This window comes from Macrotis lagotis, chromosome 1 (genome assembly GCF_037893015.1).
Source record: "Macrotis lagotis isolate mMagLag1 chromosome 1, bilby.v1.9.chrom.fasta, whole genome shotgun sequence".
Classification (NCBI taxonomy): Eukaryota; Metazoa; Chordata; class Mammalia; order Peramelemorphia; family Peramelidae; genus Macrotis; species Macrotis lagotis.
The window spans coordinates 581,223,671-581,454,519 of NC_133658.1; the positions used below are offsets into that span (position 1 = coordinate 581,223,671).

The window sequence follows — 230,849 nt, forward strand, 5'->3', positions numbered from 1 at the left end:
CACTGACTAGGGAATGGGAGGATGATGTCTCAGAAATGAATGTGATACATATATAAGTTATATCCTATAGCTTGCCTTCTCAATGGCTCCTCAATGTAAGAAGAGAAGGAGAGAATTTGGAGACAAAATTTTTTTAAAGTGAATGTTAGGAATGGCTAGGTGGTACTGGCCCTGGAGTCAGGAGGACCTGAGTTCAAATTTGACCTCAGACACTTAATAATTGCCTGTGTGACCTTGGGCAAGTCACTTAACCCCTTTGCCTTAAATAAATAAATAAATGAGATAAACTAATGTAGGGCTTAAAAAAAAGTAGCATCAGAAGGAGCACTAATCATTACCATATAGAAAAGGAAAAATGAGAATAAATGAACAAAAAAGCCCAATGTGGACTTAGAAGGAATGACTGGAAAGTTGCAATGATACTTTATGTATACAAATTAAATATAATGGTAAATAGATTTTAAGTAAGTTTCTAGCTTCTATTTGTCTTTTCTTCCTCCATTAGACTGTAAGTTCCTTGAGGGCAGGGATTGTCTTTCTTTTTTCCTATTTGTATTTTTGTTGCTCATCACTGTGCCAGGCACATTGTAGAGAATAAATGTGTTGTATTGGATTGTAGTTGGTTGTACTGGTGGTCATTATCATTAATTTTTTTAGTTAATTAACCACTGAATTCTGAAGGTTTTTTAAAAAACTAAGTTATTTGCTCTGAGAGATAGAAAATAACACTCACTGCATTCTTACCCAAACTGTGGGAGGTGAAGGGGGAAGGGAGAAGCTATGGAAAGGTCACCTTTGAGTAATACAGTAGGAAATGTCTTTTGGGCATCCATAACCAGGACTTTTGCTCTTGTCTGACTATTGTTTGTTGAATAACAAGTGGACATATTATACCTGTGTTGACATTTCTGCTCACAATTTAATGAAAAGAATTTTTAAGATCTAATTAACCCTTGAATAAAGCAATAAATGCAAGACAATATTGCTCTGCTAGGTTCAACAAATTCTAGGTTGCCAGAAACTTCTAATAGGGATAGTAAGTTAGAATAAAAATATCCTGCCTCCAAAAGAGAAATTTATTGTTGATTGGCAAGTAAACTCAGACTAAGGAGAATAAAGAATTATGGGATAAAATGCAATTATGAGAACTTAAGAATAATAATTGTGTGTGGGTTTGTGTTTCTTTTGTCACTTAGGGTATGTGTTATACAGGTCTGTCTAGATGTGGCTTTCAGAGAGACATAAATAAAATATCTCTAAAATCTCCTCCATCTGTCTTTCTCCAAGAAATATTTTGATTTCTTTCAGGAGACAAGGCAGGAGATTGACCTCAGAAGCTGGCCATTCTGTTCTCCTTAGAACAGTTAGAATTTGTTTAGAATTATATCTATTTGCCTTCCTAAATATTATTAGTCTTTGTTGTTCAGTTATTTTTCAGTCATGTTTGGTTCTTCATTACCCCATTTGGGGTTTTCTTGGCAAAGATATTGGAATGGCTTGCCCAGCTCATTTTACAGATGAGGAAACAGGCAAACAGGATTAAGTGACTTGCCCAGGGCCACACAGCTAGTAAGTGTCTGAAGCTGAATTTGAACTCAGGAAGATGGCTACCCATTATTTGTCCGGAGGAAGGGGATCATTTTTAGGTTCAAGTCCCCTTAGAAAGGGGATGACTTAAGCTATATTTCCAAGACGATTTCCTTCCCATCAAATGCAAGTTCCACCAGGAATACACATAGCAAATAAACCCTTTTATCCAAGCTAATGGCAAGCAGAAATTAGAAAGGTTAAACAGATGAGAATACACTAGACAATGAACAAAATGAATGCGTTCTCCCAAAGGGAACAAGATATCTCAGCTCAACCAAGAAAGAGTCCCAAATGTTCCCCAAAGGGAAACTCTTTAGTGTAGCAAGTTAGGGATAGGAACATACTTGAGGTAGCAGGTCCTCTACCTGTTGACTTCTTTCTAGAATTGTTCTTTCCCTTCAGGACCTCTCCCTAAAGAGAATCTAGAAATGCACATTTCTAGTTGATGGAAACCATAAGACTAGGATCCCTTTTCTCCCAGGCTTTTGCCCTTCACACAGGAACAGAGACTTGAGTAATCAATCTCTACCAGTAAAGAGTCTTATGTAAACGGGCTTTGAGCCATGAATTACATAAACATTTAAAATTTATAAATGAGGACAACTTGATCCTTCTCAAGTACAAATAACATACTGGGCTCAAGGAAAATCTTGCTGTCCTCTGTGCTTATCCGACCCTAAATTGTCATTTCTCAGACACATTTTTAGAAGGGACATTGACAGACCTGAGTATATTCATATGAAGTGTCCTTAAACTGTTACTGATAAGAAGAATCTTTGAAAGAACTGGGTGGGTTCAGTCTGGAGGAGAGAAAAGACTAAGAGTTTGAAATATGGTCATGTTGCCCAGGAAGACATTCAACATGTGTATCTATTAGGATTATAAAACCATAGATTTTGAACTGAAAGGGATATTGAAAGTCATTCAAGTCCATTTTCCCCAACCCCATTTTATTATATGTCAAGAAAACTGAGGCTGTCAGTTAATCAACAAATATTTATTAAGTAACTACTATGGATTAGGCACTATGCCAAGCCCTAGGAATACAAAGAAAGGCAAAAAGCTGTCTCTGTTCTCAAGGAATTTACAGACCAATGGGAAAGATTCCTATGAAAAAACAAGATATAAACAGGATAAATTAGAGCTAATCAATAGAAGGAAAATTCTAGCATTAATGGGAAATTAGGGAAGGTTTCCTGTAGAAAGTGAAATTTTAAGGAATCCAGGAAAACCAGGAGATAGAGATGAGGAGGAAGAAAGTTATAGGCATGAGCAAATTAGTGAAAATGCCTGGGGTCTGGACATGGAGTACTTTGTATCAGGAACAGCAAGGAGGCAAATGGCAATGGTTCAAAGAGTATATAGTAGGAGTATAAAAAAAGCTAGAAAAATAGGAGGGAGACTGGCTATAAAGGACTTTAATGAGAAGCAGAAGATTTTTATATTTAATTCTATAGGTAATCTGGAGTCGATGGTGTTTATTGAATGGAGTGGGGGAGGGGTGATAACATGGTCAAATCTTTAGGAAGATCAATCTGACAGATGACGATGGAATGGCGTGGGAATAGACTTGTCAGGGAGGTCAACCAGAAGGTCATTGCAACAGATGAGGCATGAGGTGATGAAAGCCTGTACCAGGGTGACCACAGTGTCCAAGAGAAGGTGGTGTATATGAAAAATGTTATGAAGGGGGAATAGACTGGTCTTGGCAATGTATTGTGACATGCTTAAGACAGTTGTCTGAAATCAGATTTGAATTCAGATTTTCCTAACTCCAAATCTAATGCTCTATCTACTTCACCATGCTGCCTCTCTAAAGGAAGGAAGGTTTAATGTACTCATTATCTAAACTTTCACACAAGTACACATACACATTCACACACACAAATTTGGAGCTTGTTCAAATTGAACAAAATGTCTTGGACTTGACATCCTCTGTCCCTTGAATTATTCCTCCACATGGTAAGTATGCCCAGATCTCTTGTATCCCAAGTTCTGAAGTCATATAGTCTTGGGTTAATGATATTCTTCCAGACACTCTCTTCTATCGTTTTCATGACACTGCTCTCTTCTGGCTCTCTTTCTTCCTGCTTGATTGCTTCTTTGCTGATTCATCAATATTATATACCTTAAATGTAGATGTTCTCTGACATCCCTTTCTTATTCTCTTCTCCCTCTATCTTCTCAGTTGATAATATCTTAAGCTCCTGCAGGTTTAGCTATGCATCTGGCTCATAGATTCAAGCCCTATTCTTTCCCTTAAGTTTCTTTTTTTATGTTTTTGAAAGGCAAATGGGGTTAAGTGGCTTGCCCAAGGTCACACAGCTAGGTTAATTATTAAGTGTCTAAGTCTGGATTTGAACTCAGGTACTCCTGACTCCAGGGCCATTGCTCTATCCACTGTGCCACCTAGCCGCCCACCTCAAGTTTCAATCGTCCATCACCATTTGCCTATTGGACATTTCAAATTGGATGTCCTCAAAACATCTTAAACTCAATAGTTCCAAAGTGAACCAATTTTCTTTTCCCCTAAGCAATCCCTAGGCAGTTAGGTGGTATAATGGAGAGAGTGTTGGGCCTGGAATCAGAAAGATTTATCTTTTCAGACACTTATTAACAATATGATCATGGACTTAACCCTGTTTTCCTCAGTTTCCTCATGTGTCAAATGAGCTGGAGAAGGAAATCATAAACTACTCTAATATCTTTTTCTTCCCACTCTAGTGACTTTGCCAAGAAAACTCCAGAAGGAGTCACAAAGAGTTAGTCATGACAAAAACAATCAACAAAAGTTTAATTATACAATACTTAGGGTCACAGAATCATGGAACTGGTCATCCAGTCCAAACTAAAGTCTGTGACTCTAACTCATGTTTTGTTTAACTTCTCTCATTTTTTTATGATGGATGGATATTATTCATTAAATAATTTGTATATTACTATCCTCCAGATTAGGAGCTAAAAGTATAGTCTCTTAACTCTAACAAAACATCAGGTAATACAAATAAGATACTTGAAAAATCTATTTCTTTTGTAATACATGCAAACATTGGGATTCCTGGTTGATTGGTTCTTGTACTTTATTATTGAAGAAGACCAAAAAGACATCACAATGTTAGAGACAAGTTACAGTGGCTGATCAGACCAATATGAATTTGGAATGTTCTCCTATAGGTTGGACACAAACAGTCCATGTACCATTGGCACTCTTAGAACACATTCTAATGATACTTAGGGTTCAGTGATGCTTAGGGTTCAGTCTTGTGGGATTTTCTCTAATAATAAATTGGCTTGAGATTAGCCAAGATTAACACTCACTTTTGGATCATTTCTAACTTTTGTCTAGGTTCCTTTAGTTCTCTTGAAATCACCAAGCTAAAAAAGTATGGAGCATAGTACAAATTATACTGAAAACAAAAAGAGCTTGTATCCTGGTCCACAGACAGTCAAGAAAAATTTTTCTTTTCATGAGACCCAGTCATACATCTTGGTATTGACTCCTCCTCCCCACCACCTCCTACTCCCTAGGCAAAAATAGAACTCAGGTCAAGCTCTGTCCTCATGAGAGATTTACAGTGCCAGTGAAAGGCTCTTAGACCTAATAGTTCTTTATTTCTTGCCCTTCCTCTGTGCCCCTTTGGGCAGCTAGGTGGTGCAGTAGATAGAGCACTGGGCTTAGAATCAGGAGGATTCATCTAACTAAATTTAAATCCAGTCCCAGACACTATCAAGGTGTGTGATCCTGAGTAAATCCCTTAATATTGTTTGCCTCAGTTTCCTCCTTTTTAAAATAAAGTGGAGAAAGAAATGACAAACTATTCCAATATCTTTGACAAGAAAACCCAAATGGGGTCATGAAGAGTTGGATATGACTGAAATGACCATCCTCCTTAGGCAAGCTGTAACCGCATCACCCCACTATCTTGGATTCTGGATTCATATAATTTTATTTTCTCTCCTGTCCAAATGAAACTTGCCATTTCCTCAGTCTCCCACTCCTATTAATGTTTAGAGACTCCATCACAACACTGTGATGTTGCTGCCATCTTCTTTCCCTTTCTTGGAAAAGTGTTACAGCTGTTATGTTCATACCCAAGGGCCAGTTAACACATTCCCAGCTCTTTTGTTTGAAGCAGGTCCACAATAGTCCCCAGTTCAGCACATAAAATCATTCCAGAATCTCCTCCCTTGCAGGGAGGCTGGTGATTTTGCACAACCCTCCCTTATGTAAATCCAGTTCACTTACTAGTCAAGACATCACCTTCCTAATATCTTGGTCCTCTTCCAGAATGAAGGACAAACAACAGCAGTAACAACAACCACCATTAGCAGTGCCTACTTTTAACCATGTAAAAGATGACTAAATTTCATTTACATTTACTTTATCTCAGTTATGGGCAGTGAACTATCTTCCCCATCCCCAAATGCTCCTATGATAGGTATCTTCTTTTGTTTTTCCTTTGAGTTTGGGAATAAACAACTTTCCATTCACCTTTACAAGTTCCATTAAGGACTCCAGGTGACTAAGTATAAGTCATGCAAAAAAGCCTGAGTCACAAAGCCTCAGGAAAACATAAAAACTTCAGAGCTAGTAACCAATACAAGAAATTTGACCAGAATACCAAAGGTTTCCCATTATACTTATGGTGTTTACATGACTAAATTATATGGAATTTGGAGTAGGGGCTCCATAGTACTCTTCAAGGGATAGGTGCTCTTGTTGTGGGGAATTGTAAATCACTCCACCCACAGTCACAACTAGGAATTGTTAATGTTGGGACAACTACTACAAATCACAGGGCAAATGACATACATATGCCCTCCATTAACAGTGGGGAGAAGAAAAGAGAAGCACAGTCTCATGAAGGGGAGAGGGTGAAAGGATACACAGAGACCTCAAGACACTGACTTCAGGCCACTCCTGAAGAGGTCTTGAGAGAAGATGGAGTTCTTGCCTGGGAATAACATCTGGTAGTTCTTATTTTAAATAATCATTCTTCCTAACTAGCTGATGAGCTCTCTTGTCTCCACACTGCTGGAATTGCTGCAAATGCTATCAATGGCCTCTAAATTTGGCAATCCAGTATAACTCACATCTGAATCACACAAAATCAACCCAGGATGGTTATCAAATATTTCAACCATATACAATGTCCAGGCAGTGTCATGCCCTGCTCCTTCCACCTGTCAATCTTTTTTGCAATCTCAGCTGGTCTTCAAGGAAGAAATAACATAGCATCAGAGCTTCCCAATATTCTAGTTACCCTTAGTCAGCAAGTACTATTGAATGACCTTGTTCAACTATAAATCAATCAGTTGAACCACGTCAAGGCTGGAAGAGCCCTTAGGGATCATCCAATCTAACGACTTCATTTCATAAATGAGGACCCTGAGTCCCAGAGAAAAGAGATGATTTGTCCAAGGTTATAAGTGTAAGTATTAAAATAATTGTATTGTGCATAGTTAATAACATTCACCCAATTGAGTCATTTTCAGGATACAACATTCTGATCCACTAACCATGAGTTATAAAATGATGGGTTTCCTCCAATCCCCATTTTTCCAGTGGGCTCCAGGCATTAGCATTGATTTAGTGCTGCCCTCTACAAAGGATTTTTTTTTCCTTAAAATGGAAAGAGGAGGTGATTAATTTCTCCTTCCCATATAAATTCCTCCATTTGTTGGCAGATGCCTTTCCAAATGAGTGCTTTCTTAAGTGAGCGATTAATTAGCAATTTTTGTGGAAAATTAGCATCCACTCTGGGGAAGAAAAAGGAAAGAGTTCACACATAAAACATATGGGTCCAAAAGAGATTTACTGAAGGATAGTTTTACTGTCAATCCAAATTTCTGACAGAGGATATCGTAATTCATTAGGTCAGCATCCTGACAATGCTGTCTCCATTAGCTCTCTGGGCAGCTGTCCATGGTGTCAAATCAGCTGGTTGGGGGGTTGGGGAGAGAAAGAGGAATGGAGTAAAGATGGAATTCCAGTATATTCTCTCTCTCTCTCTCTCTCTCTCTCTCTCTCTCTCTCTCTCTTTCTCTCTCTCTCTCTTAAATATGGGAAGATATTATCTTTGATATATTTGAGTGATATTTCACTCATTTTCTTCACTTTTCAAGAAACTAAAGCTAGCAAGTGATGGGACAGCATGGTGTTATGTTACCTCTACTTACACATCTATATTTTGGGCTCTTTGAGTATTATAGTTAATTAAAAGGGACAAGGAGTGAGGAAAGGCAGTGAAGAGTCTGACTCATGCTGATAGCTAACTATTGGCTCTGTTCTCATAGAGAGGGGCCTGCTCTTATAGTCTTGGCTGGATGTCAGAAAACTTTCCAAGAGCCCTGGGCCCCTCTTCTTTGCACAGATGCTCAGGAGCTTCTAAGAGTCTGGATAATAAAACAAAGGATAAAGGTGGCAAAATTTGTTTATGACCTGAATTTCCAACTTAACTCTGCTCTTCTGCGACAGTTCCCAAATGCTAAAGCATACTATTGACAAAATAATACTATTATTCAAATGGACCTATGGAAGTATCTCCCCCCAACAATGACTGTCACAACCCACCCACATCTTATTATACAATTTTTTTATAGTATTATCCTACAAGTTAGAGAATGCACCCAATATTTGGAAGAGGAAATCATTTCTCGTTTTTCCTGATATTATGAGAACACTAGTGGAGTAGTCAGGTTGTTCACATGTTTCTGGCATCTAGTTCTTACCATGTAATATGCCTATCTTCTTTTCCAATCCTACATATCCCTGATTACATTCTTGCTCCAATTTTTCTTCATATTTCCTCATTGGTTATTAGTATCAACCTACTCATTATATATATCTCCAGGGTTCTCTGAGTCTCATCTTTATTATTAGTGGAACAGAATAACTGTAGTGTTCCCCAACTTGCAACTACATAATAATATTGAAAGAATATTAGTATTAAAATGGTACAGTAAGCTGGTTAACATTTACTCAGTCTTCTCCCCAATAATTTATATATTGGGGCATGACACAGTTATGAAATGGGCCAGCAGGCAAATATATATCAACCTACTCAAAAACAACAACCAAGAAATATCCATTCATTTACACTCACAAAGGAAAAATGGCACTTGTAGCTAAAAAATTCTAAATAGCAAACATAGCCTTATTTTCATTATGGGAAAATTCATAACAGTCATAGTTCAATCATTGTGAAGCAAAGTGTCACATAGCTTAGCAGCCTCTGATTTTCCAAACTTTATCTTTAGTTCTCCATGTTAGAGTCTTTGAATCTTCTTTCTCCTGCCTCTACCCAAGTCCCCTAGTCTACTTAAAATAGATTACACTAGTCATCTTTTCTTGGTTGGTTCTTGCCTTGAGAGTGAATTGCCTCTTTCACCAAAATGCTGATGTAAGGAGGCATGTCTGTGCCTGGATTCCTGTGCTCCTACAATGCTTGAAGATTTGAAGAAATTCTTCTTGAATTTCACCTGAGCACTGAGTCACAGTGTGGCAAATCTCCCAACACAGACTTTTATTGGGTGGTTGTACTTGCCAGAGTTTGCAATTTTAAAGTCTAGGCAATGCTACAGAAGAATGGAGATGAGATAGACAAGGGAAAATAGCAATCACATCTAGATCATGCCAAAGCTAGCAGAGCCAGCAAAAGGTACTGCAGTGCTGAGAGAAGGCAATGCACCCCAGAGCACAGCTCTGAGAAAAGTCAAAATACCTAAGACTATTTCTCTGCCCAGAGAAGTCAGCAAGGATCTCTGCAATGTTGTCTGGTTGCCATGCTGGAAAGAGGGTGCTCTCAAGACTGGCAATACAGTAAGTTTCCCTAGAATACTTACATATTGGGGAAAAAGAGCAAGTCCTTCTTACATACTGGGGAGAAAGAGGGAATTAAGTAGTGTTCCCAGGAGATATACAGAAATGTAAGTCAGATTTTACAACTTATTAAACTGCCATCTTGTCGTAATTAAATGTCTTTTTAAAAAAAATTCATGTTTCATTTGAGTTGGGCTACACTCATCTTGGGAATCAATTACTGTGAACAAAGATCCAGCCATTCCCAACCACTACCTTGAGGACATGCATGGCAGCCTACCATCCCAAGAGCAGAAAACCACCTGGAGGAAGAGGCAGGAGGCAGTATGTTCCAGGGGAGTCAAATCACTACCTCAGTCCCTGATAGAGATAGCCTAGGACCTTGAGATCTACAGTATAGAGTAGTAGTTATCCCTTCTACCTTTACCCACCCCTACCACTTATCTGCTTCCATCCTAGCTCCACAGCTATCATGCCAGGAAACAACCCTTGTGGAAAAAGGATCTAGCAACTGCTTTTTCAGCTGTCTTCTCAGTAGCCACATCTACTGAAGACCCATATAAGAAAATTCTCAACATCAGAGTCCTTGGCACTCTGGTTAAGTATCAGAATGGATATGATTTTAAAAGTAGAAAGGATATTGATTGACTGAAGACCATGACATCAAATGACCGATGGCCTGACATATAATCATGTTGATTATTTAATGATTATTTAATAAGAAATAGTTAAGTCCTTGGTCTTATTGATGTATGCTGAGTTTTATTGAATTTCTTTACTTTGACAGATGGGACAAAATCACATCAAGTCAATAACCACCATGGATCCTTGAGATGCTTGTATTTTCATTTTGTTCCTTTGTTTTTGTAAGGCAATGGGGTTAAGTGACTTGCCCAAGGTCACATAGCTAGATATTTATTAAGTGTCTTTAGTCAGATTTGAACTGAGGTCCTGATTCTAGAGTTGATGCTCTATCCACTGTGCCACCCTGTGACCCTTCCTTTGTTTTAATTAAACAGTCCCATTCCCCTGTTCTAAGTCATCTGCTAGGTGCTGGAGGTATTTGCTTTGGTGCCATGCCCTAAGGACCATGGGATCTTTTCATCTGACTATAGGCCCCAAACCACCAATATGTGTTGTTGCGCCTGTTTAAAGTGAACTCCCAGAAAGCAAGAACTGTCTCCAAGCAATTCACATAATGCTCATAACATTGAAAGTGTAATAAGTACTTTTTCATTCCTTGATTAATATAAATAAATCAGTGAAGGATTTGAATACAGGATAATGAATTATCTCAACCAGACCTTGAACCAAAAGAAATGTATAGAAGAGGGAGCCACTTCGAGGGGACCTTACTCTAAGCAGACAGACTCAAGTCATCAGACTACCCCTGAACTTTAGTCTCCACGTTATTTAGAGCATGGCTTCTTTTCCTCAGACTCCCTTTCAGGTCATTTTTGTTCTTGTACCCCACTCAATGGCAGAGCTCAGATGATAGATACTTCTAGGGACCAATATGTATTTTTTTTAATTCTCAAATGGGGATCAATAACTTCCCCCATTAGAGTCGTGCTTGACCTTATACTTGAGGCCCTCTCCTAGGGATGAATTCCTACACTCTTTTACAATCTAGACAACATGTATAACATTGTACATATATATATATACATATATATGTATATATATATATTCTCTCACTTGATCCTCATAAAAATGCTTGAAGCCACATTTTTCAGATGAGGAAACTCAGAGGTCAGGGGGTCAGAGGGGTCAAGAGATTTGCCCAGGGTCATAAAATGAGGATCAAGGGAGATCCTGTAATGTAATATGTAATATGCTTAGTAAACATTAATGCTATTAAAATGTCAGCTGTCATTAGAACTGTAAAAATGTGAGTTTTGTCAGAACTTTGCCTCACTGACATAACCTTTGAAAATCCCGGGTCACCCCCACACACACTCTACCATCATAATGAGACATCAGAGGAAGCCTTTAGGGAAGGTACTATTTAGAGAAACATGAATAATATTAAAAGACTACAAATAACCACAGCACCCACAGGGATCTTGTAATTCAAAGGCATCAGGGTCACACAGGTGCAGAACCACACAGCAAGTCAACAGCCTCTGAATCAGGTGCTGCTTCTGAAATGACTAAAGAATGTTCTGGACTCTCAGGGAGTGAGATTCATCCTGTAGCTTATATGAATAGGGGGTGGGATTCCACACCATTTAAACTGATCTATAAGCCCATGTACCTTTGGTCTCATTGCTAGACCAGAACATAGAGTTCTTTGATGCTAAGAGGCAGCCTTTGATATGCAATACATTCTGAATCTCTTCAGATTATAATTTTTTTAAAGGGTCTGACCATTAACTGTAAAGGGGCCCCTTCCTTTGTAGACCATTGTTAGTTCAAACTATAGCCAAGATTGTGGCATATGAGGCAACTAAATGGCTGGTCCTGGAGTCAGAAAGTCCTGAGTATCTAATCTGATATTTGATAATAGCTATGTGACCTTGGGCAAGTCACCTTACTCTCAGTTTCCTCAGAGTTAAATGTGAATAATAATAGCATCTACCTCCCTGAGTTACTATGAGGATCAAATGAGATAATATTATAAAGTGCTCAGGGGTTTCCTGGCGCATATTGATACTTTTTTATTATTGTGTCATGAAATATTATTGCAACATAAGAAATAATGAATATTGAAACAATGAAGAATTCAGAATTCAGAGAAACCTGGGGAGACTTGTATGAACTACTAATCAGAGAAATAAGTAGAGCCAGGAAGACAATTTATAAAATGACTGCAATGTTGTAATGGAAAACACCAAAAGACATTAGCATTCTGGTCAATGCAATGACCGGTCACTCTGAGAGAAACTGAATAAAGCAGCGAAAGGGAACAAGAACAATAAAAGAGAAAGAGACAAAGGGAAAGATGAAGTAATTATGAAGAGATAAAGAGAAAGAAAATAAAAATGAAACAAACAGAAAAGACTAAAAGAGGAATGAGAGAAATAGAAAGAGGAACTGAGAGAATCTCTCTCTGCCTCTATCTCTCTAAGTCTGTCTCTGTCTCTCTCATTTCTTCCTTTTCCTCTAAAAAACAAGACTCCATGAAAGGAGGGAATCTACCAGCTGGCCAAGGTAGCAGAGTTGGCCTAGGGATCAGCTTACAGGAAGTGGACCAGTGAAGTCATTGGGCAGAAAGTCTGGAGAGTTCTGAAATATTGGGGGAGGGAATATTAATAGTCATTAGAAGATGCTGTCTGACCCATTTTCCAACATGTTATTTTTCAGTTGTTTTAGAAGCATCCAACTCTTCATGACCCTATTTGGAGTTTTCTTGGCAAAGATACTGGACTGGTTTGTCATTTCCTTCATTATCTCTTTTTACAGACAAGGAACTGAAGCAAACAAGGTTAAATGACTTGCCCAGGGTTGTACCTAGTATGTGTCTGAGGTTAGATTTGAACTTAGATCTTCCTGACTCTAGGCCCAGAGCTCTATCCACTATACCACCTAATTACCCATTTATTTCCACCTGCCTATATATATGTACATATATATAGCTATTTTTACCAATATCCATTTTTAAAATGAAACAACTGTTTCAAAGTATATGTTGATTTATTTTGAAGTCTTATGAAGTTCTTTCTTCCTTGTTCTTTAAACCAGATATTAGCATATAAACAACAATTATTTTAATGATTATCTTTTGGGAGCATATGTGTGTGCGTGTGTGTGTGTGTGTGTGTGTGTGTGTGTGTGTATAGGGTGGTCAAATTTCCCAGGAAATGATGTTTCTAGTTGCGTTTGAGAGTAGGACAAAAGCAACTCTTCCATCTCCTTATTTTCAAGGAAAATCTGTATCCCGGCTCTCATTTGTTCAAAATTCTCACTTTTTTTCCTTTGTTTCATGTAAAGTAAGAATGTTAAGTCTTATGTAGTTATGCAGTTCCATATGACTTTTCACTGACTATTTCTTATACCCAGGGTGTTCTTTCTTCACTTCCCTCTCCTGACTTCCATGAGTTCCCTCAAGACTCCACAAGTGTCAACAGGAATCCATATTACTGGTGATGAGCCCTTCTCATCTGTCCTCCCTTCCTTCTCCTTCTCCCCATGCTTTAAGTACCTACCCTTTAAGATTATGGGGTGTTCAGGAATACTAGCACCTCTGGTGTAAGGGTTTGTCAAGCTCTTTCTAAGACTGCTCATCCTCTTTGTTGTCCACCTCATTCACTCAACTCTCACCTGTGGTTCCAAGAAGATGCAACATAGGCAGCAGTCACACTAGAGTAAAACCATCTTGACAGACATGCCAAACCAAGTTGAGGGTAACTGAGAGGTCTCAAACCTTTCAGTGAGTTAGGGGATGTGTACCCCTGGACTGTGCAGACTTCCCTAGGCAGAATGGGATAATGAGAACAATTTGTACCATCAGTCATGAAGGAGGTTAAAAACAAGTGCTGTAGGTTACTTAGAGCTTGGTCAGACATGGAAGATACCAAGGTCATTTGCTGCATCCCAGTCATTGCCAATCATCCGGAATCTTGGCCTACCTTTGGACTTTGATGCTCTGAAAGAGAGAGTGAGGTTGACAACCTTAGGCAGTTTTGTTTCACTTGAATCCAATTCATGAAGCAATTGCATAATGTCTTTACTTCTCTTCAAAAACAAAGGACAAAACCACATCTTTCATTTACACTGCATATACTTTGTATGTGTTCTTATATGAGCTCCTTGAGGGTAGGGATTGTATTTTTGCTTTTCTTCATATCCCCAACACTTAGCACAGTGCCAACCAAATAATAAGTTTAATAAATGATTATTGGCTCTTGGCTGACCATTTGATTCATACTTAGAGAACAATCAGCCAGGTTAAGGTTTATAAACAGTCTCATGACAGAGTGAGTCTTAGCATTCTCTGTCTCCCCGCTTCCCCTTTCTCACACTAGGTAGGTCACCATCATTGCTGAAATAGAAGAGAAGCATGTATGACTGAGAATCATTATATAGTTTCCTTTGTTTCATAGGTTGCGAGGGCCAAATGGACATATTACTGGGAATGAGCTTTTCCATACACTTGGATGGTACTCAGAATGTAGCATCATTTTGTTGTGAGGACCATCCTGAAACTTCCCTGGCATGTCCACATTCTCCAGAGCTTGTATTATACTCCCATGGCTTTTTGAGAAGCTATGGTCACCTTCATACAATAATGTGGCATTAGAAGACTTTATGGAAGAAAGGACATTGATTAAAAAAAACCTCTATATATTTTTAAAATTTTGCAGTCAATATTACCAAGACCTTCTTTTCAATCTTACTCATTCTCTTGGACAATCTTGGGTAAGGTTTCTTTTATGAAGCAGTAATCTATCTATTCTCTTAATCTGGAAGGTGGGAGATGATATGGGATATGTCCTTTACAATCAACCTCAGACTTTTGGTTATTATTTTTTTTTACCTCCCCTATAAAGTGAAGTCCTCCAACTGCAATCCATTATCCATTTCCTGGAAAGGGAGTGGGGAAAAAGTGAAAGGGACTTGATAGCCCCCATCCTCTATCTAAATAAAAATTATCTAAACAAAATCTTGATTGCAGAACATTTTGTGGAAAATATTCCACTCAACTTGATGAACAGCAACAATAGTAATAATAATAACCAACATTCATATAGCACATATAAATGACAAAGTATGGAATAATTAGGATACTAGCCACAAAATCAGGAAGACCTGGGTTCAAATTCCACCTCTGGCAAATGACACTTCCTAGCTGTGATTATGGGCAAATCACCTGAATTGTATGTGTCTCAGTCAACTCCTTAGGATTTACCTACTAAGTCATAGAAGTATCATAGATTTAGGGTTAGAAGAACTCTTAGAGGCCTTAGTATTCAATTCTCTCATTCAACAGATAAGGAGAGTGAAAAATGGAAGAAGTTATATGACTTGCTCAGGGTAATACAGCTAGTAAGTGTCTGAAATAACATTTGAACTTCATGATTCAAAATCCAGCACTCTGTCCACCATACCATCTATGTACTTAAGGTTTTGATCTGCATTAATAGGTCCTATATCAGGATTTCTGTATTCATAGATACAAAATTTCACATTCATCATTTCATTTGAACTTCACCATAACTCTGGTGCAACGGATGGAGCTCTGAGCCTGGAGTTAGGATGATGAATCTTTCTGAGTTCAAACATGGCCTCAGATACTTATTAGCTTTGTGACTGTGGGCAAGTCACTTAACCCTGTTTTCCTTGGTTTTCTCATCTGTCAAATGAACTGGAGAAATGGAAAATCATTCCAGCATCTTTCCCAAGAAAATCCCAAATGGGATCATGGAGAATTGGACATAACTGAAAAAACTCAACAACAACAATCACACAGTCCTGGGAGACAACTGTAATAGTCAATAGACCTAAACTGTTCTTCTTACTAAAGGAATATTTATCAATTTAATCAATGGAGATGCAATGCTAGGGTACCTTTAACCTTAGGAAAAGGCCTCACAAACACTCAATTCCCTGGACAGAATGGTAGGCCTGTTCTACCCTTCCCTTGTCCTTAACCTGTGTGCATATCCTGCTCCTATTTCCTGAGTCAGCTACAAGTGGGCGTTCTTCAAACCCTCCCACGACTAAGAATGACGTTGAGTAAAGGTTTCCAAGGTTCCTCTCTAGAGGTTATTTATCTAGGAGTGACTGAATTATGCCACTCTTCTTTCTCTAGATCTCTACCACGTATGCTAGGGTGTAGGGAATGGTCAAGGGGACCAACACCTCTGCTGTGGGTGCATGCCCATCATCTTTGGTGTCCACCTGATTCACCAAACTCACCTGTGGCTCTAAGAAGCTATAGGGAGCCTAGTGTCCACACCCCAGCAGACCATCTCAGCAGACAGGCTAAACCAGATTGAGGGTAACCAATAGGCCTCATACCCATGGGTGAATTATGGGAGTGTCTACCCCGGTGGGATGAGAAGATGAGAACAATTTGTTCCAATAGCCAAAGAAAGCAGCTGAAACAGATGCTATGGATCACTTAAAGCTTGGTCAGACTTCAAAGACATCAAGGGCATTCACTGTATCCAAGGCTATTACTAGTGATCTTTTTTTTCTTTTTTTAGGATTTTTGCAAGGCAAATGGGGTTAAGTGGCTTGCCCAAGGCCACACAGCTAGGTAATTATTAAGTGTCTGAGACCGAATTTGAACCCAGGTGCTCCTGACTCCAGGGCCGGTGCTTTATCCACTGCGCCACCTAGCTGCCCCTTACTAGTGATCTTGGCTTTTGTCCTGTTACTAGATTTTGCTGATGCTGGAAGAGAGTGAGGCTGATGACTTTGTGCAATACTGCCTCACTTAAATCTAATTCATAAGCAAGTCCTGACATCATCCCATGTCATTGGTCCTCTTCAAAATCAAAGGATGAATAACAACACAATATAAGTTCAAATCCCATTGCCATTTCCAGTAGTAGTTGTCCTTTATAATCAAGGAGGACTATATCTCATATATATAACTTGACTTGCATATTATATTTTTTATAGTGAGGGGAGTGTTGTGCAAAGACATCTTTCTCACTTCCTTTTCCAGAACTATCTCACCCTGAATTGAAAGGAAACAGGATTTCTAGTAATGTCTGGATGCTGAGAATCCTTGACCTTGTGGATATGATTCTATCCCTTATAGACAAGTTCCAGCAACAATGGGCAAAGCACAAGTATGTGATTTTCTAATGACAAATTGACAACAACGCAATAAATCCAAGTCTGTCTTTCGATGGTTTAATCATCAGTACAGGCTTTACTTTCAGGTCTGCAACCATACTCCCCCTGGAATCCAAAAACTTTGGTTTCCCAGAAGCTGCCCAGCTGTTAAATCATTAGTCGGTATTATTTATGGTCAGGACTACAATGGTGTCTGAAACTTTGACTTTTGTTCTTGAGTAAAGAAGACATTCTTGGCAAATCTTTTTGGTCTGGACAGTCTTGCAGGTCAAGAATTTCACCTCCAGGAGCAAATGCCCTGTACCGCCCTCTTAATCATGGCCCCAGTTCCAAAAGCCAACAATATAGAACAGGGGACCTAATCCATTATTCCTAGCTGGGAGATCCAGGTGACTTGGGCCTGGTTTGAACACTAATTGTTTTAAAGTAAACACTTTGGCCCTGAGGGACACTCAGTGAAGAGCATCCAGGGGAGCCAAGAGGCAGGAGCTGGGACAGGTGGCAGTTTGCCTCCCATCCAACCTCTATTTCAATTCCCAAGATCCAACTACAAGTTTTTAAAATATATACCAATGGTGCTGGAATTACCTGGGCTGCTGGTACCAGACTTGCCTGAGACATGGCTACCACATCCAAAGAAAGCAGCAAGTGCACAAAATACTGACTCCAGACTCAGGAGGTAGTGACCAAAAATACCAATATAGAACTCTTTTGAGGCTCTATAATTGGTTGGAATAAGTGTATTTTAAATTCTTTAAAGAGGAACCATTTCCAAATTTAACGATCATGGCTGTCTCATGAGACTCAGCATTCTCCAACACTTAAAAAAGACTGAAAGGATAGTTTTCAGAGATGTCATCAGACATTATAGATCACGATATGAAATAGACCTCAGGGACCATCTAGTATATTCCCTTTTTCTTTCCAAAGGAAAACATTGAACCCTAGGAAAGTTAAATAATCTATCTAAGGTTTTATATGTAGTGGGTATAAAATGTACAATTTTAACCTAGGTTCTCTGACACTAGAGTTAGTTCTCTCTCTCTAGCATCACTGTAATATGGTGAAATGCCCTCCATTGTACTGAGGGGAGTAAATGAAACTATAAAAGGCTTCAAATGGTATTTTGGACAAATTATAGAATTTGAGTTTGTTTTATAATAATAGAAACATTAGATTTAGGATTTGAAAAGACTCTAGTCCTTAGGTGGATCATCTAGTTCAAACCTATTGGGGACAGCTAGGTGGCAGCCAGGTGGCACAGTGGATAGAACACCGACCCTGGAGTCAGGAGGACCTGGCCTCAAATCTGGCCTTAGACATTTAATAATTCCCTAGCTGTGTGACCTTGGGAAAGTCACTTAAGCCCAATGTCTGCAAAAATTATATAGTGAGGTCATGCAAAATATACATAGCCAAGTTGCAAAAATAAATAAATAAAACCAGTTTTGTTTCTTTTGGGGGGGGGGGCAAGGAAATGGGGTTAAGTCACTTGCCCAAGGTCACACAGCTAGGGAATTATTACATGTCTGAGGCAGGATTTGAACTCAGGTCCTTCTGACTCCAGGGCTGGTGCTCTATCCACTGTGCCACCTAGCTACCCCCAAAGGAAGTGTTAAAAGTATGTTTCTTCTGCCCTCAGCATTTGTTACTTCTCTCTTGATAGCATTTTTCATCATGAGAGGAACTGGAATTATCTTGAATCATTGCCTTGAAAAGAATAGTTTATATTTTTCTTCTTACACTGTACAATTTTCTCCTGGTTCTGCTTACTTCCCTTTGCATTACTTCATATAAGTCTTTTCAGATTTTTTGTGTCTTCCTTGTCATGTCTTTTAGAACAATAGTATTCCATTATAAATCATATGCTGCAATCTTTTCAGTATTTTACCAATTGATGGACATCCTCTCAATTCCCATTACTTTGACACAATATAAAAACAAACAAACTAAAAGAACACTGTTATACCTTAAATTTGACCTTCTTTAGGTATATAACATTGCCTTTTGCCTCAGGGATGTTGCCAAGGATGTTGCCTAGTAAGTTTAATTGTAGTTTTTGTGTGACAGTCCTAATGGGCCACATGGAATGTTAGAAGAATAACTGAAAAATGTTTATTGAATTGAACAGCATGGATTGAATATTCTATTTTTATGTTTCCTACCTTTCCATCTCATAGAGGCATTTCAAACCACCACAATGAATAGAATATGCATAGCCATCTCAGAAAAACCCTATCAGTAGTCTCTGAAATCTAGTGTAACATAAACTCCTATAAACTCTCAGAAGCATCTATATGGAGTAGTAGATAGAACAAGAAGACCTGAGTTCAAATCCAGTCTGAGACACTTACTAGCTATGTTACCCTAGGCAAATCACTTGAACTTTATTTGCTATGAAACTGGGGCTAATAACAGCACCCACTTTGCAGGATTGTTTAGGGGATCAATGATGAAATATTTCTAAAGCATTTAGCACAATGCCTTACACATTGTAAGGTCTATAAATGCTTCTCTATATTATACTAATCATCCAACATACAAGCAATTTTTCCCATCTCTACAAAATGAGTTCATCTAGCAAATATTTTCTTTCCAGCAGCAGAATTCACACAGCACTATTAAATAATCGTGCATTTAATCCATTCTGCGCTGAACAAAATTAGTCCTGAAAGAAATGCAAATAGATTTGAAACCTATAAAGTAAAGTCAAACATGGTTGAGCTTGTAAAATTGCATAATAATAATAAGACTACTTCCCAAATGAAAGTATAGTTCAAACATTATACAATTCATACAATTTTAGAGCTGAAAAGAGTTTTAGGGATCATCAAGTCCTATTCCTGTCTTTCTATAAAGAAAAGAACTGATACCCCTGAAAAAAGTGAGACTCATGTCAAATTATCCAACTAGTTATGGACAAAGCATATTTAGAATTCAGGCCTTCAAGAATAAGTCTGACTCAACTTTTTTGATGGGAGGAGTGAACTTATCACTTGAAATCTCTTCACCAATATTTGTATGGGGCAGAAAGTGCTTGACTGGTCATCAGACAATCTTCTAGTCCTTCAGGTTCACAACCTCATCATCCTTGACTCTTCCCTTTCTCTAACCTGTCATATCCAAATAGTTGGCAAGGTCTTTCAAATTTACCTCTAAAAAATCTTTTGACTATTTCCTCTCTTGTTCCTTGACTGCCACCATCTTGGTGCAGACCCTTACTTCCTAATATCTGGACAACTGCAATAACCTTCCATTTGGTCTCTCTGCTTCAAATCTCTCATCACTCAAGTCCATTCTTTTCTCAGTTCATTCACCAAAATTATTTTTCTAAAGCGTAGGCTTGATGAAGTTATCATCCTTCTCCATAAACTTCAGTGGCTCCCTGTCACTTGCAGGACAAAGTATAAAATCCTTGGTTTGGCATTCAAAAGCCAAACCCATCATCTTTCCATTTTTTTATACCTTACATTTTTCTACCCCTCTGTCTCTCTCTAAACACACACGCACGTGCACACACACACACACACACACACACACACACACACACACACACAAACACACCATGTATTCTTTTCTTTTGAATCTTTTTAAAAAATTTTTTGAAAGGCAATGGGGTTAAGTGACTTGCCCAAGGTCACACAGCTATATAATTATTTAAGTGTCTGAGGTCAAATTTGAACTCAGGTCCTCCTGACTCCAGGGCTGGTGCTCTATCCACTGCACCACCTAGTTGCCCCCAATTTGGTCACATTGGTGTCTTTGCTGGTCCTCAAAAAAAACAAAGGCATTTTTACTGGCTTTCTCTATGCCTGGAACACTATTTTTTTTTTTAAAAATCTTAATAATTTTTTTTCCAATTACATGTAAAAATAGTTTTCAACAATCATTTTATTCTTTGGTTTTTTGCAAGGTAATGGAATTAAGTAACTTGCCCAAGGTCACACAGCTAGGCAATTATTAAGTGTCTAAGCCTGGATGTGAATTCAGGTCCTCCTGACTGGTGCTCTATCCACTGCACCATATCAAAATTTATTTATTTGTTTTTTTAATTTATTTTTATTAAAGATATTGAGTTTTACAATTCCCCCCACCCCCAATCTTACTTCCCTCCCCCCCACCCTGCCATGGAAAGCAATCTGTCAGTCTTTACTTTGTTTCCATGTTGTACCTTGATCCAAATTGGGTGTGATGAGAGAGAAATCATCCTTAAAGAAGAGACAAGAAGTCTAAGAAGTAACAAGATCAGACAATAAGATATCTGTTTTTTTCTAAATTAAAGGGAATAGTCCTTGAACTTTGTTCAAGCTCCACAGCTCCTTATCTGGATACAGATGGTACTCTCCTTTGCAGACAGTCAAAAATTGTCCCTGATTGTTGCACTTATGGAATGAGCAAGTCCTCCAAGGTTGATCATGACTCCCATGTTGCTTTTAGGGTATACAGTGTTTTTCTGGTTCTGCTCATTTCACTCAGCATCAGTTCATGCAAATCCCTCCAGGCTTCCCTGAATTCCCATCCCTCCTGGTTTCTAATAGAACAATAGTGTTCCATGACATACATATACCACAGTTTGCTAAGCCATTCCCCAACTGAAGGACATTTACTGGATTTCCAATTCTTTGTTACCACAAACAGGGCTGCTATAAATATTTTTGTATAAGTGATGTTTTTACCCTTTTTCATCATCTCTTCAGGATATAGACCCAGTATTGCTGGGTCAAAGGGTATGCTCATTTCTGTTGCCCTTTGGGCATAGTTCCCAATAGCTCTCCAGAAAGGTTGGATGAGTTCACAGCTCCACCAACAGTGTAAGTGTCCCAGATTTCCCACAACCCTTCCAACAATGATAATTATCCTTTCTGGTCATACTGGCCAGCCTGAGAGGTTTGAGGTGGTACCTCAGAGAAGCTTTAATTTGCATGTCTCTAATAATTAATGATTTAGAGCATTTTTTCATATGGCTACGGATTGCTTTGATCTCATCTGTAAATTGCCTTTGCATATCCTTTGACCATTTGTCAATTGGGGAATGGCTTTTTGTTTTAAAAATATGACTCAGTTCTCTGTATATTTTAGAAATGAGTCCTTTGTCAGAATCATTAGTTGTAAAGATTGTTTCCCAATTTACTACAATTTCTTTTGATCTTGGTTACATTGGTTTTATCTGTGCAAAAGCTTTTTAATTTGATGTAATCGAAATCATCTAATTGGTTTTTGGTGATGTTCTCCAACTCTTAGTCATAAACTGCTCCCCTTTCCATAGATCTGACAGGTAGACTAGTCCTTGATATTCTAATTTGCTTATAGTATTGTTTTTTATGTCTATGTCCTGTAACCATTTGGATCTTATCTTGGTAAAGGGTGTTAGGTGTTGGTCTAATCTAAGTTTCTTCCATACTAACTTCCAATCATCCCAGCAGTTTTTATCAAAGAGGGTTTTTATCTCAATGGCTGGACTCTTTGGGTTTATCAAACAGCAGATTACTATAATCATCTCCTGCTTTTACACCTAGTCTATTCCATTGGTCCACCACTCTATTTCTTAGCCAATACCAAACAGTTTTGATGATGGATGCTTTATAATATAATTTTAGATCAGGTAGGGCTAAGCCACCTTCTTTTGCACTTTTTTCCATTAAGCTCCTGGAAATTCTTGACTTTTTATTTCTCCATATGAATTTACTTACAATTTTTTCTAATTCATTAAAGTAATTTTTTGGAACTTTGATTGGTAGGGCACTAAACAGATAGTTTAGTTTTGATAGAATTGTCATTTTTATTATATTAGCTCTACCTACCCATGAGCAGTTGATATTTGCCCAGTAATTTAAATCTGATTTAATTTGTGTGAGAAGTGTTTTATAATTGTTTTCAAAAAGATTCTGAGTCTGTCTTGGCAAATAGACTCCCAAGCATTTTATATTGTCTGAGGTTACTTTGAATGGGATTTCTTTTTCTAGCTCTTCCTGCTGTATCTTCCTAGACATATACAGAAAAGTTGAGGATTTATGAAGGTTTATTTTATAACCTGCAACTTTGCTAAAATTGCTAATTGTTTCCAGTAGTTTTTTTGGATGATTTCTTGGGATTCTCTAGGTAGACCATCATGTCATCTGCAAAGAGTGAGAGTTTTGTCTCTTCCTTCCCAATTCTAATTCCTTCAATTTCTTTTTCTTCTCTAATTGCTGAAGCTAACATTTCTAATACAATATTGCAAAATTTATTTTTTACAAAATTTTCTCTCTCCTTCCTTTCTCTCTCCTTTCTTTCTTTCTCTCTCCTTCCTTTGTCTCTCTTCTCCCCAAGACAACATGCAATCTGATATAGTTTATAAATGCAAAAGTCATAGTAAACATATTTCTATATGTCATGTTGAAAAGAATCAGAAAAAAGAGGGGAAAACACAAGAAAGAAAAAACAAAACAAATTTTAAAAATTGAAAATAGTATGCTTTGGTCTGCATTCAGATGCCATAGCTCTTTCTCTGGATGTGGATATTTTCCATCACAAATCTTTAAAACTTTTCTTTGCTCACTGTCTTGATGAGAAGAGCTAAATCTGTCACAGTTGATCATCACACAATGGTGCTGTTACTGTGTACAAAGTTCTCCTGGTTCTACTCATTCTAGTCATCAGTTCATGTAAGTCTTTTCATTTTTTTTTTTTGAAATTTGGTGGCTCATCATTTTTTACAGAACAATAGTATTCCATTACATTCAAAAACCACAATTTGTTCATTCATTATATAATTGAGGGACATTCCTTCAATTTCCAATTCTTTGCCACCACAAAAAGAGCAGCTATAAATATTTTTGTAACGTGAGCTCTTCTTTTCGTTTTTTAAGATCTCTTTGGAATACAAACTTAGTAATAAAAATGATATTAATGTTTGTCCTTCATTTTCCAGTTCTTTTTTTTTTTTTTGTAAGGCAATGGGGTTAAGTGGCTTGCCCAAGGCCACACAGCTAGGTAATTATTAAGTGTCTGAGGTCGTATTTGAACTCAGATACTCCTGACTCCAGGGTCAGTGCTCTATCCACTGGGCCACCTAGCTGCCCCCCGTCCTTCATTCTCAAAGAAGATTATGACATCAGGGAGGTGATGCCATGACAAGCACATAAGTTAGATTTGAGTGAGCGGGTGCTGTACTAAGTCATCAGCCTCACTTTCTCCTCCAGAATCATTTGGATCCAGTGACCAGATAAGAATTAGGATGACTGGAGATGGCCCTGGATGCAAGGCAATCAGGGATAAGTGACTTGCCCAAGCTAGTAAATGTCTGAGGCTGGATTTGAATTCTTGTTTTCCTGACTCCAAGGACAGTGTTCAATCCACTTTCTGTCCCACAGAACTACCAGTGGTATTATTGAAATAAAGGGTATGCAGTTTTATTGCCCTGTGGACATAGTTCCAAATTGCTCTCTATAATGGTAAGATCAGTTCACAACTCCAACAACAATGTATAAGTGTTCCAGTTTTCTCACATCCCCTTCCACATTGATCATTTTCCTTTTCTGTCACATTAACCAATCTGATAGGTATGAGGTGTTTGGTACCTTAGATTTGCTTTAATTTGCATTTCTCTAATTAATAGCAATTTAGAGGATTTGATAGATAGATAAGCTTTCTTTGTCTGAAAACTGACTGTTCATATCCTTTGACCATTTATTAACTGGGGAATGGGCTTGCATTTTTATAAATTTAACTCAGTTCTCTATATATTTGAAAAATGAGACCAGTTTTCTGTGTTTCTTCTCATCTTGGTTCCAGTGGTTTTGTCACCCTCTTTTGTCCTTTTCCCCTGGTTCGTTATTTTATTTCAAATTTTAGTTAAAATTTCACCTTCAAGAAACTTTTCTCAATCACTCTTAATTCTAGTAATATGACTATATTAGACTATTATAAAAATGACAAAATGGATATCTTCAGAGAAGCCTGAGAATTGATTTAGAACAAGATGATGAGAACCAGAATAACAATTTGCATAGTAGCAACATAAAAACAACTTTGAATGTCTTGAGAACTCTGATCAATGCAATAATCTACTATAACTGCAAAGGGCTAATGATGAAACATATTCCTCATTTCTATACAGAGGAGATGAGTTCAAGATTAAAAATAAGATATTTTGGTACATGGAAAATTTTGGTACATATGGAAATTTGCTTTACTAGACCATATATATTTATTTTGAATGATTTTTAAAAAATTGCTTCTTTTTAATGGGGTGTATAAGGTTAAGAAAGATAGGGACAAGATATCAAAAAAAAAGAAAAGAAGGAAGTATCTTTTCTTGTTTTAGTGCACAGAAGAGACTAGCAGGAAGATTAAAAAAATGCATACAAGCAGAACAGCTAAAAAACACTAATCAATGCGATGATAAACCATAATTCCAGAGGATTAAACATGTTATCCATCTCCTAACAGAAAGGTGATGGATTCAAGATATAGTATGATAGATTTTTAGATAATCAATAAAGGAATTTGTTATAGGGTTTTTTCCCCCCAAAGGAGGGGTGCAATGTTAAAAAGTAAGAAGAAAACAAACAAAGAAATAGAATCTTGTGTCCAACACTTCATGACTCCATTTTGGATTTTCTTGACAACAGTACTGGAGTGGTTTGCCATTATTTCCTTTTCCAGTTCATTTTACTGATAAGTAAACTGAGGAAAAGTGACTTGTTCTGGATCACACAACTGATAAGTGTCTGAAACTACATTTGAACTCAGGAAAATGAGTCTTCTTAACTGGAGACCCTTCCCCTAGCCACTGTACCCTCTAGCCAAACTTATATTTAAAAGAAAACCAAACTACTCATAAGAGACCTGCAATTCCATGAACAGTCTTCCTTTTTTGTTCTATTACATATGCAAATGCCCATTCTATTTGGTGTTTGTTAACTTAAAAATGAAAGCAAATTCTCTTTCCTCCTCCAAAAGTTCTAATCCTTTTTGACTTTCTTAAGTATTTAACACTATTTACCACACTTTTCTCCTGTAAACTCTCTCAACTCAGATTTTGTTGACACCTCTTTACTGTTAACAATAACTCTAGATGGGGCAGTTAGGTAATACAGTGGAAAAGGCACTGACTCTGGAGTCAGGAGGACATGAGTTCAAAGCCTATCTCAGACACTTAATACTTAAGTCATAAACCTCCAAAGAGAGAGAGTTGATGAATTCTGAGTGCAGATTAAAGTATATTGGAGCAGTGGATAAAGCACCAGCCCTGGAGTCAGGAAGACCTGAGTTCCACTCCAGTCCCAGACACTTAATAATTACCTAGCTATGTGACCTTGGGCAAGTCAATTAACCTCATTGTCTTACATAAATTAAAAAAAAATCAGATCAAAGCATATTCTTTTTCACTTTTTCTTTTTTTCTCACAACATGGCAAATAGAGAAATGTTTTGTATGACTTCACACTTATAATGTGTATCATACTACTTATTTATCTTTCTTAGCTAAACTCACCCTGGGAAGACTTACATGAACCGATACAAAATGAAGTGAGTAGACATTCCATCAGTGCAACAATCAGGCACAATTTTGGGCTATCTGTGATGAAGAACACCATCTGTATCTAGAGAAAGAACTGTGGAATTTGAACAAAGACCAGACTATTACCTTTAATTAAAAAAAAAAACACATTATCTCATTATGCAATTTTGCTATCTCTTACACTTTATTTTTCTTCCTTAAGGATATGATTTCTCTCTCATCACATTCAACTTAGATCATGTATACCATGGAAACAATGTAAAGACTGACAGTCTGCCTTCTGGGGGTGGGGATGGGGGGGGTAGGGATTTAAGTGACTTGCCCAAGGCCACACAGCTAGGTAATTATTAAGTGTCTGAGGCTGGATTTGAACTCAGGTACTCCTGACTCCAGGGCTAGTGCTCTATCCACTGCGCCACCTAGCTGCCCCTAAAAATAATTATCAAAAAAAATTTTTTTTTTTTTTTAGGTTTTTGCCAGGCAAATGGGGTTAAATGGCTTGCCCAAGGCCACACAGCTAGGTAATTATTAAGTGTCTGAGACAGGATTTGAACTCAGGTAATCCTGACTCCAAGGCCACAAAAAAATTCTTTTAAAAGTATTTCATGTATTTATTTTTCTGTATGTGACAAATCTGTTCTTTTATTATACCTGGGTAGAAATGAATGGATGTTGAGTAACAAATTTTGGTAATTAAATTATTTTTTCTGAAAAAATTGTACATTTGACATAGGAGTGTGCTGTTAAATGTTTAAAAACTGGTCCACACTTCTCAAACTGGAAACTATACAGGGGACACTTTAATCTACATTATTATTTTCTCCATCATTTTCATAAGTTTAGACAATTAACAAAATAGTAAATACTCACACTAGAGAACCTGTAGGAACTGGCTCCAGAACAACCCTGATTGTTTGTCTCCCAGATCCTGGTTATTGATATAGGCCAAAACTAAGCTATAAGAAATTCTCTGCAGTGATCTGGAGTTGGGGTGTAGATATCTGAAGAATGTGAGACATGGAGGCTAAGTCTTTTCTTTAGAGGCCAGACTGGAAAGGGGTACTGTATTAGAGAGGGAAAAGGTGGTCACCTAAGCTTTCCTACAACTAACAGCAATGTGGCAGTTATCATTACATATGCATAGGTATTAACACCTAAAAGTAACCAAATTAAATTCAGGCTCACTTCTGGACCAGAGTCAGGCATCTGAATTCTGTTCTACCAGATTCATGCAGGATTTTTCAGCCTCCCTTTTCCAAGTTCATGTGTCTTCTACACATAATGATTGGAAGGTAGGGTCTTCCTCAAGTCTGACTTCTTCCTGGACTGACCCTAGAAATTTGCAATTGTCTTTTGAAGGCCAACCAAAGACCAATCACGGTTTGTCCAGTAGCATCACTCTTTTTCCAATTTACTCATGAAACGTATTTGCACTTATAAACAAATCTTAGTTACATTATCTATAGTTAGTTGAATACTTTCTTGTTTTTTGGGGTTTTTAGGTTTTTGCAAGGCAAATGGGGTTAAGTGGCTTGCCCAAGGCCACACAGCTAGGTAATTATTAAGTGTCTGAAACCGGATTTGAACCCAGGTACTCCTGACTCCAGGGCTGGTGCTTTATCCACCGCACCACCTAGCCGCCCCTAGTTGAACACTTTCTTAACCATATTTTTAAATGGTTAAGTCTTGGGCTTTCAAAGACTTAGGATAATAGATTTAGAGATAGAAGGAGCCTCACAAGCCATCCAGCCAACTATCCATTTTACAGGTGAAGCTGGGGAATTCAAACGACTTGTTCAAAGTCATACAGGCAATAGTCAGATTTTTCTCAACCCAAATATAACTGACATAATTGTTGTTGTTCTATTTTTTGAAAAGGACTAATGATTTTAGGATGATGTCTTGATTTACCTGTGAATTAGATTTAAGTGAGGCAGAGTTGCACAAAGTCATCAGTCTCATTCTCTCCTCCAGTCATCCAAGTCTATGGCAAGACAAAAGTCAAGGTGACTGGCAATGGCCCAGGATGTAGTGAATGATTTTAGTGTCATCAATGTCTGATCAAATTTCAAACACTCAACAGTGTCTGTTGAACCCATCTGCATGACCTTAGAAACAAATTGTTCTTATACTCTGTTCCACCTAGAGTAATCTTGGGGTAGACATCCATTTCACCCATACTTGGAGGTTGTTGGTTACCCTTAACCTGGTTTAGCCAAAACAATTCATGGGCTGTTCAGGAAGTACTAGCATGTTTGGCATGAGGATTGCCAAGTCTTTTTTAGAGCTGCTCATCCACATTTGGTGTCCACCAGTCTCCCAACTCTTGTCTCTCTAAAAAGATGCAAAATGACCAGGGCCACAGCCAGGTAAAAAGCTGCAATAGGAGCCTATAGAATATGCTATGAGGGAAAAGACTACATTTCTAATTAGGTTCCAGATCTCAACGATGGGGGAGATCTATGTACCCAAGACTCAAATTCTTTTGTTCTAAGAGGGAGAAAAATGAAAAGAGACATGTATAATTGTACCCTGTATTAGAAACCTGGCAGGAGTAATGTAGTCTATTATCAATTGCCAGGAGCAAGCTGAGGGCATCAGAAAGAGGATCATCTTACAAATGAGTTGATGAAAAGCATCAGATACTCTATCCAGAGGTTCAGATCCTTCAAGAATGTATCTTCTAACCTTTGGTTTCACTGGGCAAGAGAAATCTGGCATCCCTTCTGCACTGACCACTTTATAAGTCTCTAAGGACATTGTTTTCTCCACAATTGCACAATCATAAACTTTAATTCCTGGAATATATGTGCTATAAGCACTTTTCTATTCTTTAAATGTTTCAGGTCTGATTATCTTTTTTATTTTAAACATGAATGTTTCATGTAAAATGAGGAGGAAAAATGGAAGTCTGTATAATTTATAATGAATAGGCTTGGTCCTGGAGAAGTGTTAATAATAACAATAATTACTTAAGGGTTTGCAAAACACTATACAAGGTTGATACAAGGGACAGAAACTTCCATTTCCCAAAGCAGCTTTGGTGGCTCCAATATACAGTGTTAGTCCTGGAGTCAAGAAGACCAGAGTTCAAATCCAACCTCAGACACTTTCTAGCTGTGTGATTCTGGGCAAGCCACTTAAGCCTCTTTACTTCAGTTTCCTCATCTACAAAATGGCAGATCTTTGCCAAATACCCAAATGGGGTCAGGAAGAGTCAGACAGGGCTGAAAAATGACTTAAAAAACAAATGTCATTTTCTGCATATAATTTTATGTAAACATTTTTTGGTCTAGATCTGTGGTTTCACTAGCTTAGAGAATTACTGATAAGTAAACTCCCTACTACTGCAGAAGAGCATTTGCTTCTCTATAACTTAAAGTCTTATGCTTCTCAACTTAATTTCTGTGGATACCCAAGAAGTCTCAGAATAGATTTCAGGGGGTATATGAACTTGGATGGGAAAAAAAAAGTTAGATCTTCATTTACATTAACATTTAACTAAAATTTAACATTTCCTTCAATAGTTTAAAAATATAATTTTGTTGAAACTCAAATAAAAAGCTTAATTGACATGTTGAGAAAAATAATTTTTAAAGTTAAAAAAACACACACACATACACACACACACACACACACACACACACACACACACAATTATGAAGAGGTATCTTTCTGTTTGACCAGAGAGCCACAAGGGTTCATGACACAAAAAAAATTTAAGAACCTCCATCTTAACTTCACATGTAACTAGGGAAAAATAAAATACTAAATAAACTAAGGGAAAAAAAGAACTATTTTGTGAGCTGCTTTGGGCATCATCAATGGATTAAGTGACTTGTCAGGGTCACATAGACTGTGCATGTATAATGGGCAGGTCTTGAACTCCTGCTCAGAAGCTAGCTTTCTCTTAATAGGCTACACTGTCTGTAGTCTTATTATTTTTAAAGCAGATTTTTTTTAGGTGTTTCTTGACTAATCCAGAACCTTTTATCTTATCTTTCCCTCTAAACTCAACCCATTTTGCATTATGCTAGATTCCTTGATCTTCTTCATCTCTCCAATAACCTAGTCTTGCTGTTTCTACATATCCATCTCTTACATGACTTGTCTATTTACAGAGTTACCACCTTAGTTCAAGCCCTTATCACCTCCTGATTAGATTATCACAACTGCTTCCAAAATGGTATCCCTGCCTCAAGTCTCCACTGTTTTTTTACACAGTTAACATGATTTTTCCCCTAATTTTTTTTATTTTCCATCAATTACATGTAAAAATAATATAATATTAGTTGTTTTTTAATTTTTTGAGTTCCAAATTCTCCCCCTACCTTCCCTTCCCCCATTATTGAGAAGGCAAGAAATTTGATATAGATTGTACATATGCAATCACGCAAAACATGTTTCCATGTTAGTCATGTTGTGAAAGAAAATGCAGACAAACAAGAAAAATAAAGAAAAAGTATGTTTTGATTTGCATTCAGACTTCATCAATTCTTGCTCTGGAGAAGAACAGCACCTTTCATCATAATTCCTACAGGATTGTCTTGAATCACTGTATTGCTGAGAATAATTAAGTCATTCACAGTTGATCAATACACAATATTGCTTTTACTACATACAATGTTCTGGTTCTGTTCATTTCATTTTGCATCAGTTCGTCTAAGTGTTTCCAGGTTTTTTTGAGTGTATCAAGTTCATCATAAAATGATTTTTCTTCAGTGCAGATCTCACCAATATCTCTCTTCTGCTCAAAGTTGTTTATGACCTATGTCAGAAAGAAACTTCTGTTTAGCTTTAGAAGATTTTCCCAACCTGCCCCTGACCTATCTTTCTAGAGACAGTCCCTAAATCCATTGCAACAGTGTAAGCCAGAGTTAAACTGGCTTTGGCTCATTCCCCGCCACCCCCCAATCTGATTGCTGCTTTGGCCATCTGAAATATACTTTGTCCTCACCTCCACCTCATAGAATCTTCTCTTGCTTCAACATGCAGCCCAAGCATCAGCTTTTACCCACAGCCTTTCCTGGTGCCCTCCAGCTACTAGAGTGCCCCAACCCAGACTACCTTCTATTTCTCTACTCTGTGTTTATTTGCATTTATTCTCTTTATATTCATTCTGGACATACTTATATTGACACCCCACCCCCATTAGAATTGAAGCTCTTTGAGAGTAGAGACCTTTATTATTTGCATTTTTATGTTGTACAGTCATTTCAGTCACATCTGTCTCTTCATAACTCCATTTGGGGTTTTCTTGGCAAAGTTACTGGAGTAGTTTGTCACTTCCAGCTCATTTTACAGATGAGGAAACTGAAGCAAGCAAGGTGAGGTGATTTGCCTAGGGTTATACAGCTAGCTAGCTAGTATCTGACGCTGGATTTGAATCTAGAAAGATGCCAAGCCTGGCACTTTGTGCCCTATGACGCCACCTAGCTGCATCTGTATCATCAGTGTCTACTTTGGTAGATGCTTAAATATTTGATTAGTTCTAAGCAAAAAACTAAATGTTTTATTATAGATGATTCAAACAATGGAAATGAAAACAGCTGACAGCTGCCACTTTGTTAGCCAAACCACCATTTTTTTCCTTAAAAAATTTTTTTCAATTAAAAAGCATTTATTTTCCCTCCCTTCCATTTCTTCTTTCCAATTATTTGAGAAAGTATAAACCATATAATATGCATAGCCAAGAAAAGCAATTTTCTACATTGACCATACTCCTAAAGTCTCATTTTACTTCTTCAGTTCATTATTTTTCTGGTGGATAGCTTTCATAATTTTTAGTCCTCTAGATTTGTGGTTTGTTACTACATTGATTATAGCTTTCACTGCTGTCTTCATGCTTTTCTGTGGGGTTTTTTTTTTTTTTGGTCTTCTTTCCTTTTTTTTTTCCTGTTCAAAAGGAAAAAAAAAGATGCCTCAATGAACCTCTTTTCTGTATAACTATCCATCACCCCAATCTTTACACAAGCATTCCCCATTTGTTAAAAAATAAAAGAATAAAACCCTTCTAACAAATACATACATATAGTCAAACAAAACAAATTCCTACATTGCTCATATCCAAAAGTATCTGCCAAAGTCTCTATCAGGAAATGAGTAGGAAACTTCATCATCAGCCTTTGGAAATGTATTTTGTCATGACATCAATCAGAGTTCTCAAGTAATTAATATAAAGTTTTCTTGGTTTTCCTCAATTCATTCTACATCATTTCATACAGATCTTCCTGATTTTCTCTGAAGCTGTGCATTTTTTTCCTTTCTTACAGTACAGTAATAGTCCATTACGTTCACATGTCTTAACTTGTTTAGTCACTTCCCAACAGATGGACATTTCTTTTCCCTATTGCTTTTCTACAACAAAAAAGAGCTGCTATAAATATTTTTGTACATATGGTCTCTTCCATCATTTGATCTCTATGGTTATAGACCTAAACAGTAATACTGCTAATGTATGCATTTAGTGATCCCCACCTCCCCAGTTCATTGACATGCCCATTTTCCTGTGGTTCCTCTGAAATTTTCATTTTTTGTCAACTTTACCAGTTTGACAGATATTAGGGAGATACCATCATTTTCTCAGATCACCATTTCACAGTCTCCTACTGTGATGATGTGCATATCTTTTCATTCCTTCACTGTTGTAGTATATGTTGGCTATAGACTCAGGAAGACCTGAGTTTGAATCCCTTTCTCTGCTACCAGCTCTGTAACCCTCATCAGTAAAATGGGAATAAAAATTTGTGATATTCCACCTCACAGGATTGTTATGAGAAACAAATAAGATCACAGTATTTAAGAACTTTGCAAGGCTAAGCTAATTATTATTAGTAGTAGTAGTACTTATTAATAATAACAATGAATAATCAGGCACTTTTTCCTGACTTGATTGCATCACATACTTAACAAATTTAGGGATCTGTGGTTTCATTGGTATATAGGTATATCCCTCATTGATAAATGATAGCAACCTTTCAGTGTATTGGTAGATTAGTCAATTAATCAATAAGTATTTATTAAACACCTACTAAGTGCTGAGGCTACAACAAACAGCAAAGACTGAAACAGACTTTGATCTCAATATGCATTGCTACGGCTGAAAAAAAAAAGTTTAATACCTACTGGCCAACTTTCTGATGAGGAGTCTTTAGTTTCTTTGATTGCACTTTGGTGACCTTTAATTTTTCTAACTCATTGCCTATTATTCATATGACCTGAAAATGAAATTTTATATATATACATACATATAAAACATTTTGCAAACAAACTTTAAAGCATTATAGAAATGTCAGTTATTATAAGCCTTCAGGCTCACTAAAAATTAAAATAGAATTTTATTTAAAAAAAGGACACACATGGACTTTAGAGAAGCAGGAAGGAATTATATGAACTGATGCTGAGTGAAGGGATGATGGAAGAACCAAAAGAAGATAGTACATACTAATAACATTGTGAGATGATCAACTATAATGGATGCAGCTGCTCTCAGCAGCTCGGAGATCAAGGACAACCCTGAGAGATCTGCTATGGACATTGCCAATCACAAATTGAGGGGGAAAAACCGCACAGAATCTGAAAGCATACTACTTTTTAAAATTTTCTCTCATATTTTTCCTTCCTGTCTCATGATTTTCTTTCTTTCCCTGTAGTTCTAATTCCTCTTTCACAAAATGACTAATATGCAAATATGTTAAACATAAATGTACATGTACAACTTTTTTCAGACTGTTCACTGCCATGGGGAGGGGGAAGGAAAGGAAGAAGATAGAAAAATTTAATTCATAAATTTGCAAATGGATGAATGTTGAAAAACTATTGAAGCATGTAAGTGGAAAAATAAATTAAAATTTCAGTTAAAAAATAAAAAAATAAAAAAAGATCCACAGAAAGGACCTAATATTCACACCAATGGAGAGTTGAGACACCTGCAATGCAGCCATTAGAGAGACTTGTCTCTATGACTTATTGCACTGCCATGAGTGAGATTCTGTCCAGTGGGAGTGATGGTTTGCTCCTCTCCTGCCATGTAGCTTCCCCCTCAGTATATCTTAGTTCAGACACATTGGTAGCTCCCAGATCTTCTATAATTTTATTTCCTAAAGTTGAAGTTCTTTTCAGTCCTCTGATGTTTTTAAAGATTTTACACAATCACCTTTCCCAAGAGTAGCTGGCCCATTATTTAGTAAGCTGAATATTTATACCTCAAGACACTTCCAGACCAGAGAGTGCCTCTTTCCACTCTTTTGAAATTTGAAATCTTTTGCATATTTGGGTCCTATAATCCTGCCTTCTTTATCATAGGGCTCTCCAGGATCATGTTCATACTTACATTCAAATAAATCTCCAGTTTCCATTCTTGACCAGCTCAGTATCAGCTCTGAATGCCCCTTCTTAACCCTTTTGCCCAGGTAGTGTATGGCCTGCTTGCCCTAGACTGACACATGTAAAAGCTTCTAGCTTCCTTTGTTTTCCTAAGTATAAAACAATGCCAGTTCCAATTATCTTGGGTAATTTTGGGGGGTAGAGTTGGTTTGGGTAGAGTCTGTCCTATCATCCCTCCTAGAAATAGAATAAATCAATTGGGGACCTAGAGTGAAGGGCTTAGATAGACCTCCTCAGTATCCTGAGACCCAAAAGGGAAGGACATTATGTTTTAACTGGAGACCTTTGGGGTAGGAGGCAGGAACAAGGGTTCCAGACTGTGTATAGAGCCCACTCTCTCTATAGTGAAGCCAACACTTAAGTAAAATGAGATAATTCATCAATAGAACTAGATATGGATCAGGACAGCAGAAGGTGGCCCTAGATGCATAGGGAGATCTAAGATCCAGATACTGGACCCTTTTTAAGCTGTCTTTCCCAGGTTTGTCTGACTGTTGCAACACCCATTAAAGATTAAGACAAGGTAAGAGAGATAAGAAAGTAAAGAAGCAAAGAATAGTCTCTTTTGCAAAGTCAAAAAAGAAAAGAAACTCTGAGGGTCTTCCCCTCCCAGTTTGATTTTTTATTTATTTATTTTTTTGGACTAAGTAAAAATGATCATTCCTGATCTCTTTGCCTAATATTTCCTAGCCTTTATCTACTGAATGGGTGTTGCCTCAGTCAAAAGAGACCTGGGAAAGATTGGACTTGGGGTCTGGGGAAGAAAGTGAGTCTAGTGACTTTGCCCAATGCTCTCTATTTAAATCCAATTCATCTGCACATCCTGGCTTTATCTCACTGAAGTCTTGATCTTCTTTGAGAATAAAAGAAAAAAAAAACATGGCATAGCTAGAAATGATTAATCCAAATTAGGATAACATCAACCTTCTTCACACTGAGGGCTGAAACTATTCATCAATGAACATTTATTAAGTGCTTATGAGTTGGACTCTGTGCTAGAAGCTGGAGTTAAAAAAATAAAAAACGTTTGATACACTCAAGGAATCTCCATTCTACAAAGGACATACTGTAGCATGCAACATGTAAGAAAAAATAATGGAGGGAAGAGAATGAGCCTTTAAGCACCAACTATTTATCAGATATTGTGCATTTACAAATAATATCTCATTTAATATGGACACAATAAATTCAAGGAAATGAAGAGTGAGTAGGGAGTCAAGAAAATTCTTTTTTGGCCTATCTTTGAAGCAACGTAGGGATTTTAAGAAGCAGTCAGGAGGGAGACAACCAGAATTCAGTTCAGAACTCTCCTCTTACAACCTGCATGATATTGGGCAGGTCATCTAATCTATCTAGGGTTCAATTTCTGCATCTGTAAAATGAGAGGGTTGAACTAGATGATCTTTGAAGTTCCTTTTACCTATAGATTTCCAAGCTTATGAATCAAAGAAGTCAGTCAGTGCAGCATCACAGAAGTTAAAGTTGGGAGAATATTTCAAGAATAGCAATGATTGATAGTACCAAATGAATTCAAAGTTAATTACTGAGGGAAATCCTCCCTCCCTTACTGGATTTGGTCTTTAGGAGATGAGGGGTGTCTCCTAATGACCTTGAAAAGAACAGAAAAAATTGACTACTCTTAAAGAAAAATAGCTGTGAAAAGGAGAGATAACATGGTTTGGGTGGGCAAGGAAATGACTTTTAGTTCAGAGGAAATCTGGATATATTTGTAAGAAGAAGAGACAGTAGAATGGAAGAAATGAGCTATGCAAGAGGAGATAAGTGATAGAACAAGGTAAAGTCAGTAAGTCAATTATTAAGCATGTGCCATGTGACAGACCCTATGTCTAAGCACTGGGGAGATAAAGGCAAAAAATAGTTCCTGCTATCCAGGAGCTCACATTCTAATTGGGGAGGATATATATTCTCTCTCTCTCTCTCTCATGCCTCCGAGAGAGAGAGAGAGAGAGAGAGAGAGAGAGAGAGAAAATGTCGGTTAAATGACTTGCCCAGGGTCACACAGCTAGTGTCTGAGGTCAAATTTGATCTCAGATCCTCCAGATTCCAGAACCAGTGCTCTATCTACTGTGCCATCTTCCCCTCTGGGGAAGATTTTATATACATATATATATATATATATATATATATATATTATATTACATATATATGTCAAATACTTTTAAACTATATAAAGGATAAATCAAAAAAGAGAAAGTACTTGAATTAAGGGGATTGGTACACGCTTCTTGTAGAAAAGTTTAATTTTAATTGAGATTTAAAGAAAGGCAAGGAAAACAGGAAAAGGGAAAGCATTCTAGCAATGGGAGTATGGCTAGTGAAAATAATTTCTGGTTTTGAGAGATGAAGTGTGTTCTTGTTCCAGGATCAATCAGTTGGGGGATGAGAGTGAAAGGTATAAGAGTAGAATGGTAGGGAGGGGGTCACTTGAGTTGAGAAGAGATTGGGTGGGTGCAGGGGAGAAATAAAAAGTATTTGATAGGTGTGGTGGAGAGAGAAGAGAGAATGGGTAAAGATACATTTTGAAGTGGGAGAGGGAAGAGATTTAGAATCCATGAGGGATGGCCTTAATCTTAGTAAAATAAAGGACTGTCTACTGACAGTGAAAGGGGCTAGCACAGTGTTGAATACTTTAAGAGTGGAAAGCATCTAAAACTGTAACAACATGGAATGTGATGGAATAAAAAGATAATCAAAAACTGCCCAACTTAGCATGAATTTGTAGTCAGTGTCACTATAACTGTTCCTTTTCTAGCTCCCTCACTGGCTTCCTAACCTCTTACATGTATGTTCTTCAAAAGTTCTGCCTTTGACACTTAACCCCATTGCCAAAAAAAAAAAAAGTTCTGCCTTTGAATTGTAAATTGAAGCAATGTCCATCAATTGGGAAATGGCTGAAAAAGTTATGTTATATGAATGTAAAGGAATATAATTGCTCTGTAAGATAATAAGGATTGAAGAAAAACCTAAAAAAACTTACATGAACTGATGCTGAGTAGAATGAGCAGAACCAGGAGAACATTGCAAACAGTAACAGCAACATTGTGTGATCAACTATGACAGACTTAGGTCTTTTCAGTAAGATAGTGATCAAAGACAATTCTAAAAGACTTTGTTTTGGAAAACGCCATCCACATCAAGAGTCTGAATGAAGACCAAAGGATAACACTAAGCTTCTGTTTTTAAAATTTATTTATTTTTTCTTTCTTATGTTCTTTCCCTTTTGTTCTGAGTCTTCTTTCACAACATGACTAACATGGAAATGTTAAAAAAAAAATCCTGCTTTGGTCCCTCCTTCCTATGGTTTCTTCTCTTATGATTTCATATACTTCCCCAGATTCGCCAATTAGGGGTACTTAATTTTTGTATTATACACTTTGGCAGACTGGTAAATCTTTGAACACTTTATTAGAATATTTTTAAATGTATAACATAAAATACATAGGATTACAAAGGAAACAGTGGTTAGTGAGAATAAAAGTGTATTTTTCCCCTTTCCAAATTCTTTGACCCACTGAAATCCTCTTGGACCCTAGGCTAAGAATGTTTCACTTAGAACCTCAGCCCTAACCTCTTTTCTGAGCTCTATTACCCACATCTTAATCTGCCTGCAATACATCACCTGGATGAAAGTTAATCTCAATCTTTCAAAAACTGGCTTTATCCCATTTTCCCCAAACATCCTGCCTGATTTCACTATTTTTTTTTCCTTGTGGTATTATTCCCATGTTCAAAACCTTGGTATTTCCTTTCCCTTACCATTCACATTCAATTAATCTTTAGGTCCTGTCATAAGGCCTTCGTCTATACCCAATTACTTACTGCAATATCTCTCCCAAGAGATTGTTCCATCTCCACTGTCTAATACTTTTAAGAGTTTTTTTTATAAACTGATCTGGTCATTCACTGCTCTGATCAAAATTTTTCAGGAATTCCCTAATGCTTTTTGAATGAAGTTCTAGTTTGTTTCAACAAATATTCATCCAGTAGCACAAGCTACAAAGTGGCAAAGACTTCCATAATATGACAACATATTTCCAGCTCTATGTCTAATGGACTACTCTGCCATCCCCTCTCTACAACCTGTGTATTGAATTCCCTACCTCAGATTATGGAATTTTTATTCTTTCTTTAAAATCCAACCCAACTCCAACCAAATGCTTTCCTGGCTTTTTCCCACCTTGTTAGCAATGATCTTATTTCCTTTAGACTTCAGAAGTATTCTTCCTTCATATATTTTATGTGCTTAGGATTAAGCTATTTGAATCCATTATACTACTAGTAGTTCTTCGGTATGGAAGAGGACCACACCAACCAACCAAATGATTGGAAGCATGAGTTACAGTTATGTTTATTATAGTGAGGGGTATGCTGCGCAAGGGGTATCCTTCTCACTTGCCTTTAGCAGAATCATTCTACCCCATAACCTGATTGATAGGAACAGGACCATAGGACATGGTCTGGCTGCTGCAGGAGTTTCTTGGCCTTGAATATAAGTCCATCCTATTCCCCCCAGTTTGTATATGTTCTACAAACATTTATCTCATAGCTTTTTATCTTTGTATATCAACCAGTTTGCAGTATGCTGCTCTGTATATAGTAAGTGCTTGAACACCAACCTGTACAAGGAAGGATACAGGCTGGTGGAGAAAACTGATGCCAAACTGACAGAATAAGGGGTGAGGAAGCGTAGGTCTGGATGGGAGAGCAAAGAGCAAGGTCAAGATGAGTAATGAATGCAAGGACTATTCCCTTTAATTTAGAAAAAAAACCAGATAGCGTATTGTCTGATCTTGTTACCTCTTAGACTTCTTTTTAAGGATATGATTTCTCTCTCATCACACCCAATTTGGAACAAGGTACAACATGGAAACAAAGTAAAGACTGACAGAGTGCTTTCTGTGGGGGGGAGGGGGGAGGGAAGCAAGATGGGGGGAAAAATGTAAAACTCAAATAATATCTTTAATAAAAATAAAAAATAAAAAATAAAGCTGAGTAATGAAAAGCAAGACAGGAGTGGCAGAAGGAGAGGAATTGCACATGATCAAAGTTGATTATGCCAACTTTATATTGTTGAATAGAGGTGAGGTTCACTTGAGCTGAGGCCAAAAAACTAGAACTGTGAGGTTCAAACCAGCAGACTTTGAGGTTGACAAAGACAAGTCAGTAAATGGAAAGAGGTTCTGATAAGGATGTTACAGTTGCACAGAGAATGTTCTAAAGGTAATATGGATGGGAAGAGGGAATGAGCCTTTAATAATCACCTACAGTGGGCCAGGCACTATGCTAAGAGCTTCACAAATATTCTAACATTTGATCTTCACAGCAACCTTGAAAGATGGGTGTGATTATTATCTCTATTTTATCCTCCAGGTGAGAAAACCAAGACAGAGAGAGGTTCAGGAACATGCCCAGAGGCACCCAGTTAAGTGTCTGAGATGGGTTTTGAACTTGGGTTTTCCTGGTTCTAGACTTTGTGCCCTGTACCACCACCTGCCTGGTGAAAACAGGTTGAGGGTCACAGTGGCCTGGAATTAGCAAAGGTTACTCTCCAGCTCCTACTGAAATGGGAGAAGTAGCTTCCATTGAAAGAATGGTATCTTAAGGGGAAAAGTCAAATTTTAATAAATGTGAGGATATGGAAGCCCTTACAGGAAAGGGGAGTTTGCTCATGATTAGAGTTCTATAGGACAGCAGAGAGGGATGAACAGAAGAATAAAGAGTTAGAGTAGGAACTCCCCTGGGGTAGGATAGGGCTGGGCTGGCAAGAGCAGGTAGATCAGTTTTATGTCTAGATAGGATGAGAATAATGTTTAAAAGAGTTTAAGGAAGCAGATGGGCAGTAGAGTAAGGCAGTAGGGACACATTATAGGAGAGAATTTAGTTATTTGAATTTATAGAATTAAGTAGCTACTAGACTCCAAATTGATATTTATGTGTGATGGAAGCCTTGGGAAATTTGCTCTTATGGGTACTAGACTGTGATGGAGCACAGAAGCAATGGTACAAATAGGATGCTTAAAATGCATTCCCCAGATGCTGGACTCTGCATATATATATATATATATATATATATATATATATATATATATTCCTGTTGCCCACTCCTTTACACACCCACACCACCATATGATGTCTGGATATTCTGTAAATGAAATTCCTCTTTCTGGATCACAAATGTTTCTGGCATTTTACCACATAAAATGAAAATGACTCCTCAGAAAAATACCAAATATTAACAAATCCAGTACTCAAAAGGAATCCTACAAAAATAAATGGCTTCAAATCCAACACACCCTGCCAGATGACTTGACATAAGATGCTGTTTCCACCACATCACTCCCCTGGCTCCAAATCTTGCCATGGCTCCATCATTCAAGGCTAGTTCAAATGTCTTACAGAGTAGCTAGAACATTAGATTTCAAATCAGGAAGAACTAGGTTTAAATCTCATCTGAGATATTTATTAATTATATCAAACACTAATTGCATGGCTCAGACTTAGAGAGTCATAGAGAAGGGAAGTCCTTCAGAAAAGGTAAAGGTCAATGCCAACTGACTATCCTTCTGATCCTCCTGGGCCTATACCATGAAACTCACAAGTGAGGAAGACAGTCAAGTGAGGGTTAGTCACTTTGAGTGGAATGGTGGTGGGATAAGGAAGGGAAAAGACAGTTTGGGTAGAGGATAGAGAAGCAGTTGGAGAGGCTAATATTTATATAGTGCCTAAAGGGTTCTCCAAAGTTCATTAGAGCTTCACAATGTTGTGACGTGACTGCTTTTCTTGTCCTTCTTTGACAGATAAAGAGACTGAACCAGAGAGGAGAGGGACTTTCTCATGGTCACAGGTAGCAAATGTTAAATTGGACTTTAAACCCGGATCTTACCCCTCTCTCTCATAGGGCTAAGTCACTTGTATAATACCATGTATTCAATGTAGTCCACTTATACTTCTTGGCATGTTGTATCCTTGCCCTTTCCTTACATTTATGTATTTAATAAATGTTTACAGACTATTAAGGTTATGTTTAAAGTATTGTGCAGGGAGAGAGAAAGTATTTGTTTCAGTCATGACTCCATTTTGGGGGAAAGGGGATTTTTTGGCAAAGATACTGGAGTGGGGAAGTGGATAGAGCACTGGCCCTAGAGTCAGGGGGCCTGGAGTTTAAATCCAGTCTCAAATTGACATAAACTTGAGATTTACTAGCTATGAAACCTTGAGCAAGTCACTTTAACCCGATTACTCCACAAAAAAACAAAAAAACAAAACATAAAACAAATCAAAAAAGATACTAGAGTGGTTTACCATTTCCATCTCCAGTGGATCCATGCCAGGCAGCCAGAGGTTGAATGTCTTGCCCAGGGTCACATAGCTCGGAGGGTTGGAATTGAACTCAGGTCTTCCTGACTCCAGGTCTACCTCTACCCACTGAGGTACCAGTTGCTTCTAATACAGAGTACATATACGTGTGTGTGTACACACACACAGACTCTGCACTCAAAGAATTTACAATCTAAGGGAATGTTCTCTTTAATAAATGGTTCTTTTAATATAAAGAGTAGATGGGAGCAGCTAGGTGATACAGTGGATAGAGCACCGGCCCTGGAGTCAGGAGTACCTGAGTTCAAATCCAGCCTCAGACACTTAATAATTAGGTAGCTGTGTGGCCTTCAGCAAGCCACTTAACCCCATTTGCCTTGCAAAAAAACCTTAAAAAAATATAAATAAAAAAATAAAAAGTCGATGAATGCAGTGTTGAATTATTGTCTCTATAAACATAATCAAAACTAAATTAACTTGGTTTTCAGATTAGATGGATCAATCATTCTTTGAAAGAAAAAAGTGCTCTTAAAAGACATGATAAAGAGTTGCAAAAGTACATTTCACATTATTTACACTTTCCAGGTATGACTGCTTCCTATTGAAAAAGCTTTTCCCTGCAATGAAGTAAATATATTCAGGGTATACAAAAAAGTCTTTGTGCAGTTTTAAACTTTAGCAATTTAAAACTACAATGATTTTGAAATATCCTGTATAGTAATATACATGTAAAATTACAATATGTTAGGAATAAACTCCTTTGCAATGTCATTCTAATATGGAACTGAAAAGTCTGAAATAAAAGGTATTTATGGAGATTTCAAATTTAATAAAATTGTGACCCTAGATGGCAAAAGCCTGACTTTTCTATTAAATATATATATATATATATATATATATATATATATATATATATATATATATATATTTGCAAGGCAGTGGGGTTAAGGGACTTGCCCAAGACCATAAAGCTAGGTAATTAATAAGTGTCTAAGGCCAGATTTGAACTCAGGTACTCTTGATTCCAGGGCCAGTGCTCTATCCACTGTGCCATCTAGCCGCCCCTCTATTAAATATTTTTTAAAAATTGTTTTTCAGTCATTTTAGTTGTGTTTAACTCTCCATCACCCCTGCTGGGACCTTCTTGCCAAAAAATACTGAAGTGGTTTACTATTTCTTTCTCAAGCTCACTTTACAAGTGAGGAAACTGAGTCAAATAGGGTTAAAGGTGAGTCATACAGCTAGGCAAGTATCTGAGACTGAATTTGAACTCAGAAAAGTCTTTCAGACTCCAGGGCAAACATTCTATGTATTATGACATCATCTAGCTGTCCCCAAATAAGTTTGAGTCAGTCAAAAAATATGTGTCAAGCACTGTAGCCAGTCCCTGACCTGGAGGAGTTCTCAATCTAATGAGGTAAACAACAGGCTGTGGCCGGGAAATAATCAACAGAGGAAAGGTTCTGGTTTCTAAGTGTAAAAGGTGGAATTTAAGCTGAGATCTGAAGGCTGAGATGGGGAAACCAGGAGGCCAATGTCACTGGGCTGGAGATAGAGAGACTTAAGAGAAAAGACCTGAAAGGTGCCTGGGTGCGGGGGTGGGGTGGGGGGGGTGGGGGTTAGGAAGGGCTTTGATAGGTAATCCTGCAGGTGAGAGGGCCCCACTAGAGGGTATTGAGGAGGAGTGGGAAGTGACTGATAGGATAGCATTTAAGAAAATCCCTGAAGGATGGGAACCTAGCCCAGAAGAGAGAAAGGAGCTTATTCAAGGGGAAAATCAATGACACAGGCAGAGAAAGTGAGGAATTAAAGGAGGACAGCTTGAAGGGCCTGGAGTATGATACTCTTTCACCTGAACCTTATCCTTGAATACTAAAACAAATGTGAATATTTTCTTAAAAATACAGATATTTTAAATTATTCTTTAGTCCTTATTTTGACCTGTATTAAATTACAATCATTAGTGAAGCACACAAAGTCAAATTTCTAGCTACAAAGACCGAGGTTTAAATAACAATGACTTCAGTTGAGGTAACACTGTAGATTGTCATATTCCTTAGTGGGTAGCCTAGAAGGCATTGCAATCTTTCTATTTATTTTTTAATATGAGTTTAAAACTTTTAAAAATGATTTATTGTTATACCTGCTTTTTATTTTTTATTTTGAGAATTAAACAATTAAAAAACTAGAGACTGAAATGAACACTTTTTTTAATGGAACTTGAAGACTAGAAGAAATTTTGCCTAGTCCATTTATATATTTTTAATTCTTTCCTGCAATCATGTCCAAATGCTTTCTATCACAAAATATTTCTAAAGAGATGTTTAAGGTTAGGAAACATTTAGCTATTGAATTGCACAATTTTAAAAAGTAAACTAGTCTTCTAAAATATGAAGGCAAACTACTTCATAGCATCTTTTGGTGACAAAGTCAAAAATTGAGTAAAAAGGGTCCAATACATTCTATTAGACAGGTATATAATAATTTATAGAAAATTTTAAAAATATTCAAGAATTTTATGTTGCTTATTTAGAATGGAGCTAAAAATAAAAAGAAGATTTTTATTTCTTTTTGAAAATTAAAGTCAGATGGGAATGAGAAAGGTACGGTATATATTTGGCTACTGCCAGTTTTCAGTTTGTGTCTGTCATTGTGGAATTTTCTAAAAATGTCAAATGGAAAGGTTGTCTTATCACAGACAAAAATGTTCATTTGTGGATCTTTTAACAGATGAACTTTTCTTCTACAAGTTTTATCTTTCATAAAACTGAAGAGAATAATAAAACAAAAAACAATTCACATTTCAGTATAGTTCCTTATTTTTAAAGCAAACATTTTGTTCCAAAAAAATTATACACAATGAAATAGTGAAATAAACAAAGAACACCAATAGCTGGAGAGGAATGGGGGGGGGTCATAAATGGGGGAAGAATAAAATCCAAGGAACAGATTCTAAGATATAGCTAATGAAGTATCATTTTGTTAAATCAATGCATCTCATATGAAAATTAGTACAATGCTTCTTTCTTTTATTATTAAGTCTGGCAATTTCCACAATATTTTGCAACATTTTCAACATGTAAAAAAGTCAAATGCTAAATAGTAGTGGATTATTATTTTACATAATTAGAAACAGCAAATTCACATTTAAGATTCTGCAAAGCTAGCAAAAAATAAAGATGCCTGGCTTTTGTACATATTGCATCATGAAAATCAAACAAAAAAAAATCAATATAATTTATTTATTTTCTTTACAAAATTACAGCCAAGCATTATAAAAGAAGGATGTTAATAATGAAGATACCACATATATTATTGACATATAGACCTTATACACTGAAATGTTATATCTTGTACCCTGAAACACCATATGTCAAGAGCTAAGCCAAGTTAATTTAGGCTCATCACTCAGGTTTGAAAAAAATTATTTGGAAACTTCCTTATTTTACTTAATATATTCAATTAAAAAGCTTTCTACTAATTAATGACAACAGACTCCACTACTCATTTAAAGAGTTGTCTTCTTTGTTGGCAGTATAAAATTTTTGTCCAATATCAAAATTCTGGTGAAGCACAAAGTTGAAGGCATTTTCTAGTGTATGCATACATTACTCACAGGGGTGCTGAGGAGGTATGGGTGGAATAGCTTAGATTTCACACTAAGTTTCTGCTGAGCTTTTGTCTAAGCAAATAGCTCAACTATAAGGCAAGTAAAAAATCACCCCCACAGCATTCTGGTGAGTTTCCACTTGGCCATCTTTTCTGGGTAAACCTCAAGAATATAATCTTAAGTAAAAACTCTATAAATCATTTCATACATTTATAGAGAAAGCATGGACTGAAAGGACATAGAAACGTGACCTAACAAATGGGACTTTCATTAGTTCAAATTCCTTCCAAAAAATACCAAAATGACTTTGGGGAGTTGGGGGGAGAATCATCATAAGTTCTTAATTTCAATGTTAATCTTCATTAAAACATCATCTCCTTTTTGTGCTATTCTAACAACTACAATCAGCATAAAGAACATTGATTTACTCAAATGATTAAATTGTAAATTTTTGTATATACCAGGTAGCAACTCAAGTCTCCATTATGTACTTGTGCTTCTGTTCTGGGGCACTTGAATAAAGAGGAATTCATTTCTATAGTGTTACATTTTGCTGAAGCATTCCTTAGCATTGGTCCACACTTGAATTCCCTAAAAGAAAATGGAAACATTAGTAGAGGACTCATAAAGGGTTCTGAAAAACTAAGTGCTTAATATCTCAGTCTATTAGACTTCGCATTGAGATTCAAGAGATTTTTATCAAAAAGTAATCCAAATAAGCTGAACAAATTATGGTATCTGAATGCTATGGAACATTATTATTCTATAAGAAATCATGAGTAGCTAGACTTTAGAGAAGCCTGGAAAGAACTGCATGAACCGATATATAGTGAGATAGCAAAACCAGGAGAACATTGTACACTTTAACAGTAACATTGTGAGGTGAATTATAATGGATGCAGCTCCTCTCAACAGTTCACTGATCAAAGACAACCCTGAGGGACCTGTTATGGAAAATGACATCCACATCCAGGAAAAAATAAACAACCCAAAAAACTAGGCGCCTGGGTGCAGAACAAAGCATACCTTATTCATTTTTAAAAATTTCTTTCATTTTTTCCCCCTTCTTTCTCAAGGCTTTTCCTTCATTCTAATTCTTTTTCCCCCCAACATGACTAATATGGAAATATGTTAGACATGTAAATATATCATATATACAATCTTATACCAGATTGTTAGCTGCCATGGGGGGAAGGAAAGGAGGGTGATGAAAAAATGTGTAGGAAAAAAACTCATAAACTTACAAATGTATGAAAATTGAAAACTACCTCTATGTAATTGGGGCAAAAAATAAAATAAAAATAAAAGGAACTACAAAAAAAAAAATCCAAATAAACCAGTTAATGTCTAAAGTTTCAGAAACTCTTAACTCCCATATTGCATCTATCCTACTACACATTAACAAATTCTAGTCATAGGTAAGGAATGAGTGGTTTGGACTCCAAGAACTGCCATTATAAGATTAAAATCATGGTTTTTTTTTTGTTTTAAAGACTCATGATAAAAATGATCCAACAGATACCATTAAAGACATGCAGAATCGGAAAATGAGGTAAATCAGTAATTTAGTAGGCATGAGAAATAATAGAAGTACAGTTTAAATGTAGCCCAAATATAAAAGAACTGGAGAAAGGTCTCAAGACCATTGAATGAATCCTTTATGGAGGATTTAATGGAAAGAATTAAAAAAAAAAACTTCACACGATGAAAAGGCAAGCAAGATAGGAAAGAACTTCCTGTTTGAAAGGAATTCCTGGAGAAAGCTAGTAAATATTTTTCCTCTGGTAAATATTGGGTTTAAAATAACATCTTACATTATATACTACAATAAACTCAAAATGGGATGCTTTAATAAGTTAAAGATCTTACTATTAAAAAACTAGATGATAACTTTCACAGTAATGGCTAAAAAGTCTATTTTCAATCAAACAAGAATATAAGTGATTATAGAAGATAAAACAAATCTTTTCAAATACATCAAATTAAAAATGTTTTTACATGAACAAAATTAATGCAACTAGGAAAAGAGCTGACTGAAGGAAAATCCAGATCAGGTTCTCATGGCCAAGAAGACCAACAAAGAAATGTAAACTAAAAGCTATTCCTCAATAGAAAAGTTGTCAAAGGAATTTGATCAGTTTTCAGAAAAAAATGCAAACTATTAACAACCATATAAAAGAATGTTTCAAATCAGTAATATGTGAAATGAAAAGTAAAAAAAATTTTGAGGTTTCTCTTATGTTCAATAAGATGGCAAACAGCAAAAAAAAAAAAAAAAAAAGTAGGAATAGACAATACTGGAGGGGTTAGGAAGGATGAGATGGATCCAGTAATGCAATATTAAGCTGAGTTGTGAATTTGTCCTATCTTTCTGGAAAGCAAATTAAAATTATTCAAAGCAAATGACTAAAAGGAAGGCTCTCTCTATATATACACACCAAAATATTTATAGTAATACTTTTTTGTAATAGCAAAGAACTGGAAACAAAGTTGATGCCCATTGACTAGGCAATGATAAAACAAATTGTGATATAGGAATGCAATTGTAATATTACTGTGCCATTAGGAAAAAATGAATGACAAATACAAAAAAAAGTATGGGTAGATATATGAACTGTTATAAAGCAACCAGAAATAGGAAAATTATATACTCAATAACTATAGCAGTGGAAATGGAAATAACAGAAATCACAAAAAGAATTAAAACTAAATGTTGGAAAACAGCCAAACTTGGCTCCAAAAAAGGTATTTCAATTTGAGTGCATGGAAGTGTCAACATAGTTCCCTACACTGATAAAATTAAAGGTGAGAATGAGGACAGAACCCACCTCATTTAGCACTGATTAGCAAATGCTAAAGGACAGTTTTGAAAACTGAAACACTTCATAAAAATGTGAATTATTATTAAGACATAATCAGTGTTTTCAAGGTTTTGATCATTCTAATTTGTGAAAAGAATTCTTGAATCTAAAATATGCATTTAGAGTTTAAATCTTCTGCATAAATTTATAAACTCAAAATATTACAAATACTATAGATCTGTCTATAAAATCTGATAAAGTAATAATATAAAATTAATAAACTTAACTCTGGTATCATGGACTTTTTCAAAAGCATAGAAGTAAATTCTTCTGGCATCACAACAGTATTTAGATGTAATTAAATTGTAAAATTCTCCCCAACTGTACAGCTTAACTAAGAATCTATTGAAGACCTACCTTTTTGCACATACTAATCTGCATAATTGCATAGCTTATGAGAGCTTCCTTTAAATCGTGGTTCTTTTGCTCTTTGAAGCGTTCAATATCTGACCAAGCAGCTTTGACAAATTCTCTGTAATGAAATTAAGGTAGAGTTATTATTGTCCTTATTTACATGAAGGACACTTTATGTCAGTTGTTCTATTCTGAACTGTGTGAGTGTGTGTCTAAGTTTTCAATCACTGGGGAAAATGTTTCACTTTTGGGAAGACATCCCTTTCTTTAATAATATATGCTTTGCCACAGCTCAATTCAACAAGTATTATTAAGTGACTGGAGTGTGCAAAGAAAAGGAAGTCTATCTTAGGTGGTCTTGGTATGTAAAGCAATCTTAAAAAATGACACCTCTCAAAGAAGCAAGAGGATACTACGTGAACTGATTCACATGAACTTGGTAGCATAAACTGCTTCCCTTAGTCATATGAAAATATATAGTTTTTTGTGTGAAAATGTAGGGTTCATCTTGTATTCCTACTGCACCAAGCGGTTGCATATAAAGCAAATGCTTAAACATTTAATGAATTGAGCTGACCATGTGATTTGTTTCTTTTAGTGGATGACTATGGTTTTCAAAAATTTTGTGTGAACCACATTTATCATTTTTATTTTAAAAATAAAAGCATCTCACTTAACCCGACTGCCTTGCAAAAATAAAAAACCATCTGTAAATTGACTGATTTCTTGGGAACTACCTTTTGGGGAAATGAACAGCATTTACATTTTAAATAAACAGATAAACTTATTATTCTTCTAATTCCCATTGAACAAGGATCCCCCTTTGAATAAGATATCTCAGCAGAAAAATAATTATCTCCATGGTGAGTAATATTTCATGCCTTCTAAAATGAAGTTTTGTCAAGTTTTTCAGAACTTTTACCTGCCTTCCAGATTTTTAGACTTCAGTTGTTCTTCTCCTTCATTTATTTGTTCCTCTAGCACCTTTATTCTGGCTTCTCTTTGTTCTGGAGTTTCTTGACCAAACAGTTTACTAGTCATTCCTTTTAAGGAGAATGTCCTCACAGTCTAAGAGCAATTAAGTAAGTAAGTAAATAAACAAAAAGCACTTTCTTTTCCACTTTCCAACATCCAAAGAAGTAAAAATATCGTGCCAGGGAATACTTGAGTTATAGTTAATAAATAGCAGTTTAATAACATAAAAGTAGATATAATTTAAAAGTCAACTATAAAAAGAAACAAAAAAGGTAAAAACTAGTTAAAATTTGCTTACCACAGACTGAAAATGTCATCTATTCACAAGCCAAAAAATTAAGCTTTGGCAACAGGTGCATAAAATAGAGTATCCTAAATTCACATACTTCATTATTCTCCTTTTCCTCATTTTTTGGAGATTAGTGAGGTAATGATCTTTCCTTTTACAAGGTGAAACGATGAATAACCTACTCAAAAATGGCCTGGAATTTTTCTAAAGCTTAAAAAAAAGTCCAAAGTATCTATTCCACATACCACTACAAACTACTCTCTTAACTACAATTAACTATGTCACACACTAATCACAAAAAAGAGTAAATAAAAAAATACCTAAGGCTCACTGTATCTCATCATCACTACAGGCATAAATTGAGTGCCTGCCCAGTCACATTGGTTGTTACATCTTTTAATGAAGGGCAGCATGGCCTGGTGGAAAGAATTAACAGACCAGTGTAGGTTCTAACCTTAACAATACATAGAAACTATATAATATAGTACAGACCAAAATTTAGTAGGTACTATAAACACTATTTGCCCTGGTCATCAGAAAGGATTAATGTAAAAATCAAATTAAAAAGGTCTGGAAATCATAAAAATCATTTACCAATATAACATATTATTGCAGAATTCCATTATGTGAGAGATTCTTCTCACAGTGTCCACTTTAATCCCCCAAATCAGTCGAATACCAATACAATTCAATAAGTATCCACTACCTATAGAATTCTGAAGCCCTAGGGTAAGTTAAATAGGATAGGGTCCCTGCCTTCATGAAGCTTAAAACAGATAATATTCTTCAGAAGTACTCACAAAGAGTATGAAAAATATTCTAAAATTTTCCCCTAATTTCCCTATTTTTTGTTGAGGAACAGTTAAGTTACCCAGACTCAAGAACAATCCTCAATTTTTGTTTTTCTCTCACTTTTCCCATATCCAAACATTTGCTAGACAATTTGACTCTATCTCTTAAATAGAGTAATTAACTGAATTGTTTCAGGATGAACTAAAAAATTAATTCCCACAAAATTGGCCCAGGCAACTGTGTAAGACTATAAACTGCAAAACAACTGACAATCTACTTCAAAGGAGCATTCCTTCCATCCCACCCACCCAATAAATATATAATCAATTCTGGTATCAGTTACCACTGTAACATACAAAGCAACATTTTATAGAGTTGTCTTCAATACCATAGTAAACAACAGTACCAATTGCTTTACTTTTTTTTTCATGAGAAGATCACACATAATTTATAGACAAGTGAAGGTATCTTTCTGAACCACTATCTCATAATTAGATACAATGCATTTGTATAGTGATAGCTATATATAATACTTTTTTTTTTTGCAAAGCTTAGTGTCTAAAACATAAGTCTTATAAAGCATAAATGAAATGAAGTGCACTTACTCCTGTTGCAAGTTCTTCACACTGTTGCTTTTTGGATGCCAGATCCTGAGCAGCCATCTCCAAATCATACTGCATTAGTTCATGTTTCCTACAAACCGCTCTGAGAAGAAAAAGATAGGCTGTCATTGGACTTTCTAATCATTTTTATAGAGAAGAAAGAAAGTGGAATAAACACTGACACAGTGCCAACAATGTGCTAAACACTTTACAGATATCACATTTGATATTACAACTGAAGAAAAAAATTTAAAAAAAAGTGAAGCTGACTTGTCCAGGGTCACACAACTACTAAGTATCTGTGGCCACATCTGAACTTCGGTTTTCCTGACTCCATGGACGGGGGGGGGGTCTATATTCGATTTTTTTTAAGCCCAATATTAACAAATACAGTTAATTTCATATTTTAACCAACAGCAGAACATGGGACAATTTTATATTTAACATATCAAAAAATTTAATTATATTCTCAAATTTATGTAGATACAAATATCTTAATTTTTAAGTATATGTATAATTTTATTTAATATATGAATGAATATATATAGAAAAGGACCTGTGATTTTATTGTTATAGGGAACTCCCCAAGCAGAAATTTCTCCTAGCAATATGGTTTGACACTTTATGAGAGACTCAATCTTACAGAGCCGTCTAAAATACTGAGAGGTTGCCCAGGGCCACACAGTCAGTATGTGTCAGAGGGTATGACTTAAATCCTGGTCAGCTTCCATGGTAGTTCTCAATCTGGTACACCAAAGAAAAGGATAAAAATTTCAACAGAAATAACTATGGAAATGTATGCTGAAGACCTTTTTAAAAAATACAAGTTTTGTTTAATTTTCAAAATTTTTATTAAAGGGTTAAAGTATTCTGATGAATGTTTTATATGTGCTTAGTTGGGGGATCCTACTTAAATACAAAAAAATCTATTATAAAACAATTTATGTTATAAAGTCCCTCTTTTTTTTAGGGTTTTTTTTTTTTTGCAAGATAATGGGGTTAAGTGGCTTGCCCAAGGCCACACAGGTAATTATTAAGTGTCTGAGGCTGGTACTCCTGACTCCAAGGCCGGTGCTCTATCCACTGCACCACCTAGCTGACCCCATAAAGTCCCTCAATTAAAAATGTAATATGCCACAGTGAGACTGTGAGATGGGTATTGTTTCTTTTCTCTGACTTGGAGCTCTAGTTCACTAAAATCTCACAGGGCGGAATTTTATAATTTGATATATTAAGGACCACTGAGTTCATTAATGAAATCTATGATTTCATCCACTATAGTCAGCAAAGAAGCCAATATAGATTATTACCCTCTATGACTCAAAAGTTGCTGTGGCTAAAAAATCTATCACCTGTATGTAACCAGTCTAACTGGACTGGTTTTCTGGCAATAGACGTATGATCTAACACAAGTCTTCTATTCAAAGCCTTTTACAACAGGGGTTCTTAACCTTAAATATGTGGAGCAAAACTTCAAAATAACTGAGTACCTTTACAAACATATGCATTTTGTATATTTAAAAATGGTAGTCTGAGAATGGGTTCATAGTCTTCACCAGTCTGTCCAATAAGTCCATTAACACAAAAAAGGTTAAGAATCTCAGGTTAGGGGAAGCTAGGTGGGGCAGTGGATAGCCTGGAGTCAGGAGGACCAGAGTTCAAATCCGACCTCAGACACTTAATAATATAACCTAGCTGTGTGGCCTTGGGCAAGCCACTTAACCCCACTGCCTTGCAAAACAAACAAACAAAAAAAGCATCTCAGGTTAGTAGCTTAGAATCTGACAGACCCTGTGCTCTGCTGAAACAGCCTTTAAGGACTCAGGGGCAGCTAGGTGGCATAGTGGATAAAGCACTGGCCCTGGAGTCTGGAGTACCTGGGTTCAAATCCAGTCTCAGACACTTAATAATGATCTAGCTATGTGGCCTTGGGCAAGCCACTTAACCCCATTTTCCTTGCAAAAAACCCCTAAAAAAAAAAAAAAGCAAAAACAAAAACAAGAACTCAGACCTATGCAGTAATGATACACTGGATTAGGGCTTGTTGTCATTGTTAATAAGAGGTAGAATTGAATTAAGGTACCTAAAAAAAATGCAATCATTTTATATTCAAACTTAATATGTGCTATGACATTAATTTAAAAAAAATTAAGTCACAGATCTCTTTATCTGTGTTATTCATAGTAAGTGCTCATGTTTGCTGAATGAATGACTCTTAAGATCTCATTAAATTATTAATGAAGAGAATATTGTGTCATAAGATGAACATTACAAGATGTTTAAAATTTTCCCCTAACTTCCCTATTTTTGTTGAGGAACAGTTAAGTCACCCAGACTCAAGAACCTCAACAATCCTCAATTTTTGCTTTTCTCTCATTCTTCCCATATCCAAACATTTGCCAGGTAATTTGATTCTACCTCCTAAATATCTTGTTTATCCTTTCCCTTCTTCCAATTCTAGTTTAGGCCCTCATCAGTTCTCACCAGTATTATTAAGATAGCTTCTTAAAAAAAAAAATCAACAAAAATCTATCTTCTCTCCTTTCCACTCCACTGAGTACCCCTATTAAACCATTTACACTCAAAAAAATTTCTACATAGGTCATTTCAAAAAATATATTAAGCCTCATGCTGCATTTACTCTTTCATTCTTTATTAGGATATGAATAGAATGTCATCATTAGTTCTCTGGAAGCAGGACTGACATCATGTTAATAAGAGTTTCCCAATTCTCTGAAAGTGATCTTTTTCAGACTCTTGTCACTGTATAAACTGTTCTCATGATTCTGTTCATTACATTGTATATCAGTTCATTTTCATCTTTCCAAGTTTCTTAAAGGACAACAATATTGTACAATATTAGTATCTCATACATATACCATAACTTATTTATCCACTCTAGTTCTCTACTCATTACAGTGATGGCTGCTAAATCATATATAACTGTAACTATTCTGTACCTGATTTTCTGCTTTCCAGTTACTTGTAACATTTTTTTTTCCTTTGACCTTTGGACTACTTGCATTCTAATAAGGGAAGATAATATGTCCTCACTGAACCCTATTATAATATGGGATTATTTCCTTGAGGTCAAGGACTGTCTTTTGCCTCCTTTTGTATCCTAGGTCCTTAAGCACAACACCTGGCACATAATAGGTATTTAATAAATATATAATGGTTGATTAATTGCTGCAGATACAAGGACAAAAATGACACAACAATACTACCAAAACTCTTTTAAAAACCAAGCTCAAAAACTTTGGAGTTCTCTAAATCATAAATAAGAGAGGTGCAAATTAAAACATCGATCATATTAATAAAGATAACAAATTATGAAAATGATAAATGCCAGAAAAGGTTTGGGAAGATAGGCATATTAATTAATGCACTCTTACTGGAGCTGTAAATATATCCATCCTTTGGAAAAGAATCTGGCATTATATTACAAATGTCACTAACAATAGCAACATCATGCTAGGCATAACTCCAGAAGGTGAAAGGCAGAAGGAAAGGTATCATTTAATACAAAAATATTTAGAGACACTTGAGCACCTACTATGTGGGGCAGGCAGTGTACTAAGCACTAAAAATACAAAAAGAGTTAAAAGACAAATTATACACATTCTTACTCATGCAAGGACCTTGTAATCTAATGGGAGACACAATATACAAGCAAGTATAGACTAATCAAGCTACATACAGGATAAAGAGGAAATAATTAACAGAAGGGGAGGCCATGAAGTGAAGAGGGACTGGAGAACATGGGATTTTAGTTGGAACTTAAAGAAAGTCAAGAGGTCAGTATTTGAAGTGGAGGAGGCAAAGTGTTACAGGCTCAAGGAACAACCAGAGAGAATGCCTAGAGATAGAAAGAATGTGTTATTCATGAACAGCCAACAAGCTAGGTTCACTGGATCAAAGAACATGTCAGAAAGGTATAAGAAAATCTGAAATGTAGGCAGGAGCCAGACTATGAGGACTTTGAATGTCAAATAGAACATCTTTTATTTGATCCTGGAGGCAAGGGGGTGGGGGGGGTGAGGTCACTGGATTTTATTGAGTAGCAGATTGAGTTGGTAAAATGTGTTTTAAGAAAATCACTTTAGTGGCTGAATGGAGGAGGGATTGGAATGAGAGAGATTTGAGGCAAGCAGAACCAGAGGGAAGTTCTTAATAGTCCAGATGTAGTAATAAGGATTTATACTGGGTGCCAATGTCAAAGAGTAAAGGGCTTATTTGAGAGATGTCACAAAGGTGAAATTCAACAGATTGGGATGGAGTGAAAGACTGCAAGAAATCCAGGATAATTCCAAGTTTTCAGTCTGAGAGATTAGGAGGATGGTGTTGCCCTTGACAATAAAAGGGAAGGTAGCAAAGTTCAAGTGGAAATATAACTGGGTTCTATGTGGGGCATATTGAGTATTATCCGTACAACTCATCTTTATTTATCTTTTTAATGTATATCTATTTTCGCCTGTTTAGGGGAATAGCAAAGGTTTCAATTCATCCAGATGAGGAAAGGTTTTTCCCAGTAGGAATTAAAGGATTTAATCTAGCCTAGGACCTTCAAAGGAAGTTAGAATTTTAACTATACTTACCTTAATGCTTCTGCATAGAAAAGATATTCCTTTAGTTGATCTGCATAATGTTCCTCTTCTTCTAAAATATCATCAATAGAAGCTGCATATCTGTTTTAAAAAAGCAAATGCATATATATATATTTATACACACAACACACAGATATATATATATAAATGAACAACTTTCCTAAAGAACAAAGTATTAATGTTCTAAAGTATACATCAAGCATACTAAAACAACTTTTTTTTCCCAAAATAAAGGCAATGAAATCTATAATGCACTTCAGCAATATTGGTAAGTGCCTATCCCTCTTAACAGAGAATTTAAATGTACATATACATGTGTGTATATATATAAGTATGTAAGTAGTATGTGTGTATGTTTGTATGTGTATCACATTTTATAAAGTAAATAAGAGGCAAAATATGAAAACTGCAGGGTACTGTTTTCTATCACTTAGCAAAATGCCTGGCACATATGTGTTTTATAACAACTGCTTAGTGACTGACCTCTCTTCTGATCAGGTCATCTTCATGACACACTATAGTTTCTATTTGTTCATGCTGTTCCTCTTTTCTAGAAGGAACTCTCCATTGTTTATCCACATCTTACTCATTCTTTAAAGTTCTCTCAAGGACCTGCATTTCTCGAGTCTTCTCTCCTTCATGAAATTTTCTCTGATCACTTTGTGACTCTGATCTTCCTACTTAAAATCTTCACCATGCAGTTTAGCACCTACTTATAAACTGTCTTATAACTGTGTGGTAGCAATTTCATATGTGGTAAGCCTAGATATGAATGAACATTTCAAAGCCAGAGACCACGTTTTCAATTTCTTTGTATCCCTTAGAGTGTCTAGCCCAGTGGTAGTAGGCACCAAATAAACACTTCTGAATGACTAAAGAAATCAGAAAAAAAAATTTACTTCTTCTTTATTATTTATTCCCTGTTCTGCTAAATGGAGTAGGCAACAAGAGTTGCTTAAAAATTCAATTTGTAATTATAAAATGTATGGATCATTTTAAATACAGGGCATCCCAAAAGCCTTAGGACTTAAGTAAAAATAAATAAACGTGTGTGTGTGTGTGTGTGTGTGTGTGTGTGTGTGTGTGTGTGTGTGTGTGTTAGGACTTAAAGTAAAAATAAATAAACAAGGCGGGGGGGGGTGTTTGGGACAACCTACTGGAGGAGATAGGATGGAATGGGATCACTTGAACAGGCAAAGGGATTAGTAAAGAGTTAAGCACTACCAAAAAATGAAAGCAGTTCTAAATTTAAGGCTGTACCAACACTTTTGGGGAAGTCCATAAAATGTGCACTTCAAAAAATATTTATAATAGGAAAATACAAACTTAAACACTGAAATTACAGGTTAAGGATTTGCAATGTTTTCTTGGAAGAACTTCTTTCTATGTCCAGATCAAATTCTTGGAAGTTACTAGTGAGAAAAAAAAAAAGCTCCTTCTAGCTTCAAAAAATATTTTGATTATGGATGCTAAATCAATGTTAACAAAAAAGGCTTTTGAGCAACAACCAGATTGAAGGCAATAGACAGGACTAAGGGACAGGGAAAAGGGGAGGGATAAACAAGCATTTCTTAGAATAAAGATATATAAACAATTGTTAAGATGTATGTTATATTTTAATAAATTATCTGGAAGATTACACACCATGAAATTTCTACATATGCAAATTGCAATAATTATTTCAGGAGAAATACTCAACTGAGAGGAATATTTTTTAATTCTTTATGAGTAAGTTAAAAATCTTCAGTTTTAGTATAAGCTATTAAAAGATAATGAATGCACTTGGGAAAGAAAAATAAAAATTTCCCATGATAGGCTCTGAAGTATCAGTTATATCCCAGGAAAGGGACCTTGGAGTTAACTGTAAATAGTCCTCTGAAGCCAGAATCCCAAAATGATGGAAACAAAACAGGGTTTAAACTTCAACTCCATCCCAAGAAAAAGAAAGCAGAGTTAGAGAATATCAGGAGAAGCACTAATTAAATGATCAAGGGAATGGATGAGCTACATCAGCATAGATTAATATTTACACAGCTCAATTTTAGAAGAAATCTGAAATATGGTTATCTCGAAATATATAAATCCACTAATAATTTGTTTATTAAAATGCTATTGGAGGCAAAATGGTATGATGGAAAGTGCTAGATTTATGGAATAAAGACTGAATTTGAATCCCAGATCTACCACAAGTCATTCTGGGTCTTGGATTCCTTATCCGTTAAAAAAAAGGACTAAACTAATCATCTGATCCCTAAAATACTTTCTACCAATAAGTTCACTTTTATTTGATCTTGTTAGATGATTTTAATATTTTATTTTTTTTCCAATTACATGTAAAGATATTGTTTGATGATTCTTAACTGTTTACATCCTATCTAAATATCTTACCCTACTTTTTTTTCCTCTCAGTCTTGAACAGAACATTTTATTCTATTAGTTCCCACTGAATTTCTTGGTGTTCCTCCACTCTGGTTGGTTTGCAATTCTACCAAGTATAAAGACTGTAATATATGTTTTTTTAGCTGAAAGTAACCTGAGAACTGAGGCAAAAAAACAATTCCTACCTGAGTAAGAAAGCAGAGGGGGAGGAAGAAGAAGAGGTTTATTTTTTCCTTTCCTGTGTATTCTACCCATCGGTTCCCAACACTGAATGAATTTCCCTAAGTTGGTCCTGCTTTTCATAGCTTCCTCATCTTTTCTTCTATTCCTGACCCAGTTTCTCTAAAAATTTACAGGTGTCACTGTCTTTTCTGGACATGTTTTCCATCAATTATACTCCAGCCCCCCCCCACCCAGCGCCAGGCTGACAAAGAAGTTTCTGACCTACAATGACTGTGGGGTAGGGGAAATTAATATAGGTCTAGGAAAACTTTAAATTAGAGCAAATAAATTAAGACTTGGCAGACCACATCTGAAAGGCTGCCAAACTATACAGAAGATGGCACCTTATCTCTTCTATTTCCTATCCCTAGTGGAACAAGGCAGAACTTTAATCAATCTTTTCTCTGCAACCATATTTAATGAAACAACAAAGATAAAAAAAACTGGAGTTAGAATTTCTTTCTTCTTTACAGATAACTTGGGAAATTCTTGCAATTCAAAAGATTCAAAAGTTAGAACAGAAGTTGTCTAGGAAGTGCTTTATATAGACAAGTGTGCATTTGAAAATTACTTTTAAGATACATAATTATCATGGATTCCTTTATAGATAGCTAGAGGGCAGAAGAGCCCAGCAATTATGGTTATGTTAGGACTTAAATAAAAATAAATAAACAAGTGGGGGGTGTTGGGACTGAACAACATTATTTTAAAATGATAGTTAAAAAAAAAGGTCACAAAGATTCTTGGGAGGCTAAGTATTAGGTTAAAATTAAAACATGCTCAAGCAACCTTGAGGGTAGATGTGGAGCTAAGATGGTGGATTACAAGCAACCCAGCTGAACTCTTTCAACATTCATCTTGAAACAACTTTAAAATAACACCTCAAATTAAACTGGCAAACTCAACATCAGATCAGGATGAGACATTTTTCCAGGTCTAAGAAAATTTAGAAAGTTGGCACAAGTTTGGAATCCTGGGATGAAAGTCTGTAAGGAGCCCAGATACACTGCAGGCATAAGAGCAGCTGAGGGTAGAGCTGCCATCTTCAAGAGTTCTCAGTCTAAAAATACAAAGTGAGAGTAATTCTCTCAGATCCTCAATTGGGCAAATGCAAAAAAGAAAATAATTCTCTCAAAATCTCAATTGGTCAAATGGAAAACTCTTTCAAAAGTAGAACTGACCAATTGGAAAAGGAGTTGCAAAAAGTTAATGAAGAAAACCCTCCCCCACAAAAAAAAGAATGGAGTCTACAGAAACTAATGACTCCATGAGACAGCAAGAGTCAGTTAAACAAAATCAAAAAATAGAAAAAATAGAAGCAAATGTAAAATACCTCATCAACAAAACCACTGGCCTTGAGAATAGACTGAGGAGGGGCAACCTGAGAATTATAGGACTTCCTGAAAACATTGAAGAGGAAAAAAGCTTGGACTTAATATTAAAGGATCTAGCGAAGGAAAATGGCCCTGATATCATGGAATCGGAGGGCAAAGTAGTTACTGAACGAGTACATTGATCCCCACCAGAAAAAGATCCTAAAATGAAAACACCAAGGAATGTTGTGGCCAAATTCCAGAACTATCAGATAAAAGAGAAAATCCTTCAAGCAGCCAGAAAGAAACAATTTAAATATCAAGGAGCCACAGCAAGGATCACTTAGGACCTAGCTGCATCAGCATTAAGGGATCAAAGGGCCTGGAACAAGATATTTCGAAGAGCAAGGGAGCTTGGAATGCAGCCAAGAATCTACTTTCCCTCAAAGCTGAGCCTTCTCTTCCAGGGAAAAAGATGGACATTTAATGAAATGGAAGAATTCCAAAAATTCCTGATGAAAAGACCAAAGCTAAATAGAAAAATTTGGACATCAAACAGGAGGTTCAAGAGACACATGAAAAAGTAAAAAAAAGGGGGGGGGGTGGTAACAGGAAAAAAACTGCTATCCAGTAAGCTAAAACTGGCTATATCCTAGCATGGGGGAAAAGAGTCTCATAAATCTTGAAAATTGTAACTCTAACAGAGAGAAACTACCTAGCCAGAAATGATGGACATTCATGATCTATGCATGAGACTGCTATCTAAAGGGATGTAACTGGCTTTAACCCCACTTGGGAGAAAGACTCTAACTCTCAAGAATTTTAACTCTATTAGATAGAATATACTGAACCAGAAGTGACAGACACTCAGAATTTTCTATGACTCAGATAGAATGATCTAAAAAACACAACCCACTTACAAAGGGGGACAGGGAAGAGTCGGGAGGAGGGAGGGGATTGAATGGGGTAAATCTCATTACACTAAGAAGTACAAAAAAACCTATGGTAATAGAGGGGAAGAAGGGAACAGATGAGAAACACCTGAATCATCTTCTCATCAGACTTGGCTTAAAGTCAACCTAAACAAACTCAGTTAACTTATAAAACATCTAACCTTTCAAGTATTAAAAAGGGAAAAGGGGAGGGGGGACAGAGAAAGGGAAGGGGAGTGTGAGAAAAGAGGGCAAATAACAAAAGGAAAGGAAAAGGGAAAAAGGGAAAGGGGAAAGAAAGGGGAGGAGGTGATACAGGAGAGCAAACACATTGAAGGGGGTGGTATTCAGAAACAAAATACTGGAGAATATGGATGAAGGGGGGAAGGGGGAAAACACAAACAGAGGGAATATAGCAAGGAGGACAATAAAGAATTAGTAATCACAACTTTAAATGTGAATGGGATGAACTCTCCCTTAAAACATAAGCAAATAGCAGAGTGGATTAAAAACCAGAATCCTACAATATGCTGCTTACAAAAAACTCATTTGAAGCAGAGAGAAACATACAGAATAAAGGTAAAAGGCTGGAGGAAAATATATTTTGCTTCAGCTGAAGTAAAAACCTTATCTCAGAGAAAGCAGCAGCAAAAATAGATAGCGTTAAAAGAGATAAGGAAGGAAAATTTATACTCCTAAAAGGTACCACAGACAATAAAGTTATTTCAATACTGAATATATAGCACCCAGTGGAACAGCACCCAAATTCTTAGAGGAGAAGCTAAAAGAACTACAGGAAGACATAGACAGCAAAACTCTACTAGTGGGAGACCTCAACCTCCCACTCTCAGATCTAGATAAAATGAATCATAAAATAAACAAGAAAGAAGTTAAGGAAGTAAATAGATTGTTAGAAAAATTAGATATGGTAGACTTATGGAGGAAACTGAATGGGGATAGAAAGGAATATACCTTTTTCTCTGCAATACATGGAACTTATAGAAAAACTGACCATGCACTAGGACATAAAAACCTAATGATCAACTACAGAAAGGCAGAAACAGTGAATACATCTTTCTCAGATCACAATGCAATAAAAGTCATATGCAATATTGGGCCAAGGAGATATAGACCCAGAACAAATTGGAAACTGGATAATCTCATCTTAAAAAATGAGCGGACCAAAAAACAAATTATAGAAAGAATTAACCATTTTAACCTAGATAATGATAATAATGAAACAACATACAAAAACCTATGGGATTCATTCAAAGCGGCTCTCAGGGGATATATTATAGCTCTAAATGCTTACATGAATAAATTGGAGAAAGAGGAAATCAATGAACTAAACATGCAACTAAAAAAACTTAGAGAAAGAACAAATTAAAAATTCCCAATTAAATGCCAAATTAGAAATTCTGAAAATTAAAGGAGAAATTAATAAAATTAATAAAATTGAAAGCAAAAAAACACTACTGAATTAATAAATAAAACCAAAAGTTGGTATTATGAAAAAAACCAATAAAATTGATAAACCTCTGGTCAATTTGATTAAAAAAAAGAAAGAAAACCAAACTGCTAGTATCATAAATGAAAAAGGTGAACTCACCACCAATGAGGAGGAAATAATAATTTGAAACTATTTTGCCCAACTCTATGCCAATAAATTTGATAATCTAAGTGAAATGGATGAATATTTGCAAAAATATAATTTGCCCATGTTAAATGAAAAAGAGATTAAATACCTAAACAACCCTATCTCAGAAAAAGAAATTGAGCAAGCCATTACTGAACTCCCTAAAAAAAATTCTCCAGGGCCTGATGGATTCACAAGTGAATTCTACCAAACATTTAAGGAACGATTGGTTCCAATCCTATATAAACTCTTTGGAAAAATAGGGAAAGATGGAACTCTGCCTAACTCTTTCTATGAAACCAATATGGTACTGTTACCTATACCAGGAAGAGTTAAAACAGAGAAAGAAAATTATAGACCTATCTCCCTGATGAATATAGATGCAAAAATCCTAAATAAAATCTTAGCAAAACGATTACAAGTCATCACTAGGATAATACATTATGATCAAGTAGGATTTATTTCAGGAATGCAGGGTTGGTTCAATATTAGGAAAACTGTTAGTATACTCAATTATATCAACAACAAACCTATCAGGAATCATATGATCATATCAATAGATGCTGAAAAAGCTTTTGACAAAATACAGCATCCATATTAAAAACACTAGAGAGTGTAGGAATAAATGGACTGTTCCTTAAAATAATTAGCAGTATCTATCTGAAACCATCAACAAGCATTATATTCAATGGGGAGAGGCTAGAGCCATTCCCAATAAGATCAGGGGTGAAACAAGGATGCCCATTATCACCACTACTATTTAATATTGTATTAAAATGTTAGCAGCAGCAATCAGAGAAGAAAAAGCAATTAAAGGAATTAGAATTGGGAAGGAAGAGACAAAACTCTCACTCTTTGCAGATGACATGACGGTCTAACCTAGAGAATCCCAAGAAATCATGTAAAAAACTACTGGAAACAATTAGCAATTTTAGCAAAGTTGCAGGTTATAAAATAAACCCTCATAAATCCTCAACTTTTCTATATATGTCTAGCAAGAAACAGCAGGAAGAGCTAGAAAGAGAAATCCCATTCAAAGTAACCTCAGACAATATAAAATATTTGGGAGTCTATTTGCCAATACAGACTCACAATCTTTTTGAAAACCATTATAAAACACTACTCACACAAATTAAATTAGATTTAAATAACTGGGCAAATATCAACTGCTCATGAATAGGGAGAGCTAATATAATAAAAATGACAATTCTACCAAAACTAAACTATCTGTTTAGTGCCCTACCAATCAAAATTCAAAAAAATGACTTTAATGAGTTAGAAAAAATTGTAAGTAAATTCATATGGAGAAATAAAAAGTCAACAATTGCCAGGAGCTTAATGAAAAAAAGTGCAAAAGAAGGTGGCTTAGCCCTACCTGATCTAAAATTATATTATAAAGCATCCATCATCAAAACTGTTTGGTATTGGCTAAGAAATAGAGTGGTGGACCAGTGGAATAGACTAGGTGTAAAAGCAGGAGATGATTATAGTAATCTGCTGTTTGATAAACCCAAAGAGTCCAGCCATTGAGATAAAAACTCCCTCTTTGATAAAAACTGCTGGGATGATTGGAAGTTAGTATGGAAGAAACTTAGATTAGACCAACACCTAACACCCTATTCCAAGATAAGATCCAAATGGTTACAGGACATAGACATAAAAAAACAATACTATAAGCAAATTAGAAGATCAAGGACTAGTTTACCTGTCAGATCTTTGGAAAGGGGAGCAGTTTATGACTAAGGAAGAGTTGGAGAACATCACCAAAAATAAATTAGATGATTTCGATTACATTAAATTAAAAAACTTTTGCACAGATAAAACCAATGTAACCAAGATCAAAAGAAATGTAGTAAATTGGGAAACAATCTTTATAACTAATGAGTCTGACAAAGGACTCATTTCTAAAATACACAGAGAACCGAGTCATATTTTTAAAACAAAAAGCCATTCTCCAATTGACAAATGGTCAAAGGATATGCAAAGCAATTTACAGATGCGGAGATCAAAGCAATCCATAGTCATTAGAAAAAATACTCTAAATCATTAATTATTAGAGAAATGCAAATTAAAGCTTCTCTGAGGTACCACCTCACACCTCTCAGATTGGCCAGTATGACCAGGAAGAATAATGATCATTGTTGGAAGGGATGTGGGAAATCTGGGACACTATTACACTGTTGGTGGAGCTGTGAACTCATCCAACCCTTCTGGAGAGCTATTTGGAACTATGCCCAAAGGGCAACAAAAATGTGCATACCCTTTGACCCTGCAATACCACTATTGGGTCTATATCCTGAAGAGATGATGAAAAAGGGTAAAAACATCACTTATACAAAAATATTTATAGCAGCCCTGTTTGTGGTGGCAAAGAATTGGAAATCCAGTAAATGTCCTTCAATTGGTGAATGGCTTAGCAAACTGTGGTATATGTATGTCATGGAACACTAGTGTGCTATTAGAAACCAGGAGGGACGGGATTTCAGGGAAGCCTAGAGGGATTTGCACTAATTGATGCGGAGTGAGATGAGCAGAACCAGAAAAACACTGTACACCCTAACAGCAACATGGGGGTGATGATCAACCTTGAAGGACTAGCTCATTCCATCAGTGCAACAATCAGGAACAATTTTGGGCTGTCTTATCCAGATAAGGAGCTGTGGAGTTTGAACAAAGTTCAAGGACTATTCCTCTTAATTTAGGGAAAAAAACCAGTTATCTTATTGTTTGTTCTTGTTACTACCTCTTAGACTTCTTGTCTCTTCTTTAAGGATATGATTTGTTTCTCACCAAACCCAATTTGGATCAAGGTACAACATGTAAACAAACTAATTGCTTTCCATGGTGGGGGGGTAGGGGGAGGGAAGTAAGTAAGATTGGGAGGAAAATTGTAAAACTCAAATAATATCTTTAATAATTAAAAAAAAGAGTTCTCAGTCCAGAGATGGCTAGGGGATCAGACAACTGGTCAGAAAAAGCTTTTAGAGGACTCTGCAACTGGTACCCATTAATAATTCTATAGCCCATACACAGTTCTGGGTTGCAGTTCCAAGGAGGAGAGGAGTGCTGGAGGTCAGTGACAAGAGGGCAAAGACCCCGGTCAAAGTTAAAAGGCAAAAAAAAAAAAAAAAGCATTAACCTATGTAGCTGCAGTGGAGCAAGGATGTTTTAGGTTATGACCAGAGTGTATTCCAGAAAAACATTTCTCAAGATGGACTTTTAATGAACCAGGGGAATTTCACATGTTCCTGTTGGAATGGCCAGAGCTGAACAGAAGGTTTGATCTTCAAACATAGGACTCAGGTGAAGCATAGAGAGCAGAGGAGAAGGGGAAAATATGAGGGACTTAATGATGATGAACTACATGTATTCCTGCATAGAAAAATGACACTGATAATACTCATATAAACCTTCTCAGTTAACAGAGCAGGTAGAAGGAGCTTTTATAGATGTAGCACAGGAGAAAGCTGAATTTGAAGATAAAATGTGATGTAAAAATGGAGTCAATAGAAAAAAGGGAAATGTAATGGGAGAAAGAAAAAGGAGAGGGGAAATAGGCCAAGATATTTCAAATAAGATTTTTCTTTATTACAATGAGCTATTTATTGCAATGATATGGAAGGGGGGGAAGGCAAGGGCGAATGAGGGAATCTTCGCTCTCATCAGAGGTGGCTAGGAGAAGAAACAGCATATATACTCAATGGGGTATAGACATCTGGAGTAAGAAGGAGAGAGGGGGACGAGGGAAGGGGTGGGAATGTGAATGAAGGAGGAGAGGATGGACCATGGGGGAATAGTGGTCAGATATAACACATTTTCTTTTTTATTTCTTGCAAGGGGCTGGGATTGGATGGCTTGTCCAGGACCATAGGGCCAGGTGGATGCTGGGCCTAAGGGATGGTAGGGGGGCTCGGGGCCTCTTGGCCCCAGGGCCGGGAATCTGTCTGCTGCGCCACTCAGCTACCCTATAGCAGAATCAGAGTGAAAAGAGAGAAAATATAGTACATATTAGTAGAGAAATACGAAAGGAGGGAGTTGTGATCAGCAATGGCAACGGTGGAAAAATATGGAAGTAACTTTTGTGATGGACTTATCATAAAGAATGTGATCCACCCAAGACATGGTTGGTGCTGTTGGAACACAGACTGAAGCACATTTTTTATTATTATTATTATTTGGGGGGGGGGGTGCAGGGCAAATGGGGCTGGGTGGCCTGCCTGGGGCCACATAGCAGAGTGATCATTGGGTGTCTGAGGCTGGATTTGGACCCAGGGGCTCCTGACTCAAGGGCAGTGCTCTGTCTGCCACCCAGCCGCCCCTACTATCATTACTATTTTATTTTATTTTGGGTCTTTTTTTTTTTTTTTGCAGGGCAGTGGGGTTGGGGTGGCTTGCATGTCACACATCTGGGTGATTGTTGGGTGTATGGGGCTGAATTTGGGCTCGGGTGCTCCTGGCTCCAGGGATGGTGCTCTTTCCACTATGCCACTTGGCCATACCTACAATTATTACCATTTTTTTTAATTTTAATTTTTTTCTCTCCTCTTTATTGCTCAAGTGAGTCTATATTTTTTGGTGGGAGCGGGTATTTTGTTTACTCTTAAACAAGAATATTTTATTAATGTATAAAAAATTATTTGTACAAAATGAGAATAAATAAAAACAAACAAAAAAATCATTTCTCTTAAGATCATATCACCTTGAAAGTACCAACTTTTGCAGAAGCCCAAAACTAGCTCTGAGAACAGCAACATAAAAAAAAGTAAAGCTTCAGACAGTGCCTTCACCATTCCCAAATAAGCAGAGCCCAACTTTAACATAAAATTCAAAGTCAAGAAATAGGCTGTGAAAAAGAGCAATTACAAAAAAAGAATTTGACCATAAAAATCTAAAAGCAGCAGGGAAGATCCAGACACAGATCAAGAAGACAAAAGTGCCAAAGTAGTTCCAATGAAAATTTCAAAGAAAAATGATAATTGTACCCTGGTTCAGAAAGAATTCTAAGAAGAGGTCAGGAAAGAAATAAGAGTGGTAGAGGGAAAATTGGGGAAAGAAATATGAATGATACAAGAAAATTATGAAAAAAGAATTAATAACTTGGTAAAAAGAGGCATAAAAAGTACTGAAGAAAACAATAACTTAATAAATAGTTAAAACAAAGTCAGAAGTTAGAAAATCTCACTGAAGAAAGTAATTCCTTAAAAATTCAAATTGCGCACATAGAAGCCAATTATTCCATGAAACATTAACAGTAAAATAAAGCCAAAAGAATGGGAAAAAAGAGAAGAAAATGTCAAATATCTCCTTGGAAAAATAGTCTAAAAAACAGATCAAGAGATAATTTAAGAATTATTAGGTTACCTGAAAGCTATGATCAAATAAAGAGTTTGCTGGGTCCAAGCAGACTCCAACAGTGGGTAGTGGGGAGAGCAAGTCCCTTTACAGGATATAGGATATAGGAGGCAGGATGGTATGGTTTCTATAGGGACTGGGAGCCATTGGCATCTCCTTGGAGGATTTGTTTTGTTTGGGGGTTCATGAAGGTGAATGGCATTGTTTGGAGTTTCTATGGAGGTTAGAGTATATTTCTTTAGGAAAGGCTAATCAGTGCGGCTCTATTGAGCAAGAATGAAACTCAGACTTGGATCCAACATTAATATTTCCAGAATTATCAAGGAAAACTGCCCTGATATCTTGGATACAGAGGATAAAATATAAATTGAACAAGTTCACTAATCATCTCCTGAAAAAGATTCTAAAATGAAAATTCCCAGGCATATTACAACCAAATTCCAGAGTTTCCAGTTCAAAGAATTCAACAGTTCAAATAAATCAAAGATTGTTAAATCAGAGTTAGGATCACAAAAGATTAGCAGCTTTCAGATTAAAGGATCAGAGTGTGGAATGATATTCTGGAAGATGAGGGAGCTAGGATTATAATTGAGAATAACTTATGCCGCAAACTCAATATAATCCTTCAAGGGAAAAAATGGACTAAAAATTTAATGAAATAGAGGACTCTCATGTGTTTCTCATAAGAAAACCAGAGCTGAATATAAAATTTGATAAACACAAGACTCAAGAAGCACAAAAAAGTGATCATGCAAGAATAATTATAAAAATATCAATAAAGTTAAACTATTTACATTTCTTCTTGGGAAGATGAAACATGTAACACTGAAGAACTTATTTATTATTAGGGCAGTTAAAAGGAGTTTATATAGCCAGAGAGTATGGATGTGAGCTGATAGTTGGAATGAGTTCCAAAATAAATGAAGCAATGAGAAAGAGAGATTTACTGCAAAGAAGCAGAATGGAGAAATAGGATGGCAAAAATTTTTTCATATAAAAGTCATGCAAGAAAGAGCTTTTAGGTGGCACAGTGGATAGAGCACCAGCCCTAAAGTCAGGAGTACCTGAGTTCAAATCCGGCCTCAGACACTTAATAATAACCTAGCTGTGTGGCCTTGGGCAAGTCACTTAACCCCATTGCCTTGCCAAAAAAAAAAATCAGAATCCAATATGCTGTTTTCAAGAGACCCACTTGAAACAAAAGTCATATATAGTTAAAATGAAGGGAAGGAAAGGAACTTAATATGCTTTAGCTGAAATTTAAAAAAAATAGGCAGGGTTAGAGATCATAAACTCAGACAAAGTAAAAGCAAAAATAGATCTAATTAATAAGGACAATCAAGGAAACTATTTTGCTAAAAGATAACATAAAACAATAATGTAAAATCAAAAATTTTTTAAATAAATGTCTGATAAAAGTCTCACTTATCAAACATATACTGAGAATGACACTAAGTCAAGTTTATAAAAAAATAAGTCAATTCCCATATGATAAATCGACAAAATATATAAACAGACATTTTTCAGATGAAATAATTGAAGCTATCTATAATCATAAGAAAAAATCTTCTAAAAAACTTAAAATCTTCTAAATTTCTATAGAATAGAGAAAGTCAAATTAAAACAACTCTGAGCTATTACCCTCATATCTATTACAAATGATAAATGCTGAAGAGGATGAGGGAAAATCGATACACTTATTAAACTGTTGGTGGAGTTGTTAATTGACCTGATCATTCCGGAAAGAATTTCAAACTATTACCAAAAGGCTGTAAACCATGTATACCTTTTGATTCAGCAATATCAGTACTAAGACTCAGTCCCAAATAGATCAAAGTAAAAAAGAAACATACATGTATGTACAAAAATATTTAGAGCTGCTCTTTTTTTTGTTGGAAAAGAATTGAAAATCAAGAGGAAGTTTATCAATTGGGGAGTGACTGAACAAAGATGTGGTATATGATTATGATGGACTAATGTGCTACAGGAAATGATAAGAAGGGTGGTTTCAGGAAAATATGGCAAGTCTTATATGAAATGATACTTTTAAAGCAAAGTGAGAAGAACTAGGAGATCATTGTGCAGTTACAGCAATGTTGTAAGGATGATCAACTGTGAAACTACTCTGATCAATACAAGGACTCAAAACAATTACAAAGGATTCAAGATGAAGAAACGCTATGCACCTATGGAGAGAGAACTGATGAATTCTGAGTGCAAATTAAAGTATAATTTTTCTCACTTTATTTTAATTGCTTTTTTTTGAAAATGGGACTAATATGGAAATGTTTTACATGATTTCACATGTATAACTGATATAATGCTTACTTTCTCAGTAGGTGGAAGAGGGAATGGAAATGAGGATAAGAATTTAGAACTCAAAATTTAAAAAGAAAACAATGCTAAAAATAAATTAAATAATATATTTGATGAAAAAAGGAAAAAAATGTTCAAGTATTTAGCAAATTTGGAATCAAGGTGTTGTTTTGAGTTGAGGATTACAAATACTAAAAACTATAGAAGTAGTACTATTGCTGAAGCCATCAGGCTTGGAGAAAGACCTAAAGTTTATCATAATCTAATATGGTTTTCCAAGAAAACAGATAAGCAATATATGCTAATTTTCTTGTTGATTTTTTATAGACTTTTAAAAAGTTTATTAATACTTTTAAAGCTAACTGCAGATTTGCAAAGGTACCTGACTTTTAAGATAGGAATCTGGGAATAAAGTATCAAAAAAAAGAGTGCTTATGTGTCCATTAAGATGGTGTTCCACATTAATTACAAAGGTCCTTGCCTAACATGAACAACAAATTTCATTGAGGTTTGGGTATATGCGCTGACCCTTCTTCAGTGGATTCCAAATAATGAATTATGCTATATACCAAAAGCTTATATCATGAAGGCCACAACTGAGAATGGAAGTGTAAAAGAGGGCAGAAGGAATTATAAGATTCAGCAAGAGGTTTCAATGACATTCAGAATGTGCCAAAATCCAGGTCTACAAGTAGAGGCTCCTACTTCCTATTTAAATTCTTAAAACTAAATTACCAAAGATGTTACCTCAGGTAGCTTCAATGTAATATTATCTATAAATTTACTGAAAACCAAGAGATAGGATAACATTGCCCAATGTAAAGTCCTAGCATGCATTTATCACCAAAGTTCATCAGAAAGGATGATGATGGTGATTCACATTTCTATGACACTCCAGGGTTTACAAAACATCTTCCTCACGAGAGCTTCATGAGATAAATTATGTACACATTAACATTAAATGTTAATTTAATGCCCTTCTGGGACTTAATTTTGTGCATCTGTAAAATAAAAAGGCCAAAGCAGATCTCTAAAGCTTTTTTCCCTAACAAATATGCTATGATTCAATGACAAACATCCATATATGCTTAATGCAGAAGGAACTACTGAACACCAAACATAATATAGACAAAGATAAAATAAGCAGTTGTTGAAGTGAACTGAAATTGTTCAAACGAAAGACAAAAACATGACAAATTCTGTCATCAGGATACATCAAAAATTTTAAATCTAATAATCCAATATTCAATAGGAACTTACACATCCATATGATGCCCTGCACTCTGTAGTCCATCCCCCATTTCTTTTTCTATGGCACTCCATTCACTAAGAAAAAAGCAGATAAAATTATAAATATTATATAAAGTAAAGATGTGGCAAATTAACAGGCTAGTCTTCCATATTATTTCTTTCTATATATAATATTTAAAGAATATGCATGTGCACATGTGTATGTGTGTTTTTGACACGCAAGTAAGTTATGTTCAAGCAACAAATCCAAATCAATCACACTTGAAAATGGTTTTTTTTTATAAGATGGGTACACTAATACATTGGAAAACAATTTTAAATATTTAAAAAAAAAAGAATGTGAGGGGTGTCTAAGTGGCGTAGTGGATAAAAGCACTGGCCTTGGAGTCAGGAGTACCTGGGTTCAAATCCGGTCTCAGACACTTAATAATTACCTAGCTGTGTGGCCTTGGGCAAGCCACTTAACCCTGTTTGCCTTGCAAAAACCTAAAAAAAACCAAACAAACAAACAAAAAAGAAAGTGGCTACATTCTTTGACCAGAGATCCCACTGTTAGGCATATATTCCAAAGATGTCAAAGACAGCAAAAACATTTCCATAAATAGGTGCACTAAGAGTCATAGTGCAGTTTTCCTTCCTATGTGAATGAAGAAAAACTGATCAGACACACTGGTGCTACCTGAATCTAAAAGAATATTGCTCTAGTTCTGTCATTATCTCATTGCATAACCCTGATCATATGTCTAATTTTCCAATCAAAATTTGGTAGGTCTCTCTCTCTCTCTCTCTCTTCCTCAAGTCCTTCTCCTCTCCAATTCTCCCTTCACAAAGCTGCCAAAAATGTTTTTTCCAAAATCCAGGTTTGGAGCACTCAGCCCATGGAAGGTAAGGGAGTGGAGGGAGAGTGCTGAGGTCTGTCCTCTGTCCCTGGGACAGAACTCTGGGGCTTTGACCATATTCAGACCCTGGTTGCACGCAGTCTGGGGCCTCAGAGGGGTGAGCTTGTGGTCATTCAATAGACCAGGAGAACAGTCAGAGCCTTACAGACTGAGGTCCTTGTGGGGGTGTCCCAATAATACTCAAAAGCTCAGGAAGCACCCCAAAACCAGACAGGCTGGGGAAATGAGTAAACAGAAAAAAAAAAGGAACCTGACCATAGACAATTACTTTGGTCCCATGGAGGACCAAAACACACAACCAGAAGATGAAGAAAGTCCAAGCTTCTGCATCTAAAGACTCCAAGAAATATAAAAGTTGGGCTCATGCCATGACAGAGCTCAAAAAAAAGATTTTGAAATCAACTAAAGGAGGTAGAAGAAAAATTGGGAAAAGAAATGAGAGAGATGCAGGGAAAACATAAAAACGAAGTCAGCAGCTTAATCAATGAGATCCAAAAAAATAAAAATGCTGAAGAAAATAAAGTCTAGGTTTAACCATGTTATCAAATATAAACTCCTGTTTTGCATTTAAAGCTCTTTACAATCTGACTGCCTTTTCCTATCTTATTTACATTACTCAACTTCAAATTCCCTATTACATAGTCAAATAATCTTTTTTTCACTGTTTCTCAAGTTGTTGCATGTGATTGTGTTAGAATACTACTCTGCTATGGGAAATGATGAGTAGGATGCTCTAAGAAAAACTGGAAAAACTTACATGAGTTGATGCAAAGTGAAATGTACTGTGTACAAAATAACAGCAATATTTTAAGATGGTCAACTGTGAGCTAGCTATTGTCACCAATACAATGATTCAAGGCAACTCTGAAAGACTTGATGAAGAAAGGTATGTCCAGAAAGAGAACTGATGGTGTCTGAATGAATACATATTGAAGTATACTTTTTTACTTTATTTTTCTCAAGGTTTTTAATTTTATCTGTTTTCTTTCACAACATGACTATTATAGAAATGTTTTGTTGGATTCCACAAGTATAACCTCTATCAAATTGCTAGTCTTCTCAATGGGGAAGAAGGAAGGGAGAGAATTTGGAACTCAAAATTTTAAAAAAATGAATGTTAAAAATTGTTTTTACATGTAATTAGGGGAAAATAAAATACTAAATAAAACTATTTCTCATAAGTGAGTACATCATCTTGATGGCTTTGGACTGTCCTCGACAACAAGAATACACTCCTTTATCACCCCTGTTTTCAGACCCCTCAATTTCCTTTAAGGTTCAAATTAGGTGCAACTTTCTAAATGAGGCCTTTCCTGATACATACCACATATGGTATCTTCCCTTCAAAATTACATCATGTCTATTACATATATCCCTATACACTGTTGTCTTTATAGACTGGTGTGCTTCCTGAATGTGAGCCTCAGCACTAAGCATGTTACTTGACACATAATAGGAGCTGAATAAATGGTTATTGATGGACCTAATGGGCAGAGTTCTATTTAACCAAAATAAACTTTTGTAATAGTAAAAATTATGCATGTTTTCTTAAAAAGCAAGAGTCTTTTACTTTATCTGTTTTCTTCCCATTAAGACAAGCTACAAATTATCATTTAGAATGATATCAGTTCAAATAATGCTTTTAAAAGTTTATTCTCCCTAGTGCTCATTAATTTAAAAAATTAGCTTGCTTGATTAATTTATGCTAGATATTTTGGTGATTGCAATAAATGTTTTATCTTAGAAACACCTGGTTTTTCTCCATTTTCTGTGAACATTGGTACCAAGAATATTTAATGAATGTCTCTCCTTTCAATGCTATCATGCACAACAGATGTGTCCCATAGGAAAGGTCTATAATAAAGGGAAATTTCAAATATCAACAGATTTTTTAAAAACAATCCAAATATGTTCTGGACATATGAATTAGTTTATTTGGTTGATATGAAGATTATTTAAAAATTGACTGACTGGGGAAAAAGGTTAGAAAAAGACAAAGTGTGAGTATGATTTTTTTCAGACAGAATTAAAATACTGCTAGTCTAATTTCTAACAATGGATTAAAGGAATATAGCAATTAATATGGAAATTAAGTGAATTATATATATTGACTTTCAGCATAATTCATTATTGTAATTCCAAACTCTATGAATTTTTTAGAAAATTACTGCAATAACATCTTTTTTTTTGAGGGAGAGAGTTTCTCATCTACTCATAGCAATCCATCATTTCGACCATGGAATATGAAAAGCAATCAATTCTGCATTCCACATATTAGCAACAATCTTAATAATGCTCTGAAACATACTTAAATTTGATCACAAACACTGTTTTGGTAACGTGGGAAAAAAAATGACATACATTGAGGAATTAATATCCTTAAATGACTAGAGACAAGAAACTACCACATCTACCAAAATTTTAATAAAAGATATTCAACCAAAAAAGTACTTTAATAAAAAACTAGCAAGAAAATTGGAGTGAGTCAAAAACATTAGGAACAAAAAGAAAACTACAGAACAAATGATTTATTCAAAACATTCAATTATGTATATAAAATCCTCTTAAGACCAGAAAATACTTCCTTTTAAGAATTTAATAAAGAGCAATAGGTCTTTTCAATAACAGCAACGTGTCTTTCACTTCTACACATTTATTGTCTTTTAAAAAAAAGAGTAGAAAAAGAGCTCTAGATATGAGAAAATTTGGCAGTTACATCTGCCCATAAATAATCAACATTCCTTATGATTCAGCATTCAGTAATATCGTAATATCATAGCTCATTAATCAAGAATTTTTTTGCCCTGATGTGAAAATTAAGATTTTGTTTTATTTCTAGCTTCATGACTGACCTGTTGTATAATCACTGATATATTACAACCTTTGGACCTCAGTTTCCTCATATGTAAATCAAAGAAATAGGATCAGTTACCTATAAGATCTAGATCTTGAAGATAAGCTCCTCTAAACAAAGGTCTTTTTATATATCATGGATTCTAATTATTATCAAAAATAGTGCAAAGTAGTTCATATTTGTATAGCACATTCACAATGCACTTACCCTGAAAAAGATACCTACCTATAAAGAAGATAATATAAGCCATTTTTTTCATTTTATAACTCTGAAGCAAAGAGATGAAAAGACTTGCCCAAAGTTCCATGATAATTAAATGATGGAACCAGAAGTAAAACCAGCTTCTTTGGATTCAGTTTCAATTTTCATCACAGATTATATGTTCTACTGACCAGAACCACACATTTACAAAGATAAATCATTTCCCATATGTAGGGCAAATTGACTAAAAATATGAGGAATGCTTTAGAATGCTAATGCTTACCTGAAAACTCTTCCATAATTTCCATGAACTTTATAGACACCATAGAGTCGATCCGCCACTCTCTAAAACAAATGTTTATAGAAGCTAATTTAGGTTGAGTTAATTATATTTCAAAAATAGTATGCAAACTCAGTTACAACCCTTTATGCCACAAATATTAAATAAAAATTCACGTTATGTGCTATTTTTACTAGTTAACCTCCACTAAAATTTTCCAAAAGTTATAGACCCTACCTTGGAGGTATAAACTGAATTTCAGCACTAGCTGTACAAATCATAGGTGTCCAACTGGTTCCTTGAAGCCCTTCCATATGCCAAGGATATAGCATATTCCTGACATTATTAATAAAAATTGGCTCCCAAATCACCTTATGTGAATCCTCAATTCTAGTAAAGACTCTACTTAAAGAAGACACTAGTTCTTTAAATATCTGAGACCATCAACTGCAGGAGATGGTAGACTCAGTATTAAGACCATATCTATTAGAAAGCTGTCTAATTTACCCTAGGCAGAACTCAGGCCTCATTCCATCTGGAACTTTCTACAGTTCTTACCTTTAATTCCTGAACCCAAGCTTTTAGGAATGTTGGCTTCCTCTATCACCCCCAAAACCTGCTTTTGTTCCAGATTCCTAAATCAGTCCAAGACATAAAGATTTTCTGAATCCTAGTCTATCTCTAGAATTCTGCCCCAGTACAGACAACAAAAAAGGGGAAACTGAGTTGAAATGAACATAAGGAACTTAAGTCTTAGGCAAATATTTGCCTTCAAAAGAAATGTCTAACATAGATTTGTTTTAAAACTCAGTACTTACCAGTAAATGTGATTTTTAAAGCTATCAACCCTGACAGCTAACCTATGTCTACCATGGAATTCAGAATTCTAAAAACTTTTTTCATCCAACAGGTTTTGGCAGAGTCCAACCCCAAAAGAGAAAGGAATGTACTCTACTCCCTGAGGTGCCTGGCAGGTTAACTCTCCAGTTTCTGATCCTTCAAGGAAGCTAACTAACCTTTGATTAGTGTTAATGATGATGGGGAAAAAAAAAGAAAAAAAAAGCAGCAAATCCAAGCCTGACAAATGATGAATATACAGACAACAGGGAGCCTGAGAACAGATTTTTTTTTAAGCACTCCTGTTTTATTTTGAATTTTTTTTTTACAATTTTCCCCTTAATTTTGCTTCCTCCCCCCTACCCCCATCCCCCACAGAGGGCACTCTGTTAGTCTTTACATTGTTTACATGATATAAATTGATCTAAGTTGAATGTGATGAGAGAAAAATAGTATCCCTAAGGAAGAAAAATAAAGTACTGTGCCTGATTATTGCACTAATGGAATGAGCAAGTCCATCAAGGTTGATCATAACCCGCATGCTGCTGCTAGAGTACACAATGTTCCTCTGGTTCTGCTCATCTCACTCATCATCAGTCCTTGCAAATCCTTCTGGGTTTCCCTGAAATCCCATCCCTACTGACTTCTAATAGCACAATAGTGTTCTATCACACACACATATATACCACATTTTGTTAAGCCATTCCCCAATTGAAGGACAGTTACTCAATTTCCAATTTTCTGCCACCCACCACGAACAGAGTTCCTATGAATATTTTTGTACAAGTGTTTAACACATTACTAAAATATTCTTGTTTAAGAGTTAACATAATACCCCCTCCCCCAAAAAATATAGATCCTCATGAGAAATAGAGGGGGGGAAAAAGTGTTTCAGTCTGTGTTCTGATACCATCAGCTCTGCCTTGAGTGGATCACATTCTTTACAAGTCCCTCACAAGAGTTACTTCATATTTTTCTACTGTTGCTGATTGTAATTCCCTCCATCCATACTTCCCCACTATCATATATTATATTTTCTCTCTCCTTTCACTCTCTCTTCTAAAATGTATTGTAGGGTAGCTGAGTGGCACAACAGACTAATCACTGGCTCTGGGGCCAAGAGGCCTTGAGCCCACATACCACCCCTGAGATCCATCAACCACCTGGTCCCATGGTGGCCCCAGACAGGCCACCCAATCCCAGCCCATTGCAAGAAGTAAAAAAGAAAATGTGTTATATATGACTATTCTCTCCTGACCTACCCTTTCCTCTATCACCCACATCCCCCCCTTACCCCTTCTCTCCTTTTTACTCTAGCTATCCATATTCTATTGAGTGTGTATGCTGTTTCCTCTCTGAGCCATTTCTGATGAGAGTGAAGGTTCCCTCATTCCCCCTCCCATATCATTGCAATAGCTCATTGCAAATGTGTGTGTGTGTGTATATATCTTTTTTTTTTTTGCAAGGCAAATGGGGTTAAGTGGCTTGCCCAAGCCCACACAGCTAGGTAATTACTAAGTGTCTGAGACCGGATTTGAACCCTGGTACTCCTGACTCCAGGGCCGGTGCTTTATCCACTACACCACCTAGACACCCCTGTGTATATCTTTTATACAAAATACCTTAGCCTATTCCACCTCTCCTTTCTCTTACTCCCAGTACATTTCCCTTTTTTTCTATTGACTCCATTTTTACCACATATTATATCTTCAAATTCACTCTCTCCTGTGCTGCATCTATAAAAGCTCCTTCTACCTGCTCTATTAAATGAGAAGTTTCATATGAATATTATCAGTATCATTTTTCTATGCAGGAGTACATGCAGTTCATCATCATCAAGTCCCTCATATTTTACCCTTCTCCTCCACTCTCTATGCTTCACCTGAGTCCTGTATTTGAAGGTCAAACTTCCTGTTCAGCTCTGGTCGTTTCAACAGGAACATATGAAATTCCCTTGGTTCACTGAAAGTCCATCTTCTCCCCTGGAAGAGGATGCTCAGTTTTGCTGGGTAGTTAATTCTCAGTTGCTCTTTTGCCTTCTGGAATACTATATTCCAAGACCTACAAACCTTTAATGTAGTTGCTGCTAAGTCCTGTTTGATCCTGACTGCAGTTCTACGATATCTGAATTATGTCCTTCTGGCTGCTTGTAATATTTTCTTTGACTTGGGAGTTATGGAAGTTGCCTATAATATTGCTGGGGTTTTAGGGGTCTCTTTTAGGGGGAGATTGGTGGATTCTCTCAATTTCTATTTTTTCCTCTGCTTCTAGTATAACAGCAATTTTCCTGTAGGAATTCTTTAAAAATGAGGTCAAGGCTCTTTTCCTGATCATGACTTACAGGTGGCCCAATAATTTTTAAATTATATTTCCTGAATCTATTTTCCAGATCAGTTGCTTTTTCATTGAGATGTTTCACATTTTCTACTTCAGCTCCATTCTAGATCTGAAGGATTTGTTTTCCTCAGAGAGCTTTCTTATCTCTTTTTCCATCTGGCCAATTTTGCTTTCTAAAGCATTCTTCTCCCCAATAACTTTTTGAACTGTTTTATCCATATGACCTAAGCTGATTTTTAACATGTTTATTTTCTTCAGCATTTTTTTTGGATCTCCTTGACTAAACTGCTGACTTCTTTTTCATGTTTTTCCTGCATCTCTCTCATTTCTTTTCCCAATTTTTCTTCTATCTCCCCCTTACTTGATTTTCAAATTCTTTTTTTGAGCTCTATCATAGCCTGAGCCCAACTTCCATTTTTCTTGGAGTCTTTTGATGCAGGAGCTTGTACTTCCTCATCTTCAGATTGAGTATTTTGATCCTTCTTGGGATCATAGACAAAGTATTCTCTAGCCTGTGTCTGGTTTTAGGGTGCTTACTGAGGTTTTGAGTATTATTGGGACCCCCCCACACACACACAAGGATCTCAGTATGTGACACTCTGACTGCTCTCCGGGTCTGTCAACGACCACAAGTGCACCCCTCTGTCTTGGGGCTGAGGGGCGCCTATTCTATGGGAGGCCTAGACTGCAATCAGGATTGGAATGTGCTCAGGGTCCCAAGAGTCCTGTTCCAGGTACAGAGGACAGACTCGGAAGTCTCTCTCCACTCCCCTACCGGCGGTAGGCTGAGAACTCAGGGCTCAGTTGCCTTGAGGCTCCTGCTTGCCAGTTCCACACCTGCTTCTTTTTCCTGGATCTGGGCTGCCGCAGCCACCACCTCTACACTGAGTGCACTTAAGGGCCGGGGCTTCGCACTTGATCTGACAGAGGTCTGCTGCTGATCTTCCAAAGCTGTGCCCAGTGCTCCCCAGGGTACAGGTCAGGAAAGTACTTTTGCTGCTATGAGCTGTGGCTCCCAGGCATCCTGGGGCTATTTCCGGGAAGGCTGAAGTTCCTTCACTCTGGCAGGGTCAACCCTCTAACCCTCTAAAAGTGGAGTTTTTCCACTATTTTCTAGGTTACCTTGGTCTGGAGCATTGCCTCACTGTATCTTTCTGTGGGTTCTCTCAAAAATTTAGTTAGAGTCATAAGTTTAAGATTTTTGAAATATTATGGAGAGCACACTTAGGAGAGTCTCTTTTCCACCATCTTGGCTCTGCCTCACCAGCCCCCCCCCAACAGATTTGAAGAAAGTTTGTTTTTTTTAGGATTAATCACACTCTATTGTGTCATGTCCTGGGAAAGATATAGAGGAAAGGTACATTAAATGATTTTTTTCTCAGATGCTTAAGGTTTGTTCCCACTTTTTCAGGAAAATGAACAAAAATAATAGAAAAGAACAATCCAGACAGTCAGGAAAAACTAAGAGCTCTGTAAAGTTCTGATCAAAAGAGAAAACAGAAATGAACTTCTGTTGAGAGATCTTGAGCAATCAACTTCAGGAACATGACTAACCAATCTCCAGGCAAAAAAGGGTGAGCATTTCATGCAGGTTTCATTTGCAGAAAATGAGTATGAAATGACTAGGAAATGTATGAATAGATAAAAGGGGCATTGCCTTTTCCTCAGTTCCAGAGGTTAAAAAATAAAGAATCCTCCACCTTTTTTACTCCCAGAATTTTAAACTCTGAGAAACAGAACAACTGCACCCCCCCCACCTGTGTCATTAATGTCTGCTTCCAGTAAAATTACTTTGAATTTACTAGGTACAAATTTTATATCGAAACATGTAGTTATGTAGTTTCTCCTTCATTAGACGGAAAACTTCTTAGGGGAAAGAACTGAATGTAGAATGCAGTAGAAATGAGACATTAAGGATAAGATCCAGGCAGAGGAGACTCAAATAAAAGGCAAAAGTTAAACAGGAATTGATTTCTAAAGTTTAAAGTATGGGAAGGAACTATCTGTGACAAAAGGTACTTGTGCCTCTTCAAAAACTACTGTGATAATATTGTAATAAAATTCATTTTTTAGAGAATGCCATAATAGCTGTATCAAATGCTTGGCGACCACTATCTCCTGATTCTACAAGCCTCAGGGTTACCCTAAGTAATGAGATTATCCAATTAACTCTCAGAGCTTCCAGGGACTGCAGGTCTATAAGAGAGTTGGACAACCTGCAAACCTATAAGGGCAAACTTTACTATTTCATAATTGTTTTTTTTTTAATCCTACTTGATAGGTGTTAGGGTTAAACCTTAATGAAAAGCCTAAGAATCAAGAATAGGAAAAAAGGGTAATGAGGGCTGCTGAGGGAATGTGATAAAAAACTAAACTAATAGTAAGATAGTGTCACTAGAAAAATCTAGGGATGAGGGGATAATAACAGCACCTATCTCACAGGATTCTTTTAAGGATCAAATGAGTCAATTACTGTAAAGTACTTAGCATGGTACCTGGCATATAGTAAGTGCTTTAAAAATGTTAGGTTTATTTTTATTTTTATTATTACTAATCATATAACATTTCAACTTGACAAAATAATCTTTTAACAGTCCACTCTTGCAGCATTAGACTATGACAATACAATTCTCTTATGAAACCTGCTTAACACTCACCTTGTGATTTGCAATTTCAATTTTTCTTTAAGTCACCTTTTCAGCATATTTTTGTGGTAGATGATTAAGCTTTCAATGCATGATACAATTAGCCTAAATCATCACTGGTTAAAGACTAAACAACCGTGCATTAAGAACAACATAATTCATTCTATTCCTCTGTGACCTCAAAAGCATTATTTTTTTTTAAAATATAATACATATGCATTATGTATTCTAGAATAGCATCCCTCTGTTCCTATTCAATCTGTACTATTAACAATCTCCCTTCCCATCAATTTCTTTACTACATTTTGGGTGGGATAGGAAAGAGACAGGTTAGGACCTGAAATTTTATCACTGTAAGAAACTGAGTGAGGGAATTCACAGAGATACAGGATCAGCAGCTTTTTAACTTTTGGTCTTAGAATTTCTTAAAGCACTGAGAGGTTAAATTAACTTACCCATAGTCACACAGCTAGTATATGCTAGAAGTAAGACTTGAACACAGGTCTTCATTTATATCACACTATCACACTTTTACTGCATGTTGTTCTTTGGGACAAATAAACTACTACCCCAACTCTGTGTGTATATGTGTGTGTGTGTGTGTGTGTGTGTGTGTATACATGGGGCCTATATCTGTACTTGTGTTTTTTTTTTGCTGTAAAGGAGTCATCTTGCAGAAGATACAACTTATATAAATGTATAAGCTATATTTTTATCTTACATAAAAATCATTTTATAAATTTACCTCAAGAGGTCAAGAAATTCATCCTAAATTTATGTGAAAAAAAATGTCTTGAACTCAATGAAATTTAACGTTTACTATTTAAGGTATTAGCAAATAAAGTATTTTATTAATTAAATCCTATTGGAACAAAGAACACAGATCACAGAACAAGTAGGTATTAAGAAGTTGAATATTAGGGGCAGCTAGGTGGCATAGCAGATAAAGCGCCGTCCTTGGAATCAGGAGTACCTGGGTTCAAATCCGGTCTCAGACACTTAATAATTAACTAGCTGTGTGGTCTTGGGCAAGCCACTTAACCCCATTTGCCTTGCAAAAATCAAAAAAAAAAGTTGAATATTACATATAATATTTTTTCAATGGACTCCTTTTAATTTTAAGAGAAAAAGTTAATTTATAGTTGAAGTAAATAAAAACATCTCTTACTATGTGATGATATCTTTCTTACTCAACTTCTTAAAATATTTTTATTTGGCAGGACTAAGAAGGCTGATATTCTTGTGTTTGCTTATACATCCTAAGAGACTTTAGGCTAACAATGACTATTAGGTTTGTTCCTGAACCTTCATAAGATAAACTTTACACATATAGGTTGTATTTTGCCACCAAATATTCATTTATGGGGAACAATACAGTTAGAGGATCTCAGTCCAGACTCAAATCTAGATATTCCAACTCTGAATTTAATATCCTCTGTTATGTCATACCACAGAGAATCCTGACAACTATTTTCAGTGTAACTTATTCCTGAAGAATAATACAGATAAGAATGTAACTAGAGAGATTTTGCTATTGCTTACCTGTGGGTCCTAAAGCTCAGCCAATTCTACTCCAGTTTTCATGGTATATATATTTGGAATAAATCAATCCACCAGACCCAAGTTTAGAGGTGACATAGCATTAGAGTGAAAATAACATATAACTGAGAAGAGAAGATCTAGCTTCCAGTATGAGAATTAAATTTAACTAAAATAATACAATCATCCAAGTCAATTTAACTCTCTGGTCTGTTTAACTGTAAAATAGGAAAAGTAGATATAATATAAAAGGCTAGGTTCCTATCATGAAAATATAGGTTTGCCAGAAGGTTAGGTCAGTTTGGAACTTCTCTACGAATTTAAATGAATGCTGGGTTGATATAGGAAAACTTAGACTTCCTTGGACCTGTCATAGTCTTTTTTTTATGAAGGATGGGTTCTAAGGCTTTAGGATTTCTTAAAGGATGAGAGTGAATAAGGTATCAATTCTCAGGCCCATCCATTCACCCAAAAGCTAGCAAGAGTCAAACCATAATGATAAGTATAAATCACCCTGAAATGACTGATTTTCCTAGAAGACTAGCTTTCCTTTACAACAAATAAACCTGCCTTAAGAAGGTTAAGAGCAAAGATAAAAGACCTCTTACAAGTGAAATCTTACAAATCTTTAAAAAAAAAATTCAGGGTGAAAAGAGATTAGATAGATTTTAAAGCAATCAGTTATAGTCTCACAATGAAATGAAAGATTTAACAATATATTAAAACAAATACATATACTAAATTATAAACATTAGTTTAATAAATGAATGCACAGCCAGAAAACCTTTCAAAATGGATCATCTGGAAAAAATGTGCATTGTTTCTACAAAACACATGGAAATGATTCAAAAATTCTAAGCTACTGAACATGAGTATCGCTCCCCCCACTTAATTGTGGTTAAATAATTGTGCTGCCTTATAAATTCTCTGGCAAAAGGCATGTGAGGATCACTTACGGCTCTGACTCGAAGAAGGTGTGAGATGACAGACTGTAGTTCATCACCATAGTGTTTTAGTTCAGTAAATCTCCTGGAAAAGGATAAAGATAGTGCATCATTATATTAAAGAACAAGAATTCACAAACTGAAAGTACTAAGATCTAAGAACTGTTAATTAATAAGGTAACTTATTTAGGGGTGGCTAGGTGGTGCAGTGGATAGAGCACCAGCCTTGGAGTCAGGAGTACCTGGGTTCAAATCCGACCTCAGACACTTAATGATTACCTAGCCGTGTGGCCTTGGGCAAGCCACTTAACCCCATTGCCTTGAAAAATCTAAAAAAAAAAAAAAAAAAAAGATAATTTATTTAATAACAAATTAGCTAAAGATATTGCCTTGCCTAATACAACTAATAAAATTCTAAAAGAAAATAGCACAAGCTTATTCATTGACAATTTCAAAATAAAATTAGGAGCAAGTCATGTTAAAATCTTTATTGTGTAGTGAGGTTTTTCCCAGACAAAAATCATCTTGGAATTAAATAGGGAAAATAGATTTGTCTCAAGATTTTTTTAAGGGAATTTTTCTGTGCCTAGGCATTCAACAAGAAATTCTATATAAAAATTTTCAATTACTTCCCTCTGTAGACAGGGTTGGAAGAGAACTTAGAAATTGTTTAATACAATCCCTTATTTTACAAATGAAGAAATGAAGGCTCAGAGAGAAATGACTTGTCAGGGATTACACAGCTATAAATGTTAAAGCTAGGAGACAAAGTCAGTTCTAATTCCATAGGCTATGTTCTTTCAAATGAGGCCTCTCTTAAAAGCCAGAGACTTTTGGTACATTCTGTATATAGTTTAAAACTAAGTAGGGACAGACAGTATGAAGATCAGTGATAAACTAGCAGTTAGTCAAGGTCAGTGACTTAAAAAAAGGAAAGCAAGCAGGGCTGAGAGTATGAACAATGTTCATTAATGCATAGCATGTTATTAGGTAAAAACATTTTAATACTGCTTGGTATTTTTCCACCATCCTCCCCGCCCCCCCCCCCATCATTTTCTAGCTAACTAGCCTTTTGAGAACCAAGTCAGGGGCCATACAAGAGTGGGTGGTTATGATTAGGGAATAAATACATTGTTAGGATGGCCTCACTTCCTTGCAGCATCCTGAATGGAACAGGAGAAAATTTATTACTTTAAGCAACTTTGTATGAGAAATCTAAAGGTTGCTTTTTTTTTTTTCATGCTGCTGCCACTGAAGTTTCTCACTGCTTATTTCTTCCTATTCATCTAGGCCAGAGGAGGGGAATCTTTTTTTCTGGCAAGGGTCATTTGGATCTTTACCACATCATTCTCAGGCTATATTTGGTCAAACATTTAATTAACTGATTAGACCTAATTAATTAATTAATTACCCTAAAAAGCTCTTAAAATTATTGAATTTGGAGTTCCACCTGTGGTTGATTGGGCAACACCAGACCAACGTGGCCTGTGGGCCAGAGGTTCCCTATCACTCATTCTAGGCTGAGCAACAAGAGGCAAACAATTCTCTAAGCCTCACTCGGGGCCTACTGCCTTTGAACAAATAGAATCTTCCAAATAGCCTTGAATGAAAGAAACAGGCATGATTAGGTCTTTCAAGATTTCCTCACAATAGGTTAGTTAGATGTCTTGGTCTAGATTCCTTCTCCTCTAAGGCCAGCCAAGAACCCAGTGTACTTTAACAAAATTTCTAAGTCTAAAAATTCTGAAACATGTTTACAACATAGTTGCTTATAGAATACCAATAGAATTCAACCACTTGATCTTTAATCATTTAAATTGAGAGAAATAGCGGCCAATGAATGTGAAATAGGAAAATTTTTATTCCTCCTCCTACAAGAGTCATAATTAGAAACCAGCAAAAGTATTAGTTGTAAAGTCTAGTAATATAATATACTATATTATTATTATTATTATTATTATATATTGTTATTACAAGTAATATAATATAATAAAGGAATTCTTCCTTTAAGTCAGTATTACTCATCTTAGTCAATATAACCAGCAATACCTGCAGGCTCAAATGGGGAAACTCGCCCAGTATTCATTGAAATTAAAAGAATAAACAAAGTTAGGCCTCTATACACTTGGCTTGAAATTGAGAAGGTAAACTGTAACATAGTTAAGTATCCCCTTCCTAGATTACAACAGAAGTAAGCATATTATGCATGAAGAGAATGAATAAAATATATGAAATAAATATAAATGTGGATTTTAAGAAAGTTGATATTAAAAAGGAGAAGACAATCCTGGGAATGATATTCTGGGACCAGGAAAATTACCTAAACTTTTCAAACTGAACTTGAACTGGAAAAGAATTTTCCAGAAGGCAAGTATAAGTAGGAAGCTGTTTTGGAGAATGAAAGAAAAGGTAGTATCAGTTGATAGAAGCTACAAAGAATGGCCAGAAAGGTAAAGGTTAAAAAGTCAGAGATGAAGACTTGGGTAAAATTATTCAGGCAATCAGAAAGAATTTAGTGGAATAAGATAGAGGTCTGCTAGAATACAAGGGAGATTAAAACTATTAAATTGGCATTCAGTGATTGTTTCATCCTGAACTCAAGAAAGGGACCTGGTGATCAATAAAGAATCAAGTGATTTGGGGCGGCTAGGTGACGTAGTGGATAAAGCACCAGCCTTGGAGTCAGGAGTACCTGGGTTCAAATCCAGTCTCAGTCACTTAATAATTACCTAGCTGGCCTTGGGCAAGCCACTTAATCCCATATGCCTTGCAAAAATCCTAAAAACAAAACAAAAACAAGAATCAAGTGATTTCTGAGGGTTGGGGCTAAAGAAATGAGTGAGCTACATGGAAGGGAAAAATAGAGAATGTATAATGTCAAATTTATTTAATAATTTTCTTACAGTATTCAATTTCCAAACCAAAATTTTCTCATATTTAAATAAAATAATTTTGCAATTTAACCAGTGAATGCTAACAACAACACTGAAGACAGGAGCAAGAAGTCAAGGGCAAAAGTCTTTTGCTCTAACCCCATGATCTAAGGAAACTTAAGTCCTTTGAAAGCAAAGGCAGAAGGTCAAAGACAGTAGGCTGCCAAGGCAGTTTCTGTTTGGAAGCCTTCTCCAATATTCTTTCTCTTCTAATTTCTTTGCTGTCTTCTTTATAGGCTACCTTCATCGCACCTCCTTTACTTTATTTCTCCTGCTCTTGTTTGATTTTTCAGTTATGTCCAACTTTTTGTGATCCCATTTGGAATTTTGTTTTCAAAGATACAGTAATGACTTGTCATTTCCTTCTCTACCTCATTTTACAGATTAAAAAACTGAGGCAAAAAGGATTAAGTGACTTGCCCAGGGTCACACAACTAAGTAATGTCTGAAGCTAGATCTGAACTCAGGAAGATGTGTCTTCTTAAGCTCAGGTCCAGTTCTCTACCTACTCTATCATCTAGCTGTGTTCTTTCTTCCTTTAAATACTCTAAATATCAATACTATCAGTAAGTGTGGAAGAAAAAAAGACATGTCTTTTCTTCATGTTGCTTAGTATCATACTAAATTTTACGTAGAAACTTTAATAAATATGTAAAGTTGATTTTAAACAACTGTTAAGCTAGATGGAAATGTTTCCTAACTATATAAAAATGTTAATGGGCAAAGATGAAATAACACTGTGCATATTAGATTTTAAGTACCATAAAGTCTCGGGTTTTTTCCCTTTATAAAACTTTTTTTTAGGATAATGAAGGCAAAGGGTTATTTTTATTTTTAAATTATAGTCATCTTCAGTTATACTTTTCTCCTTTAAAAAGCATAAGGAGGTCAATTTATTATTACTATTTTTCCATCAAAGTACATTTTCACATGACCAGGTCTAATACAAAATATCAATCAAGTTAACTACAAAAAACTTCAAAAAATTATATTCAAATGACAACCAACCTGATTACTCACTGAGAATCAGAAAACTGATAGATTTACATTTAGATATCTAGACCTGCATTATGTAAAATCAAATATAAGAGTGCTTATCAAAGCATATAAAATTGGGTTGTTATAAAATCATTTACACAAACCACAGACTAATTTCTCCTGAAGCATTAGCTAGAAATTTTATAACAGCTTTTACAGCTTTATTCCCCACATCTGGCTAAAACATTCTCAAGTTGAAAATATTTAAAACAAATATTATCTCTGAGTTGACACAGAAATAACACAGAAGTTAACCATGAACTCTTGAAATTGAAGGGACCACAGAGATCATTTGGGGAATCTCCTCTCTCTCATATATATATATATATATATATATATATATATGTGTGTATATATATATATATATGTATATGTATATATATATATATATACACACACATATACATATACATATATATATATATTTAGTTTTCCTCATTTAATAACAGCACCTTTGCCTTGAAGGTTTGTATAAAGGTCTAATGAGATTATTTTGTTTTGTTTTGTTTTGTTTTTAAGTTTTTGCAAGGCAAATGGGGTTAAGTGGCTTGCCCAAGGCCACACAGCTAGGTAATTACTAAGTGTCTGAGGCCAAATTTGAACTCAGGTCCTCCTGAGTCCAGGGCCAGTGCTCTATCTACCCCGCCACCAAGCTGCCCCTTTATATTTATATTCTGTTAATAGCAAAAAAAATTATATCCTGGAAATTTTAGATTAAGTAACATAGTAGCAACAAAAATTGTAGCAATTTCTAACATCAGGGATTTTAGAAGGTCAGGGAACATCCAGTTCAATGTTCTCATTTTATAGTTAAGGAAACTAAGGTCCAAAGAGGTTAAGTGACTTGCTCAAGGTCACACAAGATGGTCCAAAAAGGAGAGGTGGATTTTGAACCCAAGGCTTCAAATTCCAAAATTACTATAGGATGAGTGATATCTTAAAAATATCAAGTGCAGCTAGGAGGCACGGTAGATAGAGCACTGGCCCTGGAGTCAGGAGGACCTGAGTTCAAAGTTGACCTCAGACACTTAATAATTGCTTTGCTGTGTGAGACCCTGGGCAAGTCACTTAACCCCATTGCCTTTAAATTAAAAAAAATTTTAGTATCAAGAAAATCTGGGGAAATCAGAAAAAAAAAACAAAAATCCCCCCCCCCCCCCCACATACACAGCACCTCATTGTGGTATGGAATGGTTCTGTAATGGTACAGGTTTTGGTTTTATTTGTTTGGTTTTAAACACTACTTAATAGAATTTTTTGATACAAGTCTCTTCTCATCAAACTTCCAAAGAAACCTCCCTACAAAATAAATTTTTCTCCTCAAAAACAGTTAATTTCAAGCCTCTTATTTAAAGATAGGAAAATTGAGGAAGAAAGTAATTGTCATTCACTGGTAGCAGTGCTGGGACTAATACAAGAATCAATTTCCAATCAAAGGATCTTATCAACAGAATTAGGTCTCAATTCAAAAAGTTGAGAGGACTAAAAATCTGATGAGTCCCTAACCCTCATTCCATTAGAAGGCCAAATGTTGAACTCAGTAGCTTCTTCTAACACAACCATACTTAGATGGCTCCTATTATTTTGGAAATGATCAATAAATACTTTTCTCATGCAATAAAATGAAATCAATCTGTGTTATTATCATTGTGCTATATTATTATCTATTAACTTTTCAATTCTATTCTCACAGGATCTAAGATCAGCAACTAAAAGTACAAAATTGGCCCAATTCATAGTGAAGGAAAAAAATACATTCCATCCAGATGAAAAACAGGAAGTGTGTAAATATTTTAAATAAAATGAAAGGTATTTTGCTTTTTTAAAAATCCCTTCAACAATACTTAAGATTACTGAAAAGAGATAGTGTGGTTTGGTTTTCTAAAAGATTTCCCATTAAACATACTCTTAAATTGATTATAATCAAGTCCAAATTTCAAAGCCAGATTTAAACTGGTTTAAACCAAATCTTATCAGACTTCAATCACTATTTAAAATCTTGGGTAAATAAAGCGCATACATTCAGAAATGAAAAAATTAAATAGTTTTTGAAAGGCACAATTCAAAACAACATTGTAATTGTTATTAAAACAAAACCTTACTTGTCTGGGTTTTTCACTCTGAATGTTGCATTAAGAGCTTTTAACCTGGAGTCTGCCTGGAAAAAATAATTTGTTAACTCAATTACAATTACATTTCAGTGTATAAAATCAAACAGTTTTACTTGCCTTCTAGAATTAAGATGCCAAAATAAAATTTTCTTCATATCACAGTGTCAAATACATTTGAACAAGTGCACAAGTCTCACAAGAAGAATTTTGTCATTTAGTTTTTCAGAAACATCACAAAAACAGGGAGTGTAAACTTAGGCATTTGTGAATGTCAAAGAAATAGAACAGTTCAGAAAATTACAATACTGGGAAATAGTTCTATATTATTCTCAGGTGATATAATAAGAGTAGGCCCCAGAGACAAAGTGGTTTATTACAAACCAAAAGGATAGTAGTTTTTTCATTTTTGATTCCAAGATTTTAGGAAATAAAGGAGTGGATGAAAACAATCCTCACTAGCAAATTCCACGAGGCACCAAGTAACTTTTTTTTAAATGAAGATACAAATTCCTTTCCAACAAGTGTAAAATGTTATAAAGTCCCACAAATTATGAACTGTCTCTAGTAGTCTAAGATGAAAAAAACCAATACTCCAAATAAAAGTTTCAGTAATAAACTCTCACAAGTTATTTGAATGGTTGAAAACTAATAATGAGTACCAACTTTTTGTTTTGCAAGACAATAGTGTTAAGTGACTTGCAAAAGGTCACACAACTGAGATTGGACTTGAACTCAAGTCCTCCTGGACTGATTTTACTATAGGGAGGACTGATGCTCTATCTACCGCACCACCTATCTGTCTCAAGTTCCAACTTTTAACAGGAAGGTGGGGGACTCCTGGGGCAGAGTATTTTATATATATATACACTGTCAGAACTGATCACCACATTCTTTGGTATAAGGGAAGATTCAAAACTAGGGGCAGGAGGGAAAGGGAAATAACTAGAAATGAGTGCGACTAAAAAAAAATGAAAAGCATCAACAAAACTTGTTTTTAAGATAAGCAATTACTTGTTACCTCTAGCAGAACAGGAATCATGAGGAGTACTAAAAAAGTTAGTTTACCTATCAATGCCAATAGATTTGTTAGGAGGCAGTTATAAAATTCCCAAATGGTATGAATTTGCATACCAATGAGAGTGCATTGGCACTATCCACATCTATGCCATACTTTTATCCGATTCAACCCTGCCTTATCAGTGTTCCTGAAAAGCCTCTCCCTGTAGCAAACATTTGCTCCTTTATAGAGATTCTCAGAAAATCAAACCAAGAGAATTATCCTTAGGTCCTCATCAATTTTACTGGTTTCTTTTTCTCTCTGAGATCAGGCTAGTCACTGGCCTTTCTTACCTCAGAAACTTAATAATTTAAATACTTCAAAAAAAATCTGTGATTATTTTAAGAACACTCTTTTCAATGACACATTGCAATCTCTTTCACTTAGAGATGAACTTTCAAAATTGTTGTTACTGGGTGATAAGGCTCTCAAATCTGTCTAGGTTGCAGCAGATACACAAATAATTTGCTAACAAGTGAAACAAATGAAAACAATAAAGACTACAAAAAATTTGAGTTGGGGGGCAGCTAGGTGGCGAAGTGGATAGAGCACCGGCCCTGGAGTCAGGAGTACCTGACAGTGCCTCAGACACTTAATAATTACCTAGCTGTGTGGCCTTGGGCAAGCCACTTACCCCCATTGCCTTGCAAAAACTAAAAAACAAAACAAAAAATTTGAGTTGGCATTATCCCATGGTTTGTAACTAAATACCCAAGAAACAAAGGGTTTCATAAATAAAGACACTAAAGACATTTTAATTTTTTTTGGCAAGGAAGGAATGTCAGGACCTATGATTTCATCAATATATGAAATTTCCAGTGTGGAAACTCTGTCCAGACTGGTAAAAGTCTGTAACTTAGAGTCTTATAGAGCTGCCATGGAGAATAAGAAGTTAAGTGACTTGTCTGTGGTCAGACATATCAGTAGCAAGTCTTGAACCCAGGTTTTTCTGAATTCTCCAAGAGTGAATGACTGGGGGCAGTTAGGTGGCATAGTGGATAAAGCACCGGCCTTGGAGTCAGGAGTACCTGGGTTCAAATCAGGTCTCAGACACTTAATAATTACCTAGCTGTGTGGCCTTGGGCAAGCCACTTAACCCCATTTGCCTTGCAAAAACCTTAAAAAAAAAAGTGAATGACTGTTTCCTACATCCTGAGAATAAGAGTCAGTGTGTGTGTCAGAAAAAAGATCACTCTCTGGCCCTACTTTTACCCACTAGATCATGCTGCCTTCATACAAATAGCAGCTTACCAAAATGGATACGCCATTGATAAAAAATTGTAGAAAAAATATAGTGGTTATTTGTAGAGTGACAGAACTGACTTCAAAGTCAGGAAGACCTGGGTTCAGGTTCTACCTCAGACAGAGACTGACTACATGTATGAACCTGGGCAAGTCACCCAACTTTCCTAGGGCTTTAGGTAACTCCCTAAGACTAAGTTGCAGAGAAAGGGTAGACCTGAATTGGTAATGGAAGTTTTCTCTACTAGTTAAATCACAGGTTCATTCTCTACCCCTATCTTTCTTGAACCTAATATTCTTTGGCATAACCAAATTACTGAGATTTTTATTGAAGTAAATCATACAAAATATAAAAAAAATTCAAATATAATCACTCCCCCTCCCCCCATCTACTACCATTCCTTTGGATCTGACACATCCCTAACTTTATTCATCATACTTTAAATGCCCAAACCTTCATTCATTTGTCTCCTTTTTGGAAGGAAATTTTTCTAAATGTTTTACAAACTTAACTATTTCTTAAATTCAGCATAATGAATATAACTTAATCTCTCCGGGCTCAAGTATAGTTAAGTACCTCAAAAGTTTTGAGGTATGAAGGGCTATTCTCCCTATAGTAAAAGGCACCAGTCTATTTTAAATTAATATCTATTTTTCATAGTCTTGTTTCTTCCCTTGCAATCAAGATTATTAGTTCTCATTTCTCACTGTTGCACACATATTTGCCTCTATAGGTACCTATCTGATTTTGCTTCTAAATTTGCTGCCTCTAATTAACTAACTAAAAAATTAGCAAGCTTCTTAGTACTATGCTTATATGAACAAAGAGAGTCTGAGAAAGTGCTCAAGAGGGTATCTCAAAGAGCAAAGACATCTATTTTGACTTCACCAGAACATCTGTTTATTTCCTAACTTTTGGTTACATTCAAGATAATTGAGACTGATAACTAAGTGACTAATATCAGGTATAAATACAGGCATCCTTCCAGAAAGAATGCACTTCATGAAAAACAGTAAAAGTTTAACATTTTTTCTGAGGGAAAAAGAAATAAAATAAGAATAAAATCAGAAATACACCAAGTTGTTTACATTTTTGGCATGTGTTTAGTCTTTGTTACAATCTCATTAAGAAAATAATTTTGCATATTATACAGTAAATTTAGAGCTGCCTTTCCCAAATATTTTTAAAGTTCAAACTAAATTATTACTCTAAGACTTGCCTGAATATAAATGTCATGCTTTATTTACAACAAAAAAGTTGTTGCTTTTATAGAATTACATAATTAGCATTATTTTACATACAAGTACATAGTTTTATTTTGGACAGAACAACTTAGTTAGAATCAAATTCTGAACACTAACTTTAAAAAATTTTTTTTGCAAGGCAATGGGATTAAGTGACTTACCCAGAGTCACACAACTAGCTAATTATTAAGTGTCTGAGGCTGGATTTGAACTCAGGTCCTCCTGACTCCAGGGTCAGTGTTCTATCCACTGTGTCACCTAATTGCCCCTGAATACTAACTTCTTAGATAAATAACTAACAATATTTTAAAAAGTAAATAAAGTTCCTGTCTTTTACTTATGCCCCTTTTTATAAGTCTCAAACATATTATACAATACATATTTCCACAGAATCCTTATCAAAATAATACATTTTTAAAAGTTTAAGATTTCTTTAGATCAGTCCTCAGTTAAAATGTTCTAATTTCAGCATTCTCAAAGATGATTTCCATAAGACAGTCCAGAAACTAATGCTCTAAAGTCAGCAAGATTTCATTTTTTAAAATGTGCATTTAGAAAATGACCAATTTATAAATTAGAATAAGTTAGAGTAATAACAGAAAAATTTGAAAGTAATGAATTTTCCCCTTTTATAAAATTTTAATCAGATAAGAATATTATATATCAACTCACAATTAGAAAATTGATGTTTTTAAAGTACTACAGAATTATCATATCATTTATAATAAATTTTTCTTCCTTATTTCAATCATTTTGCTAAATTTATGATGCATTATTACCATATATAAACACTACATCTGCTGGTATTATGGGAATTTTCCTTTTTTTAAGAATTTAATCAAAATAGCTAATAAAAGATATATTTTAATTTCTATTCTTGGATAATAACTAGGGTTAGACTAGTTATACCTATAAAGTAAGGCATTCTTAAAATGGCAAAGGGACAGAGTTTCTAGGTTGAAGAGACAGAAAGATGCTAAGGATTAGTGAAACTATGTTTTTTCCATTTTCTACAGTTGTGAATTTAGGGTCAGAAGTAAGTAAAGTTAACATTTCTTGCTGATCTTTTAGATTTCTTTTTTAGAAACTTGTATACATATATACTTGCAACCACACACACACACATATGTATAGGTAAATATATATGTGAATAATATGTATGTATTCGTGTATAGATAAGAGGAGGGGTTTGTGTGCCATTTATTTCTCTCTCTTCACCTAAGCTGCATTAGCAACATGCTCCAAAATGCCTGTGGGATCATTTTCCTATCGAATACACAAATTCTATTAACTAGAAAAACCCCAGAAAGCCTGAATTTTGCCTACATTATCAAGAAGTCTTATTTAAAATGAGTAGAATGACTTTTTAGGAATCACCTCTTTTAAGCTTTCATTATATACAGAAAATAATAGCAATGTGCTAGTGGAGAGATGAAATGCAATTAAGATGACCTATTTGTAGCCTGCTGAGGATGTCAAGTCATGTAAAGACTTTGTATATAATCATGTAAAACTTTCTTTACCTTCAGTGAAAAGTTTGCTAAGGACAGGACTTGAAAAATTAGAATTTTAAAAAGACTGTTAGACAAAATGTCAATAAGAACTAACAAGAATGAATAAGTGAAATAAATTCTACCACCACTACTTCAACTTTTATCTAATATGACTGAATTCCAAATAAGGTCTTAACACAAATTAGCAATATGCAAATATGCAAAGAATTTTTTTGCTATCACTGTGAAATTTTTACCAAAATGCTAAGTATAAAATCTCCCTGCTACAAAATTAATTCACAGAATTATTACCTTTAGCTGGAACCCTGTTTCATTCACTGTCTCCTTCCAGTTATTTTCCTAAAAACCAAAGCATATTTAAGTCATTATAATTATTACAAAATAAACAAAAAACAAAGTGATAATACTTCAAGTAATAAAAATTCTTTCTAGAAAGAGGTACCACAAAGAGAAGTCCTTGATTTAAAAATTAAACTCTATTACTATCCAGAATCAGAAAGAGACTCTCAAGGAAAACTGAGTTTTCATAAATCCATAGTCTAAATGTCTGCATCAGGAAAAGCATAAGACACGGAGCTATTTTCAATTAACTAGGTAATATCAGTAAATAACTTCAATATTTCAAAGAACTTGAAAGTTTCAGCAAGAAACAATGATGCAGTATACTCATTAAAAAAAAAAATCACTCAGGCAAAGATGCTTCTAAATGCCTCCAGAAAGTAAAAGAACTAAAAGTGATGTAAAATAAAATACCTGTGTTAAAAACAAGTAGAAGATTTTGTCTTCAGAAAGAACAGAATGTGAAGCTACTCTTAAAAGAAAGTTTTCCAAACCAATTCTTCGTCTCTCCACAAAATCAGGATCCATGTTGTCTGCAGAGAGTTTATGCCAAACAAATTCTGCCTAAACAAGGAAATTGATCACAAAACAAAAATAGCTTCAGTTCTAAAAGTTAAATATATTAAAAGCAAACCCCCCAAAATACACAATTATTACAACTACATAAATGAAGTTCACTTTAATAATCAATAAAACAGGATAAAACACTGAGTAAAAATGGCACCAACTTCTAAAGTAAACATATATCTTTTCTTTTAATCAATGGCAAACTACTTAAGTGCTCAATTGCTTTACTGTTTTGGGAGATGACATATTTAAGGAAAGAAACTTAGAACATGCTAGGATTTTAGATAATGTGACAAGACAAAATTTATCAAAAAGAATTCAATGGAAATATATGTTGCAGAAACAAAAAAAATAAATTTCTTACCCTCTTTTCAGGCAGAGGTGGGACAACAATATGTGGATAGTAAACTAGCAAATAGTTTCTCAATAATTCAAATTCGCTATACCGTCTCCAAAGAGAGTCTGTAAGAACACTCTGACCATCACTTGGTTCAACTGACCTAGAAAGTTCATAAAAAAGGGAATGTTAAAAAAAAAGATAACTTCAGGACTTACATAAAAAGTCCATTTAAACTTGTAGGAACAAAATGTCAAAAAAAAAGCTGTTAAGCTCTCTTTAATAAAGACATTAAAATATTTTTAAAAGCAATTCAAATTTTCTAACAGAATTGATTTTGGAATATAGTAAAAGCTCATCTATCTAGCATTCTTTCTATGAATATCTTTACCACTACAATAAAATAATAATTGACTTTTATAATGATCAAGATAATTTCAAATTGGAATTTCAAAATTCCAATTCAAATAAACTCAAACCATGAAAATAAACAGATGTGGTAAAGTTTCAAAATTAACTTTCAAAAGATAATCAAAATCCAATCTAACTTTACCCAATATCCAGATTAATATACCACAAAATAGGATGATATACTTCAACCTAATCTTAAGCATCAGTGTCAGAATTTCTCCAAATTCTCCCATGGAGAAATAATGTTTTAATCAGAAAGAGCTGGCAATCAATGCTTCATCAACAGAAGTTTAAACATGACATTAAATAGGAAAAGCAAGATATAGCACATATATGTTGTAAAAAATTTAAAATATAATTTTTAACAATAATTATTCAATAATGTCAACAGAGTACAACTACTTCTAGAAAGTGGCAGAATTTAACAGTTGGAAACTTTTTCTGAGCTCTAATCATTAAGTCAATAATTTAATGTGAATTGCCCTTAAAACTTATACAAGTTATTATGGAATACAAAGGGAAGTCAAACCAACTAAGTTAAATTATAATACCACATAATCTACCAAAGGATTACTTTACTGAATATGAAAAAAAAATAATGAAATTTATCTGGAGAGCAAAGGAAAAAAAAGATCAAAAACCTTATTAGAAAATACTGGGAAAAAATACTGGAAATGAGGAGTCTAGCAGCATAAGATCTCAAACTATACTTACAAAGCAATAAACATCAAAAAGATTTGGTAGTGCATAATAAGTAGAGAGGTTGATTAATGGAACAGATTAGTTGCACAAAATATCAAAAAAAAAAAAAAAAAAAACCCTGAAACTACTAATAGTCTAAAGTTCAATAAATTCAAAAGATTCACCTACTGGAGTAAGAACTCACTTTTGACAAAAACTGCTGAGAAAATTGGACACAATCTGGCTGAAATTGGGTTTAGATTTAACACCTCAAGATAAGTTCCAAAGTGGATATATAATATAGATACAAAATATCATATCATAGAAATGACCTTTGAGATCTAAGATAGGGGAAGAATTCATGACTACATAATGAGTATCATATTAAGAAAAAATAGGTAATTTTGATTACATAAAATTAAAGTTTTCGCAGAAACAAATTCAATGCAGATAAAACTAGAATAGAAATAGTTAACTGGAAAAAATGTCTGGAGCAAATTTTTTTGATAAAGATCTCATTTACAAGATATATATGAAACCAATTCAAACTTCTAAGAATAGGCCCACTCCCCAATTAATAATTAAAGAATCTGAATAGGCAGTTCTCAAGGAAGAAATTCAAGCCATCTACATATAAAAATCTAATTATTAAAAATGCTACAAATAACAAATAATTTCAGAAATGAAGATTAAAGCAATTCTGAGGCTCTGTCTCACAATCAATATACTGGCAAATTGACGAAATGATAAACACTGGAAGGTATGAAAACAGGAATATTGATGTGTTGCCAGTGAAGCTATGAATTGTATTGCCATTTTGGAAAGTAACTGAGAACTATGACCAAGATGTTACTAAAGTGTGCATATCATTAAACCAAGCAATACACTACCAGATCTGAACCTCAAAGAGGTCAAAGAAAGAAAAAAAAGTCCTATGTGTAAAAAATATTTATAGCAGCTTTTTTTTTTTTGCAATAACAAAGAATGGGAAACTAAGGAGGTATCCACTGACTGAGGAATGGCTGAACAAATTAAAGTATATTAATGTAATAGAAAATTATTATGCGGTAAAAAATGATGAAAGAGATAGTTTTAGAGAAATTTGGAAAGACTTGCATGAACTCACGCAGAATGAAGTAAGTAGAACAAAAGAACAATTTATATTACAAAAAGATCATCTAAAATGAACAATTTTGAAAGACTTAAGAATTCTGATCAATACAATGATCAATACAATGCTATACCTATGATGAATAATGTTATCCACCTCTGGAGATGATGAACTACATATGCAGAATGAGATACACATTTTTATTTGTGGCAAAAATAAACAATTGTTTTGCTTGACTATACATACTTGTGAAGGAGAAAAAGGTAGGGGGAAAAATTTAAACACACACACACACACACAACACACAAACACACAATAAGCCATGGAAGAAAATAGAAATCTGAAGTTATATAAATTAAAGCAATATTTAAAAAAAAACTTAAATGGAAAAAACAGTCAATCTAGCTCCTGTAATAATATGTGTAAATGTTAAGATATAACCAGTCTTTAAAAAAATATTCTCACAAAGTTCAATTGATGGCAAGCTTAAGCTTTAATTACACCAAGTTCTAATTATTTATTTTCAGTGCCAATGGGATCCACATTTGCCAATTCACAGCCAAACAACATTATAACTCATGAACATTATACTTGAGATATAGTATGTCTGCTTTAGAATGATAATTACAAATAGATTAAAGAGATATAAATTATAACCAACTCTTACAGCATTGTGAACCCCATGGGAATCTTTTTTTTTTTGCAAGGGTTAAGTGGCTTGCCCAAAGCCACACAGCTAAGTAATTATTAAGTGTCTGAGGCAGAATTTGAATTCAGGTACTCCTGACTCCAGGGACGATGCTCTGTCCACCGAGCCACCTAGCTGCCCCATGGGAATCTTTTTAAAATGCATTTAAACAACTGTACTTTATTTAAACTGGTAAGAACAAGTCTTTAATAAAATGTTCATAGCTTTGTGTTTTCTACTCCTCACAAGTTGTATAATGGAGTAGTAGTCAAGTTGAAGTTAGTCATTAGAAATATCAACACAAGAAAAAATTAGTGAAGAAAACTTAGCATTTGGTTATCATTGCTGTTCAGTCATTTAATATTTACTGAACTTTGTGTAAGTTTCAAACATCACTGTGCTAATTTTTTGTGATTTTAGGATGAGGGTAAGTTTTAAAAATATTTTTAAATAGTTTTTTCCCTACAGAGGCTATCACGTAAAGTGCTTACCTCCAATCTGGAGACACAAAACACCCATCCAGTTTCTGAAAAATTTTAAGAGCTTATTCAGTAAGCTTCTCCTATATCCTCCCTACCTTCCAAGTTTCTTCAAGCACTTTGCTTATTGTACTTATTTTAAAGGAATGTTGGATTGAGAAATCAAAAAAATGTGATGAAAATCACAACTCTATTATGTTTTAAGTGCCAACCTGTTTCTTAATATCCAACATATAGGCCAACATATGAATAAAACAGTCTTGAACCATCTGAGACAGAAAAGAAAAAGAGGGAAAAAAATGATTCTTTAGATCATCATATTTCCTTCTTACTGGGCAGGCAGGGCCAGTGTAAGTTTCCTTCAAGGGACATTTCAAGTTCTTTTCTAATGAAATCCTTTCCTGTTAGCCTGTCAGTTTAAATGGTATCAAACCTAAGTAGGAGGCAGTATGGTACAATGGAAAGGCTCTACCTCTAGAGTCAGAAGACCTGGATTCAAATCCTAGTACTGATAATTAATACTGATATGGTCTTGGGAGAGTCATTTAACTTCTCAGTTCCCTTCCAGTTTAGAAATGATACTATAGGGGCAGCTAGGTGGCACAGTGGATAGAGCCCTGACCCTGGAGTCAGGAGTACCTGACAGTGCCTCAGACACTTAATAATTACCTAGCTGTGTGACCTTGGGCAAGTCATTTAAAGCCCTTTGCCTTAAATAAAAAAAAAGAAATGATTCTAAATCATGGGTTGAATCTTTGGGTAGGTAAGTCAGAAAACCCAATTACCTTTTGCATTATTACTGCAGAAACAAAATGTATTCTAAGTTCCTAAAAAGTTTAAATTTTTAGAACACATTCTGGGAACTTTCCACTACCACCAAGATTGTTATTTCCTTCATGAAACACATTAGTTTAAAAAAAAAGATTCAGCTGCTTAAGCCTTAGAGAATTTTCTCCATTCTTTCTTCAGATTTTACCCTTTGTTAAAGCTAACCTTAGCCCTAATCAATTTCTATTAGTCTTTGTTTCTACAAATTTCTACTTTACACACTTTAAGACTTCAATTTGTAAGCTGATCCATATTCCAACTGATGACCTGGCACCCTTTCACATCTGCCTGAAATCAGGTATGAGAAAAGTATGCATATGCTAAGAGACTCTATGTCCTCATATCAATTCACTCCACACAGAACTCCCCCCCTCAAAAAAATCTCCCTCACAAAACACCAGTATTTTAAAAAACATGCTAAAGGGGGCAGCTAAGTGGCACAGTGAATAAAGCACTGGCCCTGGAATCAGGATGAGTTCAAATCCAGCCTCAGACACTTAATAATTACCTAGCTATGTGACCTTGGGCAAGTCACTTAACCCCATCGCCTTGACAAAAAAAAACAACTTGCTAAAGAATTAAGAACAAATTAAAATAGTATATCTGGGAAAGATATTTGTTTTATTAACTATTAAAAGAGCACAGACTTGCTTCAACTTTTATAACTCACCTTGTCTCAATGAGGTAAGCTGTGTAAGTTTCTTGCATGTTCATGGCATTTCTTCCAGTTCTTTTTTCTGCTTCTGAAACAGTAATTTCAATTTTCTTTGACCAAAAACTACCTTCTGTCATCTAAATAAAACCAAGAAGAAAAATAAAAATTTCACATTGACAACAAAAAAATAAACAAACACATAACACAGGAACATAGTTAAGTCATTTTTGAGATGTTAGATATAAAATCTTTCAGATTATAAGCATAAAACTTTCAGACTAGTATCTTTTACAAGAATAATTCCTATGCCCTTGTTTTTGATCGATAAACTATTAATAGAGAAACAATAAATTTTCTAAAAGCTATTTACCACGTAACATATTTTCAGTTACTAAAATTTAAATGATTCAAATCAATGACCAAAATTAGAACTCCTTTAAATTGTTATGAAATAAGAATTTATATATCTTCCTTGGCCTAATCAAAATTGGTAAGATTTGCTCCATACATACCTTTATAAATTCTTATAAGTGTCAATATTAAATTTATTAAAGCAATTTATCTTTCTTCCCAAAAACTACCAACAAAAATTGAATCTTACAAAAGATCAGATAAAAACCATATTCACCAAAGAGAAAGATTTCCCCTTTCTCTTCCCCAATACCTTAACAATAAGTATAGTCTTAAATTCCAATAAATTTTTAAATTGTGCTGCAAAAAGTTAACAAGATTAAGTCACTGCACTCACTCTGGGTATCCTACCATATGTTCTTCCCATTCTGAAATTCTGCCTTGGGGTTAAACTGTTCAAAATGGTGAGTACACATTCAACTAACTCATTTTATCTTCCTAGAAGTCTCTAACAAGGGCTTCTTTCCCAGGAGACTCATCAATAGGAAATGTCATTATACTGTAAAATTGAATATATCTGGACTCACATCTAATCAGCACCCTCGGAAAAGACTATCTTGTTGCAGTCAGGAGGGACAAAAGGTACTAAGGCATAGTAGTAGGGAGATATAGTTTCATGTATGAGAACCCTAAGATGGTCACTCTGGCAGACTTTCTACAGAAAGTAATAATGTATGTATGAAGGTGAGGAATGAAAGGCCTGAAAGGCCTTAACAGAAGTTGATATTTGATTCTGAAGGTGATCAATGAAATGATGGAAAGAAAATGAATTTATTAAGTGCTCAGTCTATGTCAAGCATTATACCTAACACTGGGAATAAAAACAGAAAAGTCTAGATAGTCCTCAGTAGAGACAACACATAAAAGAAAGTTCATCTGCAAGGCAGATGAAAAAGCCCTGAAGTCCTAGAGGTGCAAAAGCAAATCAGATGGCAAGGCTCAAGGGGTTTTTAGGAAGAAGAGGCAGGGCAGGACTTGGAGGATTTTAGGAGGCAACAAAAGGGCAAATGTGAGGCCCAGTGAGCCCATGTTACCCGAAGATTTAGAATTGATAACTCCCATCTCTTCTGAAGGAAAGAAGTCGGTCGGGGCCAAGATAGTGGAGAGAAGACAGGCACAGTTCTAAAGTCTCCTGATCTCTTCCCCATCTATCACATGAAACAAACCTCTTAAAAGAAATCTGAACCAGGAAACCCAGAAAGAAAAGCCAGGAGAGGAAAATCTACCTCAGGATTTGTCTCCCGCAGCAGCATTGGCTGAGTACCGGCAGGCAAGTCTGAGCTCCCAGGGAAGATCAGCCAGACCAACAGTTGAATCAGAACCGGGAGTCTGAGGCCCCGAGAGCCGGACCTGCTGGATCAGTGGTGGGGCTGGACGAAGGGGGCTTGGGTCCGCGGGGAAGCAGAGGCGCTGGTGTTGGGGCTGTACCCCTGAAGCTTGGGGAAGGGGCTGCGGGGAGAGGTCTGATGCAGGAGAGCTGTGGATACCATCCCTGGCCTCCTCGGGTCTGAGAAACTCTGAGCCCACGCCTCCATTGCACTGAGGCCTCCTCCCAAACAAATGCAAACTACTTCTGCCTCAGGCCCAGGTGTGTGAGCAGAAGAACCAGCCCAGTTGAGGAATGACCTCAGGCCAGGGTAAAGCCCACCACTGATTGAAGGCAAAAGAATTCAATAGCTCCAATTCCCTCCCTCAAGCAAAGGGAGAAGGCCTCGCAACCAAGGTCACAGACACCCCAGAGAGGGCAACCAGCACCTCCTACTGGCCAGCCAGAGAAACTGCACTCAGTAACGCCTTTAGAGATCCCAAGCCCAGGTGAACCAGCCCCACCCAACTCAAGGTCTTAGCATAATGAAGAAGGGTCAGTGGAAAGGTGGATGCACAGAAAAATTCCTGGAAGGGAAAGACCCGAACCCAGAGAGACCTGGAACATCTGAGGAGAATACAATCTGGTCTCCAGCACAGAAAGACTTCCTTGAAGAAATAAGGAAGGAGTTTAAAAATCAAATGGAAAATTTGGGGGAGACAATTAATACCTTGCAACAAGAAAAGAAAACTTTAGGAAGTACAATTGGACAAACACAAAAGGAGAATAAATCTCTCAGATCATCAATTGGACAATTACAAAATGAGAATAACTCAGATCCTCAAATGAGCAAATGCAAAAAGAAATTAATTCTCTCAACACCTCAATTGATCAAATGGAAAGCTCTTTCAAAAGTAGAATCGACTAACTGGAAAAGGTTAAGGAAGAAAACTCCTCCCCCCAAAAAATAATGAAGTCTACAGAAACTAATGACTCCACGAGACAGCAAGAGTCAGTTAAACAAAATCAAAAAATAGAAAAAATAGAAGCAAATGTGAAATACCTCATCAACAAAACCGCTGACCTCGAGAATAGATCGAGGAGGGGAAACCTGAAAATTGTAGGACTTCCTGAAAACATTGAAGAAGAAAAAAGCCTGGACTTAATATTACAGGATCTAGTGGCGGAAAACTGCCCTGATATCATGGAATCGGAGGGCAAAGTAGTTATTGAAAGAGTACATCGATCCCCACCAGAAAAAGATCCTAAAAGGAAAACACCAAGTAATGTTGTGGCCAAACTCCAGAACTATCAGATAAAAGAGAAAATCCTGCAAGCAGCCAGAAAGAAACAATTTAAATATCAAGGAGCCACAGTAAGGATCAAGCAGGACCTGGCAGCATCAATTTTAAGGGATCGAAGGGCCTGGAACAAGATATTTCGAAGAGCAAGGGAGCTTGGAATGCAGCCAAGAATCTACTTTCCCGCAAAGCTGAGCCTTCTCTTCCAGGGAAAAAGATGGACATTTAACGAAATGGAAGAATTCCAAAAATTTCTGATGAAAAGACCAGAGCTAAACAGAAAATCTGGATATCAAACAGGAGGTTCAAGAGACACATGAAAAGGTAAAAAAAAAAAGGGGGGGGGCAGTAAAAGGAAAAAAATGCAATCCAGCAAGTTGAAACTGGCTACATCCCAGCATGGGGGGGGGCAGAGACTCTCATAAATCCTGAGAAATGTAACTCTAACTGAGAGAATATACCTAGCCAGAAATGATGGACATCCATGAGACTGATATCTAATGGAATGTAACTGGCTTTAAATCCACTGGGGAGAAAGACTCTAATAACTCTCAGGAATTTGGACTCTATTCAACAGAATATACTGAACTAGAAGGGACAGACACTCAGAATTTTCTATGACTTAGAATGATCTAAAAAAAAAAATACACTACCTCCCTAAAAAGGGGGACAGGAAAGAGATGGGAGGAGGGAGGGGATTGAATGGGACAAATCTCATGACACTAAGAGGTACAAAAAACCGATGGTAATAGAGGGGAAGAAGGGAGTAGAGGAGAAACACCTGAATCTTCTTCTCATCAGACTTGGCTTAAAGTCAACCTACACATAGTCAGTTAACTTATAAAACATCTAACCTTTCAAGAAGTAAAAGGGGAAAAGGGGAAGGGGGGCCAGAGAAAGGGAAGGGGAGTGGAGGAAATAAGGAGAAATAACAAAAGGAAGGGAAGGGAACAGGGAAAGGGGAAAGAAAGGGGAGGGAGTGATATAGGAGGGCAAACACACTGAAGGGGGTGGTATTCAAAAACAAAATACTGGGGAATATGGATAAAAGGGGGGGAAAGGGGGAAAAATACAAACAGAGGGAAGATAGCACAGAGGGCAATACAGAATTAGTAATCATAACCTTAAATGTGAATGGGATGAACTCTCCCTTAAAAAGTAAGCAAATAGCAGAGTGGATTAAAAACCAGAATCCTACAATATGCTGCTTACAAGAAACTCATTTGAAGCAGAGAGATACATATAGAGTAAAGGTAAAAGGTTGGAGCAAAATATATTTTGCTTCAGCTGAAGTAAAAAAAGCAGGAGTAGCAATCCTTATCTCAGACAAAGCAGCAGCAAAAATAGATAGCGTTAAAAGAGATAAGGAAAATTTATCCTCCTAAAAGGTACCATAGACAATAAAGTCATTTCCATATTGAATATATATGCACCCAGTGGGACAGCACCCAAATTCTTAGAGGAGAAGCTGAAAGAATTACAGGAAGACATAGACAGCAAAACTCTACTAGTAGGAGACCTCAACCTCCCGCTATCAGATCTAGATAAATCAAATCATAAAACAAACAAGAAAGAAATTAGGGAGGTAAATAGATTGTTAGAAAAATTAGATATGGTAGACTTATGGAGGAAACTGAATGGGGATAGGAAGGAATATACCTTTTTCTCTGCAGTACATGGAACTTATACAAAAATTGACCATGTACTAGGACATCAAAACCTAATGATCAACTGCAGAAAGGCAGAAATAGTGAATACATCTTTCTCAGATCACAATGCAATAAAAGTCATATGCAATACTGGGCCAAGGAGATATAGACCCAGAGCAAATTGGAAACTGAATAACCTCATCTTAAAAAATGAGTGGACCAAAAAACCAAATTATAGAAAGAATTAACCATTTTATCCTCGATAATGATAATAATGAAACAACATACCAAAACCTATGGGATTCATTCAAAGCAACTCTCAGGGGATATATTATAGCTCTAAATGCTTATATGAATAAATTGGAGAAAGAGGAAATCAATGAACTAAACATGCAACTAAAAAAAATTAGAGAAAGAACAAATCAAAAATCCCCAATCAAATACCAAATTAGAAATTTTAAAAATCAAAGGAGAAATTAATAAAATTGAAAGCAAAAAAACTACTGAATTAATAAATAAAACCAAAAGTTGCAATTATGAAAAAAACCCAATAAAATTGATAAACCTCTGGTCAATTTGATTAAAAAAAAGAAAGAAGAAAACCAAATTGCTAGTATTATAAATGAAAAAAATGTGAACTCACCACCAATGAGGAGGAAATTAAAGTAAATTCGAAATTATTTTGCCCAACTTTATGCCAATAAATTTGATAATCTAAGTGAAATGGATGAATATTTACAAAAATATAAGTTGCCCAGGTTAAATGAAGAAGAGATTAAATACCTAAACAACCCTATCTCAGAAAAAGAAATTCAACAAGCCATTAGTGAAGTCCCTAAAAAAAAATCTCCAGGGCCTGATGGATTCACAAGTGAATTCTACCAAACATTTAAGGAACAATTGGTTCCAATCCTATATAAACTCTTTGGAAAAATGGAACTCGGCCTAACTCTTTCTATGAAACCAATATGGTACTGTTACCTATACCAGGAAAAGTTAAAACAGAGAAAGAAAATTATAGACCTATTTCCCTGATGAATATAGATGCAAAAATCCTAAATAAAATCTTAGCAAAATGACTACAACAAGTCATCACTAGGATAATACATTATGATCAAGTAGGATTTATTTCAGGAATGCAGGGTTGGTTCAATATTAGGAAAGCTGTTAGTATACTCAATTATATTAAACAACAAACCTATCAGAAATCATATGATCATATCAATAGATGCTGAAAAGGCTTTTGACAAAATACAGCATCCATTCCTATTAAAAACACTAGAGAGTGTAGGAATAAATGGACTGTTCCTTAAAATAATTAGCAGTATCTATGTGAAACCATCAACAAGCATTATACTCAATGGGGAGAAGCTAGAGGCATTCCCAATAAGATCAGGGGTTAAACAAGGGTGCCCACTACTATTCAATATTGTATTAGAAATGTTAGCATCAGCAATTAGAGAAGAAAAAGAAATTAAAGGAATTAGAATTGGGAAGGAAGAGACAAAACTCTCACTCTTTGCAGATGACATGATGGTCTAACCTAGAGAATCCCAAGAAATCATCTAAAAAACTACTGGAAACAATTAGCAATTTTAGCAAAGTTGCAGGTTATAAAATAAACCCCCATAAATCCTCAACTTTCCTATATATGACTAGCAAGAAACAGCAGAAGAGCTAGAAAGAGAAATTCCATTCAAAGTAACCTCAGACAGTGTAAAATACTTGGGAATCTATTTGCCAAGACAGACTCAAAATCTTTTTGAAAACAATTATAAAACACTTCTCACACAAATTAAATCAGATTTAAATAACTGGGCAAATATCAACTGCTCATGGGTAGGGAGAGCTAATATAATAAAAATGACAATTCTATCAAAACTAAACTATCTGTTTAGTGCCCTACCAATCAAAGTTCCAAAAAATTACTTTAATGAGCTAGAAAAAATTGTAAGTAAATTCATATGGAGAAATAAAAAGTCAAGAATTGCCAGGAGCTTAATGAAAAAAAAATGCAAATGAAGGTGGCTTAGCACTACCAGATCTAAAATTATATTATAAAGCATCAGTCATCAGAACTGTTTGGTATTGGCTAAGAAATAGAGTGGTGGACCAGTGGAATAGACTAGGTGTAAAAGCAGGAGATGATTATAGTAAGCTGTTGTTTGATAAACCCAAAGTGTCTGGCCATTGGGATAAAAACTCCCTCTTTGATAAAAAAACTGCTGGGATAATTGGAAGTTAGTATGGAAGAAACTTAGATTAGACCAACACCTCACACCCTTTACCAAGATAAGATCCAAATGGTTACAGGACATAGACATAAAAAACAATACTATAAGCAAATTAGAAGATCAAGGACTAGTCTACCTGTCAGATCTATGGAAAGGGGAACAGTTTATGACTAAGGAAGAGTTGGAGAACATCACTAAAAACCAATTAGATGATTTCGATTACATTAAATTAAAAAGTTTTTGCACAGGTAAAACCAATGTAATCAAAATCAAAAGAAAAGTAGTAAATTGGGAAACAATCTTTACAACTAATGATTCTGACAAAGGACTTATTTCTAAAATATACAGAGAACTGAGTCATATTTTTAAAACAAAAAGCCATTCCCCAATTGACAAATGGTCAAAGGATATGCAAAGGCAATTTACAGATGAGGAGATCAAAGCAATCCATAGCCATATGAAAAAATGCTCTAAATCATTAATTATTAGAGAAATGCAAATTAAAGCTTCGTTGAGGTACCACCTCACACCTCTCATATTGGCCAGTATGACCAGGAAGGATAATGATCATTGTTGGAAGGGATGTGGGAAATCTGGGACACTATTACACTGTTGGTGGAGCTGTGAACTCATCCAACCCTTCTGGAGAGCTATTTGGAACTATGCCCAAAGGGCAACAAAAATGTGCATACCCTTTGACCCAGCAATACCACTACTGGGTCTATACCCTGAAGAAATGAGGAAAAAGGGTAAAAACATTACTTGTACAAAAATATTTATAGCATCCCTGTTTGTGGTGGCAAAGAATTGGAAATCCAGTAAATGTCCTTCAATTGGGGAATAGTTTAGCGAACTGTGGTATATGTATGTCATGGAATACTATTGTTCTATTAGAAATCAGGAGGGACTGGATTTCAGGGAAACCTGGAGGGATTTGCATGAACTGATGCTGAGTGAGATGAGCAGAACCAGAAAAACACTGTACACCCTAAAAGCAACATGGGAGTGATGTTCAACCTTGAAGGCCTTGCTCATTCCATCAGCGCAACAATTGGGAACAATTTTTGACTGTCTGCAAAGGAGAGTACCATCTGTATCCAGATAAGGAGCTGTGGAGTTTGAACAAAGTACAAGGGCTATTCCCTTTAATTCGGAAAAAAAAAACCCAGATGTCTTATGGTTTCATCTGGTTACCTCTGAGAATTCTGTTCTCTTTAAGGATATGATTTCTCTCTCATCACACCCAATTTGGATCGAGGTACAACATGGAAACAAAGTAAAGACTGACGGAGTGCTATCTGTGGGGTGGGGGTGGGGGGAGGGAAGCAATATTGGGGGAAAACTGTAAAACTCAAATAATATCTTTAATAAAAATTTAAAAAAAAAAAAGAATCCAGCAGGGATGGGAATTCAGGGAAGCCTAGAGGGGTTTGCATGAACTGATGCTGAGTGAGATGAGCAGAACCAGAAAAATTCTGTATACCCTTAAAAGCAACATGGGGGGCTATGATCAATCTTGATGGACTTGCTCATTCCATCAGTGCAACAATCAGGGACAATTTTGGGCTGTCTGCAATGGAGAATACCATCTGTATCCAGAGAAAGAACTATGGAGTTTGAACAAAGTTCAAGGACTATTCCCTTTAATTCAGAAAAAAAAACTGCTATCTTATTGTCTGATCTTGTTATCTCTTATACTTTACGTTTCTTCTTTAAGGATATGGTTTCTCTCTCATCACACTCAATTTGAATCAATGTATACCATGGAAACAATGTAAAGACTGACAAATTGCTTTCTGGGGGGGGGAGTAAGATTGGGAGAAAAATTGTAAAACAAAATAAATAAAATCTTTAATTAAAAAAAAAAAAGGAAAAGAAGTCAAGGAAAGAGGACTCCCTCCCCCTGTAATAGTGGCAGATCTTTTGGCCCCCTAACTGTCCAAGATTGGTTCTGGGAAGTCACTAGTGGGAGGTATGTACTAGAATTGACTAAGTAAGAGAGTGATGTGGTCAAATTTGCCAATGTAGGATAGTTAATCTGGTGTGAAAGATGGATTACAGGAGGAAAAAGACCTGAGGTAGGAAGACCCTCAGGAAGTTAAGAAAATTGCCTAGGACAGTACTCTTTAGAGCAAGAAGGGTTGCAATGCAATCTCCATGAGATAATCTGCCATGTACTTATCTCCAGCACAACTACAACCCCACCCCCCAACCTTCATCATTACTCTAAACTCCCCACTCTGTTCTCTAAAACAGATAAAATTTTTTGGCTCCCATCATTGTTTCTATACCCTTCTCTTCAGGTTACCTCATAGTTTCAGCAGGCACCACTGAGCATGTAGCCTGTGTGCTCTGTGGCTTCTGAAGGTGAGAGTACAGCTATCCTTCTAACTACCCAGTTTTCACCACCTTGGAATTGTCCTTGATTCTTCACTTTCCCTTACTCCTGCATATCCTATCATTTATTAAATCTTGTCGTTTCTACCTCCATGACATCTCTCATATTAATACTCTTCTCACTGCTTAAAAATCCACCAGTTCCTCATTCTTCACCTATATTATTATAACATCCTCCTAATAGGTTTCCCTACCTCAAATTACTCTCCTTTCTAATCTATCCTCCACAAAGGTACTAGTTTTTTCCTAAAGTGCAAGTCTAACCACATCACTGCAGAATTCAAATTCCAATGTTTCTGAATTGACTCAAAGATCAAATGTTGAAATGATTTACCTCATCTTTTAAAAATTTCTGTTTTTGTGAGTTTTATAATGCATAGTTATTAGAATCATTAGCATATGAATTTTAAAATGAGTAAATATATATACATATTGGCAGTGCATACCAATATGATTGAACAATCAAACATTCTGGATACCACTAGTCCAGATGAAAGGTAAAGCCAAAAAAGAGTGGTGGCCATGTGAGCAGAGAAAAAGGAATAGAAATGACACTGAGAAAGAAATGACATTTGGCAACTGAATGAATATATAGTTATTGAGAATAAAAAGTGACAATGAAATTGCAAACTAAGAATGATAGTGCTCTCAACAAAAATAAACACATTCAAAACAAAGATATCTTAATTGTCTGATCTTGCTATCTCTTATACTTTATGTTTCTTCCTTAAGGATATGAGTTCTCTCTTATCACATTCAGTTTGGATCAATGTATACCATGGAAACAATGTAAAGACTGACATCTTCTGTGGGGAGTGGGGGGAGGGAAGTAAGATTGGGGAAAAATTGTAAAACAAAATAAATAAAATCTTTAATAAAAACAAAACAAAATCTTTAAAATGAAAAAAAGAAATTTTTATTTTCTTTCCAAAAAATAATAAATAAAAGTCTCTAATGAATTCTAGAAGTCATTTTATATTATATCCTGGCACTGTAGTAAAAAAGAGTTCAATAAATGCTTTTTGATTGCATCTTGGTTATTAAAATTGCCTCATCTCTTCTCACCCGATGTAATTTGTATACATGCTACTATTACTATTCTTAATATATAAGACTGAACAATTTACAAGTATTCAATGGCTTCCCACTGTCTAGCTAATAAAATTCCAAACTCCTTATCTCAGGGTTCAAGGTTTTCCACACCCTGACTGTACTCACTGTCTCATATTATTTCCATTCTTTGCTCTATACTCCAATTAAAATGAACTACTGTATTTCCCCATGTATAAGATACTCCCCTGTATAAGACTCACCACCTTAATTTGGGGGCCTGAAATTTGGAAAAAAAAACATATTACATAAAGTTATTGAACTCAAGGACCTTCTACTATTTTGACTTCTCCACTATGCCCCCTGAGTTGAGTTGAGTACCTCTACTCTGTTCTCAATTTCCTTTTGCCTTTGGTTTGTTGCCTTCTACCATCAGATCATAAGCTCCTTGAGGGCAAGGACTCTTTCTTTTTCTTATTTGTATCCCCAGCACTTAACAGTGTATAGAAACCATAGAAATGTTCTATATGGGGGGGGGGGGGGGGGGACAATTAAAAAAAACAAGAACATACTAAAAAACCCAAGAACTTACTTAAAAAAAAAACAAGAACATGTCAGAAATGAAGAATCAGGAGAATAGGGATGCAAAGAGGCAGGTAGATGAAGGAGTGGATGGAGAGCACTGGGCCTGGAATCAAGAAGACACAAGTTCAAAACGAGTCTCAGACATTTTACTAGTTTGTGTCACTCTGGGCAAGTCACTTAACCCTGTTTGCTTCAGTTTCCTCACATGCAAAATGAATTGGAGAAGGAAAGGTAAACCACTCTAGGATCTTTGCCAAGATAAGCCCAAACAGGGATAAAAAAAAAATCAGACCAGACTAAAATGACTGAAAACAGACTATACTGGTCAGGGAGAAATTTAGGCAAGGGAGTTGGCTCAGCTCAATCAACTTAGGCTATCCTTAATGCACTTAGATGGCTGTTGAATAGCCTTTCGATGACTAAGTACTTTGTGCTGAGACTGTTGAGTGACCTAAAGGTCACTAGTTCTAGTCATTCTAGTCTGATATCAGCTATATACTGGGGACTGGCCTGAGTCAGATAGATGAAGCAAAGGGATATGCAATGTGGCAAAAAGTAAGTGCAGACTGGCTTTATGCTTTAGGCATAATGCCTCTAGAGAAGGTAGTTCCTTGCAATGAGCCACTTCTTCCATTCCTAGTAGATTAGAACATAAACTAACTGCCCATAGCTATTAAGCAAGGTGACTGCCCAGTGTCCTTAGGAACTGTACCTTAAAGATAACTGCAATAAATTATCTTTTAGAGCCACCAGCTGTATTGCTTCTGGGCCTTTTTAGTATGGCAATTTAAACATGTTCCAATTTCTACTAGAGGATTTCTCCAGACTCAATTTACTGTCAAAGAGCCAGAAAGAAGTGAATTTTGGGGAATTAAGGATTCTAACACCAGTGCCCACCTCATGAAAAGAACAATGCAGAAGAATGAGATGTAATCCCACCTTGGTAAAAACCAGAGGCCTCAAACTCTGGTAATCTCCAGTAACTAAAGGTCATCTAATTGCCTCAGGAAAAAATCTAGAAAATAAGGACCCTTTAGAGCATTAAGGTATTTGGATTTGAGTGTTAATGAGTAATATATTGTTTAGTTTTTAATGGTTTTTAGCCAATTGAATAAATATACATATCTAGGAATGTGGTTTTGTAGCTTTTTATCTTGTTTTATATCTTTCCCAGATCAAAAGTAAACACACTTGAGTTAGTTAGACATTCCTTGTCTCGGTGGCAAGGACAGTGAATTCAAAATGTCAGGGGCTCCAAGGTCCCAAAGGAGGGGCCAAAAGGGGAACACAAGGCCTAGCAGGATCAGTCAGAATGTTTTGGAGCCTGAGCCTGTGTGAAGCAGATACAAAGACAAAAAACAAAACTATCCCTGCCTTCAAAGAGCTTATACTTTATTATGAAGAAACAGCATAGTTGGGGGGTAAACAACATGCATAGACAGATTCAAAACACAAACTTGCAAGGGGAAGCTAGGAAATAGGGAATAATAGCAGGGGTTCTTAACCTTTTCTAATGTCATGAACTCCTTTGTAAGTCTCTCAGAATATGTTTTTTAAATACATAAATTAAAATACACAGGATTACAAAGAAAATCAAGCTATTAAAACCTTTTTCAAAAGCAAGTTTATGAACCCTAGATTAAGAATCTCTGCTTTAAATATGCCAAATAGTTATATGATGCAAAAAAAAAAATTGTAATTACTTTGAGATTTTCCACTCACAAATTGAGACGATCAGAATTGAAAGATGTGAGGTTACATGCGATGGGACAATGGTTAATAACTGTGGTTTTCATAAATTCATTTTAAACCCTCCAACAAGCAATATCTCTAAGAATAAGAGAACTATAGCAATTAAACTGAAAATTTTAATTTGCATGATAATATTTTCAGAAATATAAAAATAGTACAGAAAACGGTCCAGTTTTCCCTATAAATTAATTTATAGCAGTATAGCTGTTTTTGAAGTTTGTACCATTACATTTTAGATCTCCCCCAATAATTTCTTCATTGTTAGTCCTTTAGAAGTCACTTCATACAGTGACTTTTATTTTGTTGTGTTATCTTTTAACATTTCAACAGTTGTCACAAAAAAGGTCTTGTTTGAATGTGGTTCATTGTTTCCCTAGAGTACCAGCTGACCAATGGTGCATACTGCTTTGTATCCCCTTTAGCTTTAGGGTTTTTATGTGATTTTACAGCACAATCAAAGATATAAGAAGTTAACAGTTGCCAATTTGGGAACTAGAAGTGGAATATGGAAGCTTCCTTGAGAGTTCTTATTTTTGTATTACTTTCTTCATTAAGACTAGAAAAAATGTAAAACTCTAATTTGAAAAATACAGAAAACAAAAATTAAAGATTTAGGCACTACTAAAAAAAAATCTCTGCTTAGAAAAAAATATGAAAGAGTCTAAGAAATAAAGATGAGGGAAGAGGAATTCCAACTATAGGTAACAGACTAGACTGAAATTGTGTAGTCACCGATGGCAACAGCAAATAGGTCAGTTTAACTATGTCTGTAAGGGAGAGTATCTGCTACAAAAAAAGAAAAGAAATAGAATGACAGTCAGACAACTGAAATGACTAAACAGCAAAACAGAAGCCAACAATTCTGTGAAACAAGAAATATTAAGGAGTGGCTAGGTGGCTCAGTGGATAGAGCACCGGCCCTGAAGTCAGAAGTACCTGAGTTCAAATCCAGGCTCAGACACTTAATAATTACCTAGCTGCGTGGCCTTGGGCAAGCCACTTAACCCCATTGCCTTGCAAAAAAACAAGCAAACCTAAAAAAATATTAAAACAAAGTCAAAAGAATGAAAAAAAAGAAAATATAAAGTATCTCATAAAAAAACAAGTGTAGAAAATAGATCAAAGAGAAAAAATTGTAATACTCATTAGACAATCTAGAAAACATGAATTAAGAATCCAGATATCATATTTCAAGAAATCTTAAAAAAAATAAACCAACCTGCTCAGATCTCTGAGAAATAGAGGAAAAGAGGAAATAGGAAGAATCTATCAGTTATTTCCAGATGGAGACCATATATCTTAGTAGCAGATGGCTTCACTAGTCCCACAACTAATGCCTTTCCAGCTTAATAAAACCTACCTGAGCTTGTCCTCCACTGACATAGCCTTCAAGACCTCATGATAAGGCATTGGAGTAGAATTTTTGTGTTCTTAAAATATTATGTGAAAATAATCATCTCAAATACCATATAACTAGAATTCATAACCTCTAAACTATTATGACCTCTGAGCTTTAAAACATATTAAAATGAAGTAAACACTATAAAGTGTCCCAAAAGTCCTAAGACTTCTGGAATGCCTTGTATATAGGTAACAATAATGATAATAATGACAACAACTAACATTTATATACTGCTTTAAGGTTTGTGAAGCACTTTAAAAACAACACCTCATTTGATATTTACAACAACAACAATTATTATTATTATTATTCACATTTTACAGATGAAGAATGTGAAGCAGACAGAGGTTGAGTGAGTTACCCAGGGTCACAAAGCTAATAAGTGTCTGAGGCCACACATGAACTCAGACCTTTCAGTTCCCAGGCATGACATAGTGCCACACAACTGCCTCTGTAAATCTAGAAAGCAATTAAGAAAAATTTTAAGTCATGAAAACGTCCATTTTAAAATCATACTAAAATAAATTTACATACAATATTTGTAATCATAGTTAACTAAAATTCTTTTTTCCCCTAAAACTCCAAGTACTTTCTAAATTGTTCACAATCAAAATGTGCTAACCACCAATATTTTCTAAATACCACATGCATATGAAAGCATGAAGGAGTCAACTCATAATAATAATAATAATAATAATAATAATAATAATGATAATAATAATAATGATACATGATTCCTGTCCTCTGGAAGATTAAGACCTACAGTAAAACAGTTTAAGGACAAATATATACAATAGCATACACATGGAAACTAATTTTAAAAAAATTTAAGCCCAATTTATAAGTCAGCATATATGTTTATAAGAAGCACAAGGATGTGCTTCTTTTCCATTTATCATTAGATTATCAGGAAATCTTCATCTTTTTTATGTCATGGACCCCTGTGCAATATAATGAAGTCTATGGACCCTTTCCTAACATAATGCTTCTAAAAGTATAAAATACTTAGGATTTCAAAGGAAACCAATTTCAATCAAGAAAGAATATAACTGTGATCCCATACAAATTTACAATGCCTCTGAAACACCTGCCTGTGAACCTCAATCTAAGAAATTCTGGATTTGATGATCACCTTATAGACAAATATGAAAAATGCAGAGAAACAAGGAAAAACACAGATGAAGTGATGCTGAGGAGGGAAAAAAGTAGAGCCCACAGGGTACACAATGATAGTAACAATAAAAACAAAATAAATATAAAGTACAATGGTCCAGGTTCATTTGGTCCATAATGGGCAGAGGAAAGGGAGATATCTAGAAAATGAATGTGATATTTGGTATAAAAAAAAAAAGAATGAAAAGGTCAACTTGTCTCAGTGGAGGGGGTGTGTGTGTGGTCAAATGCTACACAGATAACTCATAGAGATTACATAAGCAAGAAGAGAAGACCTTGAGAAAAGACCACCACCAGATGTGGCAATTAAAAAAATCATTGTTAACTTTCAAGAGCTAGAGGCATTCGTTAGGTAAAAAAGTCAAGGATAACAAAGAGATTGAGACTTTCGAAGAGTGGGAAGGAAGTGGGTACCCTCACTGAAAATAGGGACATTTGGAAGAGTACTGGATTGGGGCAGGGAAGATAATGTAAACCATCCGTATCTGCTCATCCTGTGCTGCTCACTCTTTTCTACTGAGAAAAAAAAAAGTAAGGAGGTGGGAGTCCTTACTGGATTCTGGGTATAGAACTGCTGAATACTCTGTTTTTGTTGAATTGTTACTTTGTTATAAGGGGTGGTTCAATAGAGGAAGGTTGTGAAATATCAGGAAATAAGTGATATAAAAAAACAGATGACTAATAAAAATTTTTTGATAATCCAATTGGGGAGAGAGGGAGAATCTATCCTGAAGGAAGGCTTGTTTGTGTATTTCTTATAAAGAGTCTTGTATTCAAAAAAGTAGCAATAAATTTTACACAAAAATTCCAATGAAATAAAGATAACCAAAAGATCTAGTTTTCCTAAACATTTTTATTTTTTTATTTAAGGTAATGAGTTTAAGTGACTTATCCAAGGTCACACAGCTAGGCAATTATTAAGTGTCTGAGGCCAAATTTGAACTCAGGTACTCCTGACTCCAGGGCCAGTGCTCTATACACTGCTACCTAGCTGCCCCCTCCTAAACATTTAAAGTTCTTTTTAACCTCTAAGTTATTTTTACCTAACATATATATATAAAATCAGTCACCCTAACTCACTAATTTCCCTGGTAAGCAGCCTCGAAACTGTTTTATCAAGCATATTTAAAAAGTCTGTTAAATTCAAGATTTAAACATCTGTAAATAACTTTTTCTTTTTAGGTTTTTTTTTTGCAAGGCAATGGGGTTAAGTGGCTTGCCCAAGGCCACGCAGCTAAGTCATTATTAAGTGTCTGAGGTCACATTTGAACTCAGGGCCGGTGCTTTATCCACTGCGCCATCTAGCTGCCCCAACAACTTTAATTTTCCATATCACCTAACTATAGAGAATGAAAACTTCTACATCAGCCGACTGCATGAATTCCAAGCAAACATGGTGACTTGGGAAAAAAACAGCCTAGTGCAACAAGATAAAAAAAGTTTTAGGAAGGGTTGTCTAACAGTCTCCATGGTAGGGGATGGGGGTTCTGACCAGGATCTGTAACTGGACAGTGGAAAAATAGACTGTATCTCACCCTTCCCCTTGTCTTTAAAATAATCTCGCAACCCTTTTTACCCCTTAATTTAACACTCCTCACTTGGCTGCCTTCTATCAGTGGGGGAGGGGAAGGATAAGTGTTGCTTGCTCAGGATAGTGATGCCTGGATGGCAAATCCCTTGCCGTACCCCAACATTACTACATGCTATTTATTCTCTAGATCACCTCATGGTAGACTCTTGACATCTATCAGCAGACAGGCTCTCTGGAGTAGTGGCCAGTAAGTACTCCCACCCCTTTTCATTTTCTCAGTGGGCAAGAGTGAGCAGCACAGGATGAGCAGGAATGGATGGATTACATTATTTTCTCTGGCCCCAGCCCACTACTCTTAAAAATATCCTTATGGTAAGGGCATGATATCCTTCCCAGTCTCTCAAGGTCTCAACCTCTTTGTTATACCTCTTTACCCAAAGGATACTTCTCTCCTCAAAGTTACCAATGATTTTTAATTGCCACATCCAGTGGTGGTCTTTTCTCAATTTTCATTTTTCTTGTATATATAATCATTAGTAAATCCTCTCTGCAGCATTTGACAAACACCCCCTTATGCAAACTTATTCTCTTATCTATGGATTGCATAAAAATTATGGAATTTGTAAAAACTTTCATTTAAAAAAAAAACCTTGGAAATTTTTCCATACTCTATTTTAAAATTCTTCTAATTGAAGAACTGCAGTGGGTTTTGAAACCATTTGTTAAAAATGTATATTTTTAAAAAATCTTTCAACAATTTGCAGGAACAAATGACTGTCATCAGGAAAGACAGAAATTAACCAAATTTCAACAAAAACCTTTGTCTAAGTGATAGACTTGTTTTGAAAAAGTTGTCCTGGAAAGAAGTCCCAAACAGAATATGAAGAGAAGGAGGGTGAGATATGAGTCATATTTATATAGTCTTATCAGTTGATCGTACATTATTTAGAGCCAAGTCACCCATGATCCTCACTAAGGAGACCGGTACTGTAAATAGTGAGCAGTACTGACCAGTTTTCTCCTAAAACCATCCTCTTCATCATTTTTGTATCTACTAGACTTCTTCACATCAATATCCCATAGGATCCTCAAGCTCAGCATATCCAAAAACAGAATTTCCCCCCTTAAACTTGGTTTTCCTCCTCCTATCTTCTCTATTTCTATTGAGTACCACTATTTCTTTCTCAGATGAAGAAATGAAGGCTACCTAAAGAGCCATATGAAAAATTGCTCTAAATCATTGATTAGAGAAATGCAAATTAAAACATCTTTGAGATACCACCTCATACCTATGAGACTAGTCAATATGATAAGAAAGGTTGGAAGGGATGTGGGAAAACTGGGACACTGATGCATTCATTGCTGGTGGGGTTGTGAACTAATCCAACCTTTCCAGAGCAATTTGGAATTATGCCCAAAGGGCAATAAAATTGTGCTTACCCTTTGATCCAGCAATACTGCTGCTGGGTCTGTATCCTGAAGAGATCATGAAAAAGGGGCAAAAATTCCACACATACAACAATATTCCTAGTAGCTCTTTTTGTAATGGCAAAGATTTGGAAATTGAAGGGTTGCCCATCAATTGGGAAATGGCTGACCAAATTGTGGTATATGTATGTAATGGAACACTAATTGTCCTAAAAGAAATCATGAGGAGAAGGATTTCAGAAAAGTCTAGAAAGACTTGCATGAATTGATGTACAGTGAAATGAGCAGATCCAGAAGAACTTTAGTGATGATCAATATTATGGACTTGTTCATTTCAGCAGTATACTAATCAAAGACCATTTTAAAAGCCTTGTGATGGAAAATACCATCCATATCCAGAGAAGGAACTGTTACATTTTAAGTGAAGACCAAAGCTTATTATCTTTAATTTTCAAAAGTTGTCTTTATGCACTATATAATTTTTTTCTCTCTCTAATGTTTTCTTTCTTTTTTTTTTTGCAAGGCAAATGGGGTTAAGTGGCTTGCCCAAGGCCACACAGCTAGGTCATTATTAAGTGTGTCTGAGACCGAATTTGAACCCAGGTACTCCTGACTCCAGGGCTGATGCTTTATCCACTGCGCCACCTAGCTGCCGTAATGTTTTCTTTCTTTCCTAATCATACCTAACCTGAACTACAGCAACAGCCTCCTAACTGAACTTCTGCAATCAAACTCACTTTCCCCATGTCTTCCTCCTCACGGCTGCTAAAGCGATATCAATGAAGTGTATCCTTCTCATACCTCTACTTCCAAAATCTTCAGTGACTCCCTACCTATATAGTCTCTAAGATAAAATATAAAACCCTCATCCTGGCACTTAAAAACCATCATAATGTAGTGTTCACCTATTTTTCCTGAATGAGTAGGTATGGTGAAAAGGGTGCCAAGGGCTGTAGAGTCAGACAATCTAAATTCAAGTCCCAGCTGGGTCTGTCACCTACTAGCTTATGTAGCCTTGGGCAGGTCACTTTTACATCTTCTGGGCTTCCAATGCCTATGGATAAAATGAGGGAGTTGAACTAGATGACCTCTGAGATTTTTTCCTCATCTATAAATGTCTGATCCTATGATTCTTCACATACTACATTCCATCTAAACCAATTAACCTGAACTGGATATGTCAAGTTACTAAGATTTTACAGACTGCCCCTCTGGAGCATGAAATGTCCTTTTTTCTCATAACTACATTCTAGAATTACTAGCTTTCTTCTAAATACTGCCAAGGGTCCATCCAAGCCTTTATTGATTTCTTCCACATTCGTACATACCTGATGCCAGTTGTTAACTGCTTTTTAACTTCCTAAAATTACTTTGTATTTACTTCACTAGGTACATACTGTATCCAAGTTTCATTTTTTTTTGTCTGTGAATTCCCAGTCCCTAACTTAGTAAGCTTGCACAGAGTAGTCACTTAATAAATGTTTAATTGAATTGCTGAACTTAAGAGATGGACCAAAAAACTTCTGCAAAGTTGGGAGCTAGAAACCCTGACCTCAGGAGGAGTTTATTAAGTGAAAATAATAATAATCAGACAAATAAGACACTATTTAAAGAGAGAAGGAAAAACTTTCAAACACCTTACTTTTCAGGGCCACCAATTTACTGAGTCTTTGAGACATAGAAGCAAGTCATATAAAAAGTAAAAGCTAGGTAGCAGTGGATAAAGCACCAGCCCTGGAGTCAGGAGTACCTGGGTTCAAATCCGGTCTCAGACACTTAATAATGACCTAGCTGTGTGGCCTTGGGCAAGCCACTTAACCCCGCTTGCCTTGCAAAGACCTAAAAAAATAAAAGCAAACCAATCAAGCTCACTTGAATGTATACCCCAACCCTATTGTCTTTCCCTAAACTCCCATACCAGAACCTTCCACCTATCTCCAATTTTTTCAGACATGACTCCCTTAATTACATTCTGTGGTATTTTAAGAAAAGAAGAATTCTTCCTGTTTTCCACATTTCCATCTATATCTCTGGGCCTTTATATTGGCACATCCCCCATGTCCAAAGAAGTACTCCCTCATGACCTCTGCCTCTCAGAAACCCTATTTCCTTTAAAACTGACCTCAAGTGTACTATTAAATACGAAATTTACCCGGCTACTAGTGCTTTCCCCTAAAAAAAAAAAATAATAATGCTCGTATTGATTCTGTACATATTTATAAATTCTAAAGGTAGTGTGGACCGGAGGGAGGCTGGCGTCCGGTCAGAGTGGGCCCCTAAACACGTCATTCAGGTAACTCAGTCTAGGAAGATGAGGGGCAGAGGAGGCGCGGGGTCGGTGCGCCCAGCGCATCTGCGCGCGCACATGGGGTCAGCGGGGTCGGGGGCCGCTCTGGCCTTCCCAGCACTGCCAGGCCCTCCGCCCGGTGTGAAGCGGGCAGCGGGCACGGTTGTTTGGCTGACTAAGCCCACGCCACGCTGCCACCCCAGTCCTGCTCCCTCCTTACCTAAGTCTAAGCGGCCCGGGCTCTCGGGGTGAGGCCCCGAGCTTGGGCTGAGCTGGCCGCCCGGGCCCTGGGGCCCTCGGGCGGGGCCGGCGTCCACGCCCCCGGCGGACCACCGGCACCACCCCCACCCTCCCCGCGGGGCTGGGGGCGGCCAGGCCGCGCCCAAGGCCGCGGGCAGGTGCTGCCCGCTCCCTGACCGCACCTGCTCCGGCCACGCCCATCCCCGCAGCCGCCCCCGCTCCCGGGCGCCCGTGCGCGGCGGGGCGCGGCCTCCCCTCCCCCGCCGGCCCCGCGGCCCCCTCACCGGGGCGTCCCCGGAGCCCGCGAGCCGGCGCTCGGCCCCGCTCCCGACACGGCGCGCCTCCTCGTCCCCGGCCGCCCCCGCCGGGCGCTCGCCGTCCGGGCCCCCCAGGGGTTCGGCCCGAAGCCCCGGCGGCCGCTCGGGTGCTGCCTGCTCCATGGCGACGGGCTCGGCTCGCCCAGTGCGCCTGCGCGGCCGCCCGCCCCGCCCCGCCCCCGCCGGGGAGCCTCGCTCTCTGCGGTCACCGGGAGGGGCGGGGCGGGCGGGCAGGGGGCGTGGCCGGCGGGCAGGGGGCGGGGCCGGGAGGCGCTGGGATGGAGCAGCCCCGCCTTGGTATAAACCCCCCAACCCGAGCCGGAGCCGGCAGCTTCCTGTGAGAGGGGGGTCGGGGACCTGAGGGGAGCCGCAGACACGGGCCGCAGAAGGCCCCAGGGGGCGGCTGTTTGGTCCTGGCGGCCATGGGGGCGCTGCGGGAGCGGGGCCTGCCTCCGAGGGGCGCCCCAGGGGCTTGGGCCGGGGGGGGAGAAGCGCCGCCTGGTACCCACAAACGGCAGAGCAAAAGCGAACCCGCGGCCGGCTGCCCCGCCTGGCCGGATGGAAATGACCGGAAAGGCAGAAGCTGCCAAATGAAAAACAACAGCTCCGCAGGGCTGACCCGCACGATACCTCGGCCATTCCTAAGAAGGCAGCCTTTAATCCCATCAAAAGTAAAGGACGGGGCGGCCAGCTGCAGCCCCAGCCCTGGACTCGCTTCCCGTGCGCCTCGGACACTTAATAATGACCTAGCTGTGTGGCCTTGGGCGAGCCGCTTAACCTAAAAAATGAAGGACAACTATCATCATGTCCACATTAGTCATTTGTGAAAGAAGAATCAAGTAAAAAGGTCAAGAAAAAAGTAAGAGAAAAAAACAATACAGAAAATAAATTTTAAAAATTGAAAAAAGTAAGGTCTTTAACTGGTCTCACTTGGACTGAGATAACAGTCATTCAGCGATTAAGGCTAGGTAAGAAAGATTAAGGCAAAGAATGGCCTCTTTAACTTAGTCAAAAAGAAAATATATCAATCTGGGAGGCTCTGACCCTCTAGTTTTCTGACCAAAACAGAAAGGATTGCTATTTACATACATTCTGAACTAATCAAGACCCAAACAATGACCAAGTAGAACAACAAAGTTGTTTTCTCAAGCATATTGAATATAAAAACATCCATGAGATCTGAAAAGAAATTGAACAGATCATAAATGAGCTTCCTAAGAAAAAAATCAGGACCAAAGAGATTTCCGAGTTCATTTTTGCAAGGCAAAATGGGGTTAAGCGGCTTGCCCAAGGCCACACAGCTAGGTCATTATTAAGTGTCTGAGATCAGATTTGAACCCAGGTACTCCTGACTCCAGGATCAGTGCTCTATCCACTGCGCCACCCAGCTGCCCCCCAAATAGATTTACAAGTGAATTCTATTGAACCTTTATAGTTCAGTAATTAAAATATTACTTGAAATAATAGGCAAAGAAATCTTACCAAACTCCTTTTATGAAACAAACATGGTACTGATGTCTAACCCAAGAAGAGCAAAAACAGAAAGAAAATCATAGACTAATTTCATTAATGAATATGAATGCAAAAATCCTAGATAAAACACTAATTAGGAGACTGAAACAATATATCACAAAGATTATATATTGTGACCAAGTGGAATTTATACCAGGAAGGCAAGAATGTTTTGACAAAAGGAAGGCTATTAACATAATTGATTATATCAATAACAAAAGAAACAAAAATCCTGTGATTATATAAATAGGTACAGAAAAGAGTTTTTTTACTAAATACAATACTCATTCTTAAGTAAAACACTTGAAAGCATAGGTATAAATTGATTTTTCCTTAAAATGATAAGAAGCACTGACCTAAAACCATCAGCATGCATTATCTATAATGGGGATGATTTTGAAGCTTTCCCAATAAAATCAGGATGCCCATTACAATCAATATTATTTAATACCATATTTGAAATTGTAATGAGAAAAAAAAATTGAAGGAATCAGAATGGTCAATGAAGTAATAAAACTATCTCTTTTTGCAGACGATATGATATGCTTGGAAAAGCTTAGAGATTCAACTAAAAATTTGAAACTATATGGCAGTAGTTATTTTTTAATTTTATTTTTTTCCAATCATATTCAGTTAGTTTTCAGCATTCATAATTTTGCAAGCTTTTGAGATCCACATTTTTAAAAGTACCCTTTTCCCCTCCTATAGCATCAAAAAAATATAATATATACATGTACAATTGTGTATAAACATTTCCATATTAGTCATTTTGTGAAAAAAGATTTAGAACTGGGGGGGGGGACCATGAGAAAGAAAGAAAAAACAAAAGAAGTTTTGAAAAGTGAATATAGTCTGTTTTGCTCTACATTCAAATTCCACAGTTTTTTTACTTGGGATGTGGATGACATTTTCCAAAATAGGTCTTTTAGGACTGTCCTTGATTATTGAACCACTGAGAGAATCTGATTCCATTATAGTTGATCATCTCACAATGTTGCCATTAATGTGAACAGTGTTCTCCTGGTTCTTCTCACTTAATGTAGCATCAGTTCATGCAAGTCTTTGCAGGCTTTTCTGAAGTCCAGTCATTTGTGATTTCTTCTAATATTCCATCATATTCATATTACATAATTTGTTTAGAATACGGCAGTAGTTTTAAAAATTATTTAGAACTAAGAAATAGAAAAGTCAATCAGTGAAACAGCAACCATATAACAAATAATAATAAATGATATAGTAATTTTATGCTTGACAAATGTAAAGATTTAAGCTTTTAGGATAAAATTTCACTATTTGCTAAAAATTATTATTAAAAAACAACTAGAAAGCATCCAACCATTCTAGTGAATGATTTGGAACTTTGCCAAAGGGCAATAAAACTGTGCATACCCTTTGATCTAGCAATGCCACTACTAGGTCTGTATTCCAAAGAAACCATAAAAAAGGGAAAAAGACCCACACGTACAAAAATATTTACAGCAGCTCTTTTTGTAGTAGCAGAGAATTGAAAATTGAAGGGATACCTATCACTTGGGGTATGGCTGAACCACAGGACACATGTTAAGACCTAAGGCAGACCTTGACCCCCTTCCATCTTTTATTGGCCTCCTATCTATACTATGTCACATGTGTGCAACAGTCTGACAAGGACATATATCTAACTGCTATTTCTGCTTCTGTACCGTGCTTGCTCAAGATATCCCCACCCCTCAAAATACTATAAAAACCTTGCTCATTCTACTCTCTGGGTTTTTAGATTTGGATTTTTCCCCTCTAGCAACCCCCAGGTAAATATATTCCATTCCAAAATTCAATTGGTATCCATTTCTTGCTCAGGTTTGGGGTACAACGAATATAATAAAAATGATAACATTACCAAAATTAATTGATGTTTTTTAATGTTATACCAATCAAATTATCAAGAATGATATATCAATTATATCAATAATGGCTATAATAATAACAACAACAGTCATTTGGAAAAATGAAAGTTCTAGACCATCTTAGTGAAATGATGGGGAAAAAAGGAATGACAAGTGAATAGAACTTTTAGACCCTAAATTATATTATAAAGCAACAATCATCAAAACCATCTGGCACTGGTTAAAAAAAAAATAGATAGCCCAATGGAAAAGGCTAGGCCAGAAAGAATAAGAACAAGAGCATTTAGTAATTCAGTATGTGATGAAGTGGAAAACATAAATTACCTAAGGGAAAAAATTCCCTATTTGATTAAAAAAAAAACTGTTGAGAAAACTGGAAAGCATCTGGCAGAAATTAGGCCTACACCATCAAATAACACTGTGTTCTACAATGCATTCAAAATGGACATCTTTCTTTGTTTTTTAAATTTTTTAAATTTATTTACACATTACTACAATATTCTGGTTTAAGAGTAAGCATAATACACCCTCCCCCACAAAAATATAAAACCTCATGAAAAATAAAGTAAAAGAAAGAGAAAAAAAATGTGTTTCAGTCTGTGTTCTGATACCATCAGCTCTGTCTTGGGTGGATCTCACATTCTTTATGAAAGTCCCTCACAAAAGTTACTTCCAGATTTTTCCAGTGTTGTTGTTGCTGATTGTAATTCCCTCCATCCATACCTCCCCACTACCATATATTATATTTTCTCTCTCCTTTCACTCTGTCCCTCTTCAAAAATGTTCTGTGGGACAGCCGAGTGGTGCTGCAAACAGAGTGCAGGCCCTGGGGTCAGGAGGCCCCAAGCCTTCATCCAACCCCAGAGACACAGCAACCACCCGACCCCGTGGCCTGGACAGACCAGTCAATCCCAGCACCTTACAAAAAGTAAAAAAAGAAAATGTGTTATATCTGACTATCCTCTCCTATGATCTACCCTCTTCTCTATCACCCACCTCTCCCCCTTCCCCTGTCCTCTTTCTCTCCTTTTTCCTCTAGATGTCTACACCTATTGAGTGTGTATGCTGCTTCCTCTCTGAGTCATTTCCGATGAGAATGAAGGCTCCCTCATTCCCCCTTGCCTTCCCTCCTTCCTTACCACTGCAAATGCTACATGAAATATCTTTTATTTGAAATATCTTAGCCTATTCTACTTCTCCTTTCTCTTACTCCCAGTACATTGCCCTATCACCCATTGACTCCATTTTTACAATACAGTATATCTTCAAATTCAGCTCTCTCCTGTGCTCCATCTATAAAAGCTCCTTCTCCCTGCTCTATTAAATGAGAAGGTTCATATGAGTATTATAAGTATCATCTTTCCATGCAGGAATACATGCAGTTCATCAACATTAAGTCCCTCATAATTTACCTTTCTCCTCCACTCTTCTCTATGCTTCACCTGAATCCTGTACTTGAAGGTCAAACTTTCTGTTCAGTTCTGGTTGTTTCAACAGGAACATTTAAAATTCCCCTGTTTTATTGAAAGTCCATCTTTTCCCCCTGGAAGAGGATGTTTAGTTTTGCTGGGTAGTTGATTCTCAGTTGCATTCCACTATCTTTTACCTTCCAGAATATTATATTCCAAGTTCTGTGATCTTTTAATGTAGTTGCTGCTAAGTCCTGTGTGATCCTGACTGCAGCTCCACGATGTCCTTCTGGCTGCTTCTAATATTTTCCCTTTGACTTGGGAGTTCTGGAACTTGGTTATAATATTCCTGAGGGTCGTTTTTTTGGATCTCTTTCTAGGGGAGATTGGTGGATTCTCTCAATTTCTATTTTACCCTTTGCTTCTAGGATATCAGGGTGATTTTCCTGTAGAAATCCTTTAAAAATGAGGTCAAGGCTCTTTTCCTGATCATGACTTTCAGGTAGCCCAATATTTTTTTTTTTGCAAGGCAAATGGGGTTAAGTCATTATTAAGTGTCTGAGACTGGATTTGAACCCGGGTACTCCTGACTCTAGGGCCAGTGCTTTATCCACTGCACCACCTATCCGCCCCCATAGCACAATAATTATTAAATTATCTTTTCTTGATCTGTTTTCCAGATCAGTTGTTTTTTCAATGAGATATTTCACATTTTCTTCTACTTTTTCATTCTTTTGGTGTTGAACTATTGTCTTGATTTCTCACAACATCATCAGCTGCCTTAAGCTCCATTCTACATCTGAAGGATTTGTTTTCCTCAGAGAGTTTTCTTATCTCTTTTTCCATCTGGGCAATTTTGCTTTTTAAAGCATTCTTCTCCTCAATAACTTTTTTTTATCCATTTGACCTAAGCTGGTTTTTAACATGTTATTTTCTTCATCATTTTTTTGAATCTCCTTGACTAAGCTGCTGACTTCATTTTCATGTTTTTCCTGTATCTCTCTCATTTATTTTCTCAATTTTTCTTCTATCTCCCTCACTTGATTTTCAAAATCTTTTTTTGAGCTCTGTCATAGCCTGAGCCCAACTTCTATATTTCTTGGAGTCTTTAGATGCAGAAGCTTGGACTTTCTCATCTTCAGATTGAGTATTTTGGTCCTCCATGGGACCAAAGTAATTGTCTATGGTCAGGTTCCTTTTTTTTCTGTTTACTCATTTCCCCAGCCTGTACTTGGTTTTGGGGTGCTTCCTGAGCTGTTGAGTTTTATTGGGACACCCCCACAAGGATCTCAGTGTGTGAGGCTCTGACTGCTCTCCGGGTCTGTGAATGACCACCAGCACACCCTTCTGCCATGGGCCTGTGAGGGGGGGATCCCTGCTCTATGGAGGGCCTGGACGGTGACCAGTTTGAATATGTTTAAATCTCCAGAGTCCTGTCCTGGGGACAGAGAACAGACCTTGGCAGTCTCTCTCAACTCCCTTTCAATTGGCTGAGCACTCAGGGCACAGCTGTCTGGAGGCTCCTGTTGGGCAGCTCCATGGGCCTGCTTCTGTTTCCTGGGATCTGGACTGCTGTGGCCATGCTGAGGGCCTGGGCTTCAGGCTCACTCTGGCAGAGGTCTCCCTGCTGATCTTTCAAATTGTTCTTGGTGCTCCCTGGGGTGCAGGTGAGGAAACTGCTTCTCCTGCAGGAAACCGGCACTCCCAGGCACCCTGGGGTTGTTCCCAGGAGGCTGAAATCTTTGTATCAAATTTCTGATAAAAGTTAGTATCTAAAATATACAATGAATATATATAAAACTAATAGCCATTCTCCAATGGTTAAGTAGTCAAAGGATATGAATAAACAATTTTCAAAAGAAAAATTGATATGTTCAAACCACATGAAAGAATGTTCTAAGTCACTAATAATAAGAGAAATGTAAATCATAACAATACTGATTTCATCTCAAAATCTGAAAATTTCCAAAAGTTACATGGCAACCATGAATGCTGGAGGGGTTGTGGAATGATGGACACTATTAACTCATACATAGTTGATAGAGTTGAAAAACTGTATTATAATTTTGGAAAGCAATTTGGAGTTACACAAATAAAGTGACTAAAATGTCCATACCCTTTTGAACAAAAGACTCCATTACTGGGCTTATTCTCAAGGTTTATTTAAAAAAGTAACCCCTTAGGGGCGGCTAGGTGGCGCAGTGGATAAAGCATTGGCCTTGGAGTCAGGAGTACCTGGGTTCAATCCCGGTCTCAGACATTTAATAATTACCTAGCTGTGTGGCCTTGGGAAAGCCACTTAAACCCCATTTGCCTTGCAAAAACCTAAAAAATAAAAATTAAAAAAAAGTAACCCCCAAATATACCAAAATATTGAAAGCTTTTTTTAGAGTAACTGAGAATTGGAACTAGAGTAGATGCTTATTAATTGGGAAATGGCTAAATAATTTGTGGCACAAGAGTGTAATGGAATGTTATTGAGCTATAAGTAATTATATCTGTGATGAATGCAGAAAATGATGTTTTTGTCCTTCATTCTCAAAGAAGACCATGACATCAGGAGAGGTGATCCCAAAACAAACACATGAATTGGATTTGAATGAAGGGGTACTATGCTAATATTTCACTTTCTCTCCCAGAGACATCTGGGTCCAGGGGTCAGATATGAAATAGGATAACTAGACACAGCCTTAGTGCAAGGCAATCAGGATTAAGTGACTTGCCCAAGGTCATATAGCTAGAGAGTGCCAAGTGTCTGAGGCTGAATTTGAACTTCCACCCTCCTAACTCCAACTGCAACAATGTAAATAGAAAGAACAATCATACATAAAAAATTGAAAAGTAAATATAACAAAATTCCTAATATCAAGCTTTACTCAATTGAATAGATATGAAAGGACACTCCCCAGGCTACCCCACTGTGGAGGTGGGAGATCCACAGGTCTTATACCTTGTACATGTCTTTGGACTTTTTCAATATATTTCTCAGTGGTGCTGATTTTTTTCCCCCTCTCTAAAAATACTATTTGCTATATTGTATGTTCTTTAGGAGGAGAAAGGATACTTAGCATAACTTAGATCAGTGGTAGGATTTAGCCTGTTCACATTGGTTCAGCAGAATTGATACCTAATTTATTTTGCAGAAAACTAGGTGTTAAAATGCCACTTGTAATCAGGGTTCTCTCTAAGGTGGGCGCCTGGGCAGTTGTCCAATGTGGAAATCACAAATTTACATTCTTTACTTTTTCTTTTAACATTTATCTGTGCAACAGTGTTTTCTAAATGCCCCTAATAATGTTCATTCTGTCTATAGGGAAAAAAAAAATTGATGGAACTATGTTTGTAATATTTATTTATTCATTTTAAAAAACTATATCTTTGAAGAAATACTACATTTTAATTCCCTTATTTTTTTTTTTTTTGCAAGGCAAATGGGTTAAGTGGCTTGCCCAAGGCCACACAGCTAGGCAGTTATTAAGTTTCTGAGACCGGATTTGAACCCAGGTACTCCTGACTCCAGGGCCGGTGCTTTATCCACTACGCCACCTAGCCACCCCTAATTCCCTTATTTTTGCTACTTCAGTAAATAAGCATATAACAGAAAGAGAAAAAGTGCCGAATAACCAGGGAATGACAAACTGTCATTTGTTTCCTTTTTGTCTTATGGCCCAAATTTCCCTGAGATATTATGCATGAGCTAGTGTTTCCTGAACACAAAACCAATAGGAATCTGGAACACAATCAACCAATATAAATATAGTTTTCAAAGATTATCTTACCACCCATTTCAGAAGCCATGGAAGTAGAGGGGGGCGGGGGGAAAGGGTTAGACTAGGTAGAATGAGTTTTGATTCTGCATATGTTCCAATATTGGCTGCTGTGGACATGTGACTGCTTTTGCTCCATAAGAATACATTTGTTTACTATGAGTAATATAATGTAATCTAGATTTGTGTACCACTTTGTTCTTATCTGAGTATTAAATGCATGAACTTTTGAACTACCTTTCAGCATATCTTTTTATATACTTAAAATGGTCATTAGGTCAGACAACCAGTTGTTAATTTATTTGAATACCACCACTGACTATGATGATATAAGTAATAAGATGCCAATGAAAAAAAAACCAAGTTATTTTAAAACAAGTTAGCAGGAGAAAGATATCTTGTACCTATTTTCTCATCCACAAAAACATTTTATGAGAATAATTTATATACATAGAGAACACACTTGATGAGGGTATTAGTAGGGGTTAGAACCTGGTCTCCTTACTATTACAGTAATTTTCTTTTCAAATCATCACAGAATTTAAAAAATTATTTAGTATAACCACTTTAATTTCTAGATGAGGAACTGAGCTCCATCAAAGATGAAGTAACTTTCCCAATATCATAGTCATTTAGTGGCAGAGGTGGCATTCAAACTGAATCAATAAGTTTCAAATGCAAGGTTCTTCCCAACAAACCATGCCATATTGACTTTCCTGGGCAAATAATCTAGAGGAGATCTTATTTATTTTTCAAGCAATTATCCATGAGTATTGTAGGTACTCTTCATCAATCAAGCTCAATTTGGACAGGGTTTGCTAGGGTTCTTTCCTCGGATTGGCTATCGGCCAAGTTGCAGAGATGGGACTCGATACTAATATGTTGCAACTCGAGCAATGTCATTTCACATTTTTTCAGTAACTTTTATGGACATTGACAGTTTATAAAAATTACTGAAATCAATAGAAGACCAATGACCAGAATGAAGGAATTGATTATATGCTCACTTTGTGAGACATCATGTGTGGAGTGCTGCAGTTAGTTCTAGGCACCACATTTTAGAAAGGATAAAGACAGGTTAGAGTATATCCAAAAGAAAGCATCCAAGATGGTAAGCGAACTGAAGTCAATGTCATAAGAAAAAACTAGGATGTTTAGCCTGGAGAAAAGAGACTTTAGGGTATATAAATCTGAAGGATTGTCATGGGAAAAGGAATCAGACTTCTTTGCTTGACCTTAGAAGGGAGAACTAGGATCCAAGGATAAAAATTTTAGAAAAGTAGATTTAGATTCAACAAATTCTACTTGCTAATAACTCTAGTCATTCTGAAGTGTGATGTCTTGAATTGGTACATCATGAGCTCCTTACCTCTGAAGGTATTTTATCCTCATGAACAAGTCACCATTAGTAATTTACATATAGGAAGTTAGAGTATAAGACCTCCAAGATCTCCCAACTCTAATTCTAGAATCTTTTGATTTATTCTCAAAGAATCTATTTTGGTTCCTAATGATCATTACTTATCTTTTGAAAAGTTCACAGACCATGCTTTTAATAATATATTCTAGAATTTTTCCAGAAATCAGTCAAGCTAGTACCCCTACACCTTCAAAATTCTCTTTTTCAAAGACTATTTACATTAGTTTGGGAGCCTTTAGAGCAAGCTAAACTCCTAGAGGATATTGTATTTAACAATTTTATAACTCAGTGCTTAGTAAAGTATTTGGCACACAGTAAGCACTCAGCTGCTTGTGAATTGTTAATAGGCTAGTTTAAAAAAGATCAGTTGCAAAAGGCTTTTAGGGATAATTTGACTAGGTTTGAACTCTGATCAATGCAATCATCAACCATGATTCCACAGGACAGATAATAAAACATACTACCTATCTTCTGACAGAGAAGTGATTGACTCAGAATATAAACTTATATATATATATATATATATTTTTTTAACTAGGTCAATGTGGTAATTTGTTTTTCTTCATCATGCATATTTGTTACAAGGTGTTTTTTTATTTGGGGAGAAAATAGATTTTTTTGTTAATTGAAAATTTTTAAAAAGTGATGAAATCAGTTATTTATAGTCGTATAAAATGCTCTAAATCACTATTGATTGGAGAAATTAAAATTAAATTAACTCTTACGTACCATCTCATCTATCAAATTGGCTACTAGGATCAAAAAGGAAAATAGTAAATGTTGGAAGGGATGTGGAGAAATTGGCCCATTGATAACGCTATCTCTGGAGATCAATTTGGAACTATGCCCAAAAGGGTTATAAAATTGCACATATCCTTTGATCCAGCAATACCATTATCAGGTCTGTATTCCAAAGAGATTAAAAGGTGGAATGAGGTGGGGAGAGATAGGATCTATTTAAACAAAAATAGCTATAGCAGCTTTTTGTTGTTGTAAAGAATTGGAAATTGAAGGGATGTCTATTATTTGGGGAATTGGCTAAACAAGTTGGGTGTCTGATTATAATGGAATTATGCTATAAGAAATGGCAGGCAGGATAATTTCAGAAAAACATGGAAAGACTTACATGAACTGATGCAGAGTGAAGTGAACAGAACAGAAGAACATTGCACACAGTAACAATAATATACAATGAACAATTATGATTTATTCTTAGCACTACAACGACCAAGACAATTCCAAAGGACTAATGATGAGAAATACTATCCACTTGCAAAGAAAGAACTAGTGAGAATCTGAATGTAGGCTGAAGCATACTATTTTTTAATTTTTTGGTTTGCGTTTTTTTGCACAAAATGACTAATATGGAAATATATTTTACTTAATTGTACATGTATAACCTATATATCAGATTGCTTATCTCGGGGGGGAGAATTTGAAATTCAAAATTTAAAAAAAGAATATTAAAAATTGTTTTTATATGTATTTGGGGAAAAAAGTAAAATTAAAAAAAATCTCTCCCTCTGCCTTCCATGATTAAATGCTGCTTTTTTGTCTTCAATGTAACTTCTAATCCTTTGATGCCTCAGCTTTCTCCCAGGTCATCATCCTCTGCATTAGCCACACTTTCTGTCTTCCCCCATTTTAACTCTTTGGTGAACTGGTTCAATTCTATACTGCCCTCTTCTCCAATCCTCTCTAAACCTAAGCCCTAGATCACTCCCATCATTCATTTTGGCCTTCTCTCTCATGAGTTGTTGAATGAAAGTGAAGAAAAATCCCACTACAATCGTGACTGGGTCCACTATATATTTATATTGCATAACCTCAACTGGACCCTCAATGAAACTTGGCAATTGTTTTACATTTTCTTAATTAATTCACTAACCCATTCATTCATCACCCCCCAACTCTTGCAGATCTTTTCATTACTCCTCAAATCTTCAGTGGCTCTCCAAGCCCCAGTCTCAACCTTGTCTTTTAACAAACTAAAAAAATCGACTCCATTTGCCAAGAGTTCCCTTATCTCACATCACTCAGATGCCTTCTGCCACTGTATATCTTCCTTCACCTTTCTCACATGGTCAACTCCTCTATCTGAAAAATGATTTTAAGTCCCCTCTAGCAGATTTTTCCCCATTTCCATTCTTTCACTTATCTTCAATCTCTTTGTCCCCTGGTTATTTCTTTACTGCCTACAAACAGATCCAATGTCTCCCTCATTCTTTAAAAAATTCTTCCTTGATCCTTTACTATCATCTCATGTATCCTGTTTTTTTTGGTGGCTGACATTGGAAAGACTGCCTACAAGTTGCCTCCACCTCCTCTCATTCTTTTTTTAAAAGTCTTTAATCAGTTTCCAACTTTTTCATTCTACTAAAAATACTTTCTACAAAGTTACTGATTTCTTTCTTTTTTTCTTCCTTTTCTTTCTCTTCCTTTCCTTTCTTTTTCTTCCTTCCTTCAAGTTTAATGTCCTAGTTTTAGTACAAGATTAAGAGCTATGCCCAGGATCACAAATTCTTCAAGTGTTAGATGCAATTGTAAATAATTTTTTCAGGATTGTATTTCCTGAATAATGCTCAAACCATGATTATGGGTTTTCTTCTTAACTATCTGGCAATTTTACTCTACTCAAAATTTGTCCAGTGGCTCTCTATTGCCTATTGAAAAAAGTTTAACTCCTTTGTTTGAAATTGAAGGTATGAGCCTACCCTTGTTTCTTTAAAAAAATCTTTTCTTTGGGGAAATTACCATCCCCTTCCCTTCACCCTCAGTCCCAAAAAATCCCTTCTTAACCAAAAAACAAATTAAAAAACTGGTTAAACAAAAACATGGAGTAAGGTTACTTCATCTGACAATGTATATACAACATTCTATCCTAACAGTCCTTTACCTGAGTGACAGTTCTACTTTTCCAAACACCTCCCATTCTTCTACATGGAAATTATGCTTCAATTAAATTGTACTAGCATCCCCTTAATCATGGTGTTTTGTGCTTTCTCACCTACAAGACTTTATGAATATTATTCCTTGTCCCTGGAATGTCACCCCTTTTTACTTGTATTCCAAATCATCCTGTAAAGTCCAACTCAAATGATTGCCTACTCCAGTAAGTCTTTGCTGATCCCCTACTAGTAAAATAAGTTTCTTCTTCAAGCCTTACAGAAAAGAATGATTTCTCCCTGTGGTTCAAGCCACAGGTGTCTTAAATCATAATATTTTGCAAGCATGAGAACAGAAACTGGATCTTCTCTACAATGTCTAGCAGAAGGCTCTGTACATAGAAGAGACTTCAAAGGTGGCTGAACTGAACACCTGATACCTTTGCTCTGCTAGTTAAAGATCTGAAAAGAAAAATTACTGACCTTTCAAATTAACAGAGCAATAAATATAGTGATGTGAATTCCTACTTCTTTTCAGTTTCTGAGAAAAGACAAAGGCTGCTTCGTTGTTTTGTAGTTTTATTATTTTTCCATTTCCCCACACAGGGACTAAACTCATTTTGAGATTTTTCAGTGCATTTCACAGCAAAATGAACAAGGGAATTATTAAGTAGTTGTGCATAAAGGAAATCTTTTGCATGTGTGATATACAGTTTGTTGAAAAACTATTTAAACCTTTTTTTTGATGCTCTCATTTCATTTATCCCTTTAGTAGAACACAGGTGACAGGATCACACAGAGTTTAGAGTTCTCATGATGATGCAATGGAACCAGCCACCTGAAATGGCTGGGGAACAACTTTATTACAGATACACACTGATTGGAAGACGACATCAGAAGAACAGAATAAGGCACCACTCTGGGAAAATTAAGGTAGCTTGTAATAACAAGTGTTGAGTACACAGTAAGTACTCAATAAATATTGTTGAATGAATGTATAATGAAAGCCATAATCAGCACTATTCTCTTAATTGTCAACAATTCTTAAGCTTCAATAAAATACTTTAAAAAAAAAGAACGCTGGGACCTGAATACATTTTCCTAATAAGTTTCTATTTCATACAAGCCTTTCTTTGACATATGATTTCCAAAACAAAACAAAACTATTGTTCATGAGTTCTCTATCACAATTAACATTTCTTCCTAGATTAATGACAAATACTGATGGTTGCTTTGAATTTTGAATGAAGTAAAATAAAACTAATCCACTGGAATAGCATATAATACTGGATATTTAGTTTCAAAATGGAAAAAAATCAAGGACAAAAAAGGTAACACATTTTTTAATGTATGCCATTCCTTTCACTGTCTTAGTTCAAGAAAGTCCCCAAACCTTACCACCCTGACAAGTACATTTGTTAAAAATGGTCTTTCCACATATGATATTTATTAAAATTTGCTGAAAAGCATTCTGAAGGACTTTTTTCCATTCAAGTCAATTTTGTTTTCAAGTATATTAAAATGGTTCAGAGGGGAAAAAACTCTTCATGGTTATAATTCTAATCAATTTATAAATTTTTTTTTTTAAAAAGGGAGTTCCAACAGAGATTGATACTTTTCTCAGACATAGGCACAGTCTTTAACTGAAGAAGAGAAGTGTCTCATCACCCCAATCTGGCTGGTTTCTAATACTGATTCCAGGGTCCAGTGACTGAATCCACTTCAGTCGAGGTCTTTCTTTATGAATTTCTTCTTTGAAACCAAGCCATGCAATTTTAGCTCCTCTGATTTTGCTTATTTGTGCAAAGAATAGCCAGTCCCTGACATAAAGCAAAGTATAGACCTTAAAAGAGGCTGTTTCTTGGGTCAAGAGACACTGTGCCCAAGCCATTGGGTCTGGCTGCTACTTGCAAAGTCAAGTGATCTGAAAGTTGATTAGCCTTAGCAGTGAGAACCAGAAAAAAATAAATCATCTGATAATTCACGTCAAAGACTTGTAGATGGCATTGTATGCATTATATGAAAGAAGGTGGTGAAAAGGTCCACTACTGTTCTTCAATACCTTGGATTTTTGGTAGTACTAAAGTGCCCTGGTAGATGTGTGTGTGTGTGTGTGTGTGTGTGTGTGTCCTTTTTAAACTGTGCCATCATAAAATAAGACATTCATTGCAGTGACTCCATCCTGACAGAGTTAGGGGTAAAGCAAGCAGAAGAAACCAAATCCTGTAGAATCTTAGCTAGCTTGTGTCACTCAGTAGGCTGTGTCACTGGGATCGTTTTCCAAAGTGGGTCATAATAAACCCAGCCTTCTCCCTGAAACAAATGGAAAAAGAAATTAGAGAAGATTCCATGGAGTGCTTTTGCTCTCTGTGAATAGAGATAGAAGCTGCCCACTCTGGAGGTTCACTTCAAAAGATTCGAAAAAAATGCCTGAACTTTGCATGTGAAGTTCTTGTCCAGTAAGACCTCTCCTATGATCACCAAATCAATCAAGAAACATTTACTAAGAGCCATACAACACTAGGCACTGAAGATACAAATATAAAAAAATGAAACAATTCTTACTTTCAAGGAGCATAAATTAAATGATGATAAGTACTATGAAGAAGAGAGGCTAAGATATCCTCAAATACATGCTGTAGCACAGTGGGAATGGAGATTTGGATGGATGCTGGGTTAGGGCAATTACATTTGCTAGATTTTTAAAAAAACTTTATTTAAGGCAATGGGGTTAAGAATGACTTGCCCAAGGTCACACAGCTAGGCAATTGTTAAGTGTCTGAGGCTGATTTGAACTCAGATATTCCTGACTCCAGGGCTGGTGTTCTACCCACTACACCAAGGGCAGCTACCATCTGAAGGTATCCAAGGGGTGAATTTTGGCTGGCAGGCTTAAGTAGGGGAGAAAAGGTCAGGAGGTCAATTGGAAAAGATTCCAAATCTTGGGAATTTGACTCAGTATACTTTTGAGGGGCAGCTAGGTGCAGAGCAGACATAGTATTGGGCCTGGTGTCAGTAAGCCTACTCCTCCTGAGTTCCAATTGGTCTCAAATATTACTGGCTGTGTGACACTGGGCAAGTCACGTAATCCTGTTTGCCTCAGTTTCCTCATCTGTAAAATGAGCTTGAAAAAGAAAGGGCAAATCACCCAAAAATGGGGCCATAAAGAATCAGACAAAACTTAACAACAATTTGAGGCACTTGGAAAAGACCATTCTTACTCTTGTTTCTAAAACCAAATGATATAAATAAAAGAGCACTGGATTAAATTATAAATCCCGAGATCCAAATGTGTTTCTGATACTGAAGAATGACCTGTAGCAAATCACTTACCTTATTTGTGTCTCAGTTTTCTTACCTGTGAAATGGGACAGATAATAGTATAGGCTAGCCATATTTAAGTGTTATTTTGAGAATCAGAAAATATATCTATACTCTTTGAACCTTAAATATTAAAAACTTTAAAAGTTTTAAGAAAATAAAACATACCACACTTAAGAAAATCAAGAGCTTCTGATGTATATATTTAATCATAAAGTGATAGGGAAACTTATTAAAAAATTTAATGTTGATGTGACACTAACAGAAGTTATAGAATGTGGCAAAATTAATGTCCTGGAAGAAATTTAAGTGAATTTCTCTTCTCCATGTCCTGGAATAAGATATCTTCTCCACAAAGAAGTCTGTGCTTTCCTCATAAAAAGTGTCTTTTTTTTTTTTTATCAAGCTGACATAGCTAGTAGATTAAATAAAAGGTTAAACTTCTAAGTTACTAGTTGATATGACTTAACTGGCCACACCTGTCCAAGAGATCAGGTTCATCCACATCACACTGGATATTGATCATACTAAAGTGCCTCTGTATCACGGGAAAGTAATAACTCAGAGATGTTCTTGCTACGAATTCATTTATTCTTCCCTTTCTAAAACATATTATTTATAGAGCACAACGGTAATGATTTTGGAGGACAGAAAGAAAATATAAAACATGGATCGTCCTTAAAAAAGACTTAGAATTCACTTATAGTATGCTAATTCATGCTGGCAATACCTTCTAATTTTTTTTGTTAATTCTACAGTGCTTACTGGGTACAAGGTAGCTTGATTCTCATCAAGTTGTCAATCACAGGGGGATATAATTCTGGCATTTTATCTTTATCTACTACTCCATTACTATTCCAGGAAGTAACTTAAGACTCACTTCATTACTTTACACACTCTCTTTTCTCCTAGTCTACCCTGTTTGATAGAAATAACAGTGAGGTATAGTGGAAAGTTACAGTAGATAAGAAGTTAAGGATCAGCATCTTAGACTCAGTTCAGCTATGTGATTTTCAAGGAAGTTGCTCAATCCCTCAAACTCAGTTTCTTCATTTGTTATAAAGAGAGAATTATAAATGCTTCCTAATTGTAAACATCAGATGAAATGTTTGTGAATGTGTTTGAAAATAATAAAACACTATATAAATGTAAGGGTAACATTTAACTATTAAATAATGATTTAAAATTATATTTTTTCATACTTGATAACAATCTTACCTTAAACATTTGTAATTATCAATTTTTTTTATCAATTTTGAATTTTACAATTTCCCCCCCAATCTTCCACAAAGGTAGTCTATTAGTCTTTACATTGTTTTCATGGTATACATTGATAAAAATTGAATGTGTTGAGAGAGAAATCATATTTTGTAAGGCAGCAATGGGGTTAAGTGGCTTGCCCAAGGTCACATAGCTAGGTATTTATCAAGTGTCTGAGGTTAGATTTGAACTCAGGTCCTCCTGACTCAGGGCCCACACTCATCCACTATGTGACCTAACTGTCCCTATACTTTTTTTTTAATTAAAGGTAATAATCTTTGTTTAAACTCCACAATTCTTTCTTTGGATACAGATCGTATTCTCCATCACAAATACCCTAAAATTGTCCCTGCTTGTTGCACTGATGAAATGAGCAAGTCCATTAAGGCTGATCATCATCCCCATGTTGTTAGGGTGTACAATGTTTTTCTAGTTCTGCTCATATCTCTCAGAATCAGTTCATGCAAATCCTTCCAGGCTTCTGTGAATTCCCATCCCTCCTGATTTCTATAGTGTTCCATCTCACACACACACACACACACACACACACACACACACACACACACACAAACACACACACACACACACACACACACACACACACACAATTTGTTCAGCCATTTCCCAATTGATAGACATTCACTCAATTTCCAATTCTTTGCAACCACAAATAGGGCTGCTAAGAATATTTTTGTACAAGTGATGTTTTTACCCTTTTTCATGATCTCCTCAGGGTATAGAATCAGTAGTGGTATTGCTGGATCATAGGGTATGCCCATTTTTATTGCCCTTTGGGCATCATAATTATCAATTTTTTAGCAGTATAAGCAACAAAACTTGTCTAAGATCTGCTAAAGCCACATCATGGGAGATCTTGAAGGCTACTCCAGCAGAGTAAAAATTTTGTCAGTTTCTCCCAGGCTGAAAAGGACACCCACCCTGTAACTACTGTGTATTTCTGTATTTGAAGGCTATATTCATTGAGTTTGAAGAGATTTATCACAAGAATATGGCCTGGTGATGAATTTTTTCAACCACCCAACTCATTAAGATTACCTTATTAAGCTAAGACAGAGAAATACTAATCTGCCTTGGTAAAGGAAATACTGACACCAGTAAACTCACAGATCCCTAAAAGTATTGAGAAAGACATTTTCTCTTTGCAACTTACCTAAATCTTATTGCTCCTATAACTAAATCTAAACTATATTTCTAAAGTTCACTAAGTAGTCAAATAATAGTAGTAATAAAGTATACTTTACATCTGAAAAACACATATACATTCCTCTCTCTTTCCCGCCTTATTTGTCCGAGTAGTCTTGTAATTTTCCAAGGGCCAAGTCAAACTATAAATATAGCCATGTAATTTTCCTCACTGTTAAATAGTTGCTAGTCTGTACTTTTTTGCTTATCTAGAGTTGGTGATGCTAAAAACAAAGACAATTACAGTTATTACTTATTTTTTTTAGGGACTTTTGCAAAGTAGTGGAGTTAAGTGACTTGCCCAAGGTCATACAGTTAGGTAATTAATTCAAATCCAGCCTCAGACACTTAATAATGACCTAGCTGTGTGGCCTTGGTCAAGCCACTTAAACCCATTGCCTTGCAAAAACCTAAAACAAAACAACAAACTGCTGAGAAAACTGGAAGTTAGTATGGAACAAACAGATTAGACCAACACCTCACACCCTATACCAAGATAAGATCCAAATGGATACAGGATTTAGACATTATAAAAAAAATAATACTATAAGCAAACCAGAAGATCAAGGAGTAGTTTACCTGTCAGATCAATGGAAAGGGGAGCAGTTTATGACTAAGGAAGAGATGGAGAACATCACCAAAAAACAACTAGATGATTTCAATTACATTAAATTAAAAACCTTTTGCACAGCTAAAACCACTATAACCAAGATCAAAAGAAATGTAGTAAACTGGGAAACAATCTTTACAACTAATGTTTCTGACAAAAGGACTCATTTCTAAAATATACAGAGAACTGAGTCATATTTTTAAAACAAAAAGCCATTCCCCAATTGACAGTCAAAGCATATGCAAAGGCAATTTACAGATGAGATCAAAGCAATCCATAGTCATATGAAAAATTGCTCTAAATCATTACTTACTAGAGAAATGAAAATTAAGTTTCTCTGCGGTACCATCTCACACCTCTCAGACTGGCCAATTGACCAGAAAGGGTAATAATCATTGTTGGAAGGGTTGTGGGAAATCTGGGACACTACTACATTTGTTGGTGGAGCTGTGAACTCATCTAACCTTTCTGGAGAGAAATTTGGAACTATGCCCAAAGGGCAAAAAAGATGTGCATACCCTTTGATCCAGCAATACCACTACTGGGTCTATACCCTGAAGAGATGATGAAAATGGGTAAAAACATCACCTGTACAAAAATATTCATAGTAGTCCTGTTTGTGGTGGCAAAGAATTGGAAATCCAGTAAATGTCCTTCACTTGGGGAATGGCTTAGCTAACTGTGGTATATGTATGTCATGGAACACTACTGTTCTATTAGAAACCAGGAGGGATGGGAATTCAGCGAAGCTTGGAGGGATTTGCATGAACTGATGCTGAGTGAGATGAGCAGAACCAGAAAAACACCATACACCCTAACAGCAACATAGGGGTGATGATCAACCTTGATGGACTTGCTCATTCCATCAGTGAAACAATCAGGGACAATTTGGGGCTGTCTGGAGAATACCATCTGTATTCAGAGAAAGAACTGTGGAGTCTGAACAAAGATCAAGGATTATTAACTTTAATTTAGGAAAAAAACTGATATCTTATTGTCTGATCTTGCTATCTCTTATACTTTATGTTTCTTCCCTAAGAATATGATTTCTCTCTCATCACACTCAATTTGGATCAATGTATAGCCATGGAAACAATGTAAAGACTGGCAAATTGCCTTCTGTTAGGAGTGGGGGGAGGGAGTAAGATTAGGGGAAAAATTGTAAAACTCAAAATAAATAAAATCTTAAAAAAAAAATCCTGCAAGAGGACAACTCTGAAACTCACACCTCCCCTACAACCTCAGTCCTTGGAGCCTCTCTCTCCCCCTTTGGAGAGGAGAGAGGGTGAACATTCTTTACTCAAGGCAACGGGGTGGGGGGTGGAGGAATATATAAGGACTGTGAAACCATTTGGTTCAGAACTGCCACAGCAACTGCAGACTAGCAACTTTTTAGGGGTGAATTAAATGTTTGATCAAATATAGCAGGCTAATTTTTAAGCTGATAATTTTGTATGGCCTGTGAATAATGTTATAAAGATCCAAATGGCCTGTGGCAGGAAAAAAGGTTCCCCCACCCTTGATTTTAGAAGTTATGTCATCATTCTCCACCCAGCCTGCAGGACTTCATAAAGCCCATACATCCCAGGGAAACTCTTGGAAACACCTTTCCTTTGCTGCTCCCTCAGCATTCTTCAGCTTCTTTTTATGACTGTCTCCTCCAATATATTGTGAGCTCCTCAGGGAGGGGACCATCTTTTGCCTTTCTTTGTGTTCCCAATAGTTATAAGGTCTGGCAAAGAGGAGGTGTCATAAATTAGTACCTTTTCCCCCCAAATTGCTTTTGTAGGCACTATTTCATCATCATAATACCATTGTGAAATAATGTAAGAGAAGACATTATTATCACAGCCTGAGAAACTGAGACAAAGAGGGATAAAAACTCTTCCCCCTGGTAGTTAGTTTATTAAAAGTACTGTGAAAACCAAAACTTTAGCAAAGGTGAAGGAGAGATCTGTTACAAAGTCTTGAAAGTAACTATAACAGACAAATAAGGCACTAGAATAATAGTATTTTCAATTCCTTTTTTTGTCCCAAAGGTATTCATGTTTTCTATTTTTTTATACATCAAAATAAAAACCTCATTTTCTAATAGTTTTATGAAGCTCAAGTCAAAAAGTTGTTTTAGTAGGCAATAGTCCAGTAAGTAGACAAACTTTTAAAGCCAAAGACCAAGTATTCTGTTCAAACAGGGTAATTCAGCTACTGTCAAACTGAAAAAGATCAATAAAGTTATTTAAATAATGGTCAAAGGCATTTTAAAGAATGTATTAGAACTGCAATGACAAATAAACTGAATATTTTAGCTTTTTGAGTTATTAAAGAAATAGTAACAGAAGAGGAGAAAAGAAAGATTATCTGAGGACAATTTAGTAACTTTCAACTTTTACAAATTTTGATTTTTTTCCTTCACAGTTTTACAAAGAGAAAATTCATTCCTTCTCTCATGCATTTTTTTTTTTTGCAAGGCAATGGGGTTAAGTGGCTTGCCCAAGGCCACACAGCTAGGTAATTATTAAGTGTCCGAGGCCAGATTTGAACCCAGGTACTCCTGACTTCAGGGCCACTGCTCTATCCACTAGGCCACCTAGCCACCCCTCATGTATTTATTGATGTCAAAAACTTTCAGTTTCTCTGTATAAAACCTCCAGTTACAGGATGTATCCTACTCTTGTGAGGCCAACCAGTGTGCAATCTGCCTAATAATAGCTTCCAGTTATTAGGCCAACTCTCATACACACACACACACACACACACACACACACACACACACACACACACACACACGTAAAATCTCTTCATCTATTTGAAGTGGTTGTAATGATTTTAGTTTTATCTTTTCAGGTTAAACACCTTCTTCAATAACCTGTCATATGATATATATTCCATTATTGATATATATATTTGAGATCTTTCACCATATAAAGGAAATACTTATTTGTCAATATAACCTTAAAAAATGTCAGAGCCAGAACAGAACATAATCTCTAGATGGGGTCTGATTAGTATAGAGAGCAATGAGATTTGGTGGGTACATATAATCTATTAATAGTCTAACACTGGGTTAACATTTTTTCAAAAATATAAGAATTTTACTTTTTTGGAAATACTGTAAGGGAATGAGACAAGGATAGTTGCCATCATGTGCCATGTTAACTTGCCATTTTGCTTACATGTCATGAACAGAAGTTTTTCTTCTATTGTTCTAGAACCCCATCTTCTGTAGGTGATGCAAAAGGAAGAGATAAGAATCTATGATTTTATTAATACTCTCAGGATATAAGAGGTAATTCTCAGACCTTTAGCTTGACCACCTCCTTTACAGAATACAAAGTGAAAATGATAACAATTTTTCATCTTCCTAGTAGTTAATAATAACTGACATTTATGTAGCCTTTAACGGTTTGCAAAAACTTAATTTTTAAATAGTCACTTGACACCACTAGCTAAGATTATTTTAACTCAAAGCATTAATAATTCCCTGGAGTCAATGAAAATCATCAGAACTTTTCCAATAAATTGCTGCTAAATAGTTTTTTCTGAAAAAATTGGAATGAATAATTGGAAAAAGATAGTCAAGCTGGGCTGTTATTGAAGAATAGATTTGAGAGACAAGGCAGCAAAAGTTATCATCAAGCACATGAGAGTCAGTATAAGAATGAATGAAACTGGGGCAGCGCAGTGGATAGAGCATTGGCCCTAGAGTCAGGAGTACCTAAGTTCAAATCCGGCCTCGGACACTTAATAATTACCTAGCTGTGTGGCCTTGGGCAAGCCACTTAACCCCATTTGCCTTGCAAAAAAAAAAAAACTAACAAAAAAAAGAATGAATGAAACCTACCTCTTTAATAAAGTATTTGGTTTGCCATGGTGTGCCTGTCTCAGCACGATGTCTTTCTTCACTCCTCTGACGCTCTTCTAGGGCTCGTTTATGTTCTGTTGCCTTGTCAATTTCAGAATCCCTCAGTGACTCTGTGACATTTTTCCACAGTCGTCTGTAATCAGAAATTTTGGTTATTTTTTAAATTTTATAAGCACTTTTATAAACAAAACAAAAAAATCTAAGATTGTTTTACATCACATTTACTTCCCTTTCTCATCCACCAAAAGAGCTTTTTCTCAAAACAAAGAAAATAAGATAGCAACTGCACCTGACAGAGACATAAGTAATTTTGATAGGGTGAGATTTCTACTATGTCTATATTTATATCTACTTAAACAGACTGCTATGCACCAGAGATTAAACATGTTATTAAAACAGAATTAAGGGGCGGCTAAGTGGTGCAGTGAATAGAGCACCGGCCTTGGAGTCAGGAGTACCTGGGATCAAATCCGACCTCAGACACTTAATAATTACCTAGCCGTGTGGCCTTGGGCAAGCCACTTAACCCCATTGCCTTGAAAAAACAACAACAACAACAAAAACCAGAATTAAGCCTGAGAACATTTGACCTAAGAATATCTGGACATTCATTGAGAGACTTGATAAATATAATAAGCCATTTAATTGAATATCATTCAGAATTAAAGCATTGGTCATCTAGTCCAACCTTCTGATTTTATATATGAGGAAAATGAGGCCAAAAGGCATTACATCATTTTCCAATGTCAGAAGTTAATGGAATAACTGAGACTAACTGGAACCCAGGTTTTTTAAAAATCCTGATTAGAACTCCTTCCACCATATCATGATGACTTACCTAGATTCAAAAGGACCCTGCTTTTCCAAGGGCCGGACTCTTTTTTTGGTCACAGATAATTTAGTCAAGTCCACATATTTTGTCTCTCCATTGCTGTAAGTGAACTCAAGGACACTATTCCATTCCCCTTGCACTCTGCATACCACAGTATTAGAAGTATTATGTTTTACTTCAGCTGTAACCCTAGAGACAGTGAGAAAATAAAGACACAACTTAGTAAGTGGTACTAATCTTAATACTAAATCTCTGAAATTGAAACTTCCTATGAGCATTGTTTAAATTGATCATTTAATTCATCTCAATTTATCAGTTGATCTGGCTCCCTGGGAGAAAAGAAAAAACTAGCACCCTGTGGTCCCTTCATTGAGAAATTTTTAAATAAGTCATGCACAAATCATAGTTATGATAAAGAACACAGGACCCAAGAAAATACTTTTATACTCAAACACAATTTAGATTTTCACTAATGACAACTTATTTTGTTCTAATTTCTTTCTGTTCCTATGAATATAATGGCTTAGGTTTATCTGATTACATTAGATTAGGTCTACTCTACTTTGATTTCTTGATATTCTTCTTTTTTATTCACTTAAAACCCTCCCTAACAAACTCTGAATGTTGAAAGTCTATTTCAGAAAAATCCAAAACAAAACAGATAAGCCAATGAGTGCCAGGATCCAAGTACAGACATGGAATACGGCTATTCAAAAATTAATGAAGATTTATCTGATCAGCTAATGTAGCTGGCTATAGCTCAACTGAATGCTAGGGATGTATTTTATGTATATACATATACATATAAGTATAGACATATTAAATAGCAGAACAGAGGCAACAGGTTCAAGTGAGACAAGAAATTAGGAAAAATGGTCTATATAGGAATCTTGAGTTTGGCAAGTCAGGTTTTAAGGTTACAATAGATCTGAAGTTAACTGGGGGTCCATCCAAAATCTAAGATTTGGTCTTAAAAACAAACAAAAAACTAAGATATTGGTTAAAAAAACCCAAGTCATTTGTATTATATTACTAAGCTATTTTATTATGGGTTTCTTGTAGGCAGAGATCATGCTTTATGTATTTTTATATTTCTCCCTTGATCCATAGTAGGCATTTAACAAGCATTTATTTAATAAGTGTTGAACAAAATTATCAAGAGCAAACTGAGGGATTTAGGAAATGGGAGGTCAAATAAAGAGACTATCTGACTACAATTAGGTCAAAGGTCCAAAGGAACCAAGACCTCAAGATGGATGCAAAGAAGTCCAAATTAACAGTTGCTAATGTTCAGTGGGAAAACCAGGAGAATATGGCAGGGGAAAAAAGGGGATACTTTCTGGTTGAGGCAGGAATTGGTTCTGAATTCAGGCAGTCAGAACAGTGGTAAAAATGTGAACATAAACCTAATCCCTGGGCAAAGGTAACTTGTCCTCTGGTATTGTTTAACTTACTTGAATGTAAAAAGCCCCAAGTAAGTAAAGCTATACCAGCTAATGAGAAGTAGGAATATAGGTGTAGTGTGTGTGTGTGTGTGTGTGTGTGTGTGTGTGTATGAGCAAAATATGAGCTAAAGAGATGGTTTGATATAGATTTAGGGTTTTTTGCCAACGAACATAAATGATTGTTTTGCTTTGTCTGCCCTGACTACATCTACTCTCAAATTGCAGTCTACATATCTCCTTTAAACTACTTGCCAATCTTCCTCCTTTCCTTGAAATTCCATCTCCTTTATGTAGACTAACTAGATATGAGGTGATATTTAACCCTCACCTTTCTCTTCTGTCTCCACATAAGCTCAAAACTATATTTAAAAGTGTTGAAGAGGGAAGATTTAAAAGATATATTAACTTCTATAGGACTTTATTTTCTCTCCATACCATGCTCTTAATTTACAACACTGTAAAAATTAACAATTTTGAAGACTTAAGAATTCTGATCAAAGCAGTAATCAATCATGATTCCAGATGAAGATGGCCTTCCACATGATTACAGAGGTGTATTAAAAATATTAGCGTGAGGGGGACAGCTAGGTGGCACAGTGGATAGAGCACTGACCCTGGAGTCAGGGGGACCTGGGTTCAAATCCTGACTCAGACACTTACTAATTACCTAGCTGTCTGACTTTGGGCAAATCACTTAGCCCCATTGCCTTACCAAAAAAAAAAAATGTATAAAAAAAATTAGCATGAAATACACATTTTTAGACATTGCCCAATAATGGGAATTTGTTTTGTTTGACTGCGCATAAATGCTTTGTTTTTGTTTTTTTGAGAAATGAAAAAAAAATTTAACTACAAATTCTGAAAAGATTACACAGTGCCAATAACCTAAAAGAAATATACCAATACTGAGTTGAAAACTCAACATGGTAGTTTTCTCTCTAGCATTCCTGTATACATAACTACTTCTTTGAGTAGTGCAACAAAACATCACCACATACTTAACAGAATAGTTTTGAAGCTAATTGGTTTTACGAGGAAATAGCAGGGTACAGATTATGTGAACAAAACTGCTTTTTCTAGAAGTACTGCTCTTCTCTGAAGACATAAAAAACTCAATCTAATAGTCAGTTCCTATTGCTTTTGGGGATCAGTCCATAAAAATGGTTTTCTAATTCAGTCTATTATTACAACTCTCCTTAACATCTCATTCTTGAAATCTAACTTTTTTATTTTCACTGTCACCTCTAGGTCAGTCACTACTCAGTATTCTACAAGGCCATCATCCCTGCTACAGCCACTCTTTTCCCCCTTCAAATCTTTTTTCTTTTTTAGGTTTTTGCAAGGCAAATGGGGTTAAGTGGCTTGTCCAAGGCCACACAGCTAGGTAATTATTAAGTGTCTGAGACCAGATTTGAACCCAGGTACTCCTGACTCCAGGGCCGGTGCTCTATCCACTGTGCCACCTAGCCGCCCCCCCCTTCAAATCTTGATCCTTAACTATTCAGTTTGATGTTCCACTGTTTTATTCTGAACTCTCCTGTTTCTAACCTCAATGATTTTCATTTGTTTCTTTTTTGGAAATTTTAAACTGTGGATTTAAAAGATACAACATATGTGAGTCAATATATAAAGAACCAAAAGGAAGATTACATGAGACCATGAACTGCTGGATTTTTATACAGGATTTTTTAAAAGATATATGCTAGGTGGTGCAATAGAGCATTGGCCCTGAGGAGGACTTGAGTTCAAATCCAACCTCAGACACTTAATAATTGCCTAGTTGTGACACCTTGGGCAAGTCATTCAAGCTCATTGCCTTAAATAAATAAATTTTTTTTTAAAAAGACAAGTATTAAACATGACTGTAAATTCTTTTTGTTTCCTTCTGCATAGTTAAAAGATGTTTTAATATGATCATTTTATGCTTTTCTTTTTGGGGGGAGCAAGGCCAAGGCCAAGGTCATACAGCTAGGTAATTATTAAGTGTCTAGGGCTGAATTTGAATTCAGGTCCTCTTGACTCCAGGGCCAGTGCTCTATCCACTGCGCCACCTAGCTGCCCCATTTTATACTTTTTCTTACACCTCTCTATTGCCTCAATTTTGATGCCTCTATTATTCTTGCCTTGTCTAATTCCATCACTGGATTATGCCTATCATTCCACTTACTGCCAAACAGTAACAGAAAAAGTAAAAATTTCCAAATTTGTAGCAGCTGGGTATATAACAAACTTAAATGCAATTTAACCAGGGTCCTCACTGTAGCAAAGTAAATCTTTTATTATTTCTCCCTAATTGATTCTCTACCTCTACATTCCCCAAAGTAATTGTACCAAATTTTCACCTGTCTTAAGTCTTTCATACTAGACTTTCCCCAACCTTAATATGGGAATATGACTTCTTATTTTACTGAGAAAATGGGTTTAGTAAGACCTTCTTTTCTATTCTGTATGTCAAAACATCTTTCCATTATCCCCTATTTTCTTCTTCTTATTCCATTCTTAGACACCAAGAATGATCACCCTACTAAGGATCATAAGATCAATCTAGAGTTGAAAGAAAGCTTAGAGGTCATCTACTCCATCCCTTGATTATACAGATGAAGAAAATGATCATCAGAGATGTTAAGTGATTTGCCCAAGGTCACAAAGAAAAGTTTCAGAAGCTTGAGATTTGAAATCTGTAGGTCTTCTGCATCCCAAGCAGATTGCTTCAATAATCATCTCTTTCCAATTCTTCTCAATCATCAATTTTTTGCTATCTTCAGGATCATCAACAGCTAAAAACATATTGAGATGTTCCCACCACGTTTCCTTAAATTACCATCCTATCTCTCTCTTCTTTCACTAACTCCAGGAAAAGCCAGTCTTCTCTCACTGCTTCTACTTTCTTGCCTCATTCAACTGAAAGTTATCTCCCAAAGTTACTAATGATCTCAACTGCCAAACTCCCTCAATTGCCAAATTTCTTAGTCCTCCTTATTCTTGATCTTTCTTCTTTTTTTTCTCAAGTTTGTGACATTGTTGGGGCGGCTAGGTGGCATAGTGGATAAAGCAGCGGCCCTGGAGTCAGGAGTAGCTGGGTTCAAATCCAGTAGCTGTGTGGCCTTGGGCAAGCCACTTAACCCCATTTGCCTTGCAAAAATCTAAAAAAAAAGTTTGTGACATTGCTCTTTTTTGGATTCCACTACGTTTAGCTTTTGCTTCTCAGTTTCCATTGCTGTATCACCATCAATATTTTGTCTCCTAACTTTAGGCATACCCTAAAACACTGTTCACAGTCCTTCTCTTCAATAAATTTTTTCCTGAATGTTAGCCGATGACTCCAAGATATTTTTTGATTTATCCTCTTCCTGAACTTAAAGTCTGTATCACCAACACCTTAATGGATATTTCAAAGTGATAACTCATAAGTATATCAACATATACAAAAGAGAACTCATTATCTAGCCACTTTCCCAAGTCCTCTTTTGAATCTTCTCATTTTGGTTGAGGACATAACCATTGTTTCAGTCATCCAGGGTCACTGACTATCTTGAAGTATTTACTTTTATTCTTTATTCTATATATAGTCACTTGTCAAGTTTTGTCAATTAGCTCAAAAATCTCTCATCTCTCTAGGCAAAATGCCACTACTTTATCACCACTCTTAGCTCTTGTTCAAACTACTTCAAGAATTTTTTAACTAGTGTTCCTGCTTCCAGTCTCTCTCCTTTTTCCTATCCATCTTCCACCCAACTTTCTTTTTTTTTTGAATTCTTTTTTATTATTTTTATTTTTGTACAAATGCTTTTTTACACATTACTAAAATATTCTTGTTTAAGAGTAAACATAATACCCCCTCCCCCCCCAAATATAGACCCTCATGAGCAATAAAGGAAAAAAATTAAAGTTAAAATAAAAAATAATAATAGGGGCAGCTAGGTGGCACAGTGGACAGAGCACCAGCCCTGGAGCCAGGAGCACCCAAGTCCAAATCCGGACCCAGACACCCAACAATCAACCAGCTTGTGTGACTCTGGGCAAGCCACCCCAACCCCATTGCCCTGCAAAAAACAAAACAAAACAATAATGATAATAGTAATAATAGTAGGGGTGGCTAGGTGGTGCAGTAGACAGATCATCAGCCCTGGAGTCAGGAGCAACCAGGTTCAAATCCGGCCTCAGACACCCAACAATCACCCAGCTGTGTGACCCTGGGCAAGTCACCCAACCCCATTTACCCTGCAACCCCCAATAATAATAATAATAATAATAATAATAATAATAATAATAATAATAATGTGCTTTAGTCTGTGTTCCAACACCACCAGCTCTGTTGTAGGTGGATCACATTCTTTATGATAAGTCCATCACAAAAGCTACTTCCATATTTTTCCACGGTTGCTGTTGCTGATTGCAACTCCCTCCATTCATACTTCTCCACTACCATGTACTCTATTTTCTCTCTCCTTTCACTCTGTCCCTCTTCTTAAATGTGCTGGAGGGCGCAGCAGACTGATGAACAGCCCTGAGGCCAAGAGGCCCCGAGCCCACATACCACCCCCCTAAGGCCCAGCAACGCCCCCCAACCTTGTGGTCCCAGACAGGCGATCCAATTCTATCCAACTTTCAAAGTGATAATACTCAAGTAAAAACTTGATTACATCAATTCTTTTTTGCTCAATCCTACAAACCCATCTGTTTAGTATTTAAAATCATTTGCAACTTGATTTTAACATTTCTGAGCTTATCATCCATTTCTCCTCTTCATAAACTTTATATTCTACCCGAACCAGTTTTGTTTCTCATTTCATCTTCCAATCTTTATTGTTCTGAACAGGTTGTTTTCTATGCCCAGAAAGCATCTCTTCTTCAACTTTCCACCTTTGAGAACTTTAGTTTCTTTCAAAGATCAGTTCAATTGTAGCCTCCAACATGACTTCCTGAAACTATTAATATGCCCCTGTCATGGTCTCCTTTGAGATTTTTAACAAAAGGGGAAAGTGAAGTAGATCTCCAAGCAAGAAAACATTTATAAGCAGGGGCATGGTACCTGTCAAAAATGGATCCAACAGCTTGTCTCCATTTATGTCAAAGACCCTGAGCACAAGGGTAGTTCTCCCTTTATACTTTGAAGGAGTAAAGAACAGTGTAGATAATAGTTAACATCACTGGACTGGGGTAACACAATTGACAAGAGACCTGAGCCATAGGGAACAACATGCTTGGTTGAAAGTTTGGTAATGGGGGTTAGAAGTGAGGAAATTCTCTCATGAAACTAAGAAGTGCACTGCTGGTGAAACTATGGATTAGTCTAGTCATCCTGGAAAGCAATTTAGAATTCTGCCTCAAAAATTACTAAAATGTACAAACCCTTTGACCAAGCTATAACTCAAAGAGATAAAAGAAAAAGGAATCATGTACAAATACATTTATAGCAGTTCTTTTCAAAGTAACCCCAAAGTGTAAATTAATGGGGTACTCAAAGGAATGGCTAAATAAAGTTCATAAGGGTAATGGATATCATTTTGCCATTAGAAATGAGGAAAGAGATAGTTTCAAAGAAAATTAAGAAGATTTCTATGAGTCAATGAAAAATGATTTGAACAGAACTAGTTGAACAATTTATACAATAACAATCTTACAGAGAAAAACAGCTTTGAATTCAGTTAAATGCAATGCTACATCTCTAGAGGTCTGAAAATGAAATAGGCCTCCAACTTCCCACCAGACCAGTGGAAGAAATAAAATGCAAAATGAGAAATACATTTTTGGACATGGCAAACATACAATTGTTTTGTTCATTTCTGCAGAGTTATGAGAGCTCCATTTTTTGCACAATGATTTTTTTTTATACATTACTAAAATATTCCTGTTTGAGTAAACATAATACCCCCTCACCTCAAAATATAGAACCTCATGAGCAATAAAGTAAAGAGAAAAAATAAAAATAAAAAAAATTAAAAAAAAGTGCTTCAGTCTGTGTTCCAACATCACCAGCTCTGTCGTGGGTGGATCACATTCTTTAAGATAAGTCCACCACAAAAGCTACTTCCATATTTTTCCACTGTTGCCACTGCTGATCGCAACTCCCTCCATTCATACTTCCCCACTACCATATACTATAGTTTCTCTCTCTGCTTTCACTGTGTCCCTCTTCTTCTTCTGTAGAGTAGCTGAGTGGTGCAGCAGAGATCATTGGCCCTGGGGTCAAGAGGCCCTGAGCCTACATACCACCAACTAAGGCTCAGCAACCCCCTGGCCCTGTGGTCCTGGACAGGCCATCCAAACCCAGCCCCTTGCAAGAAGTAAAAAAGAAAATGTGTTATATCTAACCACTCTCCCCCATGGTCCACTATCTCCTCCATCCCTCACATCCCCTCCTTTCCCCCGTCCCTCTTCTCTCCTTCTTACTCTAGATGTTTATACCCCATTGAGTATATATAACTGTTTCCTCTATGAGCTACCTCTGATGAGAGCGAAGGTTCCCTCATTCCTCCTCACCTTCCCCCACCTTCCATATTATTGCAATAAAAAAATCTTATTATATGAAATATCTTAGCCTATTCCACCTCTACTTTCTCCTAAGAGAAATGGGACTAATCCCATTACATTACCCTTTTAGCCAGTGACTCCAATTTTACAATACATTATATCTTCAAATTCAGCTCTCTCCTGTGCTTCATCTATAAAAGCTCCTACATGCTCTATTAAATGAGAAGTTTCAGATGAATTTATCAGTATCATTTTTCTATGCAGGAATACATGCAGTTCATCATCATCAAGTCCCTCATATTTTACCCTTCTCCACTCTCTGTGCTTCACCTGAGTCCTGTATTTGAAGATCAAACTTTCTGTTCAGCTCTGGTTGTTTTAACAGGAACAATTGAAATTCCTCTGGTTCAGTGAAAGTCCATCTTTTTCCCTGGAAGAGGATGTTCAGTTTTGTTGGGCAGTTGATTCTCAGTTGCATTCCAAGCTTTTTTTCCCTTCTGGAATATTACATTCCAAGCCCTTAATGTAGTTGCTGCTAAGTCCTGTGTGATCCTGACTGCAGCTCCATGATATTTGAATTGTGTGCTTCTGGCTGCTTGTAATAGTTTCTCTTTGACTTGGGAGTTCTGGAACTTGGCTATAATATTCCTGGGTTTGTTTTTTTTTTTTTTTGCATCTCTTTCCAGGAGAGATTGGTGAATTCTCTCAATTTGTGTTTTTCATTCTTTTGGTGTTGAAGTATTGTGTCTTGACTTCTCATAAAATCAACAGCTTCCTTTAGCTCCATTCTACATCTGAGAGAGCTTTCTTATCTCCTTTTCCATCTGGCCAATTCTGCTTTTTAAAGCATTCTTCCATCTGGCCAATTCTGCTTTTTAAAGCATTCTTCTCCTCAATAACTTTTTCAACTGTTTTATCCATTTGACCTAAGCTTGTTTTTAACATGTTATTTTCTTCAGCATTTTTTTTTGGATCTCCTTGACTAAAACTGCTGACTTCTTTTTCATGTTTTTCCTGCATCTCTCTCATTTCTTTTCCCAATTTTTCTTCTATCTCCTTTACTTGATTTTCAAAATCTTTTTTGAGCTCTGTCATAGCCTGAGCCCAATTTCCATTTTTCTTGGAGTCTTTAGATGCAGAAGCTTGTACTTCCTCATCTTCAGATTGAGTATTTTGATCCTTCTTGGGATCATAGACAATGTATTTCTCAATAGTGTTCCTCTTTTTTCTCTGTTTACTCATTTCCCCAGCCTGTGCCTGGTTTTGGGGTGCCTTCCTGAGCTTTTGAGTATTATTGGGACCCCCCCCCCAACAAGGATCTCAGTGTATGAAGCTCTGTCTTCCCTCCTGGTCTGTGAATGACCACAAGTACGTGAAAATGAATAGTATGAAATTCAACTGCCTACAGTATGAAATTCAACTCCCTACAGTTTGATTCCATTCTCCTAAAAAAATAGGGTGGAACCAAACTGTAGGGAATTGAATATCAGACTAGGGAATCTGAAAATTCCAAGAAAAAACTTTCTTCACAATTCTTTTAGAAACATTTGTTATGTTTGCAGTCCAATGACATGACAAAGTAGTACAGAGCTCATAAAAGTAGTTCTTTTTTTTTGTTTGTTTTGTTTTTTGTTTTTGCCCAAGGTCACACAGCTAAAGCTAAGTAAGTATTGAAATCAGATTTGAACTCAGGTCCTCTGACTCTAGGGCCTGGTGTTCTATCCACTACACCACCTAGCTGCCCCTTAAAAGTAGTTCTTTAAGTGGCTTGTGGTTTAAGATTTCAAAAGTGAGCCACTATCAATGTATGGCAACGTTAGATTAGTGCAACAAATAGTTATTTCTGTGACTTCACAAGTGAGGCTAATTTTAATGAGGAATGAATGCTATTACAGAGATGCTGTTTGTCTAAATTTGTCTCTACTTTTATTCCTAAAGATGGTGGGATCTGCCTAGGAGTCAAGAAGGTCAAACTGATGCTTCTATAGTAATGCATGTAATCTAATCAATTACTCTTGTCACTAATTTCCTATTAGATAATTTCAAAGGATTCTTTTTCATGCCAAATCTCTCTCTCTCTCTCTTTTTTTTTAGTTTTTACAAGACAATGGGATGGGGTTAAATGGCTTGCCCAAGGCCACACAGCTAGATAATTATTAAGTGTCTGAGGCTGGATTTAAAGTCAGGTACTCCAGACTCCAGGGCCAGTGCTTGATCCACTGTGCCACCTAGCCACCCTAAGGGTTTTTTTTTTTGCAAAGAAACTGGGTGACTTTCTATTTCCTTTTCTAGCTCATTTTACAGATAAACAAACTTGAGGCAAGCAGGTTAAGTCACTTGACGAGGTTCATATAGCTAGTAGGTGTCTGAGGACTGATTTGAATTCAGATCTTCCTGACTCTAGACCTGTACCACTGAGTTGCCCTGATGCAGTAACAGTATGGATTACGGGGAGAGGTGTTAAACCATCTTCTATGGTCTGTATCTAAATGTAAGCAGTCTAAGTTCCTAAACTAGGTCATGGTTTACTTATTCCTCAGTTGGGGAATTTTTATCCTACTTCTTACTAACAATTCTAGAATCTATTTGAATTTCATATAGATCTCTTCTTCTCTTGGAGAAATTCTTATGAGACAACTATCCTACCTAGAGCTGGTCACACAACTGTTATCATGCCCAGGAGTTCAAAGGCTGGAGAATGTGAATATTATTAATGATAATTCTGATGATAAAATTACCATAATAATGGCGTTAACATATAGAAAGTCAAAGAAAATAAAATTGTCCTTACCGGTGCAGTTTACCTCCATAGAAAGGCTTAGTATGAAAAGTTATGCTAGCTGAATATCCAGTCTTTGCACAGTTGACATTGACTTTTCCACCTAATTCTACCCAAGGAACTGTTAAAATTGATCGAGCATATGCACATGGCAGGGAAAATGTGTACTCTTCTCCATGTTCCAAGAGACTAAGGACACCTGAAATATAATTGTGTTTAATTCTTTCAGCAAAAATTATAAAGATAGTCAAATTAACTAGATTCTTATTACTTTTCTTTTCTTGTATTGGCTACATTTTGCTTAATATATTTTGGAGTGAACTACTTAATTCTTTACAATAACAGTATGTGCTAAAAATTTTCTCAAAAAAAAATTCAGTGAAATCAGTTTTTTTAATCACAAAACTAATCATGCCAATAACTCAAATAAGGTTTTAATAAGGTCCTTTCACTATTTTTTTTAAGGTTTTTGCAAGGCAATGGGTTAAGTGATTTGCCAAAGGCCACACATGTAGGTAATTATTAAGTGTCTGCAGTCAAATTTGAACTCAGGTCCTCCTGATTCTAAGGCTGGTGCTCTATTCACTGTGCCACCAAGTTGCCCCTCCTTTTACTATTTTGAATAAAAACTCTCTAGGACTGAGTGTCCAAAGCATGCCTCCTTTGCTACAGAGAGAAGTAAATAAGGATTCAGTGATTATTAATCAAATCTGACAATCTCTAGGTTTGAGGAAAATCTATGCTAATCTATGCTTCAGTCTAAGAGAAGTCTAATGTTACTAAGTCATAGACTTCAGACCTCAGTTATTATGCTGATTTTTTTAAAGCATAGGAAAATAATATTCTCTTAAAATCCTAAAATCAGGAGGATACAACTCTTAGCATATTTAATAATGAAAAAGAAAGATAAATATTTTTCCTATCTAAAAAAATTATACTGTAACTATAAATTAATATTCATTATGCTGACAACTGCTAATATATCCATTTCATAATAGAATTTGACAACTACAGCTTCTTTTCTTTGATGTTTTATGATTTACAAAGTACTTTCTTACAACCTTTGAGGGAAGTGGGGCATGCATTATTATCCCCATTTTATAGAAATCAGGAATCAAATAACTTCTCCAAAGTCAAAATAATGGAATTTTAAAGTGAACCATAGACTCAAATCATGTTATGTCTAGCAAGTTTAAATTCAGAATAAAATGGTGAGCAAAAACAGGTATTTTTTTTTAAACCAGTGAATAGCTGTTTTTATTCACCTATGTTACAATTTTAAATGAATCTGTCAAAGGTTTTGTGGGAATTTTTGTAATCTTGTTAAAAATAGTTCACTATATCCAACTTCAACTTTCACATACTGATAAAGAACAAAGTATAAAATACTTTTAAAGGATAATGAATTTTGAGAAATTTATTTAGTACTCTCTTCCCACAATCACCTTAGAAGACCCTTTAAACTAAGTGCTTCCAATTATTTTTTCTTCCAGTTCTTTATTAATTTTTATAACATACATTACTTTCTTCCCCAAATACTTTTTCACCTACCTTCTCCAACCATTGTCACTCCTATTGACATCCCCAAGAATTTGCTTTTAGTCCAAACGTGAGCATTTACACACATTTTCCTCTCTGCACATTCTGCATAAAACCCTGAGACTGGAGGATGATGAGATACTTGCTCAGCAACAAATCTGACAGTATAACAGTCTGATTCCACTTGGCTCAAAGGTTCTGGCAGAGAATCCTGATTTAGGATTGCCTGGGCGGAAGAGCTTGCAGTCATGCTGGATGCTACATCACTCTTCGGCATCCTCCAGGAGCAGTGAAATGTTTCTCCAATGATAGGATTGTAGGGTTTCTTTGCAATAGCTCCCTTACGGCCTTCATGAAATGAAGTCAGATAGTATTCTACAAAACGGATCATCCTATCTTCAGCAGTAGTTCCATTGGTGATAGATATAAAAAGGTCTGGATGGGACATGAAGTCTGCATACATCTCTAGCAAAGAACGTTTCTCTAAAATAAAGGTAGGAAGAACCACCTGAAACCAACCACAAAAAAAAAATTCAATAAGGATGAAGCTAATATTTATGTGTAGAAACTATTTATATTTATATTTGAAAATTAATCTATTTATTTTTTTTAAAACAGTGACTACAACAATGCAATGGAAAATATCATTAAAATTTACTTTAAAAGGGGGCAGGAAGGTTGAAACTATTTAAAAAACAAGCAGTTCCAGAATCTAGAATCTAGAAGGCTATAAAAGCCTTACAGATTAGCTAGTAGATAATATCAAATAATTCATGTAAATTGAGAATTGATATTAAATCAAAGAATCAAGAGGTCAGAAGAAAAAAATCTGATTAAAAAAATCAAAAGGAAATCACTAAGAAATTTAGCAAGTTTAACCACAATCTTTCACTTTTCTGATTGTAATGTGATAAAGAAAAATAAACACAAACATATACACACATTAAGGTGGCAGAAAAACTGTCTTCCCTTAGAGTAGCAAAAATTAGCCACAAATAAAAGTTTTGGTTAGTGGGATTCTAGATAGAAACAAAAAAAGGTTATAGAGATATTTAAATTTCAAATGCCAAGGATAGGAGTTGGAGCTTTGAATATGTAAGAATCTTGGTGTTCTGGATGGTCAATGTACTCATAAATAAAAGGAATAGTCAAAGGATGCTCTTTAAAATCTAGTTGGATAGGGTTCAGCAATATCTGAAATTTACCAAGAAAGGTATTGATCTGGGTTGAATTTTCTAAACTGTATAATTTAAAATAGGTTATGACACATAAAAATCTGAACCTACTAAATTAATATGTCAAAAGTCATGGAGTAAACAAATATCAAACAGGTCAAATTTCTTGACCTGTATTACTATTATGAAAAAATTTCCAAAATAAGACTGAAAGACTAAAGTAATTTAGTTTTTTTAAAAATCTAAAAATCAATAACTCTGGTTTCTAAATAGTCATTAAAAAAACCCCAACTGACTATCTTAAGATGGAAAATAAAAGCAGAATAACATTTATCTCACACACACACACACACACACACACACACACAGACCCCTCTCTTTCTGAAGATCCTAATAAAGAATATAGTTTTAAGCTACTAAAATTTAAACTGCACTACGAATTTTGGGACACTATGAATTAAAAACTTCTGATTTCTAACTATCTCACAGTTAAAGGCACAATAATTGCTATTAAATGACTATAATCAGAGGAAATAGAGGAAAACAAACATTTGCATCTTTGTCATTAGTAATTACAAACTCAAAATATCCTTAAGGATTTAATGAAAAACCTCAATGTAAGGGGAAAAATATCTACCATAGTCAATTCTTAATTATCCATATGAAGCAACAATAGTATCAAGATAATTCAAATATATAATCTGAAACAATCTATATTCAGCATGTTATACAATTACTTTTTGGTAAAAATTTTTCCTTATTTAATATTTTTATAGGTTATGATTAAAACAAGTAAACATGATAGCAAAAGGTGAAAAGAGTCTGTCAGCAAGGATAATTTTGTAAAATATTTCTCATTTGTTGATAAATAAGAACTGAATGGTATTATAAATGTTTTTTTTTAGGCTTTTTTTGCAAGGCAAACGGGGTTAAGTGGCTTGCCCAAGGCCACAAAAAGCTAGGTAATTATTAAGTGTCTGAGACCAGATTTGAACCCAGGTACTCCTGACTCCAAGGCTGGTGCTTTATCCACTACGCCACCTAGCCGCCCCTTTTGGTTTTTTTGTTTGTTTTTTAGGCTGGTATTATAAATGTTAAGCAGAGTAATTAATACAGATATCCCTTCCACAAAGCAACTTACCCCACTGTGGAAATTGTGGATCAGCATAAGAAATTAAATGGGAATTTTGTGGAAGCCACTGATGACACAAAGGTCAGCAAATGATACAGGAAAAAGTTATGAAACTCAGAAATACAGAAAATATATAACAGCACTTAATAATATCAACATATTTTATCTTTTAATATCACAGTAATTCAGACTTCTCTAATACAAAGGAAAGGTCAAAAATTTTTAATTAAGATTTTATAGATCACAGGGCACCCATGCCTACCCCCACAAAATGGAAGAGATAACTGTAGAGCTTTATGATGGCAAACAACTTCTAGGTGAATCCTCAGTACAATCCATGGTGGTGGCCTTTTTATTTACTACAGGAGAATGAGAAGTCTTTAAGTCTATTAATTTCAATAAAGGAGGCAAGTAGGAAATCCAAAGTTGTTAACAGATTTTGAAGAGAGGAAAGATATAAGCAAATTTATGAACAATCTGGCAGAGGTTTCACGAGGGAAGGAACAGTTAGCACCTCTTAGGAAACTATCACAAAAATCCAGGTAAATTGTTAGTGAAAGGCAATGTCTGTAAAAAACAGAGAATAAGGAAAGATTGTAAGAGATAAGATGATATACAGGTAGAATCAAAAGAATTTTGATGACATAATAAGAAAGAATAGATTTAAAGGAAAAGAGAGTAAATCTGAATGGATATGTTGAGTATGAGGTGCAGGGAAAAGATGAATTGTTCTTTCTAGTCAACCGGCATTAGAACTTACTCTTGTTAAATCCATGCCTAGTTTAAGCTGAGACAGTAGATGTAAGATAACACTGCGCTGTTCTTCCACAGCTCCCAGATCATCTTCCTTATTATCACAAGTATCCTCCACCTCATCATCTGCATTTATTTCCTCAGGTTCCTCAATAGAAAACAAATAATGAAGTATTTAAAAGTACTTATTAACATAGTCCAATAAAAGGGGGGAGCAGGAAAGTACACTAACATGATTTCAGAGGCTAAAATAAATTATAGAGGGTCTGAAATCTAGTAGGAAGTATGTAAGAATTTAAATTATAAAATAAAATATACAACTTAGCACATGTATGACAGTAATTGAGAAAAGTATTTTACCCAAATGGAATTTGAATTGACAAATTTTAAAGTTCAAAAAAATCGAGTAAGCTGTATTCAGTACAATGTTCATATCCCAAACTTAAATTGCAATCCTTTAAGAATATTTTAATTTCAAAAGGCCTATCATAATTGAGATAACATTAAGAAAAAAAATCCAGTTCACCCTTAAGAAAATGAAAAGAAATCAAGGCAACAGGAACCACTGTGGGACCACATCTGATAAAAGAATTAAGCATATTTCAACCTGAAAAGAAAATGATCAGTGTTGCAGGGGATGTGGGGAATCTGGAACACTAACATAATGGTGGTGGAGCTGTGAACTGATCCAACTTCTGGAGAGCAATTTGGAATTATGCCCAAAGGACAATAAAATCATAATAAATACCACTACTGGGTCTACATCCTGAAGAGAACATGAAAAAAGGTAAAAAAACTCACATGTACAAAAAATATTCATCATTACTCTGTTTGTAGTGGCAAGGAACTGGAAATTGAGGGAATGCCCATCAATTAGGAACAAATCGTGGTATATGTATATGATGGAACACTATTGTTCTATATAAGAAATCATGAGGGATGGGATTTCAGAAAAGCTTGGAAAGATATATGAATTGATGCTGTGTGAAATGAGCAGAACATTATACACATTTAACAACAACATGAAGTAATGATCAACCTTGATGAACTTGCTCACCCCATCTATATTCAGAGAAGGAACTGTGACATTTAAAAGAAAACCAAAGCTTATTATCTTCAATTTTTAAAAGTTGTCTTATGTATTATGCAATTTGATATCTCTAATGTTTTCTTTCTTCCTTTTTGAATTTGTTTCTTCTATCATAACACATTTAGTTTTGATCTATATATATATCATGGATACAAATATAAAGACTATATCAGAATGCCTTCTGTTGGGTGGGAAGGAAGGAGAAAAAATTGTAAAACTCAAAAACCATGCAAAAAAAAAGGATTGGTAGAAACTACCATTGTATGTAATTGGAAAACAAATAAAATATTTAAATAATAAAAAAAATATATAAGATGCTTGTAAAGCATGGCTAATATAAAAACAAAAAGGGAAGAGATCCTATCCTCTAGGAGCTTACATTCTATATGGGTGGCATGGGAGCATGAAGAGGCTAAAAGAGACATGTATTGTATAAGTATACAAATATATGACATGTAAATATATTTAATGACTTTTTAAAAAAATGAATTAATCATATTTCTTTAGGTTGCTATGAATAGAAAAGGTACAGAAGTCCTCATCTTTTTCAGTTAGATATTGAAACTTTTTTCTACACCTGGTAGAAGTCTTTCTAATAGCAAGGAAAAATTTTTAAATATCTAATAGGAGACCTAATGGTGAGAATTCTATTTTATTAGTGCAATGCTGGAAGGGAACATTTTGCAACAGCGTGTAAGGTTTTCCCCATTACTCTGAGAAATAATGTGAGAATCCACCATTTAGATTCTCCATCAGTAAAGCAGGAAAACATTCTTATCAAGAACAGAATGGTATAACCAGAATCATCCTGAAAATATCTAACCAGTACTACTGAGATTACTTACTTTGGAAAGTATACACAATGAAAATTCATTCTACAATGAGAACCCAATTCTACAAGCTATTGATGTCACGAAAATAAGAAAAATAAATATTGAGGAAACTGAAGTTACCATTGCTCAAGCCTTGCCTTTCTATCACTAAGCTACTTTAACATTTAATCCCATTATCAAGAGGTTTTTCCTAGTAATCAATTTAAATCAGTTTTGTGATAGTTTTAAGATAAATTTTTTCAGTCAGGGAGCAAGAGATACCACAGAGATACCACATATTTGCAAAAACAATAACAAGGGAATAACAAGGGAATTTCTAGATCTTAATGAAGATCCTTCTCCACCTTTTTTTATATATGAAGAGAGGAATTCAAATGAATAGACAAATAATGGGAATACAGCTTTAGGACGATTAACAGATTACAAAGATTATTGTACATATCTGAACTATATTCTAAAATAAGGCCATTAAAATTAAATATAAAAGATATTTTTCAAGGAAAAGACCAATTGTTTATATAAATAGTTGGTATACTTGGAGTGGTGGTTTTATTTGGAGAGGGAGAAGGGGTGCTACGGTGGCATAGAATATACTCAAATTCTCTCAAGTAACTTTAAAAATTCATTTTTTGCAGGAAAACACAGAATTTTAAAGTTCTAAGAAGACATTAAAAACCATCTGGTTTTACCCCTACTAATTATGAGGAAGTTGAAGCTCTAAGAAATTAAGAGAAGCTGATGAACTTGGATTAAATACAAGGTCCAAAACTGGTTCCACAACACTTCTTTGAGGACTGTGAGCTTATTGATGTCAAATATTATATATATATACTGACAGTAATGGACATGCCTGGTAGTTGGTTATGCTTAACTGTTTTTTCTTGTTACAAGAAAGGTTTTGAGTAAAGGATGAGAATGGAAACGAAATGACTGTGATGAAAAGCCAAAGACATCAATAAAATTAAAATGTTTTTAAAGGGGGGGGGAAAAAGACCTAATTCTTATATCCCTATTATTGAAAATAAAAAGCTACAAAGATTTTTTTTTAGGTTTGTTTTTTTTTGCAAGGCAAATGGGGTTAAGTGGCTTGCCCAAGGCCACACAGTTAGGTTATTATTAAGTGTCTGAGACCGGGTTTGAACCCAGGTACTCCTGACTCCAAGGCCAGTGCTTTATCCACTAAGTCACCTAGCCGCCCCAAAGCTACAAAGGTTTAATGGGAAACTTTATCATTCTACATGCATACTCCTTTCCTTTCTCACTTACTACTAACAGTTGGTTTCACTGAGAATTCACTGAAGATTTCATTGGAGAATGTCATCCTACTGCCTCCAAGGATCACTTCTTTCCTTATTACTCAAGGGAAATACTTGCTTATCTATAAATCTTTTGGATTCTAGCACACCCTCACAAAGTTGTGTGTTCATGTATATACATTCACTTTGGCATGCCCCAGACACTAACTTGTCTTCTCCCTCTAGTCTATTAGAAAAGCAACCAAAAAACTAGGCAGGAAAACTCAGCTTTAGTTATAAAATATCCTTTTCAAATTCATTCTGCCTCCCACCTTGGGGAATCCCCAATGTGCTGTGCTGGATCTTTTTCTCTTCTCCCTCTACAAGCTCTCCCATGGGTTTAACCTTCATATCCAGAGATGATAGCTAAAATAAATGAATTTAAATTTTGATGACCTCTCTCTCTCCAGTATCTCACTTGATCTATTCAAACCTCCTAAAGAGACCATCGTTAACTTTTTTGCCCTTTGTGGCTAAATTCCTTGAGAAAGTCTACAATACACACAATACAAAGTCTACAATAAATAGATCCACTTACTCTCTGCTTAAATCCTTCATAATTCAGCTTCTAGATTTATCATACTTCAAAACTGCTCTCATTGATCTCTACATTGCCAAATCCAATGGCCTTTCTCAATCCTCATCCTTTAGGATCTGTGTACTGTGACACTACATCTTCTCTTTAGGTTCTCCCATTCCTCTCTCCCACTCCCCTCACCCCTCTCCCTCCTTCCCTGTTCTCCTATCAGACTATTCTTTCTCAGGTTCCTTTATTGAAGAAACTTCATCTTACATTTTACAGTCTCTAACTAAAGGCATCCCATAAGGATCATACTGGTTCTCTTTTCTTCCTTCTTCTATGCTATTTGCTCAGCAATCTCATCAGTTCCTATGGATTTAATTTCCATCTGTATGCAAACAATTCTCAAATCTATCTATCCTGCCCCAATCTCTCTACTGACTAGTCTCATTTATTTCCAACTACCTTTCAGACATCTTAAACTAATCATGTTCAAAACTGAACCCACCTCTTATTAACTTTCCTTTTAAATTCAAAAGCATCACCATCCTCCCAGGTCCCGGGTTCACAACCTAGGTGTCATGTTTGACTCCTAATTATTTCTCTTTGTCCCCATAATATAATCTGTTTCACTAAATATGGCTCTCATCAGCTTAAGTCTTGGACTATGGCAATAGCCTACTGGTGGGTCTACCTGCCTCAAGTTCCTCCTCCTCTCCAATCCATCTTCCATTAAGTCACCAAAGTGATTTTCCTAATGGGTAGTTCCAACCATGCCATGATGATTACTCCAAAATTCCAGTGGCTCTCTATCATCTTGAGGATCAAATAGAAAACAATAGGATTTATAATTAAAAGAATCTTTAAAGATAATCTGGTCAAAAATCCTTCAATTTTACAGATGAGAAAATTGAGGCAAAGAGAGGTAAGTGACTTGTCCAAAGGTTATAGAAACTGGAAAGTAGAGGAGCCAGGAAAAGAATATCGGCCTCATTCCAGATGAACAACTCATTCCAATATATCATACTAGAGGCAAACAGTTTATGAATGGTTTTGAATGTCAGACTAGGTACTTTAAATTATGCACTAAAGGCAATAAGGAACCAGTAAATTACTAGGAATATGGGTAATCTGAAAAAATGAATTGTTTTACGGTTTAATCTGGCTCTGGTTATAGGATTGGGGAAGAATGGAAAACCAAGGCAGTGATTCCAAATGGACATTACTGCAACAGTACAGGGAAATGATAAAGATCAGGGGGAATGGCAATAGAAATGAATTGTTACTTGATAATTAGCAGTAGAAAGGAAATGTGTGTGTACACACACACACACACACACACACACACACACACACCCCAACCACAAGCGTGTGTGCCCTCACCACTACTTCCCCCATTAGACAATAAGCTCATTATAAGAAACTGTTAATCCCAGCACTTTTTACAATTCTCTGTAACACAAAAGGTACTTAATAAATACTTTATTGATGAAGAAGTTAGACTAAAGGATTGATGGTTTCTTTCTAGTTTTAAACCACATGACTATATAAACAATGCCTGGGACTTCTCAGTGCTAAGAATTCTGTGGAATGATAGAGAAGTCCAGAATAGTGTTAACAATGAATTTTCTAACATGGTCATATTACCATTCAGTTGAACCCAATGACCTTACTTTACATAATTATAACTTTGCATTATTAACATTCAAACATACATGACCGCTTCAGGGGATCTTATTTACCATAATCAACATCTAGTGGTATCCTAAGACAAATTCATAATATCTGATAGTAGTCTAGTATTCTCCATTATTCAGAAAGTTTTTTTTATTATACTGATTCTCTAACATATTTCCCCAAGCTGCTTTTCCATAAAGCTCCCAGCTCCCTAAACTCTTACAATTTTCCCTTCCTCTCTAAATAGATAACCTCACTCTTAAGTGAAATGACAAAGACTAGGATGGCATGAACTTCCTCATCTACTACTCATGTCCTAGATTTTATTCCTTTAGGTCTTTCTGTATTCTGATAATATCTCTCACTATACTCTCTTCAACATCTTCAGTCTCTTCCTTAGCATTAACTATCTGCCTTCTGACTTCATGATAGTTGTAGTATATCTTGCAGGAACACACTTAGCCCAAGAGTTCCCGCTGGCTACCTGTTTCTCTTATATTTTGCTGCCATATATTTTAGAACTTAGAACTGCTGCCTTAGTTTCTTATCACATATTCCCTCCTTAATGTTATACAGTTTGAATTTTTTTCTATCCATTTACAAATTGCTTTCATGAAAGTCTCCAATACCTGTCTTCTGGATAAATCTGAAAGTCTTTTCTTAGTCTTCATAACCCCTGAAATCTCTGCTGTTTAAGATAATGATGAGAAGCCAAGGATAATTCAGTGGAAAACAACATGGAGAAGAAACAGACTTAGAGTTGAATACTTGTCCATCTACTTTAGGTGTAAAATGTAGTGGCTATCAATTTTTTTAGGTTTTTTTTTTTTTTGCAAGGCAATGGGGTTAAGTGGCTTGCCCAAGGCCACACAGCTAGGTAATATTAAGTGTCTGAGGCCACATTTGAACTCAGGTACTCCCGACTCCAGGGCCAGTGCTCTATCCACTGTGCCACCTAGCTGCCCCAATCATTTTTTCCTAAAATGTTTTACCCAGTAAATTTTTCACTGACTATACACTGATTCAATTATCATACAAATTCTATCTCCTTCCCTAGAAAGTTTTTCCTACTCCCACCCCACTTTTGTTAAATTAAAACTCAAGTCTCTATCCTGAGTCAGCCTCTACATGTTTATTTCCTATGAAAGGTTTTAGTTATTTGGCCTCCTTGCACTCTGACTTCCTTATGTCTAATTTAAAGATTTTGTTTCAAAGATCTTTCAGGTTCCTTCCAACTATAAAAATTTGTGATTCTCTGTCTCCTAAATTTATCACACCAATCTTGATCTCTCAGTTTAGTCCTAGTCCCACATCTTCAATTGCTTCCTAAACATTTGCACTTCATTATCTAAAATGCACACTCCATTCAACATATCAAGAACCATTAGACCATTTTTTAATTAGAAGGGAAACATCTAGACTCATTTACTTTTACTGATGGTATCAAGGTTAATTATCTTTAGCTCATTTTTTCTTTTATTCTCTTTCATTATATTCAACCCAATTACTAAGACTTATAAATTCTTCCTTCAAAATTTTTTCATCCCATCCTTTTCATTTGGAAGCAGCTTGGTGATGTAGTGGATAGACTGCTGGGCCCAGAGTCAACAATATCCGAGTTCAGCTCTACTCTTGAAAGCTTGTTAATTAGGTTTAGAACCCAGAGAAAGTAATTTATTCTCTGTCTGCCTCAGTTTCCTCACATTTAAAATGAGGATAATTACTTCCCAGAGTAGTCATGAGGATTAAATAGAAAAGATTTGTAAAGCACTTAGCATAGTGCCAGGCACAGCAAATAATTGAGGATGTAGCCAATGATGTTTGTTCTTCATTCTCAAAGAATACCATATCAGGGAGGTAAAACCACGACAAGCACATGAATTGTATTTGAATGAGGGGGAGCTGTGCTAAGCTACCAACCTCACTTTCCTCTCCAGAGTCATGTGAATCCAGGGGTCAGGTATGAATCAGGACAACTGGAGCTAGTGTACATGTAAGGCAGTCAGGTTTAAGGGGCTTGCCCAAGGTCACATAACTAGTAGGTGTCTGAGGTTGGATTCAAACTCAGGTTCTCCTGACTCCAGGGTTGGTGCTCTCCCTACTGCATCATCTAGCTGCCTGGCACACAGCAGATGCTTAATTCCTTTCCATTTAGTCCAGCCTTAATTACTTCATCAGCCTTCTTAGACTCCAGACTCCTTTTTCCAATCTATCCTTATAACAGTTTTAGACTAATTTTCTTTTTTTCTTTTTAGGTTTTTTTTTCAAGGCAAACAGGGTTAAGTGGCTTGCCCAAGGCCACACGGCTAGGTAATCATTAAGTGTCTGAGACCGGATTTGAACCCAAGTACTCCTGACTCCAGGGCCAGTGCTTTATCCACTGTGCCACCTATCTCCATTCTACTGTTATCCGAACTGAAGTTCAGCAAGATGATATGACGTGCTTTATGGTCACACATCCAGGAAGAGAGGATTAGAATATAGGTCTTCTTGATCCCAAGTACAGTCTCCACTGTGCCATAATGTTTCTCCACCAGCTGTTTCAAACTGTTTCATGTGTTATAATTGGTTTTTCAACAATAACTGAACTATTTCTTAAATTTACTCTATATTTGTCATACACCTGAGAACATGAACCATACATAGTAGGCATTCAAAAAATATTTGTTGACTGACTACATAAAATAAGCTAGTTAAAAGGAAGTTGTAAGAATTGATTTTAAATAGAATTTAAAAAGGAAAAAGACTAGCTGTTTAATAATATTTATTCAGAGGGGCGGCTGGGTGGCACAGTGGATAAAGCACCGGCCCTGTAGTCAGGAGTACCTGGGTTCAAATCCGGTCTCAGACACTTAATGATTACCTAACCGTGTGGCCTTGGGCAAGCCACTTAACCCCGTTTGCCTTGCAAAAAAAACCAAAAAACAAAACCTAAATAATATTTATTCAGCAAAAGAATTAAAATTAGTATTGTAAGGGGAAGAAAAAGAATGAAATTTTGTATTGCTGGTTGTAATACTTTTTTATGTAGAAAAGTGCACAAGATAAAGAGAAAAGTCTCAAACTACTTAAAAGATATATTTGCAAAAACCTTAACCTAGAAAAATGATGTGCTCAATATAACAAACACACTTGTCTCAAAACTAATGAAATGCAAAAGATAGTCATAAATTGTATTAACATTTCTAAATTATCTAAAAGAATACATTTGCACTTTATTATTTCTCAATAAATTTAAGGTTCCTACCCAATAGCCATCAAATCAACATGTTTGTATATCTTACCCTTGTTAAGAGTCCAGATTCTGAAATGGATGATGGCTCTTCTTGGACTGCCACTTGTTTATTCTGCTCAGGTGCAAAGGTTTGATCACCTCCATTCTTATAGTGGTTTGGCAAAGGTAGTTTTGGTTCCAACCATTCGATTGTCGTCCCTGAAGAAGGAAGAGATAATTTTTGCTGTAACTTGCTCATAATCTGAAAGGTTTGGTAGATTGGCTTTTGCTTTGTTTAGAACCTGCAAAGCTAGAAGCAGTCAAAGCTGTTCAGAGGTAATATAAGAAAGTCACTTGCAAACTCATTAGCATGTGCTTCATGACTGGACAATTACACACAGGAAGCTTGCAATTTGAAATCTGATACTGTATTGAGGTCCTAACTCTGAGAAAAGAAGCTCACTTTTTGGTCATGATTGAGGATGAAAGTATTTTGTCACCCTAACAGTTCCTATAGGATCTTCTGACTAAAAGCATTCAGTGCTAATTGGGTTTTCTAACTATCAGATATATGGAAGATTCAAGCCTAGGAGCTAGGACTTGTTAGAATTTTTTACTAACTGAAAAAAAATTCCACTGAATCTAAAGAATGAAAAACAAAAATAAAAATGGCATTTAAAAATAAGAATATGCTTATTAATTTGCATTCATGCTCAGAGATCTTAGACTGGGCATTGCTATTCTCATTGCCTAGTTAATCAATCAAGCATTATTCAATATTTTCTGTGCATATAGAAAAGAAAATTAGCACCATGACAAATACCATACTTTTCATTTTAAAAAATTAAATCTTTTTTTCCCCTCCTATGGAAAATGATGGTTCCATGTGCCTTCAAGTTGAAAAAATGATAATTGAATTACTGAAAGATAGTGGTTACATTTGGAGATCTGTCATCCTCTCAGTTAATGACTCAAATGTCTTCTGTTACCCTCAACGAGTTTAACAAAGCAGATTCAATGTCTAATCAATAATGGAAAATGTTCCACTTGATTTCAGAGGCAGATCTAGGTTCCAATGAAGCTGGGTCATAGAATGCTATGACAAAACATTCAGGTTGCTACAGCTGAAACAGGAAAGAGAGTAAGGGAATCACTCCCTCTGTAATACTGCCTGTGCATTACAGTACAAGTGTAAATTACAGAGTGCCCCCTAGAACCTTTTGCCAATGAACTTGGTGGTATATTTTAACTGTCTCACTTAAGCACATTAGTAGGGGAGTCCTACCTGGGGAGCACAACTGATCTATTCTGGTTCAAGAACCATAGTGAGAAAAAAATTTAAATTTTGATGAATCAGTAAAATCAAGAATTCCCCATTTTTATGATTTTTTTTTAAGAAAGAAACATCATATACCATTTAACATCATGAACAAAACTGCAGAGGAAGAACTCTGATTAAGGGGACTAGTACTGTCTAATCTCTAGGAATAAATTTAGCTTTCATAACGTTAAAAATTAGATTTGGAGGTTTATCAGACCAGTTTCTAAGTCTCAACAACTCAAATTAGTACTAAGTTTTTATGGCATTGAAAAGAGAAAATACTCTTTTACAGAGACTGGGATGGGAAGTGGCAGATCTGTGATGTAGGAAACCCCTAGTGAGAAATATATCAAAGCAGATTAATACCTGTTGTTCTACTTGTGCTACTAAACATCTATGCCACCGAGAAGCTAAATGACAGTTATGTGTCATAGGTTAGGAGTTGAATACATGCCTTCCTGATTGAGTTTGGCTCATTAACTAATCACTTCTTTTTTTTTTATTTATTTAAGGCAATGGGGTTAAGTGATTTGCCCAAGGTCACACAGGTAAGTAATTAATTAAGTGTCTGAGGCCGCATTTGAACTCAGGTCCTCCTGATTCCAGGGCTGGTGCGCCACCTGGCTGCCCTCTCACTGTACTTCTTTTAAGATTAAACAAGGAGGGGCAGCTAGGTGGCCCAGTGGATAAAGCACCGGCCCTGGAGTCAGGCATACCTGGGTTCAAATCTAGTCTCAGACACTTAATAATTACCTAGCTGTGTGGCCTTGGGCAAGCCACTTAACCCCATTTGCCTTGCAAAAACCTTTAAAAAAAAAGATTAAACAAGGAAAGGGAAAGCAATTAGCATTTATATAACACTATTCCAGAAATTGTGCTAAGTACTTAACGATGACTTATTATTTCATTTGATTACGTGATCTTGGATTAAATATACTTTGTTTCATATTCAAATTTTTCTTCAAAGAGAATTAAACTTTTATCTATTCCACAGTTATATTTTCCTTAACATATGACTTAAGAATAAATTTGTACAGATTCAACTCTAAAACTATAATGATTGCTTAAAGAAGAGAAATTCTAGTAGCAATTCATTAAATTTCCACAAATCTGTTTGGCATTTAAAGCTGTCCATAACCCAACCTCTTTCTACCTTTCTAGTATCCTTAAATTACTCCCCTCCACACACTCTATAATCCAGCTGCACTGGTCAGCTGATTGGTCCTCCTCCCAAATGCCCCATTTCCTGTTGTCTCTGCACTGGCTGAATTTTCAACCTTCCTTCCCTCATATTCCCTGGCTTCCTTTGAAAAATCTCAAATCCTACCTTCTTCATTTAGTGTATCACCTCATTGTTTTAACCTAATCTGTATGGAACTCATATATACCTAGATATTTACATGTTGTTTCCCCACTCCATTAGAATGGCATCTTTGAATTTGTAGTATTTAATACAGAAATGGTTACATAAAAAGCTCAAATAAATTTTTGTCCTTTTTTAAATTTTGCTCTAAAAAGACAACGTTGGAGAAAAATGTCCCTAGGAATGTAAGCAAATAGAAGGCAGGCCATTTTGTCTTTTGTCTATCATAAGACATTTTAGAACACTAAAGTTGTTTGGTAAATAAAAAATTTTTTTTAATAAGGCAATGGGGTTAAGTGGCTTGCCCAAGGTCACACAGCTAGGTAATTACTAAGTTCTGAGGCCGCATTTGAACTCAGGTACCCCTGACTCCAGGGTCAGTGCTCTATCCACTGTGCCACCTAGCCACCCCTGACAAAATATTTTAAATTTAAGAACATTCTTATACATTTTTTAACCATTTTTTAAATTCTGAATATAAACACCAAAAAAGGGTGCATTTCCATAGAACACAGAAAGGACTATATATAAAACCATAAATCTCCTTTTCATACTTCTTGCTTTAAAAAAGTATATAATAAATTCCATATATTACTTTCACAAATATCCTTGTCTGGGCTTTCTTCTGAATTTTCTTCTGCTCTCCTCTGTGCAAAAAAAAAAAAAAAAAAAAAAAAAAAAAAGAATATTTTGCAGTCTTTGGGGGGAGAAGAGGAGAGAAGGGGAAATTAGTATTGCCAACCATCTTCCCCTCCCCCCATTTGGGACCAAAATAAATACCCATAGTAAAACAAAACCAATCCACAGAGGAGACATGTTCAAAAATGCATGTCTTTGTGACTATCATATCTATGGGTTAATGTTTGATTAAAGGTTTTCTGAACACATGGTTGGTCATTAAACTGATCACATTTCTGGTCTTTCAAAGTTATTTTTCTTTACTGTCCTAATTCTTTTTTTCCTTCACTCTGCATTATTTCATACTGTAAGAAATTCTCTGAAATCATCTTTCATTTCTTACAGCACAGTAATATCCCACTGTATTCATATACCACAATTTGTTCAGTAATTTCCAATTAGAATTTAGATCTATTAATCCTACTTTACATTCAGCAAGTTTGTTTTACTTACCAGGGCAGTTAGGTGGTTCAGTGGATAGAGCATTGGCCTTGGAGTTAGGAGGATAGGACTTTGAATGTGACCTCAGACACTTGACACTTACTAGTTATATGACTTTGGGTAAAGTCACTTAACCCTGATTGCCTCACATTTAGAGCCATTTTTCAATGGTCCTGGTTCATATCTGGCCACTGGACTCAGATGGCTCTGGAGGAGAAAGTGACTTAGCACAGAACTCTCTTACTCAAATTCAATTCATGTGCTTATCATGGCATCACTTGCCCTGACATCATGGTCTTCTTCAAGAATGAAGACAAAAACATGATCATCAGCATGATGTTTTGTTTGTCTGTGTTTCCTCTCCAATCTTTGCTTCTGCCTAACCTCTTCTTCACCTCCTATTTCTCCTTGTTCCTCTACTGAATTTAATGTATTTCTACACCAAACATATATGTTATCTATCTATATATGTAGATAGATAGATATAGATATGTATGTGTGACAGTAAGTTTAAGTACTTCTATGCTGCTCATTTCAGATAAGAAATATTTTCATTGGTGCAAGCTCAATTTTTCCATTTTTGTTTTTAGTCAAAGAAGAATTCTTGGATTCTAGTAAAGAATTTAAAAATATGTCAAGATATTATCACAGGAGAATCCAGAACCATAATTGGTGTGGGGAATTTCCTGTGGTAAGTCCTTTCAACAAAATTGGGGCAACTAATAATTTGCTACTTATAGGCTTTAAGGTCTAGAGCACTGTGAAATTCAACTGACTTTCTGTTGGTGACATCATCATTATCAGTAGGACTTGAACCCAGTTCCTCCTTCCTCCAAAGTTGGCTTTCGATTGTCCACTGGGCCATAGCAGTTATCCTGCTATATGTATTTACAACAAACATATACACCATATGGAAACTAGAAAAAAGGCAGGGAAATGCCTAAAGTACAGAACAAAAGGTGAGGTGACTAGTACTTTTTAATTTTATATATTTTAGGACGAATTTTCTCTCTGTGCTTGCTCTGTTTTCTTATTTCACAGAATCAAAGGATGTCAGAGTTGGAGGGAACCTCAGAAATTATCTAGTCCTGCCTGTCCTGCACCTGAATCCTCTCTGCCAGACGACCATCCAGTTGATGAAGACCTCCAGGGTGATAGATCCATCTTATATAAACTTTTTTTATTGGACTATAGAACTTAAAAAACTGGAAGAGATCAAAACTTAAAAGGTTAGAAGAGACCATGGAGACCACCTAATACAAAAAAGGGTTCATGATTGAGTAAAATTTCTGCACAAAAGTAAAAATGTAATTCATGAATAAAAATAAACCTGGGTACTAAATAATGGTTTTTATTAGCAAAACTTACAGAAAAAAGAACTGCAATTAGGTTGTTAGTCAAAGTATAATTCTAAATACCTTTAATGCAGCGATCTACCTTTAAATTCATACTTTACCTGAAGGTAAAGATCCTTTCTGATGTGATGCATGTTGTAACTGGAGAATGTGAAAACAGTCATTCAAACAATTCATAGTTGCCATGGAAGTTGCTTTAAGCATTAAGAGATCTTGATCCAGGGAGGTAAGATGACCAGAAGCAGGAAGGCATTCAATACGCCTAATTAAATCTCTTTGGTGTCCTTCTGCATGAGTCATCATCTATAGAACATAACAGAGCTACTGGTCAGCACTTCAGATTTTTTTTAAAAACAGCATATATAAAATAGTAATATTATTTTAAAGATCAAATCTTGCTTTTGACCATGTCCTAAAGTTTATATGACTACAAAGTCCTTTGTAAATCTTCAGATTTAAGTTGAGGTTAACCATATGAGCTACTTAGCATCCTTTAAAATTAAAGGTTTGAGGAGAATTCAAGTAAGATTACTAAATTCCTAAGTTCTTTTCTAAAGTGTTTTTTCACCAAAGCATGCTGTTTGATCTAACACTTAAAGACAACTGACAATCACTGAAAGACATAAATATATAAATATATAGCCATCAACTATAGAAGATACAGAAATCAGAAGATCTGTCTAGAGTGACTAGGGTCAGCCAGGACTAATCTGGTAGAAGGATGATACACAGGAAAGACAACAGGTGAAACAAAGCCTCTATTCAAAGATCATAGTATCTGGACTGGAGAGCCATAGTATGGTCACAGGACAAATTTAGTTCATAGGCCTCAAATGTTACAGGAACAAGTAAATTAGGCTGTCTAGAAAAAGACATTATTAATAACCTTTGATTGCTGTCCAAATTAGAAAGAGGAATTCTATATTTTCTTCATATATACTTCTGGATAAACAAAGTCCAGTTATATTATTCCCAGAAAGGACAGCAGGGAAATAGTTTCCTCAGAATCATTAAAATGAGGTACTGAAATGGTCTCTGAGGTTGGCAGTCTTTTCCCCATAATTCTGGGGAATAAAGATATTTCCTCATCCTTGGCACTGACTTATGAAAATCTGGGAAACATTTCTTATAATCTTACAATGAATGCTAAACATGAAAATGGAAACTAGACTGAATGCCTTGAATAATAGGAGTACAATCCTACATTAAATAAAGTTCAGATTCTATTGCTACTCCTCATCTGGCAGAAACAGGCCTGGACCAGGAGTTGCATGTTGTTGTTTGGTCATTCAGTAAAGTCCAACTATTCATGACCTAATAGATCATGTGCACAAGGCCCTTTTATCCTCCACTACCTCCCAAAGTTTGTCCAAGTTCATGTTCATTGTTTACATGATACTATCACTCCATCTCATCCTCTGCCATCCCCTTCCATCCCCTTCAATCTTTCTCAACATCAGGGTCTTTTCCATTGAGTCCTATCTTCTAATTATGTGGTCAGAGGATTTAAGCTTTAGCTTCAGTATTTGACATATATAGTTTGAAATAATATCTTTAAGTATTAACTGATATACAAAAATGTTATCTTTATATATAAAATTGGAAAAAAAATGAGAAAAAAAGTACTGACTGACTTCATTTCCTTGCTGTCCAAGAGACTCTTAGAAGTGTTCTCCAACACAAGTCAAAAGCCTCAATTCTGTGGCACTGAGCTTTTGTTATAATCCAACTTTCATAGCCATGTTACTAAAGGAAAAAACCATAGCTTTGACTATACAGATTTTTCTCAGTAAGGTGATGTCTCTGCTTTTTTAGTGTGCTATCCTGATTTGTCAGTTTTCCTTCCAAAGAGGAAGTCTTTTAATTTCATGGCAACCATCATCATCTGCAGTAATCTTTGAGCCCAAGAATATAAAATCTGACACTGCTTCTATTTACCAAGAAGTAATAGGAACATGTTGTCATGATCTTATTTTTTTCTTAATGTTAAAGTTCCTCTTTCACCCTCATGGAAAGGATTAATTCTTCCTCACTTTCTATCATCATAATGGTATTAATTTCTTATCTGAAACTGTCAATGTTTCTCCTAAGAACCCTAATTGCAGTTTATGATTCATCCAGCCTTGTAATATTCCTTTCCCAATCTTAGACAAAGACTTGTTTCACATTTGGTTCTAATATTGCTTCTTGATCCAAATATAGGTTCCTCAGGAGACAAGTCACATAATATCATTTTACAAGTCACAAAACTTCTATGGATGGGTTTTCTGGCAAGTGCTTTGATCAGAGTTGTTAAGTTTTTCAAACTTGTTTTTCTTAATAATTTTATTCCCTTTTCTCCAAGTTTCTTCATTTTAAATCAGTTCATATTACTTGAGAATTTTTCATAACTTCATAAGGTATAATAATATTCCATTGCATTTTTTACTGCCAAGATTTTGAGGGATCTTTTTGTATTTTGTCTTTTCAATTACATTTTTAGTTTTCAATATTCATTTTTTATGAGATTTTGAGTTCCACATTTTTCTTCCTCCTTTCCTTCCCCAAGATAGCAATAATCTGAAATAGGTTATACAAGTACAATAATGTTAAACATCACAATTTGTTTTAAAATTGGGTTATCTCCTTAGATTTAAGTTCTGTGCTTTTAATTTTTTTCCTTTTCAATTTCCTCTTCAGATTCAAGAAGTTGGTTTTACTTGCTAGTATTTTTTCACTAAACTTTGTGATGATCCCCCTGTATCCAATTCAAATAAAAATAAAGTTCATTTGATGACTATTACCTGCCTTCCTCCATCACCTCATTCTTCCTCCTTCCAATATGAATGTGTTTTTATTTTTCTTGTATTTGCATTTCAAAATAGCTACATCAGAAATGCTGGAAAGTTCTGCTCGAAAATCTCTTATCATATTAAAGGTTCATTTTTCCTTCCAAAGGATTACACCCAATTCTAAGAGGCAAGTTTTTGGTTGTAAGCTTCTATGGTTTGCCTTTTAGGATGTTGTCTTCCAAGGTCTCATCTTTTTTCTAGTAGAAACTGCCAGTTTTCCTTGATACCTGAACTTCTTTCTGGCTGCTTTTACTTTGGCTATGACATTACTGGGATTTTTCTTTTTGGAGTTCCTATCAGGAGATGATTGGAGAGTTGGCTACATTTAGTTCTAAATTCACTTAGACTTTTATCTTAAATCATGCTTTCAAGGAACCCAATAATCCTCAATTTATCTTTTCTTGTTCTGTTTTTCTACACTTAGATATTTTAAGATATTTCATTACCTTACATTTTCTTTTAGTTTTTCAATCTTTGGTTTTTTTCCTAATATTTCTTACTGTCTCGTGGAGTCATTCTCTGATTTGTTTAGTCTATTCTGGTGTTTAGGGAGTCAAATACTTTATCAGTTTCTCTTCTAAGTATCACTTATTGTAAGGCCAAAAACTAAAAGCAAAATAAGTAGTCATGGAATGAAGAATAGCTTAAGTAAATTGTCATATATATAAATGTAATGAAATATTGGTAAGCCCAAGTAAGTCAACATGAGAAGGCACTGTTAAGTGATACTGTTAAGTTGAATTGGAACAAATCAAAGAAAGATTTTTCTCAAGGTCAAAAAATTTTAGATTTGCCATTATTTGAAAGAAAGGTAATGTGGTATAGAAGACAGAATTCTGAGTTCAGTATTAGGAAGAACTTGGTTCAATTTACCCCAGTGACATTGAACCAGTTGTGCAATCCCTAAGCAAGTCACCCCTAACAATGTGCCTCTGAGTATAGGTAGAATGAATGTCCACTCCAGGGCGCACTACATACACACACACACACACACACACACACACACACACACACACACACACATATCCAAGTTTGCATGGTTATTTTTTCCCCTCCACTCATGTAACAGGTTTTGTTGGGGGTTTTTGGTTTATTTTTTGTAAATGACTAGTTAAATTACTTCAAATAATTCAGTAACTAACAAGTACTAAGCATTTTGTTTTTCACAGCTCATAAGCTGAGAGGTCAAACAACTCCCTTGTTTTACAGATGAAGAAATTGGGGTATTGAGAGGTGAAGTAACTTGCTGAAAGTTACATAATGAATAAGTTTTTGAGGCAGAGTTTAAACTTGGGTGTTCCTAACTGAAATGCCCTATTGTCCATTGTTCAGATATCCCCCCCTTCAACTATCTTTATTTTATAAAAGTGTATATAAAAAAAAAGCATTTCCATAACATAATAGAATAGGAAATAAAGGTGATTGTACATGAATCTGCAAATCTATTATGTAAAATCTGCTATAACTTTTAAATATATACAGTTGTCAAGCAACTTTTCTTCCTTTTTTCATTACCTCCCTTCTGCCCAACCCTAGAGATGGCCACCATTAGACATAAATAAATATGTATGTATACACATATTAAACCATCCCATACATACTTGTATTTATCAGTTTTTTTCTTTGATGGCAATAGCTTTTCTTCATATATGCTTTGTAGTTAATTTGGGTATTCATAGTAATAAAAATAAATTAGTCATTCTATATTTTTAAAACAATATTGTTGCTATGTATTCTCTTGGTTCTGCTCATTTCACTCTTCATTATTTCTTGTCTCTCGATGTTTTTCTAAAATTATTGAATCCAACATTTCTTACAGCACAATGGTATTCCAATATGATTATATTCCACAATATCTGAGACATTCCCCAATTGATAGGCATTGTTGAAATTTCCAGTTTTTGACACCACAAAGAAAGCTGCTATAAATATTTTAGAATATACAGAATCTTTTCCTTTTTCCCTAATCATCTTTGGAAACAGAACAAGTAATGGTATTGCTGGGTCAAAAGGTAAAGATAGTTTAATAACTTTTGGGGTCTAATTATAGATTGCTCTCCAAAATGGTTGAATCAGTTCACAGTTCTTAATTACTAATATTTTAGTAGAGTCTTTAGAATTTTCCAAGTATACTATTATATAATCTTCAAAGAGACAGTTTCATTACAACATTCCCTATTATTATTCTTTCCAGTTCTTTTTCTTTTATTGCTTCTTCTAGTTTCCAATAAAAGACTGAATACTATAGGTGACATATATCCTCTTCAATTTTCAGCTACAGTTTCAGGTCTATATAGAGCAAATGAAAGTTATTGTCATATATGAGTTATCTCATTGAAAGTATTCTTCATTTTTCTTTGATTTTTTTTTTACTCTTTAGAAAGATAACCCTTTACAATATTGATATTCTTTTACTCTTTTTTTTGCACCCAATGTTTTTCAACAAATGGATTACACCTCTTTTTTTCCTATAGAGTCAACTTGCCTTTAGAACTATTTGTCATAAAATTCCTTTTTGTATAACATTTTTCAAAGCTTTTAAAACATTTTGAGTTGTACACCTTAGATTTTCTTTTGAAATTGTTTCTACCAATCTAAAGCAATGTCACTGTATTCTGTTCCTTGATAAGTGGATCTCAAACTCAAAGATTCTTAATAAATTTATCTTTACCAACAGTGATTACTGACAAATTCAGTATCAATCATCACTATTAGCAAGTAATCTTCATTTACGATCTTATTTTTGTTCTTTGAAGTTTTATTAATGCCTATATGAATATTCTAGTAAATTCATACATCATTCTTTGTCTAGTACTTCCTCAAATGTGGGACATCCACCTTGTTTCTATTTTATTGCTATTACATAAAGTATTTCTACAAATTATGTGGAACAGATTCAGTATACTGATTTTTTTCCTCTTTACTTTTCCTGTAATAAAGATATTTTGCCATTACTGTGGAAGTGCCCTATAAATAGTAAAGGATAGAAAAAAAATTTATGATTAAAGGTTGAGGAAAACCATATGGCTTTTAATTTTTTTTTACTATTGACACATCTAAAGAGAGCAAATAGTAAATACTCAAGAAATTAATGATTATGGAATAGTTTTTAGAAGCAAAATGTACCTAGGTACAATTTTGTATATTTCTTATTAATATTTAAACATAATCAGTTGGAGGTAAATATAACTCCAATCATCCAGATTCATTAGAATGTTCACTTCTAACCTACTCTCAATTCTCTTACAGTTGCTCTATAAGGATAAGGTCTGGTTCAATTTACACAAGACTTAGCACATGGCAGTCATTGAAAAAATGCTTGTTGATTGACTTCAGGGTTGGTAGACATATTTGAAACCTCAGGACAGCAGAGCATCAAAACTTCTTGCATCTTTTTTTTCCCTACTCCTGAAAAATAATTTGGAATCACATTAAAAAAATGTCACTCAACTATAAACACTGTGACTCAATGATGCCACATTACTGCTATGGAGGTAAAAAACAAAGGGAAAGGGAAAAAACTGAAAGGAAATTTATTGAGGAATGACTGAACAAACTTTAACTTTGACATAAGAATATAATGAAATAATTTTATGTCAAAATTATTTCAATATTTCTTTTTGCTTCCCCAGCTAGTAGAATGATGCCTGTCATACAACAGGTATTTTAATAAATGCTTTTTCACTGATTGATGAGAAAGAATAAATATGAATGATTTAGACAATTTTAAAAGACTTTTATGAACTGATGCAGAACAAAGTAAGTAGAACCAAAATAAAAATTTACATAAAGACTAAAATCAATGTAAAGGAAAGCTACAATGAAAGCTTCAGAACTCCGACGAATGCACAACTGATTTTGATCTCAGAGGAAGTATAATGAATCCTGCCTCTATCCTCTAGGCTGAGAGGTACTGAATATAGGTAGGTAAAAACTGAGACATGAGATATCAGACTTTGTCAATATATCATTTGCTTTGCTAACTATACTCCTTTAATACTTCTTTATGTTCTAAGTGCTTCTGGTGAAGAAGGGCAATGGAAAGGTGAAACAGTGTGCAATTTGATAAAGAAGAAAAAAGGAAAACCAGAAATTGAAAGGACATATGGTAGATTTTAAATAACATATATATATATATATATATATATAAAACTATTTAGGAAGTAATGTTTTAATTTCAATAACTACTTTCTGAATTAATAATATTCAGGCTGTCATGTGGTATAATGAAAAGAACATTGAATTTTGAAGCAGGACACCTGAGTTCAAATTCTGGCTCTTCCATTTACAACCTATTTGATCTTCAGTAAGTCATTTATTCTTTCTTAGCCTCAGTTTACTCATCTGTAAAATGAGGAAACTTTTCAACTTAAAATGATTCTTTTATCAATTCTTTTAAATTAAGATTTTTCTAGTCAATTTATTGTTAGAGAATTCTCTATTAAGAAAGTTATTTCTATCAATATTTTTATTTCTATTAAGTTCAGTTAAAACTTTGCACTCTATTTACTGTTAAATGTTATTATTACTATCAAGAAGGAAGACTATCCATGTGGGATAGTCACTTTTTTTGACAGGAAGTTCTAAAATAACTGAAAAATCACATATAGTAAAAATTATTCTCTGTGTAGGAGTTTTCCAAGATGATTAAGTCTTTTTCTTAAGATAATATAAAGTACTTTGCAATTATTATCTTAAAATTCTTATTATTCTTATTGGGTAGCTTAGATGGCTCAAAGAATAGAATACTAGGCTTGAAATCAGGAAGAATTATCTTCATAATTCAAATCAAATCCATTCACAATTACTAGTTGTGTGTCCCTGGGAGTATCATTTAACCCTGCTTGCCTCAGTTCCTCATCTGTAAAATGAACTGGAGAAGGAAATGGCAAACCACTGCCAAGAAAATTCCAAAATGGGGTCAAGAAGAGTTAGATATGACTGAAACAACTCAACACTAACACTATTCTTACTATCACATTTGAACAACGCAAATAAGAGAAATAAGGCTATATTTTCTATCTTCTGGCTTTAGGATAAGGACTGTCTCTTAGGGCTGGGTTGAAGAATTCAGGCATGTAACCTCCTCCTTCCCAAATGAAGGGAAAAATAACAAAAGGAGAAAAAGGAAATAAATCTATACAAAATAATTCTTTTTTTTAGGTTTTTTTTTTTTGCAAGGCAAATGGGATTAAGTGGCTTGCCCAAGGCCACACAGCTTAGGTAATTATTAAGTGTCTGAGACCAGATTTGAACCCAGGTACTCCCGACTCCAAGGCCGGTGCTTTATCCACTACGCCACCTAGCCGCCCCTATACAAAATAATTCTTACATAGGCACGCACGTGTGCATACACACACACACAAACACAGAAAGCAATATCATGATTGTTTGTTTGCACAGAAGACTTATCTGTACCCCATGTTCTAAGTTCTCACTTTTCCCCTAAATAGAAACTGCACAACTATTTAATGGAAAGTCTTTCGGCCTATATCACTTTACCAATCATTGCACAGAATGCTCTGAGCTATATCATCTGGTGTAGATGATCAAAAAAAATTTATGGTCTAGGAAGTACTAAATTCCATCTCATAACAAAGGCAACTTATGTTAACAGATTTATAACATCTGTATCTGCTCAGAATATATAAGGTATTTCTGCCCATAATCTTCATGCACAGAGAAGTCAATATCTCTCATAGAGGGTACTGAGCCCCTAAGAGCAAGAATGGTGGCAGCATCAGCTAATGCTCATTAATGCTCTGAGGATAAGGCAGACTAAAAAAACAGGTGGCTCTTATTCATGAGCAAATGGAATATTTTTCTCTGAAATTTACATGCTCCAAAGTTCCTTTTGGTGCCAATGACTTCCTATGACTTGGAACTAAATCTGACAAACCAACAAATGTTCCTCTTATGCTCCTTTTTTTCTTTCTTTCTTTCTTTTTTTTAGGCTTTTGCAAGGCAAATATGGTTAAGTGGCTTGCTCAAGGCCACACAGCTAGGTAATTATTAAGTGTCTGAGGCATGGATTTGAACCCAGGTGCTCCTGACTCCAGGGCCAGTGCTTTATCCACTGCGCCACCTAGCTGCCCCCTCCTTTTTTTCTTGTTCCCCATGAAAGACCACAGCTTGGAAAACATATATGTAATAGCTTATCTTTTCTTGGTACTTGTCACTGAGCAGGCTTGCAAGGTAGGTAATTGCGAAGTGAGGAAAGTCAAAACACAGACACAGATGAAAAACTCTTCACAATTCTTGGCCCAATATTCTCAAAAATGCTAATTGAGATACAATGATTTAGAGCAAGTGTGACGAAACCATGGCCCTCAAAGTCCATTTTTGCAGAATTATTACATTTTATTATTATACTCCTTGGTAATTAAAAATTCTATTATGTGACCCTTGATAAGTTTTCATTAGCTAATGGGTTGGACAATTATGATATAAAGAATCCTAGAAATTTCTTTAAATAAACTGTTAAAAAGGTTTTTCTATTACAATTGCCAGGTCAAATATTCTTTGATGTTCTTTAACTTAACTAATTCATACTGACCTCTCTGACTTCCACAAGGTGGTCAGGTTGCAACTGAGCTCTTTTGCCCATGGACTGCAGTTTGGAATGTCCAACATTAAAAAGAGAAATGGCATTCTGACTTGGTCTCCTTTGTGAACCAGGAGAGTTACCACTACCTTGAGAAGCAAGTGAGAAACTTCGAGACTTCAGAGGAGGATTATTCTGTTAGATAAGCACAGTAAAATGTTTTTTTAAAATAAAAAGTCCTTAAAATCTCACTCCACATGTATGTATGTGTATATATATATATATATATATATATACACACATATATATATATATAAAATTACTCGTATATAATACTTCAGAATTATGAAAAAATATGACTTTGTGGACAGCAAAACCTAAGGAATCCAAAATAGAGGCCCCATACTGATCCAGAATAAAAGCCACATTCTTCATCCCTGCCCCAAATATGACTCAAATAAAATCCAAACCTGGACTATAATTAATGCTACTTTCTACTACTGCAACTGAACAAAGGCGGGAAATGGAGGTTTTAAAATTCAGGATCATAGATACACAATTCAATTTTTTAAATCATTAAGTCTTTTAATTTTAGCTCTACAATTACTGGTGTTAACAGCAAGAAATGTCAAATTTAAAGAATTAACATTTTTTTCAAACACCACAAATGAAGAAAATAATATATTCAGACCTATAAAATCTAAATGAATATTTTTCAAATGTAAATGAATATTTATTCATGGAATATTCAAAATTTCTGATCACTGATTACACTGACATCTTAAGATTTTTTTCTGAAGACTAGACTGGAGGACTATACATTACAAAATTGTTTTGACATTGTTATGAAAAGGATAAAAGGTACACATATTAGACTTAAGTTATGCCTTAGGTATGTTTATTTTTCAATATATTTTCTTTTTAATTTTTCTAAGATTATTACCTTTCAATTGAATGTAGATAATAATGATTCACATTTCAATTATGCTAAGACCCTTAAAAACATATTCTTTCACTACTGTCATCAATTAACACTGCAATCCAATTCACATACCTTTCCAATAGCTTCTGTGTGATGTTGTGTACATATCTGAAGTCTGCTAACCCAATGCTGTCGTTCTTTAGCATCTGTGGCTAACAAAGACAATCTTGAAGTTATTTCCTTTAAAATCTCTCTCTGAAATTTAATTAACACTTTACTGTAACATTAAAGGAGAGTTTAAATAACTGAAAATCAAAACTTTTTCCTCCAATCCCAAAAAGCATCCCTGATAAGAAAGAAAATTAAAGTAGAAGTCCACTCAACCTAGCTAGACATTGCTGTATATGTGGAAGTTAATTCTTTCTCAACACATTACACAGAATAGATAAGCCATATGTTGGAGTAACAGTGCAATTTTTCTTAGGAAAAATCTTCTCTTTGAAAAATATTTTAAAAATCAAATATAAATTTTGCATTAAACAAAGCAGCTCAAAGTATTTGGTGATACTGTGCCTTCACATACCAGACAATATATTCAATCAGAACAACTTAGTTGCTACAATAAATACATGCAAATCTACAAACTACTCCCAAATGAAGTTATTAAAAACAAAATTTATTTCTTATTTTTAAAATAAGAATTCTAAATATTCTATATTAGTCACAGGATAAGACAGTGAAGGCCAATAGTTCAGATCAAGGGGAGGAATGGTGTATTTCCTTTGGACAAACATAAAAAACTGAAAAGGAATTCTATTTTAATTCTTTTTTTTTTTTTTTTAGATTTTTGCAAGGCTAATGGGGGTTAAGTGGCTTGGGCAAGGCCACACAGCTAGGTAATTATTAAGTGTCTGAGGCCGGATACGAACTCAGGTACTCCTGACTTCAGGGCCATTGCTCTATCTACTGTGCCACCTAGCTGCCCTAATTCTTTTCTTAATAAGCAGGATATTACTTAATAATAATTATCATTACACAAGTTTTTGCGGGAAAAGTCACCTACATATTACATACTTGACTGAATGGTCATTTGGAGGAAGTTCATTCTAAGAAAGATTTTATAAACTCATAGCAGCCATTAATTTCTGTTCTTCAAAACTGGGACACCAATTAAAAAAAAGTACACAAACCAATATTGCAAAGTAGGAGTGGCCTCAAGTGAAAAAGAGAAAATGCATTAATTCTCACTTTAAATACTCATATCCTACCTCTGAGTTTATATTGCTCCCCACTGGCAGCATTTACAGTGAAGGTATGAGAGTCCTCATCACTGGGTGATATTACAGCTCCTGCTAGATGCAAAGTACCTCTGGGCTTCTGATTTCTAGATTGTTCATTCACAAAGTACTCCAACAGTCCAGCTTCATTATTTAAAACGAAAAACCTATGAAGATGAGGAATCTGGATTTAAACATTCAAAACTCCATTATAAAACCTCTTATTTATGTAGTTATAGAAAAGTACAATTAACTAACATTAAGAAGTATGTAAGGTTTTGTTTCTCAAACCTTACCAAAAAAAAATTATTGTTGAAAACTAAATAAACTTTTTAATGACATTTTAAAAAAAACATTTGGGGAAAGATTGCTTCAAATTTCCAATGGAGAAAGATCATGAATCAACAGAGGTTGTAGATTTCTGCTATAGAAAAAGATCTGAAGAGAGAGTTGAATAAAGTAAGCAGTTAGCTACACTATATAACACAAAGGTAGGACAAAATAAGGATAACTTTTTAAATTGTTTTTTGAATTTTACAATCCCCCCCTTCCCGCTTCCCCCCCCACCCCCCCACAGAAGGCAGTCTGATAGTCTTAACATTGTCTCCATGCTATACAATGATCAAAATTGAATGTGTTGAGAGAGAAATCACATCCTTAAGGAAAAAAATAAAATATAAGAGATAGCAAAATTACATAATAAGATACTTTTTTAAAAAAAATTAAAGGTAATAGTCTTTGGTCTTTGTTTAAACCCCATAATTCTTTCTTTGGTTACAGATGGTATTCTACATCACAGATACCCAAAAATTATTTCTGATTGTTGCACTGATGGAATGAGCAAGTCTATTGAGGTTGCTATTAGGGTGTACAGTGTTCTTCTGGTTCTGCTCATATCACTCAGCATCAGTTCATGCAACTTAAGGATAACCTTTTAATATTCTTTAAAAATTAATCTGGTTAGGTGGCTAAAAGATAGGAATGATGGATGTCCAAAAAAAGAAACAACTTTAAAAAATTAGATTAGAATTAATTAGAAAATTAATTAGAATTTGTTATTTTTATTATATGAGCTTGACTTGTTTCTATCTGACTTTGTGCAAATAGTTTTTTGTAATAATGTTCATATAGTTTCTGGGTTTGTCCTGGTAGGTAGATTCCCAAGTATTTTATGTTTTCTACAGTTATTTAAAATGAAATTTCTCTTTCTCTTGCCCTTGGACTTAATTTTTCAAATTAAATTACTTATTCAGTGCCATACCAATCCAAACTATCAAAAAATTATTTTACTGAGCTAGGAAAAATAATAACAAAATTCATCTGGAGCAACAAAAGGTCAAGAATGACAAGGGAATTGAAGAAAAAATGAAAAGGAAGGTAGTCTAGCTGTACTAGAACTGAAACTATATAATAAAGTGGCTGTCATCAAAACTGTCTGGTACTGGTTAAGAAATAGAGTAATGGACTAGTGGTTAGATTAGGTACAAAAGAAACAGTGGTAAATGCCTATAATAATCTACTATTTAACAAACCCAAAGACACTAGCTTCTGGGATAAGAACTCACTATTCAACAAAAACTGCTGGGAAAATTGCAAAACAGTAAGGCAAAAACTAGCATAAACCCACATCTTACATCCTATACCAAAATAAGGATTTAGACATAAAGGGTGATACCATAGACCACTTAAGAGAACAAGAAATAAAATATTTTACCATGTATAAGATTCACCTTAATTTTGGGGGTCTGAAATTTGAAAAAAAAATATATTAATAAAGTTATTGAACTCAAGTTTTATTCATTATGAAATTCAAGGACCTTCTGCTGATAGCTTTCAGGCATCTTTTGGACAAGGCTGGTGTGTGTATATGTTCTTAGTCCATTCCATTTCATGAACCTGAAGCACCAATTGTCTTCTTTTTCATCAGCCAATTGTTTTGACTTCCTAATGAACTATCTCTGTGGACACAGGAATTCCACTTGCCCTTTGCTCTTCAATCCATCTCTTCAATTCCCTCTCTAAACTAGGCCATTTGGCTGACTCATCTCTCATGACCTTCTTCTGCTGTAGCATTTTCAATTAAGGTTTCTTCTTCCTGTAGCCAGTCTTGGATTGTTTTCTCAGTTAGGGGAGGACTTAAACTGATGTTCAGCAGCATGCTTTTCATTCACTTTTGCAAACTAGATCACTTTGAACTCTATGAAAATCTTTTCTGAGACAATGCTGGGCAGAATGTGTCAAAACAAAACCTAATATGCCAGTAACAAATATGAAATGATGGACACAAAGACCAAAGTGTGAAAAAGTGGGAAATGCAAGTTAAAAATTCTACAGCCACTGTATAAGATGCTCCCAGGTTTTAGACTCCAAATTTTTTTAAAGGGCACATCTTCTACATAGGGAAATATGGTACTCTGTCAGTTCAATGAAGAAGGGAGAAATTTATGAACAAATGAAACACAGAACATTATAAACTATAAAATGGATGATTTAGATTATATTAAATTAAAAAGTTTTTGCACTAATAAAACCAATGCAGCCAAGATTAGAAGGCAGAAAGTTGGGAAACAATTTTCACAGCTAGTGTTGCTGATAAAATTTCAAATTTATATGATTACAAGCCATTTCCCAGTTGATAAATGGTCAAATGATATGAACGAGGAGTTTTCAGAAGAAATTAAAACTATTTTTAGTCATATGAAAAAATGCTCCAAATTATTATTGATTAGAAGATGAAGATGTCTGTCCTTTGGTTTTGAAGAAGACCATGGCAACATATGATACTATGACAAGCACATTAATTGGATTTGAGTGAGGGGGTGTTGTGCTAAGTCACCAGTTTCACTTTTGCCTCCAGAGCCAACTGGGTCCAAGTGGCCTGATATGTATATGACTGCAGATGTCACTGGATGGTGAGGCAGTGTTAAGTGCATTGCTCAAGGTCACACAGTAGTAAGTGTCTGAGGCCAGATTCAAACTCCAGCCCACCAGTGCTCTATCCACTGTACCAGTTAGTTGTCTATTGATTAGAGAAATGCAAATCAAAACAACTATGAGGTACCATCTAATACCTATCAGACTGGCAGATGACAAGAAAGGAAAATGATCAATGTGGGTATATGAGTGCTATGGAGTATTACGCTCTATAAGAAATGAACAGATTTTAGCAAAGTAAGCAAAGATTTGCATGAACTGATACTGAGTGAAGTGAGCAGAAACAAGAGAACATTGAACATATTAACAAACATTGTGAGATGATCAATTATGATGGATGTGGCTCCTCTCAGCAGTTCAGAGGTTAACACCAAAAGATTTGATATGGACAAAGCCATTCATAAACAGAAAAAAAATTATGAAATCTGAATGTTGAGCGAAGCATACTATGTTCATGTTTTAAAAAGTTCTTTTATGTTTTTCCTTTCTTAAAGGTTTCTCCTTCCCTTTAGTTCTAACTGCTCTTTCACAATGACTAATATATAAAAATATATTAAAAAAGAAAGTTCATGTACAACTTTTACCAGACTGTTCACCACCATGGATAGGGGGAGGAAAGGGATGGTAGTAGAAAAATTGGAACTCATAAATTTGCAAATGAATGGATGTTAAAAAACCACTTTGCATTTAATTGGAAAATTAAAATAAAATTTCAGTTGAAAAATATGAAAGTTTGTTCCAAATCATTAATAGATAAATGCAAATCAAAGTTTCTCAAATTGTGCTCAAACTCTGCAAATGAAAAAAAAAGGCAAAAGAATAGGAAGACTATAAGAGGAAAACACTAAGTCACAATTGCCCAGGGTCATGTAGCTGATAAATGTTTGAGATCAAATTTGAACTCAAGTTTTCCTAATTCTAGGCCCAGCATTCTAATTGATTGGAATCTCAAAAGAAGGGAAAAGACAGTCCCTGCACCCATGGAGCTTATAATCAAACAGGGGAGACATATGCAGATAACTATATACAAAGCAAGCCATGTACACTATAAGAAAATAATTAACTCACTCCCTTCCCCAGAGAACTATTCTGTGTAACAAAGTCTCAGTTCTCATAAATATCAGGATACTTTTGTAATTGTAAAGAACTGGAGACAGAAAGTGCCCATAATAAATGCTTACAGATTTACTGATTGGCCAACTGGGAAAAGAACCAGGAAAACTATACACACATATGTGAATGCACACATATGTGAGAGATATAACATAAAAACGTATTAAAACTGAATGCTACATAATTGTAATCAAGTTCCAGAAAAGAGGTGAAAACAAATTCACTTTCCTTCAGATATAGGATATGGATATGTATTACTATGGATGTGGAAAATTGCCTATATTGTCAGCTATGATCAATGTGTTAATTGGTATTGTCAAGTTAACTTTTTCTCCCAATTTCTTTCTTTTTTAAAGTTTTTGCAGGGCAATAGGGTTAAATGACTTGCCCAAGGCCACACAGCTAGGTAATTATTAAGTGTCTTGAGACCACATTTGAACTCAGGTCCTCCTGACTCCAGGGCTGGTGCTCTATCCACTGAACCACCTAGCTGCTCCTCCAATTTCTTTTAAAATCTTTGTTACACAGAATGGCTCTCTGGGGAGGGGAGTGAGATATATTTGGAAATGAGTAACAAAAAGCATCAATAAAAGTACTAATAAGCATAATTCAATATAATTTTGAAAACTAAAAAATATCCATGGCGATACAGCTATTTATTTTTTTAAGAGGTTGTAAAAGTTACAGTAAAATGCATAACAAAGTCTTTAAAGATCAGCAATTTTAAAAGGCATAATTTTCAATCCTTGCTTAAAACACATAAAACACTTTATCCAATACTAGAGAAAGAAACAGTTAAAAAGAAACAAAAAAAAAAAGATTTGGTAATTCTGGTACAAGAGAAAAGGGAATTGTTGAACAAGAATCATTTTTAGGCCAAAAAAACACATTTTAGAGATCATTGAATCCAACCTTTTCATCTTATGGATGAAAGAAATGAGGCCTAAAGAGAAAAATTAATTTGCCCCAAATCACTCAGTAAGAAGCTGTTGGGATTTGAACCCATGGTCTTTCAAAGAATGATTTCTTTCCTGAATTCATCATAAAGGAGATAAACAGCTGACCACAAAGATTCTGTGGCAGAAATTCTAGTTATAAAGAAAAATGATTTTCCTAAAATGTAGGTCTAATCATATCATTTCCTAATTCAATAAACTCCAGTGGCTCTAGTCCTTCATAACCTAAAGCACTCTGTTCTTTCCATTCTTCTTATACCTTTCTCCCAACACATACTCTTGAATCCAATGAGATCTTCATTGCTCAGTTCCAGACGTTTTTTTGCCCAAACCAGAAATGTTTTCTCTTCTGCTCCTAACTACTGACCTCCTGACTTTTTAAAGTTGCAACTAAAATTCCAACTTCTACAGAAAGTTTCTCAACTTCTCTTTACTCCAGTGTCTCTCCCCTGTTAATTATTTTCTACTTGTAGTGTACATGACTTGCTTTGTATATATTTATTTATATGTCTCCCCATTTGATTATAAGTTCCATAAATGCAGGGACTATCTTTTCCCTTTTTTTGGATACCCATCAATTAGTACCATGTCTAGCACATAAAGACACCTAATAATTATTGATAATTGATTATTGACAAAGAGACTGCATTAGTATTAAAAAAACAAAAGACAAAAAAAACAAGATAAGAAAGTGATCTGGTTAGAGAGTCATATAAGATAGGATCTCTGACAGAATCAAAATTACAGATCCAAAATAAAAGATCTCCTATGTACTGATTTATCAGTTAAAAGACTATGAGGGTGGTAGCTAGGTGGCACAGTGGATAGAGCACCGGCCCTGGAGTCAGAAGGACCTGAGTTCAAGTCTAACCTAAGACTCCTAATACTTACTTAGATGGGTGACCTTGGGCAAGTAACTTAACTCCATTGCCTTGCAAAAAAAAAAAGACCATGAGTTAAGAAGTTATATAACAGGCCAAGACTAAAGAAGACAAAAATCCTGTTCTCTTTAGAATACATTATGTAGGGGGTGGCTAGGTGGTGCAATGGATAAAGCACCGGCCCTGGAGTCAGGAGTATCTGGGTTCAAATCCAGTGTCAGACATTTAATAATTACCTAGCTGTGTGGCCTTGGGCAAGCCACTTAACCCCATTGCCTTGAAAAAAAAACCCCAAAAAACCTAGAATACATTATGCCAAGGTTATGTATTAAGTTGAAATTCCATAGCTGGAGATATGAAAGATAATGTTACAAAGAAATAAATGGCAAAGGAGATTTTTGTTCACTGTCCAAAATCTGACCAAATAAAATAAAATCAGGCATACACACTCAAAAATGTACAGTGATATTGTATGTACAAGCAAATTAAGAGAAGAGGAAAAAGCAAATATTTATAGAAGTATTATATGGTATAAAGGAAAGAAAGGGACAAGTGGAGTCAACAGAATAGGGTTTGAAATCCCACCTCTGAAATGTACTAACCTCTCAATATCTATTTCCTAATCTAGAAAAAAAGGGAAAACTTACTTTGTTATAAAGTTTAAATTAAATTTATTCTTTAATATAACGTTTTTCAAGTAAACTTCAAACAACCAATCATCCCCAACCCCTGCAACAAAATTCATTCCCTAAAAACAGTTTACTGATTACTAAAAGAATTAATAAAAAGGATATATCCTTGACCTTTGTTAGTATGGCACTAACATAGACCATTATATATATATTGTAGCTAATTGGGCACACAGTTCTTTCACTTCTGCTTTATTCAAGAAGCATCAACTCATAAAAATTTCTGTTTCCTCCAATTATTCATATTCCTCATTCCTTTTAGTACAATAATATGAAGTTATTATACTACAATTTTTTAAGTAGTCACTGAGGAATCATTGGCACATATACTTCCAACTTTTGTTATCACAAATAATGCTCTTTCATATCACTGATTAGAGCTATACTATAAAGAGATTAAAGAAATTCCCCCCCCATACAAAAAATTTATAGCAGTTTTCTTTGAGGGGAGGGATGCTTACCAATTGGGGAATGGTTGAATAAGTTATGGCAACGTGCTATGATGAAAAACTATGTTGTTGATGTTTTTGGAAAATCTTGGGAAGATTTGTTTGAACTCATACAGAGTGAAATTAGCAAAACCAAGAGAACAATCTAAAACAATAATAGCAATATTATAAAGAAAATCAACTCTGAAAGGCTTATTAACTTTGATCAAAACAATGATATATCATAACACCAAAGGATTTAGGATGAAGCATGCTATTTACCTCCAGATAGAGAAATTAGAGACTCAAAGAGTATAAACATTCTTGGGGGTGGGAAGGTGGGGAAAGAGCAAAAATGGCTAATGTGCAAATTTGCTTTCTTGATGATATTGTTTGTAATATATACTGTTTTTCTTACCTTCTCAGTAAGAAAGGGAAGGGAGAAAGGGAGGGGGAGAATTTGGAACTGAAAATTTTTTCAAAAATCTCTCTCAAAACAAACAAGAACGATGGTTTTTTTTGCAAACTTAAAGCATTATAGAAATGTCAGCTATATTATTTTCTATGAAACTACTATGAAGGGGACGGCTAGGTGGTGCAGTGGACACAGCACTGGCCCTGAAGTCAGGAGTACCTGAGTTCAAATCCAGCCTCACACTTAATAATTACATAGCTGTGTGGCCTTGGGCAAGCCACTTAACCCCATTGCCTTGCAAAAAAAAACAAAAAAACAAAAACAAACAAATGAAAATACTATGAATTTAAAAACCAAGGAGTAAAAGTAGAGGTAAAAGATAGAACAAATTTTATCATCTATTCACATATATCAAATACATACATATGTTAAATAATCACTGAATGAGACAGCATTATATTAAATTGTATTATATACTGATAATAACTAAGTGATGAAATATACTAATTATGTGGTATTAAAGTTTAGACACTTAATACCCCCAAAATAAAAGGAATCACCAAGAAGCTGTTCTGTTGGTAACTCAATCTCAATATACCCCAAATCAAGCTCATTATATTCCCTAAAACTTGATCTTCTCCCTAAGAATAGACACTTTCCATCTAATTACTACTTATACTTCAAGATTCAGTTTACCTGCAACCTCTTCTAAGGGATCTTTGGCTTCTCTCAGCTCAGAAGTAATTTTTCCTTTCTCTGAACTTTCAAAAACTTTCATATCTTTTATTAAAATTACGCCTTCCACTTTATATTCCAGATTTCTGTTCAAGCCTTGACTCCTTCAACTGACTAAGTTCCTTGGAAGCAAACTATGTCCATACATTTTATCCTGTGTTCTTAAGCTTGAGTGCCTTATACATACTCAGTATAAACAAAAATGTTTGTTGAAACATGAATATGGGCTAGTATTTAAGATGTAAATTACCACTTTAGAAATCTTCCAAAGTGCTTTTTCCCATTTTTGTCTAAGAGGTATCCAGATGGCAAAGAAGCAAGTTTTAAATAAAAATCCTGTATTTTATCTATTTGGGAATAACCAAAGGAATTGTTAAAAAGCCTGAGTGTAATCCTATCACAACAAATCTGTCTGGAAAAACTCAGTACTGTGGTGACTTTTACTTGGAACTTTAAAAAATCATTTTTGGGCTGAAGTAAGGCTAAAAATATATGAGGACACATAATCCACACAGGAAGGAAAACTTGGGCTAAAATGGGACATTCCACTTACTCCCTTCCACTTTGGCAAGGGGGAGGTGGGGTGGGAAAAGACAGAATTCTCTCATTCTCTCTCTTTTTGTTTTAAAGGTTTTTGCAAGGTAATAGGGTTAAGTGGCTTAACCAAGGCCACACAGCTAGGTAATTATTGTCTGAGGCTGGATTTGAACTCAGGCACTCCTGACTCCAGGGCTGGTACTCTATCCACTGTGCCACCTAGCTGCCCTCTCTCTCTCTCCAATTTCTAATTAAAAAAAAAAAAACAGGCAGATACTTTTAATAACAAATAAATGGTGATTTTAAAATTATAATTTTCAGATGTTATAGAGCTGCAACTCTCACTTTCAAGGAACTATCACAAAAGAAAATTTAAAAAAGTAAGGCAAAGGCCTTTCATTAAAAAAAAATAAAAACTAGTAAATTAACATCTAGGAGATTTTTGAGAAAGTTCCTATCTAATCCATAAGTTATTAATATAAGGGCAAGAATTTTGATACTTAAGAAAAAAATAAATGATGCAAAATTTCCCTTGCAATCTTCAAAAGAAGTAATGTAAATATAAAGTCATATAAAACATCCATATGAACAAACATTTTAAATGTAATAAAAGAAACAAATTAAAGCAACTCTGAAGTTTCAGTTCCCACTCACTGGGTTGGCAAAGACGACAAAGTTGTAAATACTGAGGGAACTATGAGAAGACAAAAATACTAATGAACTGCTTCTGAAGCTGTGAATTGGTCCAATTCTTCTGGAGAATGATGTGGCATAATACTAGAAAAGTCTATGTACTGTGTCCCATGATGTCCTAGGCATTTTTCTGAAGGAAGTGATAGACAGAGGGAAAAATCCCCCATGCAAAAAAATATTTATAGCAGCCCTTTGTGTGGTAGAAGTGACCTGGAAACAAAGGGAGTGTCACTAGACTGAGGAATGACTGAAGACTTGGTATCATATGAATACAACAGAATATTAAAGTTCCAAAGAAAAAACAAATATAAAGAATTCAGGGAATCTTGGAAGACTTGTAAGAACTGACATAAAGTGAGCTGAATTAGGACAACAATTTATACAATGACTACATTAATGTAAAGCAAAACACTACTGAAAGACATCAGGTCTCTGACTATGTAGTGACTAACTTTGAAATCTCAAGACTGAACCGCCCCTGGACCTACCCACCCCTCTCCCTTCTTGGGGTAGAGATTGAGAGTTCCAATGCGTTGGCATGTCTATTTTTCCACAATCCCCCCAACCCTGACTTTTGTCATTTTTGCTGGTTTGTAGGGTGTGAAGGTGTAGCCTCAAGGTTGTTTTGATACGCATTTTTATTATTAGAGATTTGAAATTTTTTTCATGTGATTATGAAACCAGTATAATTCTTTTGATAAATGTTCAGATCCTTTAATCATTTATCTATTAAGGAATGGTCATTAATCATACACACAAGAATTATTTATCTTGGATATCAAACCATTATTAGAGAAATTCGATACAAAGATTTTTTTCCCATTTAATCACTTCCCTTATCCTAAGAGTAATAATATTGCCTCTGAAGTTTTTCAACATTATCAATTCTCTCCTTTGTAATTATCTCTTTTACTTCATGGCTGTCTAACCTTATTTTTAAAGTTTTTCATTGAAACAACAGACAATATATATTTTGATTCGCCATTTTAGTGAGAGCTCATTTACTAAAGCATTTAGTAAACCCACGGAGGTTGCATAAAATCACACTGCAGGTGGCCATGATGCCCACAGGCTGCATTTTGGACAGTCCTGTTTTACTTGGTCAAGAATACAGTTGTTACTCTGTAGTCATACAAAGTATATGGTCTGCTTCTCTTCTAATTTTTTATAGTATGATCTTTAACATTAAGGTCAGGTAACCATTTACACTATATTGGGGAATAGGTTATAAGCTATTGGGCTAAACGTCATTTCTGACAGATTGCTTTCCAACTTTCCAAACAGTTTTTGTCAAATGGGGAGTTTTTCCCTAGATAATCTGTTTTCCACTTTTTCAAACATTAAGTTATTTAGTCATTGATTCTAAATCTTCTGTTAATATATTCTTTAATTAATAACATGGTTTTAAAGATATTTTATGATATAATTTAACATATTAAAGTACTTATTCTAATTCATCCTTCCTTTTTTTCATCACTTCTCTTGATATTGTAGATCATTTGCTTTTCCTTAAATGACTGTTATTATTTTTTATCAAATTCTGCATAGTATTCTGGTAATTTGATTGGTATAGCATTAAAAGTGTAAATTAACTTTAGTAGTATTGTCATTGTCATTATATTGACACAGCCTAGCCATGAACAATGAACATTCCTTTAAGGATATTCTTTATTTTTCTTAAGAATTTTGTAACTGGGGCGGCTAGGTGGCGTAGTGGATAAAGCACCGGCCTTGGAGTCAGGGGTACCTGGGTTCAAATCTGGTCTCAGACACTTAATAATTACCTAGTTGTGTGGCCTTGGGCAAGCCACTTAACCCCATTTGCCTTTCAAAAACCTAAAAAAGAAAAAAAAATTTTTGTAACTGAATCTATAAAATCCTTCCTCTTTGGTATAGCTTATGTCTTTTGCAGATATTTGGAATGGGATTTCCCTTTCTATTAGTACTTCTGGTGTTTTGCTATGATTACATTAAAATGTCGAGGATTTCTGAGTATTTATTTTGTAGTCTACAATTTTGCTTAAACTATTAACTGACTCAATTGTGTCTTGGCAGGCATTACTCAATGTTAGAAAGGTAAAATGATAGGTGCACTAATATATTGTTGGTGAAGTTGAGAAATGGTATAAGCCTTTTGGAAAGCAATTTGGAATTATGCAAATAAAGTGACAAATGTTCATACCTTTTAAACTAGAGACTCCATTACTGGGCTTATACTTCAAGAAAACCATCAACAGGAAGACAGGGTTCCAAATACTACAAAATATTTATAATAGCACTTTTTGTAATACCTAAGAACTAAAAACAAAACATATGCCCATCAATTAAGAAATGGCTAAACAAATCGTGATACACAAATGTAATGGAGTATAATTACAGATGATGTAAGAAATGCTGTGTGGAATGAAATACAAAGAAGAATGGAAAAATCTATAAGAACTGATGCAAGATGAAGTGAGCAAAGCAAGCAATATAGTAACTACAATTAAAAGAATACAAATAAAAATCAAAAATAAATATAACAAAATTATAAAGAATAATTAGGCCCTATCAGTATATAATGTTCAAGCTTCTGGCCTAACAGCTTGAGTTTCTGAATGGTAAAACCAGGATATAAAAAGGATCTAAGATTCATAAACTCATTAACTTACTCTAAACAGGATGATGGGATCAGAGAAGTGATAAAGGAGTGCAGTCACAAGAGGGAGACAAACAGTCCTGAATCTTCAAAAACTCGTGAAGGGTTGAAGATCAAAGTTTAATTTAAACTGTATAATAAAGGAATAGTTTCATAGCATTTCCAAGAGCCCTTTGATATGGGAGGAATAGGTACAACAGGACTCAGATACTGAAGAAAAAGTTGTGGGTTTTTTTTTTTAAATTGAGGCTTTCTGGTCTAGGGGATATAATTCTATGATGCAAACACTGCTGAAGGAAAGCAGAGTTTGCCAGAGCCTAAAGAATTGATTCCTCAGTATAGGCAAACAAAGATCACCATCTGCTGGAGAGTTAGACCACTGCAGAAATGTAGGCAAATAATCTAAGTTATGGAAGACAGATGTGCTAATTAACTGAGATAAAGGAAACAATGTTGCAGTGCGACATTACTGAAATCAAAGAAGGAAAGTAGTGAAGAAATCTTGAGGGAGTGACCAACAGCCGCTGGTTAGGAGACGGACAGTGGCCTGTTCCCTTGCAGCTGGACTAGAAAACATGGGAACTCTATGGGTCTCAAATCTCTGTGATCAGATGCCAGTTCTTTCTATGTTCTTTAAGTTGTAAATCAAACTTTGTTTTCTGAGCCTTATGAAAGTGAATGTTTCTAAAAAAAGGTAATGAATATTCTTGGAAGACACTATTGTTTCATGTGAACCAAGGAAGTAACTTCACCACTTTACCTGAGTTCCCTCATTGGTAAAATGGGGTTAATAACAGCCCCTGTGTTCCAGAGTGGCTATAAGGATCAAATGAGATAACAATTGTAAAGTGCTTAGTTAGCCTGGCACAGAGTAAGTGTTCTCTAAGTGTTAGCTTTTGAAGTTGTGGCCTAAAAAAAATAGGCCTCAAAAAGACTGACAATTCCTGAGTGTTGTGAAAGTTAATGCTTGTAAGGGGAGCTACTGACAATATTTGAAGAAAAATGCTATTGAATCCAAGAGGGGATTATGAGTCAAAAAAATGGACAGTCTCAAAAACATTCAACAGAAAAGCTAACTAAAATCCTTGCTATGACAAGACAACTATAAGCTCTGTTCCAAAATGACTCAATGCATCTACGACCAAATAAGATTTTATGTGTCTATGTATGTTACATGCATGTTTTCAATATGGGAGCTGAGGGACAAGATGGCTGATGTTGAAAGTAAAGAATAGGGGAGGCTAGGTGGCACAGTGGATAGAGCACTGGCCCTTGGAGTCAGGAGGACCTGAGTTCAAATCCGGCCTCAGATGCTTAGTAATTACGTAGCTGTGTGGCCTTGGGCAAGGCACTTAACCCCATTGCCTTGCAAAACAAAACAAAAACCTTAAAAAAAAAAGAAAGTAAAGAATAAACCAAAGACTTGGACTGGTTTAACCTTTTTAGAAGCATTAATCCCAAGGACTGAGATTTGAGTAGTGATTTTTTTTTTTTTTTGGTTTTTGCAAAGCAATGGGGTTAAGTGGCTTGCCCAAGGCCACACAGCTAGGTAATTACTAAGCTTCTGAGGTCAGATTTGAACTCAGGTCCTCCTGACTCCAGGGCCAGTGCTCTATCCACTGCGCCACCTAGCTGCCCCTTGGAGTAGAAATTTAAAAGGAAGATCTATGTGGAAGCCAGGAGCATGACATTAGAAATATTAGTGAAATGGCACTCTGTCTGATGCAATCTGACTCCTTCCATGAAGTTTTGTTCTTTTATTGTGGCAAGGAACATAATCCATCTTTTCTATTCTCTAACATGTGGTTAGTTCCATGCCATGATATCCCTCACTGTCCTGATGCATTGTTAGAATTATGATAAAGTCACCATCCCTACTGATATGCTGTCTTTACAAAACTTGTGAATTTGTAATATAGCTTATCAGGTGATATAAATAAATATGCCTATCATGTGATAGTCCCTAGGTCTTTTCCTCACCAGCAATGTTTCCTCTACAAGCTTAAGACATCTTAGATGAACTATTCTATTTACTTCTCAGGCAGTAACAATAGTAGAAAAGGTGATTCTATTATAGTAAGAACCTGTAGAATACAAACTGGACACAAAGAAAAGTAATCCTATGCTGAGCAAAGGGAGCAGAACCAAGAGAACATTGTACATATTAACAACATTGTGAGTTGATCAACTTTGATGGATGCAGCTCCTCTTAGCAGTTCAGAGACCTAGGACAATCCTGGGACACCTGTTACAGACAATGTCATCTATATCTAGAGGGGGGAAAAAGCGAAACCAAAAAAAAAAAAACAAAACCCCACAGAATGTACTATATATTCACTTATTAAAAATCTCTCTTATGTTTTTCCATCCTATCCCATGGTTTCCTTTCTTTTCCCTTAGCCCTAATTCTTCATACATAAAATAACTAACATGTAAACACGTTAAACACAAATGTACCTGGGACTGTTCACTGCTAAAAAGGGGGGGGGACAGGTAGAGGGTGGAAGAAAACTGTAACTTATAAATATGCAAGTGGACGTATGTTGAAAAACTTTCATAACATGTAATTGGAAAAATAAAATATAAATTAAAAAAAGTAATCCTCAATGTATAGCATGGAAACAATGTAAAGACTATCAGATTGCTTTCTGTGTGTGGGGGGGGAGTGAGATTACGAGGAAAACTGTAAATCTCAAAAATTTTTAAAAAGTAATCCTAGCTGGCAGGGTAGAATAGTCATCAGAAAAAGCTACTAGTTTTACAGCTGTGGAGATTATAAGAAAGCAGTTCAAACTTGTCCTGATATCCAGGGTTCCCCAGGAATGGGTTTGTAGTCAGCTTCTCTTTACATATTACTCTGACATCTCATAGGGTAGTATTACTGGTCAAATATAAGAACTAGAGAAGACAGAATGAGAAAAATAGTACAGACTAGGTCTCTTGCACAATTTCTCCAGGAAAGATTGAGAAAGAGTACCAGACTAAGTGGTAAAAGAGAGATCCAAGGACAAACTATAGTGGAGACCTTTTCCCATATCAGTATGGCAGAGGGAAATAATCAGAAGTCTGCCAACACTGGAGATGGATTGCAGCTGGGATTACAGGTGTGTACCCTGGACAAGGAGCTCCTACACATCTGGATTGAGTCTCCAGCTGAGTCACTTTGATCCTTTCAATATAACAACAGAAGCCGTGGGGTTATTAGCAGCTTTCTGCTGGAGCTCCAACCACAGTCAAGCCTACTGTTATGTCACTAGCATAGTCAGACCAAGAAGGCAGCAATCAGACTATGCTATAGACATTGTCAGAGAGAGTTTATAATTCTGTACTGAGCTATCCCTGAGGTCCCTGAGGATAACTGTATTTTAAGATGTGGAAAAAAAGAGTAGAATTCCAACCAAATCACATTAGGACCAAACAGGCCATATAATTCTTTGTAGAATTATGCAGAGGGTGGCCCTGATACAAACTCTCAACTCCAAAAATAAGCTGAGAAAAAAAAAGTAAATAAATAAAGTGTGTGATTACAACATCTAAAGGTAAAGCTGAAAACAAAATCGAAGATTAGTTAAGAGGTCAATTAAAATTCCTGAAAGAAATGATGAATTTTAAAAAAGCAAAAAATAAAAGGAGAGCTCTAGAACTGTGGTCAGCAAACTGTAGCCCAAGGGCCTAATCTAGCCTGCCCCAATCTTACCCTCACCAGTTTTTAGAAAGACTTTTGAACAAAGAATGGTTTTTACTTTTGTGAGTACAATAAAATTTTACTTAAAAAAATAAAAAAGGAATCCTAGTTTCTGAATTATAGAAAAATAAACCATGCAATTGTGGTTTGCCAACTGCTGCTCTAGAACAAAGAATGGGGGGGGGGGGGAAGAGATGAGTGTTCCAGAGAAAAGATTTAGAAGGAGAGAGAAGTTTTGTTTAGGCCCCAGAGAATGAAGTTAGTTCAGGCCTCAAGGTGGCAAAGGGATAGTGTCTGACTTATATTCAGGGCAACCGGAGTTCAAATCCAGTCTCAGATAATTACTTTGTGACACTGGGCAAATAAACTCTTTTAGTTTCAGTTTCCTTATCTGTAAAATGGGGAAAATTATTACACCTCTGTGGTTGTGAGGATAATATCTGTAAAACACTTTGCCTACCCTTTTGAGTACTATATAAATGCTGGCTTTTATTATTGCTATTATTATTAGTAGTAGTAATAATGAAGCTGAAGATGATAAAAAAAAACCTTATTTAAGTAACAGACTTTCTGAAAATTAGAATGGACCAAGCAGAAATAAATGACTTCAAAATAATCAGAAATGGGAAGAATATCAAAATAGAAAAAAATGTAAGGTGTATCTCTAAAAGTAAACAAATGACCTAGGACAAAAGTCAAGGAGAAAAAAAATTTAAGAATGACTGGACTACATGAAAATCTTGACTAAAAAAAGAAAATGGGACACCATATTTCAAGAAATAATTAATGAAAGCTGCACATATTATTGAAAACAGAGGGCTGGGTGGCTCGGTGGCACAGTGGATAAAGCACCAGCCCTGGAGTCAGGAGTACCTGGGTTCAAATCTGGACTCAGACACTTAATAATTACCTAGCTGTGTGGCCTTGGGCAAGCCACTTAACCCTATTTGCCTTGCAAAAACTAAAAAAAAAGAACCCCCAAAACAAAACAACAACAAAAAATGTAAAAACCAGAGGGCAAAATAAAAGTATAAAGTTACTTGTGATCTACTGAAATCTGAAAATTAAAACTGCTAGGAATGTCTAAGCTCAAATTCAGAGATTCTCATTCAGAGAAAAGAAAACTTTGATTTGCCAGAAGGAAGCGTTTAAGTTCCAAGGAATGGAACCATGGTGAAGACCCTACAAAGAATTAGCAGCTGCCACTATTAAAGGAGAGGAGTCCTTGGAACAGAAGATTATAAAAGGCAAAAGATAAAGTCTTATAGACAAGAAAATCTTACTTGGCAAAACTGAATAGAATTTTAGAGGGGGAGAAAATGATTCTTTAATGAAATTTTTTTTTAAGAATTCCTGATCAACAATGTTTAACATGAAAACAATGTAAAGACTGACAAATTGCTTTCTGTAGGTGTGGGGGTAGGGGTGGGGAGGGAAGTAAGATGGGGGAAAAATTTTAAAACTCAAAATAAATAAAATCTTTAATAAAAAAAAAGAATTCCCGACCAAAGAGTCACAACTGAGGAGAAACTTTAACACAGTAAGATAGATATATCTGGTCAACTGGAAAGGCCTACAATAAGGATGAACTGTCTAATGGGAAAGAAGAAACAGGAGTCCTCAGAATCCTAATGTCTTTTTTTCTTTGTTTTTGTTTTGTTTTTGCAAGGTAATGGGGTTAAGTGACTTGCTCAAGGTCACACAGCTAGGCAATTATTAAGTGTCTGAGGTCACATTTGAACTCAGGCACTCCTGATTCCAGGGCCAGTACTCTATCCATTGCACCACCTAGCTGCCCCTGAATCCTAATGTCTTAAAGAGTCATATAGGGAAGTAGAATAAGTCAGAGGGCCTGGGGTGACTTTGTTATGTTTTATGAACTAAAATAAGAAAAAAGGAGGGAAAAACAAATATCCAAAGAAGAAAGAGGAAGTAAGGAATTAGAAATTATTATTTGACATAATGAGGGTTTGCAAAAAGAATATTATATGAGGAAGAAGAGGTGGGAGAAGCAGACATCATTCGAATTTCACTTTTATCTTACTGGACAAAGGACAAATATACACATATCCAAATATGTGTATGTGCCCACACACACACACACACACACACACAAAATATTACCTTTAACTCATCTGAAAAAATAAAGAGAAAACTAGGAGAGAGGAGAAGGAAAATAATGGGAAGATTCAGAGAAAGACTAGTCATAAACAAAATAAACTACAATCTCAGGAGAGTGGACAGTGAAAGTGAGGTTTAAAAAGAAAAAAGTAAAAACCTTCAATCAGGGTTTTGGCAAGAGGAAGTAAAGAAATTCAGGGAACAGAGGCACTCTGCAACAAGTATAGATAGTGCAGAAAATGCTCTCCATCTTTTTGTTGTTGTTTTTTTTTTAATGAGTGTGGACAAAAGAGAAGAAAATATTGAAGAGGATAGGATGGAGGGAAAAAATAATTAACAGCCACAATCATTAAGTGAATGGGATAAATCTACCCATAACATGGAAGACAAAGCAAAATAGACTGGAAAGTGGTATCTGACAATATGTTGTTTTCAAAAAGAGTCACTTGAAATAAAGATTCACAAAGATTTCTAAGAAAAGGACTGAAGGGGCAGCTAGGAGGTTCAGTGGAAGGAGCACCTGCCCTGAAGTCCGGAGGACCTGAGTTCAAATCTAGCTCAGATACTTAAAAAGACTTGATTAGAAGACACAAATAGGTAAACTATATTCATTCAAAGGCATCATAGAGAATTAATTAATATCAATGCATATATGCCAAAAGGCATAAAAGTAAAAGTCAAACTACTTAAAGGAAGAAATAGAATGTGAAACTCTAATACTATACTCCTTTCAGGAATACTTCTATATTATACTTTTCTCAATGTACTCATTCAGACCTATACAAATGCAGCAAGAGAAATAAAGTAATTAAGGATGAAAGAAGCATTTATTAAATTTACCATGTGCCAGGCACTGTGTTAAGAGTTTATAAATATTATCTCATTTGATCCTCACAACATCCCTAGAAAGTAAATATTATTAACTGAATTTTACAACTAAAGAAACTGAGGCAGGTAGAGCTTAAATAAACTTACACAGCTATAGGTATCTGAGGAAGGATTTGAATTTGGGTCTTCTTGATTCTAGGCCCAGCACTATGTTCACTGTGCAACCTAGCTGCCTCTGAAGAGAATTTTAGAAAAGCTGATTATTATAGATCTATGATGATTTACTGAATGATATTTTAAAGGAATATACACATTTTTCAACAACTGTGAAATACAGAATCCATTTAATATTTCTGTGAATTGCATTTGTTTATGAAAGTTTTACTTGGTTAATTTTTGTAAAAGTACCATACCATACTGCTAAAGAATGTGAATACATTTACACAGTTTAAAAATATATCAACGTCAACAGGAAAATAGTGAGGATGGGGGTGGTTAAAGGAGTAAAAAAGGAAAAGGGAAGAATCCAAAGCAGAATCTTAAATTGCTACTTAGATAATTAGGAAATAAATTTTAGTGTGTGAATATAATTGTGAATATTACTGCACTATAAGAAATTATGAGATCATTTCAGAGAATCCAGAGAAGTATGAACTAATAAAGAGTAAAGCAGGCAGTGGTATAACAATTTACACAGGTATAGTAGTACACTTTATAGCTGTAAAGAAAATCAATTTTGAAAGATTTAAGAACTCTGATCAAACCAATAACCAAACATGTGTCTAAAGGACCTATGATTTTTTTTGTTTTTTTTGCAATGGGGTTAAGTGACTTGCCCAAGGACACACAGCTAGGTAATTATTAAGAGACTGAGGTCACATTTGAACTGAGGTCTTCCTGACTCTAGGGCTGGTGCTCTATCTACTGCACCACCTAGCTGCCCCCAAAGGACCTATGATTAAAGCATGTTAGTCCTGTTCCTGACAGAGAGATGACAGACTAATAGACACACATATATTTTTGGAAATGGCTACTGGATAGATTCATTACACTAGACTACATTAATTTTTATTTTATTTCTGTTTTTAAAAAGGGAAGAGTTGGGGGAGGGGAGGTTAACAATAACAAAAAGGGATTGGGGATTTAAACTTTTTTAAAATATAAGGAAGAAAAAGAAGGAAGGTCAGAAGGAAACAGAAAAGAAAGACAGTTCTGAAAGCAAAATTTGGGCTTTATTGTATTATGGAAAACAAAGCAATATACTTACAATTCCAAAAGTGAATTCTCCTTATCTGTTCTGTTTTATACACACACACACACACACACACACACACACACACACACATACACATCTGTATATATGTATATGTAAATGTTCTTTTTGAGGCTTTAAGGTATAGAATTTTAAAGCTGAAGATGATTTTAATGATGTAGATATAATATATTGAAATATGGACAAAAGCATCTGCAAAAGTGGAAAGTTCTTCAGAAAAAAAATTTGGAAACTAAGACAATTTTCTGGTGAAATTACAAGTGCGTAAAAAGACGTATGGATTAAAATGTACTTTTACAGATCAAGCATAGAAATGCATTTGCTGCCTAATCAGCATCTTAGTCTTACAATAAATAAGTTTAAAGAAATTAAACTTATTAAAGCTGTTAAGAATAGTTGTATTCAACTCTACTGAGACAGAAAAAGGGAATTCCCAGAGACAGAAGGCCATTCCAAAGTTATAAAATTAAAGCTGTAATAATAGTAGAACAATAGGAATTTATTTGGTTGTTAGACATTGAATAAAGCAACCAGGTTTATAAAAAAAGTTTAACATTAAAGTTAGAGATCTTTATTCTTCCAACTATCCTTTCCTCCTAATTGTCCCCTATTCAAGTTCTATCACAGAAATAGTTTCTCAAGGAGAAAAAGGTATGTATGCAAAAATGGAATAGTATGCAAATTAATGTGGCATGCAAAGTGTTGTACAAAGATTGCTAGCATTATCTGATCTTCATTTAAAAAAATACCACTCCACAGCAGAATGCAAAGGAGTAAATAAATAAAGATGTAGCATAACATCATGGAAAACTACTGACCCTAGTCCCACCAAAATATATAAGAATGATCAGTCCCATTACCCCTTCCATTCCTCTGCTATTATAAGCAGAAAAAATTGATAAAAAAAAATAATAAAACTTACCGATATTGCCAGCCAGTGACAAGGTTGGTGTATTTCATCAAATAGCCACAAACATTTTCCATGTGATCACTGTTTCAAAAATAAGAAGAAAATCATGAAAAAGTAAAAATTAAAAGACATCCCAAAAAAGCATACCATGCAAAACAACTAAAATTAGCTGGATTGTCTATAAACAGCTCAAATAATATTAGGAGAAAAATGTTTAATCATTAAAAAAAACCCCAAATATTTAGTTTAACACAGCTTAAAGCCACAGAACTTTGCTTAATCAGCATTTTTCAGCAAAGTCTAGTTATATTAGTGGAATGACTTTTTAAGGTATAGTAAAGATAAAGGCAATATTGGTTTTCCTCTTTTTTTTTTAGATTTTTTTTCAAGGCAATGGGGCTAAGTGGCTTGCCCAAGTCCACACGGCTAAGTAATTATTAAGTGTCTGAGGTCGGATTTGAACCCAGGTACTCCTGACTCCAAGGCTCTATTCACTGCGCCAACTAGCCACCCTTGGTTTTCCTTTCTTCATGAGAACCATAATTTCACTGGTGTCAAGGATGCCTACCAAGGAAATATGCTTCCTCTATGCAGATCAGAAATTATTGTGCAAACCATAGTGTTAAGAAGTTGCCTAATTTCCTTGAAAAGTGAAGTACTGAGAGTTACAGAATCAGTCTGAGTCATAAGTATGTTGTCAATCTGGGTCTTCCTGACTCTGAGGACAGCTCTCTATTCAGAATTACAAATTTCATAGGTCCTGAAAGAAGTTCTCGCTCCTCTAGTAGAAATCTCTCCTCTGCTTATAAAAACAAGCATTTGTGGTACACTTGGTAAGTTATATGTCTTTTAATAAAGATGTTCCTTCTTTTCTTTTTATAGTTTAGTTTTTTTTTTAGTTTTTTAGTTTAGTTTTAGTTTAGTTTGTTTGTTTTTTTTTTTGCAAGGCAATGGGTTTAAGTGGCTTGCCCAAGGCCACACGGCTAGGTAATTATTAAGTGTTTGAGGCCAAATCTGAACTCAGGTACTCCTGACTCCAGGGCCAGTACTCTTTCCACTGCATCACCTAGCTGCCCCTCCTTTTATTTTAGTCATTTACATTAAGAATTCTAAATAAATAGGACTGCCAACCCTTAAACTTTCACCAATTAATTATATAAATGTTTTACAAATAAAAGATTTATTTTACTGGTATTACAATACAATAAAGCTTCAATTAAATGGCACCCAGAAAATCAAGGCCTTTATGTATTATGTAACCTTTGGAAATTGTTAATTGAATGAAACACTAATGTACCATTGGTAAAGTTAAAGACAGAGTCAATCATTGTGTAGGGCAATTTAGAACTATGCCCTTTGTCCAAGTAATACCACTACTAGGTCTGTATTCCAAAAAGATAAAAAACAAAGAAGAAAAAGACTTATATGTACAAAAAATATTTACAGCAACTCTTTTAGTGGTGGCAAAGAATCAGAAACTGAGGAACTATCTATCAACTGGGGAATACTTGACCAAGTTGTATATAACTGCGTACTATTATGCTATAAGAAATGATGAGGGGCAGCTAGGTGGTGCAGTAGATAGAGCACTGGCCCTGGAGTCAGACGGCCTCAGACACTTAATAATTACCTAGCCGTGTTCCCTTGGGCAAGCCACTTAACCTCATTGCCTTGAAAAATCTTAAAAAAAAAAAAAGAAAGAAATGATGAGCAGGGAGCAGCAAGAATGCATAGAGCACCAACCTTGGAGTCAGGGGGAATCTGAGTTCAAATGTGATTTTAGACACTTGATATTTACTAGCTATGTGACCTTGAGCAAGTCACTTTAACCCCACTGCACCACCAAAAAAAAAAGAAAGAAAATAAATGAGCAGGATGCGCTCAGAAAAATCTGGAAAGATTTACACAAAGTGATGTAAAGTGAAATGTGCAGAACCATATTATTGTATGATGACCAACTATGAATGACTTAGCTAAGTCCAAGACACTTCTGAAGAATTTATGATGAAAAATGCTACCCATCTCCAGAGAAAGAATAGATTGAGTGTGAATGCAGATCAACATATTTTTAATTTTCTTTTTTTGTTTAAATATTTTTTTCTTTTACAATATGACTAACATAGAAATGTTTTATATGACGGCACATGTATAACCAAATTGCTTGCCTTCACAATGGAAGGGAGAGGGAGAGAACATAGAATTCAAAAAAATTTTTAAATAATGTTAAAAATTGTTTTTAACATGTCACTGGTGAATAAAAAAGAAAAAAAAGAAATTGAGGGCTATAAGAAAAAAGAAAGTTAAAGCCCATAATAGTAAAATCTCAGATTTAGAGTTAGAAAAGACCTCAGGGTACATCAAAGATCCTTGCCCAAAGTGAGATACCAAATTTTCTGACTCAAAATTTAGAGGTCAAAAGCCAAAGGTAAAAGCAGAACAAATTTCAAAAAATTTACACCTATATCAACAAATAAAAAGATTAGGGAAGGCTGAATTCATAACTGGACCAAAAGACAAAAAGGGTTTAAGATGAGAATACTAGGATAAATGGGGAAGAGAGAAGCAATGGTTAAAAAGAATTAAGACAATTGACAGGGGCAGCTAGGTGGTGCAGTGGATAGAGCACAGGCCCTGGAGTCAGGAGTACCTGAGTTCAAATTCGGCCTCAGGCACTTAATAATTACCTAGCTGCGTGAACTTGGACAAGTCACTCTTAACCCCATTGCCTTAAATAATTTTTTAAAAAAAAGAAAAATAAGACGAATGAGAGTAGAAAGAAACAAGGTTTTAAATCACTGTTACAGTTTGGATAATCCAATTTTGATAACTACTTAGGATTTTCTATTCTTCAGTGTACTTTATATTTACAACTAGAAACTCAAACTTTATTCTATAGTTAATATAATGTTCGTCTCACTAGGTTTAACCACCAATTTTCTTTTAAATAACAAAAATTTAATGTTTTGAATCACTTTTAAGATCTACAAATACCACAATTATTTTTTTTCCTAGAATTGGAACATTTCTTCTTTCTCAAGTACATAAGAATACTTCTCTTCTCCCTTCTCTAGTAGTCTTCCAAATCAATCCCAAATTATTTTGGAATGAAGTTAGCTATTTTAGAGCAATTACTCTTTAAAAATCACTAAGTGGGAAGTAGTCACAGACCCTTTCCAGTTCCATGGACTGTATCAACATAACGAAAGTACCCTTACATGTACAACACACAAAATTAAGTGTGTCACACTTAGCAACAATTTAAACTTCTATCAAAAGACTCACAATACTACATTATAAAAACTAGTGTGAGCTTCTAGTATGAATTGAGTATAAAGTGAATAAATCTGATGGGCAAAAAAAGTTCTGACCCTTCTCTAACTTTGGACAAAAGCAAAGCAAATTAGTTGGCTAAATAGTCTTGAAGTAATATTCTGGTAGAATAATAATAACCCAATTATTCATTTGGAGACTAATTGACTGAGAGTAAATATGGAATCGAAAGAAAGATTTAGGAGTTTAATCCAGAGAGCCCATGCAGGCAATTCTAAAATCAGCATAAGTTATTCTGGAAGTAAAGACACTATTCACACTAAGTCCCACAAAGTGTACAACAGATCTAAAAACAACAAAGATGGGTTAAAGATAGGCTTGGGAAATTCTAGCTAAGGTTATAAAGCTTAGGTGACCACTCCTTTGTGGAGGTAGGTGATTGACAAGAATGGAAACTTTACAAATACTTTCAGAATTTCTCAGATGTAGTGATTGGTTTTTGATGATTTCTTTTCCTCTCTGGCTCCTCCCCTTTTTTCCTTTAAACCATTCTTTGTCACATGAGTAGCTCTTTGGGAGGAAGATTAAGGATATTAGGAGAAATTTAGGTGATGTAAAAGTAAAAGAGTAGAAATGACAAGGAGAGGTAATTTTTCCTATTACTTTCTGAAAAGAGATATCAGTGTTAGTCTAAGGTTGGTTATATGTCTTTCATAAACATTTAAAATTACCCTATCTCATCATATTATTTCTGAATCTGTATCACAGATTGAGGTCATTTGGTCAAACTTCCTTATTTTACAGATGAAGAAACAATTACTGAAAGGTTATGTTGTTGCCAGTTAAAGCCATCAGGGGTTCTATAGAATAGGATTGATTTCACTTAAAAGACCAACTCTTAATTCAGAAGGATTTATTTATATATTATTGTGTTTAGCAGAAGTTAAAGGGGAGAGAGAGAAGAAGAGACTAGCAGCAGCTGCTGTCATCATAGAATAAGTAGCACAAAGAGTATAGGATCATGAGTTTATTCACTCCCCCAAGAATGGGCTGACTTCTTAAAGGGAGACTGCACCTCAAGTGAGGGGAAAGGGTGAACTTTTTTTTTTTGGTTTTTGCAAGGCACTGGGACTAAGTGACTTGACCAAGATCACATAGCTAGATAATTTTTTTTTGCAAGGCAATGGGGTTAAGTGGCTTGCCCAAGGCCACACAGCTAGGTCATTATTAAGTGTCTGAGGCCAAATTTGAACTCAGGCCCTCCTGACTCCAGGGCTAGTGCTCTATCCACCAACCCTTCAGTATCAATGTTATAGAAAGCACTGGAAATTTAAAAAAACTGCTCACAGATGTGACCACTACAGAGCACTATAGAACAAACCAAGAATGAGAATACATTGCAGACTGAAGAGAATGGGAATTCTCTTTGTGATATCTTTCTACAATTTCATATTTGATATTACCCTATATCATCAAGTGTCCTCATTTTTACTGAGTTACCAATTTTGAAGTCTTCTTAATCAGCAGATTGCTGTTGACTTTTATGCCAATGTTTACTGGAGTATGTGGAAAGGCCTCAAGAGTATCCTTCAGTAATAGAATGCATTGGTCTTCTCCTTCACTTTGGCTTCCTTTTAAAAATATTACCTCAAATTTGCCAAGGTAAAATGGGAGGGCACAGTACTTCAGGTCAAAAGATATCCACATTTAGGGACGGCTAGGTGGTACAATGGATAGAGCACTAGCCCTGGAGTCAGGAGGGCCTGAGTTCAAATTTGGCCTCAGACACTTAATAATGACCTAGCTGTGTGGCCTTGGGCAAGCCACTTAACCCTATTTGTCTTGCAAAAAACCTAAAAAAAAAAAAGATGTCCACATTTCTTCCCGTTGATCTCTTCAGATTCCCATCATGGGATATAACCCACTTGTTCATCTTTTGTGATATGGTAGTCCAGTTCCAGCACATCAGTTCCTATATTAACTGCGTGCCAAAAAGTTGCCCCTGTGTTCTCCAAGTTTTCTCCAGCTCCTCTGCAGAAAGAGATGAGTACAGACTCCCTCCCCCCACCCCATACCCCAATCCCTAGGTGGACAGCAGAAATGTAGTGGCCTGCCAAAGAGGAATCACAGTTGTTCCAGGAGGGAGGGTCATCCTCTTTCCCTTTACCTCTTTCCCTAGATTCTGTGAGCTGGGTGGCAGAAGCAGCAGCACCGACAAGAGACCTGACAGCTCCATCAGCTTTGTTTTGTAAGAAATCATGGGGGATGGGGGAAGAGACTTCAGAAAAACCTGCAAAGATCTGTATGAATTGATGCTGAGTGAAGTGAGCAGAACTAGGAGAACATTGTACTTATTTAACAGCAACATTGTATGATGATCAACTATGATGGAATTAACTCCTCACAGCACCTCAGGGACCAAGAACAATTCTAAATGACTTATGACAGAAAAGGTCATCCACATCCAGAGAAAAAAAACTGAATGCAGACCAAAACATATTATTTTCACTTTTTAAAACTTGAACTTTCTCATGGTTTTTTTTCCTCCTTTAATTTTGATTCCTCTTTTACAACATGACTAATATGAAAATATGTTAAAAATGATTGTACATGTATAACCTATATCAGATTACTTGCTGACATAGGGAGGAGGGAAGGAAGGAAGAGAGGGAGAAAAAAATGTGGAGTTCAAAATCTTACAAAAAGATGATGAAAATTCTTTTTTTTTGAGGAAACTGGAAAAAAATACCCAAAACACTAAAAAAGACAGTGGTTTAAAAAAACAGTTATTGTGGAAGAGAGGACAGCTGTGACCTACCCAAGTCACCAAAAATGTTGCCAGAGCAATTGGGGTGGGGAAATACAGCTGTGGCTCATTTGAGTGAAGAACTCAACAATCTCTGACTCTGGTAGGTAAGAAAAGCTTAGACTTTTAATCACAGATTGCACAAAAGTTTACAAGCTACTACAAAGTTTAAAAGATAGCTTCTTTGAAGAAGCAGATAGATTCTTTTGAAGAAGCATTACACATTAACAACACTGAGATCAACTATGATGGATGCAGCCTTTCAGCAGTTCAGAGATCAAGGACAACACTGACAGACCTGCTATGGACAATGTTATTCACAACCTGAGGAAAAAACCTATGGCAAAAAGATGTTCACTTTTTTAAAACTTCTTTTATCTTTTTCCTTTTTCTCTCATGGTGTTTTTCTTTCCCCTTTGTTCTAATTCCTCTTTCACAATATGATAAATATGTAAATTTTTTAAACAGGAACAGATAGGTATAACTTTTATCAGACTGTTTACCACCATGGGGGGAGGGGGACAGAAGGTGGTAGAAAAATTTGGGACTCATAAATTTGCAAATGAATCAATGTTGAAAAACTATTAATGCATATATTTGGAAAAATAAAATTTCAATAAAAAAAGAGGGGAGGTCATGGCAATTTCTCTCTTTTCTAAGTAAAAAAATGAGTTAAGGTAAGGCCTTCAACTTTGAGAATGGGGCAGGTGGTGATGTAAGTCTTAAGAAAAGCTAAAAAATTTTGTAATAATCTCTGTGAGGAGTAGGACAGAAAATCATATTTTTCCTGCTCAAAAACCTTTGATGATTCTTTACTGACTATAAAATAAAATTAAGGCATTTTAATGTGTTATTCAATACTCTTAGAAAATCTGGATTCAACTTTCTTCCAACCCACTATACTGTCTTATACAAACCACAAACTCCAGTATGCGCACACAACACACACACACACACACACACACACACACACACACACAAAACTTGGCTCTTGACATTCCCTGGTCAAGAACAGTTTCTCAGTTTTTTTGCTACTTATCTAAATCTTAACTAACTAATCATCCTTCAAAGTTGAGCTCAAGTATCACTACCTCCTAAGATTTCCCTGATCACAAACCCAAGGTGATCTTTCCTTCCTCTGAACTCCCATAATAGTTCTTATTATTCTTTCTATTGTTAAATCTTTCTAGTTAAGCACACAAATCTCCTTGTGTAGATTGTAAATGCCTTTCACATGAGGACAAGAAAATTTGGTCTTAGGATCATAAGATCATAAACTTGGAGCTGGAAAGGACCCCAGGAGTCATCTAGTACAACCTCCTCAATTTACAGATAAAACTTGAGGTCCATACTGCAAAGTAAGAGGGAGAGTATTATTTTGATTTCAAATCCAATGTTCCTTTCACTATGATTGGTGACTTTGAACAACCCTTCCTTACTTAAATCCAATTAACTTAAATACTATGACATCACATCCCTTATGTAATGGTTCTCTTCAAGAAAGAGAGGCAAACAACATCCTATGTGAGTAGTAGGAACTGCCCAACTGCTGGCCAGTTGGGCAATGTTCCTTTTTCTCTTTCTCACTTTTTTTTTTCTCTCTCTCCCTTCCTTCCCTTAACTGTGGATATTCTTCTCAAAGGAATGAAAATTTACGTTACTAAAACATGACAAGATATCTTAGGGTTTACAAACCTCAAATCACTATGGCTCTCACTGACTGGTCAACAATAGGTCCTAGGCCAAACCCCACTTGGTCACTCTTTAGGCCTGATTAGCTCAGAGTAAATGTAAACAGAAATTGTTTCTGTTTTGTCCAGGAATCCTGAGAGTCCTCCCCTCTCCCAGATTGATATTTTTTTTTTGACTAAGTAAAGAGGTCATTCATTGCTTTTTGTTTTTTAAACCTAACCATCGAATGGATGTCAAACTGAGACCTGTTAAGCTTAAAAAGTCTAAAATATCCCTCTATATCCAGGACCATCTCTCATCTTCCTGATCCCCTAGACCCAGATGGCTATAGAGAAGAAAGTGAGACAGGTGAAAAAACCATGAGAAAAAGAAAAAATATAAAACAAATTTTAAAAAGTGAAAATACTATGCGCTTTGGTCTGCATTCAGACTATATCGTTTTTCTGAAGTATGTGGATGGCATTTTACATCTGCTGAGGAGTTAAGTTCATCATAGTTGAACATCACAAAATGTTGCTGTTAATGCACCATTCTGTTTCTTAGTACCAAATAGCTTTAATAATTATTGCTTTATAACAGAGGTGGGGGACACCGCAGCCTGCAAGCCATGGAAATCATCTGATCTGGCGCTGCCACAGCAAAACAGGTAGAATTTGAAATTCAATAAATCTAGGAGCTTTTTAGGAATAAATTAATTAAATGTTTGGCCAAATATAGCAGGCTAATTTTTAAATTAATAATTTCATATGGTTGGGAATGATGTTGTAAATATGCACAAATGGCCCTTGGCAGAAAAAAGGTTTCCCAATTCTGCTTACTAATATAATTTTAGGGGTGGCTAGGTGGCGCAGTGGATAGAGCACTGGCCCTGGAGTCAGGAGTACCTGAGTTCAAATCTGGACCGTGGTGTGTGGCCTTGGGCAAGCCACTTAACACCATTTGCCTTGCAAAAACCTAAAATATATATATATATATATTTATTTTAGGTAAGGTATAGCTAGAACATCTTCCTTTGCTCACATTACTAAAATAGTCTCCTTATAAGAGTAAACATAATCCCCTTTCCCCTATAAAAATAGAAAAACCTAATGAAAAATAAAGTGAGAGAAAAAGAAAAAAATTGCACTTTAGTTTGTGTTCGGATTCTATCAACTCTGTCTCTGGGATGGATTGCATTCTTTATCATAAGTCCATCAGAGAAGTAGCTGCCATATGTTTTTTTTCCATAGTTGTTATTGTTAATTGTATTTCCCTTCATCTATTCCTCCCCACTCCCATTTATTCTACTCTCTCTCCTTTCACTTTGGCTCTCCTTAAAAGTGTGTCATGGGGCAGACAAGTGACACAGAGGACAAAGCACTGGCCCTAAGGCCAGGAGGACCCAAGGCCAAATCCTGCCCTAGACACCCAACCCAACCACCTTGCAAAAAAAACAAAAGAAGTGTATTGTATCTGACTATCTTCTCCCACCATTTTAGCTCTCCTCTATCATCTATACCCCCCCATCCCCTTTCTCCCATCTCCTTCCTCTCCCTTTCCCTCTAAAGTTAGATAGATTTCTATAACCTATTAAGTGTTCTTAATTTGTGAGTCATTTTCAATGAGAATGACAGCTCACTCATTCCTCCTCACCTTTATCCCTTCCACTCCACTGCAAAAGGTTTTTCTTGACTCTTACATAAAATCTTAGCCCATTCTACTTCTCCTTTTCCTTTCTCCTAGTACATTCCTTTTTCATCCATTGACTACATCTTTATATTATAGTTTCATATTCAGCTCTCTCCATTGGGATGGTTCATATAAGTTATCAGCTTCATCTTCCCATGCAGGAATACAAGCAATTTAACATTAAATCCCTTATAATTTGCCCTTCCCATCCATCCTCTCTATGCTTTGCCTGAATCCTGTACTTGGAGATCAAACTTTCTGTTTAATTCTTATCATTTCAACAGGAAAGTTTGAAAGTCCCCTGCTTCAATGAATGTCCATCTTTTCTCCTGAAAGAAAATGTTTGCTTTTGCGGAGTAGTTGATTCCTGGTCATAATCCAAGATCTTTTACCTTCCAGAATGTCATATTCCAAGCGCTAAGAGCCCTCAATGTAGATGCTGCTAAATCCTGTATAAACCTGATTGGAGCTCCACAATATTTGAATTGTTTTTTTCTGACTGCTTGTAATATTTTCTCTTTGATTTGGGAGTTCTGGAATTTGGCTATAATATTCCTGGGTGTTATTTTGGGTGGATCTCCTTCAGGAGGAGATCAGTGGATTTTCTCAACTTCTATTTTACCCTCTGCTTTTAGGATATTAGGACAATTTTCCTGTAGAAATTCTTAAAAAATGAAGTCAAGGCTCTTTTCCTGGTCATGATTTTCAGGTAGCCCAATAATTTTTAAATTGTCTTTTCTGGACCTGTTTTCCAGCTCAGCTGTTTTTCTAATAAGATATTTCATGTTTTCTTCTAGTTTTTCCATTCTTTTGGTTTTGTTTTCTTGTTTCTTAATTCCTCACAAAGTCATCAGGTTCTCTTGGCTCCATTCTATATTTGAAGGAGTTTTCTTCAGAGAGCTTTTTTATCTCATTTTCCATCTGATCAATTCTACTTTTAAGGCATTCTCCTCATTAAATTTTTGGACTACCTTTTCCATTTGTCCTAAACTGGTTTTTAACATGCTATTTTCCTCAGTATTTTTTGGTATCTCCTTGATCAAGCTGCTGACTTGGTTATCATGATTTGCCTGCATCACTCTCATTTCTGCCCCCAAATTTTCCTATACCTCCCTTGATTTTCAAAATCTTTTTTGAGCTCTTCCATAGCCTGAGTTCAATTCCTATTTTTCTTGGAGGCTATGGATACAGAAGCTTGGACTTTGTCATCTTCTGAGTATGTGCTTTGATCTTCTATGGGACTAAAGTAATTATTTATGGTCAGGTTCTTTTTTTTCTGTTTACTCATTTCCCTGGTTTTGAGGTGCTTTTCCCAGGTTTTTCAGTGTTATTAGGACACCCCCACAAGGATCTCAGTTCCTTCAATGTATTATGAGAGGCTCTGACTGCTCTCCTAGTCTGTGCTCTGGTCTGTGGATGACCACAAACACTCCCCTCTGCCCTGGAGCTGTGAGGAAGGTCACTACTTTTAAGCAATGGGGGCCCCAAGAATGCAACCACAGTCTAAATGTGGACAAGAGTCCTGTCAGAGGGATGGTGGAGAGACCTCGCCAGTCTATCCCCACCCCCCTTTCCTTCGGTGAGTTGAGCACTCTGGAAGTAGGTGCTGGGAAGCTCCTGGCTGGGTGGTTGGGTAGGTCCGTTTCCCAGGACCAGGACTGCACTGGCCTGGGCTCTGTGCTCACTCTGGCAGAGGTTTCCCTGTTGATCTTCCAAGTCGTGCTTGGTGATCCTGGGGTTGAAAGGCCTAGATACCCCTTCTGCTGCCATAAGCCCAGGTGCCAAAGATCCAGAAGCTCTGCAGGCTGTTCCTGGAAGGCTGTTCCTGGCTGTGCTGCCGCCTCCTCTGACCCCGTGGATCAGAGCCTTTGCATGGATCTTCCAAGTTACCTTGGGCTCGAGAATTACTTCACTGACTACATCCTAGCTTATTTTTCTACAACTCTATAATTTTATGCCTATTTAGGATTGGCATAAAATTTTGTTGGAGACTACTTATCTTAATTTTTTTTTCTTTCCTTTACTGCTTTTAGAATCCAAAACTTTTCCAGTATTTGATACAACTGGTCTTTTAATGCCTTTCAGGTAACTTCTGAATACCATTAATTCATTCTACATTTATTTTACAAGCATTTATTAAGTGCTTACCTGCGAAAAATGCTGGAATTGTCAAATTAAAAAGATGCTAAAGTCTCTTATTTGAATGGAAGCAATAACATGTACATTGGGAAGTAAATATAAAATAGATTCACTCCAATTGGGGCTAAGTCAATATTAGTCAAGTAATGCCCTTTTCTAAGAGAGAACAAGACTATTTCTAGAGACCATAAAATCCTTTACCATTCTATTTCAATGCCTTTGTGGCATGGAGATGACCATGGGTTCTCAGGACTATACCAACAGAACCCAAAACCTGACAGAACTACAAAGCTCAAAGAGCTTCTCAGGATGGGCCTGGAGACACAGGATTCTGTTTTTTCTCTGAGGTCCCACTGAGCTAAATCCAGAGGTTAAGTCATCATCAGGAAGGAGATTGACCACAATGTAATGGATTAAATTTAGCTTCAGCAATTCCTGAAGAATACAGGTGTTGCAATATGCAGCAACAGAAAGTGCCCACAACCAAGGAAATTTTAGATATTCTAAAGCAGTAATGACACATGGTAACAATATCTTTATCTACTGGAAGAAAATCTAGCAGTAAAAAGTACATTTTGGTAAAATATTCAGTACGAATCTATACTTATAACAATCTAATTCAGTAAATCCAAGTCCCTTTATTTTAGTTTTTCAAAGACTTTATTATTGATATGAACTAACCTTAAAACATATCAATAAAGGTGTCCCAAAACTTCATTTATCTTTCTGAAATGTACTTTTTGTTGCATTTTAAATTCCAAACTGTTTCCCTCCCCTCCCAGCATCACACTGGAGGTCACCATAGGACATTTTATATCTATCTTCCTTGATAGGTCTTTTGCAGTTTTCTAATATTCATAATAGATTAGATGTTCACAATTATTCTTTGAAAATATTGCTAGGTTCTAAAATCTCATTTATATAGGAGAATTAGTTCTACAAAACTTAAGTTTATATCTCCATATACTAATTTTTTTGTTATTTTGATTATTTTTAATTGAAAGCTTTATAAAATGTATTACATAGTAGCCTGTTTTATAAAACAGAGAGCACAAGACTTAATTTTTTCTTTCAAATATTTACCAACAGAGAACTGAGAGGTAGCACAGAATATGGGAAAGGTAAGAAAGGAAAGAAATTGCTCCTAGTCTATGTCACATACATTTAATTTCTTTAAGCACCAATTTCTTCAACCTTAAGGTAGTATCCACTTTATCTGATTGTAAAGTTCAAATGAGATGATATGTACAAAGCATTTTGTAAACTTTGAAGCACTATATAAATGACAATTGTTACTATTATCCTACTCAGCTCTCTCTGAATATTTTCAAAAACATCTTTCAAAACCCTTTTGCCCAAAGGTGAATTCCTCCCAAGGTCTCCATTTTGGGAAAAGGTCAGACCAGCTCTGCTTTCTGAAGTCAGAACTTGGACCTCAGTATTGATTGATACTTTACTCTTTCCCCAGATTTTCTTCCCACTCCACCCCTTTCCAGCAACCTTTTTGAATACTGTCTTCCTCCATTAGAAAGTAAGCTCTTTAAGGGCAGGGATTGTCTTTTTCCTTGGATGTGTATCCCTTTGTAAGCTTGGCATATACTATAATTGCTTAATAAAAGCATATTGCTTGTTGCCTAGAGATGTTCAGTGATGCTAACTGGGAATAATAGTAAAAAACATTAGACTAAGATTAAAGGGTCTACATCCCCCCCCCCCCAATTCTTTTGTTTTTTCTTTCGTAGAAAGTTGAAAATTTATATGGCTCCTAAATGAAAAGCAAATCTCTCAAGCCCTGAATTATTATGCTGTGCAGTAACACGAGTCTGTCTACTTTTAGTTTTTCCTAAGTTTTCAGATGCTAGTTCTCCTTTGCTTTTTTCCTAACAACCTTCCAATCCTTCTCTTAGAATCTGTTCATTCCAGTTATGCATCTCCGACTGTCATGGTATTCCAACCTGGAAGTACTGTAGGCATCTCAAACTCAACACCTCCCAAACTGAACTCTGAAAGCACTCCAGGCACACTCATTCTGGATCTGACTTCTCTTGTCCCTTAGTACAGTGCTTAGCACATAACAGGTACTTAATAAGCATTCACTGACTACTGATCAACTTGTCCCCCAGATCCAGTCCATCCCTGAACTTTCTCATTTGCATTGAGGACATCACCAGTCTTTCAGTCACTCAATTTCATATTTGATTCCTCATTCTTCCTCTTCTCATATATTTCATCAACTGCCAAATTTGATCATTTCTACCTTCACACCAACTCTTCAACTTATTCCTTTCTAATTACCATTCTAATTCAGGCTCTTATCACTTCTGGAGAATCACCATAGCCTCCTAATTTGTCTTCTTGCCTAAATCTCTCCCATTTTCAATTGATATTCACAGTTACTAAAATTAGTTTCCTAAAGCATAGGTCTGATCGAACTATTCCCTGATTCAATAAACTGCATTGGCTTTTTATATTATTTCTGGGATCAAATACAACCTCTGTTTGGCCTTTGATGCCCCTCTCATTCTGGGATCCAGACAGACTGGCCTTCTGATCCCGAGACACATTTCTCTATTCTTGATCCCTTTGCCCTTTCCTGAAAATGCTTCCATTTCTCAGAATTTAAATTTCTTTTAAGGTTCAGTATTATAAGTGCCACATGAGGCTTTTTCTGATCTTCCCAAGTGCTAGTGACCGTACCAGACTCCCATCTCTCCATTCACTTTGGGTATGTTTTGCATTCGAGGACTGAATTATCAGCCCACTAGATCTTAGAATCTTCTTTCTTCAAAATTCTTTTCATGGAACTGTCTATGTAAAGCCTTTACTGAACCTCCCAAACTGGTACTACCCTCCCCCAATAAGGTTGCATTTACTGTGTTTGTGTATGTATGTATAAAAACACAGGTGTTGTAGACATCTCTACAACACTTATTAGACCTTCATCTCTTTTTCTAAAAAGAAATTGGGTTCCTTCTCCTAGAGAAGGAAATGGAGATGTTCAGAATGTCAATGTAGTAACTTGACCCTTGGCAGGAACTTGGTAAATACCTGCTTCCAAGCATAAGACAAACCCCACTATGAACAAAACAATGAATCTCTGCCTTAGCCTGAAAGAATTAAGTCTTTGAGCTACAGGCACTTATCAAATTGTCATCTCTTCCTCTCAGAGCTAATACCTCCCCACTTCTAGGTATCCCTAATTACCTCATCTCTAGCCTTTAAAAGCTCAGTTGAATTGCTATCTCCTTTTGGGAAACCAGTGTAGAGCTAGGGAGAATAACAGCCCAGAAATGCTTTTACATGAGTTGAAAAAATAGATAAAACAGGAGAAACAAGAGAAAATGTAAGTTTCTTGAGAGCAGGCTGTTTCATTTTTGAGAAACCCACCCCTAGGCACAAGTCTGTTACATAGCAGGTCTTAATTAAATGCCTTTTGATTCATAGATAATATTTTAAAAGGGAAAACTACAGCATGAAAGCTTGATTATACATTAAATAAATCCTATAAAGTTGTAGGTGGTAGACTTATTTGAATCCTACCTCAGATACATTCTACATTTGTGAAAGTGGACAAGTAACTTTACCTTACCTTTCTGGAACCTGGTTGCCTCATCTGTAAAATAACAGGGTTGGACTTAATGACTTCCAAGGTTTCTGGTAACTCTAAGCCTATGAGCCTATGACTGATTAAACTGTGATTTTAGTGCAGTGACTTGTGACATTATTTTCAGGACTCAGAGACCTTATGTGCTTACTTCCTGGTTTGGGTTTGTATTTTAGAGAATTGATGTTGCCAGAAGATTGATCTACAGTTAAGTGGGATGATAATATATCTGATTTCATAAAGAACTCCTAAACGATTTTTTTTCCAGGCTACAGTGAAACATCAGTTTGATTTTTTTTTTTTGGCCTTACCTACAATGGGCATTAAATATTTTCATTGGAAAGATAAACCTACAGTAACATCTCACATTTATATATGGCAAAGCATTTTATATGTGTTATATTGTTTTATACTCACAACCCTGAGAAGTAGATACTATTATCATCATTTGGAAACTGAGGCTGGGAAAGGTTAAATGACTTGAGACAGGATTTCAACACAGGTCCAGCATCAACTCTAACAAAACCTCCGTAGTTTATCAATAACAAAGTTGAGCTGTTAACCTGTATAGACCCGCACTCCCGGTCTCCAGTGGAATCACACGAGGTTCCCGGAGGCAGCTGGGGTCTTCCCTACTGGCCCTCGGGTGCAAACGCGCCCACGCGGACGGCCCCTACCTCCAAGTCTGAATTCCCTTTGGTAGCCCATCCGAGGTCAGGCGCCCGGCACAGCCGGCCCTGCGGCTCGGGGCTCCCGGGCGCGCCGGCTCGGGGCTCGGGCTCCCGGGCTGGGACGCGGCGGCGGCGGCCGCGGCGCGGATCAAGGACAACTTTTCGCGGCTCCTCCACAAAGGGAGGCTCGGCCGGCCCCGGCCCCGCCGCTCCCGGGCCGGAGGCGGCTGCCGCGCGGGGGTCCCCGGCCCGCGCCCCCGGCCCGCCCCCGCCCCGGAGCAGGGCGTACCTGTACTGCCAGCCCTTGGCGCCGCCGCTCCTGCCGCCGCCGCCGCCGTTCCTGTGGGGCAGGGCGGCCGCCGGGCCCGGGCTCTCCGGCTTGCCGTCGCTCTCCGGCACTCGCATGGCGGGGCCCGGCTCCCCAGCCTGCATGGTGCCCGCAGCCCCGCCGCTCCGGCCGGCAGCACGGGCCAGGGCGCCGCGGGGAGGTGTTGGGGCCGGGGCGGGGCCTCTGCTCTCCGGGGTGGGGTGGGGGAGGGGAGGGGAGGCCGGGGCTGGGCTTTTATTTTTTCTTCAGTTTTTTCCCCCTAAAGGGCTGCGCCCCCCGCGCCCTGCGGCGGGAGGAGTGGGCGGCCGAGGCGGAGACCCCCGAGGAAGCGTCATTTATGTAGAAGGCGGCGGCGTTCGGGCCGGCCGGGCGGGCGGGAGGAAAACTTCCCGGGCCGGAGACGGGCCGGGCGCGCCGCCCCCGCCGCCCCGCGGGGCTGCCCACATACTTCCCCGGCGCCGGGGCGGCCGGGCTGGGGCCGGGGCTAGGCTTAGGGCTGGGGCCGGGGCCGGGGCCGGGCTGGAGGGCCGGGGCTAGGCTTAGGGCTGGGGCCGGGGCCGGGACTGGGGCCGGGGCCGGGACTGGGACTGGGGCCGGGGCCGGGCTGGGTTGGGGCCGAGCCGGGGCCGCGGACTCGCCGGGAAGGGAACCCCGGAAGCGCGGCGGGGGCTGGGCCGGGCGGGCGGGGTCGGCCCGCGGACTCGCGCCGGGCTGAGGGCGGGCCGGGCCGGGCGGGCGGGGCGGGGCCTCGCCGGCAGGTGTGGGCTGAGCTCCTCCAGGCGGAGGGGCGGGGCGGGGGGAGGGAGGAGACGCCCCCCGACTTCTCCCTCCCTCCCTCCCTCCCTCCCCCGGTCGGGGCAGGGGCGTCCGCCCGCCCCCGCCGAGCAGTCCCGACTCCGGCGGGCGCAGCCGCCTCGCCTCGGCTCCACCCCCGCCCGCCCGCTTCGCCTCACCCCAGGCCCAACCGTCTCCTCCACCCCGGCCTCGGCCAGGGCTTTCCCTTCCGGGTTAGCGTGCGCTCGCTTCCTCCCGAACGTGAAGCGCTTGGTGCCATCTTGGAAGAAGGCAGGAGGGGCGGAGAGTGGTTGGTGGGGCTGGGACGCGGAGGAAGGGCTGGGCGCCCGGGCCGGCCACACTGTGGGACCTTAGGCAAACCGCTCAATTCCTGAACCTCAGCTTCTCCCCACTTCGGGGAGAACGGCACCTACCCCGAAGGACCAGTGAGGGGACGTGAGCTTGTCCTTTGTTAGCGCGCTGCGCCCGCTTCGGCCACGGCCAGGGGGCAGGCGGCGGCCTGGTCTGCCCCCTCCCTGGGCGGCATTAGGGTCGCAGAGACCCCAGGACGCCTGCCCGACGGCCGGGGCCGCGTGTGTGCCCCCTGGAGCATCCGCACCGGCACTCGCATACGTTTTCGATCTTGAACAGCTCGGTCCATAGCAGTGCACAGGGTGATGCATGAGAGCTACAAGAGAACTAGGAGATCCAGTCTAACCTTATTTTAGAGATGGAGGAAAAGGCGCTAACATGGCATCCAACAGAAGAAAGGGCACCAGGGTTTGTGTGCTTTAAATAATGAAATGGAAAACCGATGAAGCGGAGAGTCTCGGGGAGGGTAGTACAGAGAGCGGATGAGGATGGCCCCAGAAAAGGTCACACTTAGAGCAGGTGTGTCCGGCCTGCAGCTTGCTGGACCCTTGAGCCCTCAAAGCCCATTCGTGTAATGGAAAATGAAGGAAGACGTGAGCATGTGCACAGATGTTGCAACATCACCGGTCAACTTAACCCTCAACTAACAGGGCTTGATTTTTTCACTTAATATTGTATGGTCTCACAGACCCCCCCACAGTTGTTTTTTTTTTAAGAATTTTTTTTTTTTTGCAAGGCAATGGGGTTAAGTGGCTTGCCCAAGGCCACACAGCTAGGTCATTATTAAGTGTCTGAGGTCGGATTTGAACTCGGGTTCTCCTGACTCCAGGGCCGGTGCTCTATCCACTGTATCACCTAGCTGCTAGTATTTTTATGATATCATAATTACAACAATTTTATTGTATGCTACACAAATAAAAAATTGCTATTTTGTCATAGGACTTTGAAAATAGATTTTCAAGGTTTTAGAAAGCTTCATTTCAGTATATTTACTTCTCCATTCTCATTTGCCCATCAACGCATTACCTGTGAATTTGCAAATAAAATATATAATTGCAACTTAAAGAAAAAATTATTCAAGTGTCTTCGTTGGACTTTTAGAAGTTGTACCAGCCTAAAGAAAAATAAATGGCATTTTACAAACATGCCCTGTTGGTGACATCTCTTTTAGGAAGTACGTATAGAAAGTACTTTTAATACATTTAAGGAGTAAATACAGGTGGCTAGATGACTCAATGGATAGAGCACCGGCCCTGGGATCAGGAGTACCCGAGTTCAAATGTGACCTCAGCCACTTAATAATGACCTAGCTGTGTGGCCTTGGGCAAGCCACTTAACCCCATTGCCTTGCAAAAACCTAAAATTAATTAAATAAATAAAAGTAAATATAACTTTCAAGCAATGTTTTTCCCCTATGTAGCATACAAAAAGTAAAAATTCTTCACATCACTACAGCCTCTGTCAAACCAGATATAGACATACTGGTATCACCCTAAAAATGGTATATTTGTATTTTTTACTTAAAGAGTAAAAATTTTTATTATGCTTTATTACATTTTATTATTCTTTATTATTGCATTTTATTATTACACCCATTGCTAATATGGGTTACATTGTAGTAATAAATATTAAATTCTATATGCAAACTTTGACAAGTTTTTGTTCGGGAGATGGGACTTAGAGCAACCAAGTTGTCTGGACCAAGCCAGGAATAATAAAGATATAAACTAGCAAAGGTAGAATAAAAATGACTGATCTGAAGAACTTTGGTACCAAGCAGAAGCAGCACACAAAAATTCCTTGAAGAGAGGGAGCATATCCCAACCCTGCTGTTCACTGGTACTTTGAGTTTTGCAGATCAAGTAAGTCCTGGTAAAAATAACACGTGCCACTCATTTTCAAATATCTCATTTTGTTTTCACAACATCTCTGAGAGGTACGTGGTATTATCCCCATTTTGTAGATGAGGTAACTGAGGCAAGCAAGGATTAAGTGTCTTGTCCAGAGTTACAATTAACATTTAAGGCAGGATTTGAAGTCAGGTCTTTCTGATTCCAGGCACAATGGTGTATCCACCTAGCTGTAGCAAAATGCACTTTGTTGACTCTTAAGTCTTATCCTCCTTCAGGGAACCATAATCCTAGATTTTAAGTCTGGAAGAACATGTACATCCCATGGGGAAGTGCAGTAAATGAGAGGAAAGTAGAATTCTTTTGACTATTTATGGGTTTGGGTGTTTTATGTTGAGCTGTTAGAGGCCAGCACAACTCCATTACCCTGTTATTTGAGATTCAATTTGGGATGAAGTAAAGCACTTTTAAGTCCCTGAACAGTTAACAAAAGTAGGTTTATTTTGCTCATTCAGCAAAAATCTGCCACAAGGATCAATAGCATTTAGTGTGGCTTGCTGAGTTTCTCCTAGTTTCTACATGGAAACACTGATCTGCTCTAAGGTCAAGATATGATGATTGGCCTGGTCTTCAGACATGCACCAGGTTGGAGAGGCCCCCAATTCTTTATTTCCCAAGGACTTTATGTCTTCAAGTGATGAGAAAACTGCATCAGGGACTAGAGGGGTTCCATGAAAAACTTTGATTCTTTTTAGGGAAGTCTAATCCCTATTTCAGGAATTGAGGATACTCTGGTCCTTTCATTTTAGCCCATAAGTGCTTGCATGGAACCAAGAACTCTTTATTCCAAAGAGACCTAGACATAATCATCTCATATCCTCTTGAGTTGCATTATGAAATGCTTCCAAGACAGCACTTGGTCTATGTTAGAGCCAGAGCTTTGGTTCTGGAAAAGGGCTACATTGAATTAGAAATATACTATGACTTCAGCACTTCCTTGATCACACCACTCTAATTGGGAAAAAAAGAAAGTAAAGTTAGTCTGGTGTGACTTATTCTTGATGAAATGATATTTTGGCTTTTGGTAATAACAATGTACTTCCCTTTCTAAGAACTCACAAACTATTTTCTTAGTAATGTGTTGTGGAATTTTTCTAGGCATTAAGTTAAGCTGTTTGACCTATAGCTTACAGATTTAAAGCAACTTCTTCCTTTTTTTGAAAATTGTACCAACACTTCTCTAACCTTAAAACACTTCTTTTTTTTCCTCTAAGGGCATTCAAATTCAAAACAGCAGCTCATCAGCACATCTGCCAGCTTTTAGTGCTTTATTTATAATACTATTTAGTTCATAAATGGTCTTGTTCCTCATTTCATAGAAGGGAGTCAGATGCTTCTAGACAGTTTCACTCGTTTTGGATTTTTAATCCTTGCAAACTGCTTTTGTTTTATCTGACCTAGTACAGAGATTATTATCCTTAGAAGAGAAAGCAAAAGCAAAATAAAATTCAGCCATCTCACAGATTATTTTTATCCCATTCGCTCCCAGAAGCAGTATTATCCCTTTGAGCTATCTCTTACCCTTAGCATAACTTGGAAAACTCAACACTTAATGTTATCATAAAGGATTCTAGAATCAAAGGGTGAGGTCTGGAAGAGACTTTAAAGTTAATGAAACATTTTTATTAAACAGTATATGTGTTAGGTGCTGGTCAAACAAACACAAAAAATGAAATTATTCTTTCTTGTAAGGAACTCTCTTGGGGAAAACATGTATATAAGCATTTATCAAATAAATTTTAATAAATATTAATATAAATACAATAATAAATAATATAACAAATAAAATAAATTTTAAAATTAATTTGTATTTCATACATATATATGAAGTTAAATATAAGGTCCTTTTGTCATATAGATATATATGACTATATGCACATCTATATGCACACAGAGACATACATATAGTTATCTCAATACAGTTTAATAGTTAAACTCATGGCATTTAATGAGTTCACTAGGATTGAATATAAAAGAAGAGGACCTAGGACAGAGACTTGAAGAGCACTCAGATTTAGGGGATGTGATTTAATGAATGATGAGCTAGCATGTTATTTTATAGGTGAGGAAAATTAGGCCTAGAAAGACTTACCCAAGGGGTCAGTCATATAGGTGGCAGTAGTCCACTTGGGTGTTCACCCTCTGAATCTGAATTTACCCCCTTTTCTGATAATACCACCACTTGGTGCTTGCCCTCCTCCTCTCATACCTGGATTCTTGTAATAACCTGCTAGTGTTTCTTCCTGCCTCTTATCTCTCCCCTATTCCAATTCATCATTCATTTAGCCATTAATGTCATTTTCCTAAAAAAGTGGTCCAGTCATGTCACCATCTTACACAATAAATTCCATTGACTCCTACAAAATGCTTGACATTCAAAGCCCTTTTTAACCTTTCCCCTTCCTACCTTTCCAATCTAATTACACCTTGCTGGCCAGCACACACTCTTCAATTCAGGAACACTGGTCTTCATCTCTCAGCTCCAGGTGTTTTCTCTGACTGTCCCCCCAGGCTCTCCCTCTTGCACTTCCTGACCTGCTCCCTATCTTCCTCTAGGTCCCAACTAAAATCCCATCTTTTAGTTCCCAATTTTTATTATATTATAGTGCCTTCCCTCCATTAAATATTTCCTATTTATTCTGAATATAGACTGCCTTGGGTGTATTTGTTTGCACATTGTTGCCCCCTTAGATCCAAAGCTCCTTGAGGGCAGAGACTGTCCTCTGTCTCTTTATATCCCCAGAACTTAGTATAGTATTCATCATATAGTGGGGAGCTCGAAAAATGTTGATTGTCTCCTCTGTATCATAATGTCCTTAACATTCATCATGAGGATCCTTATATAAAGTTCAGATTAGAACCTACAAGATATTTGTAAATATTTGTAAAGCAGTTATCACAGTATCTGGCACATGGTCCCATTCCTACCATATCCTATTTTTGAATGACAAACTAAGAAAATCTAATGTATCCAGGATTTCCAGTATCTTCCCTCTATTCATCACTTCCTTTTTACACTGAATATAGCTTTCTTTGTATAGATTTGTTCAAATGTTCTTCCATTGCACTGGAAGCTCAAGGAAAGGGACCTCTTTTTGTATCCCCTGGTACAGAGTAGGTGCCTAATAAATGCTTATTAAATTTTTGCTGAATTGAATTGAAACTGGGATAGAGGAAAAAGGTGGGATGATAAAAAGAAGAAGAGGCATGGAAAAGGGAGGAAATGAAAGAGGAAGTTTCTCTCACATCTTTCTGCTCCACAGATCCTGAATTCTGACTTCCTTCAACCTCCTAGCTCATCTCCTAAAATGCCCCCTCCTTGACACTGTAGTTCCTCTTTCAAAGCTATGTTGTCTTCTCTTCCTGATCTCCCAGTAGAACAAAAAGATTCAAGCACTTTGTAGGTGCCAGAAACTGTGCTAAGCACTGAGCACATAGAA

At 36.1% G+C, this 230,849-nt stretch overlaps 2 protein-coding genes across 3 annotated transcripts; both read right to left on the bottom strand.

Annotated features, from left to right (window-relative positions):
- Window positions 1-44,020: 44,020 nt before the first annotated feature.
- SNX4 (sorting nexin 4) lies at window positions 44,021-122,853 on the bottom strand. The gene is made up of 14 exons (XM_074214713.1): window positions 122,685-122,853; window positions 101,670-101,791; window positions 96,829-96,964; window positions 96,312-96,461; window positions 95,850-95,897; window positions 90,492-90,547; window positions 84,431-84,503; window positions 76,120-76,181; window positions 71,892-71,957; window positions 56,473-56,562; window positions 51,878-51,977; window positions 50,139-50,284; window positions 49,220-49,334; window positions 44,021-46,592 (listed from the first exon to the last, which is right to left on the bottom strand). The coding sequence occupies exons 1-14, from the start codon at window positions 122,838-122,840 to the stop codon at window positions 46,545-46,547; spliced, it is 1,368 nt and encodes a 455-aa protein (XP_074070814.1). The 5' UTR covers window positions 122,841-122,853; the 3' UTR covers window positions 44,021-46,544.
- A 13,306-nt stretch (window positions 122,854-136,159) lies between these two features.
- OSBPL11 (oxysterol binding protein like 11) lies at window positions 136,160-224,832 on the bottom strand. Of its 2 annotated transcripts, XM_074214714.1 has the most exons (13): window positions 224,315-224,832; window positions 208,188-208,256; window positions 187,331-187,506; window positions 186,195-186,274; window positions 185,153-185,335; window positions 175,867-176,068; window positions 170,678-170,826; window positions 161,986-162,126; window positions 158,931-159,426; window positions 157,392-157,578; window positions 146,688-146,870; window positions 145,829-145,982; window positions 136,160-137,906 (listed from the first exon to the last, which is right to left on the bottom strand). In XM_074214714.1, the coding sequence occupies exons 1-13, from the start codon at window positions 224,455-224,457 to the stop codon at window positions 137,841-137,843; spliced, it is 2,229 nt and encodes a 742-aa protein (XP_074070815.1). In that variant the 5' UTR covers window positions 224,458-224,832; the 3' UTR covers window positions 136,160-137,840. The 2 variants fall into 2 exon arrangements, with proteins under 2 accessions (XP_074070815.1, XP_074070816.1); XM_074214715.1 differs by lacking the exon at window positions 185,153-185,335.
- Between the last annotated feature and the right edge of the window lie 6,017 nt (window positions 224,833-230,849).

Coding starts and splice junctions, on each gene's coding strand:
- OSBPL11 (XM_074214714.1), bottom strand. CDS start 224,457: ATGCAGGCTGGGGAGCCGGGCCCCGCCATGCGAGTGCCGGAGAGCGAC. Junction 157,579..158,930: donor AGTGACAATGGTTGGAGAAG/GTAGGTGAAAAA, acceptor ATTATATTTCAG/GTGTCCTTAGTCTCTTGGAA. Junction 145,983..146,687: donor CAGGGTCCTTTTGAATCTAG/GTAAGTCATCAT, acceptor TTCTGATTACAG/ACGACTGTGGAAAAATGTCA.
- SNX4 (XM_074214713.1), bottom strand. CDS start 122,840: ATGGAGCAGGCAGCACCCGAGCGGCCGCCGGGGCTTCGGGCCGAACCC. Junction 76,182..84,430: donor ACCTTCTTCGAGTCAGAGCC/GTAAGTGATCCT, acceptor CATTTGTTTTAG/AGAGTGGCGGATCGACTCTA. Junction 51,978..56,472: donor TTCTATGCAGAAGCATTAAG/GTAAGTATAGTT, acceptor TTTTCTTCTCAG/AGCGGTTTGTAGGAAACATG.